The 288,358-nt window shown below is 38.2% G+C and overlaps 3 protein-coding genes and 2 pseudogenes across 10 annotated transcripts; 2 read left to right on the top strand and 3 right to left on the bottom strand.

The window, feature by feature from the left end:
- Positions 1–74,179: 74,179 nt before the first annotated feature.
- ANAPC10 (anaphase promoting complex subunit 10) lies at positions 74,180–194,707 on the bottom strand. 4 transcript variants are annotated; one of them, XM_050791788.1, is made up of 6 exons: positions 194,575–194,707; positions 192,445–192,571; positions 177,809–177,899; positions 161,140–161,260; positions 119,869–120,009; positions 74,481–74,625 (listed from the first exon to the last, which is right to left on the bottom strand). In XM_050791788.1, the coding sequence occupies exons 2-5, from the start codon at positions 192,557–192,559 to the stop codon at positions 119,872–119,874; spliced, it is 465 nt and encodes a 154-aa protein (XP_050647745.1). In that variant the 5' UTR covers positions 192,560–192,571; positions 194,575–194,707; the 3' UTR covers positions 74,481–74,625; positions 119,869–119,871. The 4 variants fall into 4 exon arrangements, with proteins under 4 accessions (XP_050647744.1, XP_050647745.1, XP_050647743.1 ...); XM_050791787.1 differs by lacking the exon at positions 119,869–120,009 and having other exon boundaries at positions 74,180–74,625; XM_050791786.1 differs by lacking the exons at positions 74,481–74,625; positions 119,869–120,009 and adding an exon at positions 151,161–158,621.
- On the top strand, positions 79,961–80,373 carry LOC126955330 (60S ribosomal protein L35-like; annotated as a pseudogene). Its single transcript, XR_007725888.1, has one exon. The product of XR_007725888.1 is annotated as a 60S ribosomal protein L35-like (transcript).
- ABCE1 (ATP binding cassette subfamily E member 1) lies at positions 194,666–225,760 on the top strand. Of its 2 annotated transcripts, none has more exons than XM_050791768.1 (18): positions 194,666–194,907; positions 200,872–201,001; positions 202,079–202,164; positions 204,519–204,616; positions 205,601–205,718; positions 206,570–206,707; positions 206,843–206,912; positions 207,531–207,627; positions 208,819–208,908; positions 213,864–213,985; positions 216,518–216,739; positions 217,757–217,816; positions 217,916–217,974; positions 219,618–219,728; positions 219,813–219,955; positions 220,076–220,198; positions 221,555–221,666; positions 224,155–225,760. In XM_050791768.1, exons 2-18 carry the CDS (start codon positions 200,899–200,901, stop codon positions 224,200–224,202), a joined length of 1,800 nt encoding a protein of 599 aa, XP_050647725.1. In that variant the 5' UTR covers positions 194,666–194,907; positions 200,872–200,898; the 3' UTR covers positions 224,203–225,760. The 2 variants fall into 2 exon arrangements, with proteins under 2 accessions (XP_050647725.1, XP_050647726.1); XM_050791769.1 differs by having other exon boundaries at positions 194,776–194,907; positions 200,875–201,001.
- A 4,390-nt stretch (positions 225,761–230,150) lies between these two features.
- OTUD4 (OTU deubiquitinase 4) lies at positions 230,151–278,267 on the bottom strand. Of its 3 annotated transcripts, none has more exons than XM_050791760.1 (21): positions 277,262–278,267; positions 271,834–271,917; positions 268,488–268,538; positions 260,136–260,182; positions 259,133–259,205; positions 257,932–258,013; positions 255,123–255,255; positions 252,387–252,444; positions 252,021–252,138; positions 251,861–251,925; positions 248,979–249,073; positions 247,237–247,340; positions 246,948–247,134; positions 242,731–242,893; positions 240,774–240,897; positions 240,409–240,464; positions 239,842–239,922; positions 238,695–238,833; positions 237,877–238,137; positions 236,469–236,509; positions 230,151–235,177 (listed from the first exon to the last, which is right to left on the bottom strand). In XM_050791760.1, the coding sequence occupies exons 1-21, from the start codon at positions 277,418–277,420 to the stop codon at positions 233,957–233,959; spliced, it is 3,342 nt and encodes a 1,113-aa protein (XP_050647717.1). In that variant the 5' UTR covers positions 277,421–278,267; the 3' UTR covers positions 230,151–233,956. The 3 variants fall into 3 exon arrangements, with proteins under 3 accessions (XP_050647717.1, XP_050647718.1, XP_050647721.1); XM_050791761.1 differs by having other exon boundaries at positions 252,021–252,135; XM_050791764.1 differs by lacking the exon at positions 277,262–278,267 and adding an exon at positions 277,029–277,125.
- A 6,654-nt stretch (positions 278,268–284,921) lies between these two features.
- Positions 284,922–285,321, bottom strand: LOC126954387 (uncharacterized protein C11orf98-like; annotated as a pseudogene).
- Positions 285,322–288,358: the final 3,037 nt, after the last annotated feature.

Here is a 288,358-nt window from a genome sequence, read left to right as displayed (position 1 = left end):
TTTGGTTTGCAAATATTTTGTTGACCATTTTGGCATCAATATTTATCAAGGATATTCACCCGAATTTTTGTTGTTGTGTCTCTGCCAGGTTTTGGTACCAAGATGATGCTGGTCTCATAGAATGAGTTAGGGAGGAGTCCATCCTCTTCAATTTTGTGGAATAGTTCCAGTAGGTATGGTACCAGCTTTTCTTTGTATATCTGGTAGAACTCAGTTGTGAATCCATCTGGTCCTGGGGTTTTTGGTAAACTATTACTGGCTCAATTTCATAGCTTATTATTGGTCTGTTCAGGGATTTAATTTCTTTCTGGCTCAGTCTTTGGAGGGTGTAGGTGCCCAGGAATTTATCCATTTCTTCTATAGTTTCTAGTTTATGTGCATACAGGTGTTTTTCATATTCGCTGATGGTTATTTCTATCTCTTTGGGGTCAGTGGTAATGACCCCTTGTAGTTTCTGATTGTGTTTATTTGAATTGTCTCTCATTTCTTCATTATTAGTCTAGCTATCAGTCTATTTTATTAATTTTTTCAGAAAAACAGATCCTGAATTTGTTGATCTTTTTAACGGTTTTTCATGTGTCAATCTCCTTCAGTTCAGCTCTGATTTTGGTTATTTCTTGACATCTGCTAGCTTTGGAATTTGTTTGCTCTTGGTTCTCTAGTTCTTTTAGTTATGACGTTAGGTTGTTAAATTGAAATCTTTCTAAATTTTTGATTCAGGCATTTAGTGCTAGAAGTTTCCCAGTCAACACTGACATAGCTGTGTCCCAGAGATTCTGGTATGTTGTATCTTTTTCCTCATTAGTTTCAAAGAATTTCTTGATTTCTGCCTTAACTTCATTATTTACCCTAAAGTCATTCAAGAGCAGATTATTCAATTTCCATATAATTGTATGGTTTTGAGTGAATTTCTTTGTCTTGATTTCTAATTTGATTTTGCTGTGGTCTGAGAGATTGTTTGTTATGATTTCAGTTCTTTTTCATTTGCTGAGGAGTGTCTTACTTCCAATTATGTGATTGATTTTGGAGTATGTGCCATGTGGCAATGAGAAGAATGTTTATTCTGTTGTTTTGGAGTGGAGAGTTCTCTAAATGTCTATATCAGGTCCATTTTACCCAGTACTTAGTTCAGGTCCTGAATATCTTTGTTAACTGTCTGTCTCAATGATATGTCTAATATTGTCAGTGGGGTGTTAAAGTCTCCTGCTATTATTGTGTGGAAGTCTAAATCTCTTTGAAGGTCTCTAAGAACTTGTTTTATGAATCTGGTTGCTCCTCCATTGGGTACCTATATATTTGGGATAGTTAAATCTTCTTTAATTGACCACTTTACCATTATGTAATGCCCTTCTTTGCATTTTTTTTACCTTTGTTGATTTAAAGTCTGTTTTTTCTGAAACTAGTATTGCAATCCCTGCTTTTTTCTGTTTTCCATTTGCTCAGTAGACATTCCTCTATTCCTTTATTTTGAGCCTATGTGTGTCATTGCCTGTGAGATGAGTTTCTTGAAGACAGCATACCAATTGGTCTTGGCTCATTATGCAGCTTGCCACTTAGTGCCTTTTAATTGGGGCATTTAGTCCATTTACTTTCAACAATAGTATTGACATGTGAGGATTTGATTCCATTATGATGATGTTAACTGGTTATTTTGCAAACTTGTTTATACGGTTGCTTTATAATGTCACTGGTTTGCATATTTCAGTGTGTTTTTGTAGTGGCCAGTAATGGTCTTTCCTTTCCATATTTAGCATTTCCTTCAGGAGCTCATGTATAGCAGGTCTGGTCATAATGAATTCCCTTAGCATTTGCTTGTCTGAAAAGGATTTTATTTCTCCTTCACTTATGAAGGTTAGTTTGGCCAAACATGAAATTCTGAGTTGGAATTTATTTTCTTTAAGAATGTTGAATATTGGCCCCCAGTCTCTTCTGGCTTATAGGGTTGTTGCTCAGAGGTTCACTGTTAGTCTAATGGGCTTCCATTTTAAGTGACCTGACCTTTCTCTCTAGCTGCTGTTAACATTTTTTCTTGCATTTTGACTTTGGAGAACCTGATGTCTTGGGGATGATCTTCTTATGAAGTTTCTTACTGGGGTTCTCTACATTTCCTGAATTTGAATGTTGGCCTCTCTGTCTAGGTTGGGGAAGTTCTCATGGATAATATCCTGCAATCTGTTTTCTGAGTTGGTTCCATTCTCCCCATCTCTTTCAGGGACATCAATAATTTGTTGATTTAGCCTCTTTACATAATCCCATATTTCTCAGAGGTTTTGTTCATTTCTTTTCATTCCTTTTACTCTATTTTTTACTGTCTTGTTTCAGAAGGCCAGTCTTCTTCCTCTGCTTGGTTTATTCTGATATTAATCCCTGTGATTGCATTATGAAATTCTGGTAATGTGTTTTTCAGCTCTATCAGATCACTTACATTCTTTTCTATCCTAGTTATTTTGTCTGTCAGCTCCTGCACTGTTTTATCATAATTCTTAGCTTCCTTGGATTGGGTTTCAATGTACTCCTATAGCACAATGATCTTTGTCTCTATCTATATTCTGAATTATATTTCTGTCATTTCAACCATGTCAGCTCCGTTCAGAACCCTTGCTGGAGAAGTAATGCAATCATTTGAAGGAAAGGAGGCACTCTGGGTTTTTGAGTTGTCAGGATTCTTGTGCTGGTTCTTTCTCGTCTTTGTAGGCTTATGTTCCTTCAGTCTTTGAGATTACTGACCTTTGGATGGGTTGTTTTTTCGTATATTCTATTTGATGACCTTCAGGGTTTGATTTTGGTCTAAGATGGATTCAGATAACTGGCTTCATTTCTGGAAGATTTTAGGGGATTGACACTCAGCTCCCAACTCTTTGACTGTGTGCTCTATCTCTGAAGGAATTTTATTGGGCCCCAACTTTGTTCTGTGGTTCCTCAAGGTTAGGAATCCACTGTGCTGGAGAGGTCAAGGTGCTCTCAGATTGCTGGTCACTACAATTCTATGGGTGGTCTCAGCTTAAGCATTTTATAGTGTGGTGACAGTAGTATCTGTCCTCGTTTGCAAGTGCCAGCAGCAGCAGTAGTGGTAGCTGCAGCGGGGTGCTAGTGTATGCCAGGGGGCCTGCTTCCCTGTGGGCATTCACCACAGTGGCAGAGGTAATGCAGCTGGGGTGTGGGCAGAGAGCTCCTGCTAGCAACTGTGTGCACAGTGTTGCTGTTGTTGGTGTTGGTTCAGGTACAGGATGCTGGTGGGCCCAAGTCTGTGTGCCTTCTACGTGTCCTGCAAGCAGAAGTGGTCACTCAGAGTAGGGGAGGATCCACTGTTCTGTCTGTCTAGTTTCACTCCCACAGTAGTGTTAGTGCAAGGGCAGGGTGCTGGTACAGACAAAGCTGGCTGCCTCTGTGCTCACTAAGTCTCCATCTGCAATGGCAGACTGCAAGAAGATGGGGAACAGACTGCAATTCTGCCACTGATGGCAAAATAAGCAAAACCTACTCATGCAGACATGCACCAGCAAAGCAATGTGGGGAATTGTCATGGGCTCTGCAGAAGCTGCAGTTTTGGGAGGGGCCATGGGGGCTGCCCCACTGGCACACTCTGCCAGTTAGGCATGGTCTGCCAGCACAGAAGCTATGATATAAGGCCCCTCAAAGCACCAAAGGCTTCCCTGTAAGCAGATGTGGCCCAGCTGGGGCCCCAAAAGAGACAGCAGAGCAAGTGGTGTTTAAGTCAGACTGGCCCATCTGATGGGCTAGACTGCTCCACAGAGTTCAGGACCAATAGTTCCTCTAAGGCTAAAGTCTCCTACGGGAGCAAGTAGAGGCTAGGGAGATGGCCATCCCTAGCCATGCTCCACTACAGATGCTTCCACAACAAACCCTCTGGGCTCCACATCAACTGGTTTGCTGCCCCTAACACTTCTCTAAGTAGCTCTCCCTGCCACCTTGAGTGTCCATGGTGATTGAGCAGTCTCCTGTCATGATTCCAGATGCCTGTAGCAAGAGAAGGTTGCTGCTTGTCAGTTCCACTCATCCATTTCCCCAGAGCCACTGGGGGCCAGGAACGAGTTCAGGTGTGCAGTATCCCCATGTAGGCTTCCCAGCTTTCTTCCCCTTCAGCCCAGCTTCTGTGTCTTCCCTTCATCCACTCTCAGTGCCTTCCCTCTAAATATCTGTTAGGAGTATTCCAGTCATCTTGGTGCCACCACTGACAGCTGTTTCACCTGGCTGCCTTTAGTCAGCCTTCATTTCCCAGCTTCTGGATGTCCTCACAGCACCCCCTCAAGTATCTCTCAGTACCTGGAGGTCACAGGAGGACAAAGTCATTTGACTTTGACAGTCGCTTGAGCCTCATGGAGCAAAGGACATGGAACAATAAAGACAAGAACCAAGCTAGGTGCATAGGCACCAGAAGACCAAAAAAGTGGTTATTTTAGTTTAAATTTTATTTATTCCTGCTCTGATCTTTATTATTTCCTTCCCTCTATTAATTATAGGTTTTGTTTGCTCTTGCTTTTCTAGGCTCTTTAAGATGCACAGTTAGGTTGTTAATTTGAAGTTTTTCTACTTTTCTGATGTAGGTGCTTTTTGCAATAAACTTTATTCTTAATAATGCTTTTCACTGTATCTGGTAGGTTTTGATATGTTGTTTCCATTTTCATCTGTCTTAAGAAATTTTTTAATTTCCTTCTTAATTTCTTCATTGACCCACTGGTCATTCAGAAACATATTATTTAGTTTCCAAGTCTTTGCATAGTTTCCAAAGTTGTTCTTGTTACTGATTTCTAGTTTTACTCCATTATGATCAGAGAAGACACTCGATATGATTTTATTTTTTGACATTTTTAAAACTTGCTTTGGGCCGGGTGCAGTGGCTCAAGCCTGTAATCCCAGCACTTTGGGAGGCCGAGACGGGCGGATCACGAGGTCAGGAGATCGAGACCATCCTGGCTAACACGGTGAAACCCCGTCTCTACTAAAAAATACAAAAAACTAGCCGGGCGAGGTGGCAGGCGCCTGTAGTCCCAGCTACTCGGGAGGCTGAGGCAGGAGAATGGCGTGAACCCGGGAGGCAGAGCTTGCAGTGAGCTGAGATCCGGCCACTGAACTCCAGCCTGGGCAACAGAGCGAGACTCCATCTCAAAAAAAAAAAAAAAAAAAAAAAAAAAAAAAAAAACTTGCTTTGTGGCCTAACATATGATCTATTCTTGAGAATAATCCATGTGCTAAGGCAAAGAATGTATATTCTGCAGCCATTGGATGAAATGTTCTGTAAATATCTATTAGGTCCATTTCATCTATAGTGCAGATTAAGTCCTGTGTTTCTTTGTTGATTTTCTATCTGAATGATTTGTCCAATGATGAGTGGAGTGTTGAACTCTCCACCTATTATTGTATTGGGGTCTATCTCTGTCTATAGTTCTAATAATATTTCCTTTATATATCTAGTTGCTCCAGTGCTAGGTGCATATATATTTATAACTGTTATATCCTCTTGCAGAATTGACCCCTTTATCATTATATAATGACCTCCTTTGTCTCCTTTTATAGTTTTTGTATTGATATCTATTTTGTCTGATATAAGTGTAGCTACTTCTGCTCTTTTTGGTTTTCATTGGCATGAAATATCTTTCTCTATCCCTTTATTTTCAGTGTTTATGTGTCTTTATAGGCAAAGTGTGTTCTCATATGCAACAGTTTATTGAGTCTTATTTTTTAATTCATTTAGTCTTTTGATTAGAGCATTTAGTCCATTTACATTCAATGTTAGTATCAATAAGTAAGAACTCACTATCGATATTCTGTTTTGCTCTTTTGTTACTGATTTTCTGGTTGTTTTATGGTCCGCCCTTCCTTTCTTTCTTTCCTTCCTTCCTTCCTTCCTCCCTTCCTCCCTTCTCTCCTACCTTCTTCCTTTCCTTCCTTACTTCCTGTCTTCCTTTTTGAGAAGGTGATTTTCTCTAGTGGTATGTTTTTTAATTTCTTGCTTTTTACTTTTTGTATATTTGTTGCAGGTTTTCTTATTTGAGGTTACCATGAGACTTGCAAATAACATCTTATAAACCATTATTTAGATGGATGACCCTTAACATTGATTGAATAAAAAAAACAAGCAAAGAGAAAACTAATAAAAACTCTGCATTTTAACTTCATCCCCCCATTTTTAACTTTTTCATTTCTATTTATATCTTATTATACTGTCTATGTCTTGAAAAGCTGTAATTATTATTCTTGACAGGTTCATCACTATTCATCAATAGTGATCTGTAGATCACAATCAGTAGTATTGACATCTAAACAATATTAAATCTTCCAATCCATTAAGGATCCATGTAAGAAAGGGATATCCTTCCATTTATTTATATCTTCTTTCATTTCTTTCAGCCATGTTTTATATTTTTCTTTGTACAAGTCTTTTACTTTTTTAATTTAATTCCTAAATATATTATTATTTTGATGCTATTTGTGAATGAAATTGTTTTCTTAATTTCCTTTTCAGATTGTTCCTTGTTAGTATATAGAAATTCAACTGAATCTTATGGGTTGACTTTGTATACAACTTGTTTGGGAAATTTATTTATTAGTTCTAACTTTGTCTCTGTGTGTGAAATCTTTAGGGTTTTCTACATATAAGATCACATCATCTGTGAACAGAGATTTTTTTCTAATTACTTTCCAATTTATATCCATATTATTTCTTTCTGTTTTTTCTTTTTTTTTTTTTTAGACAGAGTCTTCTCTGTCACCCAGGCTGGAATGCAATGATGCAGGCTCAGCTCACTGCAATCCCTGTCTCCTGGGCTCAGGTGATTCTCCTGCCTCAGTCTCCCAAGTAGCTGGGATTACAGGCACGCACCACCATGCCCAGAGACAGGGTTTCACCATGTTGCCCAGGCTGGTCTTGAACTCCTGACCTCAGGTGATCCACCTGCCTTGGCTTCCCAAAGTGCTGGGATTACAGGCATGAGCCATTGCGCCTAGCCTATTATTTCATTTTCTTGATGAACTGCTCTGGCAAGAACTTCCATTAATATTTTGAATAGAAGTATGGAAAATTAGCATCCTTGCCTTTTTTCTTATCTTAAAGGGAAAGTTGTCAGCCTTTCATGATTTAGTATGATGTTCACTCTGGGTTTTTCATATATGACTTTTACTATGTTAAAGCTGTTTCCTTCAATTCCTAATTTGAGTGTTTTTATCATAAAAAGGCATTGAGGTTTCCAAATAGTTTTTCTGCATCATTTAAGATTTTTTTCTCAATTCTGTTAAAGTGATATATTGTTGATTGATTTTTATATGTTAAATCATCAGTCTATTTCAGGAATAAATCCCACTTGGTCGTAGCATATAATCCTTTTAATATGTTGTTGAATTTAATATTTTGTTGAAGATTTTTATACTGATGTTCATAAGGAATATTGGTCTGTAATTTTCTTTCCTTGTAGTGTTTTTCTCTGGCTTTGGTATCAGGGTAATAGTGGCCTCAGAGAATGAGGCCTTCCACTTCAATTTTTTGGAAAATTTTAAGGATTAGTGTTAGTCAATTTTAAATACTTAGTAGAATTCACCAATGAAGCCATCATGTCCAAGGCTTTTCTTTGATGAGAGATTTTGAGTATCTTGCTCCCAAAAGGGGAAAAATAAATAAGTAAAAGGGAACTAGTAAAAGGGGTTACCATCCCTTTAAATCCCCTGGAAGTGGCTAGGCATGGTGGTTCACACCTGTAATCTCAGCACTTTGGGAGGCCAAGGTGGGCAGATCACTTGAGGTCAGGAGTTTGAGACCAGCCTGGCCAACATGGTGAAACCCCATATCTACTAAAAAAAAAAAAAAAATACAGAAATTAACCAGGCATAATGGTGCTTACCTGCAATCCCAGCTATTTGGGATGCTGAGGCAGGAGAATGGTTTGAACCTGGGAGGCAGAGGTTGCAGTAAACCAAGATTGTGCCACTGCACTCCAGCCTGGGTGACAAAGTGAGAGGCCATTAAATAAATAAATAAATAAATAAATAAATAAATCCCCTGGAAGTCACTTCAGCTAAAGGGTGTTGCAACAATGGGGAAAGTAGGAGGTGCAAACGATGGCTGCCCACCTCTATGTCTGCACCTCTGTGATCAGAAGCAACAACCAGCAACCAACACAAATCCTCAAAATTTGGAGCACAGGGTCCTTATTGCCTACCCGAGCTCCCCCAGGTGATATGCAAGCTGCTCCAGGAACACAGGTGCCCACTATGGGACCAGGGGTGGGGGATGGGTAGCTAGTACTGTGCTAAAAGCTAAAATTTACTGAATTTAACTCCAAATCAACACCAAATCTTCCAAGTCCAGCTATTTTGGACTCCAGAGTTCAAAAACAGTTATATCAGACACATCTCTACCAGTGAGATTGTGGGGGGTGGATTTCTGGTGCTTTCTACTGTGCCGTATTCTCTCAATCCTCCTCTCTGGTTAAATATTTTTAAGGAGGCAGAGTCTACAAACACCAACATTGCTGTGAACTGAAGTGTTGCTTTTTTTTAAAAAGGGAAAAAAGATTAACATAACCACCTGTTTCTACTTGGAAGAAACTCTAGAGCGCAAATGCATTTAAATGGAATACTGCTTCATGACATCACCAAAAAATTATGGTCTGACCTCACATCATTACTATATCATATAAATATTATTTCTAATGAAGCCAAGATTTTCTGATTTAAGATGTGGAGTAGAAAAGGACAAAAATGAGATCCTTAAGTAAAAGAAAGTTAGACACTTGTTGAAATCTGGACTCTGGGAGTACTGAAGTTCAAGCTACACCATGGAACACATATGGAATATAACTTATTCATTACTTCATTAATTCACTTATTCAAAAAATATTTATTGTGTGACATTATGTCCAAAGCACTATCCTAGGCAGTGAACAAAAAGATAGTCTCTTTCTCATGGAGCTTACATGCAGATAGACAAAAAATAGTAGGCACAACCAATGAACTATACACTGTGTTCAAAGGTAGTAAGTGCTATGGAGAAAATATAAAGCAGGGAAAGGGAATGAGTGACAGGGTGGAGAAAAGTGCTGCTATTTCTTATAGAGCGTTTAGGAAAGACCAAGCTTGCTGTAATAAATAATATAATATATTCAAATCATAGTTAATTCAGTCCATAGTCAAACCTTCCGTTCAATCTGTTAATATGCAATACCTAAATTAGCCTAACTTTCTCCACCTGGATATTCTTTTGATCTTTTTTCCTTATTAAATTAAAATGTACCAAAATGCAATGCCTGTTCTTTAGCAGATCAGGCAGTTCAATGTACAAAACCTGAATAAATACCTCCCACCCCCAACCCCAGAGCTGTATGCAATTTGAGTGATTCTTTAAAGGACTTGTTAAAATGCCAAAATAGTACCACAGAAAACACGTCAAATAAAGATTTAAGTTTTCTTTATGAAAAAAAGTGTTTAACAAGGGTTTATGGGGTTTTATAAAAACACCTTAACACCTTACAGACCTAAGGGGGAAAAAGCTCTATTTAAGTATCATACACCAATAGCAGACCACCCAATGCTGATGACTAGAAGCCTCAAACAGACCCATCCTTGGGAGCCTATGTGGAGACCCTTAATTTTATGGTCATTTTAATTGTATTTGGGTTATTACCTCATGCCCCAGCAAACACCTACAGTATTTAATAAAAATGAGTGTAGAACACTGTTCTAGTTAAAGTACATATTAGCCAAAATCATAAACTAAGTATGCTTCACCATAAATTAACTGGGTGTTTAGTGTTTCTTTGCCTTTAAGTTATATTTATTTTCTTATAACATGGTATGCTTCACTATGTACCAAATCAATGTTAACTGACTTGGCATTTAGACAGGCTCTTCTATCTCTAGGTCATATACCCACAAACACACCTGCCCTCCATATTATAAAGTGATAAGTATAGTTAATCAACTGCTGATATTCAAAAGAATGACTATAAAATATCACTGGGGCTGAAAAGTAAACAAGTCTTGAAAAGAAGAATAACTTTTCATTTTGCAATCATCTAGAGTCTAGCTGAAGTACTACTATTACATCAATATTGATTCAGAAACAAAAATCAGTAGTCTACAGCAGAACAAAAGAAAAATATTGGAAAGAAATGAAAAATACTCCTTCACTTCGTAGAGTCTAGACTATGGATTTTTAATATTCTGCTTCATCACTCGGCAGAAAAAAAGTAATGGGTAAGGACAACATAAAGAATTCAGAGTTCATCTTCTTTACCACCGCCACCACTTTCTGCCTAGATTTTCTAGCATAACTCCCTTAATTACCAAATTTGTAGCTGCTTCTATTTTCTTACCTCATCATTCCATAACCCATTAAATTTAGCATCTGCACAATCCTCTCCCCCACTCACATTACACTGAAAGAGTTCTTGTTTAAATCCCCCCAAATCTCCTAATTGCCAAAATTGCTGGCCTCTTTTCAGTCAATTGATTTGAACTCTCAGTAACTTGTAGCTTGCAGACCATGAAACTCTCTCTTCCTTAGGCTTCCACATCCTCACCATCCTGATTCCTATTCTATCCTCTTGGAGCCCCTTCTCAGTATCTTGCACTATTTCTCTGAACATCTCTTAATTGTTGATGATCCCATATCATCCTGTATAGTCTTGTTTTCCACGCTGCAAATACTTTCTGAGTGATTCTATCAATCTTAATCTACCAACTGTACGGTTACAATTCAAATTGAAGGCATGATGCTTCCCTTCTCCAAGAGAAATCAGTTCTTCCTCCAGGGTTTCCTACCATGGTAAAAAATGCTATCACCTACCCAGATGCTGGTGCCAGAAACCTAGATGTCATCAGTGACTCTCTTTCCTTTATTCTGCACATAGGATTACCAGATTAAAAATACAGGACCCTCAACTAAATTATAAGTTCAGATAAACAGCATATTCTTTTTTAGTTTAGTATTTCCAAAATATTGAAATTTAACTGAGCACACCATATTTTATCTAGCAATCCTACCTCTACTTCTAATCAAACATCAACCTCTTATTACTCAACTATCTTCCTGGCCCTTTATTTCCCATCACCTTTGTCTTAGACCTACTGCCACTGTCCCTTGCTTAGGTCTCTAAATAGCCTCCTCAGTCTCCCAAAGTGCACGGTGGCTCATACCTGTAATCCCAGCACTTTGGGAGGCCAAGGCAGGTAGATCACCTGAGGTCAGGAGTTCAAGACCAGCCTCGCCAACGTGGTGAGACCCCATCTCTACAAAAATACAAAAAAATTAGCCAGGTGTGGTGGCATGCACCTGTTATCCCAGCTACTTAGGAGGCTGAAGCCGGAGAACTGCTTGAACCTGGGAGGTGGAGGTTGCAATGTGTCAAGATGGCGCCACTACACTCCAGCCTGGGCAACAGAGCAGGACTGCATCTCAATTAAAAGAAAAAAGAAGAATAAGAAGCAATGTTCTATGGAGAGAGGGCAACTTCAGCTGATAGCTGTCACCCAAATGTGGGCTCAGCATTGCCCGATTTTGCAAGTTTTCACAAGAAGTCATAAATTCAGACTTTACATGAAACCATTTGATGTTTAAATGTTGACACTGGAAAATAAACTGTTCATTTGCCTCCTCAATACCCATTCTCTTCTTCTTTTTTACTAGAACTCCAGTTTTATTCTAGCTAATTTTAAATTTCTTGTTATTATTACATAATAACATTTCCTAGCCTTGTTTGTTGATGGGGTTCCCATGAGATATAGGCAGTGGTGTTAGGGGACGTCTAGAGAGGGTTGAGTCACTTGGGAGGGATGCTCTTTTTGCCCTTGTCTCCTCTTCTCTTCTTCCAGCCTCATCTGTGGACATAATGGCTAGAGCTTTAACACACATATTGGACCATGACCTGAGGCAACTTTGAAGATGGAAGCTGTGAGTTAGGGATAGTAGAATACAAACATGAAGGGAGCCTCAGTCCTTAGTGACCCTGGTGCTTGCATACCACCCTGACTGCCTACTTCCAAACATTTCTTATAGAATAGAAAATTTTAAAAATTAAAATCAACCTTTACCTCATTTCAAATACTGTTTGGGGAAGGGCATTTGTTTTATGCAACTAAATCAATTCTATTATTTTACATTTTCTTTTTAAGTACAAGATGAACCAGTTAAAAAAAAATCTGTGGTCAGTATCTAGCCTGCAAGCCACCTATTTATGATTCTTGCTGAGGGCATAGAAGGCATACTAAAAGTTAATAAGTTATAGAAGGTTTGTGTATATACACACATATATTTCCTAGCTCTGGCCACTGAAAAGCCTGGAAGCAATGACACTGTAGTAGCAGTGAACACACCTAGAACCCAAATGTTGACTTTCAAATTCCATTTTTCTCATGGTGATACAAGGAATCAGTTCTATGAGGAGAAATGGTTGATTCCAGAGCTAAGGCAGGGAAAATACAGGCTGAGCCTGGAACTTTCCTGTCAGTAAGTAAGGAAATGTTTGTTTTTTAAATGAGGTAGGCATGTTGAAAGGACACAGGAGCCAACTTGCAAGAGTATTCAATGGCCACTTCTGCGACAATTTGAACATGAAAATAAATAATGACAGTAATACTTTATAATCAATAGAATAAACATTCATGAGTCCATAGTGATATAAGTAATTGAATAAATCAATGTGTAAGAAGAAAAAGCTCTTTCATACAGTAGAATTTCAACTAATAAATGTAAAAGAGATGACAAAAATAATAAAATCATCATTTTGCAAATACTTAATAGTTATTGTGAGCCACAATCATCAACGGATTGTTGATTCGACAATTGAGGCACTTAAAATTGTGAGCAAAAATACAGTGAGAAACAGGATGCTTGCATGATCCCAACATAACTTCCCATAAAATACTTGTTAAAGGGGAAAAGGAATTTTAAATGCAGCAACCTGGTGGATACCTTCTGAACCAAGTGATCAAAATTAACATCATCAGTAATGAGACACATTTACATTATGTACCTCCTGATATGATGCACTGAGAAAGATATCACATCATTCCCATGGTATTCTTGCCAAAAATGCATAATTCAACATGTATGTTTCAACATGAGGAAACATCAGATAAACCCAAATGGAAAAATATTCTGCAAAAATAAATGGCCAGAACTCTTCAAAAGTGTCAAGGTCAGAGCAACAAAGAAAGTTTCAAAAACTGTCTCAGATTAGGGGAAACTACAGTGACGTACCAATTAAATGCAGTGTAGAATATTAGTTTGGTCTTGGATCATAAAGAAGACTTTACTGGAACAAATGGCAAAATTTGAATAAAATCTATAGATTAGGCAATAATATTGTATCAATGTTAATTTCTTGGTTTTGATTATTGTACTATGGTTATGACATTAATATCTGGGGAAGCTGAGTAAAGGCATATGGACATTTTCCACTTTTTTAAAATATATATTTTGGACGTCTGAACTTATTTCAAAATAAAAAGCTTAGTGGCATTTTGGGCTGATGATAAATACATTTTTATAGTAATAATTTTAAAAAATTAAAAGTTTGTTTTTCTTCTTTTTTTTCTTTGAGACGGAGTCTCACTCTGTCGCCAGGCTGGAGTAGGGCGGCGAGATCTTGGCTCACTGCAACCTCCGACTCCCTGGTTCAGGCTATTCTCCTGCCTCAGCCTCCCAAGTAGCTGGGATTACAGGCACGTGCCATGATGCCCAGCTAAATTTTTTCTGCATTTTTAGTAGAGACGGGGTTTCACCGTGTCGGCCAGGATGAGCTTTCACCGTGTCGGCCAGGATGAGCTCGATCTTCTGACCTCGTGATCTGCCCACCTCAGCCTCCCAAAGTGCTGGGATTACAGGCGTGAGCCACCGCGCCCAGCAATAAAAAATTTAAAAAGTTGATTGGTTAATTGTTATGTTAACATATTGTTCTTTGTGTTAACACTATGCTATGCATTTCTAATAGAGCTGGGTATCTGTCTCAGAATATTTCTAGAAAAATACTTTTCTCAAATAATTTTAAGTAGATCACTGACAATACGGATCTCTGAATTACCAGTGCTATCTCAGGATTACCACCTCAGATGCATATATAAAATGTCCTGAAATATCATTGAATGTTTTCTGAGGCAGACAGTGGGATGATACAAGTGGAGCCTAAGGAAGATCTACATGGCAATGATATGACAGAAAGGAAGCACATGGCAAAGTAACAAGTGGTGATCTAAATGAGCATGGATGAGGATTGGAACTCTGATCGGCAGTTAGGATGGAAGGAAAATATTAAAGAAATTCACATTTTAAAGTTAAAGTTCAGGATTTGGTAACTGCATTTAAAAAACAAGGAAGTTAGACGCAGATGCTAGCTATCATCAAAGATAGCAGCATCTTGATAGAAATAAGCAAATTGGGAGGGACAGATGATGAACCCAATTTTGGCCACAATGAACTTTAAGTAATGATGGAACATTTGGAGATATGAGGCTGGAACTCAGAAAAGAGATTCAAGCTGGAAGTACATTTGTGTCACCAGCAAAATGTTAATTGCTGCAATTATTAGAATGTATGAACTCTTTGATGGAAAAATTACAACAAAGAAAATCACAGGAACAGGGCTGCAGAGGGGAACAAGGCTAGAAATAGGCTCTTCTCATACTTCTATGACCAATTATTAGCAGAAAATGTGACAAGTTTAGTTTAAAAATTACAGCAGGCAATTTTTGAGATGGTTCCTGCCTCATGATGATCCTCCATTTCTGGGAATAGCTTATGACTATAGGGTCATAGGCTGCAGTGACCATGTCTGACCCTGCACCTTGGCCGTAGCTGAGTGATTGAAAGGATATAAGCTGGACCAAGCAAAGCTAAGAAGTTTCCTTCCCATGAGTAAGTAGAATCTGGAAGTAGTTTATCCAGTATCCTTCCGAGTGAATTGAAACCCCTGAAAATTCAGCTACCATTCAATCTGACTGGCCTTGTGCCCAGCTTCTAGTTTTCACTCTATTTCCCTGCTGGGATAGAAGCCCAGCCCTGAACCCCAGCCAAAAAGTTATAGCCCTTGCTCTACTGACTTCTTGCCAGTTCAGGACACAAAGCCTGTAGTGGTACCATCACTGCTACCATCCTAAATTTCCTCAGCTACTAGGTATCTGTGCATTAATTCAAAAAGACCTCCCAGCAACACACTCAGATAATGGGATAAGCCACAAAACCTGAAACATTAGTCTGCCAAAAGTCTTTTGAAAATGACTTGGCCGGGCGCGGTGGCTCACGCCTGTAATCCCAGCACTTTGGGAGGCCGAGGCGGGCGGATCACAAGGTCAGGAGATCGAGACCACGGTGAAACCCCGTCTCTACTAAAAATACAAAAAATTAGCCGGGCGCGGTTGTGGGCGCCTGTAGTCCCAGCTACTCGGGAGGCTGAGGCAGGAGAATGGCGTGAACCCGGGAGGCGGAGCTTGCAGTGAGCCGACATCGCGCCACTGCACTCCAGCCTGGGCGACAGAGCGAGACTCCGTCTCAAAAAAAAAAAAAAAAAAAAAAAAAAAAATGACTTTTTTTTTTTTTTTTTTGAGACAGGGTTTCACTCCGGTCACACAGGCTGGAGTACAGTGGCAGGATTTCAGCTCACTGCAGCCTTGACTTTCCGAGCTCAGGTGGTCCTCTCACTTCAGCCTCCTCAGTAGCTAGGACTACAGGCACATGCCATCACACCTGGATAATTTTTTTATTCTATTATAGAGATATAGTTTCACCATGTTGCCCATGTTAGTCTTGAACTTCTGGGCTCAAATGATCCTTCAGCCTTGGCTTCCCAAAGTGTTGGGATTATAGGTGTGAGCCACTGAGTTGAGCCTGCAAATGACTTCTTTACATTCATAGGTAGACTACAAACACAGCAACACATTTTGCAGTTTAATTCCCTGCAATGACACAATAGTAGCCATAGTTTAAGTGAAAGGTAGGAAGTATTTGCTATTCAATCATGGTGCAATCACCCACTTGAATGGATATCTATTCTTACAATACAAATGAATGTCAATCATAAAATAGATTCCTCACTTGGAAAGTTATTAGACAACTCTCAAGTCTCTTCAATTAAAATTCTAGGTAATTTTTTTTTTCTTGAGATGGAGTATCGCTCCGTCGCCCAGGCTGGAGTGCAATGGTGCAACCTCAGCTCACTGAAATTTCTGCCTCCCAGGTTCAAGCAATTCTCCTTCCTCAGCCTCCCAAGTAGCTGGGATTACAGGTGCCTGCCACCACATTTGGCTAATTTTTTTTGTACTTTCTTTAGTAGAGATGGGGTTTCACCATGTTGGCCAGGCTGGTTTCAAACTCCTGACCTCAAGTGATCCACTCGTCTCGGCCTCCCAAAGTGCTAGGATTACAGGTGTGAGCCACCACACCCAGCCTAGATATTTTTTTTAACCAAGCAATTATATTCATTTTTTACACCCATCTTGTTTCCCCCGTCCCCCAATAATACTTATGTAACTAAGGACAGCAGTGATTGCACAGTATTGTATGGTTAGTTGTCACATGAGGGTTTCCTCCTTTGAGTTCCTTGAACATGGGGATTTTGTTTCACTTACTCCTTGTATCTGGGTGTCATATATGGTGATTTACTCACAGTAAGCTTCCATAAGCATTGACTGAACTGCAACATAAACAACTTGTTACACACTATATCCCAAACACTCCACACTTAAGCAAAACTTGCAAAGTCTAAGTTTTCTTTATAGTTCTTAATCGTTTCTTACATCCTGAAAAAATTATTTTTAGATAAAAATAGGCATATTTAACTTCATCAGGGGAACCTTGAGCTTTTTTGACTATTCAAGAGTAGGAAATGAGGGGAAAAAAGCAATTATTGTATGAATTAATATGATCCACCTTCAGAAAGAATGTAGGGCAATTTACAACATGCCGGAGGATGCGAGAACTGGCAAATTTCATCTTATTGATGCTCAGATTCCCTGAAGCTACATAAAAATGTGGATGATAAGGATGAGCAGAGGTACAGAGAAAGCACCAGAGCCTTAAGGTAAATAGCAGACATGTGGAGTTTGAGCTACAGTGGAATCATTTTCATCCTGAAAAATTTGCCCCAGAGATTTCTTGGGTCCCATGAAGAACATTTTATGAAATATATACATAATAGTTTTCCTTGTTACCCCTAGTGAAGAAATAATGTTTTGAGAGCATAGTAGAAAAGAGAGTTGTTAAAAAATAATTTTTACAAAAATGTAAAAGCACAACTCTGATATATAAAAATGAACAGGTGTTAAAACTTTCCCATGTCATATGATATGAAGGAACTGGGCAGATGTTATAACCAGTTCAAAGAGAAAGTCAGAACAAATTTATAGGGAGAAGAGATGAATTGCAAAGAGGGACTAAAATGAGTTTTTCCACATCAGGGAGAAGGTATACTAAAATCACTACTAAAACAGCCACAAGGTACGTATCTATTAGTTACCTACAATCAACAAAGCACTGAAAAATAGCTCAAAATCAATGCGCAGGGCTAGAATTGGATCGTCTGGAAGCCTGTGCTGTTGATGATGCAGTTTTCCTTGAAACACACAATATTTTCCAGTTCACTTGACTCTCAGGCCCAACAGATTTCTTCAATCATGCATGTTTCAGCCATGCTTTGATAAGCAAATTGCTGTCATTTCCTACAGGGACTCTCTACTGGTATGTGAGATGCCAGTATTCCACACTGCTCATTAAAAAGGAGTACCTTTTTTATATTAGGGATCCATGTGTGGTGGAGCTGACCTTATGCCTTTAAAATTCCTAGGGACCTGACATTCTCTGTCCCAGTGCAGAAACAGGACACAGAGGTTTTGCTTATAAACAAAGCCAAATTATTTTCGCAATAAGGAATGCTGACTGTTCAAATGCTCAGGTGAGTATTGAGTTGAGACTCTCAGGTTCTGTGCCATGAAGTGAAGATAAATTTAGGTCTGAAAAGTTTTGAAGGCTGGTGTTACCAGGCTTCATACTTGCAACAATTTATTCGGGAGCAGCACCTCCCTGATGAACCAGCGTTTTCCACAGCTTTAGAACCACTCTCCTTGGTTTTTGCTCTTTTATTTCACTTGCCCAATTCATAGATGCAAAGTGCTATTCCTGCAAGTTGAGTTCTAAATACAGAGGCAGAAAGCTGGTTAGGTAGCTGGGCCCTTCTTCCCTGCAAGTCACCCTCCTGACACACACAGTGACCTCACCCCTTGGCCATCCTCCGGCACCACTGTGGTGGTCTGGCCTTATTATCCTATCTCAGCCCAGGCACTGAAGAGTCTTTGTTCATGTATCTGAACTTGCTGTGTGGGTGTATCCATTCTTTATGTTTCATCCCCTCCGCTCCCTCCAGGAGCTCCATTCCACTCCCTCCTGCCCCAGGCCACTCCTTCTTCTCAGGAATGTTTCTCTTATCTATTTTCCTGTTCATGGCAGCTGACAGCTTTATTCAGAGTCTAAAGACTCATGTAATCCTGAGCAAGAAGGCTGGGGGAGGGATTAGCATCCCTTCTAAACAGAAGGGGCGGTTCCTAGATGACCAGGCACTCTAAAAACTACCAATTGGCTGCCTTGACCATAAAAGCAGTTCAGCCTGGCCTCAGTGAATGTCTGGTTTTCTTTTTTTAAGTAGAATTATATCCTGATGGACCCACCCGAGTAAGTTAGAAGCAAAATATACATTCAAATAGCTGAATGAGCTGACCTGTTGTATAGGGTTACTTAGTATTGTTCATTTAAATACTGGAGAATGTCTGTCAAACACAATGGTTTTCGTTGTAGCATGGTTGATGTTAAACTGTTCTGACAGTAAGTAGCCAACAGGTTCAGCAGCTTTGAAAGAAAAATCCTGGTTTGTGTTAATAAAACCATGTCATCAGCATCAAGAAGGGCATACTATTTATTATGCCTTGAAGCATTCTTCCCATGTATTGAAAGCTGTATCAAGTTATATATGTGTGAGCTATGATGCCAAATTTTTTAGACACTACCCTGTTTTATACATTTAGAATTGGAATTTTATCCTATTCATGAGAAACTCAGAATACACACCAGGATTATAGAGCTTAATTCGTGAGTTATTCAAAAGACATTCATTGAGTATCCCATTGTTCTATAAACTGGAGATAGATAAATAAGACATGGTGTCTATCCTGGAGGAATTTAAGATAAAGTGGAGAAGACAGTACAAATGAATATTACATTTTCACAGTGTTAGGACATCACTGTTGGTCACTGGTGTATTCCTGATGTCTAGGATTCCTGGATTTTTATTAAAACTTGAACTTGAACAGAAATGGAATTCAATGGTGTTATTACAACACATGGTTTTATGGGGAACACTAACAAGTAATTTTAAAGAAAATTAAAACAATAAGAAAAGTCATATTTTGTTTTTACTCCTCATATTTTTAATAGAAAAATAAGCAGCACATGTATATCCTAAACAATTATCCACAATCCCATCATTTCATTATTCTTAATAATTTTTTCCTAAAGAGAGTAATAATGCTTATTAGATTACACCTAAAATCTGCTCATTCTTCATCTAAGATATGTAAGACATATTGTTAGAGCTAATTAGGAAAAAGTATTTGCCTAAGAGCAGTGAACTTAATTTTGTTTTGTTTTTAAGCTTAAAGCAATCATGAGTTACTAGATCCCATTTTAGTGAAAGATTTGAATTTACAGACTACAAAGCGATTGTCATATGACCCTACAGCTGAAGTAGACAACTTCTTGCACTACTAGAGATTAGTACCATTATGTTTTCTCTTAAAGAAGCCTTCCCTGGACACACATTTCCTACATTTGTATTTATTACTGGTTCTGTCAATTCAAGCTGAAGTTTTTCAAGGAAATCAGTCATAACCACCCCTTCCTTCCAACCACTCCAAAAAGACAAATGAGTTAGAAAATAATCTGGGCTTCTCTGAAGGACTAGTACACTGAAATTCAGCACCAGGTTTGCCTCACCTTACCTCAGTCTCTGACTTTGGCCAAGTTATCTCTTTCCACCTGTTTTCTCACCCAAAATGCCATATCACTAAAAGATGATGAAAACCAAATTACGACTAAAGATTAAAAAGGAGAAATGTGTTTGTTTTTCAGAAAATAAGCTACAGATACTGAACCCCTTTAAGATAACATCAACAAAAATGGCTGTCTTTCACATTTTTGACCGATAATTTGTTCACCTTTAAAATGAAAGACTGACTTAAATGATCTCTTGGTTCCAATGTGGTATGAAAACTTTGTAACTATGTTATTCTATTACCAACAGAATTATATCCAGAGAGGTAAGATATAAAATAGCAGACAACAAACATAGATACTACATCCAAAGTAAACATCTCTAAGACTTTTCCAATTTACCTTCTCCCAATAAGAAAGTAAAATCTCAAAGAGTCTTATACGGTGGCAAAAAGGAGCTCTGAAACTTATAATCTGACTCAGGCCCACAGTCAAGAAATTGATGTGGTCAAAACCACAGCAAATTAGGCATAGTGGCAGAAGGAATCACTTAGAGTAAACTGGAGAGGAATTTGCTATTTTCTCCATTCTGGTTTTATTCAAACCAATAGAAAAACTACTTCTGAAGCAATTTTTGAATTGTATTCAATGATATATCAAAGTAGAAATATCCTTAGGTATTTCTCTAGGCCATTCGTATCTTCTTGGGTGGCTAAAGACCCTCAGCTTTCAGTGTATTTGAGATGTGTATTAATGGCTTAGTATAATGAAGTATGTTATGGCGTATTTACTGAAGCACTTAATCTGTTCCTTGGGGGTGAAGAGATCAAGTGTATCCCTGTTAAATCACAGAGGCTTGTTAGAGACAGCATGATAGCTGCTGTAGGCTGGAGTCCATAGACTTACTCTGTGGCTCATTGATAACCTCAACATGTCAAATTTATAATTTGTCACCAGGCATTTTGATTAGAACCTCAGACATTTTGTCAATACCTGTCAATCCACATATAGCAAAGAAAGCAATACAGTGTCAAGCCAAGGATTTAATTTAACAAACTGGGTATAAACCTGTAATGGGTCATTGTTGTTTTTAGTTTCTGTTCTTTCATCACTTCCCAAGCCAAATCCAACCAAATACTCAAGGCTCAAAAGAATCACTCTGAGTTGAGAGAAATCACCACAGACTTCCTCACAATTTCTGTGATCTATTAGATACCGCCTGGCCAATAGGGCCTCAGTTTATTTGTCTGTTAAATTAAGAGATTAAGCTAAATGGCTTTTAGAACTAACATTCCATAATTCTATCTCATTTTTGGGGTTGGGGGTAAGTAGCAGTTTGAAGAACGCTGAATTAAGCCAAATGTCCAATTTTTACCTAAAAGCAATGTTCTTTCTTTTTTCTTTTTTCCTCAAAATAATCTCTATGATACAAAAAGTTGAAGGTACCTATTTCAGCTTTATTTTTAAGGATGATATTTAAATAATAAAACCAGGAATGGCTTTAAAGAAGCAGTCATCATGAAAAGAAGATAAAGTTGTAATTTGGAATATAATTGCTTTTCAATGAAATAATGCCAAATATGAATGTATTTTCTTTAATCTACCTATGTAGGTACGAATAACATGCCAGCAACTCTGTATTGTAAACTTTTTTTTTTTACCAGGAAGAGGCCCCTTTAAATAAACTATTTTTATTGTAGTTAATATAAGAATTGGGGGGAAAAAGGGCTAATTCTGAAAGGGACCTGGGAATTGAAAATCCCTTTATACCACCTAGAAGAAAATATATAAGAATAAAACTCTACAGAGTGATGTCAGCAAGACGGCAGAGTAGGAGAAACAAATCTTCTTCCCCCTCCAACAATAAACAACAAACAAACAGATATCCATGAATAATAGCCTTAAGAAGACTCAAGCAGTTCAGGATCTGCGCCTTATCAACCAAATTGTCTTGCCTATCCACCCCGTGGTGCCAAAGCCATATACTCTCCTATCCTCAGTATCTCCCTCCACAACCCCTCCATAACCCCTCCATAACCCATTACTCTGTTCTGCATCTCAAACATGCTTTCTTTACTATTCCTTGCACCCCTCATCCCAGCCTCTCTTTGCTTTCACTTGGACTGACCCTGACACCCATCAGGTTCAGCAAATTACCTGTGCTGTACTGCCGCAAGGCTTCACAGACAGACCCCATTACTTCAGTCAAGCCCAAATTTCTTCCTCTTTCATTACCTATCTTGACATAATTCTTCATGGAAACACATGTGCTCTCCCTGCTGATAGTGTCCGGCTAATCTCCCAAACCCAAACCCCTTCTACAAAACAACAGGATTTAAATCTTAATTACCATACAAGGTCGACCAGACCTAGGAGGAACTCCCTTTAGGACAGGATGATAGATGGTTCCTCCCAGGTGATTGAGAAAAAAGCCCAATGGGTATTCAGTAATTGATAGGGAGACTCTTGTGGAAGCAGAGTTTAAAAATTGCATGATAATTGGCCTCCTCAAATGTGCCAGCTGTTTGCAGTCAGCCAAGCCTTAAAGTACTTACAGAATGAAAAGACTATTTCAATCCTGACTCAAAAGGTTAGCTACACCCTCTCTGAAATGAATTTGCATAAGAACTGTTTATAGGAATGCATCTTGATGGAGCAGCTGGACTGTTATGAAATACTCAGGAGCCCAGTCCAGCTCTAGGACTCACCCCTGAGCACACAGGCAATATTGGGCACGCTGGTAAAGGACCACTAGAATCCAGCAGCCCGGACCATTTGTGGTCAAGAGAGGCAGGAAAACAGGTGCGGGACTGCTACATCGGTGAGCGTGACTAATCCGGTAAGCAGAAGTCCATGGGTGGTTACGCACCCTGGAAAGGAGCTCACCCCTGAGCGCAAAGGCAATGTTGGGCACGCTGGTAAAGGACCACTAGAATCCAGCAGCCCGGATCCCTTTCTTTATGGTCAAGAGAGGCGGGAAAACAGGTGCAGGACTGCTGCATCAGTGAGCGTAACTAATCCGATAAGCAGAGGTCCATAGGTGATTACACACCCTGGAAAAGAATAAGCATTAGGACCATAGAGGATGCTCTGGGACTAATGCTCATCGGAAAATGACTAGGGGTGCTGGCATTCCTATGTTCTTTTTTCAGATGGAAAATGTTCCCCCCAAGGCAAAAATGCCCCTAAGATGTATTCTGGAGAATTAGGACCAATTTGACCCTCAGACACTAAGAAAGAAACGACTTACATTTTCTGCAGTACCGCCTGGCCACGATATCCTCTTCAAGGGGGAGAAACCTGGCCTCCTGAGGGAAGTATAAATTATAACCCCATCTTACAGCTAGACCTCTTTTGTAGAAAAGAAGGCAAATGGAGTGAAGTGCCATAAGTACAAACTTCCTTTTCATTAAGAGACAACTCGCAATTATGTAAAAAGTGCGATTTATGCCCTACAGGAAGCCCTCAGAGTCTACCTCCCTACCCCAGGGCCCCCCTGACTCCTTCCCCAACTAATAAGGATGCCCCTTCAACCCATTCAGTCCAAAAGGAGATAGACAAAGGGGTAAACAATGAACCAACAAGTGCCAATATTCCCCGATTATGCCCCATCCGAGCAGTGGGAGGAGGAGAATTCGGCCCAGCCAGAGTGCATGTACCATTTTTCCTCTCAGACTTAAAACAAATTAAAATAGACCTAGGTAAACTCTCAGATAACCCTGATGGACTCCTTTCCTTCCTAGGCATGGTTAGGTACTTCCGCCTTTGGATACCTAGTTTTACCATCCTGACTAAATCATCATGTAAACTCACAAAGGTAAACCGAGCAGACCCCATAGATCCTAAATCCTTTCCCCAGACCTCTTTCCATTCCTTAAAAACAGTCCTAGAAGCTGCCCCCACAGTAGCTCTCCCTAACTCATCCCAACCCTTTTCATTACACACAGCCAAGGTACAGGGCTGTGCGGTCAGAGTTCTTACACAACAGCCAGGGCCGCGCCCCGTAGCCTTTCTGTCCAAACAACTTGACTTTACTGTTTTAGCCCAGCCCTCATGTCTGCGTGTGTGGCTGCTGCCGCCTTAATACTTCTAGAGGCCCTGAAAATCACAAACTATGCTCAACTCACTCTCTACTGTTCTCATAACTTCCAAAATCTATTTGCTTTCTCACACCTGACATATACTTGCTGCTCCCCAGCTCCTTCAGCTGTACTCACTCTTTGTTGAGTCTCCCACAATTGCCATTGTTCCTGGCCCGGACTTCAATCTGGCCTCCCACATTATTCCTGATACCACACCTGACCCCTATGACTATATCTCTCTGATCCACCTGACATTCACTCCATTTCCCCATATTTCCTTCTTTCCTGTTCCTTACCCTTTTCACACTTGGTTTATTGATGGCAGTTCCACCAGGCCTAATCGCCACACACCAGCAAAGGAAGGCTATGCTATAGTATCTTACACATCTATCATTAAGGCTACTGCTCTGCCCCCTCCACTACCTCTCAGGAAGCTGAACTCATTGCCTTAATTCAGGCCCTCACTCTTATAAAAGGACTACGTGTCAATATTTATACTGACTCTAAATATGCCTTCCATATCCTGTACCACCATGCTGTTTTATGGGCTGAAAGGTTTCCTCACTAAGCAAGGGTCCTCCATCATTAATGTCTCTTTAATAAAAACTCTTCTCCAGGCTGCTTTACTTCCAAAGGAGTCATACACTGCAAGGGCTATCAAAAGGCATCAGATCCTATCGCTCAGGGCAATGCTTATGCTGATAAGGTAGCTAAAAAACCAGCTAGTGTTCCAACTTCTATCCCTCCTGGCAGTTTTTCTCCTTCTCATCTGGCCTCTCCCACCTACTTCCCCACTGAAAATTCCACCTGTCTCTTCCCACACAAGGCAAATGGTTCTTGGACCAAGGAAAATATCTCCTTCCATTCTATTCCATCGTGACGCCTTCCACGTAAGTTACAAGGCGCTAGCCTGCCTCTTGGAACCTCTCATTTCCTTTCCATCATGGAAATCTATCCTCAAGGAAATCACTTATCAGTGTTCCATCTGCTATTCTACTACTCCTCAGGGATTATTCAGGCCCCCTCCCTTCCCTACACATCAAGCTCAGGGATTTGCCCCGCCCAGGTCTGGCAAATTGACTTTACTTACATGCCTCGAGTCAGGAAACATGTCTGGGTAGACACTTTCACTGGATGGGTAGAGGCCTTTCCCACAGGGTCTGAAAAGGCCACAGTGGTCATTTCTTCCCTTTTGTCAGGCATAATTCCTTGGTTTGTCCTTCCCACCTCTATACAGTCCAATAACGGACTGGCCTTTATTAGTCAAATCACCCAAGCAGTTTCTCAGGCTTTTGGTATTTAGAGGCTCCTGGTTTTATCTCAAACTGCCACCCTTAAGTCTCTTTAAGTGGATAGAAGATCTTCAATGACAAAATACACTCTTTCACCCTGATGAAGTCCTATTCTTTACTTTTATACTTACTCTTATTCTCGCTCCCGTTCTTATGCCACCCTCTACCTCTGCCCAGCTGTCTCCACCACACTATCAATCTCACTCACTCTCTCCTAGCCATTTCTAATCCTTCTTTAACAAACAATTGCTGGCTTTGCATTTCTCTTTCCTCCAAATTCGAGGAGGCCCTGACTTACTCACTGCTAAAAAAACAAAGAAGAGAGGACTCTGTATATTTTTAAATTAAGAATGTCCCTGGTATACGACAACATAAAAAAACTCAAGGATAGAGCCCCAAAACTCGCCAAAAAAGCAAATAATTACACTGAACACCATTTGACACTCTGTAATTGGATGTCCTGGGTACTCCCAATTCTTAGTTCTTTAATACCTGTTTTTCTCCTTCTCTTATTTGGACCTTGTGTCTTTCGTTTAGTTTCTCAATTCATACAAAACCACATCCAGGCCATCACCAATAATTCTATATGACAAATGCTCCTTCTAACAACCCCACAATATCACCCCTTACCCCAAAATCTTTCTTCAGTTGAATGTCTCCCACTCTAGGTTCCCACGCCGCCTGTAATTGTTTGGGTGAAGGAAAAAGGACAAGATGGAGGAAGGTGAACAAGAAGGCACAATCCATGTTGCTTCCGGGTTCTTCCTCACCAACACTCCCGCGCGCGGGAAAATGCAGCCCGCCCCGGGAAGATGCAGATCAACCGAGCATGCGCCAGGTGATGTCAATCCGAAGAGATCGAAACTTACCCGGCCACGCCTATGGAGACGCCCCTATCACGCCCTTATCCTGCCCACTGCCCTCCCCCTTCCAGTACCAATGCATAAAAGTCTGCCACTGGCAGGAGCCAGTGTGACTTCTTCGGCCCCCACATTTGTGGACCGGAGAACATCACCTTTGCCACTGCGTGAAGTCGGTTTCCATTTCTGGTGGTTAAACAATGGGAACCTCACAATCCAAACCTCTCCACTGTGGCATGGCTGCAGTATAAATTAGACAACCAATCTCAATGGCCACCAGACAGCACACTTGACTATAACATTCTATTAGATCTCTCTAATTTCTGCCAGAGGCTCAGAAAGTGGTCAGAAATTATCTATGTTCAAGGCTTTTAGGACTTGCACTCTCATCCAAGACCTGTGCGCCTGGTGTTAAATGGCCCAGGTCTTGTTAGCCTAAACCCCTAAACCCGGCCCTTGGCCCCCACCTCAGCAACTGAGGAGGACTCCACCTCCATTTCAGATGGGGCTGACGGCAGGCGACCTCCCTCCCGAATTTCCAACCCCCCTCCCGATGCTCCTCCTTCAGCCACTCCTCTCGCCCCTCCCTATGGAGCTCCCACCGCCCCGTCCGACACTCCTCCCTCAGCCACTCCTCTTACCTCTCCCATTTCCGTCCACACTCGCTCCAAGACCGTGGTAGCGGCCCCCATTTGTCAGCCCTCTACCAGTCAGCCTGCCCTAACCTCCTCTACCAGTCAGCCTGTCTTAACCTACCTTACTGGTCAGTCTGTTCCAACCTCCCCTGCTAGTTTGTTGGGGCCCCCCCCACCCCCGAGAAGTTGCCGGAGCCGAAGGCATGGTTAGAGTCCACGTCCCCTTTTCCTTGGCTGACCTTTCCAAAACTGAAGAACGACTTGGCGACTTCTCAGCCAACCCCACCTAATATTCCAAGGAGTTTCGATACCTATGTCAGGCATATGATCTAACCTGGCATGACTAACAGGTCATTTTGTCCTCCTCCCTTAACCCAGAGGAAAGAGCGTATTCTTGCAGCCGCCAGGCAACATGCAGATCAATGGCATTTAACTAACACCACTGTCCCGTTAGGAGAGATGGCTATCCCGTCCATAGAACCAGATTGGGACTACCAACCACAGCAGCCCGGCCACCATAGGAGAGACATTATGGTTCAATGTCTCTTGGCCGGTATGCAGGCAGCCTCTAACAAAGTGGTCAATTTTGATAAACTAAAGGAAATCATCCAGCACCCAGATGAGAACCCGGCTTCCTTCCTAAATCGCCTTACAGAGGCACTAGCCCAATTTACTCGGCTAGACCCCACCTCCCCAGCTGGAGCAGCTGTCCTAGCCTCCTATTTTATCTCCCAGTCAGCCTCAGATATTCCAAAAAAGCAAAAAAGGTTGAAGATGGGCCTCAAACCCCCATACAGGACTTAGTAAAATTGGCCTTTAAAGTTTTTAACTCCAGAGAAGAAGCAGCTGAGGCCGCAGAGCTAGACAAGGAGAAAAGAAGGGCTGTGCTTCAGGCGCAAGCTCTAGTGGCTGCCCTCCAACCAGCGTTGCCCACTCTGCCGGCAGGGAAGACACAGGGCAAGTCTCTCAAGGGCTCCTGCTATAAATGCGGAGACCCAGGACACTGGGCAAACCAGTGTCCCCAGGCCAAGCCAGCCACTCCGTCCCGTCCATGCTTTAAGTGTGGCACAACTGGGCATTGGGAAAAAAGGTGTCCAAATCCTCGCCTGCCTACCACGCCATGCCCAACCTGCCAACAGGAAGGACACTGGAAGTCTGATTGTCCCGCCAGCAGGGCAGGCATTGCGCCTCAACGTGGTGCCTCTCCTCAAGGGTCGGAAGGCTCCTTCCAGCTCCTACACCTGGACGATGACTGACAGTGCCCACATTCGGAGACCCCTGTCACCCTCGCTGAGCCTAGGGTAACTCTACAGGTAGCAGGTAAGCCAATTTCTTTTCTCGTCAATACGGAGGCTACCTATTCTGTTTTACAATTACATTCTGTTTCGCCAACCTATGGAGGTCCTAGCCAGCCATCCACTATCCCAGTAGTTGGGGTAGACGGTAAACCGTCTAACCCTCACCAGACCCCAATGCTAAGTTACTGCCTGGACTATGCATGGTTTGCCCACTCTTTCCTCATCATGCCCTCTTGTCCCACCCCCCTCTTGGGATGAAACATCTTAACCTAACTCAAAACATCTATTCCCCTTCCCTTTCTCCAGGTGGCCAGGTTCTACTCAAGGATCAACACCCTCCTCAAATTTTCCCACTTCCTCACCATTCTTCATCTTAACTTAACTGACTTTTCCCTCATAAACCCCATAGACACCCTCCTTCCCGACCCATCCCCCAACCAGTAGGTTTCCCAACTTTTTACTCTCATAGAAGACCTAGCTTGGCAGGGTGCCCTTTGTGATTTCGGCAATGTTGAACTTACCCTCTACACCTTTGTCATCGTTATTATGGTTCACTCTAATTCCCCTAGTTACTCCTACTAATCCTAACTTTGTATGGAGATTCTAAACCTGGTCTACAGACAACCAGATACACTCAGTCATGCAGGGCACTGCAGATTGTCCCCCCCCACCCCACCCAGGGTTGTCACTCTGCCCTCTCCCTAAATAAAATGTGGACTCATTAGGCCAGGATGAAGGACAGATACAGGGAAGGAGAGGCTATAACCAGAAGGCAGTAGAAAGCCCAGACCTCCCCAAGGGCCTCTGCGGCACTCAGTCCTTGTTGAGTCAGAGATAGGGAGAAGCCAGGAGGTAGGGGAGTTGGTGAGGGGAGCAGCCTTAATGAGCGGGAGGTGGAGGGACGGAGACGGAGATGGAGACAAAGAGATACTGACAGAGACAGAGAGAGGCACAGACGGACAGAGACAGAGATGAAGAGATAGAGATGGAGAAAGACAGAGATGGGGAAAGACAGAGATGAAGAGAGACAGAGCGAGAGACAGAGGTGGAGAGAGACAAAGACAGAGATGGGAGAGACAGAGATGGAGAGAGACAGAGAGAGAGACAGAGGTGGGGAGAGACAGAGATGAAGAGAGACAGAGTGAGACAGAGATGAAGAGATAGAGATGGAGAAAGACAGAGATGGGGAAAGACAGAGATGAAGAGAGACAGAGAGAGACAGAGGTGGAGAGAGACAAAGACAGAGATGGGGAGAGACAGGGATGGAGAGAGACAGAGAGAGAGACAGAGGTGGAGAGAGACAGAGATGGGGAGAGACAGAGATTAAGAGAGACAGAGTGAGACAGAGATGGAGAGAGACAGAGATGGAGAGAGACAGAGATGGAGAGAGACAGAGATGAGGAGAGACAGAGTGAGACAGAGATTCCTTTTTGCTACTCTACGCCAAACTCTTCATGGTGTAATTGCACATAAGCTCCCAGCAGGACCCAGACGGCCCCTGTTGGAGGCTACTTTTGGTGTAACCAAACTCTATCTAAAACTCTTAACCATACCTCCATCACCCAGTCCCTTTGCATTCCGGTATCTTTAGTGCCTAGCTTAACCCTATATAGCGAAGGAGAATTGTCTGAACTAGCTTCCCAGCTCAGCTCCAGCAATAACATCCAAAAGCGGGCTGTTTTTCTTCCCTTAATTATCGGGGTTTCCCTAGCTTCAACAATTTAATGCCCCCTTAACCCCCGGACCACCGGTATGGCTACTGCCTGTAGTACAGCAGATGCTTCCATTCCTAATTCCCATACTAATCCTCTGCCTTATGTTATGTCTTGCTCCCATTCTAATAAAATTTCTCCAAGCCAAGGTCCAAGAGATCACCCGAGTCACCTTCAACCAAATGCTCCTGCATCCCTACACCCAACTGCCAACCTCAGACCCTAACTATGCCCCTTAACAGCAGGAAGCAGCCAGACAGACCACGGCGCCCTAAATTCTTATAATCAATAAGAGGTTGGACTGTTTGGGTGAAGGAAAAAGGACAAGATGGAGGAAGGTGAACAAGAAGGCACAATCCATGTTGCTTCTGGGTTCTTCCTCACCAACATTCCCGCGCGCGGGAAAATGCAGCCCGCCCCGGGAAGATGCAGATCAACCGAGCATGCGCCAGGTGATGTCAATCTGAAGAGATCGAAACTTACCTGGCCACGCCTACGGAGACGCACCTGTCACGCCCTTATCCTGCCCACTGCCCTCCCCGTTCCAGTACCAATGCATAAAAGTCTGCCACTGGCAGGAGCCAGTGTGACTTCTTTGGCCCCCACATTTGTGGACCGGAGAACATCACCCGAGAGCGCCGGCGCGACTTCCCTGGCCCCCCACACCTGAGGACCAGAGAACCTCGTCCGAGAGTGTGTGCATATTTGCAATAAAAGACTGCCACTTTCTTATGTACTTTGGCCTCATGTTTAATTACTTAGCTCTCCTAAATTAAGTTACATTAAATTAAAACAGTAATCCCGCTCAAAACAGCCCTGAGAAACATCGCCCATTATCTCTCCATACCACTCCCCAAAATTTTCACCACCCCAACACTTTACCACTATTTTGTTTTATTTTTCTTATTAATATAAGAAGACAGGAATGTCAGGCCTCTGAGCCCAAGCTAAGCCATCATATCCCCAGTGACCTGCACGTATACATCCAGATGGTCTGAAGCAACTGAAGATCCACAGAAGTGAAAATAGCTTAACTGATGACATTCCACCATTGTGATTTTTTTCTACCCCACCCTAACTGATCAATGTACTTTGTAATCTCCTCCACCCTTAAGAAGGTTCTTTGTAATTCTCCCCACCCTTGAGAATGTATTTTGTGAGATCCACCCTCTGCCCACAAAACTTTGCTCATACCTCCACTGCCTATCCCAAAACCTGTAAGAACTAATGATAACCCACCACCCTTTGCTGACTCCCTTTTCAGACTCAGCCCGCCTGCACCCAGGTGAAATAAACAGCCATGTTGCTCACACAAAGCCTGTTTGGTGATCTCTTCACACTGAAACACTTCTGAAGGTAGAGGAAATTACCCCTCCCTCCTCACCGTTGCTCGCAGGGGTCGTGAATGTTGGCCTTTTTCTTCTTTTTTCAGGATGGACAGGTGAACAGCAGCTCCCTTGCTTCCCTCCTGGCCAGGGCTGGTGCACATGGCTCAAGGCTGTCCAAGAGCAGGCTGGCCTGCATCCACCACCACGTGTCCATGGAGTCTTCCCCTCCCAGGGCCAAGGGATCTGGCTCTGTCAGAGAGCAATTAAGTCTCTCCCCCAGTTGGAGGAACCATTTGCATAAGAATGAGACGTTCTTCCTCAGGCATCTTTTTCTATTCTCCACCCTGTCAGCAGCTAACACAGCTGTGCATTTAAGCTGTCTTTTCCTTTTCTTTACTGGGTTAACAGTGAGGCTTTTTAAATATATATATAAAGACGTTTTACTAGGCCAGATATAAGTTTCACTGTTTATATTCTCCCAAGCTGTAGCCAATCTGGTGTGCTTTGCATGTCTTTCTCTATGGTCAGCAGCAAACATTGCTGCAGGCCTCCATCTTGTTTTATGTTCTTGGAAGTGTGGCCTGTAACCATATGGCAATGCTTTGTTTAGCCTCCGCCATTTTAAAATGGTGGTGCAGGCTCAATTCTGACTTAGGGAATGAGTCCTTTCTGGTTTGATATCTGTGTGACCTTTGCTATTTGTTGATTCTCTTCTCCTCCATGGACTGCCTTTGTTTTTCCTTTCTCTAAGCATTTAGTAAAGCTTGAAAGTCAGAAATATTGGCTGCTTGACCTGGCTAAAGTAAGATAATAAGAGATTTAAAAGGATTTTCTTAAAGAGCACTCAGCTTAATTAAAAGTGGATATCCAAGTTATAGGTATATTTAAAAGACCTTTATGTTTTTCTCTTCCTGGATCTCGTTTTGCTGGGAAATGGTTTTTTTTCTGAGTCAGTTGAATTATTTTTCTTCATTTTGCCTTGCCACCCTTAATGCATGCATGAGAGGGGGCAAACCTCTATTTTCCTCATGGAATCCCAAGAATTAAAAGCAGATGGACCCCTCTCAAAATGTGGTTTTGCCTCCTAATTATGCCTGTTTATTAGGCCTTAGAATCTGCATGTTTTCCTAGCCCTGTCTCTTAAAGGGCTCCACCCAGAGGCCAATCATCCAGTTAGGAGATTGGCAAACAAAAACATCTTATGGATACCGAGTCTTCTTCTGCCTGTCTATGAAGTTATGTATGTGTTGTGTGTGTGATGTCTGTAAAAAAGAGCTCTAATAAATTGACTTAAAGAAAGATAAGTGTTTGGATCAAATATTTTTTAAAAGTGAGATAAAAGCTGTTGTACCTTTCAGTTCACATGACTTTAATCTTTGAGAAATAAACACAGCCTTAAAGATTATTGGTAAAATTCAGATGTTGTCAAAATGTAAATATTTGCTTAGGGTTAAAGGATTGTTTTGAATTATGTAAGATAAAGCCGAAAGTTCAAACAAGCTGTGGAAGGAATGTAAAAATTAATCTTGCAAAAGAAATTCTGTATATGAACATATTAACTAAATTCAAAAGAGTATTCCATTGTTTTCCTATAAATTAAGCATTGAAATAAAGGCACAACAAGGTATTCTTAAGGCACTAATCTGCTCCTCTGCAAAATTTGTAAAGGGTTATAAAAGGGCTTTTTTTTTTTTTTTTTTTTTTAATTTCTGAGTCATCTTTTTGGCAAAATAAGTATGGTAATCTGGAATTTTATTTCATGACATCAAGTGTTTTAAATCTCTAACATTTAATAGGCTTCCCAAAATCACTTTTTGGATGCTACAGAGGGCCCCTGGAGCATCCAGAAGAGAGGTAAACATGAATGTTTGACATGTTTAGGTACATGGGATTGCCAAAGAGATGTTAAATCTTATTCAGGTTATATTTTAGTGAATAATATTAGTATATGTTCCAAAATTGTGTGGGATTTCTAAAATTCCAATGTCTGAGTATATGCTATTAATCACAATTAAAGTTGTTATGTTAAGTTATTGTAAACTACGAAGATAATCAAATTTCTTTGTCCATTGTGTTTCAGACTGTAACTATCCTGGATATTTTGCTACTCACAGACAATTGTTGTCTTGTTTTGATCCTCTTCCCATGATGGTTTATCATCAGCTATAGAACATTCACAGGTGCTCTCAAATGCAGGTTTCTGATAACTGAATCAATTTTTTTGACTTTTGCTTGGAACTTGCTCATCCTCACTTTGTTTTTTAGAGTCAAGGAAACATATTTTGAGCTACTTATGGTCTTTAAAAATTAAGATATCCTCCTGTGAACAAAATTTGGAGCATACTTGTCTCTCTCCCTCTCTCTTCTGCCTGGCTTCTCCAGAATTTGGAAACTAGTTGTGAATATTCTTAACTTATTGGCAATATAGTTGCTTGCAGCAGTGCAATAAGAATCCATTTTCTTTATTATTTTTATTATACTTTAAGCTCTGGGGTACATGTGCAGCACGTGCGGGTTTGTTACATAGGTATGCATATGCTATGGTGGTTTGCTGCACCCATCAACCCGTCATCTACATTAAGTATTTCTCCTAATGCTATCCCTACCCTAGCCCTCCATCCCCCAACAAGTTCTGGTGTGTAATATTCCCCTCCCTGTGTCCATGTGTTCTCATTGTTCAACTCCCACTTATGAGTGAGAACAGGCAGTGTTTGGTTTTCTCTTCTTGCATAACTTTGCTGAGAATGATAGTTTCCAGTTTCATCCATGACCCTGCAAAGAACATGGACTCATCCTTTTTATGACTGCATAGTGTTCCATGGTGTATATGTGCCACATTTTCTTTATCCAGGCTAACATTGATGGGCATTTGGGTTGGTTCTGAGTCTTTGCTATTGTGAACTGTGCTGCAATAAACATACGTGTGCATGTGTCTTTCAAGTAGAATGATTTGTAATCCTGTGGGTATGTACCCAGTAATGGGATTGCTGGGTCAAATGGTATTTCTGGTTCGAGATCCTTGAGGAATCACCACACTGTCTTCCACAATGGTTGAACTAATTTACACTTCCGCCAACAGTGTAAAAGCATTCCTATTTCTCCACACCCTTGCCAGCGTCTGTTGTTTCCTGACTTTTGTAATGATCGCCATTCTAACTGGCATGAGATGGTATCTCATTGTGGTTTTGATTGGCATTTCTCTAATGACCAGTGGTCACGAGCTTTTTTTCGTATGTTTCTTGGCCACATAAATGTCTTCTTTTGAGAAGTGTCTGTTCATATCCTTTGCCCACTTTTTGATGGGGTTGTTTGTTATTTTTCTTGTAAATTTGTTTAGGTCTTTATAGATTCTGGATATTGGCCCTTTGTCAAACACATAGATTGCAAACACTTTCTCCCAATCTTAAGGTTGCCTGTCCACTCTGATGATAGTTTCTTTTGCTGTGCAAAAGCTCTTTAGTTTAATTAGACCCTGTTTGTCAGTTTTGGCTTTTGTTGCCATTGCTTTTGGTGTTTTAGTCATGAAGTCTTTGTGCATGCCAATGTCCTGAATGGTACTGCCTAGGTTTTCTTCTAGGGTTTTTATGGCTTTCGCTCTTATGTTTACATCTTTAATCCATCTTGAGTTAATTTTTGTATAAGGTGTAAGAAAGGGATCCAGTTTCAGCTTTCTGCATATGGTTAGCCAGTTTTCCCAACATCATTTATTAAATAGGGAATCCTTTCCCCATTGCTTGTTTTTGTCAGGTTTCTCAAAGATCAGATGGTTGTAGATGTGTGGTGTTATTTCTGAGGCCTCTGTTCTGTTCCATTGGTCTATATATCTGTTTTGGTATTAGTATTACGCTGTTTTTGTTACAGTAGCCTTGTAGTATAGTTTGAAGTCAGGTAGTGTGATGCCTCCAGCTTTGTTCTTGCTTAGGATTGTCTTGACTATCTGGGCTCTCTTTTTGGTTTTGTATGAAATTTAAAGTAGTTTTTTCCAATCCTTTGAAGAAAGTCAATGGTAGCTTGATGGGGATAGCACTGAATCTGTAAATTACTTTGGGCAGTATGGCCATTTTCGTGATATTGATTCTTCCTATCCATGAGTATGGAATGTTTTTCCATTTGTTTGTGTCCTTTCTTATTTCCTTGAGCAGTGGTTTGTAGTTCTCTTTGAAGAGGTCCTTCATATCTCTTGTAAGTTGTATTCCTAGGTATTTTACTCTCTTTGTAGCAATTGTTCACTCATGATTTGGCTCTCTGTTTGTCTGTTATCGGTGTATAGGAATGCTTGTGATTTTTGCACATTGATTTTTGTATCCTGAGCTTTGCTGAAATTGTTTATCAGCTTAAGGAGATTTTGGGCTGAGACAATGGGGTTTTCTAAATACACAGTCATGTCATCTGCAAACAGAGAAAATTTGATTCCCTCTCTTTCTAATTGAATAAATTTCTTTTTTTCTCTTGCCTCATTGCCCTGGCCAGAAGTTCCAGGGCAACTATGTTGCATAGGAGTGGTGAGAGAGGGCATCCTTGACTTGTACTGGTTTTCAAAGGGAATGCTTCCAGTTTTTGCCTATTCAGTATGATACTAGCTGTGGGTTTGTCATAAATAGCTCTTATTATTTTGAGATATGTTCCATCAATACCTAGTTCATTGATAGTTTTTAGCATGAAGGGCTGTTGAATTTTGTCAAAGGCCTTTTCTACATCTATTGAGATAATCATGTGGTTTTGTCATTGGTTCTGTTTATGTGATGGATTACGTTTATTGATTTGTGTATGTTGAACCAGCCTTGCATCCCAGGGAGGAAGCTGACTTGATTGTGGTGAATAAGCTTTTTGATGTGCTGCTGGATTCAGTTTGCTGGTATTTTATTGAGGATTTTCACACTGATGTTCAACAGGGATATTGGCCTGAAATTTTCTTTTTTTGTTGTGTCTCTGACAGGTTTTGGTATCAGGATGATGCTAGCCTCATAAAATGAGTTAGGGAGGATTCTCTTTTTTTTCTATTGTTTAGAATAGTTTCAGAAGGAATGGTATCAGCTCCTCTTTGTACCTCTGGTAGAATTCGGCTGTGAATCCATCTGGTCCTGGACTTTTTTTGGATGTTAGGCTATTAATTAGTGCCTTAATTTCACAAGTTGTTATTGGTCTATTCAGGGATTCAACTTATTCTTGCTGTAGTTTTGGGAGGGTTTCCATTTATCCATTTCTTCTAGATTTTCTAGTTTATTTGCGTAGAGGTGTTTATAGTATTCTCTGATGGTAGTTTGTATTTCTGTGGGATCGGTGGTGATATCCCCTTTGTCATTTTTTATTGCCTCTATTTGATTCTTCTCTCTTTTCTTCTTTATTAGTCTGGCTAGTGGTCTATTTTGCTGATGTTTAAAAAAAAACAGAAAAAAATAAAATAAAAAAAATAAAAAAATAAAAAAGAACAGTTCTTGGATTCATTCATTTTTTGGAAGGGGTTTTCGTGTCTGTATCTCCTTCAGTTCTGCTCTGATCTTAGTTATTTCATGTCTTCTGCTAGCTTTTCAATTTGTTTGCTTTTGCTTCTCTAGATCTTTTAATTGTAATTTTATGGCGTCAATTTTATATTTTTCCTGCTTTCTCTTATGGGCATTTAGTGCTATAAATTTCTCTCTACACACTGCTTTAAATGTGCCCCAGAGATTCTGGTACATTGTGTCTTTGTTCGCATTGGTTTCAAAGAACATCTTCATTTCTGCCTTCATTTTGTTATTTACCCAGTAGTCATTCAGGAGCAGGTTGTTCAGTTTCCAGGTAGCTGTGCAGTTTTGAGTGAGTTTCTTAATCCTGAGTTCTAATTTGATTGCACTGTGGTTTGAAAGACTGTTAGGATTTCTGGGTTTTTTAGTTTTTTGTTTTGCATTTGCTGAGGAGTGTTTTACTTCCAATTATGTGGTCAATTTTAGAATAAGCGAGATGTGGTGTTGAGAAGAATGTATATTCTGTTGATTTGGGATGGAGAGTTCTGTAGATGTCTATTAAGTCTTCTTGATCCAGAGCTGAGTTCGAGTCCTGGATATCCTTGTTAATTTTCTGTCTCATTGATATAATATTGACAGTGGGGTGTTAAAGCCTCCCACTATTATTGTGTGGGTGACTAAGTCTCTTTGTAGGTCCCTAAGAACTTGCTTTATGAATCTGGGTGCTCCTGTATTGGGTACATATATATTTAGGATAGTTAACTCTTCTTGTTGAATTTATCCCTTTACCATTATATAATGGTCTTCTTTGTCTGTTTTGATCTTTGTTGGTTTAAAGTCTGTTTTATCAGAGACTAGGATTGGAACCATTGTTTTTTTGTTTTTTGCTTTCCATTTGCTTGGTAAAGATTCCTCCATCCCTTTATTTTGAGCCTATGTGTGTCTTTGCACATGAGATGGGTCTCCTGAATACAGCACACAGATGAGTCTTGACTTTTTATTCAATTTGGCAGTCTGCGTCTTTTAACTGGGGCATTTAACCCATTTGCATTTAAGGTTAATATTGTTATGTGTGAATTTGATCCTGTCATTACGATGCTAGCTGGTTATTTCGCCCATTAGTTGCAGTTTCTTCATAGCGTTAATGGTCTTTACAATTTGGCATATTTTTGCAGTGGTTGGTACCATTCGTTCCATTCCATGTTTATTGCTTCCTTCGGGAGCTCTTGTAAGGAAGGCCTAGTGGTAACAAAATCTCTCAGCATTTGCTTGTCTGTAAAGGATTTTATTTCTCCTTCACTTATGAAGCTTAGTTTGTCTGGATATGAAATTCTGGGTTGAAAATTCTTTTCTTTAAGAATGTCAAATATTGGCTCCCACTCTCTTCTGGCTTGTAGAGTTTCAGCTGAGAGATCTGCTGTTAGTCTGATGGGTTTCCCTTTGTAGGTAATCTGATATTTCTATCTGGCTGCCTTTAACATTTTTTCCTTCATTTCAACCTTGGTGAATGTGACAATTATGTGTCTTGGGGTTGCTCTTCTCGAGGAGTATCTTTGTGGTGTTCTCTGTATTTCCTGAATTTAAATGTTGGCCTGTCTTGCTAGGTTGGGGAAGGTCTCCTGGATAATATCCTGAAGAGTGTTTTCCAACCTGGTTCCATTCCCCTCATCACTTTCAGGTACACCAATCAAATGCAGATTTGGTCTTTTCACATAGTCCCATATTTCTTGCAGGCTTTGTTCATTTCTTTTCACTCTTTTCTCTCTAATATTGTCTTCTTGATTTATTTCATTGAATTGATCACTCTCTGATCTCCTTTCTTCCGCTTGATTGATTTGGCTATTGATACTTGTGTATGCTTCACGAAGTTCTCATGCTGTGTTTTTAGGCTCCATCAGGTCATTTACGTTCTTCTCTAAACTGGTTATTCTAGTTAGCAATTTGTCTAACCTTTTTTCAAGGTTCTTAGCTTCCTTTCATTGGGTTAGAACATGCTCCTTTAGCTCGGAGGAGTTTGTTATTACCCACCTTCTGCAGCCTACTTCTGTCAATTCGTCAAACTGATTCTCTGTCCAGTTTTGTTCCCTTGCTGCTGAGGAGTTGTGATCCTTTGGAGGAGAAGAGGCATTCTGGTTTTTAGAATTTTCAGCCTTTTTGCACTGATTTCTCCCCATCTTTGTGGATTTATCTACCCTTGCTTTTTGATGTTGCCGACTTTCCAATGGGGTCTCAGAGTGGACATCCTTTTTGTTCATGTTGATACTATTCCTTTCTGTTTGTTAGTTTTCCTTCTAACAGTCAGGCACCTGTGCTGCAGGTCTGCTGGAGTTTGCTGGAGGTCCACTCCAGACCCTGTTTTCCTGGGTATCACCAGTGGGGACTGCAGAACAGCAAAGATTACTGCCTGTCCCTTCCTCTGGAAGTTTCATCCCTGAGGGACACCCACCAGATGCCAGCCAGAGCTCTCTTGCATGAGGTGTCTGTCGGCCCCTACTGGGATGTGTCTCCCAGTCAAGATACACGGGGGTCAGGGTCCACTTGAGGAGGCAGTCTGATCCTCAGCAGAGCTTGAACGCTGTGCTGGGAGATTCACTGCTCTCTTCAGAACTCTCAGGCAGGGACATTTAAGTCAGCTGAAGCTGTGCCCACAGTCGCCCCTTCCCCCAGATGCTCTGTCCCAGGCAGATATGGATTTTATCTCTAAGTCCCTGACTGGGGCTGCTGTCTTTTTTTCAGAGATTCCCTGCCCAGAGAGGAGGAATCTAGAGAGGCAGTCTGGCCACAGCGGCCTTGCTGAGCAGCTCCACCCAGTTCAAACTTCCCGGTTGCTTTGTTTACACTGTGATTGTAAAACCAACTACTCAAGCCTCAGCAATGGTGGATGCCCCTTCCTCTGCCAAGCTCAAGCATCCCAGGTCGACCTCAGATTGCTGTGCTGGCACGAGAATTTCAGGCCAGTGGATCTTAGCTTGCTGGGCTATGTAGGTGGGAATTGCCAAGCCAGGCCACTGGGCTTCCTGGCTTCAGTCTCCTTCCCAGGGGAGTGAACGGTTCTGTCTCTCTGGTGTTCCAGGTACCACAGGGGTATGAAAAATAAACTGCTGCAGATAGCTCAGTGTCTGCCCAAATGGCCACCCAGTTTTGTGCTTGAAACCCAGGGCTCTGGTGGCATAGGCACTGGAGGGAATCTCTTGGTCTGCCAGTTGCAAAGACCATGGGAAAAGCACAGTATCTAGGCCAGAATGCGCTGTTCCTCCCGGTACAGTCTCTCCTGGCTTCCCTTGGCTGGGGGCAAGAAATTCCCCAGTCCCTTGTGCTTTCCAGGTGAGGCAATGCCCCACACTGCTTTGGCTCACCCTCTGTGGGCTGCACCCACTGTCCAACCAGTCCTAATGAGATGAACCGGGTACCTCAGTTGGAAATGCAGAAATCACTTGCCTTCTGCATAGATCTCGCTGGGAGCTGCAGAGCAGAGCTATTCCTGCTCAGCCATCTTGCCAGTCAAGAATCCATTTCCTTTTGCAACAGGGCACAATTGGAGTAACTGGTTATTTTACTAAGGCTTTGACTGAATGGGTATGCTTCCCTTCAAGGAGTCAAGCTCAACTTCCAGAGCCAATAAAGCCCTTTGGGAAAAATGGCCACATACATTGCATACACAGTCCCTGTACAGGGTTCCTGACCGGTGGTAAGTAAAGAGTGTCACTTTCTGACTGGCCCAGGAACCACATGCTCTTGGGACCTCAAGAAGAGAGGAGTTAACCCAACACACAGGTATTTGAGGGTACAAAACTATGGCTGGGATGAGCTTTAAAAAGTCCTATCTGAGATTCCGTGTGGAACAGAGTTCCATCAAAACCAGTCTAAAAGGCTTATGTAGAAATAATTATTCTTGCTTCACTTTATGTAAATAATCAGGTCGAGTCTAAGACTAAAGTCTATTTTGCAAAGAACTTGGTCCTATCATGATTTGTTTTTTAACAGAAATGTGGACTGGAGAGAGAGAAATTATGTTTCAAAATGTATCATACATTTGCATTAAATTCTAGACTAGTTAGTTGTTTTTAAGTTTTTGCCTACATTTTAGACTAACTAACTCTGCATATTGCTGTGAACCAACCAGCAGTCTCTGACTGCAGCTCAGAAAGTAAAAAGGGAATGGATAATGTAAAAATCTGGATCAATATTCTTGTTCTAAGCAATGGTCCTGCAAATCCTGTCAGGCGATGGGAATAAATAGGATGCCCATTACCTAGAGCATTCCTTTTTGGGAAAGTAAGACCAAGAGAGCTATCCAAAGCCAAGTACCATGCACCCAAATCTTAGCAAGCATAACTATAGCCACCAGTCATCTGGGTGTGTCACAAGACATCCTTTTCTCTCCCTTGCTAGAGGAAGACTCAATTGCACAGCTTCACCTTACCATTCAGCTTATGATAAGTAGTCCATGCAACCTGCCTTGAGACATATTTTTGTCCCAAGCTCCATTCCAAGCCTCGGGTCAAAGCCCTAGAAAAGAAAATGATCTGAGGGATCCAGAAGCAGATAATAACAGAAATTAAAAGGCACAGTGCAGGTGAGCATGGCTAATTCCTGCTGATTAAGCCAAGCTTCCCATTTCATGGATAAAGGTCATGCTAGTATCCATGGCATCAATGAGGAATTCATTTTTTATTATTTATTTATTTATTTACTTATTTTGGGACAGAGTCTTGCTCTGTTGCCTGGGCTGGAGTGCAGTGGTGCAATCTCAGCTCACTGCAACCTTTGCTGTGCGGGTTCAAGCAATTCTCTTACCTCAGCCTCCCAAGTAGCTGGGATTACAGGCTTGTGCCACTATGCCCGCTAATTTTTGTATTTTTGGTAGAGACACGGTTTCAGCATCTTGGCCAGGCTGGTCTTGAACTCCTGACCTTGTGATCCACCTCCCAAAATGCTGGGATTACAGGCATGAGCTACTGGGCCCGGCCTTTAGATCTAAGGAATTCAAAGGCTACTGACAGCAGGGAAAATAGCACATACATGAGTAAGAGTGAATATTCCCATCCCCTGTCCACTCCCCCAACCCTGCACCCATTAACATGGGTGAAAGTCACCCATGGGTTGCACTCTTTCGCAGTCTCTGGGACTGGGGGTTATAAATATGGAAGAAAGAAGGATGCTTCACTTTCTCTCCCTCATGTACCCCAGGTATTTTCTTTTCTTTTTTTTTTTTGAGACTGAGTCTGGCTCTGTCGCCCAGGCTGGAGTGCAGTGGCCGGATCTCAGCTCACTGCAAGCTCCGCCTCCCGGGTTTACGCCATTCTCCTGCCTCAGCCTCCGGAGTAGCTGGGACCACAGGCACCCGCCACCTCGCCCGGCTAGTTTTTTGTATTTTTTAGTAGAGACGGGGTTTCACCGTGTTAGCCAGGATGGTCTCGATCTCCTGACCTTGTGATCCGCCCGTCTCAGCCTCCCAAAGTGCTGGGATTACAGGCTTGAGCCACCGTGCCCGGCTACCCCAGGTATTTTCTAGGAAGAGAAGGGAACCTGGGATGCCTCGCTCTCCTCTTTCTAGATAAGTAGCCATTCATCTTCAGTCTGTGCCCCTTTTGAATGCATCCTGAACTCCCGGCATGCCTTTGAAAAATGCTTTCTTTTTTCCTTTTTCCTCCTCTGTCCTCCCTTCACTGATAGGTAACTGTGTCTCTGTACTATGGGATACTCCCCTCGGATACATCCTCCAAACTGGGAAAAGTTAATTTCCCAAACCTTAAACTGGTTGCCTTAGGATTGGGCTCAGGGGAAGGGAACCCAGAAGCCCAATATGCCAGCAAAAGAGTAACAGTTTTTTTTTTATCAGTTAGGCTTTTGGCCTCCCTTTCCCTGTGCAAACTGGTAAAAGGTCTTGGGATTTTTGAGCTGTCACCTCCACCTTGTTTCATTTTGATACACGTTTTCTTATAACCCAGTTTGTCTCTTTTCACCTTCAGGCCATCAAACTCCAAACGTCATGCAACCAGAGCCTCGGACAATGGCCCCTTTTGCCAGGGACCCTCAGATAGGCCTCTGAGGGAGATCTGACTGCAGTTTTCCCCAAAACAGTGCCCCCTGTCAGCAGGAAGCAGTTAAAATCAGTCTTCATCCTTATCCTTGTCCTTATTTTAATGGCAGTTAAATGTACTTCTTTTTTTTTTTTTTTTTTTTTTTTTGAGACGGAGTCTCGCTCTGCCGCCCAGGCTGGAGTGCAGTGGCCGGATCTCAGCTCACTGCAGGCTCCGCCTCCCGGGTTTACGCCATTCTCCTGCCTCAGCCTCCCCAGTAGCTGGGACTACAGGCGCCCGCCACCTCGCCCGGCTAGTTTTTTGTATTTTTTAGTAGAGACGGGGTTTCACCGTGTCAGCCAGGATGGTCTCGATCTCCTGACCTCGTGATCCGCCCGCCTCGGCCTCCCAAAGTGCTGGGATTACAGGCTTGAGCCACCGCGCCCGGCCTAAATGTACTTCTTTAGAGGGAGGCAGATGTGGGAGACAGATAAGGGTGAGGGTTCCTGGAGAATCTCCAACCCACCTGTGCACTGTGAGAATGAAGTGTGCAGGAGGGTTGCCATGAGAAGTTCACACTGTGTCCAGGAGGGAGGAGCCTGGCCTCTTCAGTTCCTGTGTGTGTGGCCTGGAATCAATCTGTGAGGTGGAGAGCCTGTCAGAAGGATTCCCTCTTGCTTTGTTGAGAGTTTTTTTCTTTTTTCATTTTCCTTTTTACCCAATAAATTTCATTCCCCTCACCCTCCAAGGTCTCCCCGTTCCTAATCCTTCCTGTTCGTATGACAAGAACCTGGTTTTAGCTGAACTAAGGAACAGAGTTCTACATTAATACTGTAATGGTGTGTAAATCAAATATTTCTAGTGTAAAGACTAAGAGACAAAACTACTAAAAAATAACCATAGTTATATTAATTTCTTAAAGGACACACAACATAAAAAATATAAGTTATAAGCCTGGGCAATATAGTGAGACCTCGTCTCTACAAAACAAACAAACAAACAAAACAAACAAACAAAAAAAAAAAAAACAAAAAAAAGCCAGGCATGGTGGTTCATGCCTATAGTCCCAGCTTCTTGGGAGGCTGAGGAGGAAGAAGGCTTTGAGCCTGGGAAGTTGGTCAAGGCTGCAGTAAGCCAAGATTGCACCACTGTTCTCCAGCCTGGGTGACAGAGCAAAACACTGTCTTAAAAAGAAACTAGTAAATTATAACATCAAACACATAAAATGAAGGAGGAGTAAAAGTGTAGAGAATGAATAGCAAGAAAACAAATAACCCAATTTTATAAATGGGCAAGGGACCTGAGTAGACACTCCTCAAAAGCAGACATACAAATAGTCAACAGGTACATGGGAAAAGAAAATGCTCAACATCACTAATCATTAAGGAAATGCAAATTAAAGCCACAATGAGATATCATTTCACACCTGTTAGGATGACTTTCATCAAAAAGACAAAAGATAAGTATTGGTGAGGATGAGAAAATAGAAACCCTTGCACACTGTTGGTGGAAATGTAAACTAGTATAGCCATTATGAAAAATGGTGTAGACATTCCTCAAAAACTTAAAAATAGAAGTACTATATGATTCAGCGATCTTATATCTGGGTATATATCCAAAGGACAAAAAAATCAGTACATTAAAGAGAGATCTGCACTTCCATATTCACTGAAGCGTCATTCATAATAGTCACACTATAGAATCAACCTAAGTGTCCACTGATGGATGAATGAATTTTTAAAATGTGTGCATACACACGCACACAAGCACACATATATTTACACATACACAATGGAATACTGCTCAGCTGTTAAAAAGCAAGAAATCTTGTCATTTGTAATAACATAGATGAACTTGGAAGACATTATGTAAGTGAAATAAGCCAGGCACAGAAAGACAAATACTACTGAACTCACATATACATAAAATTTTTATAAGTTGAACTCAGAAGCAGAGCAGACTGGTGGTTATCAGAAGCTGCGGGTGGGTTGGGGAATGAGAAGATGCTGGTCAAAAGATACAAAGTTTTAGTAAGACAGGAGGAATGTGTTCTGGACATTTGTTATACAGCATGGTGAGTACAGTTAATAATAATATTGTATACTCGAGAACTGAAAGGAGACTAGATCTTTAATGTTATCACCACACAAAAAATGTATGTTTGCTGATGAATATGCTAATTAATTTGATTTAATTCTTTTACAATGTATACACATCAAAACATCACATTATACATCATAAATATATATAATATTGTTAAACCTTAATAAAGCTACTAAAAGAATAAAATTGTATTCAGCCTCGTTGTTGGACACACCATTTAAGTACTGAACATGTAATTACCAGCATTTCTAGTGCAACAAACAGAAAGATTAAATTCATTAAACATTGGCATATTAGGGTAAAATGAAAGACAATGTAAAGGTCAGATTTTCTTTCTGGCTTTTCCTATAATCAGTGGTATAAAGAACAACACATTCAACCAGTAATTTCTGGGTCAGGCAAAGGAGAAGTAGTATAAAATAAAATAGTTTTATAACAATGGTGCAATGAGGATAAAAAGACAGAAGAGCTTAGCTAAGTCATACAGAAGCAATTAAAAACCTTCTTCATAAAGTAGACAGCTCTACTCATAAATCCAAGAATCTCCTAAGCAAAAAGAACAAAGCTGGAGACTTCACACTACTTGAATTCAAACTATACTACAAGACTACAGAAACAAAAACAGCATAATACTAATACCAAAACAGATATATAGACCAATGGAACAGAACAGAGACCTCAGAAATAATACCACATATCTACAACCATCTGATCTTCAACAACCCTGACAAAAACAAGCAATGGGGAAACGATTTCCTATTTAATAAATGGTGCTGGGAAAACTGGCTAGCCATATGCAGAAAGCTGAAACTGGATCCCTTTCTTACACCTTATACAAAAATTAACTCAAGATGGACTAAAGACTTATGTAAAACCTAAAACCATAAAATCCCTAGAAGAAAATCTAGGCAATATTATTAAGGACATAGGCATGGGTAAAGACTTCACGACTAAAAAACCAAGAGCAATTGCAACAAAAGCCAAAACTGACAAATGGGATCTCATTAAACTAAAGAGCTTCTGCACAGCAAAAAAAAAAAAACAAAAAAAACAAAAAAACTATCATCTGAGTGAACAGGCAATCTACAGAATGGGAGAAAAGTTTTGCAATCCATCCATCTGACAAAGGTCTAATATCCAGAATCTACAAGGAACTTAAACAAATTTATAAGAAAAAAAAAATCAAGAAGTGGGAGAAGGATATGAATAGACACCTCTCAAAAGAAGACATTTATGCATCCAACAAACATATTAAAGAAAGCTCATCAGCACTGGTCATTAGAGAAATGCAAATCAAAACCACAATGAGATATCATCTCATACCAGTTAGAACGGTGATCATTAAAAAGTCAGGAAACAACAGATGCTGGCAAGGGTGTGGAGAAATAGGAACGCTTTTATACTGTTGGTGGGAGAGTAAATTAGTTCAACCATTGTGGAAGACAGTGTGGCGATTCCTCAAGAATCTAGAACCAGAAATACCATTTGACCCAGCAATCCCATTACTGGGTATATACCCAAAGGATTATAAATCATTCTACCATAAAGACACGTGCACACGTATGTTTATTGCAGCACTATTTATAATAGCAAAGACTTGGAACCAACCCAAATGCCCATCAATGATAGACTGGATAAAGAAAATATGGCACATATACACCATGGAATACTATGCAGCCATATAAAAGGATGAGTTCATGTCCTTTATGAAGCTGGAAATTATCATTCTCAGCAAACTAACACAAGAACAGAAAACCAAACACCACATGTTCTCACTCATAAGTGGGAGTTGAACAATGAGAATACATGGACACAGGGAGGGGAATATCACACACTGGAGCCTGTTAGGGGGTGGAGGGCAAGTGGAGGGAGAGCATTAGCACAAATATCGAATGCATGCAGGGCTTAAAACATAGATGACAGGTTGATAGGTGCAGCAAACCACCATGGCACATGTATACCTATGTAACCAACCTGCATGTTCTGCACATGTATTCCTGAACTTAAAGTGAAAAAAAAAAAAAATTTTAAAAGGCAGACAGCTCTAATGCAGTAGCAAAGAATTAATCCAGTAATTTTCTAATTTTCTTTAAGTTACTTTTTCTGTGATTCCTGGAATTTTCAAGCACTTATCCAAATGCAACATATGCCCAGTTTCAAGGCAAATCCACCACTAAAAAAGTCCCCTTTTACATCCTGTTCTCTCTAGCCTCAGTCAGTTTATTCAAGATTCTGACCCTTCAGGCTTCTGAGCCCAAATTCTCATTTCAAATACTCACCCTTTAGAAATACCTAATGGACTATTAAAGAATTGGCAAAGAGTAAAAGAAATATTTCATAACTGGTATTTTTATATTGGTTAGAAACATTCACAGGTTATTTTAATTCACTACTATAGTTCTTATCCCATTTTAGAAGAGCAGTTTGAGCTGGAAATTTTTATTTAGCTTTTACTCTAGACTACCTGCAAACCATTAAAAATGTATCCCCAGTTGGGCTCATGGTTAATTAACTGTTCTTTGCCAAATCCATCTGTAAAGATTCAGTATAAAACACCTTTTATTTCCCATTTTGCTCGTGATCCTAAGTTATTTGGTGTCTCTGCTTAGGCTAATTTTGACCTAATTCTCATATAAATAAATACAGTGGTGTTAGAGTTTTCAACATTTAGGCATCACAGTTGCCTACTTGGAGCTAACACTGCTCTTGAGGAATGAATGACACAGCATGTATAGTGCACTAAAGTCCTAGGAAGAAGTGACTTGTGTGTGCAGCCCCACAAAGCTCCCATTAATGAAGAGGGTGTTTAATTAAATCTTATAACCCTGAAATAAGAATCTACTCCCATACCATGTTGAAATAGTCCTTGAAGCTGCCATTTATTCCATGCTTACCATCTGCAGCAGTAAGTTAAACATTTTTTTAGTGATAAGAGCTTCACCTCCTCCATTCTCACTTGATTCTTCACTTCTGAGATACAGAACGCAGGGCGAGAAGAAACAAAGTTAGTTAACAAAGATAGAATTTATCAACCATTAACTGCCCTCCCAATTAGCAGTTATGGTCCTAATGATTCCATAAAGTTTCAAAAAGGCAATATCAGATACAAAAACCCAAGAATCCATCTAAAAATTGGACCCTTTCATTGCCATTTGGTCAAGGAATAAGATGAAACATAAAAATAACTCTAGTTCAGAAGTCAGAAGACCTGAGTCATTAACTACTTGTGGTTTCAGTTTCATCTGTCCTGTGGGGGTGACACCTGTTTTACTTACCTGACAGGGTTGCTTTAAGAATTTGCGAAGAAATGGGCATGGACATTCTTCGTAAACAATAAAATACTTTACAAAATATTTGAATAATTTAATTTCCTGTTATGTGTATAAACATGAAATATATTTTTAAAAGAAATGTTTATTAAAAACTTTCAAAAGGACTTCTAAAAGATTCCTCATAAAATTTTCTAGTTCTTATCATAAACATAAGGGGTAGGGGTAGCAAGACAGCAGCTACCCAAGGAATAAGACAACAGAAAGCTCAAAATCTGGCATCAGGGAGAAGACTAGAAATACTTAAATCTTTCTAAGAAAGTCTGTATAAGAGGGATTCACAATTTTCCACAAGAACCAATTTAAATTTAATTACTGATTTTTACACTACAAATCAGCAAAATACTCATACAAGCAGAGTTATTTATTGGCCACCCCAGGGCGTTTGTCCTTAGATTGGCCCCTTTGTGTATCTTTACAGTGTTTTTGGACACCTGTGAAATTCTGAAGGCAAAATAAAACATCTGCTCACACTCATGCCTCTGAGTCTTATGAGCCAATTTTATTATTAAGGGTGTTATCAGAGTAAGACTTAGATTAGACCACATGTAAACAGCAATGGTAAATTGGGTCGGTGAAATATTATTTTAATTGAGATTATACTAATTCATTTGTAATTTTTGCTAACCTAATGAAGGACCCCTAATTGTCTAAGTGCCTCAGGGCCAAAATCACTTACACAAGGCCAAAATAATTAAACACAAGCCTCAGTATGAAGTAAATGCAACTTCAAGATGAAGTTTGGAGATGCATGAATTTCTCTAAGAATTAGGACTGGGAAAAAGAGACACATCGTGCTTTACACGGCTCAGTTTAGATTAAATCACATTAATCTTTTCTAAACAAAGTTGTAAAGTCACAAAATAGTCTTAATATTCACTAAGAAGTCACAGATAGAAATACAATTTAATACTTTTCTCTGTATTAAATCAATGTCCTCCTTCCCACCTCTCCATCCTTTTATCTCTCCCTCCATCCTTCCTTCCTCTTTTTTTCTGAAAAGCAATGAGCTTATCTGTAAATAAATAGGAAATAATATAGCCTGGCCATCTTTTCATTTTTTTATTTTTTGTCTCCTTTCTGCATCACCCCTCTTCCCTAATAGTAGTGAAGTGAGGAGAGAAGGTTTTATTTGATTAGGTCAAAGGTGAGGATCCCAGGACAACATTGTCCTTTTGTCTTTGGTATGGCAGAAAACATAAAACCAGAGGCTACATACCTACCTTATCCACACATACCATCAACATCAAGGTGGTATTCTACCACCTAGCCTCAGGCAGCTGATTCTTATAGCACTCTGCCCTCCAACCACTTCTCTGTCCTAATCACCCAGCTTTCTTTCGACTGCTCATCCATTCCTTGTATTTTTGTCTACCTACTGTTTGTAAATAAGAAGCAGCTACATCCTACATATCATAACAGTGACATGAATCTTTCTGATGCCCAAGTGATGTCAAATTACTGCTATGAGGTATTCGATAATGGACCATATGTTGTAGAAGAGATGATAGAAAGATAGTCTAACACACACGTACATACATGCATAGGTATATAGGCGGAGTTATTTCAGAGTTACTCAAAGGTTTATATTCTATTTAGTAGTTCTAGGACTTAGTCAAATTCATCTAACCTGTTTTCTCCAATCTGAAAGAGAGATAATAAGACCTATTTTGTAGGAATGTTGTAGGAATTAAATATTACATAAAGAATACTTTATCATGTGACTGGCACACAGAAAGTGCTCAATAAATGTTAACTATTTTTAATGTGAGGATGAGAAACAGTCTATGCAAGAAATCAAGCAGGCAGCCAGGCCTAAGTAGACATTCAAAGGGAACTGGGTCCCTCTAAATGGCAATCTTTTCTTCCTTTGTCATATTTTATTACTAAAAAATGTAAGTGAACAAGATCACCAAATAACAACACTTGTAATTCACATGAACAAAATAATAAAACCAGCAGATAACTTTATTGCAAAAATACTTAAAAGGACCTTTTTAGCAAAGAAGATGATTCAAATTCGACCTATTACTATTCCAGATAATGCTGGAATTACTTCCCAAGTTGCAAATAGCATACTCACTGGATAGACTGGAGCTTGTTGTCAGCCGTGTGAGATTTTCAACAGGCAGGGGAGAAAACAGAGTCTAACATGGGAATAACTAAATCTTAACAGTTGCTAAAAGAGCAGCTTACTCTCTGACCTCTTTAGGATGAAAAATTATCTATTCACTTGACAAGCACACATGACAAATGCCAAATGCCTTGTATATCTTAAGTGACATGAAATTAAAGATGTGGTACTGGTTGCATTGTGGTGATAATTTCTTTAACAATTATTTTTATTATCAAATACTTCAAATTTTTAAAAACAGCAAAGCATATAATGAACCCCTGGGTATATACTACCGGCTTAAGAAATGAAACAATACAAATGTAATTGAAACCCCGCTATGTTCTCATTTCTTAATTCCCCCGTTTCCTAGACCTCAAGGTAATCACCACACTGAATTTGTTGTTATTTATTCACATGGGGTGCATTCTTCAGGGTTACTTCCTCAGGCCAAGTTAAAATGGCCAGTCTTCTATCAGTCTTCAGAGTTAATTATTCCCTTTGTGCCTCTGAGTAGAATTTATGAAGTGGCAAGGTTTAATGATAGTAGAATTAGGTCCTACTTCTTAAACTAAATCCAAAAGTTGGGAAATACCATTTTAAGGCCACAACAACTGTGAAATATAATGTCCTTTAAAAAAAATCAAGTCAAGGATATTTAGAAACATGTGAAAAAAGACTTTATAGATGTGGAAAGAATTCAAGATTCAAGTTTCAGGAATATGGAAAACTATACATAAAAACCCTCCTGCTAGATAAACTGGAAATGCTGGGAAAAATATATGAACTTATAATGCTTAGCTGAGTTCATATAAAATAAAAATATCCAGATGCCAGGAATAATGAAGCAACTGAAAATCGGACTGGCACATGAGTAGTCTATGCTGTGTTTGCCTCGATGGTGGGTGGTGAGTAGGTGTTGTCATCTAGGAGTTTGATTTTTCAGGGAATGGAAAAAAAAAATAAGAGATGAGAACTTAGCTCTTGCAATGTGGCATACTGAAACTAAGACCTCTGCATAAAACTTGAAGAGCTAAACTCTCTGGCCACCAGCAAAAGAAGACAATAGACAATAATGAAACTGGTTCATTTATGCTTGGGCTCTAGGTGGGGAAAACAAATCTCTTGAGAATCCATAACATGAGCCTGAACTCATACAGGATTGAATTTATCTCAAGTGTGGTCTAGAAAGCCACAAGTCAAGAAATTACAAAGAAATAGGTCCCAAGCCAGGAATCTCTATAGAGTACATGCAGAAGTAAACCCAAAACTATTCTGAAAGACAATTCTTAACCCAGGCTGCACAGGAGTTTTACAGACAAAGCCCTGCTGAAGATAAGCTCACAATGCAAAGTTTAAAACAAAAGAGGAAACAATCCACGCTGGGTGGAAAAACTCATAGAAATACCCAAGAAATTCACATAATGAAAGTGTCTGACAGAGATTAAAGAATTATCACATATTTTCACTAATGAGCCTGAAATTTCCTAAAAATTTGATAACTACTACAAATTCTGAATTCCTTAATATACATAAAAATAAAAAATGGTGAGCAGCTGTTAAGAGAAGGATTAATAACTGCATTTTCGGGGATGATCAAGACAAAATCAGAAATAGAAAACATTGAATTATTTGCCACTGGCTTGCATTGGCACCATGTGATAATAAATATAAAGTTGTAAATGCACATTATAACTACTACAGGAAAATGCCTCCTCTCAGAAATGTGTAAACTGATGCTCTTTCATCAGAAGGGCCTACAAGAACACAGACGTGGAGCAAGCTACTACCTTATATAGCAGCTGGAGGATGTTGCCTACACACCAAAGCTCACATGATAGTTTTAAAGTTAGGGGTGGCTGTGGTAAAGAAATAGGATATATTCATCTTTACATGTTTTCCTATATATAACTATTTGTAATACCTTGTAGATTAATGATCAATATATTCACCACTGTTTCATTACTTATTCTTCTGAGGCTCCATGTAATAGACACCAATATAAACATCTTAGCATGATATTCATATCTGTTTGTTGATTAACTTTAACATAAACTTGAAATTTCTGCTCACTTACCCGTAAGCAGTTGATGAGTTCTGTCTATTGTACTATATATATCCAGTCATTTCTTGCCACTTCCACTGCCACACCCCTGTTTGTCTTGGCTGGTCATCATATCACACCTGGGTTTTTCCTTTCGTTATCAAATATTTTATTGCAAGCTTACTATGTGTCAGGTACTATTGTCCTAAGTGCTACCTTATTAAAAGAATTTCAGTCCTTATCTTTATTGTCTCTAGTGCTTCCTGCTCCAGTTGAATCTTGCTGACTTAACCTTCTTAAAAGACATATCACTCACCTGTTTAAAAACTCTTTAATGAAAATACTACTACTACTACTAATAAAACAAAAATCCTTCAATGGTTCCCTGGAACTTAGAATATACAAACAGAAATTTTTACTTTGATACTAAAAGACTCTCCAAAATCTGGCCTCAAACTATCTAAAGTTTTCTCTCATATAGATGTTTACTTGTACTGGTTTGGGAGGCAGTGTCTTCCAAATAAGCCATATTAATTTTTGCCTCACCAGAGTCAGACTGAGTAAAAAACAAAACCTAATTATATTTTGTTTATAGAAAACATATAATAAATATAGGAATGCAAAAGGGTAGCAAATAAAAGAATGGAAAAAAATAGCATTCAAACATTAATTAAAAGAAACTAGTATAGCTTTATTAAATCAGACAAAGTAGATTTTATGGCAGAATACACAACTAGAGATAAAAAAAGTACACTTGAAAATAAGTACACTTCATAAGTATAATTCATAAATACCTCATAATTCCTGGTTTGATCTGCCAGAAAGATACAATAATTCTAAATATGTATGTACTTACAAATATGGCCTCAAAGCATATAAAGAGACAATTGACAGAATTATAAGGAAAAGCAGACAAACCCACAATCATATGGAAGATTTTCATACAAATTTCTTATTAACCGATAGACCAAGCAGACACAAAAATCAGTAGTATTAAAATATTGGATGATACACTAAAAATCCTGAATTACTTGACATACATAGAACACTGCACCCCAAAACCGAAGGATAATACTATTTTTATGAAACATTAATAAAAATTGAGCATATGCTAGGATATTAAAGCAAGTTTCAACAAATCTCAAAAAACGGTTCCCTGACCACACAGCAATTATTCTGTAAATCAATGATAAAATGATACCTTGAAAATCCCTATATATTTAAGAAGAAAATCCATGCTTCTAAATAACCTGTGGGTCAAGAAAAGCCATTCTAATAGAAATTAGAAAATATTGTAACTGAATAATTATGAATAATTGTCAAAACATATAAGATCAACTAGAGCTGCACGAAGAGGAAACATTACAGCCTTTAAGTATATATTTGAGAAAAGAAGAATGCTAAAAATCATTAATCTAAGTATCCATTTCAAAATGTTAGAAAAACAAGGCAAGTTAAGCCCAAAGAAAATAGAAGAAAATAATGAAGAGCATGCAGCCATAAAAAATAACCAAATCATGTACTTTTCAGCAACATGGATGCAGCTGGAAGCCATTATCCTAAGCAAATTAAGGCAGAGATAGAAAACCAAATACTGCATGTTCTCACTTAGAAGTGAGAGCTAAACATTGGATTCACATGGACACGAAGATAGGAACAATAAACACTGGATTCCAAAAGCGGGGAAGGAGGGAGGAATGCAAGAGTTGAAGAACCACCTATTGAGTATTATGTTTATGTCCTGGGTGACAGAATCACTAGGAGCCCCAATCTCAGCATCATGCAATATACCTATTTAACAAACCTGCACATGTACCTCCTGAATATAAACTAATAATTATAATAAGCAGAAATTAATAAAATAAATATATGCAACAGAAGGGATAAATAAACCCACAAGTTTGTTCTTAGAAAAGACCAAAAGAACGGATAAGTTTTTGATGAGATTGATAAAGAGGAAAAAAGAGAAGTCACAAATAACCAATATCAGGAACGATAAGAAGTCTAACACTACATATCGCACAGATGTTATAAAGACCATAAAATGATAATATAAATAACTTTATGCCAATAAATTTGAAAATGTATAGGAAATAGATAAACTCTCAGAAAAATATAAATTCCAAAACTTACACAAGAAGATGTACAAAAATCTAAATAGTTTTCTACATAGATTTATCAATTCAATCTATGTCTTCATCAGGGAATTTTACAAATAATTTAAGAAATCATTCTAATCTCACACAAATTTTTCCAGAAAACAGAAAAATATTTTAAATTTTTTTTATTTTTTGAGGCCAAACTGATCTCAATACAAAAATGTGATAAGAAAAATACAAAAAAAAGGAATATCACAGGTCAATCTCACTCATAATGCAAAAATCCTATGATACACATAGATAAAAAATTCCTTAGCAAATTATTAGCAAACAAAATTAAGTGATTCCTATAAAAGGATACTGCCCATAACAAAGCTGGATTTATTCCAGGATTGATAGTTGATTTAACATTCAAAAATCAACCAATCTAATTCAACATAATAATAAAGAGAAACATGGTAATTTCAATAGATGCAAGGAAAGTTTTGTATACTCGATATTCGTTCATGATTAACAGACACTTGGTAAACTAGGAAATGCATTAATTTGATTAAGGATATCTCCAAAATACCTAAGCAAACATCATACAAAATCATGGAATCTTGAAAATTTTCCCATTGTGATCAGAAAGAAGAATGGCTGCATAATATGACATCTCAGATTTCTATTTAATACCTTACTGCAGGACCTAGCTAGTACGATAAGAAAATAAAATAAATAAAAGACACGAGAAAAGAAAAAGAAGGAACAACATAGCCTTTATTTACAAATGTAAAAAATTAAATTATTCTAATTAAACAATAAGTTAAAGATTGCCAATACAAAGTCAAGACACAGCCGAGGCGGGTGGATCACGAGGTCAGGAGATCGAGACCATCTTGGCTAACACGGTGAAACCCGGTCTCTACTAAAAATACAAAAATTAGCCGGGCGTGGTGGTGAGCACCTATAGTCCCAGCTACTTGGGAGGCTGAGGCAGGAGAATGGCGTAAACCCAGGAGGCGGAACTTGCAGTGAGCCGAGATCGCGCCACCACACTCCAGCCTGGGGGACAGACCGAAACTCCATCTCAAAAACAAAAAAAAAAGTCAAGACACAAAGTAAATTTTATTTCCACTTACCAAAACAAATTTGTAAAAGCATTATTTATAACAGCATCAAAATATCAAATTCCTAGGAATAAATCCACAAAAGATATATGAAATATCTCCCCCGAAAACAATAATTGAATAATAATTGAATTATTGAAAGATTAAAGATTCAAATACATATTCTATGAATTAAAAGACTCAATATTGTAAAAGTATCAGTTTTCCTCAGATTGATCTATAGTATAGAGTCAAACAATCGCCCCAAAAATTCTGTCAGGTTGTGTGTGTACATGTGTGTGCAACATGATATGCTGATTTAAAGGCCAAGAATAGCTGAGACACTATTAAGAAAGAACAAGCTGAGAGAACTTGATCTACCAGTCGTTAGAATGTATTACGATTCAACACTAATTAAGATAGTGTAGTCTTGATGATTGGAGCTTCCTACTCAGTTCAAACAAATTGACAAAGAGGTTCAAACAAATCGAACTGAGTAGGAAGCTCGAATACATATCACACATACATGGATACCTGATTTCAAATAAATAAGGCATTACAGAACAACGGGAGATAGGTCTTCAGCAAATGGTACTGGGTCAATTGACTATCCATAGATGGGGAAAAACATGAAATGTAACCCATATCATCTAAGGTGAATTGCAAATATAACCTGTTCAACAAACCTTCCAGAATATAATATAGGAGAATATCTTCATGATGTTCAGGTTGAAAACAATTTTTAGCACACACACACACAAAAAAAAACACAAAACATTACAAAAAGACCAATAAATTGGTTTACATTAAAAGTAAGAATTTCTGTTCAGCTAAAGATCTTTCTTTTTCACTTTATTGAGATATAATGACAAAATAAAAATTGTATATATTCAAGGTAAACAATGTGATATTTTGATATATATATATATGTTGTGAAATGATTACCACAATCAAGATACTTAATACATCCATCACCTCAAATACTGTGTGTGTGTGGTGAGAATACTAAAAGATCTCATCTTTAAAACAATGAAAATTCAACCCATAAGAGTGGAAAAGGATACTGACAACACTTAAAACTGACAAGAGTTTATATTCAATATATATGAAACACTTTTATAAATCAATAAAATAAAGACTTGTAAAATATGAGTGAAAGACAATGATATTTCACGAAAGAGTCTATCTAAATTGCCAACAAACATGTGAAAAGTGGCTTGACTTCATTAGTTATCAGGGAAAAGAAAATTAAAACTACAAAAAGTTAATATTATACTCACAAAAATGGATAAAATTTAAAAGAACAACAATACTAAAGATGGACAAGAATATGGAGAAACAGCAACTTTTATATCCGGCTGTTGAAATGTGAAAGGGTACATCCACTTTGGAAAATGAGTTAGCAATATCCAGAAAACATGAGCATATCTATCTATCTGTCTATCGATCGATCTATCTGTGTGTATCTTACAGAAATGCACATGCAATATGAGTCAAAAGATAGGTAATAGAATTTTATATCAGCATTATTTGTAATAACAGCTCCAATTACAAACCACAGTAGAAGGGTAAACATATGCAATAGTAAATGAACAAACTATATTTACAGGAAGTAACTTGAATATATATTATAAAAATCATTCTGAGTAAAAGAAAGCCAACACAAAAAAACATATTTTGTACATAATGTATATTATGTTAAACACTGGTGAAACTAAACAACAGCATTTAATTCAGGATATGGGTTAATCTTGGAGAGGATAAAGGAAATAGTGGTTGAGAGGGGACACAAAGAGGGCTTCCAGGGTACTGATGTGCTCTAGTCTTTGGGAGGTGCAATGACTAAATTCACTGAGCTGGTGTTTGGTGCTCTGTATATATATTATGCTACACACATACACACACACACACACACACACACACACACACACACACACTTAAAAGGAAAACAGATTGACAAAATCGTCCAAGGATTACAGTAGACGGGACTCACATAATTCCTCTACTACCAAGTTACTTCATTTTAGTTTGCAAGTAATAAAGAGAAAATTATTCATATACAGAATCTTTCCATTAAAATAATATTTCCTCTTATTATAATTGCTAACTATACAAAGAGCATATGGAAAATGATTAGTATTATTTAAAACAGGAAACTGTGCTTACACTATATTCTTGATTCTTCCATATCACTAGTGTATTTCATGCTTCAGTAGACACACCATGAAAAAGGATTATAGTATAAATAATATTGTTTCAAAGACTTCTTCAGTTTTAAAAGAAAACTTTCTTATTTTGAATCCAAAAAAAAAAAGTAATTTGACTTGAGAGAGCATGAATTGGACCCAAAGGAACCAAATTGTGTTCCTACTAATGATTTTGTTTCAACACACAACATGCCATATTTCAAAAACTCAAATATTTTTGTGATAACCACTTGAGAGACTTATTTGGAGCTGTGTACAATTTCTGATGGTCTTGCTTACAAGTGGATTTTTCTAAGAATATCATTTATTATCTAAATCTCTGGAATGGGGAAAGGAAACCTGGAACAATGGATCAAAACTGGGTGGACACTTCTATGATTTCACAAGTATCATCCTCTAGAGAACGTCCTTTAGAAGAGCATCAATTTCCACTCACCTTTTTATCCCAGGCAAACTTCTGATCGCCTGGGATATCTGCATGGAGCATGGAGATATGCTTCAACCACAGGTATGTCTGTGCAGACATATGCAGATATGCTCCTGCATGGAGCATGGAGACATGCTCTAACCACAGATAATTTATATACGACAAATATTAACTAACTAGTTTGATTTACACAAATTATTGCCTCAAAAAATGTATTTGTTATTTCAGAGTCTCTTTCACAACATATAATAATGGATGGCGGGTGATAGGCCACCCTTACTGCCCCTTTTCTCCTCCAATGCTTTAGTATAGCATATATAATATATACAAATTTTGTAAGGGTCTGGTTATAAAATGACAGCTCCTCTGTATATAACAGGGTAAGATAAATTTCACCTCATTCTACCCTTCTCTTCTACCCATATCATTAATTCTATTACTCGTGTTAACACCGTGCTGTAGTGCAGTCTGAATATAACCTTCATACTCCACACTTGTTTTCCATGCCTAAAATACCCTCTCGTGTTATTTATCTATACTTAAATCTGCACATTGTTCTGGAAGCAGAGTGTAAATTTAAGAACACTTCTTCCCCACTCCTGATGATTCCCAACTGGAAGGAATCTCAATTTCTTTGCCCTGAGCCTCTCTCACCCCTTCACCCCATCCCTGGGGAGTAAAATTATCTGATATGAAAGTATGGAAAGAATAACAGAGAATACATGGCTCAGCACTACCCTCCTTCTAAAAAGTTTCCTGCCTAGTCAGTGCAACCAGCATTAGGAAGGAAGGTAATATTTTGCCTCCATCTTCACTATTTGTTTCATTTCTCAACTTGTACAGAACCTAGGAAGGGGATCTATTCGTATACTTCTACATATATGAATTTCTATCTTTCCCATAAAAAGCTTACTGACTACATTGAGCACTGGTAATATCTGTCCTTATTAAAATAAAATAATACTTATTATCTGTTTCACTCACTAACATCTTACATTGAGTATGTGTAAATGTCTCTGTGTGTTCCTAGTCATCTCATTAGCTAGACTCTAAGTTCTTTCTGAATAGGGAATATGTCTTCTACTTATGTATGTTCTACACAGGATTTAAGAAATTCAATAATATGCATTGATTGTTTGAAAAAAGCTGCAATGTTTTCCTCCTGGAACTATATGTAATGCAATTGATCACAGGGTTATAAACATTTTGTTTATTTGATAGGGATGAGTAATAATTTTAAATTATTTTCAATAATTAAAAATGGACAATTTTGATCATTCCCCTTTTAAGTAAGTATTTATAAACTGTATTGCAGCTGGGCATGGTAGCTCATGCCTGTAATCTCAACTACTTAGGAGGCCGAGGTGGGAGAATCGCTTGAGCCCAGGAGTTTAAGACCAGCCTGGGCAACATACTGAGACTCCATCTCTTAAAAAAATTTAAAAATTATGTGGTGATGGTGGTTTGCACCTGTAGTCCCAGCCACTTGGGAGGATCCCTTTAGCCAGTAGTTTGAGTCTGTGGTGAGCTAGGATCATCCCACTGCACTCCAGCCTAGGTGACAAAGTGAGACTCTCTCTCTTAAAAAAAAAAATAGAAAAAAAGAATAAAAAATGGCTCTAGCAGAGTGGCTTAGAACTAAAGTTAGATACAGTAAGAATTGCTAGAGTGTCCTTTTAGCATGTTGCTCAGTGCCTATTTCTGGGAATGAGCATGTGTCTTAAATAATTTACAGGGTTGCTCATGATCTATTCCAGACTGCAACATTAGAAAGTTTTATCAGGTATTCCTTGATCTTACTAAAAAGTAGGATTGAAAGCTCAAGAAATAAAGAGTTTGGGGTTTTTCTTTGAAGATTAAAATATAAACTTTTTTTTCCTTCAACTATTATTTTCAGTTCCAGGGTACCTGTGCAGGATGTGGAGGTTTGTTACATAGGTAAATGTGTGCCATAGTGGTTTATGGCACAGATAATCCCATTACACAGGTAGTAAGCCAAGCGTACATTAGCTATTCTTCCTGATGTTCTCCCCCTGCCCCCCTACAGGTGCCCAGTGTGTGTTGTTCCCCCAACCATGTGTCTGTGTTCTCATTGATCAACTCCCACTTGTAAGTGAGAATATGTGGTGTTTGGTTTACTGTTCCTGCATTAGTTTGCTGAGGATAATGCCTTCCAACTCCATCAATGTCCCTGCAAAGGACATGATCTCGTTCCTTTTTATAAGTGCATGATATTCCATGGTGTATATGTACCTTATTTTCTTTATCCAGTCTATTATTGATGGGCATCTAGATTGATTCAATGTCTTTGCTATTGTAAATAGTGCTGCAATTAACATATGCGTGCATGTATCTTTATAATAGAATTATTTATATTCCTTTGGATATATAACCAGTAATGAGATTGCTGAGTCAAATGGTATTTATGCCTCTAGGTCTTTGAGAAATAGCCACATTGTTGTGGGATATGATAAGGATTCTCTTCTAATAATCTGATCAATCTTTTATTCTTTAATTCATAGTATCCCCTTCCCTTTTTCCTTTTTCTCCTTTTTTCCTTTTTGCCTTTGTTAGATGCCCAGGCATGCCACAGTACCAGGCGTTATAAGTACCAGCTCACATTCCATTCCTTTTCTTATTTGGAAAGAGGACTGACTTTCTAGCTCATTACAGACACCCCTTCCCCTTCCTCTCCACTTTCTTTTACATGCCCACCTTATCTAAAAAAATTCAAATGTTTAGCCAACCGGGATTAGTTTAGATTGTATGACCCAACCCTGGCCAATGGGGAAAGGGTACAGGGGCATGACTTGCATCAAGAATTAAGGCTATCATGCCCTTTGTTCAGATGTGCTCTCATGGTGACTGGCCAAGGTAGCACCCCTCTGCACAGAAGTAAAATTGCTTTGCTAAGAATCCTTTGAGTGTTCAATTTTTTAGGATTTTGAGTGTTATTCCTAACATTGTCTTCCACATGGTTGAACTAATTCATACTCCCACCAACAGTGTAAAAGTGTTCCTTTTTTCTCCACAACCTCGGCAGCATCTGTTGCTTTTTGACTTTTTAATAGTAGCCATTCTGATTGGCATGAGATGGTATCTCATTGTGGTTTTGATTTGCATTTCTCTAAGGATCAGTGATGTTGAGATTTTTTTCACGTTTGTTGGCTGCATGTATGTCTTCTTTTGAAAAGTGTCCGTTCATGTTTTTTGCCCACTTTTTAATGGGGTTGTTTGTTTTTTCTTGTAAATTTAAGTTCCTTGTTGATTCTGGATATTAAACCTTTCATAGATAGATAGATAGATAGATAGATAGATAGATAGATAGATAGATAGATAGATAGATAGCAAAATTTTTCTCCCATTCTATAGGTTGTCTGTTCACTCTGATGATTGTTTCTTTTGCTGTGCAGAAGCTCTTTAGTTTAATCAGATCCCATTTGTCAATTTTTGCTTTTGTCATGGTTGCTTTGGGATTTTTGTCATGAAATCTTTGCCCATACCTATATCCTGAATGGTATTACCTAGATTTTCTTCTAGGGTTTTTATAGTTTTGGGTTTTACATTTAAGGCTTTAATCCATCTTGAATTAATTTGTGTATAAGGTGAAAGGAAAAAGTCCAGTTTCAAGTTTTGGCATATGCAAGCCAGTTTTCCTAGCATCATTTATTAAATAGGAACTCTTTCCCCATTGCTGGTTTTGGCCAGGTTTATCAAAGATCAGATGGCTGTAGGTGTGCAGTGTGATTTCTGGGTTCTATATTCGGTTCCATTGGTCTATGTGTCTGTTTTTGTAGCAGTATCATGCTGTTTTGGTTACAGTAGCATTGTAGTATAGTTTGAAGTCCAATAGTATGATGTCTCCAGCTTTGTTCTTTTTGCTTAGAATAGTCTTGGCTATATAAGCTCTTTTTTGATTCTATATGAATTGTTAAATAGTTTCTTCTAATTCTTTGAAGAATGTCAATGGTAATTTAATGAGAATAGCATTGAATCTATAAATTACTTTGGGCAGTATGATCGTTTTCACAATATTGGTTCTTCTTATCCATGAGTATAGAATGTTTTTCTGTTTGTGTCCTCTCTGATTTCCTTGAGCAGTGATTTGTAGTTCTCCTTGAAGGGGGTCCTTCAATTCCCTTGTTAGCTGTACTCCTAGGTATTTTATTCTCTTTGTAGCAATTGTGAATGGGAAGTTAATGATTTGGCTCTCTGCTTGCCTGTTGTTGGTGTATTGGAATGCTTGTGACTTTTGCACATTTATTTTGTATCCTGAGACTTTGCTGAAGTTGCTTATCAGCTTAAGAATCTTTTGGGCTGAGACAATGAGGTTTTCTAGACACAGAATCATGTTATCTGCAAACAAAGACAATTTGACCTCCTCCCTTCCTATTTGAATATCCTTTATTTCTTTCTGTCACCTGATTGCCCTGGCCAAAACTTCCAATACTATGGTGAATAGAACTGGTGAGAGAGGGCATCCTTGTTTATGCCTGTTTTCAAGGGGAATGTTTTCAGCTTTTACTTATCCAGTATGATATTGGCTGTGGGTTTGTCATAAATGGAATAGCAGTTATTTTATTTCATTTTTGTTTTTTGTTTTGAGATGGAGTCTTGCTCTGTCACCCATGCTGGAGTACAGTGGCGTGATCTCGGCTCACTGCAACCTCTGTCTTCCAGGTTCAAGCAATTCTCCTGCCTCAGCCTTCCAAGTAGCTGGGATTACAGGCGTGTGCCACCACATGCAGCTAATTTGTGTGTGTGTGTTTGCGTGTGTGTGTGTGTGTGTGTGTGTGTGTGTATTTTTAGTAGAGATGGGGTTTCACCATGTTGCCAGGCTGGTCTCGAACCTCTGACCTCGTGATCTGCCTGCCTCGGCCTCCCAAAGTGCTGGGATTATAGGCATGAGCCACTGCGCCTGACCAGCAGCTACTTTTTACTGAATACTTACTATTTGCCAGGCACTGTGCTAAGTGCTTACAGTTGTTATCTCAGTCCTCTGAGGTATATTGCTACTATTTCCAGTTTGCAAATGAGGATGCCAAGGCTTAGAGAGGCTATGCATGGCAGACATTGTTCACTGTCTGCCAAATACCCAGGCTGCCTTCTTCCTTGCGTAAAAAATACTGTTTGTTTGTTTTCAGGTAGGCTATGTGTTTAGTCCTAGAAAACAGTGATTTGCCTAAGTCAACAATAACAATCCTGTTCCCTGATTTTCAAGACACATTTGCTTCCTTCTAGATGGAGATGGTTGTGTGAGCCAGTTCTTACCAATGAGACATAAGAAGTATGCTGAATATTTCCAGGTTCCGGAAACGTTTTCCTTCCTATCAAGAGGACGATGTGGCCAGTCTCACTCTTCTCCTTTCTTACTCTATCAAGTGCCAACGTGATAGTTATATCAACAATCTTTGGACCATGAGATAATGATCTAAAAATTATCAGAAAGCCTCTAGTAGACTGCTGGACCAATGAAGTAACCACAGACCTCCAGACTTTTTAATATATGAGAAATATAGAAACTTACTTAAGTCCATGCAGTAGGGGTTTCTGTTATTCATAGCTAAATGCAATCCCAACAGTGATTTTGTGAAAATGAGATATGAGAAAGTATTTGTTAGTGAAAGGTTTTATTTAAATATAAGTATTGGGTCAGACATGGTGGCTCATGCCTGTAATCCCAGCACTTTGGGAGGCCAAGGCAGGCAGACCACGAGGTCAGGAGTTCGAGACCATCCTAGCTAACATGGTGAAACCCCATCTCTACTAAAAATATGAAAACTTAGCCGGGTGTGGTGGCACACACCTGTAGTCCCCGCTACTTGGGAGGCTGAGGCAAGAGAATTGCTTGAACCTGGGAGGTGGAGGCTGCAGTGAGCTGAGATCGTGCCACTGCACTCCAGCCTGGGCTGGAGTGAGAATCTGTCTCAAAACAAATAAATAAAATATAAACAAATAAAAATAATTATTTACTGCATGCCTACTAGATGCTGTGAATTGTAATAAAACAAATATAGAAGGTAAATAAGACTAATACCTTGCCTTCAAGAGTTAGCAATATACACAGTAAAATATTCATAAATTAATGCAGGTCGAACATCCCAAAGTGGAAAATCTGAAATCCAAAATGCTTCAAAATCTGAAACTTTTTGAGCGCCAACATGATGCTCAAACTTAATGTTCATTGGAGCATTTCAGATTTTAGATTTTTGGATAAGGGATACTCAACCTGCATAGTACTGGCAGATTACACAAATGCTGAAGGGATTTAGAATAAAAATAAATAAAAATATACAGGATTAAAGTCAGGTAAGTAAAGGTTCCCAGGGAGTGAGTTTTGAGTGACAGAAACTGGTAGAAAAGTGACAAGATTACAGGCCATCAGATGTTACACATTAAAAAGTAAAAGAATGAGGGAGTTACGTGGTTAAAATAGACAACTGTATTTGCTTGGCTGCAGCCAAAAGGCTGAGAATAATGAAAAACAGTTTTTGAAAAGTCAGGAAATGTGTATGGGCTTGAAGGGATGCCAGAGGACTTTGTATTTACTTACATAGGTTAATTTATATAGGTAATATGAAATTAGTACAGATACCAATAATTACAGAATGCCATGGGATGGAGTATCATTTGGATAACTTTATTTTAGCATAAAATAAAGGCCAGTGGTCCAGCTAGGAGCTTCCTTCAATTGACCTAGAATGATGTGAAAGGGGTAAAACTAAAAGTGGTAATATGGAGAAAATAGCTGCAGGACTCAGGGTTACTGAGTATAAACAGAAGGAGGGGAGTCAAAATTACACCCAGTTACCAATCTAACAATTAAAAATTTCAAGACAGAAATAAATTTTGTTCTAAACTGCCCAGATGACTTCAAAAAAAAAAGAGAAAATTCCTGAATAGGTTATTTGCGTATTCTATTAGTTGCTGAATACTACTCTAAAAAGATAGGCATTATTTTTTAATAAACAGTAAAATCCCTTTCCCCTGTCTTTGGTAAACACCTGAATGTGTTATAACTTAGTAGCTGATGGCTTGTTATCCTCCTTTTGCCAAGGCTACTTTCTATTTTATTTTGTCTCCATATCCATTTAACATGTGATTCTTATAAATTTCAGCAGTTGAAAAACAAATAGCTGGCTGAACTCTCTGCTTCAGTCTTCTGGATACTTTGCTTCTTGGTAAGTGATCGGTATTTTGATATTGTTGTAGTAATAACAGGAAATGATCTGTTAAAATCTGGATCTCTAGCCACAGATGAATGCCAGCATAAAGAGGAGAACTAGTCTAAGAAGAAAGTCTATGAAAAACAGTTTGGGTCATTATTTCTAGGACCACAGGGAGAGAAGCGTAATTTGCCCTCAACATTGAAAAAGTGAATACATAGTGGAAGAACATCTTATAGTGATCACTGAACTGCATCAGTGGAAAGCTCATGGCTACAAGCTCAGTAATTAAAATAACTGAGATGGTAAATGCTAGTGCTTCTAACATAATAATGTGAAATACCATTTCCTGAAATAAAAATTCACTCAAAATGTTTCACAAGAACATAGAACAATTTTAAATTGGTCTGATTATAATTTTGCTTCTGTTTACAAAATAGCAAGCTAGTTCTACTTAGCAGAAAAGAGGGACACTTAATGGTGGTGGAGATAGTAATGGAATACATAATATTAAAAAATAGATTGGTTAATAGTAGTAAAAAATAACCTTAACTTTTCACATAAAATTGCCATGGATTATAGACATTCTCTTAGATTTTATAGTGGGGAGTTTTCTAATTATTAGACTTAAGATTTTTCCTGTTGGTAGGATAAACCATGATCATGAACAATTAATAAGCTGACCCATGAGGTTTTCTCTCTCATCATCTCCCTCTCTCCAAGGCTTTCTGGATAAAACTGCACAAAAACAAGCCCAACTAAATGGCAGGCCATGAAACACAGGCAGCTTCCTTGTAGAAGACTGGTAAACAGCCTTGTATTGCAAAAACTTCCAAATACCGTACTCCAGGGAGTCATAGTAGAAGACTGGAAGGCCAAAATAATAAGGGCAAAAGAAGATAATCGTGTTTTTAAGAGATCTGCAAAGCAAAAATATTCACATATAACCATAACTACATTAATTATATTCCCTAATGTTTTATGTAACATATTTTGCAAATTTTATCACTTTAAAAAGCTAATTGATGAATTAAAATAACCTAGAATTCACTTAAAAATAAAATGTAATAATTTTACTAAGTAAGAATTTTATAGTAGTAACAATTTTCTAAAACACTAGATAAGTTACCAAGTATTTCATATATTTCATTGATAAAAATTTATAGTGTAATATATTAATCTGTCCTAAATTACTAGTCATAATGGCTAAAGGAGCAGATAGCATGGTTGCTAAAATTACTTTCAAGATTTGTCACTGTTTTAGTCATTGAACACTTTCAAATGAGAATAAATGTACAAAACATCACTTGGTTTCTGAATACAAAAATCATCTGTTTCAAATAAATTATTGTTACTCATATAAAAACAATGATAGTCTGGATTCAAGACTAGGCTTGAGAAGCAAATAACTAGCTGATATTACAAATAGTCTTTCCAACATTCTGGCTCCTCGACAATGTCTTCGTTAGCTTCACCTCTATCTTCTTCAGTAGGAAGTAAACTCTCGTCTCCCCTACACTCCCATTCACTGATTAGAGAGCTCACGACTTTCTAATTTCTGGCTTGGTTGGTTAGAGACCTATTGTTTCCTCAGTAGACTGTAAGCAACTGGAAGGCAAGGTTTACCTTTTTATCTTGGTTTCCTTACTACATTTATCTTAACTAAACCCCATAGATATGCACACACCAAAACACAGTTGAATGAACAAGTCCTTTTAAAGTTGTGTATTTATTAGTGTTCTGTGACTGTGTATTTTTAAATTCAACAATTTTTGTTTGTTTTTGTGGTGGTTGTTTTTGAGACGGGGTCTCTGTCACCCAGACTAGAGTGCAGTGGTGCAATCATAGCTCACTGCAGCCTCAACCTCCTGAGCTCAAACGATCTTCCTGCTGTCAGCCTGCTGAGTAGCTGGGACTACAGGTGCACGCCACCATGCCTGGCTAATTGTTTTTCTAAATTTTTGAAGAGACAAGGTCTTGCTATGTTGCCCGGGCTGGTCTCAAACTCCTGGGCTCAAGCTCAATCCTCCCACCTTGGCCTCCCAACCAAAGTGCTAGGATTACAGATGTGAGCCATTGCACCCGGCCCTCACAATTTTTACATAAATTTTCTAGTAATCAGCTCATAAACTGATTTTGAAAGTGTCTTATACCCAGATTATATGTGAAATGAAAATTTTTCAAAACTGTACAGTTTGTCCAATACTCAAAAGCACTGACTGACTGCAAATGAATCAGTGAAGTTGCTGTCACTGTTTTCTGAACTGTTAAAATGGCTTTTCCAATCTTGGTTTTTTTATTCACAGGTTCTATACAGTAAGAAATATTGTTACTTCAAATCTAGCATATTTTAGGTGATTCTTATGTAAAACAAGTATAAGAAGTTATTTTAAAAATCATTTCTGCTGAGGCATAATTCATATACAATAAATTGTGCCTATTTAAAGTGTATAATTTGATGAGATTTGGCATATGTACAGACCCATAAAACCATGGCTATGATCAGGACAATGAATATTTCTGCCATCCCCTCAAATAGTTCATACCGTCTTACTTCTCCCCACTCCTCATCCTATGTAATTGATCTTTCTGTCACTTAGTTTATACTTTCTAGAATTTTATAAAAAATTAAACCACATATATGTACTCTTTTTTGTACAGCTTCTCTTAAAATAATTATTTTGGACATTTAACTGTACTGTTGCACATATCAATAGTTCATTTCTATTGCTGAGTAGCATTTTATTATATGCATATACCAAAATTTGTTTAGTCTTTCTCCTGTTGATCAACATTTAGATTGTACAGTTTTGATGTATTACAAATAGAGATGCTATGAAGATTCACATAGAAGTCTTTGTATGGATATATGTTTTATATTTTGGGGAGTAAATACATAGAAGTGGAATGACTGGTACACATAGTAGGTGGATATTTAACTTTTTAAAAAATTACCAGTTTTCCAAAGTAGTTATATATTAATTGCAGGCATACCTAATTTTATTGCACTTCACAGATAACTTCATTCCTTACAAATTGAAGGCTGTGGCAACCCTGCATTAAGCAAGTCTATCAACGCTATTTTTCCAACAGCATGTGCTCACTTTGTGTCTGTGTCATTTTGGTGATTCTCTATTTCAAACTTTATTATTATTCTTATATCTCTTATGGTGATCTGTGATCAGTGATTTCTGATGTTCCATACTATTATAATTGTTTTGGGGCTCCACAAACTGCACCCACATATGTACAGTGGCAAACTTACTACATAAATGTCATATGTCTTTGTCTGCTCCATCGACCAGCTGTTCCTGTCTGTCTCCCTGTTCTCAGGCCTCCCTATTCTCTAAGACTCAACAATATTGAAATTAGGCCAATTAGTAACCTTACAATGGCCTCTAAGTGTTCAAGTGAAAGGAAGAGTCACCAGTTTCTCACTTTAACACAAAAGCTAGAAAGGATTAAGTTCAATGAGGAAGACATGTTGAAAACAGATAGGCTGAAAGCTAGGCCTGTTTCTCCAAACAGTTAGCAAAGTTGTGAATACAAGGGAAAAGTTCTTGAAGGAAATTAAAAGTACTACACTAGTGAACCCATGAATGATAAGAAAGCAAAACAGCTTTATTACTGATAGGGAGAAAGTTTGAGTGGTCTGAATAGAAGATCAAAGCAGCCATAACATTCCTTTAAGCCAAGCCTAATTCAAAATAAGGCCCTAACTCTCTTTAATGTTAGGAAGGCTGAGAGAGGTAAGGAAGCTACAGAAGAAAAGTCTGAAGCTAGCAGAGATTGCTTCAGAAGGGTTAAGGACAGAAGTCATCTCTATAAAAGTGTGAGGTGAAGGGATTTTAAAATGGCAGTATATCTCTGTCATGCCTGCCTTTGAAGAAAAAAATTGAAAAAAAAATCAATAAACTAGTAGCATAGGAGCAAGTTGGCCTCACTCCCTCAACAGAAAACCAAAAACAAATACACAGTGCCAAGATTTTTACCAGTAACAATCCAGAACTCACATACGAGGACGAGACAGATCCCAGGACCACAGAAAAGTGAAAAAACTTCAAGCAGATGATAGGAGAATCAGACTTCCACATCCACAACACCCTTCCTGACAATTCTGCCCTGCAACAAGCTTGCAAAAAGCCTCCCCCCAGCTCACAATTTCTACACTGGAAAAAAATGAGATGAAGATGGAAGGGTTAGTCTGTTTTTGCCTCTCTATAAATAAATACTTGAGACTGGGTAATTTATAAATAAAAGAGATTTAATTGGCTCATGGTTCTGCAGACTGTACAGGAAGCCGGTGCCAGCATCTGCTTCTGGTGAGGGCTTCAGAAAGCTTATAATCATGGTGGAAGGTCAAGGAGAACCAGCATCACATGGTGAGAACAGGAGCAAGAAAGGGAGTTGGTGCCACACTCTTTTAAAACAATCAGATCTCCTGTGAACTCAGAGTGAGAACTCACTTATCACCAAGGGGATGACACCAAGCCATTCCTGAGGAATCCAGCCCCATGATCCAAACACCTCCCACCAGGCTCCACCTCCAACACTGGGGATTATGTTTCCACATGAAATTTGGAGGGGAAAAAACATCCAAACCATATCAGTAGTCAGTCAGCTTTCCCATCATCTTGGATTCCCTCGCAAGAGACCTGTACCTGCCTTAACACACAGGAAGCATCATGACTGCCTGAAGGTATAACTATCCCTGAGGACAAGCAGAGACAAACTAGGGAGGTAGGACTACCATCCCCAGCAATGGAAACTCTGCTCTGTAACTCAGCCAAAGGAGACGCCACATCAGAGTGGCTGTTCAGCAGCAGCAGCATGCTGTAGGAGGTATGTTCCATAGGTCCTTTGGGCACAAACCACTACCAGCCTTCCCATACTGCCAGAATAATCCTTTTGGGAAGTCCCCCATTCAAAACAGGCAGCACTCTAATAATTTACTAGAGCAGAGGAGAACCTGGGCTTAAGGAACCACATAGAGACAAAAAGGAGTAATCGACCTAATGGTAAAGATTTGCTAAGAACAAGGTGAAGTAGGAAGTGCTGGTGGAGAAGCTGCTGCAAGTTATCCATAAGATCTAGAACAAGCTTGTCCAACTCGTGGGCCACAGGCTGCATGTGGCCCAGGATGGCTTTGAATGAGATGCAATAAAAATTTGTAAACTGTCTGAAAACATGAAGAGAGTTTTTTGCAATTTTTTTTTTTTTTTAAAGATGAGTCTCGCTCTGTCGCCCAGACTGGAGTGCAGTAGCGCAATCTCGGCTCACTGCAAGCTCCGCCTCCTGGGTTCACACCATTCTCCTGCCTCAGCCTCCCGAGTAGCTGGGACTACAGGTGCCGGCCACCATGTATGGCCAATTTTTTATATTTTTAGTAGAGACGAGGTTTCACCATGTTAGTCAGGATGGTCTTGATCTCCTGACCTCGTGATCTGCCCGCCTCGGCCTCCCAAAGTGTTGGGATTACAGGCCTGAGCCACCGTGCCCGGCCCGCATTTTTTTTTTTTTTAAGCTCATCAGCTATTGTTAGTGTAGTATATTCTATGTGAGGTCCAAGACAATTATTGTTCTTCCAATGTGACCCAGGAAAGCCAAAAGACTGAATACTGAATACCTCCATCTAGAACATAAGGGATGAAGGTGGCTACACTAAACAATAGATTTTTCCATGTAGATTAACAGCCTTCTATTGGAAGATGATGCCACCTTGGACTTTCATAGCTAGAGAAAACTCAATGCTGGGCTTCAAAGTTTCAAGGAACAGAATAACTCTATTAGCAGCTAATGCAGCTGGTGACTTTAAGTTGAAGCCAATGCTTATTTACCATTCTGAAAATCCTAGGGCCCTAAAGAATTATGCTAAACCTACTCTGCCTGTGCTCTGCCTGTGGAACAACAAAGCCTGGATGACAGTACCTCTGTTTAGAGCATAATTTACTGCATGATTTAAGCCCTCTGTTGAGATCCACTGCTCAGAAAAAAAGATTCTTTCAAAATATTACTTCCCATTGCCAATATACCTGGTCACCCAAGAGCTCTGACGGGGAGTTATGTTGTTTTTCATGCCTGCTAACACAACATCCATTCTGCAGCCCATGAACCAAGCAGTCATTCTGACTTTCAACCCTTATTGCTTCAGAAATACATTTCATAAGGCATTAGCAGCTAAGTGATTCTTCTGATGGATCTCAGCAAAACAAACTGAGAACTTTCTGGAAAGGATTTACCATTCTAGATGCTATAAGAACATTCATGATTTAAGGGAGAAGGTCAAAATAGCAACTTTAACAGGAGTTTGGAAGGAATTGATTTCAACCTTCATGGATGACATTGAGGGGTTTATGACTTCAGTGGAAGAAGTAATGGCACATGTGGTAGAAATAGCAAGAGAACAACAGTTAGAAGTGGAGCCTAAAGATGTGTCTGAATGGCTGCAATCTCATGATAAAACTTGGATGGTTGAAAAGCTGCTTCTTGTGGATGAGGAATAAAATTGGTTTTTTGAAATGGAATCTATTCCTGGTGAAGATACTGTGCATATTGCTGAAATGACAACAAAGGACTTAGAAGAGTATATCAACTTAGTTGATTAAGCAATAGCAGGACTTGAGAGGATTGACTCCAATTTTGAAAGAAGTTCTACTGTGAGTAAAATGCTACCAAACTGCATCACATGCTACAGAGAAATCTTTTGTGAAAAGTCTATCAATGAGGCAAAGTTCATTGTTGTCCTATTTTAAGAAACTGCCACAGCCCTGTCAGCATTCAGCAACCACCATCCTGATAAGTCAGCAGCCATCAACACCTAGATGAGACTCTCCACCTGCATGGAGGTTATAACTTGGCTAAAGCCTCCGATTATTGTTAGCACTTAGCAATAGTATTTTAAAGTAAAGGTATGCATATATTGTTTTTTTAGACTACAATATAGTGTAAACAATTTTACAAGCACTGGGAAGCCAAAACGTTTCTGTGACCCACTTTATTGTGATAGTCACTTTACTGTGGTATTCACTTTATTGTGTGGTGGTCTGGAATTGAAACTGCAGCATCTCTGGGGATATGCCTGTACCAGCAGTGTGAAGTGTATTTTCTCCACATTGTTGTCAACACTTGGAATAATCATTTTCATTGTAGTCATTCTAGTGGCTGTATAGTAGTATCTCATTGTGGTTTTAATTTGCTCTTCACTAGTGTCTAATGAAGTTGAGCATCTTTTTGTACAATTACTTGCCAATCATATAACTTCCTTGGTAAAGTGAATGTTCAAATATTTTGCTCATTTTTAAATTGGATTTTTCTTCTTACTGCTGAGTTTTAAGGAATTTTTATATATTCTAGATATAAATCTTGGTCAAATACATAATTTGCATTTTAGGAAGTAAAACTATTTTAGATAACTATGCTTTGTTAATATAATACATAATCTATCTGTATTTTAAATTTTCCTTATTAATAAGGGGAAGCATTATCTCCATAATCCTCAGCTACCAAGTTTTCCCATGCCTAATAAGATAGCCAGCTGGCATATGAAAAATAGGTAAGGAGAATAAAAGTAGAAAACGTGTTGATTTTCTCAACATCTTTCTAATACCTCCTGATTTTAGGAGTCTCCTAGCAAACTACTAATAGTAGGAGATAAGAGACTAGATAGTATATGTGATAATTAGTCTTCCTCCTTTTTCCTGTTAAGCAAACTTAATAAATAAGCAGTAAGAAGTAACATTATTAATAAAACTTCCTGTACTTTTAAAAAAATTAGATTTCTTTTATCTCTTAGACTAAGACCCTGTTGTTTACATGACTGTTTTCCTTATCAGACTAAAGGAAAACATCAGTGCCTAGTATATAATTCTATTCTTATTTCCTTCATTCTCTCCATTTCCTTTAGTCCCTATTCATCGTCGTCTTCAATCCTTTCTTCTACCCTCCCCAGCATCTGACGTGTATAATGTGCTTAATTTGGTGAATCCAAATAAGTTTTGGCTACAGAATTTTTGGTGATCCTATAGATCGCCTATCATGTTTTTTACTTCAAAGACAACAAAATGAAAGTCATAATACAATTCTTCCCAGAACTTACAGGAAGAAGAGCAGAGTCTTTAATGAGTGAAAAAGTGAAACCTTTTTCTATAGTATCCAACTAAATTAGTATTCTCTGCCAGAATAAAGCAAACACATTATTTTTTAAATAATATTTACTATTTAATACTTTAGTGTACCCAGCAATGAATGAACCACAGAGAGCAATCTCTTCCAAACAAGAGTGAATCTAGGTAAATTCTGTGGCTAAATAACCACCCCCCCGAAAAAGTAATACATTTGCAGAAAACAGCATACAAAATCAAATCTACTCATTTTAAACCATGGGAAAAAACACATTTCCATATATCTCTTTAAAACCTTTTAATATATCTAAAAAATTTCACATACTTTTATGATTTTATGGGATATATGACTGCCCAGGGAATGCTACAGTGTCAGACACAAATTTAAAAATAACTCTTCCATAAGTACTGCCAGAACTGAGATGTACAGGAGATTATACAGGCAATCTTTACATAATATCATTAGGATATAGACAACCCTAGGGCTGTAAGTATCCCATGAAGGTAAATATGAGATGATTAATTATATTCCCCATATTAGATTGGTTCTCATCAGACACCTAATACCAAGCTTATTTTGACACTGTTTTTAAAAAGATCCAGTATTAAAAGAATAAACTTCCTCTGGGTAGAAAAAATAGTAATTCTGACCTATTAAAGATGATATATATTGATAAAACGCAGTCTTGTTCCCAAATATGCAATAAACCATTACTCTAATGTATGAACACTAATGAAATAATCACCTATTATAATTGTGTATATATTGAAATTTTCAGTTCAACTCTTTTGGTATAAGGGAAAATAAAATGATTGGCTTCAAATCCATTTTTAGTAATGTAAAATATGTGAGCTTTATTACATGTTAAAGAAAATAAAGATAATATGACCCCAAATTTATTTTTCAAAGTTACAATAAAATATTTTTAAACATATACAAAATTACAAATAACCGGTGCTTTTTTCAATAAAGGTACCCGATATACTATTTAAATACAGGATAAAACAATGATATGTTTAATGATTTTCATCTCATTTTAAAGTCATCTTATTGAACGATACATCATGAAATCTATAGTTGTACATCTAGGAAATTTACCAATGGAGCTCTCTTCCACCGGTGTGTATATTTTAATTTGTCTCATATGGGTGTCTCTTCCATTTTGGTGATTGGCTAGAACAGCAATCTGTATCATGAATGTACGAGTTGGCTTCTTATGATTGTCAGTTAAGGGAACATGAATCCAGCCACTTGGTTCTACCAATTCAAGTTGCTGCCAAGGGAAAAAAATATCAGATTATGCTTTTATTCAATGAATATAATTTATAATAATGAATGCATTCTGTAATAAAATTAACTTATAATTAACATTTTGCTCAATGAAAGAATGATAATATGACAATAATCACTACCAGTTATTGGTCACTTTTACCATGGTCTACTTGTAATTGCTAAGCACTTTACATGTACCATCTTAGTAGACAAAATAAAAATAGATGTGCTTTGTGTTTACAGAACTTGTACAACTTATACAACTTGTACTCTCTGCCAGAAAAAAGCAAACACACTAGAAAGCACAAGTCTCACAACTTTTAAAAATACGTGAAACACAGATAGCTTATTACACACAGGTAGTATATGCCTCCTCCATGAAGAGAAACCAGAATAGTAAGTAGATACTCATATTTTGAACTGATAATCTAGGAAAGAAGGCTAGGATTCATCAGAGAAGAGATGGGAAGTACCAGAAGTAAGTAAGGAGAGGGTTCGAGGTAGCTTGCCCAGCCAGGGAACTCACTGAGAGCCAGGAGGGGCTCCTGGATGTGGGGAAACAATATGAGAGATATGGAGATACCCCCAGGGCTCTACACTTTGAAACAGGCTTATAGGGTCTTAGTGATGAGAGAAACCCTCTACCAACTAGGGCCTTGGGCCTGACATAATTAGCTGTCTACAGACTGTAAAGAGACGTTACTCCAGAAAGGAACCTCAGAATCCTAAAGGCATCCCACAGATCCTGGAGCAACCTCAGCTGGGTGCCACTTGGAGAATCTAGATACTGGAGATCTAGAGACATGGCTGCTGCTGCTGTGCTGCTCTAAGGAGGGAGAAGGAAGACTGGGAACTCCCATGTACCCCTGGGAAGGTCCCAACTGACCTGCTGCAGGCTGTTGTTGAGACAGACATGAGAAGACCACACTCCCCACAGCTTCTTGCCCATGCTGCTTGCCTGGGAGGAACCCATCCTCTCTGGTTCCCAGCCCAAGGTGCCATCTTAAGAGGTTAACACTGGGCTGTACCCTGACCTCGGGTTAAGATCGGGCTGAACCAGCTGCAGCTGCTAACCAGTCAAGGAGAAACAGGGAAACCAGGCCCTCCTACGCATATCTAGAACAATACTCACACCCTGCAATGGGCTGCTGTGAAACTGAGCTGAGTGGACTATACTCCATATTGCTTCGTGCCCATGCTGCCTGCCTGGGAGGGGCCCCACCCTCCCTGGCTGCAGTCCTAAGGTGCAGAGCTGTGCCCCAGTCTCAGGCTGAGTAATAGGCATGGTGGCTACAGCTGCCACTCAGTCAGGGGACAGACAGAAGAGACCAAGCTCTCCTAAGAAAACTTAGCACAAGACCCTCTGCCCTGCCATAGGTGGCTGTGGGACTGAGGACCAGCCTGGCCAACCCATTGCAGCTTCCAGCAACACCAACATGGGCAGCAGGTTTGTTCTACCATTCTTACTGCCATCACCTACACCATACCAGCTGAACATGAGCCTGAGGACCCAAACACCTGGCCAACCCTCCCCACTAGTAGCTTCTAAGCAAGCCACCTGGAGGCCCTAGAATCAGCCCTCCGGGACTCACTAACAGTAGAACAAAGGTAAGTTGCTTTGGGGCCTAAACATAGGCACACATACCATAATGTGGCCACCACTAGGGCCCAAAGACTGGCTCAGGTGGCATCCAAGTCTTCAGCTAAACTTCACTACAATATCAACTAATAACTGAATCCTAAGCCACCAAGGAAATCACAGATATCACTGACCTTGTGTACTGACGCAGAATTCATACAAAGATCACACTACCCCAGGCACCCAAAATACAAGTCAAAGTATTTTAATCAGTAACACCCATACATCTTCAGAAAAATATTTTCCCCTACAAAAGCAACTTCAAATAGTTGAAATAAGTGACTGCTAAATCAGATGTGGCAACATCAATGGAAGGACACAGGAAACATGCAAAAGCAGGGAAAATAATCACATCTCCAAAGGACCACAATTGTTCAGCGACATACTACAGTCAAAAAGAATTTCTCAATTCAAAACTTAGGACTAGGTTAAAAAAAAAAGAAAGAAAGAAAGAAAGAATTTTAAATTAAAAAGAAAAATCCACAAAATACCAGATAAATAATTTAAAATATTGATTAAAACTCAGTAAGATGAAGGAGAAATCTGAAAACCAATACAAATAAATCAGTAAATCAATTCAGGATATGAATGAGAAATTTATCAAGGAGACCGATATCTCTTTTAAAAAAAAAACAGCAGAAATTCTGGAAACAAAAAATTCATTGAAGAAAATAAAAAATACATTTGAAAGCTTTAATAATAGAGTAGAGCAAACAGAAGAAAGAATCTCAGAACTTGATGACATATCTTTTGAAAGAATCCAGTCAGACAAAAATAAGGGAAAAAAAATTAAAAGAATGAACAAAGCCTTCAAAATGTCTGGGACTACATAAAGCTACTGAACTTACAAATTATTGGTATTCCCAAGGCAGAAGAGAGATCAAAAAGTTTAGAAAGCCTGCTTAAGGAAATAATCAAGCAAACTTCCCAACTCTATTAAGATAAAGGAGGCCCAGTGACTCCTAGGAAAATATATTGCAAAAAGGACTTCACCATGGCATATTATATTCAGAATATCTAAAATCAAAGCAAAATAAAGAATTTTAAAATTAACAAGAGAAAAATATCTAGTCACCAGTAAAGAAAACCCCATCACACTAACAGCAAAGTTTTCAACACAAACGTTACAGACTAGAAGAGAGCAGGATGGCAATTTCAAAGTGCCGAAAGTTAAAAAAAAAAACAAAAAAACGGAAAACCTGTCAGCCAAGATTTTTATATCCCGTCAGAATAGTTTTATAAATGAAGGAAAAATAAAGTCTTTCCCAGAGAAGCAAATGCTGAGGGGATCTGTCACCAATTAGATGGGTCATACAGGAAATGCTCAAAAGGGTCTTAAACATGGAAACAAAAGGTTGGAATTCACCATCACAAAAACATACAGAAATGTAAAACTCACTGTTCTTATAAAACAATCATACTAAGGAGGAAAAGAAAGGAATCAAATGGAAACACAACAGAATTTCATCAAGTCACAGAAACAAAAAGAGAAAAAGCAATAAAGATATTTGTAAAACAAATTGAAAACAATTAACAATATGACAGAAACAAAGCCTCACATGTCAATATTAACCTCGAATGTAAATGGATCAAACGTTCCACTTAAAAGATTGGTGAAATGGATTAAAAAAACACACACATAATCCAACTACATGCTGCCTACAAGAAACTCGCCATACTCATAAAGACACATAGTCTGAAAATAATGGGGTGAAAAAGATATTCCATGCAAATGAAAACCAAAAGTGAGCAGGAGTAGTTATACTTACATACATCAGATAAAACATACTTCAAATAAAAAAAAGTTTTAAAAAGACAAAGGAGATCATTATATAATGACAAAGGGAGTCAATTTGGCCAATGAATACAACAATTCTAAATATATACATATATATACACACACACACACACACACACACACACTAAATATCAGAGCACTCAAATTCACCAAACAAATATTACTATACCTAAAGAAAGAGAGAGATAGCAATATCATAATAGTGGGTGACTTTAACATCCCAGTCACAGCCCTAGACAGGTCATCGAGATAGAAAATTAACAAAGAAACATTGGACTTACATTGGACTTTAGATCAAATGGACTTAACAGATACAGACTACAACTTAGACCACAAAACAAGCCTTAACAAATTTTTAAATATCAAAATCATATATAGTATCTTCTCAAATCACAGTGGAATAAAGCTAGAAATCAACACCAAGAACTTCAGAAACTATACAAATACATGAAAATTAAACAGCATGCTTCTGAACAATCGTTGGGTCAATGAAGAAATTAAGATGGAAGGTAAAAGTTTTTTTGAAATAAAAAATGAAAGGACAACACATACAGCAAAAGCAGTGCCAATGGGGAGTTTATAGCATTAAATGCCTATATCAAAAAAGTAAAAAGATCCCAAATTAACAATCTAACATCACATCTTAAGGGAAAAAGATACAAAGAAAAAAATTAAAAGACCAGAAAAAAATACGAAGAATCAATAAAATGAAAAGTTGGTTTTTTGAAAAGATAAACAAAATTGATAAACCACTAGCTATACTAACCAAGAAGACAGAAAATCCAAATACGTACAATCATAAATGAAAAAGGAGGAAGAATGGATTAAGAAAAACCTGATATCAGAGAAATACAAAAGATCAAAGATTATTATAAAAAACTATATGCTCACAAACTAGAAGACCTAGAGTAAACTGATAAATTCTTGGAAACATACTACCTCCCAATATTGAACCAGCAAGTAAACAGACTGAACAGACCAATAATAAGTAGTAAGATAGAAACAGTAACAAAAAATCTCCCAACAAAAAATAACTCAAGACCAGATGAATTCACAGTTGAATTCTACCAAACATACAAAGAAAAACTAACACCAGTCCTCCTGAAACTATTCCAAAACATCAAGGAGGAGAGAATTCTCTCTAACTCATTCTATGAAGCCAGTATCTCCCTGATACCAAAACCAGACAAGAACACAACAACAAATACTACAGACCGATATCTATGATGAAAAGAGATGCAAAACTCCTCAACAAAATACTAGCAAATCAAATCTCATAGCACATCAAAAGGATAACAGAACAGGATCAGATGGGACTTATCCCAAGGATGCAAGGATGGTTCTACATAAGCAAATCAATAAACATGATACATCACATAAATAAAAATAAAGACAAAAACCATATGATCATTTCAATAGACACATAACAAGCATTTGATAAAATTCAGTATCACTTCAGTACAAAAATCTGAAACAAACTAGGTGTAGAAGGAACGTACCTCAACATAATAAAGGTCATACATGACAAACCCACAGCCAAGGCTGGGTGCAGTGGCTCATGCCTGTAATCCTAGCACTTTGGGAGGCTGAGGAAGGCAGATCACCTGAGGACAGGAGTTCAAGACCAGTCTGGCAACATGGTGAAACTCCACTATACTAAAAAAATATATATATATATACACACACACACATATACACACCCATATATATGTGTGTAGTAGTACATATATCTGGGTGTGGTGGTACATACCTGTAGTCTCAACTACGTGGAAGGCTGAGGCAGGAGAACCACTTGAACCTGGGAGGCAGAGGTTGCAGTGAGCCAAGATAGCATCACTGCATTCCAGCCTGGGTGACAGAGTGAGACTGTGTCTCAAAAGAAAAAAACAGACAGCTCTTTCCCTCCCAGCAGGCGGCTGTGGCGGCGGCGGCCTGTGCAGCAATGGCCAAGATCAAGTCTGGAGATCTTCGCGGGAAGAAGGAGGAGCTGCTGAAACAGCTGGACGACCTGAAGGTGGAGCTGTCCCAGCTGCGCGTCGCCAAAGTGACAGGCAGTGCGGCCTCCAAGCTCTCTAAGGTCCGAGTCGTCCGCAAATCCATTGCACGTGTTCTCACAGTTATTAACCAGACTCAGAAGGAAAACCTCAGGAAATTCTACAACCGGCAAGAAGTACAAGCCCCTGGACCTGCGGCCTAAGAAGACAGGCGCCATGCGCCACCGGCTCAACAAGCACGAGGAGAACCTGAAGACCAAGAAGCAGCAGCAGAAGGAGCGGCTGTACCCGCTGTGGTAGCACGCAGTCAAGGCCTGAGTCAATAAAGCACAGCTGACTGAGAAAAAAAGAAAAGAAAAGAAAAAACAAACCAAAATGAACAACTACAACAACAACAAAAAATAACAAAACCCACAGCCATCAGATTTAATACAGAAGAGTTGAAAGCATTCCCTCTAAGTACTGCAACATGAAAATGATGCTAACTTTCACCACTCATATTCAAAGTAGTACCAGGTGTCCCTGTCAGAGCAATCAGCAGGCAAGAGAAAAAACAAAAACCAGCGTCCAAGTTGGAAAAGAGAAAGTCAAATTATCCTTTTTTGCTAATGATGTGATCTATCTAGAAAACCCTAAAGACTCCACCAAAAGACTCTCGGATTTGACAAATGAATTCGAAACGTTTTAAGATAAGAAATTAATACAGAGAAATGAGCAGCATTTTCATATAACAATAATGATCTAGCCAAGGACCAAATCAAGAAGGCAATCTCATTTCCAATAGCTACCGGGAAAAAAAAAAAAAAAAAAAAGAAATATACTGAACCAAGGAGGTACACAATCTCTATAAGGAAAATTACAAAACACTGATGGAAGAAATTGCAGATGACACAAACAAATGGAAAAACATCCCAAGCTCCTAAATTGGAAGAATCAACATTGCTAAAATGATGATATTGCCCAAGGCAATCTACAGTTTCAATGCAATCCCTATGAAATTATCAACATTCTTTTCCCCAGAATTAAAAAGAAAATTCTAAAATTCATATAGAACCAAAAAAGGCCCCAAATAGCCAAAGTAATCTTAAGAATACAGAATAAAGTTGGAGGTATCAAATTACTTGATTTCAAATTACACTATAAAGCTATAGTAACCAAAACAGCATGGTACTAGTATAAAAATAGACACATAGGCCAGGAGTGGTGGCTTATGCCTGTAATTCCAGCACTGTGGGAGGCTGAGGTGGATGGATCACGAGGTCAGGAGTTTGAGACCACCCTGGCCAACATGGTGAAACCCCGTCTTTACTAAAGATACAAAAAAAATTAGATAGGTGTGGTGGCGCGCACCTATAGTCCCAGCTACTTGGGAGGCTGAGGCAGGAGAATCACTTTAACCGAGGAGGTGGAGGTTGCAGTGAGCTGAGATGGCGCCATTGCACTCCAGCCTGGGCGACAGGGTGAGACTCCATCTCAAAAAAAAAAAAAAAAAAAGACACATAGATCAATGGAACAGAGTAGAGAACCCAGCGATAAAGCCACATACCTACATCCAATTGATCTTTGACAAAGCATACAAAAACATAAATTGGGAAATGGGCACCCTATTGAATAAATAGTGCTGGGAAAATTGGAGGCTTTATTTATTATTCTGCTATATGCAGAATAATAAAACTAAACCCATGTCTCTCACCATATACAAAAATTAACTGAAGATAGATTAGAGACGTCAATGTAAGACCTTACATTGCAGACTGACACCTCACACCTCACACCGCAGGGTACACCCCTGAGATGAAGCTTCCAGAGAAAGAATCAGCAATACTCGCTGTTCAGCAATATTCTGTCTTCTGCAGCCTCCACTGCTGATACCCAGGCAAAAAGGGTCTGGAGTGGACCTCAAGCAATCACCAACAGACCTACAGCTGAGGGTCCTGACTGTTAGAAGGAAAACTAACAAAAAGAAAGGACACCCACACCAAAACCCCATCAGTTCGCCACCGTCATCAAAGACCAAATGCAGATAAAACCAGAAAGATGGGGAAAAAGCAGTGCAGAAAAGCTGGAAATTCAAAAAATCAGAGCGCATCTCCCCCTCCAAAGGAACGCAGCTCATCGCCAGCAACAGAACAAAGCTGGACGGAGAATGACTTTGACGAGTTGAGAGAAGAAAGCTTCAGTGAATCAAACTTCTCAGAGCTAAAGGAGGAACTACATAACCAGCACAAAGAAAATAAAAACCTTGAAAAAAGAATGGATGAATGGATAACCAGAATAATCAATGCAGAGAAGACCTTGAAAGAACTGATAGGGATGAAAACCATAACACGAGAAATACGTGAGAAATGCACAAGCTTCAGTAACTGACTCAATCAGCTGGAAGAAAGAGTATCAGTGATTGAAGATCAAATGAATGAAATGAAGTGAGAACAGAAGTGTGCAGAAAAAAGAGTAAAACAAAATGAACAAAGCCTCCAAGAAATATGGGATTATGTGAAAAGACCAAACCTACATCTGATTGGTGTGCCTGAAAGTGATGGGGAAAATGGAATCAAGTTGGAAAACACTCTACAGGATATCATTCAGGAGAAATTCCCCAACCTAGCAAGGCAGGCCAACATCCAAATTCAGGAAATACAGAAAACGCCACAAAGACACACCTCGAGAAGAACAACTCCAAGATACATAATTGTCAGATTCACCAAAGTTGAAATGAAGGAAAAAATGTTAAGGGCAGCCAGAGAGAAAGGTTGGGTTACACACAAAGGGAAGCCCATCAGACTAACAGCAGATCTCTCGGCATAAACGCCCCAAGCCAGAAGAGAGTGGGGGCCAATATTCAACATTCTTAAAGAAAAGAATTTTCAACTCAGAATTTCATATCCAGCTAAATTAAGTTTCATAGGTGAAGGAGAAATAAAATCCTTTACAGACAAGCAAATGCTTAGAGATTTTGTCACCATCAGGCCTGCCCTACAAGAGATCCTGAAGGAAGCACTAAACATGGAAAGCAACAATAGGTACCAGCCATCGCAAAGACATGTCAAAATGTAAAGTCCATTGATGCTAGGAAGAAACTGAATCAACAAGCGAGCAAAATGTCCAGCTAATATCATAATGACAGGATCAAGTCCATACATAACAATATTAACCTTAAATGTAAAAGGACTAAATGCTCCAATTAAAAGACACAGACTGGCAAACTGGATAAAGAGTCAAGATCCATCAGTTTGCTGTATTCAGGAGACCCATCTCCTGAATCTCCACATGCAGAAACACACATAGGCTCAAAATAAAGGGATGGAGGAAGATATACCAAGCAAATGGAAAACAAAAAAAAAAGCAAGGGTTTCAATCCTAGTCTCTGATAAACCATCAAAGATCAAAAGAGACAAAGAAGGCCACTACATAATGGTAAAGAGATCAATTCTTCAGGAAGAGCTAACTATCCTAAATGTATAAGCACCCAATACACGAACACCCAGATTCATAAAGCAAGTCCTTAGAGACTTACAAAGAGACTCAGACTCCCATACAATAATAATGGGAGACTTTAACACCCCACTGTCAACATTAGACAGATCAATGAGACAGAAAGTTAACAAGGATATCCAGGTATTGAACTCAGCTCTGCACCAAGCAGACCTAATAGACATCTACAGAACTCTCCACCCCAAATCAACAGAATATACATTCTTCTCAGCACCACATCGCACTTGTTCCAAAATTGACCACTTAGTTGGAAGTAAAGCACTCCTCAGCAAATGTACAAGAACAGAAATTATAACAAACTGTCTCTCAGACCACAGTGCCATTAAACTAGACTCAGGACTAAAAAATTCAATCAAAACTGCTCAACTACATGGAAACTAAACAACCTGTTCCTGAATGACTACTGGGTACATAACGAAATGAAGGTAGAAATAAAGATGTTCTTTGAAACCAATGAGAACAAAGACACAACATACCAGAATCTCTGGGACATATTTGAAGCAGTGTGTAGAGGGAAATTTATAGCACTAAATGCCCACAAGAGAAAGCAGGAAAGAGCTAAAACTGACACCCAGACATCACAATTAAAAGAACTAGAGAAGCAAGAACAAACACACTCAAAAGCTAGCAGAAGGCAAGAAATAACTAAGATCAGAGCAGAACTGAAGGAGATAGAGACACAAAAAACCCTCCAAAACATCAATGAATCCAGGAGCTGGTTTTTTCGAAAGATCAACAAAATTGATAGACCGCTAGTAAAACTAATAAAGAAGAAAGGAGAGAAGAATCAAATAGATGCAATAAAAAATGATAAAGGGGATATCACCACTGACCCCACAGAAATACAAATTACCATCAGAGAATACTATAAACACCTCTATGAAATAAACTAGAAAACCTAGAAGAAATGGATAATTTCCTGGACACCTACACTCTCCAAGACTAAACCAGGAAGAAGTTGAATCTCTGAATAGACCAATAGTAGGCTCTGAAATTGAGGCAATAATAGCCTACCAACCAAAAAAAGTCCAGGACCAGACGGATTCACAGCCGAATTCTACCAGAAGTACAAGGAAGAGTTGGTACCATTCCTTCTGAAACTATTCCAATCAATAGAAAAAGAGGGAATCCTCCCTAACTCATTTTACGAGGCCAACATCATCCTGATACCAAAGCCTGACAGAGATACAACAAAAAAAGAGAATTTCAGACCAATATCCCTGATGAACATCGATGCAAAAATCCTCAATAAAATACAGGCAAACCAAATCCAGCAGCACATCAAAAAGTTTATCCACCATGATCAAGTGGGCTGCATCCCTGGGATGCAAGGCTGGTTCAACATTCGCAAATCAATAAATGTAATCCAGGATATAAACAGAACCAAAGACAAAAACCACATGATTATCTCAATAGATGCAGAAAAGGCCTTCAACAAAATTCAACAGCCCTTCATGCTAAAAAACTCTCAACAAACTAGGTATTGATGGAACATATCTCAAAATCGTAAGAGCTATTTATGACAAACCCATAGTCGATATCATACTGAATGGGAAAAAAACCGGAAGCATTCCCTTTGAAAACTGGCACAAGACATGGATGCCCTCTCTCACCACTCCTGTTCAACACAGTGTTGGAAGTTCTGGCCAGGGCAATCAAGCAAGAGAAACAAATAAAGGTATTCAGTAAGGAAAAGATGAAGTCAAATTGTCCCTGTTTGCAGATGACATGATTGTATATTTAGAAAACTCCATTGTCTCAGCCCCAAAATCTCCTTAAGCTGATAAGCAACTTCAGCAAAGTCTCAGGATACAAAATCAATGTGCAAAAATCACAAGCATTCTTATACAACGGTAACAGACAAATAGAGAGCCAAATCAGGAATGAACTCCCATTCGCAATTGCTTCAAAGAGAATAAAATACCTAGGAATCCAACTTACAAGGGATATAAAGGACCTCTTCAAGGAGAACTACAAACCACTGCTCAGTGAAATAAAAGAGGACACAAATGGAAGAACATTCCATGCTCATGGATAGGAAGAATCAATATTGAGAAAATAGCCATACTGCCTAAAGTAATTTATAGATTCAATGCCATCCCCATTAAGCTACCAATGACTTTCTTCACAGAACTGGAAAAAACTGCTTTAAAGTTCATATGGAACCAAAAAAGACCCTGCATTGCCAAGACAATCCTAAGTCAAAAGAACAAAGCTGGAGGCATCATGCTACCTGACTTCAAACTATACTACAAGTCTACAGTAACCAAAACAGCATGGTACTGGTACCAAAACAGAGATATAGACCAATGGAACAGAATAGAGCCCTCAGAAATAATACCACACATCTACAGCCATCTGATCTTTGACAAACCTGACAAAAACAAGAAATGGGGAAAGGATTCCCTATTTAATAAATGGTGCTGGGAAAATTGGCTAGCCATAAGTAGTAAGCTGAAACTGGATCCTTTCCTTACTCCTTATACGAAAATTGATTCAAGATGGATTAGAGGCTTAAATGTTAGACCTAAATCCATAAAAACCCTAGAAGAAAACCTAGATAATACCATTCAGGACATAGGCATGGGCAAGGACTTCATGTCTAAAACACCAAAAGCAATGGCAACAAAAGCCAAAATTGACAAATGGGATCTCATTAAACTAAAGAGCTTCTGCACAGTAAAAGAAACTACCATCAGAGTGAACAGGCAACCTAGAGAATGGGAGAAAATTTTTGCAATCTACTCATCTGACAAAGGGTTAATATCCAGAACCTATAAAGAACTCAATCAAATTTACAAGAAAAAAACAAACAATCCCATCAAAAAGTGGGCAAAGGATACGAACAGACACTTCTCAAAAGAAGACATTCATACAGACAACAGACACATGAAAAAATGCTCATCATCACTCGCCATCAGAGAAATGCAAATCAAAACCACAATGAGATACCATCTCACACCAGTTAGAATGGCAATCATTAAAAAATCAGGAAACAACAGGTGCTGGAGAGGATGTGGAGAAACAGGAACACTTTTACACTGTTGGTGGGACTGTAAACTAGTTCAACCATTGTGGAAAACAGTGTGGCGATTCCTCAAGGATCTAGAACTAGAAATACCATTTGACACAGCCATCCCATTACTGGGTATATACCCAAAGGATTGTATGTCATGCTGCTATAAAGACACATGTACACATATGTTTATTGCAGCACTATTCACAATAGCAAAGACTTGGAATCAACCCCAATGTCCATCAGTGACAGACTGATTAAGAAAATGTGGCACATATACACCATGGAATACCATGCAGCCATAAAAAAGGATGAGTCTGTGTCCTTTGTAGGGACATGGATGCAGCTGGAAACCATCATTCTCAGCAAACTATCGCAAGAACAGAAAACCAAATACCGCACATTCTCATTCATAGGTGGGAACTGAACAATGAGATCACTTGGACACAGGAAGGGGAGCATCACACACCGGGTCCTATTGTGGGGAGGGGGTAGGGAGGAGGAATAGCATTAGGAGATATACCTAATGTAAATGACGAGTTAATGGGTGCAGCACACCAACATGGCACATGTATACATATGTAATAAACCTGCATGTTGTGCACATGTACCCTAGAACTTAAAGTATAAAAAAATAAATAAAAACTACAAAAATTCTATAAGAAAATATAGGAAAAACTCTTCTGGATATTGGCCTAGGCCAAGACGGTATGACTAAGTCCTCAAAAGGAAACACAATAAAAACAAAAATAGACAAACGGAACTTACACTAAAAGAAATATAACCATACTGACTGGTCTCACTTTAGATCCAAGACAACTAATTTCAAGTGCATATTTAGCCCTGTACAAAATTCCTACTATATTCCCTTAGAAAATTTGCTTTCCCACTGTCTCTGGGATAGCTATTTTTGAGTTTCTCCTCAAATCCTAATTCTAATCTCTCTCTAAGCTGACGGCATTTTATTTCACCAAGAAAACATGATCAACTAGAAAAAGAATATCGTCATCTCATATGCTGTTATAAAGTAGTTAAGCTGTCCCTCTACCTTTTTGACGTCAGTCCTACCATTAACTCAATAAGTCCCATCCTTTCCTTCCCAGCCAAAGACTCTATTCCCACAATAGGCATTCTCTAAGTAATTTTCTCTTCTCCACTGGATCACTGTCATCAACATATAAACATGCTGCAATATTTGTCATCTTAAAAATGAAAACTAAAGCCTTTTCTCAGTCCTACATCCTGTTCCACTATTGCCCTAATTCTCTGTTCCACTTCACAGCAAAACTCCTTGAAAAGTTGTAGTCAATTTTATTTTTTATTTTTAGAGACAGGGTCTCACTCTGTCATTCAGGCTGGAGTGCAGTGGCATGATCACAGCTCACTGCAGCATAAAACTCTTGGGCTCAAGCAATTTTCCCATCTTGCCCTCCCAGAGTGCTAGGGTTACAAATGTGAGCCACTACACCCAGTTGAAAAACTGTAGTCAGTATCTTCATTTTTCACCTGCTCTTCCAATCTGAATTTTGTCACCACCACTGAAATCAATCTTGTCAAAGTCACCAGTAACCCAAAACTTGCCTAATAAATTCCCTCTAAGAACTATTTGATATAAAGAAGGTAATTATTGTAATACGTATTTTATTTAAGATGTGCTTGAATAAGCCTATTCATATTTTAAATTTTAAGGCTTTAAAATTCTTACATAATATTTTAATATATAGTTTTGTACACAAATATGTGACATGGTTTACTAAAGAGAGTAGAAGATTGCAAATGATAGAGAATATAACTGGTAACTCAGTAAAGATAAATAAATTTAAAGGCTAATCAAGTTAAGCCTTGTTAATGCTAAGCTAGATAAGATACCTGAAATTCTACGCTTAAAAATACATCCACCTTGTATCCCAAACAATCGATAGATTCAATGCAATCTCTATCAAAATTTCAATGACTTTTTTTGCAGAAATAGAAAAACCTATTCTAAAATTCATAGATTAAGGGACCCCAAATAGCAAAAACAATCTTGATAAAGATGAACAAAGCTGGAAGACTCATAGTTTATTATTTTGAAACTCTCTATAATGCTAAAGTAATCAAAACAGTGTGGTACTAGCATAAAGACAGACATAAACCCAGAGAACAGAATAGAAAGACCAGAAATAACTCTCACATATATAGCCAAATGATTTCTGACAAGGGTTCCAAAGCCATTCAATGGAAAAGGACAGTTTATCCAACAAATTGTGCTGGAAAAACAAGATATCCATGTGCAAAAGAATTAAGTTGGACCCTTATCTGACACCATATACAAAAATTAACCCAAAATGGATCAAAGACCTAAAACTATAAAACTCTTAAAAGAAAACACAAGCAGAAGCTTCATGGTATTCAATTTAACAATGATTTTTTGGATACGATACCAAAAGCACAAGCAATGAAATTAAACATAGACCAAGCGGACTTTTAAAAACTAAAAATTTGTGCATCGAAAGACACTCTCAACAGAGTAAAAAGGCAACCCACAAAATGAAAAAAAAATTTGCAAATCATATCTCTAATAAGGAATTGATATCCAAAATGTAAGAGAACTCCTACAACTCAACAACAAAACAAAAAATCTGAATCAAAAATGGGCAAAGGACTTGAACAGAAATTTTTCCATAGAAGTTAGACAAATGGCCAATAAGCACATGAAATGATGCTCAATATCACTAATCGTTAGGGAAATGCAAAAGAAAACTACAATGAGATACCATCTCACACAAATTAGGATGGCTATCAAAAAAAGAAAAGGAAAGAAAAAATACAAGATTTGGGAAGGATGTGGAGATACTGAAACCCTCATGCGCTGTTGGTAGGAATATAAAATAGTACAGCCATTTGGAAAACAGTATGATGGTTCCTCATGCCGATGAACCTTGAGGGCATTACACTAAGTGTAATACGTTGGACAAACGTGGAATCTCAAAAAGTGAAACTCATAGAAAGAGAGTAGAATTGTAGCTGCCAGGAGCTGGAGAGGGAGGTGAATAAGGAGATACTGGTAAAAGTGTACAAATTTTCAGTTATAAGATGAATAAATTCTGGAGATTTAATATATAGCATAGTGACTATAGTCAATACTATATCAGATACTTGAAACTTGCTAAGAGAGTAGACCTTAAATGTTCCTATGGGAGGCGATAGAAATAGATATGATAACTAACTTGCCTGTGGTAATCATTTCACAATATCTGTGTATATCAAAGCGTCATATTGTATACCTTAAATGAATACGATCTTAAATGTCAATTATATCTCAATAAGGCTGAGGAAGAAAAAGTTCTAAGGAGACATAAACAATATTTTAAACACACATGTGCAATAAAGACATTAAAATTGTGAGGAAACTTTCAATTTACAAATAATAAAATAGAAATAGAATTGTCATATATCGGCCAGACACAGTGGCTCATGCCTGTAATCCCAGAACTTTGGGGGGCCGAGGTGGGTGGATTGTCGGAGGTTGGGAGCTCGAAGCCAGCCTGCGCAACATGGTGGAACCCCATCTCAACTAAAAATATAAAAATTATCCAGGCATGGTGGTGGGCACCTATAATCCCAGCTACTTGGGAGGCTGAGGTAGGAGAATTGCTTGAACTCAAAAGGTGGAGGTTGCAGTGAGCCAAGATCCGGTCACTGCACTCCAGGGCAGGCAACAGAGTGAAACTCTGTCTCAAAAAAAAAAAAAAAAAAAAAAAAAAAAGGAATTCTCATATTTCTAGAAATGTGACTTCTGGCCATATAAAGAACTGAAAACAGGGTCTCAAAGAGATATCTGCAGACCACATTCATAGCAGCATTGTTCATAATAGCTAGAACATGGAAGCAAACCAAGCATCCACTGACGGTTGAATGGATAAGCGAATTGTGGTATAAACATATAACCAAGTATTAGCCTTAAAAAGAAAGAAATTCTAAGGTAATTGGGTCCATTCCAAGATGGCCGAATAGGAACAGCTCTGGCCTGCACCTCTCAGCGTGATCAATGCAGAAGACGGGTGATTTCCGTATTTCCAACTGACGTACCTGGATCATCTCATTGGCACTGGTTGGACAGTGGGTGCAGTCCACGGAAGGCGAGCGGGGCATCACCTCACCCGGGAAGAACAAGGGGTTGGGGGATTTCCCTTTCCTAGCCAAGGGAAGCCATGACAGATGGTACCTGGAAAAACAGGACACTCCTGCCCAAATACTGCGCTTTTCCAACGGTCTTAGCAAACGATACACCAACAGATTGTACCCTGCACCCAGATCAGCAGGTCCAACACCCACGGAGCCTTGCCAACTGCTAACGCAGCAGTCTGAGATCGACCTGTGAGACAGCAGCCTGGCACGGGGAGGTACGTCCGCCATTGCTGAGGCTTGAGCAGGTAAATAAAGCGGCTGTGGAAGCACGAATGGGGTGGAACCAATGGCAGTTCAGCAAGGCCTGCTGCATCTGTAGGCTCCACCTCTGGGGGCAGGCCATAGCTGAACAAAAAGCAGCAGAAACTTCTGCAGACTTAAATGTCCTGTCTGATAGCTCTGAAGAGAGCAGTGGTTCTCCCAGCACAGTATTTGAGCTTAGAGAACAGACAGACTGCCTCCTCAAGTGGGTCCCTGATCCCCAAGTAGCCTACCTGAGAGACACTTCCTAGTAGGGGCAGACTGACACCTCACAGAGCTGGGTGTGCCTCTGGGAGGAAGCTTCCAGAGGAAGGATCAGGCAGCAATATTTGCTGTTGTGTAATATTTGCTGTTCTGCAGCCTCCGCTGGTGATACCCAGGCAAATGGTCTGGAGTGGACCTCCAGGAAACTCCAACAGACCTGCAGCTGAGGGACCTGACTCTTAGGAGGAAAACTAACAAACAGAAAGGAATAGCATCAACATCAATAAAAAGGACATCCACACCAAAACCCCATCTGTACGTCACCAACCAAGACCAAAGGCAGATAAAACCACAAAGATGGGAAGAAACCAGAGCAGAAAAGATGAAAATTCTAAAAACCGGAGCGCCTCTTCTCCTTCAAAGGAACGCAGCTCCTCACCAGCAACGGAACAAAGCTGGACAGAGAATGACTTTGATGAGCTGACAGAAGTAGGCTTCAGAAGGTCGGTAACAACAAACTTCTCAGAGCTAAACAAGGATGTTCGAACCCATCACAAGGAAGCTAAAAACCTTGAAAAAAGAAGAGGAATGGCTAACTAGAATAAACAGTGTAGAGAAGACCTTAAATGACCTGATGGAGCCGAAAACCATGGCAGGAGAACTACGTGACGCATGCACAAGCTTCAATAGCTGATTCAATCAAGTGGAAGAAAGAGTATCAGTGATTGAAGATCAAATGAATGAAACAAAGCAGGAAGACAACTTTAGAGAAAAAAGAGTAAAAAGAAATGAACAAAGCCTCCAAGAAATATGGGACTAAGTGAAAAGACCAAATCTATGTTTGATTGGTGTACCTGAAAGTGACGGTGAGAATGGAACCAAGATGGAAAATACTCTTCAGGATATTATCCAGGGGAACTTCTCCAACCTAGGAAGGCAGGCCCACGTTCAATTTCAGGAAATATAGAGACCACAACATAGATACTCCTCGAGAAGAGCAACCCCAAGACACATAATTATCACATTCACCAAGGTTGAAATGAAGGAAAAAATGTTAAGGGCACTCAGAGAGAAAGGTCAGGTTACCCACAAAGGGAAGCCCATCAGACTAACAGCAGATATCTCAGCAGAAACTCCACAAGTCCGAAGAGAGTGGGGGCCCAAATTCAACATTCTTAAAGAAAAGAATTTTCAACCCAGGATTTCATATCCAGCCAAACTAAGTTTCATAAGTGAAGGAGAAATAAAATTCTTTACTGACAAGCAAATGCTGAGAGATTTTCTCACCACCAGGCCTCCTTACGAGAGCTCCTGAAGGAAGCATTGAACATGGAAAGAAACAACCGGTACCAGCCACTGCATGGCAAATTGTAAACACCAAAACATGCCAAATTGTAAACACCATAGATGCTAGGAATAAACTGCATCAACTAATGGGCAAAATAACCAACTAACATCATAATGACATGATCAAATTCACATATAACAATATTAACCTTAAATGTAAATGGGCTAAATGTCCCAATTAAAAAACACAGACTGCCAAATTGGATAGAGTCAAGACTCATCTGTGTGCTGTATTCAGTAGATCCATTTCTTGTGCAAAGACACACATAGGCTCAAAATAAAGGGATAGAGGAATATTTACCAAGCAAATGGAAAGCAAAAAACAAAAAACAATGGTTCCAATCTTAGTCTCTGATAAAACAGACTTTAAACCAACAAAGATCAAAACAGACAAAGAAGGGCATTACATAATGGTAAAGGGATCAATGAGGCAAGAAGAGCTAACTATTCTAAATATATATGCGCCCAATACAGAAGCACATATTTTCATAAAGCAAATCCTTAGAGACCTACAAAGAGACTTAGGCTCCCATACAATAATAATGGGAGATTTTAACACCCCACTGTCAATATTTGACAGATCAACGAGACAGAAGGTTAACAAGAATATCCAGGACTTGAACTCAGCACTGCCCCAAGCAGATGTAATAGACATCTACAGAACTCTCCACCCCAAATCAACAGAATATACATTCTTCTCAGCACCACATTGCACTTATTCCAAAATAGACCCAATTGTTGGAAGTAAAGCACTCCTCAGCAAATGTAAAAGAACAGAAATCACAATAAACTGTCTCTCAAACAACAGTGCAATCAAATTAGAACTCAGGATTAAGAAACTTACTCAAAACCGCACTACATGGAAACTGAACAACCTGCTCCTGAATGACTACTGAGTATATAAGAAATGAAGGCAGAAATAAAGATGTTCTTTGAAACCAGTGAGAACAAAGGCACAACATACCAGAATCTCCGGGACACATTTAAAGCAGCGTGTAGAGGGAAATTTATAGCACTAAATGCCCACAAGAGAAAGCAGGAAAGACCTAAATTTGACGCTCTAACAACACAATTAAAAGAACTAGAGGAGCAAGAGCAAACACATTCAAAAGCTAGCAGAAGGCAAGAAATAACTAAGATCAGAATAGAACTGAAGGACACAGAGACAAAAAATAACCCTTCAAAAAAATCAATGAATCCAGAAGCTGATTTTTAGAAATGATCAACAAAACTGACAGGCTGCTAGCAAAACTAATAAAGAAGAAATGAGAGAAAAATGAAATAGATGCAATAAAAACTGATAAAGGAGATATCACCACTGATCCCACAGAAATACAAACTACAAAAAGACAATACTGTAAACACCTCTATGCAAATAAAGTAGAAAATCTAGAAGAAATGGATAAATTCATGGACACACACACCCTTCCAAGACTAAACCAGGAAGAAGTTGAATCTCTGAATAAACCAGTAAGAGGCTCTGAAATTGAGGCAATAATTAATGGCCTACCAACCAAAAGAAGTCTAGGACCAGATGGATTCACAGCCGAATTCTACCAGAGGCACAAAGAGGAGCTGGTACCATTCCTTCTGAAACTATTCCAATCAATAGAAAAGAGGGAATCCTCCCTAACTCATTTGATGAGGCCAGCATCATCCTGATACCAAAGCCTGACAGAGATACAACAACAACAAAAAAGAGAATTTTAGACCAATATAGCTGATGAACATTGATGTGAAAATCCTCAATAAAATACTGGCAAACTGAATCCAGCAGCACATCAAAAAGCTTATCCACCATGATCAAGTCAGCTTCATCCCTGGGATGCAAGGCTGGTTCAACATACACAAATCAATAAACATAATCCATCACATACACAGAACCAAAGACAAAAACCGCATGATTATCTCAATAGATGCAGAAAAGGCTTTTGACAAAATTCAACAGCCCTGCATGCTAAAAACTCTCAATAAACTAGGTATTGATGGAACGTATCTCAAAATAATAAGAGCTATTTATGACAAACCCACAGCGAATATCATACTGAATGGGCAAAAACTGGAAACATTCCCTTTGAAAACTGGCACAAGACAGTGATCCCCTCTCTCACCACTCCTATGCAACATAGTATTGGAACTTCTGGACAGGACAATCAGACAAGAGAAAGAAATAAAGGGTATTCAATTAGGAAAAGAGGAAGTCAAATTGTACCTGTTTGCAGATGACATGATTGTATATTTAGAAAATGCTATCATCTCAGCCCAAAATCTCTTTAAGCTGATATGCAACTTCAGCAAAGTTTCAGGATACAAAATCAATGTGCAAAAATCACAAGTATTCCTATACACCAATAACAGAAAAACAGCCAAATCACGTGTGAACTCCCATTCACAATTGATACAAAGAGAATAAAACACCTAAGAATCCAATTTACAAGAGATGTGAAGGACCTCTTCAAAGAGAACTACAAACCACTGCTAAACGAAATAAAAGAGGACACAAACAAATGGAAGAACATTCCATCCTCATGGATAGGAAGAATCAATACCATGAAAATGGCCATACTGCCCAAGGTAATTTATAGATTCAATGCCATCCCCATCGAGCTACCAATGACTTTCTTCACAGAATTGGAAAAAACTACTTTAAAGTTCATATGGAACCAAAAAAGAGCCTGCATTGCCAAGAGAATCCTAAGCAAAAAGAACAAAGCTGGAGGGAGGCATCATGCTACCTGACTTCAAATTATCCTACAAGTCTACAGTAACCAAAACAGCATGGTACTGGTACCAAAACAGATTATATCGACCAATGGAACAGAACAGAGGCCTCAGAAAAAACACCACACATCTACAACTATCTGATCTTTGAGAAACCTGACGAAAACAAGAAATGGGGAAAGGATTCCCTATTTAATAAATGGTGCTGGGAAAACTGGCTAGCCATATGTAGAAAGCTGAAACTGGATCCCTCCCTTACACCTTATACAAAAATTAATTCAAGACGGATTAAAGACTTAAATGTTAGACCTAAAACCATAAAAATCCTAGAAGAAAACCTAGGCAATACCATTCAGGACCGAGGCATGGGCAGGGACTTTATGTCTAAAACACCAAAAGCAATGGCAACGAAAGCCAAAATTGACAAATGGGATCTAAGTAAACTAAAGAGCCTCTGCACAGCTAAAGAAACTACCATTGGAGTGAAAAGGCAACCTACAGAATGGGAGGAAAATTTTTGCAATCTACCCATCTGACAAAGGGCTAATATCCAGAATCTACAAAGAACTTAAACAAAATTTACAAGAAAAAAACAACCCCATCAAAAAGTGGGCAAAGGATATCAACAGACACTTCTCAAAAGAAGACATTTATGCAGCCAACAGACACATTAAAACATGCTCATCATCACTGGTCATCAGAGAAATGCAAATCAAAACTACAGTGAGATATCATCTCACATCGGTTAAAATGGACATCATTAAAAAGTCAGGAAACAACAGATGCTGGAGAGGATGTACAGAAAGAGGAATGCTTTTATTTTGTTGGTGGGAGTGTAAACTAGTTCAACTATTGTGGAAGACAGTGTGGCAATTCCTCAGGGATCTAGAACTAGAAATACCATTTGACCCAGCATTCCCATTACTGGGTATATACGCAAAGGATTATAAATCATGCTGCTATAAAGACACATGCACATGTTTACTGCAGCACTATTCACAATAGCAAAGACTTGGAACCAACCCAAATGTCCATCAATGATAGAGTGGATAAAGAAAATGTAGCACATATACACCATGGAGTACTATGCAGCCATAAAAAGGATGAGTTCATGTCCTTTGCAGGGACATGGATGCAGCCAGAAACCATCATTCTGAGCAAACTATCCCAAGGACAGAAAACCAAACACCACATGTTCTCACTCATAAATGGGAAATGAACAATGAGAACACTTGGACACAGGGCGGGGAACATCACACACCAGGGCCTGTTGTGGGATGGGAGGCAGGGAGAGGGATAGCATTAGGAGAAAAACCTAATGCAAATGATGAGTTAATGGGTGCAGCCAACCAACATGGCACATGTATACCTATGTAACAAACCTGCACATTGTGCACATGTACCCTAGAACTTAAAGTACAATGAATGAATTAGTGAAGAAAGAAGAAAGAAAGAAGAAAGAAAGAAAGAAAGGAAGGAAGGAAGGAAGGAAGGAAGGAAGGAAGGAAGGAAGGAAGGAAGGAAGGAAGGAAGGAAGGAAGGAAGGAAGGAAGGAAGGAAAAGAAAGAAAGCAAAAGAAATTCTGACATGTGCTTCAATGTAGATGAACCTTGAGGACATTATTCTAAGTGAAATACAACAGACACAAAACGACAAATACTGCATGATTTTGCTTAGATGACGTACTTAAGAGTAGTCAAAAATCAGAAAGTAGAATAGTGGTTGCTAAGGGGAAAGAGAAATTGAGAATTATTGTTAAAAACGTAGAGAGTTAAAGTTTTACAAAATGAAGAACTTTCAAGATGTATAGTTCTTAAACGCTGTAAGATTAAATACTATTGTACTAACACTAGAAGAAGTTACGTAATGGGTCACAAAATCAGCACTACTGCCAACCCAAAGACTACCAGGTCACTTCTGAATAGGGACCACCCACCACCTTTCCCATCACTCAATACTCTTTCCCTGATATCAGCTGCTATGGTGATATCATAACAATGGTGTAAACCTACAATGGTGTAAATAGGATCCATTAGAGTTTCTCTATGAAGACATCGACATCTCTCGGTCTGGCTTCTGGATCTTCTGCTTCCTATTAGCAACCTTGAAGTCACTATCTACTCTGGTTGTGACTTACTTAAGAGCAGATGTAACCCGCTAGGCATGCACTGATTTACAGTATTAACTGCAGCATAAACAAAGCTTACATTATAAAAAGGAAGTAATTCATCAATAAAAATCATGTCAAATATTAAGTATAAAATTGTTTACATGTCTTTTCCTACTGCAAATCACATATCCATGGAAAATAAACGAAGGAAGGAAAAACTACTTGATAGTTGCTTCAGGAGTTGCTCTTTTCTCCCTACTCTCAGTACTTCTCCTTTACTAACCATAGCTGTGACTTAATGAAATTCTACAGAATCTTACTACGAGAATTGTCAACATATGAAGCAGCAGATTCTAGAATTTTAACCATCCTTTCACTTAGAAAGAAACTGAACAAGTTAACATTAATGATGACCTAGTTCTGGAGGAAAAAGGTCTAATATGATCCAAAAGAAACTTCAGAAGTTCCAAATGTGTTAAAAGGAAGCAGCTACCACAAAAGCAGCTTAAGAAGAAAGACAGATGCCAACTCAAAAGGCTCACTATGGAAAGCAAGCTCTTCACCCCAGTGAAGAAGGCGACCACCTAAGAAGATGCCTTTGAAAGTCAAAATCAGTCACCCTACTACACATGTTCCAATCATTCATTTTGGACCAGAAAATCAGAAAAGTTTCTATACAGAGAAACTACTCCAGAAGTTGTTCCTAGAGAGTTAAGATTATATAGCTTAACTAGTCTTAAAGTGTTTTTTTTAAAAAAGGCATAACAAAAGAACAACTAGATAGTGTTCTACTAATCTGCATGAACAATTCTGAATAAATTTGAAGTCAATGTCCATTAAAAAGAATACTTTTATCAAAAGCCCAAGATAGTAAACACATTTTAAGAAGAAATTACAGAAAATCTTTGGACTGAAAAAGGAAAACTATTTCCAGATTAATCATATTTAACTATCATTAAAAAGTTACATACATATGTACATAATCAAAATTTATAAAAATTTTTAAAACTTACAAAATTATATACATAATAAAATATTCTTTACTTTTGTTGTAAAAAGCTAAATATCTTTTTCTAACTTTTATTTGAGGTTCAGAGGCACATGTGCAGGTTTATTATACAGGGAAATTGCATATCATGGGGATTTGGTGTAAAGATTAGTCAGTCACCCAGGTGGTAAGCATAATACCCGATAGGTAGATTTCCATCCCCACCCTCCTCCCATCTTCCACCCTCAAGTAAGTCCCAGCGACTATTGTTCCCTTCTTTGTGTCCATGTGTATTCAATGTTTAGCTCCCACTTAAAAGTGAGATCATGCAGTATGTGGTTTTCTGTTCTTGTGTTAGTTTGCTTAGGACACTGGCATCCAGCTCCATCCATGTTGCGGTACAGGGCATGATCTCATTCTCTTTTATGACTGCACAGTATTCCATTATGTGAAATTTGGAATTCCAAAATGTGATATATGTACATTTTAAAAATCCACTCTACCACTGAATGGCTTTTAGGTTGATTCCATGTCTTTGCTATTAGCTACAATGAACATACATGTCCATATGTCTTTATGGTAGAACGATTTATATTACCTTGGGTATATACTGAATAATGGAACTATATACTGAATAATACAGTGAAATGGTAATTCTATTTTTAATCTCTTTGAGAAATTGCCAAACTGCTTTCCACAATGGCTGAACTAATTTACATTCCCAACAGCAGTGTTACTGATTTTTGTATATGGTGTAAGGAAGGGATCCAGTTTCAATCTTCTGCCTTTGGTTAGCCAGTTATCCCAGCACCATTTATTGAATAAGGAGTCCTTTCCCCATTGCTTGTTTTTGTCGACTTTGTTGAAGATCAGATGGTTGTAGGAGTACAGCATCATTTCTGAGCTCTCTATTCTGTTCCATTGGTGTGCCTGTTATTGTATTACTATCATGATGTTTTGTTAATGTAGCCTTATACTAGTTTCAAGTCAGGTGTGATGCTTCTAGCTTTGTTCTTTTTGCTTACGATCACCTTGGCTATTTAAGCTCTTTTTTGGTTCCATATGAATTTCAAAACAGTTTTTTTCTAATTCTGTGAACAATGTCATTGGTAATTTGATAGGAATAGCACTGAATCTGTAACTAGCTTTGGGCAGTATGGCCTTTTAACAATATTGAGTCTTCCTATCCATGAGCTTGGAAGGTTTTTCTTATGTGTTTGTATCATCCCTGAATTTTTTTTTTTGAGTAGTGTCTTGTAATTCCCATTTCTTCTCCTTGGTTACCTGTATTCTTAGGTAGTTTTTTCTTTCTGTGGCTACTGTAAATAGAACTGCATTCTTGATGTGGCTCTCAGCTTGGATGTTGTTAGATTATAGGTATGCTACTGATTTTTGTACACTGATTTTGTATCCTGAAATTTTGCTGAAGTCATTTATCAGATCAAGGAACTATGGGGCAGAGTAACTATGCCATTTTGTAGGTCTAGCATCATATCATTTGCAAACGGTGATAGTTTGAGTTCTGATCTTCCTATTTGGATGCCTTTATTTATTTCTCTTGCCTGACTGCTCTGGCTAGAACTTCCAGGACTATGCTGAATAGGAGTGGTGAGTGAGGGCATCCTTGTTTTGTTCCAGTTTTTAAGAGGAATGCTTCCAGCTTTTGCCCATTCAGTGTGATGTTGGCTGTGGGTCTGTCAAAGATGCCTCCTATTATTTTGAAGTATGTTCCTTCAATGCTTGATTTGTTGAGGGTTTTTATCACGAGAGGATGTTGAATTTTATTAAAAGCCTTTTCTGCATCTGTTGAAATGATCACATCATTTTTGTTTTCAGATTACACTCATTGATTTGCATGTGTTGAACCAACTTTGTATTCCAGGGATGAAGCCTACTTGATGATGGTGAATTAGCTTTTTGATGTGTTGCTAGATTCAGTTTGCTAGTATTTTGTTGAAGATGTTTGCATCTATGTTCACGAAGGATTTTGGCCGGAAGTTTTCTTTTTTGTTGTTGTGTCTCTGCCAGGGTTTCGTGTCAGGATGCTGCTGGCCACACAGAATGAATTAGGGAAGAGTCCCTCCTCCTCAAAGTTTCAGTAGGATTAGTACCAGTTCTTCCTTACACAACTGGTAGAATTTGACTATGGATATGTGTGGTTATGGGCTTTTCCTGGTTGGTAGGCTTTTTATTACTGATTCAGTTTCAGAAATCATTATTGATCTGTTTAGGGATTCAATCTCTTCTTTGTTCAATCTTCAGAGATTATATTTCCAAGAATGTATCCATTTCTTTCTCCTCTTCTTTTTTTGAAACAAGGTCTGGCTCTACTGCCCAGGCTTGAGTGTGGTGGCACCATTTTTGGCTCACTGCAACCTCTGCCTCCCAGGCTGTAGCCATCCTCCTACCTCAGCCTCCCGTGTAGCTGGGATTACAGGCGTGAACTACCACACCTGGCTAAAAAGAACTGCTTCTTGGTTTTCTAGCTTATGTGCAAAGAGGTGTTCATAATAGTCTTTCACGGACTTTGGATTTCTGTGGGGTCAGTGGTTACATCCCTTTTGTCATTTCTGACTGTACTTTGGATCTTTTCTCCTTTTTTTATTAGTCTAGCTAGCAGTCTATATTATTCTTTCAAATAACCAGTTCCTAAATTCACTGACCCTTTGTATGGTTTTTCACTTCTCAGTTTCCTTCAGTTCAGCTCTGATTTTGGTTATTTCTTGTCTTCTGCTAGCCTTGGGGTTGGTTTGCTCTCGGTTCCCTAGTTCTTTTAGTTATGATGTTAGGTTGTTAAATTGAGGTCTTTCTTAACTTTTTGATGTGGGCATTTAGTGCTATAAACTTCCTTCCCTCTTAATACTGCTTTGGCTGTGTCCCAGAGATTCTGGTATATTTTATCTTTGTTTTCATTAGTTTCAAAGAATTTCATGATTTCTGCCTTAAGTTCATATGTACCCAGAAGTCATTCAGGAGCAGGTTGTTTCATTTCCATGTAATTGCATGGCTTTGAGTGATTTTCTTAGTATTGATTTCTATTTTTATTGTGTTGTAGTCTTAGAGCATGGTTGGCATAATTTCAGGTTTGAATTTCTTAGGATTGTTTTATGCCTGATTGCGTGGTTAATTTTATAGTATGTGCCATGTGCAGATGAGAAGCATGTATACTCTGTTGTTTTGGGGTGGAGAGTTCTGTAGGTATCTATGAGGTCCATTTAGTTAAGTGTTGAGTTCAGGTCCTGAATATCTTTGTTAGTTTTCTGCCTCAATGATCTAATACTAACAGTGTGGTGTGAAAGTCTCCCCACTATTATTGTGTGGTTTTCTAAGTCTCTTCATAGGTCTCTAAGAACTTGCTTTATGAATTTGGGTGCTCCTGTGTAGAATGCGTAATTAGGGCAGTTAGGTCCTCTTGTTGAATTGAGCTCTTTACCATTATGTAATGCCCTTTTTTGTCTTTTGTGATCTTTATTGTTTTAAAGGCTGCTTTGTCTGAAATTATAGCAACCCTCCCTTTTTATCTGAAAAATCTGCCAATCAAGTGGAAAATATAAAAGGAATTTGTTTGGCAAACATAAAGGGATTTGCTTGGCAGATCCCTTTACTTTGAGCCTATGGGTGTCACTGCATGAGATATGGGTCTCCTGAATTCATGTCTTCAAATGATGAATAATCAAGGAATGATAGCAATGAATAAGAACATAGTGCAGTACAAAGAACATCAGACCAGATGATAGAAAAAGACCTAGATTTGAATTTCACTTCTCATCAGGAAATAAAGCAAATTACCTCTGCTAGCCAACCTTTATTTCTCTATCTGTTAGGATGAATCATATCAAACTGTCATTTTTGTAGGTCAAAAATAAAATGAGGATAATTTTATTTCTGAATAATTGTTGTATTTTCCTCAGAAATGTAAGACAGTAAGATAACATAAATTTCATTATTGCTAAGTCCATGGGATCCTTTTCAGTTTGAACCTTCTTAGACTTTTTTCTGTCAGTATTTGGTGCAACCTCTCTACTGAAATGTCCTTGTCTCGTTACCTCTGTGATTTCACCTTCTTCAGGTACTCCTCCCATCTCTCTCATTTCTCCCTTGTCTCTCCAGAGACTCCTCTCTATGTTCCTTAAACGTTGCATTCCTCATAGTTCTGTCCTAAAACTAGTCCCACGATACAGGGATTAATCATATAACTGTCCAGGTTCATCACTTCTGGTACCTCAAGTGGCTATATGCTGATGATTCAAAAATATACATCTCCTGGGTGGTGCCAGTTCCAAGATGGCCAAATAGGAACAGCTCCAGCCTACAGCTCCAGAGTGAGAGACGAAGAAGATGGGTGATTTCTGCATTTCCAACTGAGGTACTGGTTTCATCTCACTGGGGCTTGCTGGACAGTGGGTGCAGCCCACGGAGTGTGAGCCAAAGCAGGGTGGGGCATGGCTTAACCACGGAAGTGCAAGGGGTCAGGGAATTCCCTTTCCTAGCACAGGGAAGCCGTGACAGACAGTACCTGGAAAATCAGGACACTCCCACCATAATACTGTGCTTTTCCAATGGTCTTAGCAAACAGCACACCAGGAGATTATATCCCGCGCCTGGCTGGGAGGGTCCCACGTCCATGGAGCCTCGCTCTCTGCTAGTACAACACTCTGAGATTGAACTGCAAGGCAGCAGCGAGGCTGAGGGAGGGGCGTCCGCCACCGCTGAGGCTTGAGTAGGTAAACAAAGTGGCTGGGAAGCTGGAACTGGGTGGAACACACTGCAGCTCAAGGAGGCCTGCCTGCCTCTGTAGACTCCAACTCTGGGGGCAGGGCATAGCTGAACAAAAGGCAGCAGAAACTTCTGTAGACTTAAATGTCCCTGTCTGACAGCTCTGAAGAGAGTAGTGGTTCTCCAAGCACAGAGCTTGAGATGTGAAAACGAACAGACTGCCTCCTCAAGTGCGTCCCTGACCCCTGAGTAGCTTAACTGGGAGACGTCTCCCAGTAGGAGCCGAATGACACCTCATACAGCCAGGTGCCGCTCTGAGAAGAAGCTTCCAGAGGAAGGATCAGGCAACAACATTTGCCATTCTGCAATATTTGCCATTCTGCAGACTCCACTGGTGATACCCAAGCAAACAGGGTCTGGAGTGGACCTCCAGGAAACTCCAACAGACCTGCAGCTGAGGGTGCTGACTGTTAGAAGCAAAACTAACAGAAAGGACATCCACACCAAAACTCCATCTGTATGTCACCATCCTCAAAGACCAAACACACATAAAACCATAAAGATGGGAAGAAATCAGAGCAGAAAAGATGAAAATTCTAAAAATCAGAATGCCTCTTCTGCTCCAAAGGAACGCAGCTACTCGCTGGCAATGGAACAAAGCTGTACAGAGAATGACTTTGATGAGTTGACAGAAGTAGGCTTCAGATGATCGGTAATAAACTTCTCAGAGCTAAATGAGGATGTTCAAACCCATTGCAAAGAAGCTAAAAACCTTGAAAAAAGGTTAGACAAATGGTTCATTAAAATAAACAGCGTAGAGAAGACCTTAAATGACCTCAGGGAGCTGAAAACCATGGCAAGAAAACTATGCAATGTATGCACAAGCCTCAGTAGCCAATTTGATCAAATGGAAGAAAGGGTATCAGTGATTGAAGATCAAATGAATGAAATAAAGCTGGAAGACAACTTTAGAGAAAAAAAGACTAAAAAGAAATGAACAAAGCCTCCAAGAAATATGGGATTCTGAAAAGACCAAATCAGCGTCTGATTAGTGTACCTGAAAGTGACAGGGATAATGCAACCAAGATGGAAAAAACTCGTCAGGATATTATCCAGGACAACTTCCCCAACCTAGTAAGGCAGGCCAACATTCAAATTCAGGAAACACAGAAAATACCACAAAGACACTCCTTGAGAAGAGCAACTCCAAGACACATAATTGTCAGATTCACCAAGGTTGAAATGCAGGAAAAAATGTTAAGGGCAGCCAGAGAGAAAGGTCGGGTTACCCACAAAGGGAAGCCCATTATACTAACAGTGGATCTATTGGCAGAAACTCTACAAACCAGAAAAGAGTGGGGGCCAATATTCAACATTCTTAAAGGAAAGAATTTTCAACCCAGAATTTCATATCCAGCCAAACTAACCTGCATAAGTGAAGGAGAAATAAAATCCTTTATTGACAAGCAAATGCTGAGAGATTTTCTCACCACCAGGCCTGTCTTACGAGAGCTCCTGAGGAAGCGCTAAACATGGCAAGGAACAACCCGTACCAGTCACTGCAAAAACATGCCAAATTGTAAACACCATCAATGCTAGGAAGAAACTGCATCAACTAATAGGAAAAATAACCAGCTAACATCATAATAACAGGATCAAATTCACACATAACAATATTAACCTTAAATGCAAATGGGCTAAATGATCCAATTAAAAGACACAGACTGCCAAATTGAATAAAGAGTCAAGACTCATCTGTGTACTGTATTCAGGAGACCCATCTCATGTGCAAAGACACACATAGGCTCAAAATATAGGGATGGAGGAAGATCTGCCAAGCAAATGGAAAACAAAAAAAAGCAGGGGTTGCAATCCTAGTCTATGATAAAACAGACTTTAAACCAACAAAGATCAAAACAGACAAAGAAGGGCATTACATAATGGTAAAGGGATCAATTCAACAAGAAGAGCTAACTATCCTAAACATATACGCACCCAATACAGGAGCACCAAGATTCATAAAGCAAGTCCTTAGAGATCTACAAAGAGACTTAGACTCCCACACAATAATAATGGGAGATTTCAATACCCACTGTCAATATTAGAGCGATCAACGAGACAGAAGATTAACAAGGATATACAGGACTTGAACTCAGATCTGCACCAAGCAGATGTAATAGACATCCACAGAACTCTCCACCCCAAATCAACAGAATATACATTCTTCTCAGCACCACACAAACTTATTCCAAAATTGACAACACAGTTGGAAGTAAAGCACCCCTCAGCAAACGTAAAAGAACAGAAATCACAACAAACTGTCTCTCAGACCACAGTGCAATCAAATTAGAACGCATGATTAAGAAACTCACTCAAAACCACTCAACTACAGAGCAGGAAACTGAAGAACCTGCTCTTGAATGATTACTGGGTATATAATGAAATGAAGGCAGAAATAAAGATGTTCTTTGAAACCAATGAGAACAAAGACACAACATACCAGAATCTCTGGGACACATTTAAAGCAGCACAAGACAAAGCAGAAAAGATCTAAAATCGACACCCTAACAACACAATTAAAGGAACTAGAGAAGCAAGAGCAAACACATGCAAAAGCCAGCAGAAGGCAAGAAATAACTAAGATCAGAGTAGAACTGAAGGACACAGAGACAAAAACAAAAACAAAAACAAAACAAAACAAAACAAAACAAAAAGTCAAAAGTCAATGAATCCAGAAGCTAGTTTTTTGAAAAGAACCACAAAATTGATAGACCGCTAGAAAGACTAATAAAGGAGACAAGAGACAAGAATAAAATAGATGTAATAAAAAATGATAAAGGGGATATCACCACCAATCCCACAGAAATACAAACTATCATCAGGGAATACTATGAACACCTCTATGCAAATAAACTAGAAAATCTAGAAGAAATGGATAACTTCCTGGACACATACACCCTCCCAAGGCTAAACCAGGAAGAAGTTGAATCCCTGAATAGACCAATAACAGGCTCTGAAATTGAGGCAATAATTAATGGCCTATCAACCAAAAAAAGTTCAGGACCAGACGGATTCACAGTCGAATTCTACCAGAGGTACAAAGAGGAGCTGGGACCATTCCTCCTGAAACTATTCCAGTCAATAGAAAAAGAGGGAATCCTCTCTAACTCATTTGATGAGGCCAACATCATCCTGATACCAAAGCCTGGCAGAGACACAACAAGAAAAGAGAATTTTAGACCAATATCCCTGATGAACACTGGTGTGAGAATCCTCAATAAAATACTGGCAAACCAATTCCACCAGCACATTAAAAAGCTTATCCACCACGATCAAGTGGTGTCATGCCTGGGATGCAAGGCTGGTTCAACATATGCAGATCAATAAATGTAATCCATCATATAAACAGAACCAAAGATAAAAACCACATGATTATCTCAATAGATGCAGAAAAGGCCTTCGACAAAATTCAACAGCCCCTCATGGTAAAAACTCTCAAAAAACTAGGTATCGATGGAACGTATCTCAAAATACTAATAGTTATTTATGACAAACCCACAGCCAATATCATACTGATTGAGCGAAAACTGGAAGGCTTCCCTTTCAAAACTGGCACAAGAAAAAAAATTAGCCGGGCGTGGTGGCGGGCCCCTGCAGTCCCAGCTACTCGGGAGGCTGTGGCAGGAGAATGGCATGAACCCGGGAGGCGGAGCTTGCAGTGAGCTGAGATTGTGCCACTGCACTCCAGTCTGGGGGACAGAGCAAGACTCCGACTCAAAAAAAAAAAGAAAAAGAAAAAAAGAAAAAAAACTAGCACAAGACAGGTATGCCCTCTCTCCCCACTCCTATTCAATATAGTGTTGGAAGTTCTGGCCAGGGCAATCAGGCAGGAGAAAGAAATAAAGGGCATTCAGTTAGGAAAAGAAGTCAAATTGTACCTGTTCGCAGATGACATGATTGTATACTTAGAAAACCCCATCATCTCAGCCCAAAATCTCCTTAAGCTGATAAGCAACTTCAGCAAAGTCTCAGGATACAAAATCAATGTGCAAAACTCACAAGCATTCCTATACAACAATAACAGACAAGCAGAGAGCCAAATCATGAGTGAACTCACATTCACAATTGCTTCAAAGAGCATAATATACCTAGGAATCCAACTTACAAGGGATGTGAAGGACCTCTTCAAGGAGAACTACAAACCACTGTTCAACGAAACAAAAGAGGACACATACAAATGGAAGATATTCCATCCTCATGGATAGGAAGAATCAATATCGTGAAAATGGCCATAGTGCCCAACGTAATTTATAGATTCAATGCCATCCCCATCGAGCTACCAATGACTTTCTTCACAGAATTGGAAAAAACTACTTTAAAGTTCATATGGAACCAAAAAAGAGCCCACATTGCCAAGCAAATCCTAAGCAAAAAGAACAAAGCTGGAGGCATCACCCTACCTGACTTCAAGCTATACTACAAGACTACAGTAATCAAAACAGCATGTTGCTGGTACCAAAACAGAGATATAGACCATTGGAACAGAACAGAGGCCTCAGAAATAATACCATACATCTACAACCATCTGATCTTTGACAATCCTGACAAAAACAAGAAATGGGGAAAGGATTCCCTATTTAATAAATGGTGCTGGGAAAACTGGCTAGCCATATAAAGAAAGCTGAAACTGGATCCCTCCCTTACACCTTATACAAAAATTAATTCAAGATGGATTAAAGACTTAAATGTTAGACCTAACACCACAAAAACCCTAGAAGAAAACCTAGGCAATACCATTCAGGACATAGGCATGGGCAAGGACTTCATGACTAAAACACCAAAAGCAATGGCAACAAAAGTCAAAAGAGACAAATGGGATCTAATTAGACTAAAGAGCTTTTGCATGGCAAAAGAAACTATCATCAGAGTGAACAGGAAACCTACAGAATGGGAGAAAATTTTTGCAATCTACCCATCTGACAAAGGGCTAATATCCAGAATCTACAAAGAACTCAAACAAATTTACAAGAAAAAGTCAAACAACCTCATCAAAAAGTAGGCAAAGGATATGAACAGACATTTCTCAAAAGAAGACATTTATGCAGTCAACAGACACATGAAAAAATGCTCATCATCACTGGCCATCAGAGAAATGCAAATCAAAACCACAATGAGATACCATCTCACACCAGTTAGAATGGCAATCATTAAAAAGTCAGGAAACAACAGATGCTGGAGAGGATATGGAGAAACAGGAACACTTTTACACTGTTGGTGGGACTGTAAACTAGTTCAACCATTGTGGAAGACAGTGTGGTGATTCCTCAAGGATCTAGAACTAGAAATACCATTTGACACAGCCATCCCATTACTGGATGTATACCCAAAGGATTATAAATTATGCTGCTATAAAGACACATGCACACGTATGTTTATTGCAGCACTATTCACAATAGCAAAGACTTGGAATCAACCCAAATGTCCATCAGTGACAGACTGGATTAAGAAAATGTGGCAGATATATACCATGGAATACTATGCAGCCATAAAAAAGGATGAGTTTGTGTCCTTTGTAGGGACATGGATGCAGCTGGAAACCATCATTCTCAGCAAACTATCGCGGGAACAGAAAACCAAACACCGCATGTTCTCACTCATAGGTGGGAATTGAACAATGAGATCACTTGGACACAGGAAGGAGAACATCACACACCGGGGCCTATTATGGGGAGGGCGAGGGTGAGAGATAGCATTAAGAGATATACCTAATATAAATGATGAGTTAATGGGTGCAGCACACCAACATGGCACATGTATACATATGTAACAAACCTGCACGTTGTGCACATGTACCCTAGAACTTAAAGTATAATAATAATAATAAAAAGGAAACTGACTCATAATTTAAAATCTACAACAAAACTCCAAACTTGGATGGCTTTATCAGTTGGACTGGGTTCTTCTAAATATTTTTAAAATGACCTAAATTTTGCACAAATACAGAGAATCGAAAAGGGAGAAATACTTTTTAACTATTTTTATAAGGCCTTGATATAGTTTGGGTCTGTGTCCCTGCCCAAATCTCATGTCAAATTGTAATCCCCAGTGATGGAAGGGGCCTGGTGGGAAGTGACTGGATCATGGTAGTGGATTGCCCCTTTGGTGCTGTTCTCATGATAGTAAGTGAGTTATCACAAGATATGGCTGTTTAAAATTGTGTGACACCTCCTCCTTCCCTCTCTTCCTCCAATTCCAGCCACGTAAAACGTGTCTGCTTCCCTTTTGTCTTCTGCCATGATTCAGCGTTTCCTGAGGCTTCCCCAGACATGCTTCCTGTACATCCTGTGGAACTGTAAGCCAGTTAAGCATCTTTTCTTTACAAATTATCCAGCCTCAAGAATTTCTTTATAGCAATCTGAGAACAAAACAGCAGCTTGCATAATTTTTGTTCCAAAATATGATAAATATAGTATAAGAAAGAACATTTACAAACTGATCTTTCTCATGAGCACAAATGAAAAAAATCTAAAACAAACATTAGCAAATCTAATCCAGCAATAAAATAAAATAAAAAGGATAATACATCACTCTAGGTATGCACGTTTGGATTATCATTTTAAAATCAACCAATGTTATGACTTTGTTAATAGTAGAAAAGAGAAAACTTATACTATCATCTCATTATATGAAAAAAAAAAGTGGCAAAATTCAATACTCATTTATGATTTTAAAACTCTTAGCAAATTGGAAACAGAATGCAATTTCCTCAATAAAAAATAGCATCTTTTGATATATAATCAAAGACATCATCATGGTGGATGGGAGGCAGGACTAGAGATTGCAGCTCTGACTCGGATGAACAGAGCAGCATGTGGAAACTTGCATGGTGAATTTTAGCTCCAGAGCGACTGCAGGAATATATCAGGAATTCCAAGAGGACCCACAGACCCTCTGAAAAAAGCAGACTGCTCCTGCAGGACCCAGGAGACACCCCAAATACTATGAGTACCCAAACTGTGGAAGTGGGAAAGGGAGATCCTCCGCTCCCAAGCACACACCCCTACTGGGGAAACTGAAGGTCTCCTTTGAGGGAGAAGATTCTGACCTTACCTGGGCCTGAATCAATTTACAGAGCAGAGTGAAATACAGGGGTAGAGGAAGCAGTGGAAAAGGCCCTGGGAGCTTGCTGGGTCCCCAAGCAGACCATTCTTGCCTGGCATCACAGGGATCCTTCAGGAGGGTGGCCAGCGGTGCGGAGAAAATGCCACAGGGAGAAGGAAGTCTCCGGCTGAATTTTGTAACAATTTGAACCAGTCAAGAAGCCTCCTGGCCAGAACTCAGGGGAGGGCTTGAATCTAGCATCCAGCATGCAGACTCCCCAGGCAGAGGAAGAACTAAAACCCTTTTCTTTCACAGCTGGGAGGTGGGTACCATGGGGCAAGTTCTCAGCTGTGCTCGCCCACTGCCTGGAAACAAACTCAGTGCTGTTAGTGGGGGGCACAGTGGGAGTAAGACTGGCCCTTCGGATTATGTGGGAGCTGGATAAGGCCTGTGACTGCTGGCTTTCCCCCACTTCCCTGACAACCTGCATGACTCAGCAGAGGCAGCCATAATTCTCCTAGGTACACAACTCCATTGACCTGGGAACGTCACCCCGATCCCCTACAGCAGCTGCATCAAGGCCCATCCAAGGGAAGTCTGAGCTCAGACACACCAAACCCTGCCGCTACCTGATGGTCCTTCCCTGTCCACCCTGGTAGTTGAAGACAAAGAGCATATTCTCTTGGGAGTTCTAGGCCCCCGCCCACCACCTGATCCTCCCTATACTACCACAGTTGATGCTCTCTGGAAAGCACCACCTCCTGGCAGGAGGCCAACCAGCACAAAAATAGAGCATTAAACCATCAAAACTAAGAACCCTCACAGAGTCCATCTCACCCATTGCCACCTCCACTGGAATAGGTGCTGGTATCCATGACTGAGAGACCCACAGATGGTTCACATCACAGGACTCTGTGCAGACAATGCCCAGTACAAGCCCGGAGGCTGGCAGACTTGCTGTGTGGCCAGACCCAGAAGAGAGACAACAATCTCTATAGTTCGGCTCTCAGGAAGCCACATCCATAGGAAAAGGGCGAGAGTGCTACATCAAGGGAACAGCCCATGGGACAAAAGAATCTGAACAACAGCCTTCAGCTCTAGACCTTCCCTCTGACAGAAGCTACACAAATGAGAAGGAACCAAAAAACCAACCCTGGTAATATGACAACACAAGGCTCCTTAACACCCCCCAGAAAATCATACTGGCTCACCAGCAGTGGATCCAACCCAAAAAGAAATCCCTGATTTACCCAAAAAAGAATTTGGGAGGTTAGTTATTAAGCTAATCTGGGAGGCACCAGAGAAAAGTGAAGTCCAATGCAAGGAAATTAAAAAAAAAAAATGATACAAGAAGTGAAAGGAGAAATATTCAAGGAAATAGATAGCATGAAGAAAAAACAATCAAACTTCAGGAAACATTGGATACACTTATAGAAATGCAAAATGCTCTGGAAAGTCTCAGCAATAGAAATGAACAAGTAGAAGAAAGAAATTCAGAGCTTGAAGACAAGGTCTTCGAATTAACCCATCCCAACAAAGACAAAGAAAAAAAAAAAGAAAATATGAACAAAGCCTCCAAGAAGAAGTCCGGGATTATGTGAAACAACCAATCCTAAGAATAATCGGTGTTCCTGAGGAAGAAGAGAAATCTAAAAGCTGAAAAAACCCATTTGGGGGAATAATCAAGGAAAACTTCCTGGCCTTGCTAGAGAACTAGACATCCAAATACAAGAAGCACAAAGAACACCTGGGAAATTCATCACAAAAAGATAATCACCTAGGCACACTGTCATCAGGTTATGTGAAGTTAAGATGAAGGAAAGAATATTAAGAGCTGTGAGACAAAAGTACCAGGTAACCTATAAAGGAAAACCTATTAGATTAGCAGCAGATTTCTCAGCAGAAACTCTATAAGCTAGAAGATATTGGGGCCCTATCTTCAGCTTCCTCAAACAAAATTATCACCCAAGAATTTTGCATCCAGTGAAACTAAGCATTCAGCTTCCTCAAACAGAATTATCAGCCAAGAATTTTGTATCCAGTGAAACTAAGCATCATATATGAAGGAAAGATACAGTGTTTTCCAGACAAACAACCACTGAGCGAATTCACCACTGCCAAGCCACCATTATAAGAACAGCTGAAAGGAGTTTGAAACCTTGAAACAAATCCTGGAAACACATCAAAACAGAACCTCTTTAAAGCACAAATCTCACAGGACCTATAATACAAAATACAATTTGAAAAGCAAAAACAAAAACCAAAAAATCAAGGTATACAGGCAACAAATAGCATGATGAATGGAATGGTACCTCACATCTCAATACTGACACTGAATGTAAATGGCCTAAATGCTCCACTTAAAAGATGTACTACATCCCCAAACGGCTGGGTGTTGGCGGCTCACGCCTGTAATCCCAATGCTTTGGGAGGCTCAGGTGGCAGATCACTTGAAGTCAGGGGTTTGAAATCAGCCTAATCAATATGGTGAAACCCCATCTCTACTAAAAATACAAAAAAATAAGCCAGGCATGGTGGCAGGCACCTGTAATCCCAGCTACTTGGGAGGCTGAGGCAGAATTGCTTTAACCTGAGAGGCAGAGTTTGCAGTGAGCCGAGATCGCACCATTGCACTCTAGCCTGGGTGACAGTGAGAGACTCCATCTCAAAATCTCAAAATCTTTAAAAAAAAAAAAATTCACCAACCAACTGTCTGCTGCCTTCAAGAGACTCATATAACACATAAGGAATCATATAAACTTAAAGAGGTGGAAAAAGGCATTTCATGCAAATGGACACCAAAAGTGAGCAGGGATAGCTACTCTTATGTCAGACAAAACAAACTTTAAAGCAATGGCAGTTAAAAAAGACAAAGAGAGACATTAAACAATGGTAAAAAGCCTTGTCCAACAGGAAAATACCACAATCCTAAACATATATGGACATAACACTGGAGTTCCCAAATTTATAAAACAATTACTAATAGACCTAAGAAATGAGATAGCAATACAATAACAGTGGGGGACTTGAATACTCCACTGAAATCACTAGACAGGTCATCAAGACAGAAAGTCAACAAATAAACAATGGATTTAAACTAGACCTTGGAACAAATGAACTTAAGAGCTATATACAGAACATTCCATCCAAGAACCACAGAATACACAATCTATTCAATAGCGCATGGGACTTTCTCCAAGATGGACCACATGATAGGCCACAAAACGAGCCTCAATAAATTTAAGAAAACTGAAATTATATAAAGGACTCTCTCAGACCACAGTGGAATAAAACTGGAAATCAATTCCGAAAGGAACCTTCAAAACCATGCAAATGCATGGAAATTAAATAACCTGCTCTGAATGATCACTGGACCAAAAACAAAATCCAGATGGAAATTATAAAACGTTCAGACTGAATGACAATAGTGACAACCTATAAAAACGTCTCGGATACAGCAAAGGTGGTGCCAAGAGGAAAGTTCATGGCCCTAAATGCCTACATCAAAAAGACTAAAAAAGCACAAACTGACACTCTAAGGTCACACCTCAAGGAACTAGAGAAAAAAGAACAAATCAAACCCAAACCCAGCAGAAGAAAGGAAATGACCAACATCAGAGCAGAACTAAATGACACTAAAACAAACAAACAAAATTACAAAGATAAATGAAACAAAAAGCTGGTTGTTTGAAAAAATAAACTGATAGACCATTAGCAAGATTAACCTAGAAAAGAAGAGAGGAAATCCAAATAAAACCTCAATAAGAAATGAAATAGGAGACATTACAACTGACACCACAGAAATATAAAAGATCATTCAAGGCTACTATGAATACCTTTATGGACATAAACTTGAAAACCTAGAAGAGACAGATAAATTCCTGGAAACATACAACCTTCCCAGTTTAAATCAGGAAGAATTAGATACCTTAAACAGACCAATAACCACCACCAAGATTGAAATGGTAATTTAAAAATTACCAACAAAAAAAAGGCCAGGACCAGACAGATTCACAGCACAATTCTACCAGACATTCAAAGAAGAATTGGTACCGATCCCACTGACACTATTCCACAAGATACAGAAAGAGGGAACACTCCCTAATTCATTCTATGAAGTCAGCGTCACCCTAATACCAAAACCAGGAAAGGACATAACCAAAAAGAAAACCACAGACCCATATCCCTGATGAACATAAATGCTAAAATCCTTAACAAAATACTAGCTAACTGAATCCAACAACATATCAAAAAGATAATCTATCATGATCAAGTGGGTTTCATACCAGGGATGCAAGGATGGTTTAACATCCACACGTCAATAAATGTGATACACCACATAAACAGAATTAAAACAAAAATCACATGATCATCTCAACAGATGCAGAAAAAGCATCTGACAAAATCCAGCATCCTTTATGATTAAAACTTGGCAAAATTGGCATACAAGGAACATACCTCAATGTAATAAAAGCCATCTATGACACACCCACAGCAAACATGATACTGAATGTTGAAAGCATCCCCTCTGAGAACTGGAACCAAACAAGGATGCCCACTCTCACCACTCATCTTCAACATAGTACTGGAAGTTCTAGCCAGAGTAATCAGACAAGAGAAAGAAATAAAGGACATCTAAATCAGTCAAGAGGAAGTCAAACTGTCACTGTTTACTGACGATATAATCGTTTACTTCAAAAATCCTAAAGACTCCTCCAGAAAGCTCCTAGAACTGACAAAAGAATTCAGTGAAGTTTCCAGATACAAGAATAATGTACACAAATCAGTAGCTCTCCCATACACCAATAGCAACCAAGCAGAAAATTGAATCAAGAACTCAATCCCTTTTACAATAGCTGCAAAAAGAAAAAAGAAAAGAAAAAGAAAAAAACTTAGGAATATACCTAACCAAGGAGGCAAAAGACCTCTACAAAGAAAACTACAAAACACCACTGAAAGAAATCATAGACAACACAAACAAATGGAAACACATTCCATGTTCATAGAATGGTAGAATCAAAATTGTGAAAATGACTATACAGCCAAAAGCAACCTACAAATTCAATGAAATTCCCATCAAAATTCCACCATCATTCTTCACAGCATTAGAAAAAACAGTTCTAACATTCACATAGAACCAAAAAAAGAGCCTACATAGCCAATACAAGACTAAGCAAAAAGAACAAATCTGGAGGCATCACGCTACCTGATTTCGAACTATATTATAAGTACACAGTCACCAAAACAGCATGGTACTGGCATAAAAATAGGCACACAGACCAATGGAACAGAATAGAGAACCCAGAAATAAACCCAAATACCTACAGCCAAGTGATCTTCAACAACTACACAAAATCATAAAGTAGAGGAAAGGACACCCTATTCAACAAATGGTGCTGGGATAACTGGCTAGACACATATAGGACAATGAAACTGGATCCTCATCTCTCATCTTTTACAAAAATCAACTCAAGATGGCTTAAGAACTTACATCTAAGATCTGAAACTATAAAAATTCTAGAATATTAACATTGGAAAAACCCTTCTAGACACTGGTTTAGGCAAGGATTTCAGGACCAAGAACCCAAAAGCAAATGTAATAAAAACAAAGATAAATTGCTGGGACTTAATTAAACCAACGAGCTTTTGCATGGCAAAAGGAACAGTCAGCAGAGTAAACAGACAGCCCAGAGTGGGAGAAAATCTTCACAATCTATACATCTGACAATGGACTAATATCCAGAATCTACAATGAACTCAAACAAATCAGCCAAAAAAAAAAAAATTAATCCCACCAAAAAGTGGGCTAAGGACATGAATAGACAATTATCAAAAGAAGATATTCAAATGGCCAACAAACACACGAAAAAATGCTCAGCATCACTAATGATCAGGGAAATGCGAATCAAAATCACAATGTGACACCACCTTACTCCTGCAGGAATGGCCATAATCAAAAAATCAGTAGACGTTGCTGGGGATGCAGTGATCAGGGAACACTTCTACACTGCTGGTGGTAATGTAAACTAGTACAGCCACTATGGAAAACAGTATGGAGATTTCTTAAAGAGCTAAAAGGAGAACTACCATTTGATCCAGCAATCCCAATACTGTGTATCTATCCAGAGTAAATGAAGTCATTATATGAAAAAGATACTTGCACATGCATGTTTATAGCAGCACAATTCACAATTGCAAAATCATGGAACCAACTCAAATGCCCATCAGTCAACAAGCAGATAAAGAAACTGTGGTATGTATACTTGTAAACTGTGTATGTATGTATGTAAACTGTGGGATACTACTCAGCCATAAAAAGGAATGAATTAACAGTATTCACAGTGACCTGGATGAGATCGGAGACTATTATTCTAAGTGAAGTAACTCAGGAATAGAAAACCAAACATCATATATTCTCACTGATATGTGGGAGCTAAGTTATGAGGATGCAAAGGCATAAGAATGATACAATGGACTTTGGGGACTTGGAGGAAAATGGGGGGTGAGGAATAAAAGACTACAAACAGGGTGCAGTGTATACTGCTCGGGTGATGGGTGCACCAAAATCTCACAAATCACCACTAAAGAACTTACACACGTAACTAAACACCACCTGTACTCCAATAATCTATGGAAATTTTTTGTTTAAATTAAAAAAAATTTTAAAAGCATATATAGGCATTCATGTATAGAACTTTCTGTGAGCATGTATATTCATTTCTCTTGGATAAATACCTAATACTGGAATTGTTCTGTCACAGGCAAGTTTAACTTTATAAAAAACTGTCAAACCAAAAAAAAAAAAATTAAAAACAGCATCTTTTGAACAACCTACAGCTACATTATATATGGTAGTGAAACACTGAAAACTTTCCCAATGAGATCATAAACAAGACAAGATTATCCGCTATCACCACTTCTATTTAACATTGTACTGAAGTCTTAAGCAATGCAACAAGGCAAGGAAAAAGGAGAGCAACAATGGGAAAAGAACTAAGTGGGAGAGGAGGGGATGGACAAGGATTGAAAGGGAAGAAAAAAAATTACCATTTGAAAATTGTATGATTGCACATCTAGAACATCCAAAAAAAATCTCCCAACTATTAAAATTAATAAAATAATGTCACAACGTCACTGGATACAAAGTCAACATAAAGCTATAAAGCTAAAACAGTGTGGAATTAGTGCAAAAATAGAGTAATAGACTAATGAAACTAATTAGCGTTCAAAAACAGATCCGCACATTTAGAGTCATTTGATTGTTGTCAAAGATGACATTTCATCACAATAGGAAATGGTCTCTTCAAGTAATGATGCTAGATGATTTTAATTTCCATTTGGTGGGGGGAAAGATTTTTGACCCCTACACTTCTCACCATAAACAAAAATCAGCTCCAGATGAATTTAGATCTAAATACGAAAGATAAAACTACAAAGTTTTGAGAAGAAAATAAAACATCTTTGTGACCTTGGAGCCAGTAACATTTTCTTAAATAGATCACAAAAGCACCAATCAACTAACATTAATTAGCTATCTTACAGTTAAGAATTTTTGTTCATCAAAAAAGATACCATTAAGGAAGTGAAAAAAAGGAACATCAGACTGGGAAGTATTATGCATATATCCACCATAGGACACCTATTTTGAATACAGAAAGAACTACTACAAATCAAAAAAGTTATAAATCCAACAGAAATGCAGTATGTACTAAAGTGTTCATAGGAGCACTAGTTGTAACAGCCAGATTATCAAAATATACACCAATAGTCAAGTGGATAAATTGGAGTACATTTACAACATGCAATACTATATAGCAGTGAGGATGAACAATTTGTTAACTACCCAATTATACCAACGACTGTCACAAACATAAGGTTGAATAAAAGTCAGACACGAAAGAGTATGCACAATATGATTCCATCTATGTAAAGTAAAACAACAACAACAACAACAAATAAAAACAGACAAAACCTTGGTGAAAGTAATCTATCCTATAGAGTCAGAATAATGGTTAGCCTTCAGGAAGTATAAGGAGACATAAACAGCATTTCTAGGTTTATTATCTGGCTGCTGGTTACATAAGTGTGCTCAATTTGTGAAAATTCAGTAAGGTGTTAACTTATGTGAACTTTTCTGTATCTATGTAAAGTTTTTTTTAAGAAAAGATCTACTCTAAATGTGATGCCTGCAGCAGCTATAAGCACACTCTCATATAACAATGTCCAAAAAGGCATTTTCCTTTTTTAGCAACAAAGGAAAATATTTTCCAGAAGCTATCAGATTTCCCATTGGTCATGCCTGGATCACATCCTGTGCAGTAACTGAAAGGAAATTTGCTAATGGAATGTCTGACATTTTCTTTTTATGATGAAAAGTAGTCTCTGTTGGCAAAGAAGAAACACAGAGGAACACTGCATAGGTAACCACAAATTTTTGTCACCTCAGATTACTATTTTTTTTGAGACAGGGTCTCGCTCTATTGCCCAAGCTGGAGTGCAGTGGCGTGCTCACAGCTCACTGCAGCCTCGACCTCCTGGACACAAGCAATCCTCCCACCTCAGCCTCCCAAGTAGCTGGAACTATAGGTGACCACCACCATGCCAGGCTAATTTTTGTATTTTTTATAGAAATGCGGTCTCACCATGTTGCCCAGGCTGGTCTCAAACTCCTGGGCTCAAGTAATCCTCCTGCCTTGGACTCCCAAACTGCTGGGATTACAGGCATGAGCCACCACGCCTGGCCTTCAAATTATTATTAACAGTCTCTTAACTAGTTTTGCCATAGCCGCTTTTGTCTTCCTCCAAATGTAAACTCTGCTTAGTAGCCACAGTCATTTGATAAAAATGTAAATTCGAAAAATCTTTCATAAGCTTCTCATTACCATAAGAATAAATCCACATCCTTAAAATAGCTGACAAGGTCCTGCACGATTTTGGTCTCTGCTTACCTCCTCAGCTTTATCTTGAACTGTCCTTTGCCTAACTATATTTTACCTATATAGTCTGTAATAATGCAAAAATAATTTTATACCATGAAGAAGGCAGATTTTGAAAGTATTCCAAAGATCAACAAATGGCCAAAAAGTATTAATTGTACATCAGTTAAAATGGATTACATCTTGGATACTCTCTAGAAAATTATTTTTATGCATGTAAATATAAGAATAATTATAGGGACTTTTGATCTGTCATATGAGACCCCAGTCCCCAACTTTTCCTTTAAAGTCTCAAGTTCAGCCAGGTACAGGGCCTCACGCCTATAATCCCAACACTTTGGGAGGCTGAGGCCAGAGGATTGCTTGAGGCCAAGAGTTTGAGATAAATCTAGGCAACATAGTAAGACCCCATCTCTACAAAAAATTAAAAAATTAACCAGGCATCGTGATGTGTGCCTGCAGTCCCAGCTACTCAGGAAGTTGAGGCAGAAGGATCACTTAAGCCCAGACCTTTGAGCGTGCAACGAGCTATAACTGAAATACCATTGATTAATTTGCAAGCGTTTTGGAAAAGTACTTTAGGAAACTGAACTGAGTAAGTATCCTTTCCTTCTTGCTTTCAAAACTCAACTAATATGACAGCTGAGGCATTTGAAAAATATACAAATCCACAAAAGCAATGGGAATAGAAGATAAAAACTGATGAGGTGGGAAAAAAAAAAAGAGATTAGTGATAAAAAATAAAACTTACATATTATCTTTCTCCACTTTGTTTAGTCCCTGAGATGTGTAGAAATAGGGATGGTGGGGAAGGGGGCAGCGAGGAGGAGGTCAACAAGAAGCAAGGTACACAGTACCCTAATATCTCCGAAATTTGAAGTACCAGGTAGTTCTGAAAGCAGGGGTGCCAAGTTAGGATAAAAATACAAAAAAACAAGCGAACAAGAAAACTGGTTGAAAGTCTATAGGGGCATACCCGAGAGATTTTGAGGGTTCAGTTTGAAACTATCACAACAAATGAAATATTGCAATAAAGCAAGTCACACAAATTTTTTGGTTTCTCAGTGCAAATAAAAGCTGTGTTACACTATACTAGAATCTATTAAGTATGCAATAGCATTATATCCAAGAAAATAATGCACATACCTTAATTTAAGAATATTTTACTGCTAAAAAGTGCTAACAATCATCTGGGCCTTTAATGAATCATAACCTTTTTGCTGGTGTAAGGTCTTGCCTCAATGTTGATGGCTACTGACTGATCAGGGTGGTGTCACTGAAGGTTTGGGCAGCTGTGGAAGTTTCTTAAAATAAGACAACAATGATGGTTGCCACGATGATTGACTCTTCCTTTCATGGAAAATTCATCTGTAGCATGCAATGCTGTTTAATAGTATTTTACTTAAGGTAAAATTTCTTTCAAAATTTGAGTTGGTCCTCTCAGACCCTGCCATTACTTTTTCAAATAAGTTGATATAATATTCTAAATCCTTTGTTGTCATTTTGACAATGTGTTCACAGCATCTTCACCAGGAGCAGATTCAACCTCAAGAAACTACTTTCTTTGCTCATCCATAAGATACAACTCCTCGGGCCGGGCGCGGTGGCTCAAGCCTGTAATCCCAGCACTTTGGGAGGCCGAGACGGGCGGATCACCAGGTCAGGAGATCGAGACCATCCTGGCTAACCCGGTGAAACCCCGTCTCTACTAAAAAAAATACAAAAAACTAGCCGGGTGAGGTGGCGGGCGCCTGTAGTCCCAGCTACTCGGGAGGCTGAGGCAGGAGAATGGCGTGAACCCGGGAGGCAGAGCTTGCAATGAGCTGAGATCCGGCCACTGCACTCCAGCCTGGGTGACAGAGCGAGACTCCGTCTCAAAAAAAAAAAAAAAAAAAAAAAAGATACAACTCCTCTTCAGTTCAAGTTTTATCATGAGATTGCAGTAATTCAGTCACATCTTTTAGGCTCCAATTCTAATTCTAGTTCTCTTGTTATTTCCAATGCACCTGCAGTTACTTTCTCAACTGAAGTCTTAACCTCTCAAAGTCGTCAGTGCAGACTGGAATCAACTTCTTCCAAACTCTTGTTAATTTTTATATTTTGACCTTCTCACATGAATCATAAATTTCTTAATGACATCTGGGATGAATCTTTTCCAGAAGACTTTCAATTTACTTTGCCCAGATCCATCAGAGGAATCACTATGACAGCTAATGCCTTATGAAATGTACATCTTAAATAGTAAGACTTGAAAGTTAAAATAACTGCTTTATCTATGAGCTGCAGAACAGAAGTTGTATTAGCAAACGTGAAAACAACATTAATTTCCTTGTACATCTCCATCAAAGCTCTTCAGTGACTAGGTACATTGTCAATGAGCAGTAATATTTTGAAATAAATCTTTTTCTCTGAGTAGTAGGTCTCAACAGTGGAATTAAATTCCACTGTTGAATTCCTGAATAGGAAACCATGCTTTCAACAGATGTGCTATCATACAGGCTTTGTTCTTCCATTTATAGCACATGCGCAGAATAGATTTAGCATAATTCTTAAGGGCCCTAGGATTTTTAGAATAGTGAGTGCTGCTTTCAACTTAAAGTTACCAGCTGCGTCAGCCCGTAACAAAAGAGTCAGCCTGTCTTGTGAAGTTTTCAAGCCAGGTATTGACTTCTCTCTAGCTATGAAAGTCTTAGTTGGCATCTTCTTCTAGCAGAAGGCTGTTTTGCCTACATTGAAAATGTATTGCTTGGTGTATCTACCCTCATCAACTATTTTAGCCAGATCTGGGTAACTTGCTACAGCTCCTCCATCAGCACTTACGCTTCACTGGGCTCTTTTATGTTATGAAGATGGATTCTTTCCTTAAATCTCATGAACCAACCTCTGCTAGCTTCAAACTTCTTCTGCAGCTTCCTCACCTCTCAGCCTTTATAGAATTCAAGAGTTAAGAGTCTTACTGTGGATTAGGCATTGACTTAAAGGAATGTTGTGGCTGGTTTGATTTTCTATCTTTTTCCATATTAGCAATAAGGCTGTTTTGCTTTCTTATTATTCATGTGTTCACTAGAGTAGCACTTTTAATTTCCTTCAGGAACTTTCCCAATAGAACAAGAGGTTAGTTTTTGGCCTATTTTGGCTTTCAACATGCCCTCCTTATTAAGTTTAATCCTTTCTAGTTTTTGAGTTAAAGTGAGAGACGTGAGACGCTTCCTTTGACTTGGACATTTAGAGACCATTGTCAGGTTACTAATTGGCCTAATTTTAATATTGTTGTGTCTCAACCAATAAGGAGGCCCAAGGAGAGGGAGGGAGATGGGAAACAGCTGGTTAGATGCTGGAGTAGTCAGAACACACACAGTTATCGATTGGGTTTGCCATCTTACATGGGCTTAGTTTGTGGAGACCCATAACAATGATAAAAGTAGCATCAAAGACTGCTGATCACAGATGATCGTAACAGGTATAATAATGATGAAAAAGTCTGAAATATTACGAGAATTACCAAAACATGACAGTGACACAAAATGAGCACACGCTGTTGGAAAAATGGCACCAACAGACTTCCTCAATGCAGGGTTGCCACAAATGTTCAATTTGTAAAAACACAGTATTTATCAAAGTGAAGTGCAATAAAATGAGATATGTCTGTAGTATAAGGAATAAAGCCCTAGATTCTTACCTGCCACCAGCGTGAGCAAGGAGTTGATGGTTTCCTTTCCCACTCTTACAGAAAAATAAGGTCTTACCAGTTAGATTAAAGAGGGTCTAGATTCAGGTAAAACAAGACTAGATGGCAGCACCTGAATATAAAAAGAACTGTACATCTGCACATTTCACAGTAAAATCTCACCTCCCTTCCTCTTGCTCAGTTACAAGAACACTGACTCCTAGGCAGAACACTTTGTAGTTTCCTACATATCTCACCTCCCATCCCTTGCCATGTGCCCCAGGCCAGAGAATGTATTATTATTTTCTGGGCAAAATGAAAATACATAAGAAAAGACCTATACATAATGATGTGTGAGTGTCCTCAATTTAACAAACATTTGTTGATTGGCTGAATGTCTATTTTGTGCAGGCACTATTCTTGTTGGTTGGAATATATCAATGAAACCAAGAACAACAAAATCCCTGTTCTCTTGTAAGCGATGTTCTAGTAATAAATGTAATCAATAAGTGATTACATAGCATATCAGGTAAGAAAAAGTGCATGGGAGAAAAACAGAGCAGGAAAAGGCAGCTGAAGTATTAGGGGCAGGTGTGTACAGCTTTAAATAAGGTGATTAGAATAGGCCTCAATGAGAAGGTGATGTGTGCAAAGACGTGAAGGAGGTGAGGCTTCCAGCCTGACTACACTATAGAAGGCCCACTAAGAACAAATTCTATGAACACAAACTGTTCCAAACTTACTATTTGTGCCTCACTCTTAAATAAGAGAAAATAGTCAAGGATCTCCTGGTATGTAAGAAACAAAACAAAACAGGACAGAAATTGAAAGCAGCAAGCAAACAAAGACAAAAAAAAGGAACTCCAAAGAAAGGCAGTAAAGGAAGCACTAGAATTTAAAAAAACAAAACAAAGTATCATTAACATCCTCAGTGATATAACATATTGCCTCCATGGAACAAGAACAGAATGTTAATTTTTTAAAATAGTCAAAGAACAAAAAGAGGTCTTAGAAATTTATATATATATACACACATATATATATGACGTTTTTGCCTACATACGCGCGCGCACACACACACACACACACACACAGAGGCAAAAACTTCTTTTTTTTGTTTGTTTTGCAGGCTGGAGTGCAGTGGCACGTTCTCGGCTCACTGCAACCTCTGCCACCTGGGTTCAAGCAATTCTCATGCCTCAGCCTCCTGAGTAGCTGAGACTACAGGCAAGTGCCACCACACTCTGCTAATTTTTGTATTTTTAGTAGAGATGGGGTTTTGCCATGTTGGCCAGGCTAGTCTTGAACTCTTCACCTCAGGTGATCTGCCCACGTCGGCCTCTCAGAGTGCTGAGATTACAGGCATGAGCCACCACACCTGGCCAAAAACTTCTTAATTTAATAAAAGTTAAATGAATTGGAAGACAAGAAAACAAAAGAAATAGAAAATGAGAAAATTAGGGTCCAATGCAAGAAGTTATCATAGCTAATAAATGTGAATTCACATAGACAACACAGAGAAAACAATTAAAAACTATCAAAGAACACATGAGTGTCTCCAGGACTCAAGGACAGGTATCTCCAAACTGATAGAAACCACTGAGCACCCTGCACAATAAAGGAAACACACACACAATAAGGCACAGTATCATGAAATTTCACAACATCAAGAAAAAGGAGATTATAAAAGCTACTTGAGAGAAAAATAGGTCACATGCAAAGCATCAGAAATTAAAAGTGGCATTGTATTTCTCAACATTTACGCTGAAACTATGAGGCAAAGGAGGATGTGTTTAAAATTCTGAGAGAAAATTATTTCCAAACTAGAATTCCATATGTAGCCAAATCATCCCTCGAGGGTGAGATTAAAATAAAGTTTTCAGTCATGCAAGGTTTCAACAATTTACCTCCCATGTGGAGGATGTATTCCACCAATAAAGGAAGTAAACCAAGAATGAGGAAGACCTGGGATCCAGAAATAAGAGGTCTCCCAAAAGAAAAAGTGAAGGAAATTCCCAGGATGATCTTAAAGGGATGTCTTAAGAATACAGCTGTGTCTGAGAAGCAGACACCAAGACAGGGCTAGAAATACAAGAAATTTAGTAGGGGAAATGTCTGTAAGAGAAAATGGGGAGGGCGCCAGGGGAGGCTGAAAAAGCTGTTAGATGGTGTGATGGTTAATACTGAGTGTCAACTTGATTGGATTGGGGGATACAAAGTATTAATCCTGGGTGTTCCTGTGCGAATGTTGCCAAAAGAGATTAACATTTGAGTCAGTGGTCTGGGGAAGGCAGATCCAGCCTTACTCCGGTGGGCACAATCTAATCAGCTTCCAGTGAATATAAAGCAGGCAGAAGATTGTGAAAGGAGAGATGAGCTTAGCCTCCCAGCCTACATCTTTCTCCCGTGCTGGATGCTTCCTGCTCTCGAACATAGGACTCCAAGTTCTTCAGTTTTGAGACTTGGACTGGCTCTCCTTGCTCCTCAGCTCGCAGACAGCCTATTGTGGGACCTTGTGTGTAACTTAATGCTTAAGAAACTCATATACATACATACATACATATATATATCTCCTATTAGTTCTTTCCCTCTAAGAGAACCATGACTAATACAGCTTTTGGTACCAGGAGTGGTTCTAGAGGAATGGGTTGTTTTGTTGGTTTTGAGGTTTCTGGAGTTGGCTGCGTAATATGATTAGACCCAAAAATGCTAAGGACTCTACTTCTAACAGTATGGAAAACACTGATAGTCCTTGGTGTAAACTGTTTAGAGAGTTATGCAAAATAAATGCATTCAACACTTTGACTCGCCACTCGTGAGCAGCAAGTTTAGTGACTCTACACATAATACCTTTGACCATATGTGGACAACCAAGGAACATAATGAAGCTGATTGGTTGCTCCTAAGTTCAGTGGACAAAGTGATTAATAATGAACTCAGGGATTCTAACTCCTGGCTTCAGAAGCAGGTAGTGAGCCTCAAATCTGCTAAGATTGCCCTGAGTGGGAGTTTTAATCCCTGTTAAAGAAAAAGCTGAAATTGTGGAAAAACAGACACAAGCTCTTATCATGTGAGTAGTTGACCTGCAACGAAAGATGCATGTACAGCCTTGCCAGGTGTCTACTGTTAAGTGAGGGCATTGATTGGAAAAGAATGGGACCCTGAAACTTGGAATAAGGAAGAGTGGGAGGACCCTGATGAAGCTGGGGACACTGAGTTTGTAAACTCTGATGAGGCTCTTTTGCCAAAAGAAACAGCTTCCCCATCCCCAGTAGTGGCAACATCCCCTCCCCGACCCACACTGCCATCAGCCTTTCCACCTTTGTCTGAGGAGATAAACCCTGTGCTGCCTGAGGCAACAGTGATGACCTCCCCTGAGGTAGTTGCTAGGCAAGAAAATGTTGATTCTCCTCAGAAGCCACCCCCAACACCCCTGTTTGCTTCTAGACCTATAGCTAGACTAAAGTCCTGGCAGGCTCCTGGAGGTGAAGTGGAGAGTGTGACCCATGAGGAGGTGTGCTACAATTGAAAAGAACTGTTTAAGTTCTCTAAAATGTATATAAACAGAAATCTGGAGAACAAGCATGGGAATGGATATTAAGGGTATGGATAATGGTGGAAGGAACACAGAGTTGTATCAGGCTGAATTTATTGATTTGGGTCCAGTAAGTAGGGACTCTGCTTTTAATGTTGCAGCTCAAGGAGTTAAAAAAGGTTCTAATAGTTTATTTGCTTAGTTAGCTGAAATATGGATTCAAAAATGGCCCACTGTGAAAGAGCTAGAAATACCTGATTTCCCTTGGTTTAATGTAGAGGAAGGGTTCCAAAGGCTTAGGGAGATTGGGATGGGGTAGTGGATTAGTCACTTTAGACCTACTCATTCCAGCTGGGAGAGTCCAGAAGATATACCCTTGACCAAAGACTTGCAAAACAGATTTGTGAGGGCAGCAACTGCATTTTTGAAGAGTCCTGTAACTGCTCTTCTCTGTATGTCAGATCTAATGATGGGAACCACAGTCACTCAACTACAAAATTTAAATAAAATGGGAATAATTGAATCCCAAGGTGGCAGGGGCCAAGTGGCAGCACTCAGTCATCAAGGCAAGGTGGGCATAGCTACCATAATGGACAGCAGAGACAAAGCAGCAATCAGAATAGTCTGCTTGTGTAGAGCTCTGGCATTGGCTAATTAATCATGGTGTTCCTAGAAGTGAAATTGATAGGAAGCCAACTGCATTCCTACTTAACTTTTACAAACAGAAAACTTCTAAGTCGAATGGACAAAGTACTAATCTGAATTATAAAAACAGAGAATCACGGCCTCTCAATTTCCAGACTTGAGCCAGTTTACAGACCGGAACTCCTTGAATGAAGGGGAGGCCAGGTCCCCCTGAGGAAGGACCCCACTACATTACCGACAATTTATGCAGTGAATCTTTCTCCCATCCTTCCCCAAGAAGACCTCTGGCCTTTTATCAAGGTAACTCTGCATTGGGGAAAGGCTAATGATCAGACATTTTGGGGACTACTGGACACTGGCTCTGAGCCTACATTGATTCCAGGGGACGCAAAGCGTCATCTTGGTCCTCCAGTTAAAGTAGGGGCTTACAGCCGTCAGGTAATTAATGGAGTTTTAGCTCAGGTCTGACTTACACTGGATCCCGTGGGTCCCCAGACTCATCCTGTGGTCATTTCCCCAGTACCGGAATGCATAATTAGCATAGACATAATTAGTAGCTGGCAGAACACCCCCATTGGCTCCCTGACTGGTAGGGTAAGAACTATCATGCTGGGAAAGGCCAAATGGAAGCCAACAGAGCTACCTCTACCTAGAAAAATAGTAAATCAAAAACAGTATCACACCCCTGGAGGGATTGCGGAGATTAGTGCCACCATCAAGGACTTGAAGGATGCAGGGGTGGTAATTCCCACCACATCCCCATTCAACTCTCCCATCTGGCCTGTGCAGAAGACAGACAGATCTTGGAGAAAGAGAGTGGATTATCGTAAGCTTGACCAAGTGATGACTCCAATTGCAGCTGCTGTACCAGATGTGGTTTCATTGCTTGAGCATATTAATATATCTCCCGGTATCTGGTATGCAGTCATTGACTTGGCAAATGGCTTTTTCTCCATTCCTGTGGCCCATCAGAAGCAATTTGCCTTCAGCTAGCAAGGCCAGCAATATACTTTTACTGTCCTACCTCAGGGGTGTATCAACTCTCTGGCTTTGTGTCATAATCTTATTCGGAGAGACCTTGATCACTTTTCCCTTCCGGAAGATATCACACTGGTCCATTACATTGATGACATTGTGCTGACTGGATCCAATGAGCAAGAAGTAGCAAATACACTGGACTTACTGGTGAGACATTTGCATGCCAGGGGATGGGAAATAAATCTGACTAAAATTCCGGGACCTCTACCTCAGTAAAATTTCTAGGGGTCCAGTCGTGTGGGTGTTATTGAGATATTCCTTCTAAGGTGAAGGATAAGTTACTGCATTTGGCCCCTCCTACAACCAAGAAAGAGGCACAACACCTAGTGAGTCTATTTGGATTCTGGAGGCAACACATTCCTCATTTGAGTATGTTACTCCAGCCCATTTATCGAGTGACTGAAAGGCTGCCAGTTTTGAGTGGGGTCCAGAACAAGTGAAGGCTCTGCAACAGGTCCAGGCTGCTGTGCAAGCTGTTCTGCCACTTGGGCCACATGACCCAGCAGATGCAATGGTGCTTGAGGTGCCAGTGGCAGATAGGGATGCTGTTTGGAGCCTTTGGCAGGCCTCCACAGTGAATCACAGTGGAGGCCTCTAGGATTTTGGAGCAAGGCCCTGCCATCTTCTTCAGATAACTACTCTCCTTTTGAGAGATAGCTCTTGACTGGGCTTTGGTGGAAACTGAACGTTTGACTATGGGTCATCAAGTCACCATGCAACCTGAACTGACTACCATGAACTGGGTGCTTTCTGACCCATCTAACTATAAAGTGGGTTGTGCACAGCAGCATTCCATTAACAAATGGAAGTGGTATATACATGATCAGGCTTGAGCAGGTCCAGAAGGCACAAGTTACATGAGGAAGTGGCTCAAATGCCCATGGTCTCCACTCCTGCCACCCCAACTTCTCTCCCGCAGCCTGCACCAATGGCCTCATGGGAGTTCCCTATGATCAACTGGCAGAGGAAGAGACAACTAGGGCCTGGTTCACAGATGGTTCTGCATGATATGCAGGCACCACCCGAAAGTGGACAGCTGCAGCACTACAGCCCCTTTCTAGGACATCCCTGAAGGACAGCAGTGAAAGGAAATCTTCCCAGTGGGCAGAACTTTGAGCAGTGCACCTGGTCGTGCACTTTGCATGGAAGGAGAAATGGCCAGATGTGTGATTTTACACTGATTCATGGGCTGTAGCCAATGGACTGGCTGGATGGTCAGGGACTTGAAAGAACCATGATTGGAAAGTTGGTGACCAAGAAATTTAGGGAAGAGGTATGTGGATGGGCCTCTCTTGAGTGGTCAAAAGCTAAATATATTTGTATCCCATATGAGTGCTCACCAATGAGTGACCTCGGCAAAGCAGCAGTTTAATAATCAAGTAGATAGGATGACCCGTTCTATGGACACCACACAGCCTCTTTCCCCAAGCACCACTGTCATCACCCAATGGGCCCATGAACAAAGCAGCCATGGTAGCAGGAATGGAGGTTCCACATGGGCTCAGCGACATGGACTTCCACTCACCAAGGCTGACCTGGCTAAGGGCACTGCCGAGTGCCCAATTTGCCAGCAGCAGAGACCAACACTGAACCCTTGATGTGGCACCATCAGTCAGCTACCTGGTGGCAGGTTGATTATATTGGACCTCTTCCATCATAGAAAAGGCAGAGGTTTGTCATCACTGGAATAGGCACTTCCTGGATATGCCTATCCTGCATGCAATGCTTCTGCCAAGACTACCATCTGTGGACTCACAGAATGCCTTATCCACTGTCATGGTATTCCACACAGCATTATCTCTGACTTTATGGCTAAAGAAGGGTGGCAGTGGGCACATGCTCATGGAATTCACTGTTCTTACCATGTTCCCCATCATCCTGAAGCAGCTGGATAGACAGAACAGTGGAATCGCCTTTTGAAGTCACAATCACAATGCCAACTAGATGACAACACTTTGCAGGACTGGGGCAAAGTTCTCCAGAAGGCTGTGTATGTTATGAATCAGGGTCCAATATATGGTACTGTTTCTCCCATAGCCAGGATTCACAGGTCCAGGAATCAAGGGGTGGAAGTGAAAATGGTACCACCATCACCCCTAGTGATCCACTGGCAACAGTTTTGCTTCCTGTTCCCACAACATTACGTTCTGCTGGCCTAGAGGTCTTAGTTTCAGAGAGAGGAATGCTGCGACCTGGAGACACAACAACGATTCCATTAAACTGGAAGTTAAGATTGCCACCTGGACACTTTGGGCTCCTCCTATCTTTAAGTCAATAAGCTAAGAAGGGAGTTACAGTGTTGGCTGGGATGACTGACCTGGACTATCAAGATGAAATCAGTCTACTACTCCACAATGGAGGTAAGGAAGAGTATGCATGGAATACAGGAGATCCATTAGGACATCTATTAGTATTACCATGCCCTGTGATTAAGGTCAATGGGAAACTACAACAGCCCAACCCAGGCAGGACTACAAATGACCCAGACTCTTCAGGAACAAACTTTGGGTCACTCCACCAGGAAAAAAATCCATGACCTACTGAGGCACTTGCTGAAGGCAAAGGGAATACCGAATAGGTAGCAGAAGAAGGTAGTCATCAATACCAGCTACGATCATGTGACCAGCTGCAGAAATGAGGACTGTAACTGCCATGAGTATTTCCTTCTGCTTTTGTTAAAAACATGTTTGTGCATGTATAGACTTGTACTAAGAAAATATCTTCATTTTATTTCCTTTTCCTTTATCATGTGACATAAGATTTACAGACTTCACATCAGCATTTAAGTATTGTTAACTTTATGTACTAGTATTTGGGTTGGGAATTGATGCATTTCTGGCTGTATGAAGGATAGTTGTATCATGTTAGGTGTAACTATGACCCATTATTGTCATTATATGAAGATGATGTAGGATCTCAGGAGATGTGTATAGGTTCAAGTTGACAAGGGGTAGACTGGCGATAGTTAATAATGAAAGTCAACTTGATTGGATTGAGGGATACAAAGTATTAATCCTGGATATGCCTTTGTGGGTGATGCCAAAAGAGATTAACATTTGAGTCACTGGGCTCAGGAAGGCAGATCCACCCTTAATCTGGTGGGCACAATCTAATCAGCTTCCAGTGAATATAAAGCAGGCAGAAAAAATGTAAAAAGAAGAAATGGGCCTAGGGTCCCAGCCTACATCTTTCTCCTAAGCTGGATGCCTCCTGCCCTTGAAAATCAGACTCCAAGTTCTTTAGTTTTGGGACTCGTTCTGGCTCTCCTTGCTCCTCAGCTTGCAGACAGCCTATTGTGGGACCTTGTGATTATGTAAGTTAACACTTAACAAACTCCCCTATATATATATATCCCACATACATGTCCTATATAGATGTATAAAATAACATAGGATATATATTTTATATATAATATCCTACATATAGGATATACGTTCATCCTATATATAGGATAAAAATTATATATACATATAAAAAAAAATCCTATTAGTTCTGTCCCTCTAAGAGAACCCTGACTAATACAGATGGTGATGCAGGTTCGACCCAGGGGAAGGAGACAGGGAAGGAAGGCAGGCTGGGTGGATATGTGTTAGGCTGCAGTGCCAGTCTAAGGAAAATCTGATGAAACTGTCCGTCAGATGACTCAACGTCTCCCAGGAATGAGCCTGCTTTAGTGTCCCTGTTGTGCTCAGTCACTGACTGGGTCAGAATCTGAGAAGCATAGCCTTGGAACAAACATGGTGATGGATTTCAGAGAGCAGCAGCTGGAGCCATCAGTCAGTTACTGTTTGTGGGTAGAGATCTGAGAGGAGCATTCTCATGGTCACCTGTGGCGACTTCGTAATGTGTCAACTCAAGCTAGTCTAAAGTACGTTTCTCAAGATTCCCTCACCCACAATTCTAGTGAGATGAGACACAAGAGTTCTTTTCATGCAAGATTTGGAGAGCAGGATGTGAAGGCTATCTGTCACCCCACTAATCACCAGGGTTGATTCAGCAGATCTAGTTGGCTAGATTGGTGTCACCTTCCTCCCTCACTGCTCTGTGTGCATCCCTCCCAAAGCTGTGTGCTTGGTCAAAGAGGACAACCCTCCCTGATAAAGGAGGACCACTCTTTGGTCAAGAATATACGAGTAGCTATGCTTCCCTCACAGAATCCCCAAACAAGCTCTCAAGATTTTGGAGAGCAGAAGAGAGGCAGCAGCCATTTTATTTTTACACTGAAGACAAGCAGGCGCTTTTATAGATCACATACAATGTCACTATCTACTGCTTCACACCACTGTCATGGGGCAAGAACCAGGACTACAACTGACTCTCATTCCCTTAGATCTTCCTGCAGGCTCTCTAACTCCTAGGTAAGGTGAATGTTTAGCTCTAAGAAAAAAGGTATCAACTTCTTCTGCAGGATACTCGTCACAAGATTGGAGGCAGTGAGCATGGATGATTCCAGTTCATCTTCATGGGTTCCAGCCTGTGCTCATAGGTTCCAGATCGTTCTTGCTCTCCACCACTTTACATAAATCTTCACTTTCAACTTCCTGCCCTATGGACTTCAAGCTCATCTGTTTACATCAGATGTGAAAACTACAGTCTTACAGAATTTATTTAACCAACTTCTACTTGGGAAAGGTAGAATCCCTGTAGTAAATCCCTTACTATACAACCCTGGTCTCCCTCAATGCTCTCTGCTTTTCTGAGGAACCTTCCACTGACAGCAGATGAGCTGGAAGTCCAGGAGGGATGTTACCAGGAAAAAATGTGGAACTGGAAGTTATGGGTTGCTGTTTCAAGAAAGAGTTTATAGATCTGTCAGAAAATTTACAGACATGTTGGTAACCAACATTTTAAAAGTTAAGAAACAAAGGAGGTAAGTATTAATTCCAGGAAAACAAAATAACGCCTAAAAAAATGTAAGCATTAGGACATGGTATGATTCAGGCATAAAAACACTTATGTGATCATAATAATGAAAACATGCATAATGATTTCAACAAATACCACAAAAACCTACACTAGTAAGATGAAGATAAGCAAAGTAGATGAGAGAAGGAATGGGATTAGAGAGCTAAATCCTGATGTGTTATAGCAAATATGATTAGATCACAGCTTTAAATATAGATATGTACACTTTATTTAGAATTGTACACATCTAATACAGGTATCTATGTACATGCATTTAGAAATATGAAAGTAAATATTTCTATAATTTTTTAACAAAAAATGGCTAACAGAGCTAACAGGATTGCTCCCAAGGAGTGAGGCAAGAGTGTGGGGCAGGGTGAGAAGTATGATTGTTGCAAGTGCTACCGCAAGTATTTCATGCTATTTTTTTTTAAGAGATGGGGTCTTGCTAGGTTGTCCCATCTAGCCTTGAACTCCAAGGCTCAAACAATCCTTCTGCCTCACCTCCCAAGTAGCTGATACTATAAGCACATGCCATCATACCCAGCTCTTTCACACTTTTAACCAACATACATGTTTTACTGTAGTAAAAAGAAACATTAAATTATGAAAATTCAAAGTTAGTATAATTGAAAATAAAAAAACTATGAGTTAGTGAGTTAGCAAAACAAAAAAGAAAGGCAGAAGCTTAACAATATCAAGTCTAAACTACTTAGAGTTCAAAAACAAGCACTCAATGCTGAGGTACATATTCACAGGTGGTAAAACTATAAGGACAATTAAGAAAGTTATCATAAAAAGGTAGGATCATAGTTTTCCCTAAAGGGTAGGGGAAGGTTTGTGACAGGAACTGAGATACTCATAATGTTCTATTTCTTATACCAAACAGATATATGTGTGTGTGTGTGTGTGTGTGTACATGTGTGCATGCATGCACGTGTGTTTTATGGACTTTGGAGAACAGGGAAACACTAAGGACACAACAGAAACTCCAGAACACAGTTGCCGAGTTCCTCATGCTATCCATGAGATTTAGTTTTTACCAAGTCCTTCATACTCCAGGTAACACCACGATTTGCTGCTATGCGAGCTCTAAAATAAATAAACATATTGAAATGTATCTTTTATCTTAGAACAAAAATGAAACAGAATTGTATGTATGGCAGGTATGAGAAAATCTCATCAAATATATAGAAATTTAGACTGTTCACATGTATGAGTAATTTTTAAGGTACAGCAAATTAAAAAGTACACTATCATTCTACTACCATAATTTTTAAAATGTTTTATTATGCTGAGATTACGGGCATGAGTCACTGCACCCAGCCCTATCACCATAAATTTTAACAGTAAATAAATATTGAAAACAAAGAAAGGTTAAACTAGCCTTTAAGTAAACATGTCAGAAATATATCTAAGAAAACAGGCTATTTCATATCATGCCACTGGATTATAACCCACTGAGAAACAGGTGGGGGAATCATAAATTTAAAATGCCAAACAGTCACTATAAAACACTTTTTATATAAGTCATTTAACTATTAAGTAAACAATTGCTTATTTAAAAATCCAGATAAAGGCGAGACACAATGGCTCACACCTATAATCCCATGTCTTTGGGAGACCAAGGCAGGCGGATCCTAGAGTCCAGGAGTTTCAGAACAGCCTGGCCAATACGGCAAAACCCTGTCTCTACAAAAACCACAAAAATTAGCAGGGCATGGTAGCATGCCAGTAGTCTCAGCTACTCAGGAGGCTGCGGCGGGAGGATCGATTGAACCTAGAAGGTCTAGGTCCTAGTGAACCATGATTGCGCTACTGTACTCAAGCATGGGCAATAGAGCAAGACCCTGTCTCAAAAAAAAAAATTCCAGTTGAAGCAGAAAGATACATGGAGACCAAGTTACCTTTAAACAACTGATAACAATGAAGCCTTAAAAAGGCCATTTTACAACTGGGCCTGGTGGTTCACGCCAGTAATCTCAACATTTTGGAAGGTGGAAGGGGGAGGATAGCTTGAGGCCAGGAGTTCCAGACTAGCCTGAGCAACATAGTGAGACCCTATCTCTACAAAACAAAAATAAAAGTAAATAAATAAAAGGTCATTTCAGAATCAAGCTGCTTTCAAAAGGACTACTAAAAAGCTAACTAAGCTAGGGCACGGTGGTTCACGCCTATAATTCTTGCACTTTGGGAGGCCAAGGTGAGTGGATCGCCTGAGGTCAGGAGTTCGACACCAGCCTGGGCAACATGGCAAAACCCTGTCTCTACCAAAGATACAAAAATTAGCCAGGCATGGTGGTGCACACCTGTAATCCCAGCTACTCGGGAGACTGAGGCAGTAGAATCGCTTGAACCCAGGAGACGGAGGTTGCAGAGGGCTGAGATCGTGCCACTGCACTCCAGCCTGGATGACAGAGTGAGACTCCATCTCAAAGAAAAGAAAAGAAAAAAAAGTTAAGGCAGCCAGGCGCGATGGCTCATGCCTGTAATCCAGCACTTTGGGAGGCTGAAGCAGGACGATCATTTGAGGTCAGGAGTTCGAGACCAGCCTAACACGATGAAACCCTGTCTCTACTAAACATAGTAAAAATTAGCTGGGTGTGGTGGTGAATACCTGTAATCTCAGCTACTCAAGAGGCTGAGGCAGGAGAATTGCTTTAACCTGGGAGGCCGAGGTTGCAGTGAGTAGAGATCGCACCACTGCACTCCATCCTGGGTGACAGAGTAAGACTCTGTCTCAAAAACAAAAAACAAAAAACAACAACAAAAAAAACCTAACTAAGGCAAAACCTATAAGAAGCAGGCAACAAATTCAACAGATACTTTTGATCAAGAGACATCACTTTCTAGAGAGAAAACATGCAAAGCATCAGAAATCAAAAGTGGCATTGTATTTCTCAACATTTATGATGAAAATAACGAGGCAATGGAAAATGTGTTTAAAATTCTAAGGAAAATTATTTTCAAACTAGAATTCCACAGCTAAGTGATTCTTACTGCAAGGTTGTCACAATCCTATGTAGGTAATGAATCAGATGCAGAATTCTGACTTCAATATAATCTAAATATGCTTTGTGGAAATGTGGAATTCTGAAAGAGATTGGGAAGAAAAAATAATAGAAAAATTATATAGGAGTGGATTAAAGGGACATCATTAAGGTTGACTTCATTCAAGTTTTCTTGCTTTATGATTCTGCCTTTTCTATGAGATAATAATAAATAACAATTAACATTTTGGAAGTACTTATTCTTTGGCAGGCACAGTTGTAAGAACTACAGATGTATTGATTTTTTTTCCAGCCTTGCAATAGCCCTATGAGGTACACTTTTTTTGTTTGTTTGTTTGAAACAGAGTCTCGCTCTGTCGCCAAGCTGGAGTTCTGTGGCTTGATCTTGGCTCACTGCAACCTCCGCCTCCCAGATTCAAGCAATTCTCCTGCCTTAGCCTCCCGAATAGCCGAGTAGCTGGGACTACAGGCACACACCACCACATCCAACTAATTTTTGTATTTTTTAGTAGAGACGGGGTTTCACCATGTTGGCCAGGATGGTCTCAACCTCTTGACCTCAGGATCCACCTGCCACAACCTCCCAAAGTACAGGCATGAGCCACTGCACCCGGCCAAGGTACATTCTTTTTATCTTCATTTTAGATACTAGATATCTGAGGCTAACATTCCAAGGTTCATGGTTACATGGCAGAGCAAGAATTCAAACCCCAGCAGATGACTCCAAAGCCCATGCTCTTGGAGCTTTAACAACCCAAAGAAATAAATAGTTAGAGGTAGTGAAAACTCTTAATTTCATGAGATTATATAGGAAAGCAAACTTTTGTATGCTTTTGTTTTGGTGGGGTGGGGGGAGTTTTTTTTTTGAGACACAGTTTTGCTCTTCATGCCCAGGCTGGAGTGCAATGGTACAATCTTGGCTTACCACAACCTCTGCCTTCCGGGTTCAAGTGATTCTTCTGCCTCAGTCTCCCGAGTAGCTAGTATTACAGGCCTGTGCCACCACACCTGGCTAATTTTGTATTGTTAATAGAGATGGGGTTTCTCCATGTTGGTCAGGCTGGTCTTGAACTCCTGACCTCAGGTGATCCACCCACCTTGGCCTCCCAAAGTTCTAGGATTACAGGCATGGGCCACCGTGCCTAGTCTATTATATGCTTTTAAGACCTATAAAAACATAACAAATTTTAATGGCTTTGCTCCTTTCAGCTACCATTCACTGAGCTGCTACTATGTTTCAGGCACTTAAAACATTTGTTGCAATCATCCCAACATCATATCTCTAATTTATAGCTAATTTATAAGTAACTTAAGTTCATAGAGAGGTTATACAATCTGCCCATGGGTCACCTAGCTAGGGACCTAGCCAGCCAGGATTTGAAAGTAATTATCCTGCAAAATCCTGAACATCACCAAAGCAATAACCTTAAAGTATGTATGCCTAGAATAAAAATAAAAGAATATATTCTAAGATGAGTACAAGTCAATAAGTATCGACAACTCAAAAAGCCATAATTCTATATATGCTATAAAGAGATGTGGAACTTTGAAGGGGATTGAGAAGGAAGAAACTAATTCAACTGGGTGAAAGTCTCATAATACTTACTGTTTTATTATTAGTTAATATGCGTAGAAATAATGCATGACAATGGGAACAAATACAGTTCTTACTACAGATCTAGGTAGAGGTAAAAATTCAATATACACCTCCAGTTAGATTAAACAAACAGCTGAAGTAGCTCCCCAACCCAATGACCCACAAACACTTTGCTTGTAAGATCTATAACTTCCATTGGTCCTGTAACTCACATATAACAGATTTTACTTATAGAAGTATAAAAATTAGCCAAAAACTCACCTCATAATTTACTTTCAGAAGTGTTTAGCTAAATCTAGAACAACTATCTAACAAGGGTTAAGGTGAAATTTTACAAAATGAATATTTTGGAGTCAGAAGTAACAATTATTTTACATGAATTTTTTAAATACTGAACTAACTCTATTACTTACGGCTTAGATATCATGAAGTTTGACTTCATCTTGATGTGAATTATCATCATTTTGAGAAAAATGTTAACTTGTTTCCAAAAACTATAATCATTGATAACTGAGGAGAAAAAGCAAAGACGTTTTTTGTTCTATTCACAAGTACCAACAAACAGCCCAGTGTGGAAATGGCAGTATGCCAGGTTGCCCTGTGAAGAATTAGGCTTCGTGGCAATCAAGAAATTCAGACATCTTAGGCCCCTAGAAAACTAACATGTTAAGGACTTGGTGCTTTCACTTCCGCTTCTAGAAGGCATATGCAAGATATGTCTTGCTTAGATGACAATCTTTTCCATATTCTGAATTCAATGAGAGAATAAGACAACTAATAAGAAGCAAATTGAGGAGCAAGCATCATTGTCTACTGGATCTAGTGACTAAAATTTAATAAATGGTCCCAGATATATAGCAATATAATCCTAAATAACCAGAAGAAACAATAATTAAAAGATTTGTACAACAATTATGAAATGTAAACGTGCATTTGAATTTTGATCAAGAAACTCAGAGTGAAATTCAGAGAACAAACCTGAAATTATATCTTTAGAAAAGATAGTCAAAATGGTAAAAACCCAGTTTCAGATATGTATATTTATTCCTTTATTAACTTCTACATAGAAAGTTAAAAACAAACAAACAAAAAAAAGAGTCGAATAATTCCAATAAACCTTAGGGGACACTGTGGACCACAACATCCATTTTACCAAATTTAAACTTGAAGTTCCCTATTACCTGGTAAATAATTTTTTGTTTTGATGTTGTATGAATCTCAATGAAGGCTGAGACTGCCAACACACTAGACTACATTTCACAAGTTTGCTGCCTGTATCTAACGTGATACTCAGCAGCATAAAAGTAAATGAAGTGAAACAGGATCCAAAATTATTCTAAGCATCCATAAATACACTTCCTGAACATTCCTTGATTACGTAGGGTCAGTTGAAAAACTTGACTAACTCAAAACAATATTATCAAGAAGCCAACGTACTTAAGATTCTGAATTCCAAGTGAAATACAGGACATTTATGATATTTTCAGATGTATAATCTAGCCAAGATATACTTTACTTTATAAATAAAATAGATTTTAAAGGGCAAATATCAATATTTAAATCAATCCTTCTTCACATATATCTTTGACAAAATTTCTCACCTTCAATACTTTCTAATTTCATTTTTTCATTTTTTTATTGTATATAAATACACAAGACTTTTCTCTACTTTTTAATGTGCCAATAACATTAGTGCAACATACAGCCATGACAACTTATCCTATAAACAGAATCCCTCACAAATTGAAAAATGTAAGAACCAACAAATGTTTCACTACACTCAGAAAACACAGAGTCTTTATTCCAAGAGGAACTTTCAGTAAAAAAATGATGTGTGAACAGCAGACACTGATGTTCACACAAGCATACTGCAGACAACCCAGCAGGCGGTTTTCTGTTTTTTTTGGATTATGCTCTGGAGGTGCTGGCACAATGGAATTTCAATACTATAACTGCTTATTTCTCTGTATATCTTTAAAATAACAGGTAAAGAAAAAATTAACTTAAAAAAAAAGTGTTTTTAATTCTTCTTTTCAAACGATGTAATTTATAACCATTACACAAATAGAGAAGCAGCACAAAAGAGGGGAAAAAAAGAAATAAAGTAACGTTCCAAAGGTTCAGTTTACAAGGACCTCACACAAAGTTTTTTTTTCTCTGCAACTCTTACTAGAAACAGTATTATTTGCTAAAAATGCACTAGCTGCCAAGAGCTATGGTCCATCTAAAGCAAAATGCTTAAGATGGAAACAGTGTTAATACAAAAAAAAGAGGCAGGATTCAGTATACAAATTTCTGTAAAATCTATTAAAAAATAAGATGAAGTTTTGATTTTGATACATTATTTTGACTAAAAAACCATTCTAATTATAGACAAAATATTAAAATACATAGTACTGTATTAAAACAATAAGTAATCAAATTTCAAACTTTCTAATTAATCCTTTTTTTGTAAGTTATTGGGAATTCAACACTAGTCTTGGTTCACATGATAGAACAATGGGAAAATTTTCCGAATGGTTGAACACTAACCCTGACAAGTGTGGAGAGCCAACTACAATACATTATATGGTAGCATAACCTGCCACCCACGTTGCTGAGAGAACAGCTTTCAAACACATGCACTGAGCTGTAAAACCGCAAAATCCCTTATTACACATTGTCTTTCTTACTTTAGGTGAAATATACCATCAATTCTTTCCATTATAAATCTTTTTTTATTACTATTTTTGAAGCCCTTTTACAATTTGATTGTTGTTTTCTGACAAAGTAAAAGATGCTTTTTACAAAAAGAAAATGCAACAGGAAAGTTATCACCCTCCTACAGTATTACAAATGAAGGCTGATATCTGCTGCACAATTTCCCATGGATTAACTGGAGAATCCATATTACCTAAAATGAGTTTCCAGATAAAATTCTTTTTTTTTCCTTTGAAAACCAAACCCTTATACTAGAGTTCACCAAGTTTCTTAAAGCATTTGAAAATATTTGCCTTCTTTAATAAAAGTTGACATATTGCTTTGGGAAGTTCTTTAATACATAATTTTGATCATTACCAAAAAAAAAAAGAGAAAAACAAATTGTCAAAATTTGTTAGAAAATAAATATTCTTTCTCTCTATGTTTCTTCCCAACATTTTCCCCTTTCCTCCTGCATCAGCACAAATACAAACCTATGTTAAAAAAAAAAAAAAAATAGATTCAAGGATATAAAGTTGCCCTTGACAGTATTTGCCTTATATTGATAATACACGTAAATGAAGAAAGACTGCAGAATGGCAGGTACACATCGTACTCATTATAGCAATGTGTTTGACAAAAAATACATTCTTACCGTTCAGAAAAGAGCTCACTGCAACAATGACTATCAAATCTAACAAAAGGGCTTGCGATACAGAACAAAAAGTGTAAAAAAATGAAAAATTTAAAGACAGTACTTTTTAGAGATTCAAGGAGGTTAAAAACATTTCAAAACATGTGTGTTTCTCTCTAACATTCTGCCTGATTAATTTCCCTCCAAAATTCTCCTTCCTATCTTTTGCATTTTCTTCACCCCAACTCCCACCCACCATGACCCACCTCCACCCACAGTCTGCTAACTGAATCATAGCATTCCAGGACAGTTACAGGACATAACAGTTTCTTCTGGGGTTTTCATTCGCAATGTTGTTTGCAAAGAGAATTTTATTTGTAAGTGTTCTATTATACTGACAGGGTCAATTAGTCTTGTGAACTATCAGTCTTTCTGCCTGATAGTTTGGTGGATCATTCAAGTGGGTACTGTTCATAACCTATAACTGAACGCAGTCAATTAACCTCAGAAACATGACAATACTGGCTATCTAATGGGCTTTTTACTTTATCTTAATAACACACTATAATTATATTACACTATAGTAATATAATTTCCCCAAAATTGGTGGTATATTATTTAATATAAATTACATTTTCCCCAAATTGAACTGATTTGTAAATTATGCTACATAAGTTACACAGAGTAATTTTCATTTTATAGAAGTTCACCATAAACATTTTGGAGTTTTTATAAAAACAATAATCAGTTATTATGCTGATTATTTATATGCTTATATGTTTATATAACTAAATAAAAGTAAAAGATTTCTCCCAAGATGCAGAAAGCACTAATACTCTCCAAACGCCAATGTAAAAATAAATTTGCATTTTACTTCAAATATTCAAAAAAGGCTTAAAGTTGTAAAATATTATTTATCTTTTAAAAAACACACCCAAAAAGAGAATTTGCATTAACTCAGTGTTTACTATGTAACCAGGTAATGTGAATAAGTACTTTGCAAATTTTATCCTACTTAATTCTTTCAGGAATCCAATAAGACAGACATTGTTCACCTATTCTATGTATGTTTACCTATTCTATGAAACTGAGGCTTCAAAAGAGCCAAATATGTCTCCAAGATTCACACAGCTAGTAAGTGGCAAAACTAAGATCTGAAACCAGATCTGTCTACTTAGCCAAACTGTGGTCCTTCAACATTACTTGGCCTAAAAAAAATATGAGAAAATTCCTTGGTCATCTCCCCATGTCATCTTATAAAACTGGATCACAGAATACTGCCAAGTTCCAAAGCCATTCTACAAAAGAATATCCAAGTGTTAATTCTTTTGTAGTTGTTAATTCAACAACTTGAAGGAGATTAATGAAGGAGTAAAAGATTACTAAGAGAGTAAAAGATTACAAAGATACAATACTCCAGTTTTTTTCATATCACTTCTAACCCAAATGCACTCTCACATATATGAATGCATATATGATCTTCTACACACATGCTTGCACCCACAAGTACCTGCTCACATACACACATACTCATCTAAACTGTCATGCATCAATACTCCTGATTTCCAAGGCTAAAGTACTGTCTGTCCATTATGCCAGCCCACAAAGAAGTAAAAAGCTATCTTAATGCCATGGCTATCAAGGTATCAATTTATTTGCAAAGAAGAATTTTAACATAAGTTGAATAACTTTTTCACATTGTAATTAAAAAAAAAAAACTATCTGACCTAATGAGCCAACTTAACATATGTTCTAGCAAAAATAGTATTATGATTATCTATGCTTTTGCTTTATAAATTTTCAAACATAACTAGTTTGTTCAATTGTTGGGCCAAATTGCCCTAAAAGCAAATGCCTGTTACAGGAGCACACCCTGAGCACTCCTAAATATCCATTAATACTCTCAAATCCTCTGCCTTCACATTAGCTACAGTGACTTTCAGGGCTTCATTCACTGCTTAATGGAAAAGTTTGCAAAAATATTTGTGTAATTAAGATAGACAGCGCTTTCTTGAAAATATTGGCTTGGCTAAAAGTCATGGCAGTTAAGACGTACATAAATAACTTTTTAAATGCCCATTTATACCCCCTACTCTATAAATTTGTTCCTGTAAATATTGTATTTCTTTTTAAAAATACATCCTGCAGAGAAAGTATAAGGGCTAAGAAGTAAAATTCAAAGTCATCCATATTATAAAGTCAGCTTTGTTTACTTTTTAAAATATATCAAAATAAATTCCATAAGCACAAAAAATTTCAAGAACGGAGAACAAAATCAAAGGAAGTATCCATGTTAGTAAAATTATTACCTTAGAAAATATCTAATATTTAGACAAAATGGATAAAGATGTGCTCCAGTATGTGAAGTTATTAGCTAAATACTAGGAAGCTTAAAATTGCTAAACTCTTGCTTTACATATGCCACAAAAAATAATGCCACTGATGCTGTAGTTTCAAAGGATTAAATCTGTATATCTACTCCAATGCCAAGGGAAATTTCATCAAAATAATTTTTTAAAAAAACCTAAATAACCTACATAGGTTGTTCTCTCTGTCCAGTTGCAACAGGGAAAACGCTAACACTGAAATGCCAAATATCAACATTAAAAAAACACTTCATGCTTAGATCTGATAGTAAGGAATTGAATCCAAGACTACCTATCCATCCTCTATAACTTGAGCATGTCTTATATACATAAGACACATTTATCTAGCACTTTCCAACCGTGTACAGTCATGTACGAGTAAGGATAAAGCAAGCAGCCATTACAAAGCTAACGGAGAAAAGTACTACGGAAGGGCATAGACTTATATTGACTACAAATCTATATATATTAGGTTCATGGTAGATGTTTTTACACAGCTTATCTAATTTTCACAACCACCCAAACAAGACAGGCATTGTAATTTTCATTTTTTAAAGTAAATAAACAGAGGCTCAGAAAAAACAGAGAAACTGTACTCTCTCTGAAAGAAATGATAATACCAAGATTCCAACTCTGATCTGACAGGCTCCAAACCCCATGATTAAAGCAGCATGTGGCAAAGACAATCTAGAAACATGTTCCTTCATTTGGCTTATGTCTCACCCTTCTGTCCTACTCTAAAAACAATATTTAAAACCCAGATTGCAGGTTATGAAACAGACTGGGTTTTTCCGTCTGTAAGCCAAGGTTAGAGAACTCTGCGTTCAATGGCAAGTACAAGATGACTCTGGGGGACTATCAGCAAGTTTCAAATGACTATAACTTCAGGTTAAATGGAGTTCAGTGAGTCATGATAATTCCATGCTACTGATAATCCTGAACCTGATTAACAGAAAAGTTTCAAATTTGAATTCCATATCTGCTTTAGACAATTCCCTCTCAACACAAAGCAACTCTTCATTCAAAATAAATTTCTTAAAGTCAGGAACACTTCTCAATGCCTTTCATTAAATTTCCTCAGAGAAATGATAAAATTTTTAAATTGATAAAGCTATTGTTCAACTAGATTTTACAAACTGGCTGACAACTCTGACTCAACTTTTACCCTTATATTACCTTAAATGTGTAGTGGCTACCTAAATACTAAGGTAGAACAGTGAAGGCAGAAAGAGATTTCTTCTCATTCCTCAGTCTCTCTTTATTCCCTAAAGTACCTTCCTTATCATACTTAGCCAGAGCTCATACCTTTGGGCTATGGTAACAGGCAAATTAGGATTGCCCTACATTCCCCAAAGCTATATTACATTCCCTTTGGTCATTATTATCTTCTCTAAGATCACATGCTGATATCAGAAAGTAGGCTGCTAGAGCAGAATCAATTTTAGAAGTAATCTGCCTTGGACTCTTTTCCTCAGTAAAGCTAACAGAGATGCCCCTCCACTATCTTTAAAATAAATATCAAAGGCCACTGCAGAAATAAATTGCACAAATATTAACTGAGCACCTATGTGGTAGGTACTCAGCCACACAGGTGATCAAGACAGATAATGTCCTTGTGCTAATGAAAGCCATCAAACATTTGTGGGCCCTGAAAAGAAATATGCCATAAAATGACAAAATAAATGACTAAGGCCAAGATTAGTGTATAGAAATATACACAATTGTTACCACATGGGTCACAAATTTGGTTCTAAGCTTCCTGACAGTCAACACGAAGTGGGTATCATTACTGGTTCTGACACAGTATAGAGATTCTTCTACTTACAGATTCATTTCCAAAGGGTCATCATTAAGTCTACTTAATCTCATGTGTCAATTTCTAACTATAGAAGCAACTACTAATACCATCTATTGGTAGTTGACAGAGCTGACATATTTCTCCCCAACCTCCCTCAATATAGGTCATGGATACTAAGAAGAAATGCTATGAAAACAATTTTATAAAACAATGCTGCCAAAGAATAATATTCAAAATTGCTAAAGAACATGTTTTTCAAGCAGCTCCAATTTAAAAAAAAAAAAAAAAAAAAAAAAAGGAAATTCAACCACTGGAGGAATAGTCCAAAGATATAGGAATAATTGAAACTATCAGCCTCTCAGTTATTTCTTATGCAAGTTTTGTGTGTAATACCTCTTTGCTCTAATTTATTAATAGGAAAATAAAACTTTGAGATAAAGTTTTGAAGTTTTAGCAATTATGTCTAAAATAAGTACAGGCATATCCCAGATACATTGTGGGTTTGGTTCCAGACCACAGCAATAAAGTGAGTATCACAATAAAGTGAGTCAGTCATACAATGTTTTGGTTTCTCAGGGTATATATTATGCTTATACTCTACTGTAGTCTATTAAGTGTGCATTAACATTATGTCTAAAGAATAATGTACGTATCCTCACAAAAAAAAATTTTACTGCTAAAAATTGCTAACAATCCCTTGATTCTTCAGCAAGTTATAATTTTTTTGGAGGTAGAGGATCTCACTTAATGGTGATGGCTACTGACAGATTAAAGTGGTAGTTACTAAAGTCTGAGGTGGCTGAAGCAATTTCTTAAAATAAGACAACACTGAAGTTTACCTCATTTATTCAATATTCCTTTTATGAAAAATATTCTCTATAGCATGCAATGCCATTTAACAGCATTTCGCTGACAGTAGAATTTCTTTAAAAATTGGAGTCAGTCTTCTCAAACTGTGCTACTACTGCTTTATCAACTAAGATGATGTAATATTCTAAATTCTTTGTTGTCATTTCAAGAATGCTCACAGCACCTTCACACACTAAAAACTTCTTTCTTAGCTCATTCATCAGAAGCAGCTCTTCACCTGTTCAAGCTTTATAATGAGATTGCTGCAATTTGGTCACATCTTCAGGCTCCATTTTTGTTTTTTTGAGATAGGGTCTCTCTCTGTAGCCCATGCTGAAGTGCAATGGCATGATTATGGCTCACTGGAACCGCCGTCACCCGGGCTTAAGCAATCCTCCCACCTCAGCCTCCCAGGTAGCTGGGACTACAGATGTGCACCACCACACTCAATTAATTTTTTTGAATTTCTTTTGTAGAGATGGGGGTCTTGTTATATTGCCCAGGCTGGTCTTGAGCTCCTGGGATCAAGAGATTCTCCCACCCCAGCCTCCCAAAATGCTAGGAGTACAGGCGTGAGCCACCACACCTGACCTTCAGGCTCCCTTTCTAATTGTAGTTCTCTTGCTGTTTCCACTACATCTGCAGTTACTCCCTCCAATGAAGCCTTTAGACCCTCGAAGTTATCCATAAGGACTGGAATCAACTTCTTCCAAACTCCTGTTAATGTTCATATTTTGACCTTTTCACGTAAATCACAAATATTCTCAGTAACATCTAGAATGGTAAGTTGTTTCCAGAAGATTTTCAATTTGCTTTGCCTAGATCCATCAGATCATTTGCCACTATTTATGGCAGCTAATGCCTTAAGAAATGTATTTCTTACATAATAAGACTTGGAAGTCAAAATTATTCCTTGCTCCATGGGCTGCAGAATACATGTTGTATTACCTCCTTGTACATCTCCATCAAAGCTCTTGGGTGACTATATGCATTGTCAGCGAGTGTAGTATTTTGAAATAAATCTTTTTCTCTGAGCAGTAGGTCTTTACAATGGGATTAAAATATTCAGGAAACCATGCTCTAAACAGATGCGCTGTCATTCAGGCTTTGTTCTTCCATTTAGAGCACACGGGCAGAATAAATTTAGCGTAATTCTTAAGGGCCCTAGGATTTTTAGAATAGTGAGGGCTGCCTTCAACTTAAACTCACTAGCTGCATCAGCCCCTAACAAAAGAGCCAGCCTGTACTGTGAAGCTTTCAATCCAGGCATTGACTTCTCCTCTCCAGCTATGAAAGTCTTAGTTGGTACCTTGCAGTAGAAGGCTTTTTGTCTACACTGAAAATGTGTTGCTCTGTGTATCTACCCTCATCAACTATTTTAAACAGGTCTGCCGGGTAACTTGCTACAGCTCCTCCATCAGCACTTGCTGCTTCACCTGGCTCTTTTATGTTATGGAGACAGCTTCTTTCCTGAAACCTCATGAACCAACCTCGGCTAGTTTCAAACTTTTCTTCTGTAGCTTCTTCACCTCTCTCAGCCTTCCTAACATTGAAGAGAATTTGGGTCTTACTGTGAATTAGGCTTTGGCTTAAGGGAATGTTGTGGCTGGTTTAATCTTCTATCTAGGCTACTCAAACTTTCTCCATATCAGTAATAAGGCTGTAATGCTTTCTTATGATTCATGTGTTCACTAGAGTAGCATGTTTAATTTCCTTCAGAACTTTTCTCTTGTATTCACAACTTCACTGTTTGGAGTAAGAGGCCTAGTTTTTAGCATATTATCTTGACTTTCAAAATGTCTTCTTCATTAAGCTTAATTCTTTCTGGCTGTTGAGTTACAGTGAGAGATGTGAAACTCACTTAAATAGTTAGAGACCATCATCATTAGTTAGAGGCCTAATTGAATTATGCCAATTAATTAGGTTATTAATTGGCCTAATTTCGATATTGCTGTGTCTCAGGGAATAGGAAAGCACAATTAGACAGAAAGAGATAAGGAAGCAGCCAGTTGGTGGAGTAGTCAGAACACAATATTTATCAATTAAGTTTGCTATATTATATGAGCATGGTTCATGGGGTCCCAAAACAATTACAATAGTATCATTAAGAATCACTGATCACAGATCACCACAAAAGTTATAATAATAATGAAAAGGTTTGAAATATTGTGAGAATTACCAAAATGTGATAGAAACAGGAATTGAGCACACACTACTGAAAAAATGGTGCCAACAGACTTCCTTGACATAGGATTGCCACAAAGCTTCAATCTGTAATAAAATGCAGTATCTGTAAAGTACAATAAGGTGAAAAGCAATAAAATGAGGTAGGCCTGTGTAGTTCTTAGCAGACAATGAAAATGGATGCAGTAATTTTTAAAGAACTATTCATTTTTTTCATGAATCTCAAAGAATTCATGAAAAATTCATGCAGTTAGAGGAACAGGCCAACAGCCACATAGTTATTATTGCATATGGTTATTGTAAAGAGACATTCTATGTAAATTATATATATGGATTGGCCAGATTCAGCATAATTAAGTGAAATGAGAGAAGGAGCCAACAGGACTTTGAAGGATATTATAATTTTCCTGAAAAATTTAATTTAGTCTAAGGACACTATTAAATAATCACAGAGTACCTTTTAGTCAACCTCAGAGGATTTCACATAGTCTGATTACTTAGTTAACTCCTACAAAATTGAAAAACTGTATGTTATAGAAAACAAGATTTTAAGTAATGTTTTTAAAAAAAATTGGAGTGAAAAAGAACTGCATGTTCTCACTTATACACGGAATCTAAAGGTGAACTCACAGAAGTAGAGAGCAGGATGATGGTTACCCGGGGCTATGAGTAATGGGGACAGTTGGAAGATGTTGGTCAAAGGACATAAAATTTCAGTGAGGCATAAGAAATAAGTTCAAGTCATCTACTGTGCATCACTGAGTACAATTAATAACAATATATTATATACTTGAAAATTGCTAAGACAGATTTAAGCGTTCACACCACAAAAAAATGACATATATGTGAGGTATTACCTATGTTAATTAGCTTCATTTAGTCAGTCCACAACATATACAAATATCAAGACATCATTATAAGCACCATAAATATACATAATTTTCTGTCAATTTTTAAAAGCTAAATTTAAAAATTAGTAAAATAACACTAGCCTAACCAGTTTACAGAGGTAGAATCCACATATTTTCTAATTTCAGTTGTTCTCACAGATAAAATAGATATACTAATACAATAAAATAGTATTTTAGTTGTTACTGGCTCTAAGTTTCATTTATAAACAACTATATTGATTTCTATTATAAAATTAGAGAGGTTTTCCTATTAAGAAAAAATACTGGGGGCTAGGCGCAGTGGCTCATGCGTGTAATCCCAGCACTTTGGGAGGCCGAGATGGGCGGATCACAAGGTCAGGAGATCAAGATCATCCTGGCTAACACGGTGAAAACCCATCTCTACTAAAAATACAAAATATTAGCTGGGCGTGGTGGTGCATGCCTGTAATCCCAGCTACTCGGGAGGCTGAGACAGGAGAATCGCTTGAACCTGGGAGGCAAAGGTACAAGTGAGCCAAGAACGCACCACTGCACTCCAGCCCGGGCGACAGAGAGAGACTCCGTTTCGAAAAAAAAAAAAAAATTGGGACACTCATTTATTATAAAAATCTCATTTCTTTAGCAGCATATATACAGTCTCAGGGAAGAAGTAGGAAAAACAGCAGTTGCCAGTGTACTATAAATACTATTATTATTTTAGCTAAGTGTGCCAGGCAAACCCTAAGAAACCTTATCCTGACTGATGAGGAAGAAGATGTAGAGAAGATTATATATTTTCAATATGAGGGACCTGCCATTATGTTTTGTTTATCTGGTGGCAAAGAATGGGAACTTAGGAGATACATAAGAACCAGAACAAAAATTTAATCTTTTCATTATCAAAATTAAGTAACAGAAAATTCACATAGCTACTCAGGAAACATGTTAACTTGGAACAAGATTAAATCTAAACACTTTATGCTCAATAAAGATTAAAATAGATAGCTAACGTATCATCTGAACAATTCCCTACTATTGCCTCATACTTATGGTATCACTTAGTCTAAATCTAGATCTTTTCTCATTGTAAGTTCTTTGAAAGCTTCCTCTACATACTGCCTCTGTCCTACTTAATTATCAGAAATCAAGACTAGTTGTAGGCCATCCAATTAGCTAATTATCATTCTTAATTAATTATCTAATTACAAAGTAGGCAACTGATTCTAAAAAAGTGGTGAGATTGCTAAGCTACGGTTTCTGTTTGGTACCATCAACTGTAATTTCAAATACAAAAGGAAAGATTCCCAAATATCTACAAATCCTTGTATGAAGAATTCTCTTCATTCCTTTATGAAGGAGAAATGGACACAAAAAAGTATCCATTCTCTTTTATTTGCAGTTTCTGCTTCAATATTCTCATTCCTTTATCCTGAGTCTTGAGATTCACTGATTCTTCATTTACCACATGTAAAACATGAGGCTGGAAAAAAAAATGAGGTTCCTGAGTAGCTCACCTCTATTAAGATATACTTTTAAATTATGATAAAATACTTTAGCAGGTAGTTTCAGCAAGATTTACTGCAGCTCTTTCAACTGATTACTACCGTGTGTTTTCTTTTTTTTTTTTTCCTTTTTTTTGGAGGTGAAGTCTCACTCTGTCACCAGGCTGGACTGCAGTGGCACAATCTCGGCTCACTGCAACCTCTGCCTCCCAGGTTCAAGCAATTCTCCTACCTCAGTCTCCTGAGTAGCTGGGATTACAGGCACTTGCCAACACTTCCAGCTAATTTTTCTAATTTTAGTAGAGACGGGATTTCACCATGTTGGCCAGGATGGTCTCAATCTCTTGACTTTGTGATCCGCCTGCCTCGGCCTCCCAAAGTGCTGGTATTACAGGCCTGAGTCACCATGCCCAGCCCGATTACTACTGTTTTAATCAGCAACATGTTAGTTGCCAGAAATATTTACTCAAAACTTACCACACCCGGCGTGGTGGCTCACACCTGTAATCCCAGCATTTGGGAGGCCGAGGCAGGCAGATCACAAGGTCAGGAGATCGAGACCATCCTGGCCAACACGGTGAAACCCCATCTCTACTAAAAAATATACACAAAAAATTAGCCAGGCATGGGGGCGGGTGCCTATAGTCCCAGCTACTCCGGAGGCTAAGGCAGGAGAATGGTGTGAACCTGGAAGGCGGAGCTTGCAGTGAGCGAGACTGCGCCACTGCACTCCAGCCTGAGCAACGGAGCGAGACTCCGTCTCAAAAAAAAAAAAAACTTACCACAGGATGAGGGGACATACTGAATTGTGTGTGTGTGTGTGTGTGTGTGTGTGTGCACACGCGCATGTCTGTGTGTGCATATGTTTGTACATGGAACTCAAGGAAAAGTGGTCAAGTATGAAAGAGGTCAGTAAATGAAGACTATCAGAGACACCAGACACTTGCTCAAGTTTATTGTTCTTTCTCCTTATTATGTCTCTACTCTTGCATCTATTTTATTCATTCTACACCATTCTGTGTCTTCCCATATCTTATAGGTGTACTCTTTTACTTTATAACTTCAGTTTGCTCATGGCCCTTCACCTTACCCACCCTTTTCCATATCACTGTCTCTCAGTATCAGATCTTGCCAATGCTAACTTTGCCTCTGTTTCTTCTGAGTTAAATTTCTAAGGCAAAAAAATTAAAAATAGAACTACCTTGTGATCCAGAAATCCAACATCTGCATATATACCCAAAAGAGATGAATAAAGGATCTTAAGATACGTGAACACCCACTGTTCACAGCACTACTATTCACACTAGGCAAGAGGTGGGAACAACCCAAGTGACCGCTGAGAGATGAATAGATAAGCAAAATGAAGTACACACATTTTGTACCTGCTGAATATTTTTTGGTCTTTAAAAAAAAAGGAGGCTGCTGAGGTGGCTCACGCCTGTAATCCCAGCACTCTGAGAGGCCAAGGTGGGTGGATCACCTGAGGTCAGGAGTTCGAGACGAGCCTGCCCCAAATGGTGAAACCCTGTCTACACTAAAAATACAAAAGTTAGCCAGGCATGGTGGTATGTACCTGTAGTCCCAGCTACTCAGGAGGCTGAGGCATGAGAATCACTTGAACTTAGGAGGCAGAGGCTGTAGTGAGTCGAGATCATGTCACTGCACTCCAGCATGGGTGACAGAGCTAGACTCTGTCTCAAAAAATAAAAAATAAATTAAATTTAAAAATAAATAAAGGAAATCCTGTCACATGATACAACATGAAGCTTGAGTACATTATGCTAAGTGAAGTAAGCTAGTCAAAAAAGGACAAATATTGTATGATTTCACTTATATGAGGTATCTAAAGCAGTCAAATTCATAGAAACAAAAACTAGAATAGTGCTCACTAGGGCCTGGAGAAGGGGGAAACTGGGAGTTGTTACTTAATGACAATGATTTTTGGTTTTGAAAGACAAAAAAGTTCTGGAAATGTGTATTCACAACCACGTGAATACCATATATGTAACACTACCGAACTAACTGTGCATAAAAAATGGTTTAGGTGGTAAATTTTATGGTATGGTTTTGCAATTAAAAAAGTTTTTAAAATGTCTGAGACAGGGAATCTGATTTGCCCAGATAATCTTTTTGAAGCAAACTACACAAGCATGGGTCAACAGCAAGCCTATGAACTGCTGGTAATGTCAGAGGCGTGTGAAACCAGAGCAACTCCATCTTGAAGAGGAGCTGGGTATAATGAAGCTGAGACTTACTGGGCTGCATTCCCAGACGGTTAAGGCATGCTAAGTCACCAGATGAGATACAAGGTCAGCATAAGATACAGGTCATAAAGACCCTGCTAATAAAACAGGCTGCAGTAAAGAAGCTGGCCTAAACCCACCAAAACCAAGATGGTCACAAGAGTGACCTCTGGTCGTCCTCACTGCTACACTCCCATCATCACCATGACAGTTTACAAATGCCAGGGCAAAGTCAGGAAGTTACCCTATATGGTCTAAAAAGGGGAGGCATGAATAATCCACCCCTTGTTCAGCATACCATCAAGAAATACCATAAAGATGGGCAACCAGCAGCCCTCGGGGCTGCTCTATGTAGTAGCCATTCTTTCATTCCTCTACTTTTTTAATAAACTTGCTTTCACTTTATGGATGTGCCCTGAATTCCTTCTTGCACAAGATACAAGAACTCCTTCTTGGGGTCTGGATTGGGACCCCTTTTCTTGTAACATCTTTCTGGCGACCACTGGAGAGACTATAGTGCGGAAACCCCCGACCCAAAAGTTAACAAGTTTGGGTAAGTGGCGGGGCCCTGCAACAGTATGGTTATTTAACAACACTTTAATGAAATACCTACTGTTTCAGACACTATGCTAGGTTCTCAGCCAGGTGCCCACCCTGCTCTGATCAGCAGGCTATATTCCCAGTATGTTTTCCTTATAAGAGGGGTTGATAATCTACATTTCTAAAACCATGTCATTTTCATTTTCATAAGTAAAATGCATATTTCTATTGAATTATATTCTGTCATATGGTTAAATAAAGGGAATTTAGATTTTGTAGGTTTTTTGTCTTCTTTGCCCTAAGCTATTACCATTGCCATTTTGCCTAAAAGAAACAGTGTAGGTCTTCTATAACTGCTGTAAAAGATCACTTGAAAAAACTGACCTTTACAGGACAATGTTCTTGAAAGAAAATTCATCAACTTCTAAGTTTACTTTAAGTATGCATTAGCAGCACAAAACCTTCCAAATCAACACATTATGAAATAAAACAAGAATCCTCCTCAGAATCATCTTATTTGGCACAAATATTATAATTAGAAAAGATGGAATTCCTGCTATTAAATCATTTCATTGGTTCCCAATCGATAAATTTAGAAACAATTACTCCAAAGAGTGCTTAAACAAGTTTCAAGAACTACCTTAGTTCAGAATTGCATTAAGTAAATTACATTAAGCAAACTGCCTATTAAAACATGAAATACAGGAAATGTTTCAGTCCCTATCTGCCTAGATACTCCTGACTTCTTTCCGCTTCTGTGACAACATATTCTCTTAATTTTCTTCTCATCTTTCTGGGAGTTCCTCTCAGCTTTCGTCACTGGATAATCTTTTCCTATTCAATTATTGAATATTGGCATCTTCATGGTCCCAGCCCTAGAACTTTTATTTTATATCTAAACTTCGATTTACACACTGATGATTCCCAAATCTATACCTCTAACCCAGACTTCTTTCCTTAGGTTCAGATCCATATACCATACCCTACTATCCATGGACTACCTACTGAAAATCCCTCCATTTGAAGAGATACCAGAAATCAGTGACCAAAATTAATCTTATTATCGAAGCCCCTTTCTCTCTGCCCCTCCCCCTCAGAATGTTCCCTCTCTGTATGCCATTTCTAGTAAATGCCAACTTTCAACCAGTTGCCTAAGCTAAGAATTCTAGATGCCCCTTTCTACTTACTCGAATTCTACCCAATATTCTGAATACATCCCAGGTAGCAATCAGTCACAAGTCCTTTTAATTTATTTCAAATATATCCCTTCCTCTGGAACCCAACTGCTGTAGCCTTAATTAAATCCTCATAATTTTTACCTGGCTAATATTATACCTACCTGGTCTTTAGGTGCTCCAGCTCCAGCATTCCCATGATTAAGCTGTGTCAAAGTTTCCTCATTTAATGTCTGACATTATGTACAATACGACTATACATTTTCACTGAAACAATTATATACTATATTTATTTCCCTACAAGAATGTAAACTTATGTATGGGAGCCATGTTACATCACAATAAATGTGTTGAATGAATAAATACTTCTTCAGTCTTTCTTATCACTCCCTCAGACCTATCCAGCTTCCAGGCAGACTGAATTACTTGCACTTCTGTCACTATACCATGCTACTGTGCTTCCATACCTTTATGTACATCATGACCCTGCTAGAATGCCTCCACTTGATTTTGCACCTGAATAGGCTTTGTATTTATCCGAAACAGTCAGTTGAACCATCAACCTCTTCAGCTTTTTAAAACATTGGGCTCTTAAAACCACAAAACAATATTGTGTTTCTAAACACAATATTCCATTGTGTTCCCATAGCCACCTCCAGGTACTTACTATACTATATGGCAACTGAGAATTTTTTGTGTATCTCTTCCATGAGACTATGAAGTGCTCAAAGGCAGAAACTGTGACTTTATTGTATCCCCAGTATCTAACATATTACCTGGCACTTGGCAGGCCCCACAGCATTATTCACAGAATAAAGCATGAATCTGTTTTGTATGAAATGCCAGACTACATCTCTTAAATAATCTATAGTATAAGTTTGTGGTCAAACAAAAACAAGATACAATAAAGTTTCTTAAAAATATAGATGATACTTCTTCTTAAAAATACAGATGATACTTTTCTGTATAACATATTTTAGTTCCAAAAGGAAATATACCCCAAATGCATAGTTACCTCAGCTCCACTTTAGAAATAAGTCATGCAAACAACAAATAAACATTTTCAAAAATTCTATACATTGTTTCCAGAGAAAGTTAGAAGATAACATTTTTTGGCCTAAAAATTATGTGTATCACACCAAAACATTCTACAATGACTTCAAAGATGAACTAAAGTTAGTTATGAAACTAATTTTTTTAAAAAAAATCTTTTAAACTATCTAAATTCAACAAAAACTATTTTTCCAAAGACTTGATAAATTACACTTTCTGTCTTATCAAACCAATTGATATTTATAGATACTGCCTAAGTCATTCCGCTTTATATTAAATTGTTTAAAATAGGCCCCTCATAAGAAAGTAAATATAAGTAGATTTTGGGATCAACGAATAGAGCCAGAGCTTTTGTTGCATCTTCTTACTCTATCACATACATTAGTGGAACTCAAATTATAATAGGAAATATTATTTTATCAGAAGAACTGACATATGAACCACTTCTGTCAAAGTACCATATATGGACTCACATGGTTGTGCTACTGAAATAAGGACACAAGTAGAGAGCGAAAGGCCACATGAAACCATGGGAAAACATTACAGCTCTCTTTAACACTGAAGACTTATTTCAAGCCTCTTTTAAAAAAAAATCACTTGGTAACAGCTTTATTATCTGAAGATAAAAACAGGGCTTAAAATTCACTTAAGTATTCGATCTTGTGCTCTATCAATATTTTATCCTTTCATGGCCACAAATTTTAGAAGCAATAAACCAAAGGACAACTTTCACATATGCTGAAAGTATCTACTTAACCTTAACAAGTTGTTTCTCATATAACAATATAGAAATAATTTGAGAACTGTCACAGTAAGTCTAAAAAAACACTTTAGTTTCATATTTAAGTACAAAATATTCTACAATAATTTTTAAAAACAACAATAACTAGTTAGCAAATTGAAAAGGACTTTAAATATCCTTGAATTTCAGCTAGAGATATTTTCTAAAATGCTATAATGGTCACATTTAAAATATAATGTTCTTTGGTCTGTTGCTCTAAATGATTAAAAAAAAAAATTATCTCACACGTTATTTTCCCTTCTGAGAGCAAAAGAAAAGAACAACATTATATCAAAACATAATGCTAAAATGCAAAAGATTTAAGAATTTAAAAACTACCATCTTGATCTGAAAATTTCTCTTGAATAACATGAATTCATACACAAAAGTAACCCAACTGAGATGAGGCATTCTGCAAAGAAAGACAATGTAGACTCAGAAATGCTAAATTATCACTTCTATACAGAAACAGTCTCTTGTGTAGAAGCAATAAATTGCAAACATCTTATAAAATGTTCTTAAATTGTTGGTTTTCAATTTATGTGGAATGGGATATTTTGAATACAAGAAAGCACAATGAGAAGCATAAATAATTTCAATTTTGTCATTAAACATATTCTGTTTGGCCAAATTCAGTTTTAGTATCTTGTGACTACTTAGCAGAAAGTTCAATTTAAGTCCTCTGGTATAGTGGTTAAAATACACATTCTAGGGTATTAAAGGAAGGGTCTGATGCCTTTGTAGAGAGTTATCAATAGAAGTAACAAAGATCTAGATACAATACATGCTTCATAACTAAAATGAAGGAAAATAGGATAGAAAAGAATTTATTGCTAAATAAGGTAGCTATCAGCTTTTCTCATCTTAGACTATTTTTTCAGTTACTACTTCAAATCAACAATTACAAAGAAATAAGCATTTCAAGTAAACAAATTCATAATTTCTAGTAAAAAAAAAAAAGGAAAATCTATTAAAACATTTCAATACACACTACACTACACCCTCCAGTGGGCAAGCATCCATGGAAAAATATAAAAAGATTTAGGTGGATTTTCCACTCAGTTAAATCAGTACTATAACTAATTAAATGATGACTCTAAAAACCTCATAAAAAATTCACACTATTTTAATTACTTGTTTTAGTATCTGAGTTAGAAGCAGCAAAGATTTTTTATATATATTTAGATATTGTGGTAGAATAACAGAAAAAATAAAACCATGATCTGCTTCATCTTTCCTTAAAAAGCAAAGTGCCATCAGGCTCTTATTTAACTTAGAAAGAAAAAAAGGTAAACAGTATAAATCTCATACAAAGATGTATAATTAAAAGATAAAAGTATTCATATCATGAGCTGCAAAAGCTAGGCACTAATAATTTAAAGAAACATCCAAAAATTATGGTTCCTTAGTGAGAACTATTGCAGAAAAGTAGTATGTTCAATAAGTTTTCCAGGAAAACAACTCACATTATCACCTGGTAATATTTTGTATTACTGGTCTCATGAGGCTATGTGGTCACTAAACAGAAATATAAACACTTAGAAAAAATTAAGAGACTACCTATAAGAGCTCTTTTTCTATATGGCTAATGTTTCAGCACTTAGATGACATAACAGAAGCAAAGACTAGATTAAAAGTATTTTACAAGGTCCAAATATCACTTAAAGTTTCTCCTGTTAACTTCTCAAAATCCTTATTTAATGTTAGTAAAATTTACAATAGAATACAAAACATCTTTAATACAAATACCTAGAAATTTCACATGAATATGTACACTTCCCAAAAATGCATCAAAGAGTTCTTGCATATATATTCTCTAGGAAAAACTAGTACAACTAAGATTACTTGAGGTCTTGAACTTACTACAAATAGGCTATGAAACTAGAGAATAAAGGACAACAGTGACATCTAGTGGATGTTTCAAATATATACCATGTATATCAAATCAAAACATTTTATTGCTAGTGTTTCACTTATCACAACTGCCTGAGGAGCTATATGATAAATCTTTAGTTATAAATCAAAAGAAGCCAACTCTACTTACAAAAGGTTTATCAATATGAGTGATCCAATCATTTGATAATGTGAAATTTTTAATAAAGTACAATTTAAGATGTCAAGTCATCAGAGAACCAAACACTAATTAAATGTATCAGATATGTGACTAAAAGAAGGGCTGTCAGTTGGTCCAAAAATAAGAGGCCAGGTGCGGTGGCTCAAACCTGTAGTCTCAGCACTTTGGAAGGCTGAGGTGAGTGGATCACTTGAAGTCAGGAGTTCGAGACCAGCCCAGCCAAGATGGCAAAACCCCGTCTCTACTAAAAATACAAAGGAGGCTGAGGTAGGAGAATCACTTGAACCCGGGAGGCAGAGGCTGCAGTGAGCTGAGATCAGGCCATTGCACTCCAGCCTGGGTGACAGAGTAAGACTCTGTCAAAAAAAGGAAAAAAAAAATTGATTATGATTTTTAAAAAATTTTAAATATTCTGAATTTAAAAAGCACTGGGTGAACAGAAGAACTTAAGAAAACTACAAGCTGATTTATTTGTTAATCTATTCAAGCACAGGAAGTACAGATCAACCAGCATGGCCTGTCAGACAAAAGAAGACAAAAGAAGAAATGCTTTTAAATTAAAAGAAAACTATCTAATTTACAACAATTTTTCAAATTTTCAAAAGCTGAAATTAGTTTTCAAGAAAGGTTTCTTAAAAGTAAGGGCTGGGCATGTGGCTCATGCCTGTAATCCTAGCACTTTGGGAGGCCGAGAGAGGCAAATCACTTGAGGCCAGAGTTCTAGACCAGCCTGGCCAACACAGCGAAACTCCGTCTCTACTAAAAATAGAAAAAATTAGCTGGGCATGGTGGCACATTCCTGTAATCCCAGCTACTCAAGAGGCTGAGGCATGGGGATTGTTTGAACCTGGGAGGCAGAGGTTGCAGTGAGCCGAGATCACACCACTGCACTCCAGCCTGGACAACAGAGTGAGACTCTGTCTCAAAAAAAAAAAAAAAAAAAAAAAAAAAAAAAGTAAGTTAAGATAATTGTCCATAACAAGACCAAAAAGTTAGCTCAAAGTAACAAACAACTTGGGTTCAGATGTCAGCAAGATGGCACTCCCATGTTCACTGGAGCTTTATTCACAATAGCTAGGAAACAGAATCAACCTAAGCATTCATCAATGAATGAATGAATGGGTAAATAAACTGTGGGGTATATATACCCAATGGAATATTGTACAGCCCTAAAGAGAAGGAAATCCTGTCATTTGCAGCAGCATGGATGGAACTGGAGAACACTACTGTTAAATGAAACAAGCCAGGAACAGAAAGATAGATACCACATGACCTTATTTATATATGGAATATTAAAAAGTTGAACTCAGAAGCAGGAGAATGATAGTTTCTAGGGGCTATAATGGAAAGAGGGATTGGGAAGATGTTGGTCAAAGGGTACAAAATTTCAGTTAGATAGGAAGAATAAAATCAAGAGATCCAGTATATAACATAGTGACTACACTAATAAACAAAGTGTTATATTCTTGAAGATTGCTGAGAGTAGATTTTGAGAGTTCTCACCACAAAAAAGTGGTATGTGAAAGTAATGCATGTTAACTAGCTTTATTTAGCCATTCTACAAAGTATACATATTTCAAACCATCATACTGTACATGATACATACAATTTTTATTTAATAATTTTTTTAAAAAAACAATGAATATCTCAAAGGACAAAACAACAACAAAAATATCTTGGACAATATCCTCACCTGTTCTTATCTGTCAATACATATGCAGTACATGTCATTTGTATTAAGTATTTTATTACTAACTCCGATAAGAAATATAAATTTAGAGACACAGTCTTAATATAAACATTAAGTCAAATAAGAACCAAGACCACAAATTAACTTAACTGGAGACCTTTCAAAGATCACAAGTGCTTCCCAAATCTCTCAGAACCACCAGATTTTAATGATTATTTAGGCTTAATGATTTTCTGACCCAAAAATGTCAACAGCCAGAGCTTGACAATTACGTAGTTCAAAGTTATTGAAAATACTTCTGAAATACTTCAGGACTAAAGCACTGTCCTAATAACTTCACGTAGGATAAATATATTGTGGTATACTCAAACAGTGAAATACAACTCAGAAGTAAAAAAGAATGAAGCAGTGACACTTGCAACTACATGGACGAATCTCAAAAACCCTAGGCTGAGTGAAAGAAGCCTTACATAAAAGTTATATCCTGTATGACTCTGTTCATATGACATTGTAAAACAGGCAACATGGATCTATGATAAAAAAATCAATCAATCTATAAAATCAGTATAATAGTTCTTTCTGAGGGTAAGATAGAGATGAAGACTGACTGGGAACAGATATGAGGGAATTATCTGGAATGGTGGAAATGTTCTATATTTTAACAGGAGTTGGGATTACATAAATGTATGTGTTTGTCAAAACTCACCAAACAATATACTTAAGATTATGCAAAATTGTGCATAAATTTTATCTTAAAAAAAGAAAATTAAGCAAATGTTGATAAATCTACCAATATATCACACTGGTAATTGGGGTGAAATGGGCAAATACACACAAATTATTTTTAAACGCACAAAAAAATTAGATGGACATATTGTAATAAAGCAAATATAGCAAAATATTAACAACTGAAGAAATTAGGAGATGAGTATATTGGGGTTCACTGCACAATTCTTTGAGATTTTCCGTAGGTCTGATAATTTCAATAATAAAATATCGTGGAAAAAATAAAGAGAACAATCAGAATTCAGAAGAAAATAAATTTTACACTCAAACATGTTTTCTCCAATATTTTCCTTTTATATATTAACATTTTAACATATCTAATGTAATGTCAACTGTGACTATCTTCTAATAAGTAAAAGTTAAAGGATGACATATTTTTAAAAATTTGAAAGACATACCCGAATTTCTTGAAGGTTGTGAAAATTATTTCCTACTCTGACTGAGATCTTGCTTGGAGTATAGCTTTCATCAGATTTGTAGTCTGCATAAATACATAATGTCTTCACTGTTGTTTTTCTTCTAAAAGCAATAAAGTAAAAATAACATGCACTTCATCATATGAAAAGATTTCCAATGCATCTTATCTTCTGACTTCAAAAATCATAGTTTGCTAAAAGGAGTATTTGAATCAACATTTTCATATCCTTTAATTTCAACAATAAAAATGAAAAATGTAAAAATATAGGTCCAGATAATATGTTAAATATAGGTCCAGATAATATGTTTATTATACAGACATCTCCTATGTAGAACATGGTCAAGAGCCAGATGCAAGCAAAGAAGGATCAGTTAAGCCAAATTAGGTACTTTATCATGCAAACAAGCATTAAGGATTTCCATCCACTTCATTTGTATTTTAGACAAAGAAATTATTCTCATAAGTTTGGTTTCCTTTGCTAGGTATGTACTTCATTTCCTATATTAATACTTGAAAATAACTAGCTAAGTGAGGAACTGAGTCCAGCAAAGAGAAAACTACTTTTTAAAAAAATAGAACAACCTAGTTTTAATGCAAGAAACATAATTTTGCTGTTGATTTTTTTCTTTCTTTCTTTTGCTATTGATTTTAAAACATACATATCCTAGGGAAAGAAAAAATATATAATAGAAAATGAACCTCAGAAAAAATGCAAGTGGCCAAAAAAAACATGAAAATGTGTTCAACATCTAATAATCAAAGAAAGAGAAATTAAAACACACAGAGATGTAAGTTTTATCATCATATTGGAAAACATTTAAATGACTGATAACACTCAAATTTGATTAGAAAAGGGTGCTTTCATCGCCAGTTAGTAGAAACACAACCTTTGACCCACTAATTCAAACTTCTGAGAATGCATTAAAATACAGTAACACAAACACTCAAAAACTGATGTCTAATGAAGGCTGGCCTTGGAGAAAAAATGGATGCAGAAAAATCTTGTCCTGTGATTAAATCACTAACAAATTAAAAACAGCCTAAATATCCATGGCAATAAGGTTTTGGTTAAATAAATTACATTATATCCACTCAATGAACTGCTATACAACTATTTAAAAAAATCATGTACATATATAGTTACACTAGAAAAAAGATTATAAAACAACATATGCAAAAGAATCACATTTGGGGGAAAACAACAATTTTTTAAAGGCATGTAAATCTATATTTGTGTATAGAAAAAGACCTCGGTGGAATTACCCAAAAATAGTAAAATTGACTGCTTTCGTGGGATGGGACCATAGGAGATCTTTATTTTCTTCTTTATGATTTTTATATTTTCTGAACAATTTTTCAAAATGAGCATGTGCTATTTGGCCACCAGGAAAAATATATATATATATATCTAGGTGATCTTAAAAACCTACCCAAAAACCCATTAAGAAATCTATTTACATGTGCTTTAAAAGTTAAGTTCTAGTATAAACTGGCACTAACTTAGTAACAATGAGCTCCTTGAACAGAAGTAGTCTGTGTCAAAAGTCAGCCTATAAAAACAGCAGGGGCTCTGTAGCTCTTAGTGAGGAGACCAAACTTCTGCAGCCTAAGCTATTCTTTAGAAAGCAATACGGAAAGTTAAAGACTTTTCCTCAGATCAAGAGGTAAAACACTAAATACCCAGGAACTGCTGACAGGATAAATACCATTACTAGGTTTTTAAAAGAGGCCAAAGGTATCAAACTGACATCTTTCTCTCTGCTGAGCCCGGAAGGAGACAGGAGAGGAAGCAAAGAAAGAAAGGAAATTTTTGAAGACCTTTTTCCTTGATGAGCCATAAGCAGGAAGTAAATGATCTCTCTTCTTATGAAGAGATCAAAGATCACGAAGATGGCTCTTAAGAACTTTTTTTTTAAGGAAGAAAAGAAAGGCAGATCTAAAGGATCAAGTTTTTTGCTCAGAATAATTACATTTCTAAATTGTGAAATTCAGGTACACTTATTCACTGCCTTCAAGATGATCAGGGCAAGGTTAGAAAAGCAAAGAATACTAAAAATACTAGTGATAAGAAAAACAGTAACAGCAAAGAGCAAGTGAATATTTTGTGTCTGACCCAGAAGTAATGCTCTATACATATTGTCTCATTTATTTCTCAATGTTGTCAAATAGGAACTATTATTATCTCTGTTTTTCTGATAAAAAAAAAAAAAAAAAAAAAAAAAAACCATAACACTCAGGTTAGTAACTGGCTTAAGGTCAAAAAGCTAGCAGGAGGGCACAGTTGAAATTAAAAAATGTATCTGTCTACCTCACATGATTTTAACCAAAACTTCCTTTTAATTAATTGTGCTTGGTTCATTCAATAGTCATTGATACAAGTTTACAGTAATAGGTAGGTGTCTGTAGTTCTTTAAATTTTATCTAAGCCATGAGTTATTATCGTAAAGTTCACATACCCACAGAAATCGTATGTATGATTTGCTATATAAATAGTTTCACTAAATTTGCATAGGAAACTGTGACCTCACCAAAAGTTTAAAACAATTAAAAGGTAGAGTAAAAAATTTTAAAACCATTGATCAATTTTATCTCATGATGAATTTTAAAAATAGTATTTCATGGAAAAGCATGCTATTTTTCAAATAGCAATGTATGTGATACCGTTAAACGTACAGACTATTACACATAGTGGCAGTAGCTCAAACTGCTCAAAACCATCAGTATAATAATAATCACTCCATAGTGAATGTTCACTATATGCCAGGCATCATGCTATATTTGTAGCATAAGATATTACAAGAGCGGGGAAGGAAGAGGGCAATACTTCCCTATTTCTGATGACATAAGTAACACTCCTGGACGCTCTCTATCCCCTCATTCACTACACCCTTTCTCCTGAGAAAGAGCTTCTAGCAGGAACCAAACATTTGCTTTGTTATTTCAGGCCACCAATTTAATAAAGGCACATGCTACCTAGTCCAGTGGTATAACTGGATAGGTAAGACTGTTTAATTCTAGGGTTCAATAATAGGAAACACACTAGACTGAAGATATAATGCAGTTATATTTCTCAAACATCAGTTCTGTCCATTTTATAAAGTTGGTATTTTGGCCTCCTCCTGCTACCGCAGATACAAGCACCTACTGAATAATTTCTCATCGGGTTTGGAACCCATGAAATTCCGATGGAAGACATTAGTGACAGATATTCCTAGATGCCTAACCTAAAATCCCTTTATCCCCTCTTTCTTCATAGTATCTGGCTAAAAGATCCAACTTCCCTTAAAGTTAGGTATAGCCATATGACTAAGTTATGGCCAATAAGATTTAAACAAAATGATGGTGTGTACTAAAGAAGGTTTCTTTAAAAGAAAAACATGCCCCTTTTACCTTTCGCATCTACTCCTTCCTGCTGCCTGGGATATGGACATGATAGGTGGAATTCCAGTAGGCATCTTGAACCATAAGACAACCCTGAGGATAAAATCTACAAGCTAAGAATGAAGGAATGTAAAAAGAGAAGGGAACTGGGTCCACAAACACACTGTGAGGCTGCCATACCACTTCTGAACTGCCAGGCTCCTCTTACACAAAGAGGTAGAAGAAATAAATTTCCACCTTGTAGAAAACACCATTATCAAAAGCTCTGTTACTAGAAGTTCTGATTTCTAATTAATACAGCATTACTGTGTCTGTAATGAAGAAACTGAGGTTCACATCAGGTTAAGCAAGCAGTCCTTGTTTACACATCTAGTAAAACACAGAGCCAGAACTTAATCCAGGTCTATGTGACAACATTATATAAGAGTAACTAATAAACCCTAAGGTACAAAACTTAAAGCTAAATGTATTTGATAGATGATAGCTTTACATTTAAAGTTAAATGTAAAAAAACAAAATAGTTACAAAACATGTTTTTAAAATCATTCTTCTTAACATGCTAGATACATTACCAGGAGGTTGAGACAAAATAAACAGAGTCCACATAGTTGTTTAAATCAGAAGCAAATATTTATAAATAACTATATTCTTCCATATATGTTCCTGGTATAAAAGTTACAAATGCAGGCCAGGCGCAGTGGCGCACGCCTGTAATCCCACCACTTTGGGAGGCAGAGGCAGGTAGATCATGAGGCCAAGAGATTGAGACCATCCTGGCCAACATGGTGAAATCCTGTCTCCACTAAAAATACAAAACTTAGCTGGGCACGGTGGTGTGTGCCTGTAGTACCAGCTACTGGGGAGGCTGAGGCAGGAGAATCGCTTGAACCCAGCAGGTGGAGGTTGCAGTGAGTCAAGATTGCGCTACTGCACTCCAGCCTGGTGACAAAGCAAGACTCCACCTCAAAAAAAGAAGTGAAAAATGTCCTCTGTATCAATGTTAACAGGATGCTAAAATGAAAGTTTTCACTGAAGACTACAAAACAAAGACCATGTTTTGAAAGGATATATGAGACCAAATGCACAATTTTCAGCAGATACGGTCTTAAGAAAAAGTAAAATAAAATAAAACAAGAAAGTCTGAGATGTCTGCTCATGAAGGTTAACTGCTACATGATTTGCCTTCCCACCACAGACAATTAGAATACTGGAGAACATATCTGAAGCATCCACAGATGCTGAGCAACAGGCAACACAGGCCTCTAGGTCCTGAGAGAAAGGAAACACAAGAGGTGAGACCTACAAACAAGTAGGTTTTTGGCTGCAGGCAATTTCGGGACTGCAATGTGAAGAGGGAGAAGCCAAAGAGAATCTGGCAGTCTACTGAATTGATGACGAAGGAGCTACACAAAGGAAAACTCCAGAAATATACATGGGGTCCCCTTCATTTTATGCCTGAACACAATATGAACATGCATACAGCAAAACTTCACAAGGATAGGCAAAGAACAAGCACTGGGGAAAGAACAATTACTGGAAAGCAGTAAGCTAAACAATTTCCAGCGGGCACAGAGGACTGTGAATCATTAAAGCTCCCAATAACCAAAGTGGAAAGTCCTCTTTAAATACCTAAGACATTCGTTTGCAATCCCATACGAGTCAAGTCTTAGTAATGAGGCTAATCTTGCCCAAGAGAAATGATCTTAAAGAGTAGTCTAGGGACCTGCGGAGGACCTCAAGACTCTTTCAGAGGATCAGCAAGGTCAGAACTATTTTCTTAATATTATTAAGATGCAATTTGCCTTTTTCAGAATCATTCTCTTATCAATATGTAGTAGAGTTTTCCAGAGGCTATCTGACATGGGATGTTGTAACAGATTTAATGAACAAGCAGAAATGAGACTCCAGCTGTTTTTTTGTGAACCAAAAACGTTCACGAAAAAATGTAAACAATGACACTCTTCTATTTTTTGTTGCTGTTGTTTATTTGGGAAGAGACAGTTATTTTTCATAAAATTGTTATTTATGTTGTTAACACATAATAGGTTAATTATTGTTTATTTTTAGTGAATAACTAAACAATTTAAAGTTTCTAATCTATAATTTCTAAAATAGTAAATAATGAGATATATATATAAAGATTTCTGGAGCACTCAGTAAGAGTTTAAAGCAGTACTGAGACTAAAAAGTTTGAGAACTGCTGCTCTAAAGCAGGGCTTGGTAAGCTACAGCTTGCAGGCCAAATGTGGACCACCACCTATTTTTATAAACAAAATTTTATTGAAACCAAGTGATACTCCGTCATATACACATTGTCTATGGGAGCTAACACTACAATGGCAAAGCTGAGCAACTGCAGCAGGACATATAAAGAAGTCTTACAGCTTAACAACAAAAAGACAACCCAATGTAAAAAGAGGGAAGCGACTTAAGTAGTCATTTCTCTAAAGAAGATACACAAATAACCAGGAAGCACATGAAAAAATGCTTGATATCACAAATCATGAGGGAAATGAAAATCAAAACTATAATGAGATAGACTCATTAGGATGACTATCATCAAATGTTGGCATGGATGTGGAGAAACTGGAACTTTTGTGCATTACCAGCAGGAAGGTAAAATGGTTCAGCTGCTGTGAAAAACAGTATAGAGGTGCCTCAAAAACTTAAACACAGAATTACCATATGATCCAGCAATTCCACTTCCGGATATATATCTAAAAGAAGTGAAATCTGGTACTTGAACAGATATTTGCACACCAATGTTCATAACAGTATTATTTACAACAGCCAAAAGGTAGAAACAACCCAATGTCTTCTGACAAATGAATGGATAAACAAAATGTGGCACAGTCATACAATGGAATATTATTCATTCTTAAAAAGGAATAAAATTCTGACACATGCTGCAACATGAATGAACCTTGAAAACATTAGGCTAAGTGAGATAAGTTAGACACCAAAGGACAAATATTGTATAATTCCATTTATATCAGGTCCCTAGAACAGTGAAATACATAGAGGCAAAAAATAAAACACTGATTATCATGGGCTGGAGAGAAGAGGAAATTGGATGGTTATGATTTAATGGGTTCCACACAGGATGATGAAAAGTTCTGAAGATGGAGGTGGTATTGGTTGCACAACACTGAAATGTACTTAAGGACACTGAACTGTACATTTAAAAATGGCTGGCCAGGCACAGTGGCTCACACCTATAATCCCAACACTTTGGGAGGCTGAAGAGGGTAGAGCACCTGAGGTCAGGATTTCGAGACCAGCTGACCAACATGGAGAAACCCCGTCTGTACTAAAAATACAAAATTAGCCGGACGTGGTGGCGCATGCCTATAATCCCAGCTACTTGGGAGGCTAAGGCAGGAGAATCGCTTGAACCCAGGAGGCGGAGGTTGCAGTGAGCCAAGATCATGCCATTGCACTCCAGACTGGGCAACAAGAGCAAAACTCTGTCTCAAAAAATAAAATAAAAAGGCTATAACGGTAAATTTATATTAAATATTTTACTACAAATAAAAAAATCTTTATTATTACTTACCATCTCAACAGAATAAATATTAAATAAATAATTAAATATTGAATTTGATTATTTACCATCTCAACAGAATAAAGAAAAACCATATGATCCGTATGAATAGATACAGAAAAGGCATTTGAGAAAATCCAAAAATTTCTCAGGAAACTGGGAAAAGGGAACTTCATAACCTGATAACCTGAAAGGTTACCTTAGTTTCTTTCTAGAAAGGATGAATAATCCTCATCAGGAAGCTGGAGGTACTACTATGTGAAAAAGAAGATGATTAATATACCCTCAATAAGAGAACTGCAGATGAATCATCCATAGCATTAAGTGAATGTGGTGGCTGATTCTCTGAACCCGCAAAAGCATCCATAAGATAATAGCTTTAAATATATAGCCAGGTACAGAGAACACCAATGCTATATCACCAAGACAGAACTGGCAATTACAGACTTTCCTTCTTTTCTGACCTCTTCTTCGTTCCCATACTAGCAGATCTAACAAATTCAGAAATGTGAAAGGACCAAAAAAAACCAAAAAAAAAACTAGGCAGGGTAAGTGAAGCAAACTACACCCAACTTGCAACAGGCCCAAGTTTAGGGAGAGGAATAAACCTTAAAAGAAACTTTAAAGCAAGATTGAGGCTTTCAGTATTCACTAGAACTGAACACGTCTATTTCTAAAATATATTTTGCCATTTGAAATAAACAGAAAACTGGGTATGTTACCAAAAAATGTGCTATATGCTCCCCACCAAGTCCTCATCCAGAGCAGAGAAAGAGCTTGTTCTAATTTAAAAAGACAATGAGATATAAAATAATGTTACTTTATATATGTTACAATATATGTTCACCTTAACAGATCAGTAATACATATAAATTATTTCTAAAACCTACATGCTCAACTACCTGAGAAACTGCTACATAAATCAAGAGTTGCTTAGTTTCTATGTGAAGAAAAAAACATCTAAGGAACCAAATAGTTTGTTTAACAAAATATAAACTCCAAATTGAACCTCTTTCAAACTTGTTTGTAATACAATTTTTTTCAATAAAGTTCATGAAAACATGGATGAAGATCAAATGGAAGAAAGCTGAATACTGAATTTATATAATAAAGGTAAAAAAGTTAGTTCTCAAGCGCTAAAAAAATCTACCCAATCCTAAATCACAATCCTAAATTATACCAGATGGTTCAGTCACAATCTTTGACAATAAATATTTAACATTTCCTTTTGGTGTTCATAATTCAATATGCAGGTGACTAGGAAAGTCCAATGAATATCTAGTTGAGTCTAATGATTTATAATGTATTCACAAGTATTAATATATTGTGATTAAGCCTAGCATCTATTATGTATTTTTTTTTTTTTTTTTTTTTTAGGAGACAGGGTCTCGCTCTGTCACCCAGGCTGGAGTACAGTGGTATGACAAAAGCTCACTGCAGCTTCAAACTCCTGGCTCAAGCGATCCATGACAGCTTCCTGAGTAGCTGAAACTACAGGTATGTACCACCACACCCAGGTAATTTTTTAAATTTTTTGTAGAAACAGAATCTTGCTTTATCTCCTAGGCTAGTTTTGAACTTCTGGCTTTAAACAATCCTCCTACCTCAGCCTCCCAAAGTGTTGGGATTACAGGCGTGAGCCACTGCACCCAACCTATTATTTTTTAAATGACATGAGCACTTTAATTTTTTCATTTGTTCTACTTTTAAAAATAAGGGGAAAATGCAATAAAGTATTCTATAATTGCACAAATGCTTTTTTACAAAGATACCTAAGCTGCTGAAACTCTAGTGCTACCAGGCAATAGGTCCTGTTGTTCACCTGTTACCTGATACTTTTTAAAAACCTAATATTAATCCAAAGAGATGATCAAGCAAAAGTATAAATTTCACAAAATTATAAAGTTTAAAATTTATCAACAGTGTAATTTGGGGAGGGGGGTAAATAAACTAATTTGTATGATTTGGCTTAAGCAATTTACACCCATACATACATTGGTATTTAAGTATATATAGGATTTTATTAAATTTATAAAGTACTTTCTGTTCAAAGTGCTTTAAATGATAATGGAGTTTATTGCTATCAATGTTTTCATTAAACCCAGGTTTTAGGAAATACAGGTTTTTAAAAAATTTATAATTTATCTTTCATTAGTAAACTATCAAAATTTCTCTTGAAAATGAAGCAAACCAGCATAACTTTTCAATATTTTTCTCAGCATTCTTCTATCCTTTTCTATTTCAATAAATTTCTTTGTGACACAGAAATCATTTTAATGTAATTTAAAAATGTATAATTGTTATTACCATGACAAAAATATCAAGATTACATTTAATAAAATTTGTAGGAATTTTGATGAAGGCAGATCAAACAAAAGCACAAATTTTGCTTTGTTCTTACTCAGCTTAATATTTCAGTATTTATCAGCAAACAGTATTTTAAATCAGCAAACAAGTACATTAATCCATATAATCCATATTAAACTAAATTACTCCCCAATTTTCCTTAAAAAATTATTAACAAATTTTGAAATTCTTCCCAAGAGAATTAGCTCTTTACAAATAGAAAATAATTCACTTTATCTTTCATAAGAGCAAAAAGCTTCTCTATTTTCCATTTAAGCACAAAATTACACACTCAAAGAACATTTCATTTTCTTATTATATTTTTTCCTTCCCCCTTAAGACTTTTTTCTCCTAACTGCCAAGAAAAATTACCTCTCTTTTTGAGGAGGGCAGAGGCCTTTTTCTCTTCATTTATTTATGTAATAGGTAACAGTTTTTAATATATTCTATTCACATTTTTATGAAGATTATTTCTTTGCAATTTCTGCACGGCTGACAGAACAGGAGATTCCTCCAAAGAAAAATCAAGAACTATGAAAATGTTCCAAATTAGATTTTCCATGTATAGGCCCTGTGATACTTAATTGCTAGTGTGTCTATTCTTGAATTTGGAAATACTTCAAACTTTAAATTATGTTCATATTCTAACATTTAAAGCTATTTCACAAAAAAAGTATGCTAAACACATTCAGTAAGTGAAGCATAATGTATTTTAATTAGACCTAATCAGAACCATTAGGACTAAACATGAGCTTAGAGGATCACGTATCTAACCATCACTTATTCCAATAAATACCCAGGTTCAAAACTTTTCTGACAGGTAACAACTATTACTATCAAGCAAATTATCTTTGATCAGTTCCAATTTTTAAAAGTTTTCTTTATACTAAGCCATAACTGGTCTTCGTGCAGCTCTTACCGTTTGGATGAAGTTTTTTCTTATGAGGTGACACATACAAAAAAATCTAATTCCTCCACAAAATATAAATCCTTCAAACTATGGAAAGAAAGCTACCATGTCCCCTAAAGTTTTCGGCAGACCATATGTTCCAAATTTTTTTTTTATTATGGTTTGGCTTCAATCCCCTATTCTGTCTACTATCTTCTGAGCACATCCTAGACCTTCTTTATCAGTGTTAGCAGGGGAAGCTGACACGGAATACAATACACCAGGAGGTCTTCATACATTCTATGGTTACTTTATTGCATCCCAAAATCATACTAGCTTTTTTAGCAATCACATCACGCTGTTAACTGAAACTAAATTCATTGTCAACTAAAACTACTTAAATATCTTTCACACTTCTGGCTTTGTCCTCCTTTCCCATCTTGAGTTTACACTCTTCAAAAGGAAGGAGGAGAAGTGGATTAAATATAGAACTATAACTTTATAATACATTTATTATTTACTATAAAGAGACTAGTACTTAACTGTCATTTTAATTTTAGCAACCATCTTAAGAAATAAAACTTTTATTTAAAAAGAACCTCAGGGTTGATCAGAGCCAAGGTGGCCAACTAGACGCGGCCAGGAAGAGTTTCATTCACCAAGAGACCAGACCATCAAGAAGACAGGCATACTCTGAGCAGACTGTCAGAAGGAAGGCACTGAGAGTGGACACAGGGAGGACCAAGCAGACCCTGGGCTGAAAGGGCAGTAAGCTAGGAACCCTGAATGGGGTTGCTGAGCACCAGGACTCATTTCTGGCCCTGAGCAGCTCCTGGGGAAGGAATTAATTAAATAGGCATGGAGTAGTCCACTCTCACCACGTATCCCCAGAATTCTAGCTGCAGGAGGCCGCATAACCCTCACGGGCATCTGAACTAGCAGGGAGTGCTGCTTGGGAGAGTTAGCAGGCACAGGACCCCAGCCTGTGTGGAGCCCAGAGGGTTGGGCATGGGAATGGCTGCAGTGGAGCACAGCCAGGGATGCCTGTCCCCTAAGGATTGCCATGTACCTCTAGGTGGCTTTGGCCTTTGTTGACTGTTGGACCTGGACAAGATAGGGCTATCTTACCCATGGAATGGGGCCAGTCTGATCTGAGCAACACCTTGTCTGCCAGTCTCTCCCAGGGTCCCTGCTTGGCCATGTCTGATTGCAGCACAGCCTCAGAAGACCTACTGGGGTGCTTCCCGGCGGCCACTGACACAGTTTTTTCACCAACAGACCCCACCTAACCATCAGAAAGCTTTTGCAGATGGGCTGCTGCCAGCATACATCTGCCCATAGACTTCACCTGACTGCTTTGACTGCACCCCTCATTGGAGTGTTGTTGCCAGCAGACTGGGAACACCGTGGCCCCTCCAGTGCAGCAGTTGCTTAAATTGAAGGGCCAGAGAACAAGGTTTTGGGTCTGGTCAAAGGCCCTCTGGATTACAGCATTCAACCCACAAGTGCTGAGCTGAGCCTTGGTATCCTGAAATCATCCAGAAATGAAGCCAGTCAACTAAACCCAACTTGCACCACAGTCAAATCCTCCATGGCATCAAAGAAGATAAAAGCAAAGAAGCTCATCTAACAGACCGCAACTTCAAAGATTAAAGGAACATTTTCCCATACAGATGAGAAAAAAACAGAGCAAGAATTGTGGCAAGTCTAAAAGACAGAGTGTCTTCTCACCTCTAAATGAGCACACTAGTAGCCCAGCAATGGTTCCCAGATTGAAATGACAGAAATGACAGACATTCCTTGGAATTCAGAATTCAGAATCTAGATGGCAATGAAGAACATCAAGATGCAGATGGAAGTTGAAACCCAATCCAAGGAATCTAAGGAATCCAGTAAAATGAATCAAGAGCTGAAACACGAAATAGCTATTTTAAGAAAGAATCAAACTAATCTGATAGAGCTGAAAAACTCACTACAAAGATTTCATAATACATTCATAAGTGTTAACAGCAGAATGGACCAAGCTGAGGAAAGAACCTTAGAGCACAAAGATGGGTTCTTCAAATCAATTCAGTTAGACAAAAATTAAAAAGAATTTTTTTAAAAATGAGCAAAACCTCGGAGAAATAGGAGATTATGTAAAGAGACCAAACCTACAACTCAATAGGGTCCCCGAAAGAGAGGGAGAAACAACAAGCAAATTGGAAAATATATTTGAGGTTATTGTCCATGAAAATTTCCCCAACCTCACTAAAGAGGTTAACATTCAAATTCAGGAAATTCAGAGAACCCCAGAGTACAGAAAAAGTTGGTATTAATCCTACTGAAATGATTGCAAAAAACTGAGAAGGAAGGACTCCTCCCTAACTCATTCTAAGGCCAGCATCACTCTGATACCAAAACCTGGCAAAGACCCAGTAAAAGAAGAAACCTCAGGCCAATATTCTCGATGAACATCGACACAAAAATCCTCAATAACATACTAACAAACTCAATCCAGCAGTGCATCAAAAAAATGCTAATCCACCACAATCAAGGAGGCTTTATTCCTGGGATGTAAGACAGGCTCCACATATGCAAATCAACAAATGTCGTTCATCACATAAACAGAACGAAAAACAAAAACCACATCATCATCTCAAGAGATGCAGAAAAGGCTTTCAATAAAATTCAACATCGCTTCATGTTAAAAATCCTCAATAAACTAGGCATTGAAGGATCATAATTCAAAATAATAAGCGCCATCTATGACAAACCCACAGCCAACATCATACTGAGCAAAAACCGGAAGAAGCATTCCCCTTAAGAACCAGAACAAGACAAGGATGCCCACTCTCACCACTTCTATTTAACATAGTTTTAGAGGTCCTAGCCACAGCAATCAGGCAAGAGAAAAATTAAAAGGCATTCAAATAGGAAGAGAGGAAGTCAAACCATCTCTGTTTGCAGACAATGTAATTCTCTACCTAGAAAACCCCATAGTCTCTGCCCAAAGACTCCTAGATCTGATGAACAACTTCAGCAAAGTTTCAGGATACAAAATCAATATACAAAAATCAATAGCATTTCTATACACCAGTAACATCCAAGCTAAGTGCCAAATCAAGAACACAATTCCACTCAAAACAGCCACAAACAAGAATAAAATACCTGAGAATACAGCTAACTAAGGAAGCAAAAGATCTCTACAAGAATTACAAAACACTGCTGAAGGAAATCAGATATGACACAAACTAATGGAAAAATATCCCATGCTCATGGATAGGAAGAATCAATATTGTTTAAAAAACAAATGGTCATAACTGCCCAAAGCAATTTACAGATTCAATGCTATTCCAATCAAACTACTGACAGTTTTCACAGAATTAGAGAACTATTCTAATATTCATATAGAACCAAAAAAGAGCCTCAATAGCCAAAGCAATACCAAGCAAAAAGAACAAAGCTGGAGACATCACATTACCCAACTTCAAACTATACTTCAAAATAACAGTAGCCAAAAGAGCATCATGGTACTGGTACAAAAACAGACACAGAGACCAATGGAACAGATTAGAGAACCCAGAAATAAAGCTGCATATCTACATCTGATCTTCAACAAAGTTGGCAATAACAAGCAATGGGGAAGGAAGTCCCTATTCAATAAACTGCACAGGGATAACTGGCTAGCCATATGCAGAAGATTGAAATTAGACCCCTCCCTTTCACCATATACAATAATCAAGATTTATAAAAGACCTAAATGTAAAACCAAAAACTATAAAGTCCCAGGTAGAAAACCTAGGAAATACCTAGAAATACCTAGAACATAGGACCTAATAAAGATTTCATGACAAAAACTCCAAAAGCAATTAAAACAAAAATGGAAATTGACAAGTGGGACCTAATTAAACTAAAGAGCTTCAGCACAGCAAAAGAAACTATTAACAGAGTAAACAGATAACCTATAGGATGGGAAAAAATATTTGCAAATTATGCATCTGACAAAAGTCTAATATCCAGAATCTATAAGGAACTTAAATTTACAAGAAAAAAGCAACTCTATTAAAAAATGGGCAAAGGACATGAACAGACATTCCTCAAAAGTAGACATACAGCCAACAAGCATATGAAAAGATGGTCACCCTCACTAATCACTAGAGAAATACAAATCAAAACCACAATGAGATACCATTTCACACACCAGTCGGAATGTTTATTATTAAAAAGTCAAAAAAATAACAGATGCTGGTGAAGTTGTGAAAAAAAGGCAATGCTTATACACTGCTAGTGGGAATGTAAATTAGTTCAGCCATTGTGGAAAGCAGCTTGAAGATTTCTCAAAGAATTTAAAACATTAACTACTATTCAACCAAGCAATCCTATTACTGGTTATATACCCAAAGGGATTTAAATCATTTCACCATAAGACAAATACACACACATGTTCACTGCAGCACTATTCACAATAGCAAAGACATGGAATTCAATCTAGATGCCCATCAACAGTGGACTAGATAAAGAAAATATGGTACATATACACCATGGAACATCACACAATCATAAAGAAGAATGAAATCATGTCCTTTGCAGCAGCATGGATGCAGCTGGAGGCTGGCATCCTAAGACAACACAGAAACAGAAAACCAAATAGTGCATGTCCTCACTTATAAGTGGGAACTAAACATTGAATACATGGCTGGGTGCGGTGGCTCACACCTATAATCCCAGCACTTTGGGAGGCCGAGGCAGGTGGATCACCTGAGGTCAGGAGTTTGAGACCAGCCTGGCCAACATGGTGAAACCTTGTCTCTACTAAAAATACAAAAATTAGCCGGGCGTGATGGCGGGCACCTGTAATCCCAGCTACTTGGGAGGCTGAGGCAGGAGAATCGCTTGAACCTGGGAGGTGGAGGTTGCAGTGAGCAGAGATCGTGCCACTGCACTCCACCTGGGAACCAGAGTGAGACTCCGTCTCAAGAAAAAAAAAAAAAAAAAAAAACACATTGAATACATATAGAGACAAAATAGGGAACAATAGACATGGGTGCCTACTTGAGGTAAAGGAAAGGAAGAAGAGGACCGAAAAACGATCAGGTACTATGCTTACTACCTGCATGACGAGATAATTTGTACACCAAACCCCAGCAAAAGGCAATTTACCCATGTAACAAACCTGCACATGTACTCCCTTAACCTAAAACAGAAGTCAGAAGGAAAATGAATAAATCCTGCCTAACGTCTGCTTTTGTAAGATAAAATTTAATGAGAACAGCTAAATTATGTCATTTATGCACTGTGTAGGGCTGCCTTTGTGCTATAATACTGGAACTGAGCACTGTAGCTGCAAAACAGATGAGATGGCCCACAAAGCCTAAAATATTCACTATCTGGCTTGCTGGAAATTCGCTGATTTGTACTCTAGGACAATAAAAACAAACAACTAAAAATACAATGCTATAGAACGTTAAAATAGATGGTATAAGGCGGGTGCAGTGGCTCATGCCTGTAACCCCAGAACTTTGGGAAGCCAAGGCGGGTGGATCACAAGGTCAGGTGTTCGAGACCAGCCTGACCCACATGGAGAAACCCCATCTCTACTAAAAATACAAAATTAGCTGGGCATGGTGGCACATGCCTGTAATCCCAGCTACTTGGAAGGCTGAGGCAGGAGAATCACTTGAACCTGGGAGGCGGAGGTTGCGTTGAGCTGAGATCACTGCATTGCACTCCAGCCCGGGCAACAAAAGCAAAACTCTAAACTCCATCTCAAAAAAAAAAACAAAACAAAAAAGATGGTATAAATGGAACAAGATAGCCGAGTTAACTGGTTTCCAACTATGTCAATAAATTCAGCCAGGCCCAGTGGTTCAGGCCTGGAACACCAGCATTTTGGGAGGCTGAGGTGGGAGAAATGCTTGAGGCCAGGAGTTTGAGACCAGCCTGGCCAACATAGTGGTCAACTGTCTCTATTTAAAATTTTAAACATTTGATAATAAATACATTCAAAGCATTGACAAACATGTGGCTGTTTTCCTTTCCCCTCAAAAAGCATTTTCAAAAAGGAAAATGTCCTGAAAGGTTCTAAGTTAAATTTTTTTTTTCCAAATAAAAGTAAAAATTTGAGAAGTTGTATGAATATTCCACAGTTAAAAAACTTACAATCACCACTCAGGGTTTACTTAATATGATACATCAAGGCACTGTATTGGGCCACAAGCAAAACGTATTTTACTGGAAGTACCTTCAAAAAATAAATTATATTGAAAAGTATATTTGAGAAACATCTACATAAAAGGAACTATGCAACATACCATAAGAAAATTCATAAAAAATAAGACAGAGTAAATTTGAAATGCTAATGATCTAACCGAACAGAAAAATAATCTCTAAGACTTCAGAGTTTAAAAAGTGTATTTCATTGTAATCTCTATCTTTAGTTTTTATGTAAATAAAATAGATTTCTTTGTCTATAACCTACACTAGATGAAAAATTTGAAAATGTATTACCTGAACTGGATGTTCACTAAATGAGGCTGGGAACCATCTGATTGCCAGTAAGTTTCTAGATTGTCGTCTCGTAACTGATCCACTCCAAATCCTAAAAACATCAAAAGTGTCAATAAATGCCCGTGAAAAAGCAAGAACTATACATGAAAAATATAAAATTAACATATGTATTTGTCCAGAAATTTTGATAAACAGAACGGTCAGAAATATTAAATTTATTTTTTATTTTATTTATTTTGTAGACAGGGTCTTGCTGTGTTGCCCAGGCTGGCCTTGAGCCCCCAGCCTCAAGTGATCCTCCTGCCTTGGCCTCCCAAAGTGCAGGGATTACAGGCATAAGCCATAGCACCCAGCTGTGAAATTTAAATTAACCACAATTCTTCTACCCTTTTATTCAGAGCTCAACTCTGAGAGAAATATCACTTGCACATACAAAGCCTATATTAGGATCGAGTTATTTTGTTGTCACCTTTTTAAAAAACATTTTCTAGGAGATATTATTTTTTTTTTCTGAGATGGAGTTTCACTCTTGTTGCCCAGGCTGGAATGCAATGGCACAATCTCGGCTCATCACAACCTCCACCTCCCAGGTTCAAGTGATTCTCCTGCCTCAGGCTGCCAAGTAGCTGGGATTACAGGCATGTGCCACCATGGCCAACTAATTTCATATTTTTAGTAGAGAAGGTGCTTCTCCATGTTGGTCAGGTTGGTCTCGAACCCCCAACTTCAGGTGATCCGCCCGCCTTAGCTTCCCAAAGTGCTGGGATTACAGGCGTCAGTCACCACGTACAGTTGGATATATTTTAAAGAATATATGTATTCAAACTCAGTTTCTTATGCTTTTGCAAGCTGATAGTAAGAATGACTAAGCACAAAATCCTCAAAAAATCAACACATTCTGTTAAGTTCAATATGCCATACTTACTGAGACAAGAAAAAGGATGACTTAGAAATATTTTCAAAAGGCATATATATTTTGAAACCAAATGCTTCTGATTAAAATTCTGATTACTCAAAATTAAATTTACCCAGAATCCCATATTCTCCAGCCATTCTAGATAAATGAAGTTGTACAATCCTGTGATTTTTCCTGATTAAAACCACAATAATTCATACTAATTCTAGAAATGAACCTGATTTAATGGTAAAATGCATACTCTTCAATAAGAGAAATAAGTTTAATTTACAATTCAATTTTACACTAAGTAATATATTCATTATGGAACAAATACAAAAGGAACAGGACACAGTGAAAAGTCACTATCTACCACCTCATTCTCCTCTCCAAATATAATTAATGTTCTCAGTTTATTGCATGCCCTTCCACAGATACTATATGCATATACAAGCAATCATATATGTATTCTTTTTATTCCCCTTTATTTACACAAATGATAGCATATAATAAATAGCTCTGTATGTTGGTGTTTTATCTGGAGATTTTTTTCCATATGAATATTTATTTCATATCAATAAATTCATAATAATAACAAACACTGACATCACATTAACTATGTGCCATGCACATTCTAAACATTTTATATATGTTAAATAATCTAATATTTATTAGCTCACATAACTCGACATAAACAGCTTCCATATTTTTTAAGGTTGTATAGTCCACCACTGTCTGGAAATATCATAATTATCTCACCACACCTCTGCAGAACATTTAAGCTGTTTCCAATGTTTTGCTATTACAAATAATACTGTAAAAAATACCTATCTGTCTATATTCTTTAAATATATGTTATTTCTAGAGAACAGATTTCTAGGAATAGAATCCTGGGTCATTTGAATATTTAATTTGATAAATATTGCCAAATTGTCCTCCAAAATATTTCCTCACCAAAAATGTAAAAGAATTCCCTCTGAATGGCTAGTAAAAGTTGGTATGTTCTGAAATTAATACACTAGATTTTGATGACTTTGTATGATAAAAACTTTAAATATATATTTAATGTTTTTACATTGATTATATGTTGAAGTGATATTTTGAACATATTGAGAAAAATAGAATAACTGCACTTTTATAAAATTTTTTTAATGTGGTTGCTAGATAATTTTAAATTACATACGTGGTTTGTGTTACATTTCTGTTGGAAAGCACTGCTCTGCAACCATGCAAAAATGCAGTTAATCTTTTAAATATTTACTCACCTGATAGATAAAAAAACTGTATTTCACATTTATTAATATTTGTATTTTCATGCTTATTCATATCTTCAATAAACTTTGGTCTTTTAATTATTCACAACACTTTTTACTATTACAGATCTTTTCTTTTTTCTTTTTGAGACAGGGTCTTGCTCTGACACACAGGCTGGAATGCAGTAGCACCACCAAAACTCACTGCAGCCATGACCTGCTGGGTTTACGCAATCCTCCCACCTCAGTCATCTGGGTAGCTGGGACCACAGGCATGTGCCACCACACTCAGTCACTATTATGGATATTAACACTATGTCTGTTCCACATAATCCAAACATGAATGGATGTGTATCTTAACTTTGCATCTGCTGCCTTTATTGCGCATACTAGTGGATAAAAGAAGTTTATCCAGAGAAAATGAGTTTTGCATTGAATTTCAAAGTACTAGTTAGCTAGATAAAGAGGTAGAATGGTAAGATTCAAGGGCATTCAGCAAAGAGATAAGCATGTAATGTCACGAATCAAGAAAAATAGCATATATGGAAAACAGCGGGTCCTTTGAGAGCTAAGGCTATATACTGGTGTGAAGCAGGAAATGAGCCAGACATATGAAAGGAGCCAGATCACACAGACCAGGGGTGTTTAATCTTTTGGCTTCCCTGGGCCACACTGGAAGAAGAACTCTCTTGGGCCACACATAAAATACACTAACACTAACAATAGCAGATGAGCTAAAAAAAAAAAAAAAAAAGAATTCATAATATTTTAAGAGAGTTTACTAATTTGGTCCACATTCAAAGCCGTCCTGGGCCATGTACATCGATAAAATGTAAAAATTGGGCTATTACTTGTTCCATAACTCTTAAATATGCACTGTCCAATATGGTAGCCACTAGCCACATGTGGCTATTTGAAATATAACAAATCCAAATTGAGATGTGCTATAAGCGTAAAATAACACGCTGATTTGAAGATTAGGACAAAATGTAAAATATGTCATTAGTAATAATATTTCAGTTATACTAGATTAAAAAATATTATTACAATTAATTTCACCTATTTTTTAGCCCTTTTAAACGTAGCTACTATAAAATTCCACATGAAACTTGTATATATATTTCACATTACATGTTCTATTGGACAGTGATGCTTCAAATCATGCTTTGTTCTTTATACAATATTGCTAAAGCTAATCCAGAATACTGAGTTATGCAAGTTACAAGATAAAAAGCTGTTTTGCCAGCCTGTGCAACATAGTGAGACACTGTCTATACAAAAAATAAAAAACTTAGTCAGGTGTGATGACACTCATGTGACTGAGGCAGGGGGATCACTTGAGTCCTGGAGTTCAAGGCTGTAGTGAGCCATGACTGTACGACTGCACTCTAGCCTGGGCAACAGTGCAAGAACCCGACCAAAAAAAAAAAAAAAAAAAAAAAAACTTTTACCTCCAATATAAAGAGTTACAGATCTTAACTCTCTTTTTCTTTTTAGTACTGGTTTATTAGTTCCCTAATAAAGGACAACTAAATCACAATTCTTCCTTAAAAGCTCCACAGTTTAATGTTCTATTGATTAAAATGGTTTTTTTTTTCCACTGATTTTATTTTAGCTACCTCAGCCAGGTTTTTTTTCTCCTTCATTTCACAACTTTATTATGCATGTGCTCAAAGAGGTTCATAAAACAATATTTGTTCTTTAAATGCTAAAAACATTAAACAAAAATCTGAATAATTTATTCAGGATAAGTGATGTCCTATAATTCAAAACTGATCATTTAAAATTTGTCTCTAAGTTACTGCTTAGAAAGTATCATAGTACAACTAAGCAGGTCTAATATCTTCAAGTACTGATTAGTCTAAATCTTTATGCCTAAAATACTAAGTGTGATCACCAACTTTTGCTTCCTCGATATGCCTTACAAACAGAACCTCTTACAAACATCTGCTTATGTGCCAATGCCATGTCTCAACCTCTTTTCCAAAGCTTCCCACTCAGTATTGCATCTGAATTCTTTTTTTTTTTTCCTTTTTTTTTTTAAGATGGAGTCTAGCTCTGTCACCCAGACTGCAGTGCAGTGGCATGATCTCGGCTCACTGCAACCTCCACCTCCTGGGTTCAAGCAATTCCCAGAAGTGACTGTTGCAGGTAGCTGAAGCTCACCTTTGCAAGGGGGCAGAGCTTCAAAAAATAAAAGTCTAAAATATGAAGGTCGCAAGAGTGAAGACTTGCTCAGCCTCCCCCAGAGTAGCTGGGATTACAGGCACCGGCCAACACACCCTGCTAATTTTTGTATTTTTAGTGCAGATGGGGTTTCACCATGTTGGCCAGGCTGGTCTCAAACTCCTGACCTCAAGTGATCCACCCGCCTCAGTCTCCCAAAGTGTTGGGATTACAGGCATGAGTCATTGTGTCTGGCCCTGAATTGTTTTAATTTAAACAAAAGAACTAAAACAAAGACATATCAATGATAACTACTTTAACAGGTATCAGGAAAATCCACACAAATAACAATATTACACAGAAAAAAAAACTGTTATATGATGTACTGGTTCTCTAACGCAGTGGTTCGTACAGTGTCGTTCCTAAACCAACAGCATCATTATCACCTGGGAACTTGTAAGGAATTCTAGATATACATCAGAAACTTTGAGAGCTCAGCCCTTTTGAGAGTTTATGTCTTAATAAATCCTCTAGGTGATTCTGATGCATGCTAAAATGTTAGAATTACTCTTCAAAGGCAAGGTTTCTCAATCATGGCACTACTGATATTTTGGACTAAATAATTCTTTGTTTGGTACAGGGGGTGTCCTGTGCATTGAAAGGTATTTAGCTGTATCCCTGGGCTCTACCCACTAGATGTCAATAGAAACACTCCCCCAACTCCCCAACTCCCCCCACCCTTATGTCCCCAGTTATCACAACAATCAAAAATATCTCCAGACTTTGTACCCTGGAGGGTAAAAGCATCCCCTGGTGAGAACAATTGCCCTAAAGAAAAGAAAATCAGTATTCATCTATGGTTACCGTTATTGTTTGGTAAATATTAATGCTTCTCTCCCCACTCTTCATGGGAGGGATATGATTCTGCACTCCAGTCAATATTGGGGCTAAATTATGACTTACTTCAGTCAATACACTGTGACACAAGCAGAGGTTGTAAATGTGCTTGCAAAGTCTGGCCTGGTCTTCTGAATGCTCTGCACTCCACTAAGAGAATATGCCTGGACAAATGGAGCAGATCTGAACCTGACTGACAGCCTAAAGCCAAGCCATCACCAAAGCACAAAGTAAATTCGGTTGATCATGCCACTGAGAGACTAGGGTTGTTTGTTAAGCAGCATTAGTGCAGTGAGAGCACTAATACAACACCACTAGAGATATATTTGAGCAGCCCAGCTTAGACTGCCTTTATGAATCAAACAGTCACTTTCCTTTCAAGCATATCTATTGACACAACTACTTTCACATTCGCTAAGGAGCTTTTTTTTCTTTTTCTTTTTTTTTTTTTTTTGAGACAGGGTCTCGCTCTGTTGCCCTGGCTGGAGTACAGTAGTACGATCACAGCTCACTGCAGCCTCAACCTCCTCTGCTAGGGGGCTATTTTAACTGAGACAAATGTCTTAACTTTGAAGACCTAAAGATAGATAACAAATGGTCTCTGTAGAGAAGTTCATCTATATCCTGCACTAGACCTACACTGTGGCTATATACATTTAAACTAAGTAAAATTAAAAATTTGGTTCCTCAGTAACAGTAGTAACATTTGACATGTTCAAAAGTTTCATGTAGCTAATGGTTACCTCATTGCATGGTGCACTAAGTTCTAATGGACAGCACTGATAGATTTAAGCAGATAAATTATAATATGAAGTATTAGAGCCACAATAAAGAGATGAGGCCAGGTGCAATGGTTCATGCCTATAATCCCAGCATTTTGGGAGGCTGAGGCGGGCAGATCACTTGAGGTCAAGAGTTTGAGACCAGCCTGGCCAACATGGTGAAACCCTGTCTCCACCAAAAATATAAAAAATTAGCTGGGTGTGGTGGTACACACCTGTAATTTTAGCTACCTGGGAGGCTAAGGCAGGAAAATCACTTGAACCTTGGAGGTGGAGGTTGCAGTGAGCAGAGATCGCACCACTGCACTCCAGCATGGGCGACAGAGGGAGACTCCATCTCAAAGAACAAAAATAAAAGAGAGATGAAGAATTAACTAACTTTCTGAAACACTTGTTTCCTCTTGACTTCTATCCATGATTTCCCACTCTCCTGGTTTTCCTCCTAGTTCGCTAGCCACTTCTTAGTATCCCTTGTTGACACCTCTTCCACTATTCTGCCAGATCTCTTTATCTTGAAGTGTCCCAAAGCTTTATTCTTTCCTCTAAATTCTCTCCCTCGGTGAGTTAGTCCAGTTCCCTCAGAATATCATCGCCACACTGATGACCTTCAAATTTATATCTCCAACCCAGAACTTCAAGCAGAGTTCCCAGCTTCTACAGTCAATTGCTTACTAAACACTTCAACTAGAAAAATAATTAGGCATCTCAAAATTAACATATATAAATCAAATTATTTATTTTTTGACCCAATATCTATTTACTCTCTCCTCTCCCTCCTTCTTTTTCAACTCAGGAAACAGTATGAGTTGTTCTGCCAGAAAGGTCACTCTGAAGGTTTCCTCCAATGAATCATAACTATTCCACCTCTAAAAATATATCCCAAAGCCATCATTTCTTTCCATTTAAGTCTAGTCCAAATAAACATAATCTCTAACATAAATTACTGTAATATCATTTCCTCCATTGGTCTCCACCATTATGCCACTACCAACATTATCCATAGTGGACACACTGACTTTTTTAAAATTCTGTATCAGATCATCTTCCTCTTCTGCTTAACACCTCCAGTGGTTTCCCTTTGTACTTAATATCAATACTCTTTTTCAGGGCCTACAAGAGTTCATATAATCTGGCCCATATCTAATTACATTTCCAATCTAATCTACCATTTCTCCTCCTTACTCACTACTCTCCAACCCTTATAGCCTTCTTTCTGAACCTCTAAAATGCCAAATCAACTAACTTAGAGCCTTTGAACTAACTTCCTGGTGTCAAGAAAGTTCTTCTCTGAAATCTTTGCACAATAAATTCTTCTTAACATTCATGTTTCTGTGCAAATTTCACTTATAAAAGAGGCCTCCCATAATCCCACAATCTAATGTAGCCTCCCACTTAAGTTATTTTCTATTATACTGTTGTCTTATTTTCCGCAAACCAAATATCACTATTCAACTCAGAAATCCTTTAACTTGAAGGCCCATAATTGTCAGTTATAGCATGAACTTCAGTAAAAATTTAGTGAGTTTTTAAGAAAAACGGAACTTACAATATCCCATTATCCTTCTCAAAATTAACTCACTCTCTTCATAAAAACCAGGGAACAAATAGCATATAAGTCCTGTAAGATGTTCACAAAATACAGCCATACTGAATCCCTTATTTGTATCAAATATAGTTAAGCATAGCAGATGTACCTATTTTTCCCCTAAATTTGTTTTTCAACATTGGATGAATTTGGTGCTTATGAAATGATTAAATTATTTTAAAAGACCCTATTATGTGGTAGCAGTCATAACACAAATTTGTTCTTTTGGTTTTCCAGTCTCTTAGGCAGAGACTTAACAACTGTGCTGAATTGTAAGATTGTTTTGTGGTGTGTGTTCAACTAAGCTGAATCTACTAAACACATTCCAACTTTAATCAGAATGAAATATTGAACCATTATTTCCAAAGATACAAAAAGATTTCTGCAAAGCCATGTGCCACCTACCATCCTGTAGCAGGCAAGTAAATTTGTACCTCCCAAAGGCTGATATTAACATTTTGAAAATTTCTTAAAATTCTCCTTTATATCACTTCCTATCTGCTTTTACTGCATGTCTCCTGATTTCCTTTATACCTCTAATCTTGCCTCACTTCAATCTATCCTCCACACTTCTCAAATATGAACGAACACTGATTGTTTTACTCCATTACTTACCTTTTCAACTGCTCATATTATCTATACAGTAAAGTATGAACTGTTTAATAAAGCCCTCTATAATCAGGCATCTACCTAACTATATAGCTTCACATATGCCATTCCCCTATGTTCTAGTCTCATTTAATAAAAGAAATTCATTGAATAAGCCATGTTTTGTTTAAGCTGTATACCTCTGCACATATTATCATTTCTTGGCATCCAACAAGGATTGGTACCAGGACTTCTGTGGTTAACAAAATCCATTGATGCACAAGTCCCTCATTTAAAATGGCTCCTCTTGTATACTTTAAATCATCTCTAGATTACTTATAATACCTAATATAATGTAAATATGTAAAAAGTTGTACTGTGTTGTTTTTCTATTTGTGTTATTTTTGTTGTTGTATTGTTATTTTTTGTGGGTTTTTTCCAACTATTTTCAATCTTCAGTTAGTTGAATCCATGAAATTAGAACCTACAGATATGGAAGGCTAACTGTCCCATTTCCCTTGCTTTTATCTCCTTAGTAAAATCCTATTCTTGCTTCATCATACAGAATAAGCATCATCTCCATGAAGACTTCCATGATCCTTTCAAGCAAAGTAAATCACTTTCTTATTTGGGCTACTTCCACACTGAGCCCATACTTAGTGAAAAGCAGTATTGTGTAGTGGAGTCTGTCTTGAATTCCAGAATTTCCTGCTTATCATGTGATCTTTGTCAAACTACTTAATCTTTCTGTACTCGAGTTTCCTCATTTGGAAAATGGTAAATAAATAGTACAACTTCACTGGGTGCGGTGGCTCATGCCTATAATCCCAGCACTTTGGGAGGCCGAGGTGGGTGGATCACAAGGTCAGGAGATCATCCTGGCTAACACAGTGAAACCCCGTCTCTACTAAAAATACAAAAAATTAGCGACAGCGGGGTGGCGGGCACCTGTAGTCCCAGTTACTTGGGATGCTGAGGCAGGAGAATGGCATGAACCCGGGAGGCGGAGCTTGCAGTGAACCGACATCATGCCACTGTACTCCAGCCTGGGTGACAGAGCGAGACTCCATCTCAAAAAAAAAAAAAAAAAAGAAATAGTACAACTTCATATAACTTTTGAAAACTTTACTGAGATAATTGGTTATTTTATGCATGTAAAGTTCTTAGAACAGAACCTATCACTTAGTAAGCACTAAATCAAAGTTATTAATTATTACATTGTATAGTAATAGTTTAAAGCTATACTTCCTCCACTAAATTGTGAAGTCCTTGACAGTAAGGGATTGTGTCTTTTTTGTCTTTCAATCTCTAACAAATTTGAGTTACAAATCTCAGCACCATCTGCTGACTTAAACTGAAAAATATCTGACCCTAGAGAAGCAAAGATCGAGTAACCACTTTCTCATGCAGCTTCCTGTTTATAAAGAGTAGTCATTCTTAATATGTGAAGTGCTAATCATATAATGATATTTCACTGATGGACTCAAAGCTCAAAGTCACGTGAAGTAAGACATATGACATTGTACTAATAAACTTCATGAATTTCATACTCAACACATTTTTAAGTGATCCTGCCACTCCTGTAGTAGCAGTAACTATCTCTTCTGCACCTCCAAGATGTCAAAGCAGTGGGGCATCTTCAGGGAACTGGTGACATGTATTGCTCTCTTCAAACCAGTGACTGGTGCCATATTGTGTTAGTAATGAGGTATGAATCAGTGCTAGTTTACCAAAGAAGGTAAACTTTACCAAAGGAGTTCAACTAGCACTGATTCGTATCTCATTACTGACACAATATGGCCCCAGTCTAGTTATACTATTAGATAAAACAGTGAAAGATGTTCAATTTAAGCATATTTATAGGAATATTTGATATGATAATGGATATTAAGGAATTCCAAAGCAACCTAAAAGGAAGCTGGAAAAGCTTTTAAAAAATGCGGGGAGGGGAAAATCACCCTACAGTATTCCATAGTGTATATGTACCACATTTTCTTTATTCAGTCTTTTGGGCATTTGGGTTGATTCCACATCTTTGCTATTGTGAATAGTACTGCAATGAACATACATGTGCATGTACCTTTGTAATAGAATAATTTATATTCTTTTAGGTATATACCCAGTAATGGGATTGCTGAGTCAAATGGTATTTCTGGTTCTACATCTTTGAGGACTCGCCACACTGTCTTCCACAATGGCTGAACCAATTTACATTCCCACCAACAGTGTAAACACGTGGAGTACTATCCAGCCACAAAAAGGAATGAGATAATGTCCTTTGCAGGGACATGGATGGAGCTGGAAGCCATTATCCTGAGCAAACTAACACAGGAATAGAAAACCAAACATCACATGTTCTCCCTTATAAGTGGGAGCTAAACAATGAGAACACATGGACACAGGGAGGGGAACATCACACACTACAGCCTGTCGGGATGGAGTTGGGGGAGGGAGAACATTAGGAAAAATAGCTAATGCATGCTGGGCTTAATACGTAGGTGATAAGTTGATAGATGCAGCAAATCACCATGGGACACATTTACTTATGTCACAAATCCGTACATCCTATACGTGTACCCCAGAACTTAAGCTTAAAATTTAAATTAAAAAAAATCAGTTCCCTCCAAACAACAAGAAAAAGCTGGATAAACTACAAACTCCTATAAGACAGCCTGAAATCCAAGAATGGGGCAGCCCCCATTCCCAGGAGAAAAAAGATTACAGATTGTCCCAACTGTGGTAGAGCATAGGAGGAAGGAACAGAGACCAAATAAACACATAAGAAGAAATCAGGTATAACTTTCATCATTTGACAAAGACCAAATGCAGGCCAGCATAACAATACAGCAACACTGATAGCCCCAAACACAAGGCAAATTCACACTGACTCTCAGACTCTTTTGCAAGGGTGCTCACTTTACACATAAAGATTGGGAGAGGGCAAGAGACTAAAGAGCCTAAGTCAGTGGTACAGGTACAGAGGAGGCGACTGACCACCACTGAAGGAAAGCAAAAAGTTCTACCCTCCTTCCAAACCCTTCTCTCCCACAGAACAAAGGACTTAAGCTGCTGTAGGAGGAGAATCAACCCTGTTGGCTCCAGGACACAAATAAACATCCATCCTTGCTGAAAGATAAGTAAAAGAAAAAACCCTCTACACCTGAGAGAGGGGCAAACAACAGTTCTTTCTCAAAGTGAGGCAGAAAACTCTCTTCCACAAAAGACCAACCACAGATACAAGGCTGTCATGAATAGGAGGGGCCAAATTGCTGAGGCCAGGCACATACGGCCTACCTAAGACTGCTGCTGCACTAGGAAAACAGAGAACTACCCTGCCTCTCATACCCTGAACTGAGTAACAAAACACAGTATTCTACAGCTGTACGTAGGGCAAGAGCATGGCGAGAGGCACCCTCTGTAGCACAAGTGTGCGCCAGAGCACAGGAAAACTGGAGTGGAACTATTACACAGAAAAATAAGAAAATGTCTCTGGCACAATGGTCCCACAATAAGCACAGGGCATCTTTTTTTTTTTTTTTTTTTGAGACGGAGTCTCGCTCTGTCACCCAGGCTGGAGTGCAGTGGCCGGATCTCAGCTCACTGCAAGCTCCGCCTCCCGGGTTTACGCCATTCTCCGGCCTCAGCCTCCTGAGTAGCTGGGACTACAGGCGCCCGCCACCTCGCCCGGCTAGTTTTTTGTATTTTTTAGTAAAGACGGGGTTTCACCGGGTTAGCCAAGATGGTCTCGATCTCCTGACCTCGTGATCCGCCCGTCTCGGCCTCCCAAAGTGCTGGGATTACAGGCTTGAGCCACCGCACCCGGCATCTTTAGAGGAATTTGAAGCCTGTGAGACACTGAAGGTAACCATAGCAAAACAAAACTCAAACTCAGCTCAATTCCTAACTAATGCAAATACCACAATAAAGGACAAATGATAGAAAAAAGGCATCCATTTCAAGGTGTAAATACTATTTATCTCAGTATCTACTAATCTGCACATAAAAAAAAGACAAACAAAAAGAAAAACAGAATTATCATAAATAGAAACAGACCCAGAGATGACCCAGTTGTTGGAACTATCAGACAAGAATCTTAAATAATGATAACTATAACTAAGATGTTCAAAAAAAAAAACCTAGAAAGGTAGATGAACTGTGTTAACAGACAGGAATTTCAACAGAGATGAAAACTCTAAGAGTCAAACGGAAGAGCTACAAATAAAAAATATAATATCACAGATGAAAAATTTCTTAGGCAGAATTATCAGTATATTCAATAAAGCCAAAGACAAATGCAGCAGATTTGAAAACAGGCCAATGGAGTACCCAAAAGCTGTGGGATAATACCAAATGGTCTAGCATACGTATAATTAGATTCCCAGATTCTAATAGAGAAGGAATAGGACAAAAGAAATAATTGAAGAAATAATAGACACAATGTCTTCTACAACCTAGTCTCAAAAGTCATATACCATCAGTTTTGCCTTATTCTACTGGTCCCAGAGACCAATCCTGATACAATCTGGAAGAGGCCCACAGAAGGGCATGAATAACGGAAGGCAAGAATAACTGGGGACCATTCTGAAAGCTAGCTACTACAAATCTGGTGAATGGATGAACAAACGGGTACACCCATATGGTGGAACAGTAATCAACAATAAAAAGGAACAAACTACAGATATGTGCAACAGCAAAACTCACAAATGAATTATATTAAATGAAAGATGCTAGAACCAATAAGCTACATACAATATGATTACATTTATACTGGCATTCTGGGAAAGGTGAAACCAAAGGGACCCAAAACAGATTAGAGGTGTCAGGGGCTTGGAAAGGCCCAGAAGACTGACCATAAAAAGACATGAGGGAATTTTGTGGGATGATGGCAATGTTATATATTTGATTATAATGCTGCTTATATGACTGTACATGTCTGTAAAATTCATAGAACTGTACACCTAAAAAGGACAAGTTTTAGAGTATGTAAATTATACCTCAATAAAGTACTCATAAAAAGCGAGAAAAGGGAATCTTGAGGGGAAACAGAAGAGGCTTGGTTGAGAGGATGGATACAGCAGTCATAATGTGTAAAAAGTTTCTGAAAGAAAGACGACTACTAAACTAATAACATTATAAAGTTCCTCAAGCTAAAGAAATTTCTCCAAGCTTGAGTCTGCAGATGAAAACTGCCTATCAAATTACGGTTTACAACGGTGAGAAAAGATATTCTGGCAAATGCCATGAACTCAACAATAAAGAGAAAAACCTTAGATGCTTCCAGAAAAAAACAAGTTACTTAGGAAAAAAAAAACAGAGGTAGGCATAGGCCTTTCTACCCACAACATGCCAAAAGAAGATAGTGAAATAGCATTCATAAGTTTTTGAGAGAAAAGGACAGCCACCCAAGAATTCTATCCCAATGAAGACTAAAAGGAAAGTATTCTGACATATGTTATCACTCACTTATCCAATTGAGAGAAATGCCAAAAAAAAAAAAAACACTAAATAACAACTGAATCATAGCAGAGAGAGAGGAGGAAAAGAGGAGACCTTATGACATATGTAGTTAAATCTAACAAGCGATTAGTAAAGAAAAAAAAACAAAATCCAGTGCATCAGAATTAAAATAAAGCATCTAAACAAAAGGAATATTAAAATCAGACTAGTGTACTGTAGTATCTTTATCTGCAGTTTCACTTTCCGCAGTTTCAGTTACCCTTGGTCAATCATGGTTCAAAACATTAAAAGGAAAATTCCAGAAATAAATAATTGGTAAGTTTTAAACTGTGCACTAAGTAGTGTGAAGCAATTTCTCACCATCCTGCTCCATCCCACCTAAGACATAAATCATGACTTTGTCCAGCATATCCACCCCTTTGTCCAGCATATCTACCACTTTGTCCAGCATATCCACACTGTATATACTACTTGACCATTAGTCATCAACATCATCTGCTCCTGACATCCAATCATCAATATCATCATGGCTTGATGATCCAGAATCATCAGAAGCAAATGCTCCTCCTTCTGAAGTATTGTCAGAAGGTTAATAGTAGCCTAACGCTACACCACAACACCTATATTATTCACCTTGCTCGCTCCCATCACATAGACATTTTACTTCTCACCTCATCACAGGAGGAAGGGTACAATACAATACAATATTTTGAGAGCAAGAGACCACTTTCACAAAACTTTTATTACTTTATTACTTCTATTGTTATAACTGTTCTATTTTGTTATTAGTTATTACTGTTAATCTCTTACTGTGCCTAATTTAAAAATTACTCTTTATCACAGATATTTATGTATAGGAAAAAACACAGTATTAATATAGAAAGGGTTCAGTACTATCCATGGTTTTAGGCATCCACTAGGAGTCCTGGAATGTATCCCCTGGGATAAGGGGAGATGATTGTACAAGGAAACTGCAAGTGACTATTTCTAACAGCTTTTTTGTTTGTTTTTACCTGGTTTGCAAGATGAGAGTGACCAAACAGCTTGTGACCCAATTTCCCGTACTGTTCCAGTCCTTTCCAACTGCTTAGGGTCAGCACCAGGAGGTGTCTTGTTTGGTGTGGTCATTTTTAAAATATTCTATGCAGAAAAAAAGAATGCACATATTATATCAGGAATTGAGCATCTTTCTACATAAAGGTTTTTATCAATAAAAACTTAATGGAACTCATATACCCTGATATTAATCATTTATTCTGAAGAATGCAGTTAATATAATTAAATTACTGTAATTTAAATCTCAGGGGCTGGGCATGGTGGCTCACACCTGTAATTCCAACACTTTGGGAGGCTGAGACAGGAGGATCATGTGAGCCCAGGAGTTAAAGACCAGCCTGGGCAACATGGCAAGATCCCACCTCTATTTTTAAATAAATAAAAATCTTAGGAATTCAGGTTTTGTTTCATATGACCAGATATGCAAAGCAGTGAGTTATAGTAGTCAAAAGAGCACAGAATCAAAGTTTTGGCTTCAGTATCTCCTTTAATTAGCCTAGACTTTGAGTAGGTCTGGGTTTTATTTCCTCTCCTATCAAAGAGGTTCACTTGATGATTTTTAACTCTACAATGCTATGCAGTTCTATACTTCTATGACTGAAAATTCAAATGACTTTTAGCCCTAGAAAAGTCAGACTGAAATACTCTTATTCTAGGAATATATAAATATTGATCCTCATTTTATTTACTTAATTTCTTTTTTTTAGAGACAGGATCTAGCTATGCTACCCAGGCTGGTCTTGAACACCTTGCTTCAAGCGATCCTCCCATCTCAGCCTCCCAAGTAGCTGGGACTACAGATGTGATCCCACCGCCCCCCTAAGATCCTCATTTTAAATATTCATTGAGTGATGCAGAGAACAGTCATACCTGCCCTCTAACTGTCAAAGTTTTATTTAACGCCCAGCCCGGTGGCTAACACCTGTAATCCCAGCAGGTTGGAGGCCAAGGCAGGTGGATTGCTTGAGCCCAGGAGTTCGAGACCAGCCTGGGCAACATGGTGAAACCTTGTCTCTAAAAAAATTCCAAAATATCAGCCTGGTGTGGCGGCACACACCTGTAGTCCCAGAGGGGCTGAGGCAGGAAGATCACCTGAGCCGGGAGGCGGAGGTTGCAGTGAGCCGAGATCGTGCCACTGCACTCCAGCCTGGGTAACAGAGCAAGACTCTGTCCCCCCCACCCCCCAAAAAAAAAGAAAAAGAAAAAATGTTAAAAGTTCACTTACATATGCTCTTACCACAGAAGATAAGGTCAAGAAAATGGCTTCAAGATTTTGAAGTGAATAAGTGGCCCATTCTAAAAAGGATGACCTCATCTTTCACATCTTTTGTTAATTTTAGTAAGTCTACTCATACGTGAAAAAACACTTCAATATTGGATCGTGAACAATATGTAAAACTGCTTTGGTAGCGCAGTCACTGCTACTGAACATTGTTATATACGCTATTCAAAATAGGTGCAATAGTTCTGACACCTCCCATCGTATCCGAAGTTGTTCTCTAATCGGCAAACAAGCATTTGATACTAAATAACGGCAGAGACAACGGACTGTAAACGTTGGCAAGGCCTGAGGCTTAAATGCTCAATAAGTAATTTACTGAATGAATAAATAGATGAATAGGTTCAGTCATGAACTAGTTATTTGTCACTTGCCTGCAAGTTAGGTGAGATCTAGGGCGAGACTATCTAACCTGCAATGATCATTACTAACTGAATATCCTCTCATCTAAAAAAAGAAAGAAAGAAAGCCCATCTTTAGGGCAGATTTCAACTGCCGGACTTGGGACTGGACGCCACCAAGTGGATAAAATACGGAGCTCGGAAAAGATTGGATTCCTGGCCTTGAACTGACCACACAGATGAGAGGGAGTTGAGGCCTAGGAGAGCGCGCAACAGCAAGCCGTGTCGGGACCATACTCTGTTGGTCCTATTGACACCTCTAGCGTGCTAGAATAACTAAGGCTCCACTCCTGACCCACGGGCCTTGAGGAAAGCGTGAACATAAAAAAAGATTGAAACCGGGGAGGCGAATGCATCTGTGTACGCTAGGACCACGCTTGACGTCGGAGAAAAGCTCACACACTCACAGTTTCCAGACCCGGGTCCTTGCCGAAACTAGGTTCTCAGGACCCCCAGCCGCTCCGTGACACTCCCACTCGGCCTTCTCGGACAGCCTGGCTTTGCCAGCGGCGTTGAACAAGGTCGCAGCACAATGACGTCATCTCTCCCTACCTATCTCCAGGGTTCCGCCTCTCGTTCTATGTCGCGCGCGCGCACTACGTCCTATGGCTTGCGCGAGCGGCGGCTGGGCACCGCCATTTTGGCCGGTGGCCGTGAGAACACGCTGTGTGGCTGAGAAGTGAAGGCAAGAGCAGATTTGGCCTCTGTGCTCCCCTCCGGAAGGGGATCGTTGTCTCCAGGTAAGTGAATAGCCCAGAGAGGTTTGACTGTTAGCTACCATCTGTCAGGTTACAAAGACTGTAGGGACGTTCTCCGAGAGCCTTTGGTTAGGCCTTAGGTGGCGGAGACAGCAGCAGCGCGTGGCAGCGGTTCCTGCGGGACAGCTGGAAGTGCCGGAGCGCGGGCGACGCCGAGACCTTGGGGTGCCTCAGTCTTCCCGTCCAGCCGACCCGGCTGTCGCCGCTGTTGCCTGCCACGCCCGCCAGGGACTTAGAGAATGGACCTAGATGCCGTAGTCTCCACTCCCCCTTTACCCCACTCCCGCCGTGGAGCTAACCCTGCTGGAGAGGAAGTCACCTTTAGAACTTAGAGCACCCTCTGTACCCACAGCACCCTCTATTACCCCCACACTCCTCCAGCACCCTAAAATGGATATATTGTCACATGTGCATATTTGGTTGTGGGAAGTCGTGGCTTCCACGTTTTGGTGAGTGGAATGAGTCATGGCATCTTGCCGCCATGAAGTCGAATACTCCCTGTCCACTCCCAGGCTTTATAGAAATGATGCCCACATGTCGCTCTGCTTTTCTCAGAACAGCGTGTACGCAGCTATGACTGGGGTTGTCCCAAGTAGTTTCCCAGTAGAAATCCTATAGTTTTTTTGGTACGCTTTTATACTACTCGGCACTTTCTCCCCTTATCCATTTTTCCCTTTATTGTATCTAATACTCATTGAGATCAAGGTTGATGTCTTTACTCAGAATACCTTTATTATCTCTTCAGGGGTTCGTACATTGTAGACGTTTAATACGTAATGTGAATGAATGACAGCCAAAGCCGAATTCCCACCTCCCATTAACTACATCAGCTTATTTTCCCTTTTTTGATGGTAAAATTCTCTAAGAGGAAGAACTGTCCAAATAACATGTTTTATCTTTTTTTACTCTTTCCCAACAGGACTGCTAACTAGTCATTTATGATAGTGGCATTTATGTTGCAGTAGTTTGTCCCATATTCTGAGAATATTCATTGTATACCAGCCACCTGACAATAATGCTTTGTTAGTGTAACCAAAGGCTCAGAACCTGTATTTGAACCAAAAGCTGTATTTGAACCAAAAGCTGTTTGGAGTTTGTAAGCTTTGTAAAACCTTAGTTCTCCCCTATTTTAAAAAAGGGAGTTTTTGTGTTTGTTTGTTTGTTTGGAAAAGCATGTAACAATTGGGAGGGAGGGGGAGAAAACAATATTAAGTTAGAGTTCCTTCTAAATGTCTTAAACTTAAAACTCTTTGAAATCAGAGCCGTGTACCTCTCCTAACTTACACGTGTTTTATAAGACTAATAAACTACCATAAGCATGGGTTAGACTATTTCATGTGATACTAAACATCATTAGTTAACAGCAATCTTTGAAATGCTTTTACACAGTATTAAAATTACTTTGGCTTTAGACTGTAAATGTTTCCAAGTATGCCTCACTTCCTTTTTTCCTCTCAGCTGGAAGAATGACACTGAGGGTCATTGTTCTAGTGTCAATTTTGAACACTTTTATCTTCGAATCTGAAATATCCTCAAATACTTCTTTGTTTACAGGAGCCTGTTAACTGTAATCTTCTTCTCCAAGCTTTACTGTGCCTTACTTTTCTATTGAAAAAGAAGTAGAGAATCCCCTTGCCCCAGTTATTGAAACTGGTACAGAAATTGAATTAAAAGTGTTTACACAGTTAATTAACAGTTCTACAAAGAATCCATGTTCATTTTTCTTAAATGCATTACAATTTATCACTATTTTTTTATAAATCAGTTTATTAACCACTTCTGGTATGTTTTTATTCTTCTGTAAAAATCAAGCCAGGGTGGTGGCATGCATCTGTAGTCCCAGCTATTCAGCAGGCTAAAGCAGGACGATCCCTTGAGCCAAGGAGTCCCAGTCTGTAGTGTCCTGTGATCAGTCCATTCAGCCTGGACACCATAGCAAGATCCCCATGTTTTTTTTTTAAATTGTCGTTTACAGTCTTTCAGTTTTTAAAATAGTTTGAAAAATATTTTAGTAGTTTAACGAAATAAAGTTTAAGCAATTTCGTGATGAAAGATTTATCCCCTGGAGGCAAATTCATTATGCTCTTTCACTGAGTAATTTGTAGAAAGGCATTCAGTATTTAAATTAGAATGCATGGTGTCCAGTTTTAATAGCTTACTAAAGAATCTTCATTTCCTAGGAAGTTGTCATTTCCCCAATAAGAGCTTTTTTGTGACAATTCAAGTCATCTAATTTCTTCCTCTTCTAATCTTTACAAGACCTGGACCAGTTTTTGGAGGAATAGAGTCAACCTGTTTATTGGAATAACCCTGTGTTTATTACATGAACGTTTAGTCTCCTTTTGAATGGTTTGGTTTTTTTTTTTTCAGTATGTAGTTTAGTGGACAACTGTCACTATAAAATATTGGTAACTTGCAAGATTTCTAAAGTTATAACCTATAGGAAAATTATTTACTATATTTAAATTCATATTCTCATTCATTTAGCAGAAATGTTTGATCTCCTGTGTGCTAGGCACAGGTTCAGCCACAGGAATGAACAAAAAGTCCTACCCTTATGATGGATGGAGTACATTCTACTTGGGGAGGGGAAAAGTGTGTGTGTTTGTAGAGGGACAGAATATACATGCACACATGCACAATAGATGTGTGCATATACACCAGATATATATGGAATATATAGTGTGTCATATAGTTGAGCTGGGGAGAAAAAGCAAGAAAGAAGGATGAAGAAGCAGTTGAGTGTATTTTTTGGTAGTGTTAGAGAAGACTTACTGAGAAATAGTAAAGATTGGAAGGAGTAAGCCATGTAACTCTCTAGGGGTAATAGCATTACAGGCAGAAAGTGCCAAGATCCTGAAGTAAGAACATGCCTGTCATGTGCTAGGAGCAACAAAGAGCCAAGGTAGCTGGAGCCATACTACAAGAGCTAGAGTAGTTGGAGATGAGATCAGAAAGTTAACAGAGGCTGATCAGTGCTTCATTGATTATTTTCAGGACTTTGGCATTTACTCAGATTGAGAATGAAGCCATTGCAGGATTTTAATTAGAGGAGTGACATAATCTAGCTTACTCTTTAAAAGGCTTACTCTGGTTCCTGTGTTGAGAATGAACTGTTGAGGATTAGAGTAGAAAGAGATGAGGGTAAAAGCAAAGAGATCTGTTAGGAAGCTATTTGAGTAATGCTGGTAAGAGATGATAATGATAGCTTACACCAAACTCGGGAGAAGAGATCAGATTCTGAATGTTTTATAGCTTCAACGGGATTTGCTATTATTAGGTGGAAAAGAAATATGACTTCAAGGATTTGGGCCTGAGCAAATGGAAGACAGGAGTTGCCATCTAACAAAATGGGCAAGACTGCTGAAATTTTGGTGAGGATTTCAGGAGCTTATTTGGGAGATTCCTCTTAAGCCTTTCCAGAGATGTTAAGCGGGCAGGAAGGGTTCAAGAGAGGTATCCTGACTAAAGATAGAAATTTGGAAATTTGCAATATATAAATGGAATTTAAACCTGTGAGACCAGAATAGAACACCTTGGGGAATGAGTGTATGTGGAAAAAAATGACCAAGTCTTAGAGCTCTCTCAGCATTTAGAAGCCTGGGAGATGAAGATGAGTGACCAGGAAAGTAGTAGGAAAACCGGATTAGTGTTGTATCCTAAAACCAAGTTAAAGGGTTTTTATCTAGTAGGAAAAGTGTTTATTTGTGTCAAATGCAATTGATTGGTCAGGTGAATTAAGGTCTGGTAAACATTTGTTTTAGCCATGTGAAGAACAATGATGGCTCAACAAGTTGTTTTGATGAAATAATGGGCTCTAGAGCCTAGAATGGATTCCAGAGAGCATGTAGCAAGAAATTTGAGACATTGAGTAAAAGCAACTCTTTGAAATAGTCTTGAAGAAGGAGAGATAAAACAATGGGAGACCATGGGGTCAGATAATAGAATGCTTGAATGCTGATAAGAATTAGCCAGTGGAGAGAATAATTGCTGAAGTTAAAGACAGAAGGGAGAATTGTTGGGACATTCTTATGGACTGTCTTCTAGTGTACAAATGGTCTTAGCTAGGGAAATACATATGGTGTGATTGCTGGAATTTAAAGGGAGACTAGTCAGCAGGCTTCGTGTTTTTTTTCCCTACCCATTTTCAGCTCTGTGTGTGCAGGTGAAGAGTCTAATTTAACCAAGATTGTGATTAAGGGTATTTTAGCTGGGTAAGAAGGAAAATAAAAACACCAAGAGCTGAGGGACAGTGGAAATATGATAGAATCAAGAGATAATGAAAGGTTTGGAGAATGGAGGAATCAGGGTTGATGGATTGTTGTGTAGTAGAGGGTGAACTGAAAAATAAAGAGTGGCGGTTGGAGAATGGAGTTTTTGAAGTTGAGGTTATAGAAGGATTGCAATTACCGGTAATAATAAGGTCTACGATGTAACCAGAAAAAAATGAATGGCCGTGGCAGGGTAGAAGACAAGCTGTTTGAGGAGAGGGGTTAATAAATGAGAGGACAGGAGGGTCATCTGTGAGCATATTGAAATCACCAAGAACTATGTCAAGTGTTGTAAAAGAGTGTGTGAAAGTTGACAGAGGGGCTGAAATCTTCAAAGAATGAAAGGGAGTGATCTGGTGGTCACTACTAACTAAAGCAGTTAGATAATTGAGACATAAAACTTTTTAGGGAGGAGGGAGAGATAATAGTCTAGGACAGCATTGAGGAGCAAGATCTCTTATCCCCGTCCAAGCCTAATGATATTGATGGGTGTGAAAAGACTTGAGATGTCTACAAAGGGAAGCAGTCTATCAAAAAAAGAAAAAAAATCAAGATTGATTATCACAGTAAGAAAAAGACATGATGTCTTTCTAAATGGATAGTCTTGGTTTCAGATTCGTTCATTACATATTGGAATAAACTTCAGTATTAAGGCACTTTTTGTAATTTTTTACTTTAATCACCATTCTAAGGAAATTAATTTCTGCACCACTAAGCCCAACATTGTAAAAGATTTTTAAGTTCACTTTGATGTTAATGCTATGTAATTGATTAAATTGGAAAATCAAGACTTCTAAAAGCTTTAAAAGTGAGCATAGTATATACATATAGTTACTTGGTCTCCTTTTAATTTCATTGCTATTATAATTATTTGCCATTTCTGTCAGTGTCATTATAGTCAGATATATACAACGTGAAGTAATGCTTAGTTTGGGAGAAGAGCTTGTGGGATTTCCCCCATCCTGCTTCCCCTTTTTCAGTTTTCCTGGCTATTAATACTTCTTTTTCCATTCGAGCTTTAGATTTGCTTTGTCTGGGTTGGGTTTTTTTTTTTTTTTTTGGTTTTTTTTTTTTTGGTTTTTTTGAGACAGGATCTCACTGTCTCATCCAGGCTGGAGTACAGTGGCATGATCTCAGCTCACTGTAACCTCCACCTCCTAGGCTCAGGTAATCCTCCCACCTCAACCTCCAGAATAGCTGGGACCACAGGCACACACCACCACATGTATGGGGTTCTTTTGTTTGTTTTTTCACATGAGATTGAATTAAATATATAAATTCAGGAAGGGTGTAAATCTGTGATATTAACTATTCTTTATTATAAAAACTGAGATAGCATGTCATTTGTTCAGGTCATGTATGTCATTCAGTGTTGTTTTAAAGTTTTCTTGTGTATATATCTTGTTGAGTATATTCTTAGAGATTTTCTTTTTGTCGCTATTGTAAATGGCATTTTTTCTTATGTAAATCTGATTAAAGTATATAGGTAAAATTTGATTTTCCCAACCTTACTAGATTATAGATTATTTTATAATTTTTACTGTCAAAATTTATATTTTTTTGCAGATAATCATTTCATCTCCATATAATGATCATTTATGTTTTCCTGTCTTTCATGTATGCAAATTAGTTCCCTTAACTAATTGCATCGAATTTGTTATTTTTTCTTTCATAGAAGAGCTGGATATTCTTTTGCACAGTTATGGCAGACAAATTAACGAGAATTGCTATTGTCAACCATGACAAATGTAAACCTAAGAAATGCCGACAGGAATGCAAAAAGAGTTGTCCTGTAGTTCGAATGGGTAAGCTGTTCTGTGGATCATTTAAGTATAAAAGAAAACCGTGAAAGAAATCAACTGGTTTGATAGTTCTTTACGGGCATTAGCATATACTTTGTGTTCACCATTAGTTTCATAAACTGTGAAGACAAGAAAACTAGTTTGTTCTAAATTTCTTTTATTGCTTTGTGACTAAAGGATCCTATTTTTAAAAGAAAGACCAAATTGTAGAATAATACATCAGTATTTAAAAGTGTATTGGATGTGAACTCAAAGCAGAGTTCAGCTTACCGATCTTGAAATCTACAAAATCTTGTAATTACTTTAATATTATATATAGTAATTGTAATTTAATGGAAGATGGGTTACAATAAACTTTGACAGTATTTTCATATTTAAAAAATGAACAAAGAGCTTAATAAGAATGACTATTCATAAGGTTTAGCTATACTTTGAAGGTTAGATAAATTTCCAGCAATTCAGTTGAAAAATTATTGGTCATCCTTAAGGGCTATGTTAAGTAATTGTAAATGTACGAATGAGGCCTAGAATTACTGAATCTTAAAATTACTAAAACTTAGAAACTTTAGTTGTCATCTGTTATTGTCTCCTTTGCTATTCAGAAATTCCATTATCCCTAATATCATGTTTAATTTTAGCTGTATATTGGATGACTGCATACCTTTTTGGAGTTTTACTGATCTGGCTACAGTAGTTCATTCTTTTCATGGTCTGCCTTACCATTTTCAAGGCATATTTTGTTTTTTGAATTTAAAATTTAGGTTAATCAGCTTAAAAATATTTCAGGATATTCATATTTTTACTAGCATATTTTCTTCCCCAGTAGTAAATTAAGTAAAATAAATATATTTTAAAGTCATCTCCCTGTTATCAAACAAGGATATTCATATAAGTGATTACAAATCTGTCCCCACAAAGCACTGATTTAAGGCATTATCTCAAATGTATTTCTTTGCGTGGCCTTTGTTTTTGAAAATCTGCTTCTGTATGGAAATTTAGAACCAGCATTGCCTAAATAACAGTATTTGGAAAATTAGAAGATAAAGGGAAATGGCTTAATTATATCTTTTCCTTTACCAGGAAAATTATGCATAGAGGTTACACCCCAGAGCAAAATAGCATGGATTTCCGAAACTCTTTGTATTGGTTGTGGTATCTGTATTAAGGTAAGTAATATTTTATTTACTGGATCAAATGTGTAACCTAAAACTGAAATCTGAAAATTCTGGGTACTATGCTATAACTCCTTTAAGTGAGGCAAAGTATAAAGCAAATGAATAGAGAATATAAGTTTAGGAAAGTGTTATTCTAATATCAGTGACATTGTTGCTTTTTTAAATTAATTAAAGCACCCCTTTTAAAAGTTAGTCTTGCTGTACTCTATAAAGCCATTTCCAGCCAAAATTTCTCTTTTTTTCACCTCTTTATAAGGACATTACCATCACATTACATGTTTCTTCTAAGTCAGTATTGAATTTTAAATTCACACCTTTTAAACAGAAATGCATACAGCCAAAAACTTTAAAATTTAGCCTAATTCTTAAGTGTTTCTTCTATTGTATTACACATGCTTCTATTGAATTTTCCCAATAGTGTAATACTTAAAATAGCTCAATTATTAATAGTTTTTGTTGCCTTGAATAGTTTGATTGGGCTTTTGACTCTTGAATGGTAAATTTCCAACTTTAGTTCATAAAAGAAATTTGGGAGCTAATGTGTAACATGCTTAATTTAGATCTTTCTGTTTGTAGATATTATGAAAAGGAGCTTCACCAGAGTTCAGATACCATGCTGTTGTTCAAGTAAATCGTGTATATTTCACATTGGTTTCTGAATCCTTGTTTAAGTATCCAGAAAGATTTTGTGGATACCTGTAACATTTTCACTTGCTTTGAAAATATAAACAGGAAGCATTCCTTCCAGCAAATATTTACTAATCTCTTCTTGGATACCTGCCTGTACCCTGGGTGCTGGGAATGTGGTTTTGAGCACTAGAGTATCTATTCTCTTTCTTCGCTGCTGTAAGAAAATTAGATTAATTTAAAATTTAAAATTTGGATGTACTCTTGAGTGGCTCAAAACATACTAATGAGATGATTCTCTGAGAGTGGGGAAGTAATGTATAATTCCTGAACACTAAGATATTATAATGCACCTCATATATAAACAGTGGATATTTTTTTCCTTGTAGAATTAAATAAGTTTAAATCACTTGCAGCATATAAGCATTCTATGTATATTTACGAGAAGAGGATAATGGAGGTAACTCCACTGGTAGAAAAATATAATTTGTAAAAACTTAATAGTTTTGGTTAGAGGGCCTCTTTATTTCTTTATTATTTTTTCTTTATTTATTTCTTTATTACAAAACAAGAGTAATTCTCTGTTTTTGTAACATATAAAATGGAAATTCCCTGGAATCTCTAAACACAGAAACGTTGAATTGGTCCCCTGAGCTCATTGAACATGTCTGCTGAGCAGATCTTTAATAATATGAGGTTATAATCTTTGCATGTACCCCTGTAGTTGCCTGTACTTATGAGAAATTTTTCTACCCACGTTACCATTCTTAAATGACTTTCCTGTTTTTGTCATTCTTGTTCCTTGGACAGTCACCTTACGGTCAAATGTTATTTGAATAAGCCTATGTGTTTTGTTTTGTCGTGTTGTGTTTTGTTTTTTAATGTGAATTGACTTCAAGAATTCAAGTATGTTTTTCATATAGGATAGATAAAAGTCATAATGGAAAGACATTAATCCCTGGTCTGTACAAATGTGCTAGCTATTGGTGGGATGGAAATAGCCCAAAAAAGGATAAGATCCGTGACCTCAAACGACTTTACAAGGTATAATAGGAAGCATACAAGGGCAGTAATAATTGAAGGAAACAGAGGGAGAACATCTGTTTTGGAAAGAATATGAAGTCATATATTCAGTGACTTTTTTGTTGACTTGCCTCTTAGCCTCCCCTTATCTAATATGTTTTAACAAAACCAAACGAAAAGCCTCAAGTTCTACAAGGTTTTTCAATAAGTATTAAGCACTCTTTAAATGTATAGGATTATGCCCATCACTAAAGGGAATATCAAGTTACAATTGACCCGTGAAATCACAGGTTCAAACTGTACAGATCTACATACATATGGATTTTTTCCCCCCAACCAAATGCCAATTGGAAATAGAGTATTTGCAGGATGCAAAACCATTTTAGAAAGGGCTGACTTTTTCTTTTACTCAGGTTCTGCAGGGCTGACTGCAGGACTTGAGTATGTGCCAATTTTGGTGTACTCGGCAGTCCTGGAACAATTTTCCCCACATATACTGAGAGACAATTGATACGATTCTAATGTTCAAGGAACCTTTTATTTTTAAGTAAATAGTAAAAGGAAATGTAACAATATTTCACATATTTATGAAAGTCCTCATGTTTAGAAGATTGCTTATAAAAATATTTTTAATCCATTTTAGTTATGTGTATATGTCTACAAATTAATACAAAAATTAATTCTTTAAATAACAGAAATGCCCCTTTGGCGCCTTATCAATTGTCAATCTACCAAGCAACCTGGAAAAAGAAACCACACATCGATATTGTGCCAATGCCTTCAAACTTCACAGGTATATTTTCACATCAAGATTCCTCTTCTGTCGAGTTAAGCATAAAATACATTTGGGATTTTAAGAGAAATGCAGAAGTTGGGAGAAATGCTATTAACTAGTCACTAAAGGAAAATACAATATTATAACATCATGCAGAATCATACTGTATATGTCTGTGGTTCATTCTGGCTAACATTGCAATTATCCATGGGACTTTCTAAAGCTACTAATGTCCAGCTTTCAGCCCAGTTTAATTACATTGTCAGGTCTGGACCTTAGTTTATTGAAAAAGTCCCAGGTGACTCTAATATACAACTGGGACTGAGAGTCACTGTTGTTCCTAGTACCCTTATACCCAGAATAACTTTTAAAGGAACTTGCCTTTGATTTTGTTTATCCATTAATTTGATGAGCTACAGAGAATATCACTTTGAATTTGGACAAAATAATAATACAAGTCACTAATCCTTAGTTTGGGATTTTTATCTGCTGAACACTAATACTTTGAATCTAGGAGTCTAGATTTTACTAATAAAAAAGTGTTTCTCAACCTGCCAGCTTTAAGGAGCGTACTGCAGCAGGGAGAATGAAGTGGAATATTTCTGGTTGATGTGGCACTTCTCTCCTTAGTAAGTAAATGGCAGGCCAGAAAAGAAAGACATTGTGAGGGTGCACCTGCTATGTAATTTTTACCAAAGCATTTTGTTAAACATTAAAACTGAGCCTTACATGTAAAGAAGAAATTTACTTTAGGATGAACTTTGAAAACTGAATAAATAAAACTTGAAATAATGTTGTTTATGGATGCATTTCTAACAATTAACAGCGTAAGTTAATCTTGGCTGTTTTTTTTCTAATAGCCAATAATATCTGGTATATGTTTCTTAACTTATTAATGGATGTATGTGAAGTGCAAGTGCATTAAAATATATCATTCTGTTGTTATGTGGCTTTTTCTATGTAAGTCTGAGTTGTTTTATTATTTTTGTATACTTGTAACAGGTTGCCTATCCCTCGTCCAGGTGAAGTTTTGGGATTAGTTGGTACTAATGGTATTGGAAAGTCAACTGCTTTAAAAATTTTAGCAGGAAAACAAAAGCCAAACCTTGGAAAGTATGATGTACGTATTATCACCTTGTAAAAATTAATATCATGAGTCAGTTTTATGAGATTTTGTGGGGGAAGTGATATGTGTATTTTTTAAATATTCTTATTTTCAGGATTATTTGTGGAATTAATGCTGCGAAATTTATAAATAAAGCTCTTTTGTACTTTTTAACTAAAAATCTGTTAATGTTACTTAACTGAAAATTCTGAGTTGTTAAGCCTTGATCTGAAGCAGAATTCTGCTTGATTCTGCTATATTACACATGTTTCTATTTAATTTGTCCCAATAATGTAAAAATAGCTCAATTAGTTTTTGTTGCAGTGAATAGTTTGATTAGGCTTTTGACTTATGAATGGTAAATTTCCAACTTTAGTACATAAAGAAATTTAGGAGCCACTGTGTAATGTTCTTAAGTTAGATATTTTTATTTGTAGATATTATAAAATGGAGCTTCACCAGAGTGTGGATGCCACCCTATTAATTGTTCGAATAAATCATAAGTGTATTTTACATTTCGTTTCTGAATCCTTGGTTAAGTATCCAGAAAGATTTCTTGGATACTTGAAAACATTTTCACTTGTTTTGAAAATATGAGCAGGAAACATTCCTTCCAGCTTAACCTCTTATTAGATGCCTTTCTATGTCCTGGGTGTTGGGAATCTGGTTTTGAATGACATAGTATCTGTTCTGTTTTCTTTCTTTGCTCTTATAGGGAAAGGAGACTTGTATTAATTATGTTTGCCTCCAATCTTAAGTTAAAAGCCACAAGTATTCTATTTGCAAATATGTTCTATTTCCTATATCTTTCATCCTCTTTGTCTTTGTATTATTAAATTCACGTGATTCTGTATTTTTTTTTTTAGGATCCTCCTGACTGGCAAGAGATTTTGACTTATTTCCGTGGATCTGAGTTACAGAATTACTTTACCAAGATTCTAGAAGATGACCTAAAAGCCATCATCAAACCTCAATATGTAGACCAGATTCCTAAGGCTGCAAAGGTCGGTTTTTGATAGAGGGAATTTAATGGATATTGACAGAAGTATAAAAGACATATCAAAATAAATGTGTTTTACTTTGTGATTCTTTTTTAATATTGAAAGAAAATAGTAACTATTTTTGGTATATTGTGGCAGGGGACAGTGGGATCTATTTTGGACCGAAAAGATGAAACAAAGACACAGGCAGTTGTATGTCAGCAGCTTGGTAAGTGTTTATTTTGTGTGTGAGTGTGTGTGTGTATATATATATATACACACACACACATACACGTATATATATATATGTTTTTTGTTTGTTTGTTTGTTTGTTTGTTTTTGAGATGGGGTTTCACTCTCGTTACCCAGGCTGGCGTGCAGTGGTACAATCTTGGCTCACCACAACCTCCACCTCCCAAGTTCAAGCGATTCTCCTGCCTCAGCCTCCCAAGTAGCTGGGATTACAGGCACACGCCACCACGCCCAGCTAATTTTTTATATTTTTAGTAGAGACAGGGTTTCTCCATGTTGGTCAGGCTGGTCTTGAACTCCCAACCTCAGGTGATCCACCCGCCTCAGCCTCCCAAAGTGCTAGGATTACAGGCGTGAGCCACTGCGCCCAGCCATTTTGTGTATATATTTCAGTAGGCCCCAAACTTAAGTGATGAAAGTAGACATCTTTATGTGGATTCCTGAAATAAGTGGGAAAATCTCCAGTAATTGTTATATTTACTTTAAACAATTTTCAACTGAAATAGCATTCAAACTTCAAACGATGACATGCAGTATACGTTTTACCTGGAAGAGGTGAAATACATTGAGCACAATGCCTCTATGTTCTTTGTAGATTTAACCCACCTAAAAGAACGAAATGTTGAAGATCTTTCAGGAGGAGAGTTGCAGAGATTTGCTTGTGCTGTCGTTTGCATACAGAAAGCTGATATGTAGGTTACTTTACAATTTTTGTTTATCTTCATCCATATTGTAGAGTTTTCAGTTGTAATGCTGCTGATAGAGGAATGGTTTTGAGAGAAATTAATAGAAATAGTATCTAAGGCCCTAATTTCAAGGTAGGATGTTGAAGCAGTTGTGTATCCACTACCCATTTTCCCTGTTATATTCACAGGGGAAAATCTTTATTTATTTAGATAGTTTATAACTGATAGGTGCCAGAAATTTTTATATAAAGTCAGTTATTCATCATCTAAGCCCTCTTTTTTTGAGACGGAGTCTCACTCTGTTGCCCAGGCTGGAATGCGGTGGTGCGATGTTGGCTCACTGCAAGCTCCACCTCCCGGGTTCACGCCATTCTCCTGCCTCAGCCTTCTGAGTAGCTGTGACCACAGGCGCCCGCCACCATGCCTGGCTAATTTTTTTTTTTTTTTTTTTGTATTTTTAGTAGAGATGGGGTTTCACCATGTTAGCCAGGATGGTCTCAATCTCCTGACCTCATGATCCGCCTGCCTCGGCCTCCCAAAGTACTTATATTACAGGTGTGAGCCACTGCGCCCGGCCTAAGTCCTCTTTTTATGTGAAAAGATTTTAAGACTTAAGCCCTCCAGCCAGGCTAGCAAGCTTTTTAATATCGGAAGCAAAACACGAGGTTTTTTAAATCACCGTAGATCACTGTGGCATGCCATGTGCGAGAGAAGAGAGGAACATTTCCTTCCTACGTTTAATGTCTTTCCTCCCAGATATTTATTGCTCCTTTTTCCACATTTCTGCCCTGTTGTCTGGTGAAGGCTAACTTCTCCACGAAGTATTCTATAAATTCTTGCAATACCCTCCAAAAAACTGTGCTTACATGCAGCTGACTTAAGAGAAAAGCTCTCCAAACTACTTGAGACTATATCAGAATACTTTTTATGAGAAGTTACCAATTTGTAAATTAGCCTAAACTGGTAGACCCTCTCCAAACTTGGTGTATAATCATGCTTTCTGTAATTTTTTCTTTCTACTTCTGAACAGAATACAGGAATTTTTACCATTACAAGTAGACTCTTAATTACTATTGGAGATTTTTGTTGTGGTTAAATCAGAAGCTCTTGATACTACAGTGCTTTAAAATAATATGCAAGGTAGAATGTCTTGTCTTTCAGACTTATTATATTTGCTTTTATTTTTATTTTTCATAGCTTCATGTTTGATGAGCCTTCTAGTTACCTAGATGTCAAGCAGCGTTTAAAGGCTGCTATTACTATACGATCTCTAATAAATCCAGATAGGTAAGTAGAGATCTGGCATATTACTGTGTTGTTTTGTTTGGAGATTTTTACAGATTTGTGAAGATTAAACACTGGGTCTGTCAATGTCATGTACATATTTTTTAATCTTCTTTGTTTATAGCTACCACCTAAATTTACCTTTATCTAGAACAGAGGTTCTCAGTGCAAGATTCATTTATTAACACCCCTGCTTCCAGGGAGCCTAGGAATATTCTGAAATTATTTGCAAATTCCGTAGCTTTATGGGAAGCAGACCCTTAGCTTTTCCCAGCTATCTTTCTCTCTCTCTGTCTCTCTCTCTCTCTCTCTCTCTCTCTCTCTCATTTTCACACATACACACACACACACAGGCTTAGAATTTGTAAGAATCACTAGAGTAATTCTGGTTGTTCGGAATCTTACTGGGCAAAAGAAAAGAAAATTTGTCATAATTTCTGTTAGTATTCAAAATACCCTGTGTTTATAGGGTGCTTTTGTGGTTTGTAGAGTTTTCAAATTCATTACATCATTTGATCCTCATGGTTATCTCATAGGAATCTTCAGATGGTATTCCTATTTTGCAAATGAAGAATAACGTCAAAAATCTAGTTGTTTGTTCTAGGTTACAAATTCACTGTATGACAAAGCTGTGACCAGACCCCAGGGGTTTTTTCTGTATAGCATTTTCTATGTTATACTGCCTCTTCTGACTTAACAATTTAATAAACATCCTTTTAAATACATGGCTCATCTTGCAAGAAAGTGAGAGAAATCCCAAATGGTCAAAAACTGAAGCATTAGAACTATAGAGGAGTGATAGGACCAGATGTTGATGGTTTCTGTAATAGGTCTTGGGTTTTAACATCCACTCATGGGCAAGAAGCAAGGTCTAGTATTGGATTTTCACACATAAAGTGCCAGGACTCTCAAAGGACTGCTTTCTCCCTAAAAGGGCAAATTGGAAACAACTTTTTTATCATTGCACGGAAGCGTCAAGAAAGCAAATATCTGTCATTCACTGAACTCCCTGGAAGTGAAGGGATCGCTGTCTTTCAAATCTCTCTTCATGGGCCAGCAGCTCGCCTGGCTGTGGAATTGGAATTTATATAACCAGTGGAATCTGTGAACCCTTCAAAGTGAGAAAGTAGTATTTTTAAGGGGTCTGGAACTTTTTTATGGTACATAGCAGAAGCAACAAACCAATATGCTTTCAACCCTGGTTGCACAGGATTCCTATAGGTAATGCCTCACGAGGACGAACTCAAATTGCAAATTATAAAATTTATAAATTAGAGGAGGAAACAGTCTGCAAATTAGCCAGCAGATATTATATGGCAGCAGGATTCAAGAACTCTAGGTGAAATTTTAAGGGAGGCTATTAAATAATGTTCAAAATAAAATCTTTAAATAAAAGGATTCAAAACCCTAAGGATATAATGCTACCAAAAAAGCAATAAGTAGATGTTCAGAAACCCAAACAAATTTAAAAATTAAAAGCATGGTGACATTACAGATTCACTGAACATATTAGACAGGTTAGGGACAGCAGAAAAGTGCATTAGAAACCTGATCTGAGGAAGTTACCAGAATATAGCAGAGAGAGAATAAAATTAAAACATGGAAGGAAGGTTCAGAAACCTGGAGAATGTAATGAGGAAACTATTTACATATATCTTAAAAGTCTGAAAAATAAAGTCATGAAAGGATTATGGCTGACAACTGTTCAGAATTGATGAAAAATTCAGCTCCTTAGATTCAAGGAGCACAAGTTCTACAGATACTAAATAATCCATGTAGATACTTTGAAGTGAAACTTAGAATATCAGTGATAAAGAGACAATCTTATGTGAGCCAAGTAGAAGCCATGATCTTTACTTCATACACAGGCATTAAGAGCCTGGGCATTATGATGGGCTCTTTGGGGAATGCAAGTGTAAAAATACAGTCCCAGTATTCAAGGACTTCACAAAGAAAAATACACACTGTGGTAAAGAGAAGCACATAGTCTTGAAAGGAATACACAAAGTCAGGTCACTAGTTCTCAAGTCACTTTTTATAAAAAGTATTTTTATAGCCCCTTTTTATACTAAAATGAAAGTCATAGATAATATCTACCTTCACATAAAACTTTAAAGATATCAAATAACGTCCTAACAATAAGAGGAAAATTGAAAGAAAATACTGGTTTACAGCCAGTGTTTCAAGGAGTAACTGGTTAGACACATCACTAGAAAACAAGGCGTCAGGTACTTATATCCACTTATAATGAATAAATTTAAAATTAAAATATCAGTAACTGTTTTGTATAGTTGCAATAGGAAAGTGAAATAAATAGTGTAGATGGACCTCAGGGGAAAAAAAAAAAAAGTAGTAAGGAAAAGTAGTACTACCCAAGACTTTCCTATATTATGAGAGGACAGTAACCTTAATTGTAATAGGGATAACATGTTAAGACAGATTGGCATGACAACGTAGAGAAAATTTTAAGACATTTCACAAATGGGCTGGTTTTATTTACAGGTATAAGGTTAAGATCTCTATGTAGTGATAGATTGATGATAAAGAGTCATGGGAAGTATATCTCCATTCTGAAATTCACTGTGTCAAGGCATACATTGAGTCTTTAATACTAAAAAGATTTTGGAGAACATATCCTTGGATAAACAATGAAAAATAGAGGATGCATTGGACAAAAGGATAGAGATTAAGAAGTTTTATAGAGTTTGACCTCAGAACATTATCAGTAACATTGAAGACTAAGGTGGCCCCAAATTAACTGTAGGGTATACATCTTTTACAGCCTAGATTCCTTACTATGCTACAAATTTGTGTTTCTTCCCAACTTCTCAGAAAACAGAATGGCTGACCTAAATCATTTTTGTATTTTGGACTTCTGTCTCCATAACCTCCATTTGAAGGTTGGGGCTGGGGACAGGAAGTTTGACCTATTTTTTTCTTCTTTTCAAAGCAAAGTAAAAGCCACTACATAATACAGTGCTCCCTCACACTGGCTCTTTAAGGAAACAGGATTTTAAGAGTAGAGAAGTATTCCATGTAATGGATTAGTGCCAACAAAGACACTGATGCAAGATGAGTATCACCAGCTCGCCTGATTTGCCATTTTTATTGATAAGTACCACCATTGTGGTAGAAAACATTTCCTCTTAATTTTCCCTTTTCATCTTAGACCTGCTCTTATTTTCCATTCTTACTTTTTTTCCTTGCCAGATTATTCCTGAAATGTTTTCTCATTTCGTTCCCTTAGTCTAGAATTGTGCTGTAGCCTCTAGACAAACATCCTTATTTAAATTTTAATTGAAATTAAAATTTTATTTCATCAAACTAGCAACATTAAACTTATGGCTAGTAGCCACTATATGGGACAACATAGAGATAGAACATTTTCATAATTGTAGAAAGTTCTGCACAGTCCTATTTCAGAACCTACTACCATCTTCCTCATTTCCAATTAATTTAGCTCATATTCTTCATTTTGTCAATCAACAACTTTTTTAGGTGTCTGTTAGTACATTGTGTAAGACTAAAGATCACAGAGGTGCTAAAAGTATTAAGAGTCTCCTTTAAGATGTTTATGAGCAAGTTATAGCGGTAATTAAAAAATAATAGAAGTCCAAGTATCAGTCCAAATACTTGTTACCAGCAAGAGTGAGGGGGAAAGCTCGTTTGCATATTAAGAAAAGTATTTCCATAGCAAGTTGGATTTGAGATGGACCTTAAAGGGTTAAGCGGGATTTCAGCAGGTAAAGATCTAGGCAGGAGACTGCTTAGAAAAGGAGTACTTTCTTAGACACCAGAGAAGTGGTTTATTTGAGAAAAAAGATGCATTCCTCAGTGTTTCCTGTGTATAAGCTAAGTAATAGTAGCTAAAGTTTTAGAAAATGTTGAAAACGTCTAATTAATGAAAGTGATTAATTTCATTTGGAATCGAGACCCACATCAGGGGACCTAAAGAAAATGAGATATGAAAGAAATATGAGGACCTGAACTAGAATTTAGGCAAAGAAGAAAAAGGATGAAATTGAAACACAAGACATTGTTGAGAAGGAATTCACAGACTTTAACAGTTTAAACAAAATATCAGTGGGAATAAAATGTCATTTTTTAGGGGATGATAATTACATTAATACAAATATGGAGAATTTTTGTGTAGGAAGCTGATACATTAATTTGACGTTTAAGATGTCTGCAGGACATTTTTTTTTTGACATGTTGAACTATATTCAACATGGAAATGGGAATAAAGTGCTACATAAAACCTTCATGACTATTACTTGCCTAATAGCTTCTTTTCCAGCCAATACTGTATCACTTCATTCAAATATAGCCACTTAAACTTCACATATCCTATTCTCATTCATAAAGTGCTCCAGTACCCACTAACCTATTTTCTTTCTGATGCTCACTGATTTTATTATCTGTGGAGCATATTTTGCCATGTAATCTTTTTTGTTACCATTTCATACCTATTCCTTGTCTTCCCCAGCTTAATCGAAACGTCTTAGGTTAAGGATTCTGTCCTGCCTTTGTGTATGCATCCATCACCTTCTACAGCTAGCATGGGACAGGACAGGTACAGGGCTTTACATAAATTGAGTAGCATAATACTCAAACAGTTTAGGCTACACCTGAATTAAATCTATTATAATTGTTTCTACTTTGTAACACTTATTTCTAAATGTGTTTCTTATTAGCAGAATGCGTTTAATTCATATATCAATAAACTTTTAAATTGGCTGGTTTTTTCCTTTTAGTTCAGGAAAACATTTTTAAATATGAGCATTGATTATGATACTAAAGAAAATATTTTATGGCTTTTGCCTCATATGTCTTTATGCTTAAATTTTATTAGATGCATCTATTTTTCTGAAATTTACAACTATTAAAAATAGTTACATAAGAGTTTAATTATATATGTTATGTTAAATGTAAAAATAAAAATCTGGTTTGATTTTCAGATATATCATTGTGGTGGAACATGATCTAAGTGTATTGGACTATCTGTCCGACTTCATCTGCTGTTTATATGGTGTACCAAGCGCCTATGGAGTTGTCACTATGCCTTTTAGTGTAAGAGAAGGTAACTTGAAAAACTTTTTTCACATATGCTGTATTCTCTTCTACTCTAATGCTTATAAACTACATTATTGATATTAAGTAGTTTTACATTCCTCTGATAATCATCCAAAACTCTAGTTCCTTGGAATTTAATCACTGAGCAGAGTGTTTAAGGTTATATATATCAATTGTTATACAAAATATATTCTTTTCATTTTGGAGAATTTTCTCCTGGGAATGGGTAGAAATGCAATGTTACATTTGTGGGGGGTTGGGAGGCTACAGTAAAAGTCTTCTGCATTTTGGCTTCTGCGGTATTACTGTAGTATTTGTCATTTTCAAATTAACTTTGACAGGCCAATACCAGTAATGAAACTCTTAAAATGCTTTCAGTATTCATCTTGTTTTCATGTTTTAAATTTATCTGTAATATGTATACTATGTTTTTGGAACTAAGGCTATCCAAAAGCCTAATAAGATAGTTTAGTAAGTATATTTAAATTTTTATTTAGTCTTTGTACTTCCAAGAAAATCAGATTCCCTGGCCTCTCCCTTCCATGTCTCCTCCTTACCTCTGCAATTTAATTAAAAATAGAAACTAGCCTACCACTAAGTGGCTCCTGAAACAAGTACCAATGTACTCTCTGCCTTCCATACCTTTTCCTTTTTTTCTTCCCCATTTTCCTTTTGCTGCTTCCTTGTGTTTTTTTGTTTTTGTCTGTTTTTTGTTTTCCTCTCCACCTGTCTTAAACTGACAATTCAGAACACAAAAGGGCTGTTTATGCAGGAAAAAAATACCATCTCCTAGAAGTAGAAAAATCCATGTAGCCTGTAGTTCCCTAAGTGGTGGCAGGTTTTTTGGTGGTTTTTTTTTTTTTTTTTTTCAATCTTGGAATAATCTTTTTTACACCTAAAAGCTCTTTTGGAAAAGTAAATTTATATTGCATTATAATCCTTTTCATAAAAAGATGATGGGAGTTTTTATAATTTATAAAAAGTACATAGATATTAAGATGTGGGGAAGAAATTGTTGTAACTTACCTACTTATACATTTGAGATAGATGCATGCTTTAAAGAAAAATTTGCAAAGTTACCTAGTTTTTTTGCCAGTAGTCCTAAGGGATGACATCAGAACCAATTTATTAATGTTTTATTCTTGTCAATTGACAAATACGTATTGAGTACCTTACTCTATACCATATGGTAGTCTTTGAATCAAGTTGATAATGATATGGGTACTTGGCAGTCATTCTTCACAACTCCAGTTATAAATGTCATGTCTACAGGCTATGCCATTCAGTAAATGATACCCAGTAAGGTTTTTAATGTGCTTGATCTGTTAAAACAACTTAAGAAACTTTGGTTTTTCTGTGTTCCTTTAATAGATTGAAATCAGTGCATCGTTACTTAAAAGCTTTCTATAAACTGTAAAGGTGATTATAGTTTGAACTCATTTTTAAATTGACAAGACAAACATTGAAGTAGGACTATAAAGACTGGCTTGCTGTGTGTTTTTTAAACGAAGTCACTTAGTTCTTTGAGCCTTTATTTTCCAAAATAAGTTAAGTATGTGGACTAAGTGGCTGCTAAGGTTCCATTGAGTTTATGTTTTTATGTAATTTTTTAATTTAATTTTTTAACTTCACATTTATATGTTTTAGATAGTTTAAGATCAAAAAACGTGCAGATTTTGGCAAAATAAATGTAATCTGTTCATTTGTTCTGTCAGCAAAGATGTGTTGAACACCTGTGTTCTAGGATGAGGATACAGGCTGCATGATGTGTCTCTCAGTTCCAAATAAAATGAATAACATCAAGACCTTCCAAAAAGCTTCAGCTTTCTCTTCACTTAAATATGGGAAACACTGAAATATGGATTATTCATTGTTTCTCAAATATACTTTTCATTTCAGTTTGTCTGCCATTGTAGATCTTAAAATTTTATTACAGAGGGTTCTTGTATACAATGTTGGATTAAGTTATTAAAATCTGTTTAGAGAATGGTGGTTATCTTTGTACAGTGAAACCATTAAAAAAATGTTAACTGAAGTTAGCTCATATTCAATTTCATATGAACCTGCAGGATTATATTTTTTTAATGCAATAAATTATAACCTCAAAATATGTGCTTATCTCTCATGTGAAATTGAATACTGATAACAAATTGTATATTCAAAAATTTATCCCCCAAACTTTTATATCAATATTATATCAATCTGAAAATACTTTTACATATTTGTTATTTTCACTTTAAAGATAATGCAAAAAGGACATCATGTGCTCTCTTTTGCATAAAACCTGGTGGAAAAAATAATTACAGGATAATGAGAAGATGTATTTCATGTGGTTGGGGGGGACATGCCTATATATTCATGAATTATTTCAACTTACATTAAATATGGTTTTTTAAAAAAGTTAATTCTTTATATGCAGACCAACATGTTAGCAAAAATCCACAGAAATTTAGAGTATATAATCTATAGATTGCTCCCAAGAGAGCTTAAGATTTTGACTCTAATGATTTCTCCCTGTTGACAATTTTCTTCCCAACAGGCATAAACATTTTTTTGGATGGCTATGTTCCAACAGAAAACTTGAGATTCAGAGATGCATCGCTTGTTTTTAAAGTGGCTGAGACAGCAAATGAAGAAGAAGTTAAAAAGATGTGTATGTATAAATATCCAGGAATGAAGAAAAAAATGGGAGAGTTTGAGCTAGCAATTGTAGCTGGAGAGTTTACAGATTCTGAAATTATGGTGATGCTGGGGGAAAATGGTAAGTTTTCGTTTTGTGATAAGTAAAAATCTTCCTGTTTAGTAAATTAGTTTTAACTATTTTGTGGAAAAATTTGAATCGTATGTTATAGGGCTAGATTATAGAGTTTTATTTAAACCCATAATTTTCTTAGTGTACTTTCACATTTTTTTGGCATTGTGTAATTCAATTGCACTGTAATTCAATCAGGTTAATATTTCTTATTTTGTTTTATAACCTCCAGTGAAAATAAGGTGTTCTTTGTCAGCTGGTTTTTTACATGTAAATTAATAAGGCAGTTATTATTCTTATAAATTGACTAAGAAGGAAAGGATAAATGGTAATTCAGAAACAACCCAGCTTTAAAAATTTTTTCCTCATACACTTCGGTGTGGAACTTTTTTTATTTTAAATTCAGAGCAATCTACCTTTGTAAATAATTGTATTACCAGCAAATATTTCATAATAAATTGTCATAAGTATAGGTATAAGATGAATTTGACTACTAAATATGTGATACTGTCTTCATGATTTAAGAACTATTTGAATTGTAATCTTACAGTTTAGAAAACTATAGAAGATAAATTTTATATAAGATTGTTACAATGTATCAGTCTTTAGATAATGGGAATTTTGAATTGGGTTGCAATTAATTTAAATATTTTATATAAGTAAACTTTAAGATTACAGTTATCTTTCATAAAATAGTCTATACTATCTTAATAAATTGTGTGCCCTGATAATTTAGCTAAGTAAATCTTTTCAAACTATTACAGGATTTAAACTTTATAGATATACCATTTATTAAAATTGTCATTATAAGCTTTGACTAGTCTTTATTCCTCTTAATTAGCTTAGAATGACACTTCAGAGGTGAACCATGAAAGACTAAGTATTTTTCTATATAAACTTCAGAATTCAATAATGTCAGTGTATATCTTTAAAACAAATTTCTCAGTTAAAACTAAATAGGACATAGTGTTTTACTTTAAATGTCAAGCATCTTTCATATCAAATTGTCATATGTTGTGTTGCCAGGAACGGGTAAAACGACATTTATCAGAATGCTTGCTGGAAGACTTAAACCTGATGAAGGAGGTACAGTTGTAATTGTTGAGTCTTTTTACACTGTTCTACACAGTAAACTTTAAAGATCTGGGCAGTTTTTAGTGTCTTATGTATTTCATTATTTTACAGGAGAAGTACCAGTTCTAAATGTCAGTTATAAGCCACAGAAAATTAGTCCCAAATCAACTGTGAGTTATTATTTTTTATATGGTTACTAAAGAAAATTTGTATATAATGCCTATAGCTTTCATCTTTTACTGTATTAAAATTTTTCTCCAAATTAGATTCTATACAGTTTTATTGGTAGTTTCTAACAAAGGTACTAAGAGTCCAATCCTTGATTCATATCCACTGCTAAGAAAGTGTTTTAAAGATGTTTGTCACATTTGGCCAGGCGCAGTGACTCACGCCTGTAATCTCAACACTTTGGGAGGCCTAGGCCAGCGGATCACAAGGTCAGGAAATGGAGACCATCCTGGCTAACATGGTGAAACCCCGTCTCTACTAAAAATACAAAAAATTAGCCGAGCGTGGTGGCAGGCGCCTGTAGTCCCAGCTACTCAGAAGGCTGAGGCAGGAGAATGGCGTGAACCCGGGAGGTGGAGCTTGCAGTGAGCAGAGATTGCGCCACTGCGCTCCAGCCTGGGCGACAGAGCGAGACTCTGTCTCAAAAAAATAAAAACATAAAAAGATGTCATCATTTTGCTAAATAAATCATTAAAAACCTAATGTATTTTGTGCTTCAAAGTGACACCAGCAAGAACATGAAAAGGCTACCCACAAGATGGGAGAAACATTTGCACATCATATATCCAATAAAGGACTTGTATACAGCATACATAAAGAAATCTTACAATTAAAAATGAGCAAATGTCTTTAAGTTATTCAGCCATAAAAAGAAATGAAATATTAACAAATGCCACAGTATGGATAAACTTTGAAACCATTATGTTAAAGTTAACCTCCTTTGATTTCTGCAGGTGTTGTAATGAACTCCTCAGTACCTCACCATTCAATTTATGTTTTGTCTACTTGGCTTAGCTTATCATAAAAGTTTTATCATTGATACTCTATAAACTTAGCTTTAAATTCTAAAATTCAGCCTTATCCTGAAACAGCAAGGAAAAGCCATCTTAGGATTCATCCCTTCATTCCTAACACATTATCATATATTTTGTGTTCTCTCTTGCTGACTGCCTAAGGTTGCTTGATACCCATTTTGACCTTTGGAATTTCTACTCTCGAGTGTTTTTTCCCCTGAAACATTCATTATTTGCTTATTACTTTCTAATTTTAAGATTATTATTGCAGGGGCTGTGGAGTGGGGAAAAAAAAAAAAAAGATTGTTGCAGGCTGGGCATGGTAGCTCACGCATGTAATCCCAGCACTTGGGGAGGCTGAGGCAGGAGAGTCACTTGAGCCCAAGAGTTTAAGACCAGCCTGGCCAACATAGATCCCGCCTCCACAAAAACTTAAAAAATTGCTTCAGCATGGTGGCACATGCCTGTAGTTCCAACTCCTCTAGAGGCTGAAGTGGGAGGATCACTTGAGCCTGGGAGGTTGAGGCTGCAATGAGCCCTGATCATGCCATTGCACACCTGGGCAATGGAGCAAGACCCTGTCTCAAAAGAAAAACAAACTCCCTTTTTACTTGTTGTACATGATGGGTTTTGAATAGAAAATCTCAAAACATGTCATAGATGGTGGATACACATTGATATCTGTTAGTAAAATATTGATACACTTTTATTCTGAAGCTTAACTTTGTCAAGATTCATAGAGTTCTATAGTGAAATTTTATCATTTAAATACTTTTTTCTATTAAAAACAGGGAAGTGTTCGCCAGTTACTACATGAAAAGATAAGAGATGCTTATACTCATCCACAATTTGTGACAGATGTGATGAAGCCTCTGCAAATTGAAAACATCATCGATCAAGAGGTACTTTAACATAATTTTTAAAATTTTATTATTATTTTGAATTTTGGATGCCTTTACGTGGTTTGCTTAAACTCCTCCAACTAGGTGCAGACATTATCTGGTGGTGAACTACAGCGAGTAGCTTTAGCCCTTTGTTTGGGCAAACCTGCTGATGTCTATTTAATTGATGAACCATCTGCATATTTGGACTCTGAGCAAAGACTGATGGCAGCTCGAGTTGTCAAACGGTAAATATCTTGCTCATAGAAGTATTTTGATTATGTGTACTGTCCTACAAGTGTGCTTAATATAACAGTGGAATGTTTTATGATATAAAGCTGTAAGATTTCAAAATCATTGTGTTTTAGTTTCATACTCCATGCAAAAAAAACAGCCTTTGTTGTGGAACATGACTTCATCATGGCCACCTATCTAGCGGACCGTGTCATCGTTTTTGATGGTGTTCCATCTAAGAACACAGTTGCAAACAGGTAAAATTACTTTTTAATATGTTCAAAGTAATTCATTTTAAATTTTCCAGTAAATAGTAAAGTCACTCACTTTAATTTTTAAAAAATGAAAGCTAGAAATTTTAGACTTGATTCTGTGACTCCTGAGATCATTGGTATTGGGGACTGGATGGGACCATGTGAAAGACTAGTTTTTAGGCTGCAGTGTGGAATCCTTCACCAGGAAGATAAAAAGCTGTGGGTCCCTCACCTTTTCTTTCAGCTTAACTTTTGTTTGCTTTATTATTTGAATTTCCCAAAAAAGATTGAAAACTATTGCTTTCATACATGATAGAAAAAGAAAACAAGATTCAAAGAGGATACATGATTTGTCCAACTTATACTGATAGTGATTGAGCTCACAGTGGATCCCAAATATCTAGTGTTGATCTATAGCAGAGTTAAAATAAATGGTTTTACCTTTTTCCTTTTCTCATTTTTCCTTGTTAACCTGATTAGGAGCACTTGCAATATAGAGAAGCCTAACATTCAGATCAGGTTATGAGGAATTCATTTTACCTTTGGTGCTAAAGCCTATATTATTAGATTGAACTAAATGAAATTACTGGTGTTCAGTTTTCACCTACAAAACCAGCAGTTTCATGTGGTTTCAGCATGTTTTCTGGTATTGGAGAACAAGGAATGAAGTTGCCATTTTAATAATTCATCTAAGAAATAAAAGTATTTTGCTGGGCTTCTTCTCTGAATTCCTTTTTTTATATATAGATAAATTGAGAATTACATATTTCTTGAAAAGCTAAGGAAATTTCTTAGTATATATGATGTTTATTTGTTCATCTAATGATATCTCACCTATTTACAAAATTTTAAAATGTTTCACATGTAGTGATTTGGCATGATTTAAGAACTAGCTTGGGTAAAAACAATGAAGCATAGAAATTTAGAAAGGAGTTATCACTGAAAACTACTATTAGGAGGATGTATTCCCTCCAGTAACAAATTTTTCATATAAATATAACTTTTTAAGATTCTCATCTCCCCTAAAAATGTGCAATTTGAGATTCTGTAATCTACTTATTAATGATCTTCTGTTTTTCTAAAGTAGTACTTTTGTCTTAAATGTTTCTTTCACCAGATTAGAAATCCAGGTTAATTTTTTTGTTGTTTTGCACAAAAATATTATAGCCAAGAAAACTATATAGTCCAAGCAAAGCTATTTCTGAACATAGGATTTGTAGTATGGTGTTACACTGTTATCCAGATGATTTATGATTGGGGAATTTGAGGGAATAGTAATTATTAATACCCTTCATCCCAAAAGGTGGTTATATTTCTAAAGTAAAATTTAATCAAAATTGATTTTTTTTTTCCTTCTAGTCCTCAAACCCTTTTGGCTGGCATGAATAAATTTTTGTCTCAGCTTGAAATTACTTTCAGAAGAGATCCAAACAACTATAGGCCACGAATAAACAAACTTAATTCAATTAAGGTATGTAGAAAAATTGTCTTAAATCATGGATCACTTTGATCTCAGTATAAACGACTGAAAGGCTATTTAAAAATCAGTAACATATGGCTGGGCACTGTGACTCATGCCTGTATTCGAGCACTTTGGGAGGCCAAGGCAGGCAGCTCATTTGAGGTCAGGAGTTTGAGACCAACCTGGCCAACATGGTGCAACCACATCTCTACTAAAAATGCAAAAATTAGCCGAGTCTGGTGGCAGGCGTCTGTAATCCCAGCTACTCGGGAGGCTGAGGCAGGAGAATTGCTTGAACCTGGGAGGTGGAGGTTATAGTGAGCTGAGATCGTCCCACTGTACTCCAGCCTGGGCAAAAGAGTGAGACTCTATCTAAAAAAATAAAAATTAAAAACAAAAACAGAAAAACACCATATTTTATTTTAAAATTCCTATGTTTTTTACATTTTAAGACCCGATGGCATACTTTAGTCTGCAGTAGGCAGCAGTTGTAATGTAGCTGTCATTGCTGCGTGAAGCCAGAGCTGTTCCCGTTGTCTCTAAGTTGTATCACAGTTGTACTACCTATATTGTTACCATTTAAGATGTCTTGGGGAAGATTACACTAATTCACCATTGTAACAAAGAATTTTGTAAGAATACCTTAACCAATTTCTGTTATATTTTTCAGTGCATGATTAAAAGGTATATTTTAGGCCGAGTGCAGTGGCTCATGCCTGTAATCCCAGAACTTTGGGAGGCCAAGGTGGGCGGATCACGAGGTCAGGAGATCAAGACCATCCTGGCTAACTTAACGGTGAAAACCCGTCTCTACTAAAAATACAAAAAATTAGCTAGGCATGGTGGCACGTGCCTGTAATCCCGGCTACTCAAGAGGCTGAGGCAGGAGAATCACTTGAACCCAGGAGGTAGAGGTTGCAGTGAGCCAAGATAGTGCCACTGTACTCCAGCCTGGACAACAGAGTGAGTCTCTGTCCCTGTCCCCCCAATACCCCCCAAAAAAAAGAAAGTATATTTTAAAAGTCTAAACAAGCTCCTGTGATGAGGAAAACATTGTGTCGACTTAATTGACAATGTTTTTTGTCTTTGTAGTACACAGTTGTGCACCCTACAGTTGATTTCCTCTGTGAAATACAGTATTTGTTTATTAAAAGGCAAAAATCTTCATCACTCAGAAACAGAAAGTAAATGAATTCTGAAAGCATTTCTGGGTTGTTTTTTTGGTTTTGGTTTTCGTTTGGGTTTTTTGTTTATTTTTTGTTTGTTTTTTTGAGACACAGTCTCACTCTGTCACCCAGGCTGGAGTGCAGTGATCTCGGCTCACTACAACCTCTGCCTCCTGAGTTCAAGCAATTCTCTGCCTCAGCCTCCTGAGTAGCTAGGATTACAGGTGCCCGCCACCACACCTGACTAATTTTTTGTATTTTTTTAATAGAGACAGAGTTTCACCATCTTGGCCATGCTGGTCTTGAACTTCTGACCTCGTGATCCACCTGCCTTGGCCTCCCAAAGGGCTGGGATTACAGGCGTGAGCCACCATGCTGGCCATCATTTCTGTGTTTAATATCTGCAGTGCCTCAAAGTGTTTACATTTTATCACTCTATATCCATCCTTAATGCTTAAAAGCTTTAGAAGTATGTTATATATAGTTCTGCTGTGGCATTTATTTTCATATTTGTAAGTCCTAGCTTTGCTGCTAAACCGTGAGCTCTTGGAATGCCAGAGGCAAAGTTATCTTGCACATCATTGTATTCTTAAGCACCTAACAGTATGTCTGGATGCCCTTACCCTTTATTATATATTTTGTTTTTAAATGATTGATATTACTTCTTGGCCAGGATAGAGAAATGGTAAGTTCTCACATAAAATTGACGAGTTGTCTCAGTTTTGAAAAGCATATTGGGTAGAAAAGAAGAATTTCTTCTGAAGCATTAAGGACACTTTGTATTGTCATTTTCTTAGATAGACTTGTGGTTCAGTCACCATGAGTTAATCATTTCTGTATGCCTACTCACTTTAAGATAGTCATACCTTAATCCTAATAAGAGAACAGCTCAACAAGTAGGTAGGTGAGATTGTTACTGGCCAGTATTGGAAAAAATTATATATATATATATTTTATGTAATACGCAGATCTCAGACTGACAGTATGCTACATTTTGGATCTGGACATTAGAGTTGCATTGATGAAAACGGAATTAGTTTTCCCAGAAATAATACATAGCAAAATTTTATATATGTAAGGCATCTTACATAAAGGGACTTCGCTTGAGTTGGTGCAAGTGAGTCATTCTAGCATTAGGGATGGGGCAGAAGTAGTTATCTTTCCATTGAGCAGTGGACCCAGGAATATCCAGAAACAGATGGTGTGTGCAGAACAGGTTGTACAGGCCCTTATGTTGTAAACACTGCTAAGTAATACCATCAGTGAAAGTGTACCTTTACCTATAGTAGAATGGTGTTGCTGATTTTTGTTGCTTCTGTTTTCTTTTTTAGGATGTAGAACAAAAGAAGAGTGGAAACTACTTTTTCCTGGATGATTAGACTGACTCTGAGGATATTGATAAGCCACTTATTAAAAGGAATATTTGCTAGAAATTTTGTCATGTAAAACTTGAATCAGGATTTTATGCCCCAAATACTCTGGAACTTGAAGTATAATTTACTTAATATAACATAAAAAGCCAGTTGGGTTCTAACCTTTCTCTTCCTGATGAGGCCCTTTTGTGCATAATATTCTAAAATGAAGACATTTCAGACTATACAAATTACCTCCAAGTTTTCATGATGTATGGGAAGATTTTCAGTAGGTGTATTATATTCATGTACCAAATGCTGACCAGTGTTGCTCCATTTTTTAAATCTTGAAAAGGGTTTCTGTACTTACCTGGTTTGCCAAGTATGCCAGTGTGAAGAAACTGCCCTTGTTTTAAAAGCTGGTCAAAGATTCCACTGATTGACATTTGATAAATAAACATCAGGATTATGTTTATTATTTGTTTTCAGTCTTTGCACTATCAGTATGTGGTTTCCAAGGAAGATTACTACAAAACACCACTGTTGGAAAAATAGGTATTTTTTAATTGTTTTTAATCTTTTTTGGTGCTTTTAAACACGTTTAGCAAAAACCAGTTCAGTTCCCTTCCCCCCCCAAAAACCCCTAACTTTACTCTGAATTTTTGTTTTTGCATTCCATAAGGTTCTGTATTCAGTCATTCTCTAGGTAATGTCATTTTTGTACACACATATTTATATAACCACTGATCGAGATTTAGGAAAAAGCATTTCTAAAGAATATTTGCTTCCCTTACAACTACAGACTCAAAATCTTTAAAGATGGTGCCTAAGCATCTGTGTATTTTTTTTAAGTTCCACAGATTTTTCTGGTGGGTAGCCAAGGATTATGAACCATGTCCCAAAAGGCAACATTAATGCAAAAGTCCCCAGATAGCAATACAAAGTATCCCTTGGTACCACATATATTCATTTCTGAGTTTGGATATCGAGCACATTATCTAAACTATTTTTTAGTTCCAAAAGCCCATCTAAATTTCTTAAGTTTCTGAATTTTGAACAAGATAGCCTGGAGCCTGGAGCCACTTTAAGTTGTACTTCTGACTAAACTGGAATTACGAGTGAGGAAGAGTGTTTACTAAATAAATGACTGGGGCAAGCAAAATTGAGGGGAAATTAGAAAGTATTTGACAGACCTTAAGAGCTACTTGAAATAATGGAAGTCTTGATTAAAATGCAAATAATGGCTAGAAAGTATGGTTTAACTGGACCCCATTATGCCTTTTAAAAAATAATTTCAGTAACCCATAAATACATGTTGTAAAAAATTCAGATATACAGAATGCAATAAAAAAATGATCTCCCTTTATTACCCTCACAAAGGTTAACCAGCGTTTGAATTTAATAATGTATATTCTTTCATGCTTTTTTCTGTGCACTTACCTAAGTGTGTATATGTAAAGGGTTTGTTTTGTACACAAATGGGATTATACTAAAATAAGTAATGCCTATTTTTAAGGATAGGTTAAATTTGTGAATTATTATTTCAAATATATTGAATAAAATAAGCAAAAGCTATTGTTATTTACTGATCCTGGATTGTCTTAAAGAAAGTACTTGTGATATAAGAAGAGCACAATTCTACTTACTGCTAATGACAGAATATATATTAAAAGTATTTTCATGTAAATGAAATTTAAAATATGGATCTTAAAATTTTACATAGCAATAGAAAGGCCTACAATTGCTAACACAAGAAAAATATTTATAAAATCAGTATTACATAGAGCATCAATGCAGACGTTAGCAAAAAGAATGAGACGACTTGATATGTCCTAATTGGAAAAAGTCTCAAATACTTAAAAAACAAAAAATTGGAACAGTTTATATAGTACCATTTTTGTGAAAATATACAGAATATTGAAATATACAAAGGAATACTCAGATTGCTTTTGACAAGGACAATTTGATCAAATAGAAAAAGGAGACATTTATATATACACATATATAATACCCTTTGAATTTTACATTTTGCATGGATTAAAAATCATTGAAATTTTTTTTTGTCTTTTGGGCTTTTTTTTTTTGAGGTGGAGTCTCGCTCTGTCACCCAGGCTGGAGTGCAATGATGCGATCTGCACTCATTGCAACCTCCGCCTCCCAGGTTCAAGCAGTTCTCCTGCCTCAGCCTCCCCAGTAGCTGGGATTACAGGCACCCGCCACCACGCCCAGCTATTTTTGTATTTTTAGTAGAGACGGAGTTTCACCATGTTGGCCATGCTGGTCTCGAACTGAACCTCAGGTAATCCACCCACCTTGGCCTCCCAACGTGCTGGGGTTACAGGCATGAGCCGCTGCGCCCGGCCATTGAAGTTTTTAAATCGTCACTGGATAATCCATATTTTCTGTGTTCACTTCGTGTAGTCTTAAAGGCAGTGTATTGATGCTACAACTAATTTTTGTAATTTAGGTTAACCTAATAATTTTAGACTACAAGCATTTTTAAGTCCAGTCTTGTATCTGTCTTAACACTCAGTATATATAGCATGGTGTCTGGCATGTAGTGGTCTACTGTATTGAAGGAATGAACCTGCATGTCTCAGAGAAAGTAGAAAGACTACAAAACTGCTGTGTTCTATAATTTCCTTCATGTTCATCAATATATTTGGATACAGGTATGTCAAGTCCTTAACCCCAGTGCCTAGTCTGTTGTGAGCACTCAGTGAGTGGTTCAGAGAGAAAGTAATCATTCTGGGTTGGAATGTCAGAAAGGACTACAGAAAGTTATTAGGTCCCAGGAAACAGTAATAGCACCCATCTTACTGAGTTAAAAGGAGAAGTGAGATAATCCACGAAAAGCAAAATACATGTCTGGTGAGAGGCAGAAAGGAACATGGGCATTTAAGAGATTAATGGAAGGAAATGATGGATACAGGCTGATTGTGATGAGCTTTCTGTGCCTTCCAGATTGAAGTTAGTTTTTTACATGCTGAAAGTAGGAATTGAAGAGAGAAAGCAAGGCCAGTTAGAGAAGCAGAAATATCAAGACAGTAGTTGTTCCAGAGCTTCTACTTTAATTGTTCACCCCTTTATCTTAATTTTTTAAAACCTTTCTACTCTGTCCAATTAATACATGCAGGTCTAAAGTTGGGTGCATACTGTGCTGACTGTTGCTCTCGGAAGATGGTTTCCTTTGTAGTGTTTCAGTTTGTGAGATGTTCAGTGAGGCTGTATCTGAAAATTCTGAGATTTTGTGTAGCAAATACCGTTTCTCCTCAGCCCTGTACTCACCACCACCACTACCACTTCTGCCAATTTGTTAGGGAGACAGTATGCCCAGTCCCACGTGGTTGGTCATAATTGGTCTAAGACATAGAAAATCTTCTTCCATACTTTCCTAGTCTCTTGCAGTTAAGCCATATGACCTAACTGCAAGAGTTCTAACCAGTAAATTGAAACCTCTTGAGGGTTTTCTAGACAGTATCTCAAGAAAACCTCTTGTTTTCCTAATAAAGGGAAATGATATTCTGGTACTGCTTCTTGAGGGTGTAGTATATGGAGCAAGCATTTTATGCCCATAAGGTGATACATATAAGGGAAATGCAAAACAAGCTACAAAAATGTTACTCCTGACATCAAAACACTGCACAACTGCCAGCAGCCACCTCTCCACATTTCTTGAGAAATCCCTATTTGTTTAAACCTGGTTAAGTCACTGGTTTCCTGTTTGCCATCAAGAAACCTCCCTGGCTGAGGTCTTTCCCTTCAGAGGCTCTCCATTCGCCTTCTGCCAGCGGAGCCAAGTGTGTTACCACCCTGGAACCATTTTTCAGTTTTCCTAGTTTGTGACTTTCAGGACCTCAAACCTAAATGAATGTGGTAACATTTTCTTTCAGTGGTGGTTTTGTTTTTTGCCTTTAAGAAACTGGATCCCAGGCCAAGATAGTTTTGTCTGGGAATTTGTAATTTCACTCCTTTTCGCTGGGATGACTGGCTTTAATGAAAATGTTTGTTCCAGCTCCCAACCTTGCATGTGTATAGGTCTCCCACGTCAATGGTCACTTTACGTCTGTGCTTCTGGTTTCTTGTCTCCATTTATAAAAGTATCTTATAAAACTATAAAATACTTAAATGCTTTTACTACTAGTTTGGAGGGATGCAACAAGTAACAAGTATATCCCTAGATAGGTAAATTGCAGTTTATTTCATCTGAAGGTTGTTAGTCCAAAGCCAAGGTTCTCATTTTTTAAAAAAGAAATTGGCTTACTACATAGAATTTTGTTATCAATCAGTTAACCTGCCAGTTAAGAATATTCATAGGGGTAGGAGGCCTTAAGAACCACACTCATCTATATTTACATCTTTTTTTTTTTTTTGAGATGGCGCCTGTCGCCTAGGCTGGAGTGCAGTGGCATGATTTCGGCTCACTGCAACTTCTGCCTCCCAGGTTCAAGTGATTCTCCTGCCTCAGCTGGGATTACAGGCACGTGCCACCACGCCCAGCTAATTTTTGTATTTTTAGTAGAGACGGAGTTTCACCATGTTGGTCAGGCTGGTCTTGAGCTCCTGACCTCGTGATCCACCCGCCTCGGCCTCCCAAAGTGCTGGGATTACAGATGTGGGCCACAGCACCTGGCCTACCATTAACATCTTTATAATGTTTTTTACTAAATGTGAAAAATATAATTACAGGAATGTTATGTATTCTAAAGCCCCAGTTTCTCTAATGAATTCATCACAGAAAAATCAGTTTCAAAAACTAATGTTTATACCAATGTCTGTATGTAGCTTTTCTTAGAAAACTCAACCCTATTAAAGTATTCTGGGGGTCTACGTTTCATGAAGAACTCACAGATTAAGTTAGGGTGCAAAAGTTTATGAAGGGAAGCTGTGTTTAAACTTCCTCTTTCATAGTTATTTACATTCTCATACTATGCCCTAGTCCCAGACATAAGTCTTTGAAAGATAAGTGAAAGTTTAATTATTCAAAGTGAAAAGCAGGCCCTTTGTATCAGACACTTTGGAGACCACTGACTTAATTTGGGTCACTCCCATTCACTTCTGGTGTGACCAGTTCTGCAAGAGCCCCCCAATCCAGCCACAAACACACCTCTTACCAGCTCTCACACTGGCTTCTCTATTGACTCCATGGATAAACCCACGGCATACTGCCAAGAAAATGTTTCCCCTTTTTCTCCTTCCTCCCTTTCCCACAAGGTTCTCTATTTTACTCAGCTCCTAAAGCAGTCTCAAATAAAAGTTCCACATGCCGACTCTCATCATCTTTAAAATGGCTCATCCTCCTTCCCAGCTTGCTGACCCTGTTCCTAGATCACTCACTTTTCTGTCAAATACTTAAACTGAAAGAGGCTCTTGTTTCAGGTTCGGCCTCCTGAGGAAGCCAGATTAACAGAAAGTTCATATTGTATGTAAACAAGTATTGACTTGATAATATTCTTTGGTAACTTTTATAAAGAAAAAAAGGCTTTAAGAAATTGAGTTTTCAGAGTATAAAGTATACTTTATACAAAGTAAGTACACTGTTTTCAAAACATTCAATTTGCTTCACCTTTAGCCAACATAAATATCACTGAATGCTAAATGTAAAAACCATTAAAAAACAATTTAATCCATATTCTTAGATATTCTGCACATTCCCATTTAGTCACTGCAGAAAAAAATGGTAGCACTAGCTATAAAATCACTTAAAACTAGACTCAAATACAAGTCCTACCACTTACTAGTTGCATAACCCTAAGCAAATAACTTGGCCTCAGTTTCATTATATAAAGTAGGGAAAATTACAGTACCCATAGATTATAAATTCTACATGGCTTTTAGTTGCATGTAGGAGAATTGTCTTCTAGCTGGAAAAATGTCACGGAAATCATTTATTTTAAGGAGTTTACAAAAATTCTTAAGATTTACATGCTATATTACACCTGGTTAACCCTGGAACCAAAGAATAACAAGCAGAATCAAGAGACAAAATTTAATATATGCACACAGTTTTATATATAATGCAGCATCACACCATGTAGGGCATTTACTCTTATTTTATACATTCAGATATGTTTGAAACACTTCTTAAGGCTACAAAACAGAACATAGAAAAATAAACAGGAATATATTCAACACTTACAAAAAGTGATATGATAAAGAATATAAAGTACTAGTTTCCTTTTAACACTTCAAAAGATATGTATATATACTTTTTTTTACAAGTAACATCACAAATGATCACATCTTCACATGCTCTTAAAGTATTATTTGTACTCAGTGTAAGGCTATTATCGTTTTTCATACATAAAATTTTCTAGCTCTGTAACACAATGCAATTTTTAATCCATTCAAGTAAGTTCAACCCCAAAGTTGCCGCTTCCCAGCATTAAGACATGCACCCACCCCTCTTCTAAGATTTTCTAAAACTTCTATTTCAGGGAGAAAGATCTCTTTTAAAAAATAATCCCAATTAGTGGGAGAGTAAATGGCTGACACTAGTAGCAAAACCTTAGTTATTTGAAAATAACATATTGGAAAATGAGACATTATTAGGATTTTAAACAAAAACAATAGCATTTAGACATAAAGTAGGGAGCAAAATACAGTAAACAGAAACAGTGTAGCCAAATATGCATTCTCTTCAGCTACACTAGAGTGGACCTTGCTGAGTACCCTTAAGTAAAAGACAAAACATTACCTCATCTAAAAAGGAAGGTAAAACAAAAGAGGCAAAAATAAATATTGCTAGTTTCTAGGATGGCTGAATGTTTTCTAAACCAGAAATGGTTAGAAAGGAACTTTATTGCACCAAGTCAATCATAAGCAAGTTTGCAGTTCACAGGCATTTTAATTCAACCTTGAGTCACAAAAAAAAACAACACACTGCAAGAATACAGTCTGCATTAAATAAGATATCGGCATTGTGGTCTGGGAAAACCTCCTCTTGCCAGGTCAAGGCAGGGTCTGAGCTTAGCCCTGCCATGAAAATGAATTTGTGGGTTATCAGTAAACAGTATGAGGACTACACAGATGCCAGCATCCTGCTGCCAAGGAGGACATGGGGCAAGAGTTGAAGATTTATTTGAGAGCAAATGAACTTGAAGAGACATACACAACACCAAAAGGAAAAGGGGGCTGGAATCAAGTTCAGCCAAAGCACCTAACACAAAAAACAGGTGAGCTTTGGTCAGTCTGTTCTTCAAAATATGTATGACCATAATATGGTGAAGTTTCATAATTTTCCAACTCAAAAATACAAATGATCCTCAGTTCTATACTTTTGCCTCTATTCTCTTATAAAGAAATATGTCAACATACAGTATGACATAAACAGTTAAAATGAAGGACAAAAGCTTGCTTAGCCTTAGTTTGACCTCAGCATAAGGCAAAATCCCCTGGACTAATTAACACATTTAAAAACAAACTTAAAGGAAAAAAAGAAAACCAACCTTCATGCAAAGATTAATTTTAAAACTATCAAAAGTCAGTTCTTTTATTCCAGAGGTCACTGAGAAAAGTACCATCTGCTAAAATTCTCTTTCAAGCACTTTTTCCATCATATCCAAGAGGTGAGATATGAGAAACAGAAAGCAAATCAGTGTTTCCTTCAGGAACTATCTTCTGTTACTCAATTGAGGTAAGACAAAGTGACAATGAAGACATGAATAGTATTTCCAATTTTTAAACATTTTCAGAAGCTGAGATCAAACCCCAGTCAATAAAATGCAGGACACCAGAAGCAACAACTTATTTTGGACTCCTGAGATCAAACACATTGAACTTTCAAATCTGGTGTTTATATCAATATGTGATTTTCATTAAAATCAGGTAAGCTAGTCCTACATAAAAAAGCATGAGCTGAAAGTAGAGGACCCTCTATCTTCTCATTCCTTAACTGAGCCACTGATGTTAAGAAAAAAAATGGCTTAAGCGGTACCTTCAACTACTATTCTAGTTTAGAAGGTGACAACAAATTCCTTTCAATAGGTTCTCTCAAAAAATTTTTTCCACACAACCATCCCAGTCTTTACAATTTTTTACCTAGCACCATCATAATAAAATGTTATCTTTCAAAGTGCTCTCTAAAATCCTGTTACATTATCTAAATGCTAATCACTACTCAAATCAGCAGTTACACAGACGTTAGGTAATTAAAACAGCACAGAGGTAAATAACCATTATTACAGTACAGTGGCGATTCACTGAGCCCAGCTGGCATCCAAACATTCCCATAGGTTATCAGAGAACCCAGAAAACTCATCTGTTTCAGTTCGTCAAATTCAAGTGAATTGTATTTTCTTAAGTAATTTGCTTTACAAAAAAAGAAAGTCACCGCATCTGGTTTTGGCTAGGTATATTACACATGGCATGCAAAGAGAAATTACGACTGTGTTATTTGCATAGCACTCAAACTTCCTGATCAGAAGATAATCTCAACATAATAAAAGTGGATTTTCACATTGGTATGTACAAATAAGAAATACAAGCTACAGTTATTTTTACAAATAACACAGATGAATGAATACTGTGTTAATTCAGAGAGTCCAATCTCCAAATGAGAAGAGTGCAACATGCAAAGGGAACCTCTAGTGAATACTGCAAAGACTGGAAGAAAGCAGGATGGAATTTGTTACCTACCTAAGGGTAACAAGCTATAAAATGCAAAGCAAAACCATTTTCTAGCAGCATCCTCTAGAAAAGAACTAGAAAGTCACAATCATATTATCTTCTATACAATAGTTCCAGCCCTGACAAGTAGAACATGCAAGTGTAAAGTGAAAGTGATACACAACCAATGGTTCAAGGGGGAAAAAACAAAAACAAAAAACAAAAATACACAGTAACTCTAGAAACCTGTCAAGCTAAAAATTTTTAACATTTCTTCTCACAAAATATTTAGAATCTGTCAGTGCATTAGTGTTAAAGTGGCATTAAAAAAACTTCTGCAGTTCTAACTGATGCAGATTATTTTCAAAATGCATAGCATCTACATTTCTTTCGAGTAGGCACCATGATATTTACACCAGTGCTAAGAATTCTTGGTGGAAACAGCCATTTCATTGGATTTCCTACTATTCTTCTATGCCATCTCAACAAATACCAAAATTCAAAAATATACCTTATGAATATTAAAAGAACTATATACAACATTGCTAAGACACAGTTAATAGGCTGCCTTATGTGAATATTAAAGAGAAGACATTATTCAAGTTTGACAGATATTGAGATGAAAGGCCTTTGGGTTGGAAGCATTTTAAAAGACAACAGTGTTTTAGGCTGAGAATTGTTTGAGCCCAGTTTATGACTAAGGCATTGCATAATAAAATATACATTTCTATTTGGTGCAACGTTATGTTTGGAATCTATAGTGTGTCAAATGGTATATTTTCTTGTCACTTTAGTAAACACTATAAAGCACACATTTCCAACATTTGAAATCAAACTTATAAACTTATAAGGAAAAAGCCAAACACTAAATCTATAATGTTTTATATTAAGCTGTTTATAAAAAATACTTTAACAAACTTATCTTCTACTTTTTACGGGGACAGTCGCTTGATAAATAAAACAGATTCTGAATGAAGATAACTGGCAATGCCAGGAATTAACCTGTCCCCTTGAAGTCATGTCCAAAATGTCTTGTCCAGTATGGGAGTGAAGGTAAGGGGGCTGGGGAGGGGAAAGAGTTCCAATTGGGGTTTTTACTTTATTGTATTTTTTTAAAGCCTTCAGAAACATTCCACCTAAGAGTTTCTGTTAGAAAATATTTCAGCAACAACCATCAAGTGTGCTGTCCCCTATGGCCATCTCCCATCCCTGATCTCCTCCTATCTCCCCTAAATGGTCGTCCTCTGACATTTCGATGGTACTGATAACCTTCATCCCGACTTCTGCTTGGCTGTCCTTTCCAGGACTCCTCACCTCTCACATGTTGATATCCGCCCCTACCAGAATAGCCCCAATCACTTTTGTACTTCCTGCTTCCATAAGTTTGATTATAGAACTGCTTAGATCTACCACTTCTCAAAATATTAGACACTTCGTTTTCATCTTCTGAACTCTCTTCTTTTGGTCTTTGCACTCTGCTATCCACAGAGTTGGCCCCAGGGCTGACCACATCAGCAGCAGTCTTAGGATCTTTTACTTTTTCTGTTTTTTCTTTCAGACTTTGAATGGTCCTTTTAGGTTCAAGTTCAACAGGCACAGTTTCTCTCTCTCTGTTTAGAATCTGAGTGGGAGGATGAGCCTTTCCCTCTGCTACAGGAGGGACGGAAGCCAATGCCATATCTGCCTTTCGTGTCTGGGATGATTGCTCTGTCCGGCCTTCTTCCGGCTTACTGCTCACACTTGCTTCAGGGAGAGAATGTACATGTTCACCCCTGGCTTCTGGAAACTCATCTACTGTTGAAACTGAACCACAATCTTTAGACAGATCCAGATTTTCCAGAGACAGATCCAATTCTCCTTTCTCATCAGAGGGCAGGACAATATTCTGCCTCATTACTGGATTTTCTATGAATCCCTGAAAAGGGTACCCATACCAAACATGAGGAAAGAAAGGAGGTGCAATAGGAACTGGGCCTAAGAATGGATTGGGTCCAAAAGATGGTTGGGGGAACATATTCTTGCCACTTAGTGACTCTTCATAATCAGCATGCAGAAGCTGCCCAGGGGTCTCAGATTCAAGATCAGCCTGGTAAGACAATTGTCCATGACTTTCGGACACCTGAGATGGAGGGATAACCAGAGGTGAAGAAAATGTCGGCGGTCCAATCTCTGGCTGTGGCATTTGACCATTAACACTGGCCTCAGTCTGCATAGGAAAGTGGGCATCAGTACAGGTACAGTCACTTTCATTTTGAGCAGCAGGAGCCTCTTGGAACCAGGGATTATGAGGATAAACAGGGACAGGGACCTTTGGGTACATCCTGCAGGCTGCCAGGTAGGCCTGGTGCAGCGGGTACAGGTAAGAATGTGGGGCCCACATAGGACAACTGTATGCCTAAAAAGACACAAAACAGTTAAACAAAAGAGGCGAAAAAAGAGAGGTTTGGGTGCATATCAATCTACAAGTACTAGGCTCAAGGTAAGTTTCTCATGCCTACAAAGACCATATAATCTATAGTCCAAATACTAAATCACTGTAATAACCAACATGAAAATGAATTACAAAATTCACTGCTTTAAGACTCCATTGCTTGCTCCTGTCCTAAAACCAATCTGAAGTCCTCCTAAGTTGATAGGAGATAGTATTTCTATCACTGACTGTTTAGCTAGACCTGCATTCACATTCTGGCTCTACCACTAACTCATTGTGCCACCCCATGCAGGCCAGTTAACATCTGAATTTGTTTTACTGGGAAAATGCCAGTATGAGAGTAGATGATCTCCAATGTTAGGACTCCACAATTCTAGGAGCCCCCAAGAGTACTCCAAATGTAAGGATTAAGTTAGACCTCTAATCAGGGAGGGATAATGTTGAAAATTAAATATTCCAAATCCTTCCTCTGCAAGATTTCAGCTAAAAACCAAAATATGAAGAAAGTATAACTGGTTAGCTAATTGGCTAACCAATTAAAATCAACATTAAATATAAAATTAACCAATTAATGCAGCAGATGGTAAAATAATCAAGTTTCTTTTTATGAAAGTGGTCAGCAGGCTAAGGTAGGGCACTTCATTTCATAGTTTGACTGTCTAAAACCCACAGAAACTAATGTAGGACAGGAGAAAACCTAACGTTAACAGGGACAGAGTTCTCCAACCTAAGAAAAGCTATTTCTAGACTGACCATTTCCCAAAGGATACCTCTGCTCTTCTAGTCAACAACCACACTATCTTATATAGGATGTACACGTTACTTCCTTTGATCTTTTCAATAATGGAGGCAGGTGAAGAATATTACCCCCATTCTATAAATGAAAAAGTTAGGCCCAGATACGCTACATGGCTTGCCCAGGGAAATTCAGCTAAAGAGTGATGGAGCAGAACTTCAAGCCCAGATTTGCATCTAATTAATTCCCAAGCGAGGGCATTTCCATTAGGCTGCCCAAAGATGCAGCTATGTCTTGAATATACTCACAGGTTAAGCCATCCCAGTCAAGACAAAAAGTAAAACTGGAGCCTCTACTAGCACTAAAAACAAACAATATAGTACAGAAAATGCTGGTTTTTAAAATAATGAGATTTAGCAAATTTTAGGTTACTGACTGACAGGATAAGAGTTAACACTAGTAATAATTTAAAACAGTATTAATGAATAAACTGACTTTAAGATGATAAAATGTAAATACCTTCACACCAAGATTGAAGAAAAATCGAAGAATATTCTTATCTAAAAATAAAGTAATCATTTGTTAAAAGTATATATCTGCAGAGCTTTTATTTATCATCCTCATTAAACATATAGTTCTAAAGACAATTTTACCTACTCTAGTTGTTTTCTCTAGCCTGTGAAACAAAACATAGATAAAAACCGTAATATAACATAACATAAAAACAGGCTGTTACCAAAGGTTAATTCCAGATTCAATATGCTTTGTCTGTTAGCATGTAAATCCCAAAATGGCTTTGACTGAAATTTTTATCTTATTAAAACTGAATCTGGGTAAAGGACATTCAGGTGCTTTTTTTCTCAACTTTTCTGGGGGTTTAAAAATTAGGAAATGAAAATGTCGAGAATGGTAAAATCAACATAAAACCTAACTTATTAGTAGCATCATTAGTAGGATAATAGTATTCCAAGTATTCATTTACCATGAGCCAGTTACCCATAGACACAAACATCAAACTACTAACTAATAAAACAAAAACATTCACATAAATCCAGGTAAACAGCATATAGTAGTCATTGCATTACTCAGATTTACAGATATAAAATTTTGCAAACCAAAAATGAGGGAGGGGCAAATTCCTTAAAAATAAAGGGGGAAAGTAAATTTTAAAAGAATTTTTAAACAAAAATAAGACACATTAAATATAGTACTTTAACAGCCACTACATACTATATTTGCTTTTCTCTGTAACTTTTTCATGGATGCAAGTGTTAGTTCTGAAATGCAGACCCATGTTTAGGTATCTAATTAGTGAAATTATTATGATCTTAATTCAGAATGGTTTCAAGTCCGTTTATGTAAAAAACACAGAAGGAGGTATCATTACTAAGCACACTAGCATTAACAAGTATGCCAGAAACATTAAAAAAAATTTTTTCTGGGCCAGGTGCGGTGGCTCACGCCTGTAATCCCAGCACTTTGAGAGGCCGAGGTGGGTGGATCACAAGGTCAGGAGATCGAGACCATCCTGGCTAACATAGTGAAACCCTGTCTCTACTAAAAAATACAAAAAAATTAGCCAGGCATGGTGGCGGGTGCCTGTAGTCCCAGCTACTCAGGAGGCTGAAATGGGAGCATCGCTTGAATCCAGGGGGCAGAGGTTGCAATGAGCTGAGATCGCATCACTGCACTCTAGCTTGGGCGACAGAGAGAGACTCCGTCTCAAAACAGAAAAAAAATTCTAATACATTTTTCTAATAAATCAAGCTGAAACAAGAATGAATGACTAATAGCTAAACCTCTGCTGCCTTCCCATCCTTGAGCTTACTAAGAAACCAGACCTCTGACCTCTACTTACCTCTCTTCATTTCTTACTAAGCTTGTTTGGACTTGATAAAGTCAATTTGAACTTGGAGAAGGAGCTCACCTTTAGGCAGGTCCTCCCCAGTCTGACACAGTGAATAAGGTGGTACAATGGCTCGATCTCCCTTTTCATTACAAGGAAACCCAGGATAGAGTGGGTCTTGATAAAGGCTCAATGTCTGAGGCAAAGGCATCAAGGGCTGGTTAACTGCCTGTATTGACACAGGAACTGGAGAGGGTGTTAAATGAGCTTGGGATACAGCAGAATCAGGTCCAGTGGTCAAAGTCTGTGTCACTGACAAAACGGGAATTGGAGCAGGGACACCTACAAACAAGAAGAAAAGGAATCAAAAATGACAAAAGATGAAAATCTTTACAAATATGCTTACATTAACCTATAAAGAATGCTATATAACTGATATAGCCAATCTAAAGTAGTACCTTTTAATATCAACCAAGGGCCCTCCTGGACACAAAGAAGGAAATATGCCCAGGACACAAGCTTTGAGTCAATGTCTTCTAACAGTAGCTCTTGCAGGCACGTGTAAGACATGGGGCTGGTCAAGGGGTTCATTACGGGGCCATAAAGAGCTGGCCCACGAAGGAAGCATCAAACCGTGGTGCTAATTAGTGCTGAGCAACCAAAGCAACCAGCTCAAACATCATGCTCCTGAGATTATGAGGGCATATGTCAGATGAATACAACACCAAATGAACATGGTCTTTCCACATTGGAAGCAGAGCAAAGCAGAGTATCACAGAAAGCTCTGTGAGGCTCCACATACCTAACCCTGCTCGGAGGTCAAACTTTCACTCAAGAGTTTGAAGTCTCTGACTAGAAAGGTGTTTTGGGTGGCTAGATTTTCTAAACCCTTCTCTAACCTGTTGGTCCAAAAGTTGTAGGTTCACTTGGCCAGGCTGGCACAGTGGCTGGTAAAGAAGGCACCGCAGGAGTTAGATGTACCTCTGGAGAAACTAGAAGGGGAGCTGGATTTGACAAAGACACATGCTCTGCTGGCTTCTTCAAGAAGGGAGTGAGTAGGGGAAGACAGAAAAAGACAAGAGGTCATTTTACTTTAACATTAATTTTAACCACCAGATACATATTGAGTTGCCTGCCTTTTATACAAATGAAGTACAAACAGCCCTTTATAGTCTTAGAAATGTAAGAGAAACACACAGCAGCTAAAGATAATATGCAAACAAATTTGATCCTAACCAAGGGTTGCCTACCAACAAGGACTGCATTTTTTAATACAGACAGGGTTTCACCATGTTGCCCAGGCTAGTCTCAAAACTCTTGGGCTCAAGAGTTGGGCTCTACCCGCCTCGGCATTCCAAAGTGATGGAATTTCAGGCGTGAGCCACTGCACCTATCCACTAGCAGAGTTAAATACAACACAATACTTTTAAGGCAAGTGAGCAAAATCATTGAAATCTTGAAATTCATGATTATTTAGAAAAACTCCTCATACAACTATATGCTTCCTGGCATTTAACATTTAACTTTCTCTACTCTTGTATTAGGATCAAGAACTAAAATGTCTGCTAGAACACAGGTTCATCATGAAATTTGTAAATTGGTATTTTTTTAATGCATATTTTTCAAATCTTTTCAATCAGTACATTCCCTCCCATCTGTGAAATAACTGATGCAGACAAATCTTTTAAATTTTGAAATAAAGCAGAAATTCATAGTTTCCCTTCAAAAATCTAATTTTCAAGCAAATCTACCAAAGTAAATACAAAGTATCAAATATAACGGTAACAAATATAAATATACTCAAAATCAATTCAAAAGAATGGTCTCAATGTCCAGAAAATGGTGGTTATTTCTATAACATTCCATAGAGAACATTCTAGACTAACATCAGAATACATTTAAAAATCATAACCACGGCCAAACCGTGATGCTAAAAAAATTCTCCATTTCCCATATTGATGTTTTCTGTTGTTAAATGATCCTATATACAGAGTAAAGAAACCCAGAGAGTAGAGCATTCAATATTAAATGCAACAATATACTTACTTGTTCTGCAGGAGAAGGGCACTCTAACTTCTTTGACTTTGATGGTGACGAAACTGTTGCATATTTATCATCGGTAATATTCTTTGGAAGAAAAAAAAAAGTTTTGTATTTCAGAGACCCACATTCTGGAATAATTGATGGTTTCCTTTTATAATTCACCCTACCTGTATCTGATAGAACCCTCTCACCACTGAGTATTTTTTCCAATTATATCTTATCTTCAACAAGTAGGCTAACTTTGCCTGAACATCTTTATTATATCAAACTACTGGGCAGTTTTCATTGGGGGCAAGGCTTCAAACAGTATACTCTTCTCCTTTAAAAATATCACTCTAGAGGGACAGAGAATAAAAGCTACTTTCTAACAATTCAGGCAGGGCACCCTAATGTACCTTGAAGACATAATTTGTGAGTGACTTCTCAATCCCCATTATCTTTTTCCTGCTTTTCTACTTTCCTAATACACAGCTATAAAATTTTGATTTTCACCTTCTTCCACTTCTTCCTGCTGTACTATCATAGTACTAAGGAAAAAGAAAAGATGCAAGTAGTGTTTAAAACTTTTACCTCCAATGTGCTTGGTTCAGGCTTTTTATCCAACTGACTATGTCCATGAATAGAGTCTGCAGCAGATCAAGATTAAAAAAGACAGCATAAGCCACCAGTCATGTCTGAACACAGAACAACAAAATACGAAGATAGAAGAAGCCAAAAGTATTATTTGAACCATGTTTAGCCAGTGAAAACGTGGTTTTTAGAATAGCATTTAACATGCTTTAGCTTGAGTCAATGCTTCTCTACAACATTCAAAATATGTGACATTAGATAAACTACTTAACAACTTAAAAAGTGTTCCTTCCCAAATATATGGCACTAAGCCAGTCATCTAAAGAGATCTCTAGCATCTGCTTTCGAATGATGAGATAACTTACCTTTGTCTTTTCGTTCTTCTGTATCCATTCTCCGCCTGCTTCCTTTTCTATCACTTACATGTGATGATTTTCTCTGGACACATGGGTTGCTACTCTGAGAAGCTGACTGACTGACTGATGAGCTCTTTAAAATGAACAAAACCCAGCATTCTGTGTTAAAGATTTACCCACAAATATATGAACAAATCCTGTATTTAATCTTATTCTTCATACTTCTAAAAATCTCAAAATTCACAGCCTTGTATTTTTGAACTGAAACTAAAGAAGATAGAATCTAGGGTCCATAATTAATTATACACCCTAGATTAATAGTCTTATCACAAAGTCGAAAGGATTAAGCAATCAGATTTCAGCCTAGATTAGTAGACTTAATCTTCATATCCCTATTTCAGGAAGCCACCCTGACCAAACCTTTACCCTACAACTTTTCTTTACAAAAACAACATCTTCTGTGCCAACCTTCCAAAAAAGTCATTGTAGTGCCATATTTTTCGGTGGGGAGTTGGGGAGAACCTAAGTGCAAATTAGCAAATACAGTGCACAAGGATTCTTATCAATGAAGTGTTTACTGACGGTCAGCAAAACACTTAAACTCTGCATGAGATCAGGGGCTGAAATAAGTCAGGTTTTTAAGCTAAATTATCATTGAAGGTTCTAGGTTCCTGTTTTAGCATTCTAAATAAATGTTCCACACAGCTAAGAGGAGGATCTCAGTCTTCTCTAACAGTTTTCTAGAAAACAAATTTGAGCCACTATCAAAAGCAATCAGTATTAAACTCCTTAGTCTAAAAATGATGAGTACGAAAGACCTCATTCTTAACAAGAAAGAAATTTCACAATCTGTACCCACATTACAGTAGTTGTACTTTTACAATTCACTAACTGAAAAATGCAAAAAGGTATGAATGCAAGCTTAAACAATTTGTAGTTGTTATTTATATAATAACACATATGACATGAGAGATAAATGTACACAGCACATAAACGATGCTTATTTATGTACGGATTTGGGCACTTCAATTATTCCTAAATGGATTCGGGCACTTCTTCCAATAATTCCTAAACTCCAATGCCTGTGCCAGATTAAACTGCTATTCCAGATCACCTGTTTTCAATTGAGTTCCTCCTCAAGTCTCCTAAGGAAGTCCACAGAGACCAGAAGACAGACCTCAGTGTGTGACGCTTTAATGTTTTATACTGGTATACTGGGTAACCTCCCGTAACAGTCCACTATTTATTTAATCTACTCTAAAAAGAAAATGTGTCCAACCACCATTCTGGATCATAGGTCATTTGGGTACTACTTACCAAGATGTAAAAGACCACAGGCACAGGCTCCCAGACATGAGAATGAATTAGGTACCCCTCCTCTTTGCTGCCAACAAACCCACCTCAGAGAGCACATACTTCATTCTACATGAGAACAGTTTTCCCTTCTGACTTCCCAAAAAGAATTAAGAAACCTGAAGGTAGAGAACACTTCTTTTATCAGAGAAGCATCCATCACAGCCTGACACATGGAGAAAGGACAAAGCCTCAGGATGACATGTGTTACCACCTCCAACAGCAAACACCCTGAAAGACAGCTCTCAAAAAGGCTTCCTGATTTTACACATATATCTTGTAATGGATTAACTAAATCATGAACCTCTACTACATAGTACTTTTGCTAACAAATTAAACACGTTTTAGTTCAAAAGAAAACGCTAAACACTACAAGTGAACAAACCAGTTTACTTGCCTCAACTCTATCAACCTTATAGTAATATCTCTAGGTCTAGAGATATTACTAAACATGTGAAAAGGAAAAATAGGAAAAATGTGAAAAAAATGTGATCTTTAAAGTATTTAAAGTTTAAAAATTATTAGTTTACCCTTGGGAACTATGGCTTAATCTAAAAACTGTATTAAGAGAAACTTCTATACAATAACTTTTAAACTGTCTTTTCATACATACCGAAAGGGCTGGGAAAGCCTGTTCATCTCTGTTCTGAATCTCATAGAGTAAACGGGATTCTTCTATAGCTTGCTTCTCTCTGCGCTCTTCTGGGGAAAGGCCGAAATAGTTAGATTCTCGACTTGTGTGATCAAAATCCTCAACTCTTTCACGATCAGGTTTTCTGTCAAATAAAACATTCTTGTCAGAAAAAAAAAAAAAAAGACAAACTATACTGAGTACCTAAAATAAAATGATCTATTTTGCAATATAAACATTTTACTAATTTAGCTACACTGACATTTTAGAACATTTGGCAGCCTAGTTAATAAATGTTTAGCAAATGGAAGCTTCTGTAGCATGCCCTTACAGAGAGTCAAGAAGACAAACTTAACAATGGGAGGTAGAGGGGAAAAGAAAAAAAAACTTATTTCCAAATGATACAAAAATGAGTGAGGTTTTTTTCTTTTCATCAAGGAAGAAATGTGAGAACTGTATATACTTGTTATACCATATTCCAATATTTTCATTAAGAATTAATTCTCAAAGGGAAAATTATTAGTTTAGGTCTCAAAAGCATTCTCACTTTCTGTTCTAAATAAAGGGGAATGGTCCAAAGGTCCAATAAGACAGCAGGACCATCTTCCCACTTGTTTATGACACCACCAAGGGAGACAGAGAGCTGAAAAAGAAAAACTAAAACATGTCAGGCTGGATACCAATTGCACAGGTAAGACTGCTGTCATTTCAACATAATTTTGGTCAAAAAAGGATGACAAGAAATTCATGAATAGAGTTTAGTATCCTATAATCCAACCCTAATGTATTATATGGCTTATAACTATTAAAGACAGTATGAATACTATTTCTAACATGTCTAACAGTTCTTCAAAAATGGAACATGAAAATCTAAAACCTGTAAGAAAAATACTTTGTCACAGTACAAAGAAATATTATCCTCCTCAACAGAGTAGAGCACTATGATGTCATCTGATTTTTTTTTTTACCGCTGAAATAGATAGCCATTTCACGTCCTTACACAGTCCCACTTACAATCACACTCCAATTACAACAGGACAGATGTCAACCCCAATGGTACTGATGAAAAAAGGGAGGGATAGAAAATCTGGACTCTATTTTAGACTAATCCTTCCCAAATCCCAGTGGTAAAAAATTTTGAAGAGGACTCAGCAACTGTCAGGAGTCTCTGCCAAATTAGCACTACCTTGTCACCATCTCCTATCACCCCAAAAAAATGACCACTACTGTATGATCTTCATCTCATCCTCAGAGAGAAGCTACCACAGTCTATTTTCATCTAGCTTGAAGACAGATATTCAGCCACAGTATTTCCTGGATAGCCACATTAATGAAAGCATATATGGCAATCTTGCTTGGTTTTTGGTTATATTTTGTGTTTTCTCCACAGGAAGAGACAATTATCAATGAGGAAAAACTGGAAAAAGTAAGAGGCCATGAAGGTCTCATATCCAGCACTACAGTTCTCTTTTGCTCTATAACTAGAAGAAATTCAAAAGTGATGTGTTACAAATTAGAAATACAGTGAAGATGAACTGTACTGGGCTTAAATCTATTGGACTGTTAGCTATAAAATTCTAAAATCTGACTAAGTTTTTTAATGTTCTTACTTTAAATATTCAATAAAGTTTTTAAACTTGTTTTAATACGTTAGTAAAATTCGTTCTCACACACAATGGAGAAGGCATACTAACCTAACAACAAACTGCAAATACCACTAGGTTCTAATGTAATTAGTCACAATGTCAAAAAATCTCTAAAGTTTCATGTGTATGGTATTAATTATCACTGCCTTGTCACATACCATCAAGTATTTTTATATACCAAGTAACACATATAGCTAACACATATAAAAGGATCCTAATAAGATATGCTTCTCTATTTCATAGTATTAAAAATACTGTTGATTAGAGGCTGGGTGCCATGGCTCATGCCTGTAATCCCAGGACTTTGCGAGGCAGAGGCGGGCTGATCACCTAAGGTCAGGAGTTCAAGACCAGCCTGACCAACATGGTGAAACCCCGTCTCTAATAAAAATACAAAAGCAGCCAGGCGTGGTGGTGCACTCGGAGGCTACTCGGGAGGCTAAGGCATGGGAATCGCTTGAACCCGGGAGATGGAGGATGCAGTGAGCCAAGATCGCGCCATTGCACTCAAGCCTGGGCAGTAAGAGCAAAACTCTGTCTCAAAAAAAAAAAAAAAAAAAACTTGATTAAAAGTATTATTGGTACAAGACATCTGTCTGAGCACTGTACCAATTCACAGGCGATCAGAGTCAACACCAGAAACACACCAGATTATAAATTCAGTTCATAATAAACAAGTTTATTTAAATTAGCCATTTTGTAGTCTATGTGTATTTCCTTTTTTAATCTTTAAATCACTAAAGAGTACCCTTGTGTTCAAGGAAAAAGAACACTGCTTTTTCTATCAAAAAATGAGAATGTTATTAAACAATTAATTTCTGCCTATAATCTTTCTATAGTTACTTTCTATTTCTAGGTTTCCAAAGTTAACATTCAAAGTAAGTTAATATCTTAGATACTCTTTGTGCATTGAGTAAGCTACCACCAGGGGCTACTGGAGTTTGGTCAATGTCCAAACAACAAAATTCAGCCATAAACTAGTTGATTAGTGGCATAAATTCTGTCTGTTTGGGAGAGGTAATGTAACAGATTAGAATCATTAGTATTTGTTATGGATTGAACTGTGCTTCTCAGAAAGGTATGTTCATGTTCCTAATCTCTAGTACCTATGCACATGACCTTTTTAGAAATAGGGTCTTCTCAGATGTAATCAAGTAAAGATGAGATCATACTGAATAGGGTAGGACCTAAACCCAGTATGACTAATGTCCTTATGAGAAAAGATAGACAGAGACACATGGGGAGAACACCATGCGATGATGGAAGCAGAGAATGGAGTGATGCACTTACAAGCCAAGGAACCTCAAGGACTGCAGTCAACTCCAGAAGTAGGAGGCAAGCATGGAACAGATTCTCCCCTAGAGCCTTCGGAGAGACCATGGCCCTGGCAACAACTTGATTTCAGACTTTTAGCAACCAGAAGTGTGAAAAAATAAATTTCTGTTGTTTCAAGATGACCAGTTTATGGTATTTTGCTACAACAGCACCAAGAAACTAAAATAGTATTGATAAATGTCAGCTTATAGTATTGATAAATGTCAGCTTAAGAACCTACAATTCTGTCTTGAAGATGCTACATAAAACATATTTATTTCCTTTCTTTTTAAGACAAGTCAACTACAGTAGCGACAAAGGGTAAAAGAGTAGAACAAGGAGTTTGACCTGTAACTGACTGTGAACAATCAACTGAGATAACTCATGACCTTCACACCAGCCTATATATATCTTCAGTGACAAAATGTTAAGTGCATTCACAAAGAACGTAACATCCAAATGCCAGATATAAAGGAACTAAAGACCAGAGGGTTAGCAAACACATAAGCTGATGCTACAGCTCTTCGGGTAATTGAGAAGGTGCTTTGATGGGAAAAGTACTTGTCACAGTCACCTATGAAGACTCCACAGGAAACACAGTCATATTTGCATGATAAAGACAGCTTCAACATAAGACACAGCCTCTCAAATAAAGCTCTTGCAAAGGGTTATAAAGTTACTCAACAGAAAGGGTAGACTAGGGAAAAATTAAAATCCACATAGCATAGGAAAATTGTGATCCTCAAAGTTCATCTGTCTCTGGATACTTAGAATGTTGATATTTACAATTTCACAGACCTAAAATTGTAGCCCCATTCAGTATTAAGAGACATTACCACAATCAAAACTTATCAAAGTAAACCAACAATTTTGGGCTGCTTTAAGTTCCTCACCTCCCAAGGAAATAGAAATGCAATCTGGAATCCAGTCTTTACCATATTACAAGCCACCAGAAAATTAAGTGCCAGAATAGGATTGGGCTAGAATAAGATCTCCCAAACCATTTGAAAAAATACTAAAAAATAAAGGTCTCTCTATATATACTTCCTTGTCTTGTTTGAAGAAAATTATAAAGAATTGAGACCCTCACATGATGTTTTATCCAAAATGCTCTTAATACTAATCTAGGGACAATTATATGAACACAAAATTATAATTATTTAAACGCACATAATGCGGCAAATGCAACAAATGCCTCTTACTTGATTTCTATACTTCTCTTGCATCCAAGAAGGTTACCTTATGATCTGTGAAGGTGTCCGGCTAAGATTTTTGTGCTCACTGGAGAATTTCTGAGACTGTGACCCTGAAGAATGACTAGAGAACGCATGTTGTCTTACTCCTGAAGGATGCTGCAGTCGAGGAGGTAGTGCTGATGGGGCTTTTATTGGCTTGCTTGGATTCTTTGGCCCTCTGTAATCCATATCTGTGATAAGAACCCAAAAGTACATCATAATATTCATATTATAAACAATCCCAAGTACCATCATCCCAAACCCAAAGGAATGACAGCCTGATGTGCTCCTACCAGAATGGAAATTTTGTCCAGAAGTGGAAGGTTTTTTCATCTTCTTCCCTGACACTGTGTTCCAGCTTTCTGGGGGAGGTGCCTTGAGGTTCTTTGATGTGTGCCTTCAAAGGGGAAAAGACTTGTGATAGCTTAAAATACCCTAGTAAGAATACTTAAATATTCTGCGTATTTATTTTCAGCTTATATAAGAATTTCTAGTTTTATTTCTTACATTAAAATAAATTAGAATTAAGGTACAAACAGCATTTACCAATCCAGATGTAATTCTAATCAAATAAAATGATATTAATCAAAAGCATATTTTCTAATTTAAAAAAAAGAGGGCTAAATCACAATCTCAGCAAAAGTTAAATACAGAATGACTTATTCTTTTAGATAGGATAATGGTACTGAAGTTAAGGCAGGGAAGGAAGTCTTTATTCTGTTAGAGAAACATATAAACATCACTGGAGAAATGGTGTGATGCTTGGATTGCCTTCAAAATATGCCAATTTCATTTTCATTTTTTAAAAACATATTAGGGAAAATAGATTAGAAAATATTGCCTAGGCCGGGTGAGGCAGCTCATGCCTGTAATCCCAGCACTTTGGGAGGCTGAGGTGGGCGGATCACAAGGTCAGGGGTTCAAGACCAGCCTGGCCAACATGGTCAAACCCTGTCTCTACTAAAGATACAAAAGATTAGCCGGACATAGTGGCACATGCCTGTAATCTCAGCTACTTGGGAGGCTGAGGCACGAGAATCACTTGAACCCGGGAAGCGGAGGTTGCAGTGAGCCTAAATTGCGCCACTGCACTCCAGCCTGGGTGACAGGCAAGACTATGTCTCAAAAAAAATTTAAAAATTGGTCAAAATGCTGTGAGTTGCTAAAAATGGGTGTTGAGTTATACTGGGATTCAAAAACTGTGCTGTTGGTTATATTGGGGATCTATTCTTAATTTGTATATGTTCAAATTTTTCCACAGTAAAGTTTAAGGTGTGACTTACTACCTTTTTCTCTAATAAAGCCCAGCAGCAACTGAAACAAAGGTGCTCTAAAATAACACTGTATAAGGTAAGCCAATAATATTTTGCTACTCCATCTGACAAACTGACTGGACACTAACTACACACAATGCAGTACTGAATGAATTTAAAATGAATCCCTCCAAAGCTCCCATATTACGATCTAGTCAATTTCTTGAACTGCCTTTGTGCACACAATGGTACATTTTAAATAGTAAGCAACAAAACAATCTTCATTCAAAGTTTGACAATGTGCAAAATACTAAATTTGCACATTTAGTGCTTTTCTAGAGGTCAGAACAAATGTACTTTCTTTTTTTTTTTTTAGATGAAGTCTAGCTCTGTTACCAGGCTGAGGAGCAGTGGCACGATCTCAGCTCACTGCAACCTCCGCCTCCCTGGTTCAAGCGATTCTCCTCCCTCAGCCTCTCAAGTAGCTGGGATTTACAGGCATACGCTGCCACACCCAGCTAATTTTTATATTTTTAGTAGACACGGGGTCTCACCATGTTGGCCAGGATAGTCTCGATCTCCTGATCTTGTGATCCGCCCATCTTGGCCTCCCAAAGTGCTGGGATTACAGGCATGAGCCACCGCCCCTGGCCCAAATACACTTTCTATACATGGGCAATATCTTTCATTGAATTTGCAAATACAGAAAGCCATTTTAAAATGCTCATGATTAGGCTAAATGGAAGAGGCAGTAAACGCCTTAGCTGAAGAATAGTACATACTTCTTTCCCAGTTCTTCAACCAAAACTGGTCCATTCTCAGAATGAACTCCTTGAACATCTGCATTCAAAAATTTTCCATTGTGATCCAACCTCACCTGTTAAACATTCCAAAAATGAAAAGGAAAAAAAAATCAGTCACCTGCTTCCTTTGCATTAATCAGTTTTTTGTGACTTCTTGTGTTTTTTCGTTTGTTTTGTTTGTTTGAGACAAGGTCTCGCTCTGTCACCCAGGCTGAAGTGCAGAGGCGCAACCTTGGCTCACTGCAACCTCCACCTCCCCGGTTCAAGCCTGGGACTCTCCTATCTCAGCCTCCCGAGTAGCTGGGATCACAGGTGCGTGCCACCACACTCGGCTACATTTATTTTGTTTTGTTTTGTTTGTATTTTTAGTAGAGACAGTGTTTCACCGTGTTGGCCCACCTGGTCTCGAACTCCTGACCTCAAGTGATCCACCTGCCTCGGCCTCCCAAAGTGCTGAGATTACAAGCGTGAGCCACCACACCCAGATTTTAAAATTTTGTCTTTAATTAAACAGAAAATAAAGTTTATCAGTAAAAACAAAGTAAGTCCAAAGAGGTCTACAATAAAATCCATCTCCTTAACCTCCCAGACCTCCATATCTCCTACCTAAAAGAAAGAAAACCTTTTCTTCTTTGTCCCTCTAAATTCTTTTCTAAACTGATTTTCTAAATTGTTCAAAAAGTAGGAGCACAATATGTTAAGGCTCTAAACAAAAGAGGCAACATGCCCTGGTTCTGAAGGCAGGGCTATGGTCCCACATACCCCAGGCTTCCAGGTATGGCTTTTCCACTTGCCAGCAACATGACCATGGGCAAGTTATTTTTCTCTCCTTTCAGTTTCCTCATAATGCAAAATGGAGCTAATAATAGTACCTACGTCACAGAACTCATGGAGATGGAATGAGGGTGCACAGGATACACGTAAGAGGATACACATAACTTGCACACAGCAACCACTCTACAAGTGAGAGCAACTATTATTACAATTATTATCTTCCCATTTTTCCTATATTAAAAATGTGCAACTGTGATTTTTATCCCTAAAAATAGATCCATTAACTGTTCTCTTGCAATTAATATTACGCAACTGTAAATCCTTGATAAAAGAGGAAAAAAGCCTAAGTTTTCTTCCTATTGTTATATTGCCCACACTGAATTGTGTACCTGCCAAGTACAACATACAGGACAATGCTTTAAGCAAACTCCCACTTTTAGTAGTAAACCAAAGTCCTCAAGCTGATATTTCATTCTTCATCAATGACAAGGCATTTTTCCTTCAAAAGTTTCACAATAAAAAAATTTTCTGAACTTAGTTCTAATCAAAAGTTTAAACTACATCTTACACACTCGAGTAAACAAAAGTCACCTTAGAGTCATCTCAGTTTCTTAAAATTTTATCCAAATTATCCAATGACCACGTTATCCAAATAAAATGGTCAAGTAGTACAGATGGAAATAAAATACTTTAAAAAGGAATAAAAAAAAGCATGTGCTTTACCATTTACTTTATCAAAAGCACCTACTTTACCAAAAGCAATTTCAACCTCAAAGGAAATATGCTTGACTTAAAATAACATGACTTTAATGATACAGCATAAGCCATCTTCTCTTCTCTGTTGAGAAGGGTGAGGAGAGAGACCTTTAAACCCTAGATTTAATCTCGTTTGTTCTCTTTCAAGTTTTCCCAATCAATGTAGTAAAAGCTTCCACAATTTCCTTCTACAATTAGAGCAGATTTATGACAATCCCATAAGGCAGTACCTGAATGAATCATGTTCTCTTTTTCCTCACCTTTAAATACCCCAGAACGAGAACTATTAAAGGTTCTTAAGATAAAATCCTGGCTAATCAGATGACTTCACAAAAGCCAATTTATCATAAAGTAAATGTTTCCTCTGTAAGTCAAAAATAAATGTTTGCCAATGGCTGTTTTAAAGTAGTTTTTTAAAAGGCAACACTTTTTGATGGAAATAATTTCTGAAGAGAATTAACTTCCACATAACATTTTTTGTGTATGTGGTTTTTTGTTTTTGAAATAGCAATATTTTTCCATAAACAATGAACAAAAAACAAGAAGAGACCTTGTAAATTATTTTACCTAGGGTTTCTTCTGCCTAAGCATTACTGACACTTTGGACTAGGTATTCTTTGTTAGAGGGAGATGAGGGAGGCTGTTCTGTGCACTGTAGACTATTTGGCTACAGCTTTGGCCTCTACCCACTAGATGTCAGTAGCACCCTCCCAGTTGTGACAGTAAAAAATTTCTCGACACTGCTGAATGTTCAGTGGGGGTAGGGGGGGCAGGGGAGGAAGTGAGGGGGTTAACTACTAGATTAAGAAACACTGATTTTAATCCAACTTTCTCCTTTTAACCATCAGCTACTCAAACCCAGGGCAGCTGCATATTCAAATTAATTGGCAAAAACTTCTCTGTGGTTCACTTTCCTTCCTCAGTCCAACAGTAAACATTATGTATGTACCAACATCATCCAAGATGATTTTCATAAACAAAACTAAATGACCTATAGTCAATTTTGAATCAATTTCAGTCCATTTTAACAAAAAAACCTCAATATCTGATATGTTATTATCATTACTTCTTTGAACCAAGTTAATACCAAAGGCTGAATTGTTTTTAAAGATCATGTGATGGAATGCCAGTTTCAGATACATACAATTTTAACAATGTATTCAAATGAGTCAAAAAGCTAAATACTTGTAAACTACTAAAATGTATATACATAATAAATATATTCTGAAATCCCAAATTAACAACATATTCACACCTCAGTTGTTTTCTCGGTTCATATTAGAAAAAGCAAGGTTTCAAGTAAAATCTCTTATTTTACATGAGTCACTTACTTGACATTTGTCTCCAACTTCATATTGTAAGCCAGCAGCAATGGAATAATCACGTTTTTGCTGAGCTGTTAAAAAAAAAAAAAGGTCAGTATAATATAAAGTTGACTTATTTTCAAGTGCTACAAAGCAAATTTATGGAAAATGCAGATTTTTAACTCACCTTGTTTAGACTTCAGCCAAATTTCATATTCCACATTTCTATAGACTGCAGGATTGAGTGACTTAAGAACCTTTCTAGACAAAGGCAGGCTAGTAGAGTTCCCATTGTTCTTCAGCTGCTAAACAAACAAAGTCAAGAAGTCCAATCAACACGAGTGCTTTTAAAACATTTTTGTTTGAGACACATGTAAAACTAAAGTCAAATGAAGAAAAGAAACTTCAAAAAACTAGGAAGCCACCAAATCAATTTCTTAGATGATCCTGACTTGACTGAAATGTACCAGAAAAAAGAAAAAAAATTAAGATTTTAATGTATATGCTTTCTTATATTAAAGAGCTAGTTTTAAAACCACTTAAAAAAAAATACCTCATTGTCTGACAAAGGTTTAAATCCATTCACATCAGCAGCAGCAGCAGTTTTACTCCTACAAAGAAAGATAACCATAATTAGGGGCAGAAAAAAGTTATTTGCATGCAATTACCTTCTAACTTCATCTAAAAGTCTTCAAAGTCAGAACTATGCTCCAAAAAGTCAGAGCTATATTCCAGTGAGCTCATACAAGTTTTGGTATAAATATATCTATATATAAAAGAGTATATGTATGTAAATGTATATATATAAGATAGAAGTCAAAGACAACAGTAATTCTAACTGGCTCAGTAATCAGTAAGAGAACAGAAATAAACTGTGAAATCTGGGTGGGCAGAATAATTGAATTTACTCACGTGTATATTGAAAGCAACTTTTTACATTGTTCTGTAAATTCAATATACCAGTTTCTTTCTTTCAATATACCCGTTTTTAAAAAAAAAAAAAAAAAAATTGATTTACAACAAAAGTATCTATAGGCAGATTCGACAACCCTTTTATTAAAAACACTCTCCATCAGCCGGGCGCGGTGGCTCACGCCTGCAATCCCAGCACTTTGGGAGGCAGAAGCGGGCAGATCACCTGAGTTGGAGAGTTCAAGACCAACCTGACCAACATGGAGAAACCCTGTCTCTACTAAAAATACAAAATTAGCTGGGCATGGTGGCGCATGCCTATAATCCTAGCTACTCGGGAGACTGAGGCAGGAGAATCGCTTGAACCTGGGGGGCGGAGGTTGCAGTGAGCCAAGTTCACACCACTGCACTCCAGCCTGGGCAACAAGAGCGAAACTCCATCTCAAAAAAAAAAAAAAAAAAAAAAAACTCTACATCAAATAATGTTCAGCACAATGAAAGCACCATCATCAGCCCTTTAAATTCACTGTCGCATACATACCTACACATATACTCAATAACTAACTTGAGTGTCTACTATGTGCCATGCACTGTACACTGCTGGCTCTTGAACAATACAGGTTTGAACTGTGCAGGTCCACTTACACACAGCTTTTTTTCCAATCAAAAGCAGATCGAAAATACAGTATTCTTGGGATGTGACACCCAAGTATACAGAGGGCCAGCTTTTCATATAAACAGATTCACAGGGCCCGTAGCAGGACTTGAATATGTGCAGACTGTGGTATACTCAAGAGTCCCGAATCCCCTGGTATACACCAAGGGATGACTGTATTATTAGGTGCTGGGGTCTAGCATTTAAGAGAATAAAAACTCTGCCTACATGAAATGTACAATCTGGTGACAACAGATAAAAACTAGTAAGTAATGAGTATGTTACATGCTGATAACTGCTATAAGGAAAAAAAAAATAAGTAGGCAAAAATGAGTGTTGAGATGTAGGCTGATACAGTTTAGCTTTGTGCCCCCAGCCAAAATCTCATTCTGAATTGTAATACTCCCCACGTATCAAGGGCAAGACCAGGTGGAGATAACTGAATCATGTGGGTGGTTTCCCCTACGCTGCTCTCATGATCGTGAGTTCTCACAAGATCTGATGGTTTTATAAAAAAGAGGCCACATTGCCTCAGGCCTGTACTTTTGGAGGCCAGCACTTTTGGAGGCCGAGGCGGTCAGATCATCTGAGTTTGTGAGTTCGAGACCAGCCTGACTAACACAGAGGAAACCCCATTTCTACTAAAAATACAAAATTAGCCGGGTTGGTGGCGCATGCCTGTAATCCCAGCTACTCAGGAGGCTGAGGCAGGAGAATCGCTTGAACCCAGGAGGTGGAGGTTGCAGTCAGCTGAGATCACACTATTGCACTCCAGCCTGGGCTACCAGAGCAAAACTCCATCTCAAAAAAAAAAAAATTTTTTAATAATGCAATGTAAAGGTAATCCACATTCCAAGGACAAGAGTGCGGTATAAAAAGAAAAACTAAACACAATAGTGAACACATCTTATACACCTACTCTACCATGTCTGGTAAACTTCTCCAGCTTACTAGCCCCTATTCTGTACTTCACCTGCCAACTGCCATACAAGACCCAGTTGTTTCTAATACCATTACCACCAGCAGCAACCAAAGGACACGTGTTGGATGTGCTAGAAGTCCCCCAACCCCAATCACAGGTAACAAGTTGTAACAAGCTAGTCATTCTCTCTTCCAATGTCCCCCATGGTCAATGACATGGTGCTCAGAGAGAACCATAGAGCAAAATTTCTATCTATGTAAAGTCAGTCCATTCTAGAATTAAATTTACAATGGCAGACACTGATTCAAGTTAGAAAGAAATGGTGGCCAAATTTTCAATCAGGATCAGAAAATTTTAATTCAATAAATACTTGGAATTACAAATCAAGAGATATACATATATTTTAAGTTATTTTTATAATAAAGAATTAGACAGCCTAAGGCTTAAGTTCCATTTATATCTCTAGTGTCACAGAGTGTAACATACCAAGTACAATCCTTTCATACTCTCATACAACAATATATACTTTTAGTTTCAATAAGAATATAATAGGGTTGGTTCTTATAAAAGAGTAAACATCCTAATATAAGATCCTAATATAAACATCCAAACAGTCCCATAATAGAAATTAGGTAAAAATAGTGGCAGGGATAAAGAAACTTCAGCAGACTGCTATACTTTATGAATACCATTAACACCTCAATATATCTTATGCAAAGACATTTACTGAAATGTAAAGACATTTACTTAAATGTTTCCTTGTATGGCACTAGAAAAATATTTTAGGATTTCATTCTTACTTGCAACTGTCATCCTCTGAATCTGATATTTCACTGTTGTCTTCATCAGCTACTTCCAACGTGTCTAGTCCCATCACAATTTTACTAACATCAGTTTTAAATACCTTCTCATACAGCAATTCATAAAGGAGAGCTGCAATTAATGACAGACAGATTTTCCAACATTAACTACAGGCAGTTTTTTAAAAACAGGACCAGACTGTAACATTGTAACTTTCTACTGCTCAGGCTTTTAAAATCCTGACTAGATACCTGCTAAACCTTATGGTCAATAACATAATTTAATCAGAAAGTTACCTAGGATACAACTAAAATTTCTGTTAAGTGCAGTTAAGTAGTTTAAAATAATCGCAAAAGACAGTGCCATTTTAAAAACTAACACCATCCATCACAAAAAGGTACAACTGTGAAACAAGTAGGACAATAGGAAAAGCCAAAACACACATACTAAGCAATTATTACTACTACATTCCACACACTGTGTGCCTCTATATATCCTTACGTTTAATCCCAGCACAGTGAAGCATTATTCTGATTGTACAGATAAGGAAACTGAGACTTAAGGATGTCATACAACATGCCCAATCTTAAGAGACTTGGATGAAAAACATTAAGAAGCATTAAGATTGCTAAAAAGAGGAATATAGTATAGTACATACTAGCTGACAACTCAGAAGACTTGGATGCTAGTCTAAGCTTTCCCACTAATTGTACCCTTAGACAAGCACTTCTCAGGTTTCCATAGAAAAAGAGGATGTTTGACTACATAACCTAGCTCCAGATTTTAATTTTACATAAGCAACTAAAAAAAAAAGCTGTTACAAAATATATTCTCAGCAGCCACTGAAAGAAAGAAGCATATTTAGACAACTTCATTGCTTTAAATAAAAATTTTAAAACTCCAGTCTCAAATATAGGGAAATATATTTTAACAAAAATTCAAAAATACATGGATTTTAGGACTCTCATTTGGTTTTATTACGATGAGCTTTAAGAAAACAAATGTACTAAGAATTCACCAACAATGGGGCCAGGTGTGGAGGCTCACACCTGTAATCCCAACACTTTGGGAGGCCAAGGCGGGCAGATCACTGGAGGTCAGGAGTTCGAGACCAGCCTGGCCAACACGGTGAAACCCTGTCTCAACTAAAAATACACAAATTAGTCAGGTGTCGTGGTGCACATCTGTAATTCCAGCTACTCAAGAGGCTGAGGCAGGAGAATCGCTTGAATCCAGAAGCCAATGGTTGCAGTGAACTGAGATTATGCCACTACACTCCAGTCTGGGTGACAGAGCGAGACCCTGTCTTAAAAAAACAGCAAAAGGCCGGGTGTGGTAGGGCTCACGCCTGTAATCCCAGCACTCTGGGAGGCTAAGGCGGGCGCATCAGTTGAGGTCAGGAGTTCAAAACCAGCCTGGTCAAGATGGTGAAACCCCATCTCTACTAAAAATACAAAAATTAGCCAGATGTGGTGGCGTGCACCTGTAATCCAAGCTACTCGGGAAGCTGAGGCAGGAGAACAGCTTAAACCCAGGAGGCGGAAGTTGCAGTGAGCAGAGACTGCGCCACTGCACTAGGCGACAGAGCAAGACTCCATCTCAAAAAAAAAAAAAAAATAGCAACAACAACTAAAAAAACACTGAGTTGTCCACCTCTAAATGAGTTCCCACAGAGCCTTCCTCTTATAGACCATCTTTCTTCCAGATTCTAGTAACAGGAGTTACAGCCCTCATATCACCCAAACCACAGGCACTTAGAAGCACAGGAAAGACAAGCTCTAGGAGCTATCTTTCCCAGAGCTGTTTAATGTCCAGATTGTGACTAGCTAGGAGAGAGAAAAGACACAGTCCAGGGTACAGAGGCTACACTTTCATATCTTACAATGGATTAATTTTTTTAAAGTGTATTGCACATATCTTTACTGGTTACCACTAGCTTAACAGCAGAGGAAAAATCTGTCACAAGCCCAGTACCACTGCTTTGTATGACTGATCTGTGCTTTGCCAGTATAGATGATATAAAATAAACTGATAGGAAGGGTCACTGCTCTTCTATAGCAGGAATTCTCAAAGAGAAGAAGGACAAGGGGAATTCATATGCCCAAGAAACATTGGCAAAATCTGGAGATATTATTAGTTGTCACAAAGGGAGAGAGAGTGTGTTACTGCCATCCACTAGGTAAAAGCCAAGAATGCTACTTAACATCCTAAAGTTCACAAGACAGCCCTACAACAGAGGATTATCCGGCCCAAAATATCAATAGTGCCAAGGTTCAAAATGCTGCCCTGGAGTCAAATACAATCAAATGTTTGATTTGCTCAGTCATTTGGATTTTCAAGCTATACACTAACAGTTTTTAAAATGTATATAAATCTTTATTACTGAAATTATCGCAGGAAAAAAAAGTCGGTATTTACAAGTCAAACTCTAGCCACAAGCTCCCTTTCCTCCAATTTCTCTCTGTTTTGTTTTGTTTTGTTTGAGTTTGAAACAAGGTCTCACTCTGTTGCCCAAGCTGGAGTGTAGTGGCACAATCATAGCTCACTGCAGCCTTGCCTTCCTGAGCTCAAGTGATCCTTCCACCTCAGCCTCCCAAGTAGTTGGGAAAACAGGCATGTGCCACCATGCCCAGCTACCTTTCCTCCTATTGCAACACGTTTTTATTACAATATTAATACTCTTGGTAATTTAAGGTTCTAGGACATAACTTTCATATCACAATAGAATTATTTGTTCTGATTTGTTTATATTAAGACTTTATACATTTAGGAATATAATTTCCCATATAAACACAAGGTGATACTTACACTGACACATAGCAGAGCTTTCTTTATACTTTATGGGATACACAATATCATAATGATTTCCATTTGAAAAACACAGTAATACCTGAAAGGGAAAAATAAAAGAAATATTTCAGCCCCTCATATATATGACATTTACATAGCAATGTACGTCTCCAATGCCTCTGAATTACTAGATCATTTCCAAACAGATAGTGAGTATTTTAGGAGTAACCTAAAGCTTCAATATTGTCAAGCTACAGTACATCCATATGTTGAAATGTTATATAAGCATTAAATCAAAAAACTCAAAATGATTTCTGGAAATGTTTACAGGATCACAAAAAACTAAAAATAATATATGAAAACATGCTTTCAACTACTTAAAGAAGAAAATTAAGATACTGTAAGGAAATATTTGAAAACCTTATTAATGCTAACCTCTAACAAGCAAAATTTTCTAACAAGTAAAATCAAAGATAAATTTCTTTGTATAAGTGATTTTCTAAATCATCAGAATATACAAAGAAAAATGTGCATTGATTTTGTTTAGAATATAACAATGTATTTCAAAATTTGTTTTGAAAAAGCCAGATCCCTTAAAACGTCCCAGAAACCCCAAAACCCTTCTAACAGTAGTATTTTACTCAATTCCCCTCTAACTTACCACCACTAGAATGGTGGAACACAAGTCACTTCAATTTGGCCTTCATGACTCCAAAATAGCTACTTAAGACAAAAATTCTCTTATAATAAGTCAGTTGATCTTTCTTTCTAGGCTTCACAAAATTTTTCAGTTGCTTCTGCTTTATGACAGATAATGCAACGACACCCTTGTGAGTAAAATTTACAATAGGGAAATATATATGATTACTAAAGTTCCTGGATGTAATGGCAGAACCTATTTTCACAAGTTATTTTAGTACTTAATGTTTACATTGACAAAAAACTAATAACACTCTAATTCATCATATATATTAATGTCTTATATTTCTTTTCAGTGTTTCTATTGAAATGTTATAAAATTAAATACAGTAATTTGTGGGAGCAAAAAAATACAAAATAACATGACTAAGTGACAATAGGAACTTTTAAGAAATCAGAATACCATAACCTTAATATGGAAATATTTCAAAAAATCATTTAAAATTATAGCTTATGAGGTCATGGTAGCAACTAAGTGAGTTTTACTTAAATACTTTATAACACTTTGAAAAATTCTTACCTTTTCAGGAAAATTATTTTCAGTTACTTGTGAAGGAGAAACATTTGGTTCCCGATAAATTATAAAATCTTTCCTGAAAACAACAATTAGAAATTATTTATAATGGACTATACTTGATTAATTTGAATTTAATCATTCATTTATTCATTCCTCAAGGGCCTAATATGTGCCAGGCACTGTCCCAATCACTGGAGATACAAAAGACAATAATGAGATAACTAAGTTGTAAAATATCTATGCAAAAGTAACTTTTTTAACATGTAAAATTTCGAATATAATTTGTATATATTTTAAATTTCAGATATAATTCTTAAGGGAGACTTCAAAAATCAAAGAAATTTTGAAGACAAAATTTAAACTACATTCTGAAAAGAAAAAACAAAGTATTTACCTGCTCCTCTACTGGGTAAAAGTAGCAAAATTGAATACAGGCTGAGCATCCCAAATCTAAAAAGCGAAAATCCCAAATGTTCCAAAACCTAAAAGTTTTTGAGCACCAACATGACACTCAAAGGAAATGCTCAATGGAGCATTCTGGATTTCAGATTTTCAAATTAGGGATGCTCAACTGGGTAAGTGTAATGTAAGTATTCCAAAACAAAACAAAAAAAAAATCGAAATCCAAAAACTTCTGGACTCGACCAATTCAGATAAGGAATACTCAATTTGTAACATGGTGTTTTAGTACAGCTCTAGTGGCCATTCAATGCCACTGACCCTGAGAAAGGAGAAAATCATTTCTCTATAAGGTTGATAAGTGATATTTTACAGAACATAGACGGGAAAAATTTCTGTACCCTTTTCCAAAGTATTTTGAGATTTAAAATTTCTAAACACTGACATATCTAAATGTCAAAATCTAATTGATGTGATTAAAAAAAACTTAGAAAAGATGCTTCATAACCTAAGTATAAAACAGCTTTGCTATTTTAACATTTTTAATATAATGGAATATAATTTCCCAATGGTTACATTTTCTTTTACTTATGTTATTAGTGTTTACCTGTACATAAGAGAAAGGGCACTTATTTCCACTTGTCCTACCCATTCCTGTATTGAAGAAAAAAAGGTGGCATGTAAGTGTCTCACACTTTTTAGATTACACTTTATACTTCTATACACACCTTTATACAGCATATGTAATGAGTTCTTAAAGCTCATTATTAGTAGTAGTATTGTGAATATTATAAAAACATTTGTATAAAGCAGATGACAATATATGGTAAAATGCAGTCCAAGTCTCTCACATACACACACACAAAAAAACTTACTAACAGGGTGAAATGACAGTTCCTATTGGTGTGGTAAGACCACAGCATAGCATCTGTAAGTTGAGAACTTTTTTTTTTTTTTTGAGATGGAGTTTCACTCGTTGCCCATGCTGGAGTGCAGTGGCGTGATCTCAACTCATCACAACCTCCACCTCCAGGGTTCAAGTGATTCTCCTGCCTCAGCCTCCAAAGTAGCTGGGATTACAGGCATGTGCCACCACGCCTGGTTCATTTTGTATTTTTAGTAGAGATGGGGTTTCTCCATGTTGGTCAGGCTGGTCTCGACTCCCGACCTCAGGTGATCTGCCCACCTCTGCCTCCCAAAGTGCTGGAATTACAGGCATGAGCCACCACACCTGGCTCAAGTTGATAACTTATTGAAGGCAAGAGTTATCCTCCAGCCTAGCCCCCAGGACAGAGCCTGGCACATGGTATAAGCTTGGGAAATGAAATACTGAATAGAGGCGGCCAGGTGCAGCGACTCACACCTGTGATCTCAGCACTTTGGGAGGCCAAGGAGGGAGGATCACTTGAGGTTGGGAGTTCAAGACCAGCCTGACCGGAGATCGAGACCATCCTGGCTAATAATACGGTGAAACCCCGTCTCTACTAAAAAAATACAAAAAACTAGCTGGGCGAGGTGGTGGGCGCCTGTAGTCCCAGCTACTCGGCAGGCTGAGGCAGAAGAATGGCGTGAACCCGGGAGGCGGAGCTTGCAGTGAGCTGAGATCCGGCCACTGCACTCCAGCCTGGGCGACAGAGCGAGACTTCGTCTCAAAAAAAAAAAAAAAAAAAGACCAGCCTGACCAACATGGAGAAATCTCATCTCTACTAAAAATACAAAATTAGCCAGGTGTAGTGGCCCATGCCTATAGTCCCAGCTACTCAAGAGGCTGAGGCAGGAGAATCACTTGAACCCAGGAAGCGGAGGTTGCAGTGAGCCAAGATTGCACCATTGCACTCCAGCCTAGGCAACAAGAGCAAAACTCCATCTCAAAAAATAAAAAAAGAAATATTGAATAGAAGCAGAAAATCGGGAAGTATAAAAAAGGGCAGAAGGTCTCTTATCTTCAGGGTAAATGAAGGTACAAAAGACAGCAGTGTGCTAGCAATCGTTTTGAAAACAAGGGAAATTCTACACTCCTTAGAAAAGTCCCTTAAAGCCTTTCTGAAAGACAAATGGCCAGTATATTTCGAAATTTTAAATGTCCCATATACCCTTTGACCCAGCAGTTCAACTTCTATAAATCTATCATAAAGAAATATTTCATGTCTACAAAAGTGTATGTAAAATAATGATGTCACTGGGAGTTATTTGTAACAGTGTTAAAAAAAAAAAAAGAAACAGGAAAAAAAAAGTCCCTAAGATTCCTACAGAATAGTAAAATAATTCATGTTTCAGGCAGGGCACGGTGGCTCATGCCTGTAATCTCAACACTTTGGGAGGCCAAGGCAGGCGGATCACGACGTCAGGAGTTCAACACCAGCCTGACCAACATGGTGAAACCCCGTCTCTACTAAAAATACAAAAAATTAGCCGGGCTTGGTGGCACGTGCCTGTAATCCCAGCTACTCGGGGGCTGAGGGAGGAGAACCACTTGAACCTGGGAGGCAGGGGTTGCAGTGAGCCGAGATTGCGCCTCTGCACTCCAGCCTGGGCAACAAGAGTGAAACTATGTCTCAAAAAAATAAAAATAAATAATTCATGTTTCATCCACACTATAGAATATCATGTATTCATTGAAAAGAATGAGGTATAACCACATGAAATGACCTAGAAAAATCACTCAAGATTAAATTTTAAAAGTAAATCATGGTAAAATAATCCTATTTGTAAAAAACAAACAAAATGACACGTATATTGGTACATGTGCACGCATAGAAAGCGGATGGGGAGGATACATCCTAAACCAACAATAGAGACAGGGAAGTTAACATGAGGAAAAATGAAGAATTTTCATTTTTCATGTATATAGATTTCATTCTATATACATCTATATTTTAAAACTTTTATCATAACAATATTTTCCTAGTAGAAGTCAGTAAAGACTTAATACATTAAGTCACCAAAAACAATGAGCTTTGGTAAATGAATGTTGCCACTTAATCCTTGGAAGAAAAGAAAAACTCAAATAAGGAAAATATTTTAAAGAATGTTTTGATCTTAGACCAGCACAATCTTTTCCCCCAGAGACTTTTCAATAGTTCTTAAAAGTTAGCTCTGATTTTCAAAATGGAATAGGTGCCATATATTAAAATAGATCTCTTAAAATAGGCCTCAGCCTAACAATCATGGCTTCTCACAAACTGCTAGAAGTGATACCCTTTGGTGTAGAGGAAACCGTTCACTGCTATGAGTCTGTTTAGATCAAACACCCAAGCTATGTTTCTAATTTTTATACAAGAAGCATTACATCACTTAAAAACATGAAAAATTCTTCCAGGCACAGTGGCTCATGCCTGTAATCCCAGCACTTTGGGAGGCCGAGGAGGGTGGATTACCTGAGGACAGGAGTTCAGGACCACCCTGGCCAACATGGTGAAACCCCATCTCTATTAAAAAAAAAAACATTAGCCGGGTGTGGTGGCAGATGCCTGTAATCCCAGCTACTCAGGAGGCTGAGACAGGAGAATTGCTTGAACCCAGGAGGCGGAGGTTGCAGTGAGCCAAGATCATACCACTGCACTCCAGCCTGGGTGTTACGAGCGAAACTCCATCTCTAAAAAAAATAAAAATAAAAAATGAAAAATTCTATCAGTCTCAACAAAATGCTACATGAGAATAATGTACTTTTTAGTAAGTAATCTTCAGAATAAGTTATTTTGTAGTCTGGTTAGGTAAACAATGGATATCCTAAAATCTTCCCCAAGCAGTGTATTATTTAAAAAAAAAAAAAAAATCGATACTCTACTACCACTGTCTTCCACCTTAAAACTGTAATTTTGCTTAATCAGCATTTTTGATGTGTGACATACATCTTTCTTGTAAAAGGAATTCCTTCAAAATATGCTTTAACTAATTAACCATACTATATCAAAATTACATAACTTATATGTTCTTAAATAGTCATCAGTATTAAGCTCTTGCTCCTCAAAAGACATTGTTAAGTAAATGAAAAGCCAAGCTTGTAATCCCAACTATTCAGGAGGCTGAGGCAGGGGACTTGCTTGAACTCAGGGAGGCAGAGGTTTCAGTGAGCTGAGATCGTGCCACTTCACCCCAGCTTGGGCAACAGAGCAAAACTCTGCCTCAAAAATAAATAAATAAATAAATAAATAATTTAAAAAAAAAAAGAAAAAGAAAAATGGAAAGCCAAAATACAAACTAGAAGAATGTATTTGTAAAATATACATCCAATACAGGACTTATATCCAGTATAAAGAACTAGTAAAATTCAGTAAGAACAGCAGCAATTAAAACGGGGCAAAAACCTATGAACAGACATTTCACCAACAAAATTAGATGGATGACAAGCACATGAAAAGATGCTCAACATCATTAGAGAAATTCAAAATCACAAGGAGTGCTGGCAAATATGTGGAGAAACTGAAATTCTCATAATATTGCTGAAGAGAAAGCAAAATGGTACAGTCACTTCAAAAAGTTTGGCAGTTTCTCTTAAAAATATATTTACCAGATGACCCAGTAATTTTGCTCTAAGGTATTAATCCAAGAAAAAAGAAAACACATGTCTACACAAAGATTTATAAGCAATTGTTCACAGCAGCTTCAATTTTTCTTTTCTGAGACAGAGTCTTGTTCTGTCACGTAGGCTGGAGTGTAGTGGCGCGATCTCGGCTCACTGCAAGCTCCGCCTCCTGGGTTCATGCCATTCTCCTGCCTCAGCCTCCTGAGTAGCTGGGACCACAGGCGTCTGCCACCACGCCCGGCTAATTTTGTGTGTGTATGTGTGTGCGTGTATTTTTTTAGTAGACGGGGTTTCACCGTGTTAGCCAGGATGGTCTCCATCTTCTGACCTCGTAATCCACCCACCTCGGCCTCCCAAAGTGCTGGGATTACAGGCGTGAGCCACCGCGTCTGGCCTAGCAGCTTCAATTTTAACAACCCAAAACTGTAAAGAACTTAAATATCAATCAACTGGTAAATGTATACATAGCTTGTGACGGATACATACACAGACTATTATTCTTCAATGAAAAGGAACTACTGCTAAATGCATGAATGAATTTCAGTGTTTCCAACAGGCTAAGTTAAAGAAGCCAAATACATAAGACTACAAACTCTATCATTCCATTTATATGCATCTAGAAATGGCAAAACTTAGAAAGCAAATCAGTGCTTGCCAGGACCCAGGGGATAGGGGGAAGGGAATTAACTGCAAAAAGGCAAAAGGAAGCTTTTTGGAGTGATGGAAATGTCCTTTATGATGTTTGTGGTGGTGGTTACATAAGTAGTTACATAAGACTTGTCAAATCTCATCAAATCGTACATTTAAAAGTGATGAATTTCATTGTATGTCAATTTGACCTCAAAGCGGACAAAAACATATTCTCGCACAAGTCTGAGGTACTTTTCAAAATGCTCTACTGTTCCTTATCATTTTAAGAGGATAAAGATGCTTTCTCTGAGAACTGGATGAAGCAACTGAGTTTATCCATCAACTATTTGCCAAATGGTTTCTGTTTTCATTTTATACAGCCATGTATCAGGAAAGTAAAAAAATTTATTTATTTTTTGAGATGGAGTCTCACCCTGGTGCCCAGGCTGGAATGCAGTGGCACAATCTCAGCTCACTGCAACCTCTGCGTCCCAGGTTCGAGCCAATTCTCCTGCCTTGGCCTCCCAAGTAGCTGGGACCACAGGTGCACGCCACCACACCCAGCTAATTTTTTTGTATCTTTGGTAGAGATGGGGTTTCTCTATCATGAACTTCTGACCTCAAGTGATCCGCCCACCTCTGCCTCCTATAGTGTTGGGATTAGAGGCACAAACCACTGTGCCCAGCCCAGGAGAGCAAAAAAATAAGAATGAAGATTTACAAATATTTGTTGCTAGTAACAAAAAAGAAACAACTGTTCAGAAGATACCTAAGACATCTCAAGAAGAGGTTTGATCAGACTGGGGAGATCATAAGAAGTCTTGTGTTTATCAGAAAGAAACCTGGCCAGTCTCCACCGTGAGGAAGAGGTACAACCTGTCCCACGTGTTCTAAACCAGACCAACATTAACACCTTCCTTTCCCATGACCCCAAATCAAATCCGTCTCTGTTCAGTTCACTGCCTCATTTCCTCCCTCTGTCCCCTTCTCTTCATTCCCATTATGCCTCGCCTAGCTCAAATCCTCATAGTCCCAACAGCCTGACCTGCTGCACAGAAATTATTGTGAAACAACACTGTGTGGTTTTCCTGATACAAAGTAATAAATGGCCTTTGTCATTTTATATTTTTTCTAAAGGAAGAAAAAAATTAAAAAATCACGTATAATACTCGCCACCTGGAGATAACAACTGTTAATATTCTGGTGTTTATTCTCCCTATCTGTTACATATAATGTGACGTGGACTTAACACTCATTCTGCACACACAAACTGATCATGAATTAGGTACCCTAAACTGAAAGGTAACTATGGGAATTCCAAAGCAATAAAAACATACACACAATGCCTGCCTTCAAAGAGGCTTATAAACTAAGAAAAACGCAAACCTCAGGAAAATGAATATGTGATCACAGTATATGGGCAAAATTCAGTTTCAGAATTACATAAAAATATATTCAGGACTGGATTTAGAGAAAAAGCCTTCAAAGGTATTTGTCTCCAAAACCAGAGTAATACTTGTTCCTTTTTACACTTAATACAATGTGCGCATTTTTCCATATTAAATACTTTTTAAACTATTTTAAAATGGGTCTTTCTGCCTGTGATCCCATCCACCTCAAACTATTTTTACACAATATTCTTTCATCTATCCATTCAGTCATCAAAATGCCATCCAACCCTTCAGTCAACAAAATCCCTCAGTTCAGGAACATAGCAGTGAACAAAACATATCTGTGTTCATGGAGCTTAATTCAAGTAGGAAGACGACAAACGAAATATACAGTACATTAAATGGTATAAGCACCACAGAGAAAAATAAAGGAGAGGGATACAGGGAATGTGTTGGAAGCTGAGAATTAGAATTTTAGATAGGGCAACCACTACTCTGACTTCCCGCAAAACCTTATATGGCTTCCCAATGCCTGATGCCTAGGCCCCAGGCCCAGAGGCCCTGATTCAGGTCTGGAATAGGGGCCAGGGAATCTGCATTTTCACATGCACATCAAGTGATTTTGATACAGATAAACTACAGATCACACTTTGAGAAACACGGTTCTAAAGCATAAGCTCCAAACCACTGACCCTAACACTGAAGGCTCTCCCACAGTTTGGCCCCAACCTGCCTTCCAACTCCTTTCTCACTGCTTCTTACCTACACATGCTCAATGCTCCACACAATCTGAACTGTTTTCTGAATCTGCCTTGCTCACAGTTTTCACTGCCTGGAATGCCCTTCGGCCCAGGCATTTCCTATTTAGAATCTATTCAGACTTCAAATACAAACTCACTCTCAAAGTGTTGCTTTGTCTACCCAGCTAGAAATAACACTTTGAATGCCTACAGCATCACAGCTATATAACTCTTGTGACAAATCTACTTTTCTAGCTTGTATTGACCTTCTTTCCTATGACAGGGAAACTTTTTTGTCATCTACATTACCTCTGCATCCCTAGGGTGACTAGGAATTATTGGCCCATAACAAGCACTCAAATTAGTGTTTGGCAACCAAATGGATACACCAGTCATCGATCAAACATCCTTGGTTCCTATATTACATTCCCTTTACTCCTTAACTCTTCTTAGCTTTTTTCTTTGCCAATGTTATTTTTACCTTAACATTCTAAATGGCATTCCAAGATATCTGGATTTTTATAGTAAGAATGTTAGTTTTGTAAACAGAAAATTCTTTTAACATCGTGACTGAAAAAGTATAGCAGCAGGAGTTGGTAGGTAAACGCTATCCTTTTCTGTCTCAACAGTCTCTTCCCTCTTCACGAGATGATCATGGAAATAGGAACCTGCATGAAAGAATTCTACCTTCTCACTATTCACAATAGCAAAGACCTGGAACCAACCCAAATATCCATCAATGATAGACTGGATTAAGAAAATGTAGCACATATACACCATGGAATACTATGCAGCCAGCCATAAAAAAGGATGAGTTCACGTCCTTTGTAAGGACATGGATGAAGCTAGAAACCATCATTCTCAGGAAACTATTGCAAGGACAAAAAACCAAACACTGCATGTTCTCACTCATAGGTGGGAATTGAACAATGAGAACACTTGGACACAGGAAGGGGAACATCACACACTGGGGCCTGTCATGGGGTGGGGGAAGGGGGGAAGGACAGCATTAGGAGATATACCTAATGTAAATAACGAGTTAATGGGTGCAGCACACCAACATGGCACATGCATACATATGTAACAAATCTGCATGTTGTGCACATGTACCCTAGAACTTAAAGTATAATTAAAAAAAAAAAAAAAAAAAAGAAAGAAAGAACTCTACCTTCACAGTTGCCTAGAAAGAAAAACTCTGCAGGCCGGGTGTGGTGGCTCACACCTGTAATCCCAGCACTTTGAGAGGCCGAGGCAGGCAGATCACGACGTCAAGAGATCGAGACCATCCTGGCCAATAGTATAGATGGGTGAAACCCCATCCATACTAAAACTAAAACAATTAGCTGGGCATGGTGGTGCGCACCTGCAGCCCCAGATACTTGGGAGGAGAATCGCTTGAACCCACGCTGCAGTGGGCCAAGATCGTGCCATGCACTCCAGCCTGGCAACAGAGCGAGAATCCATCTCAAAAAAAAAAAAAAAGAGAAATCAAACTTCACCCTGTCCAAGGTTACATACACACCAACGTAGCATTCTGAAAATCATCACCCCAGTATTATTTCAGCCTTTTATACTCCTCTATACACTGTAATAGTAATCTTCCATTTTAATGAATTTTAAATACATTATTTGGATATATAAAAATAGAAACATACTAGAAGATCGTAACATACCTGTGGATTTTCCAAACGCTTTAAATATTCTTCAAATGATCCTTCTATAAACTGCAAAAAATAAATCTATTAGAAATGTCATCTAAGATATATGTCAAAAGTTAACCGCTTCACTGTGTAAACAACATTCACTGTGAATTACTGTTTGTACATAAACCTAAAATACCTCAGTATTATTTAAAAATATGTACATAATCTAATTATGAAAACATACAGCAATCACTAAAGACCATAAACATACAAAAGAATGTAAAAAAGGAAATTATGTCAGGAAAGGTTTCCTGAAAGAAAAGTGACTCAAGATGAATACTGGACAGGATCTGGATGGCAACAGGCAGCTGATACTCTACAGAGAGGGCCAATGTGGCATGAGGAGGAAGAGGAACACTGTGTTGGGAAGACAAGCAATCTGGCCAGCTGGAGCAGGACAACCTGTTGTGGAACTGAGGGGGAGAAGAACCCAAATGGGGGCATATTTACAGAGGGCCTTGAGCCCAGGAAGGACTTACAGGCTAGATGGGAAAGGCCATTCAAGGCCACTGCAGGTGACATTCTGAACTGAGGAATTATATAATGAAAGCAGTACTTTAACTTGGTAGTAGCCAGTGTGTGGAAGGGAATAAAACAAAGACTGACTTACTAGCTAAGAAATAGTATAGCTTAACAATACAGATAAAAGTACTCATTGTCTCTCAGTTCAGTGACACCAGAAAGAGCGATGAGAACTAATAAGGCTAAAAATATTTTGAAGCATCAACAGGATTTTTCTAATACAGCTTGCTTCATTGCTTCATTGTTACTTTGACATAAAAATAGGGTTTATTCAAGCTGTGTAATAACCCAACCTTTTTTATGTTTCTTTTTTTTTTTTTTTTGAGACGGAGTCTCGCTCTGTCGCCCAGGCTGGAGTGCAGTGACCGGATCTCGGCTCACTGCAAGCTCCGCCTCCCGGGTTTACGCCATTCTCCTGCCTCAGCCTCCCAAGTAGCTGGGACTACAGGTGCCCGCCACCTCACCCGGCTAGTTTTTTTTGTACTTTTTAGTAGAGACGGGGTTTCATCGTGTTCGCCAGGATGGTCTCGATCTCCTGACCTCGTGATCCGCCCGTCTCGGCCTCCCAAAGTGCTGGGATTACAGGCTTGAGCCACCGCGCCCGGCCCTTTTTTATGTTTCTTTCATAGCAATCACACTCATTTGAGAAATCTCTAAAAGTCATTCGTTGAACCACCAAATTCAATTGCATTTAAATTACAGTCCCAGTTGATTTAGCAAAGTGATATACTTAAAGACATTAAAGTATACTCCCTCGTCTATAAAAATCTTTTAAGCACCCTTGGATTTTAAGATTGAGATTCTTTTACAGATTATATAATGTCAAATTGCCAAAAATATCTTAAATTTCAAAACATATTTATAATAAAAGAGCCATATATATTAAAGAGCCCACCAATCAAGGGCTACTGTTCTATATTAGATGATTATAGGTCTAAGAAAAAAAAAAACACACACACAGAACCATTTAAAGTTACAAGAGACTGCAGAATTCTGACACAAGCCTGCATCCTATCTGAGAGTCTTCTTTCTGAACAGAAAGTGTCCATCTATGATATGGCTGAACAATGTCATAACAAGGCATAATTCTTTCTACAATATCTCTTTCCAATTCTGGACAAATGAAACTGCTTGAAGGTTCATATAAGGAAAGTGAAACTTTTCCCCATGGAACTTTCAACCTATGATCATACCTCATAAGATTATATGGACTAAGGCCAGGCGCGGTGGCTCATGCCCGTAATCCCAGCACTTTGGGAGGCCAGGGCGGGTGGATCACGAGGTCAGAAGATTGAGACCATCCTGGCTAACATGGTGAAAGCCCGTCTCTACTAAAAACACAAAAAATTAGTCTGGCGTGGTGGTAGCGGGCACCTGTAGTCCCAGCTACTCTAGAAGCTGAGGCAGGAGAATGGCATGAACCTGGGAGGCGGAGCTTGCAGTGAGCCGAGATCGCGCCACTGCACTCCAGCTTGGGCAACAGAGTGAGACTCCATTCAAAAAAAAAAAGATTATATGGACTAAAAAAATATATGCAAAGCACTTAATGTTAATGCCTGGCACATAGTAAGCACCTCAACCAATGTTAGCAATGTCCATTATTATCAACAGTTTTACCCTCTGGGGCCAATGATTAGTAAGAATTTAAAGACCACTCCACCTCCCCACTTCCCTTCTCTACCACACCTTTGTAATCTTTGTACTCTCTTATCTAGCCTCTGTATTACCAGTTTTTTTTAATAAAACAAGGTTTCAAGCCTATTATTTGCAAAGTATTATATCAATGTTCTCTACCAGTCAACTGGGGGAAACAACATCCAAAGTTGTCAGGTTACATAATTCTAGGTCTTCAAACCAGTAAGTAATAAATCCTATAAGACTTTGAATGTAAAATGAAAACAGGTCACTGTGGCATCTTATTTCACATACTACCGAGAAAATTGTATTAAGCTGTTACACAACATTTTATTAACTATTAATCACTACTTACATAATTATAGAGTTCTGATATGTGAGTTCACACTGAACCCTGAAAATTAAAAACCTGTAAATGCCTTCTGATAAAATTAAGCGCTCAGCATTACTTATACGCAGGGTATTTTTTACACTGCAAGTCTGAATTTTTTTTTTTTTTTTTTTTTTGAGAGAGTCTCACTCTGTCACCCAGGCTGTGGTGGAGCAGCACAACTCGGCTCACTGCAACCTCTGCCTCCTGGGTTCAAGCAATCCTTGTGCCTCAGCCTCAAGAGTAGCTGGGACTACCGGCACGTGCCACCACACCCAGCTAATTTCTTTTGTATTTTTAGTAGACACAGGGTTTTGCCATGTTGGCCAAGCGGGTCTTGAACTCCTCACCTCCCAAAGTACTGGGATTACAGGCGTGAGCCACCATGCCTGGCCTGAATTTTTTTTTTTTTTTTTTTTAATTTATAGGGAGTTGCCAATCACAGACACCACTATTAATCACAACACCCCCAATTCCCTGACCATGTCAGACAAAGCCCACTCTTAGTATGCAAAGGCCTTGTCCAGGTCATCTTTTCATCCCCCAGAGCTCAGCGTCTTATCCATCATTGTAGCTTTCTAAATGTCCAAATAAATGCAAAACATATAATAGCCTGGAAAATAACGTAACTGAATAACTAGATAAAGTTCAATAGAGAAGTTTTTTTATAAGTGTTATTTTCATAAAATGCATTAAGATCCAGCCTGTGAAATTTCTACTAGAAACTTCTAAAAGCCAAAATGTAAATCCAAGTCAAGACACCATTACATGTTTGAAATTACAAGTTACCGCTTCAAATTTCTCTCTGTTCTCTCGAAGATAATGAATACAGGCCATTCTGACTTCAACATGGCGAGACTGAGAGTGCAATACCTAAAAACAAAAGGCAACAAACACACTATTAAGCATTCAGTTAAAAGTTACAACCTAATGTCTTCTTTTACACCCAAAATAATCTGACAACCAATAGATTATCAGTCTTCCTCCACTTCCCTTTCTAAAATTTCGGTATCTATTCATTCCTACCTCTTCCTCTAACCAAGCACAGCAAAAACATGACATATACAAACAATACTACTTCTTAAGCCAAATTTTGAAAAGAATTTATTAGCCTTTCTCCTTTAGGACATTTTTGCAAATTTAGGACACTCTCTTCCCTTGGCCATCCCTCCACAATAACTTTACTCTTCACAAAGAAGAGCTAACAAAATCCATGCTATGCCACGCTCAACGTCATCCTATACGTATTGAAAAAGACAAACTGGCAACTTCAGTAGGAATGTATTTTGAAGCTTTCAGCCTGTAAAAGGCCGATTTATTTTTCCCATTAATTCTGAATCCACTTAGAGGCTCTATGTAAAAATTTAAGTCCACTATAGTTTCAGAAAAATTAAGGCACTCATTCTTTCCCTGGTGATCAAGCTTACAAGACAAGAAAGAACATCCAAGTAGGCAGCACAAGGGGTGCAAAAATGTTGTGTGATGTCATCCCAAGAGGTTTGGGATTTGTTTTTATGCCCAAATTGTAAAGTACCAACCTACAAAGTATGATCCAGATCCTCTCACTCTGTAGTTTTCATTTTCTTCTATTAAACAACCAGTTCAACAAAAAGATAACTTACTGGCATGTGGTCTTTTACCAATATTCTAAAGCTGTGAACTGAAATAATTATTTTTTTTTTTTGAGACGGAGTCCTGCTCTGTTGCCCAGGCTAGAGTGCAGTGGAACAATCTCGGCTCACTGCAACCTCCGCCTCCTGGGTTCAAGCAATTCTCCTACCTCAGCCTCCTGAGTAGCTGGGATTACAGGCACCCACCATGGAACTTGGCTAATTTTTGTATTTTTAGTAGAGACAGCGTTTCACCATCTTGGCCAGGCTGGTCTCAAACTCCTGATCTCGCGATCCACCCACCTCAACCTCTCAATGTGCTGGGATTACAGGCATGAGCCACCGCACCCAGCCTGAAACAACTATTTCTTATCCAATGCTTCCTTCTAGCCAGCTCCGAATTTTTTTCTTCCCCCCAGAGAAAGTCTTTCTCTGTCCGCCCAGGCTGGAGTCGGGAGTACAGTGGTGCAATCTCGGCTCACCTCAACCTCTGCCTCACAGGTTCAGGCGATTGTTCTGCCTCAGCCTCCCGAGTAGCTGGATTATAGGTGCTGCCATGTCCGGCTAATTTTTGTATTTTTAGTAGAAACAGGGTTTCACCATGTTGGCCAGGGTGGTCTCAAACTCCTGACCTCAGGTGATCTACCCGCCTCAGCCTCTCAAAGTGCTGGGATTAAAGGCATGAGTCACCGCGCCCAGGCCTAGCTCCCAATTCTTTAACATGCTTAAAGGAGATTAAAATTCTTTTCTATTACTAGGTATCTCAAAGATACTCCTGTACCCTAAAGGGTTATAGTTTAAAAAAAAAAAAAACACACACACACACTTAAAATAACACATTTCAAACTACCATCAAGATCTCTTAATTTATATTAATAGAAAGTAGCTTTAAGAGTTACAGATCCTGGCCGGGCACGGTGGCTCACGCCTGTAATCCTAGCACTTTGGGAGGCGAAGGAGGGTGGATCACCTGAGGTCAGGAGTTCGAGACTAGCCTGGCCAACATAGTGAAACCTCACCTCTACTAAAAAAATAAAAAATAAAAAAATTAGCCAGGCGCGGTGGTGCATGCCTGTAGTCCCAGCTACTTGGGAGGCTGAGGCAGGAGAATCGCTTGAAACCAGGAGGCAGAGGTTGCAGTGAGCCGAGATCACGCCACAGCACTCCAGCCTGAGTGACAGAGTGAGGCTCTGTCTCAAGAAAAAAAAGACAAAAAAGTTACAGATCCAATTAAGTGGTTCTCCCTTTACGTTTAGCGTGAGTAGAGAATTTGGGAAAAGGGAGGCTCCAGCTGTGCATTCTACAGCTCTCCTGGTAACAACCAGGCTCATTTATACTCACAGAACCGGCACAACTGCCTGGACGCCTAGTATGTCCTATTACACTGAGATACCTATTGAGGTTAGCAATTAGTTTGTTTTCATTGTAATAACTGGTTTTCAGTTTAACCGATTCTACCTTCACTGCTGTTGTCGGACACGATTAAACTGTATTCGTATACATTCTAAGAGTCCGTGACCAAAAGAACTATCTATATATAAAAATAACCACCATAAGAATTTTTTTGCCAGCCGGGCATGGTGGCTCACGCCTGTAATTCCAGCACTCTGGGAGGCCGAGGCGGGTGGATCACAAGGTCAGGAGATCGAGACCATCCTGGCTAACACGGTGAAACCCCATCTCTACTAAAAAAACACAAAAAATTAGCCGGGCACAGTGGCAGGCGCCTGTAGTCCCAGCTACTCAGGAGGCTGAGGCAGGAGAATGGCGTGAACCCGGGAGGCAGAGCTTGCAGTGAGCCGAGATCGTGCCACTGCACTCCAGCCTGGGCGACAGAGCAAGACTCTGTCTCAAAAAAAAAAAAAAAGAATTTTTTTTGCCAATTCAACAAATGACATTTAGCAACACTTCTTTCACAGAAGCCATGTTAGACACTATTATGAATCAAGGTATTATTAGTATAAATAAACCACAGTGTCATCTGATAGGGCTTTCCTCTGCCATTAGCAAAGTGGAGCTAGTCTTAAAGCCATTTACCTAGCAACAGGTGGCAAATGTAAGTTAGTAAAGCTTATTTTCAATCAAAAACAATGGTAGGCATATCTATTGGTTTTTCTCCTCTTTTAATAAAGATTAGGGCACATACAATCTATCGGAACCCCTTGCTCAGAAGCAAACTCTCAGCAACTTCTATAAAGTGTGAGAGTGCTGGTAATTTACAAAGTCAAGCACTGCAAGAAAAGCAAGGTTAAATGACAACTTTTTAAAATGTAAATTACTGTGCAAGGTTGAGAACACTCCGGAAGAATTAAAGTAGTATGACAAATACCTCTGCAAATTAATATATACATGAAAGCAAACGAGAAGGCTTTCCCATTTTTACTTGGGACAAGACAGTGATAAATACTGGGAAAGGCTGAGACACTGTTTTAGCAAGTCCTCTAAGAGTGTCCTATTTTTAGCTCCATGGCTGTGGAGCTGATTCAGGTCAGGCCTCCGGCAGGCCCAAATCCACAAGTGTAAAAAGGAAATGGCCTATCTAAATCAGATAATTCGGAGAGAAAGACCAAAATCCTAACTCAAGTCTCCTCCCCTCTTTAAAAACTGCCACTTAGATTATTTACTCTGATTCCTTCTTAGAAATGATGAATATTTGTGATTTTATAGGAGAAATTGTTGGCAAAAATATAAATCCTTGGTACTTATTTTAAAAGGGAAGCCTGACGTTGGTATTACTTCCTCTTTCCCACACACACACTTTGCCTTTGGCGATGATGGCTATACCTGTAGTCTACTGAACTTCTCCCAAAGTTCAAGGTCTTGAGCTAAGCTCATCAGACTAAAAAGGAGTCACATAACTGGGAAGGGTAGTCCCTTATGCCTAACCTAAGCCCCATCACAAAATACAATAAAATGTGTTACCTGATGTAACAAAGAGTTCTTAGTGTAAACTAGCTCTTGCCCCCTTTCCAGTTAAAAACAGAGATCCCACTACAATAACAGAGAGGTTTCTGTATAATCAAGGCCACCAAGTATCTATGGTATGCACTGCGGAAATCAGGCACACCTTTCTGCTTCAATATAAACTAGGACTCAGATAACTCAAATTCAAGTAAATTCCAAGCTTCCCTTACCGCCATTTACTTCTACCTCCTCGCTTACCAAACTCTTGCTAGGTCTAACAGTACGTAATAAATATGGGCTGAATTCACTTCCACCTCTTCCCTAGCTTCTGGAGGTGCTGAGGAGTTCAAGGAAGCAAGACAGATACAGACTCAGAAAATTCACAAATGGGGCAGACTATTTACCTACTACTAATAAGGACTGGAGGGAGTGGGTGGGTGTTAACATACCTCACAGCAACATTGAAATAGAGAAAAGTCTAACGGACAGAGCCTGGTTTGGGGAGCTTCTGGAAGAATGTTTCAATGACAATGTCCACAACATAAAGCAACAGTTTGTGTCCGTTAAATCAATTTGTTTTAAAGAAAGATTTTACTCCCTATGGCAAATAAATGGCTTGCCTTTTAATGTTTAAAAACAAGAAAACAGACTGGCCTCCAGATGTTAAGTAAAAGATTTACTCACAAATAGAAATTTTTAAAGTTATTTAGCATTCAAAAGAGGTGAGGGAAAACAGAAACATCATAAAAACCCCACAGGGGGGTAGGGAGCGGTGTGCGATGGGGTGTGGGGAGCAGGTCCTAGGTCAAACGAAAGCACATGTGAAAGGTCTGAAAGACACACCAGAGCAGAAACTTTTATCCAGCTACTTCGGCAGCTATTTTTCAATACAGGATAGGTTTTGGTGACAGTACACCTACAACACAGTGTTACATAACATGGAATAAGCTCGCTCAAAAAAAAAAAATCAGAAAAATCTTCCTGAGCAACTGTGTTAGAAAGTGGTTTTGAAAAGCTCCAGTTACACGTACCCTTTCTACTACCAACATCAAAACAGGCTTTTTTTAAAAAAAAGTCAGTTCTGTTTAGTATACCTACACAGCCCAGCAGACCATAATAAAGGGTGGAACCTACTCAAAGACAAATCCTTCAAAATATTCTATATTTGTAAAAGGTTGGTTTTCTCAAACGGCAGTTTGCCCATTTCATTCAAGTGACATGGGCGAGCTTGCCTACCCCACATTCCAAAGTCCAGCAGCAAACCAAAATATGTTCCACAAGTAAAGTTGGATCCACCACTTCTAGTAAACACTTGTTTTACTGGAGTGGGGTGAGCGTGGTGCTTCTTAAACTAAGGGATGGAAGGTGAATGCGGAACAGAAGTGAAAAATATCATGTCGCCAGGTCCCCAGCAATAAATCAACTGTACAAGCTCCGAGCAGGCCTCACAAGTTGTCCTCAATCCATTACCTCTTCATCAGGAGAGAGACACCCCGTTAATTTGCGAGCTTTGAAGTTTCAATTTGCACCTTTCAGACGCAAAGCAGCGTCCCACTCCGGCGTTACAATGGGGCGCTGTGACGACAGCGAGGGCACGCGCAGCCCCGGCCGTGGGCGGCCCGGACAGCCCGCAGCTGCCTCCCCACCCAGACCCGCCGGGCCGTCCCCGCCTCCCCTCGCACCACCCCCCCCCCTGCAATTACCTGCTCCGCCACTGCCCGGAACAGGCACGACCCGTCCTTGGCGACCAGTTTCCGATACAAGCCCAGTTTCCGCAGATAGGCGTCCATGGGCGTCGCGTCCTCGCGGGGCCCCGCGCCACCCTGGTCCCCGCCGTCGGGGACGCCGACGGCCGCCTCCATGTTGCTGGTCCTGCTACAGGCCAGGCGCGGCAAGGGCTAGCCCCACATGGCCAGGCCGCCGGCAGCTCGACGCCCCGGCCTGGGGCAGGCGGCGGCTCGGGCTGGGGCTCGGGCTCCGCGAGCGGCGGCAGGCGGCGGCGGCCCGAGGCAGCGTTCCGCGCTCTCCGGGCGCATAGGGGAGCCCTGCCTAATGCATGGCTGTCCGCACGCGGCCGCCTCCTCAGAGCGAACACGCGCCCACAACAAACGGGAGGAGCGGGATTAAGGAAAACCCCGAGAGTGAGCAGTCACTTCCCGACGGCCTCGCTGGCTGACTCAGGACCCAGGCCGGGGGTCGCCGCCCCCACAAGTTTCCTCGTCCGTACCGGTGTGAAGCGAGAAAACCCCCGCCCCTGACGCGCACGCTGGGCCGGCTCAGGTGAAGCGAGGCCTGCGTCCCCCGCGCACTCCCCACGCCGGGAGCCGAGGAAACCAAAAAAGAAAGACGCGGCCTTTCGTTTCCCCACCTCGCTGGAGGACGCCGGAGGGGCGGGGAGCGGGTGGGGGCGCCCGGGAGAGAACAGCACCTCGCAGCCCAGAATTTGTTTTCGCTTTCGGCCCGACAGCGGAGAGGACGGCGGGAGGTGTAGTCTTGGCAGCCGCAGGAAGTCGGCTTGCGGCAGGCGGGGACGCGCGGGCCGGCCTACCCGGGGGAGGCACCCGGGAGGCGCGCGGACTACAAGTCCCTACAGCGCGGGCGCCGCCGCCACCGCCCCAAGCGGACTTCGCGCTGCTCTGGCGCCGCGTCCGCGAGCAGGCCGAGGGGCTCTGCCAGCCGACGTGGGGCGAGCAGCGCGCGCCGCCCGCCAACCCTGCCGCTGCGCGGCGGGAAACGCGCGCGCTGGGCTAGCGTGGAGTTGCCAGGGACACGGCGGCGCAGTGTCGGCCCTTTGTGTATTTCTTTCCAGAGGGCGCACCTATCTGCTCCCTTCCCCCCGGCCTGCCCTCCTGGCGTTTCCATGGAGGTGGTTTTAACGGCTTAAGCAGAAAATAGAGCTAATTGGCGGAGGCTCCGGGAACTGGCACGGTGCGGGACGACACACTCTGCCCATAAATCAACCGTGGACTGCTGATTCCTATTAGAAATTAGAAGTACAGCTCACGTACTACGGCAAGATGAAGGCTTTGCCAAAGACATTTTTGTTTACCCTGTCGCTGTAGCTGAGCACCCCATCTCAGAGGCATGTCACTGTCGGAAGACGTTAGGGTTTTTTTTTTTCCTTCTTAAAAAATTCGTCTTGTAATTGCTTGATAACATGCTAACTGGACTGGCCATGGCTTCCACCAGTGCTCGAGGCTTCAGCTCAACCTGCCACCCTCCGATGATGAATGACAGAGAATTGACAAAGTCAAATTATGCTTTAGAACCCAGAATTTATCCAGCATGCTTCTGTTGCACCAGAATTTTTTTTTGCTAAAATACAACATGCGGTGTCCTTATTTAAATACATGGTTAATCATAACACTAATTCAGTCTTTAGGCTATGGTGGAGGAGAGGGAGAAGAAAAGGGAGCGTTACTGTAGGTTTAGACAGTCAAATACGTTGGAATGGGGGCAAGGCAGGCCAGGTGGTGAGGGTCCAACGACATAAATTTTTTTAAAAACTAGACACTTTTCAGTATTTTCAGTGCAAGCAATCAGTCATATATTCACTCTCCTAGGAGCGTAATTGATTTCTTAATGTTTATTCTATCTCAAATGATGCTGCTTTTAGAGAATACAAACGTCATGGTTACCCAAATGAAAAAAATGTCCCTGCCTCAAATTTACTTGTTGTAGCAAAGAAACACTTTGAAATCACGTTTAGAAAAATATAGTTTCAGCCGGGCGTGGTGGCTCACGCCTGTAATCCCAGCACTTCAGAGGCGGAGGCGGGCCGATCACTTGAGGTCAAGAGTTCGAGACCAGCCTGACCAACATGGAGAAACCCCGTCGCTACTAAAAATACAAAATTAGCCGGGCGTGGTGGCGCATGCCTGTAATCCCAGCTACTCGGTAGGCTGAGGCAGGAGAATCGCTTGAACCTGGGAGGCAGAGGTTGCAGTGAGCTGAGATGGCAACATTGCACTCCAGCCTGGGCAACAAGAGCAAAACTCCCTCTCAAAAAAAAAAAAAAAAAAAAAAAAAAAAAAAAAAAGAAAAAGAAAAATATAGTTTCAAGTCCAAACCTGTTGCTTTTGTTTTTAAAATACATTTACATTGCATATACTTCTCATTCTGCTTAAAAAAAAAAACAAAAACAAATCCTGAGTATTGCCCCTACTTAAAACATGGATCACCCTTGTTTTTGAGTTTAAAAGCTTGCCTTTGAAACTCAAAGAGAAACTCAAAGTAGTATCTAAAATCCTGCTGAATGAATGTAGAACAGCCTCACTCTAAGCTGGCTGCGTCTGGTTCCAAAATTAGAAGTGATGCACCTGTTATCTCTGACCCTGGGCCTGTTTAAGGAAATCCTTTAGGTATTTTGAGACCTAATCCAAGATAGACCCTCTGTATGCCAACTTCCCAAATATAGCTCAGTGTTAAAGCAACATTAGAGGATCCCACATCTTTAAACTGGACCAAAACTTAGAGAAACTCACTTACTTTCAAAGAAGGATCTTTACTTGTTGACATTAACTTCTGAACCTTTTCAATAAACCAAACCAGAGCTGACAGAATGTTTATTCTAAGGAAGCCATTTCTGCCTGTGTGAAGAACTCTAAGCAGACATCATTTTAATCAAACAATACCTGAAAGATTCAATGCTTTTGAGACCTAATGAAATTATAAAATTAAACTTACACAAAGGAGTCAACCAACTTTTTTTCCTTGTGCAAAGTCAATGCCTTAAGTTTGTTTACTCTGACAAACTTTAGGGCTAATAATTGTACTAGACAGAATTTTTAAAATTGTTTTTAAACTTCATAGATCGATAGATTTTATGGAGTTTTGTTTTTTACAACCTAAGGTTAGGTATTGTAGTAGGCAGCCTCTAAGATGCCCCACCCCCGACCCCCACCCTGTGATTCCCACTTCCTGGTATTCACACTCATAATCACCTCCACCTTGTAACAGGATTGGTCTGAGTGACCAATAGAACAGAGCAAAAGTAATGGTATGTCACTTCTGAGATTAGGTTATAAGAGACACTTTTGGCATTTTGACTGCCCTCTCATACTCCCTGTCTCATGGGTCACTCATGCTGGTGGAACCTGGCTGCTTATGTGTCAGACTGACAGAGAGGTTCCCTTGGTAAGAAACTGAAACCTTCCTTCCTCCAGCAGTCATGTGAGTCAGCTTTGAAGCGAATCCTCCAGCCCGGTCAGGCTTTCAGACAACTCCAGCCTTGGCCAAAATCTTGACTACAACCTCAGGAGAAACCCTGGCCAGAACTACCCAGATAAGCTCTGAAATTCTTGACCTCAGAAACTGGGTGAGAGAGTTTGTTTTAAGCTCCTAAATTTTGTCGTAATTTGTTACATGGCAATAGATAAATAATACAGATATAATTCTTCATTATTTGTCTTTACTACATAGAGAATGAATGCATTTTGACAATTCATGAAAATAATCACTGGTTTAGTATCAGTGGTTTTACCAGTTCTCTGAATTCTAAAGATGAAAAGGTGGGTTATTTTACCAAAGAGTCAAAATAGTAAGTAATAGGATTTTTTTAAATCTATGAAATCTCTTACAAAAATAGAGTAACCAAAGAATGTTTTTATTGCCACATAGCATTGTTTCATTTTCTACAAAAATTCAAGTAATGGAATCCTACTCAAAAAATGTATTTTATGAAAAAAGACTTGTTTCTTCTGGATCTTATCTGCCAGAGGCTACTAATTGCCATTCTCCACTTCCCATTTGGTTTCCCCTGAGTTTTTGCTGGGCCCATGGGCACCCAACTTTGGGCTGTATCTCCCAACTACCTTGGAACTAAATGTGACCCTGTGATTGTGTTTAGGTCAATGGGATGTAGGCAGAATTATTTAACTTCCAGCTCATCTCCTTAAAGATGGATTCTCCTGCCTTCTACTCTCTGTCCTACTTCCCATGAGGTGCTCTGAAAACATGGTTGAAGGCAGAGTGGCTCACGTCTGTAATCCCAGCACTTTGGGAGGCCGAGGCGGGCGGATCAGCTGAGGTCAGGAGTTCAAGATCAGCCTGGCTAACATGGTGAAACCCCATCTCTACTAAAAATACAAAATTAGCCAGGCTTGATGGCGGGTGCCTATAATCCCAGCTACTCCGGAGGCTGAGGCAGGAGAATCGTGGACCTAGGAGGTGGAGGTTGCAATGAGTCGAGATCGCGCAACTGCACTCCAGCCTGGGCAACAGAGTGAGACTCCATCTCAGAAAAAAAAAAAAAAAAAAAAACATGGTTGAAACTAGTTAGCCAGCTTTGATCATGCAAAGACAACACCCTAAGATAACAGAGCAATGAGATGGAGGACTGGAGCTCCTGAATACTTCATAGCCTGTGATCCTTGAACCACTCCTCTCCAGACTGTTCATGAGAAATAAACTTATTTTACTGACCATTGCCACTGTTGTTATTATAACTACTTAGTCTATGTATTCTAGCATATTTCCCCCTCCAATATTAAATAAGTGATAATATTTGGGACAAATTAAATTTACTTATAAGAGTTTCTGAGTTGAGCAGAATATAATTCTTTTTTTTTTTTTTCTTTTGAGACAGAGTTAGTTGTCCAGGCGGGAGTGCAATGGCGCCATCACAGCTCACCGTAGCCTCAACCTCCCCAGGCTCAGGTGATCTTCCTATCTTAGCCTCCCGAGTAGCTGGGACTACAGGCGTGCACCACCACTCCCAGCTAATTTTTTGTGTGTTTTTAGTAGAGATGGGTTTTTGCCATGTTGCCCCAGCTGGTCTCAAACTCCTGAGCCAAGCAATCCTCCTGCCCCAGCCTCCAAAAGTGCTGAGATTACAGGCGTGAGCCACCACACCCGGCCCATAATTCTTTTTTCTGAGAAATTAGGGAATTGCCAAAGACTTAATTGCAAGATTCCAAATGTTAAAGGGCTTCAAAATATGAAATTTTTAACATCAAAATAATGGTGTTATTTCAACTAATGACTTTCTGCCTCACCAACCCACATTCCCCTTCAGCTGCTACATTTGATGGTGTTGACCACCTTTTCATTTTGTTACTCTCCTTCACTTTTTGTGAAGGTGATATATCTTGTGTAGTCAAGATATTTAAATATCTTGTCTTGATTATATCTCCTTTGCTGATTCCTTTTCTCCCCCACTCCCCATCTCCTAAATGTGGGGGTGCCCCAGATCTCAAGCTTTAACTTTTTTAGCCCTGTTCTCTTTTCCAAGCTTTAATATCTTATCTCTAGTCCATGCAGGGTATTTCCACCTAAAACACATTTCTAAAAGTAAACTCATTTTTCTCTTAAAACCATCCCCCTCAAGCAACTCTAACATGAAGCATTAGGTTTAAATAGTAGATACTCAAAAAACACAATATTTGCTGAATGATTTAATGATATATCATTTATTTTGGTAGCTAACTCTTGTTGTTGCTTAATCGTTTTCCAGTCTCTGTGGAATAGATGAGAAACAATAAGGAGTTATAGTTAAGGTAATAAAAACCAACTTTTTGCAAATGAAATAATTTAGTTAAATGCTCAGGCAAATCAGGAAAAAAACTGGTGTAATGGGACTACATTTCCAATTTATATTTTGGAGGAATGATCATTCAGAAAAATAATCTTATCTGTAATTTAATAATCGAATGAAATGATAGAAGAAAACATATGCTATAGCTTTTCCGTTTCATTTGCAAGCTATTCACAAGGAGGAACTGGCTGGTGGTAATAAAAGACTTTACCTAAAAAGCCTATGATTCTATACCCATTTCCCACCTTCTCTGGTAACTTAGAATATCAACATTAGCAAAGTCCTTTACAAGCCTTCTAAGTCTTCAATACTATACATTCCTGCATAGCAGAAAATACTTTAACGTTGCATGAGTTAGTTTACCTTTTCCTTGCTACAGCAAAAGGATCAAAAGAACGGCAGAGGAGAGACATCGTTTCCCAAAACGGGAAGCAGATACTTCTTACTGCAGGAGAATGTTTGAAGATCAAGGCTTGAAAGAAAAGAAGACCACTTTTCTTAGTTTTTAAAGTAATTTTTAAAATTCCACTATGGCTTAATTGTCATCAAGATCAATTCAAAAAATTACAAAAGAAAAAAAAAAGGAAAGAAGGAAGGAAGTACAAGGAAGGGTAAAGGGGCCAGGACCCTGGTGCCATCTATTAGCCAAGTGAGCTAACCGAGAGAAGGACCTTGCAAGGGGCTTGGCTGAAAATGCTCAGATATCTGAGTCCTTTCTAGCCACCATTCAGCCTCCGCATGAAGGAGCATCTCGTGTTGGCCATGTTACTTAACTGTACCAGCGCTTTGCAGCTTGACTGCTCTGTAGTACCGAAGTTGGTGTATGCCATGAGATCCTTACTCAATCCTAATAAAGAAAAAAGAGCCCCCATCTGTACTTTCAAACCCCAGAGCTAGGACTGAATAAGTTTCAAACCCCAGAGCTAGGACTGCAGTCCTGAGACCCTATAACTTGTATGACTAAAGAAGTGAAACTATGATTTAGTTTCTTATTAGAGCTATGACTTCCATATATTGCTATGCCCAAGCTGGATGAGTTAATAAACCTCACAGTAGACTGAGCCTCTTACACAAGTAGCTAGTAGCTAAGTCATAGTCCATCATCTCTGCAAATAAAACCTCCACATACTTCCAACCATTTACTTCTCCTTCTACCACTACCTCTTGATTCCACCCTGACAGAAGCAAACTCACGAAGTCCCATTACAAGGTATTTACTTTAGCTCCCCAATAGGATTGTAAACTCTCTGTAGGCTTGTAGAATTTAAGATTCTTTTTTTCTTTTTCAAGTGTCTAATAGTATATTTGCTTTTGCATATTCAGATTAAACATTCAATAAACATTCATTAAATGATTTCAAGTATTCCCAATGAAATGCTCAAAGAATAAAGTATTTCAAATGAAAATACATAAATAACCACAGGTTATGGAACCTCACCCTGTAGGTTGAGGCCTAAATATTTGATATAGAACAGTGGACCAAGATTATATGTTAAGTAATACTTAATACTGTCTTCCTAACCAAACAAATTGAAGATAATCTAAATAGAGAATTGGTCAAACACATGATTATGATTATTATTATTAATTTTTTTTTTAGAGTGCTAGGGCTTTATTACAAATGGAGTTGACTGCTAGAGAGGCCCTTCTCCAATCTTTCTTCTGTACCTTCTTCCCCCCCAAAGACATCCCTCTAGGGGAGGTCAGTAGGCCATTAGGTAGGAGGAAATCTAGAGAGTGAAAAGGGGCATTGCTTTTGTCAAAGTCATCTGAAACAACCACTGAGTCTGAAGGTTGGCTCCAGTTGAGAGTCTTCTAGTGGAAGAGGCTTAGCTCTCATCTTCAAGGTCCTTCATTTCTACATCCTGGGGAGCTTTTGTCTTCTTTTGCCTTTTAAGCTGTGGTTCACTAGTCCTGGCTGGCTTTGAAGGGGCTTCCACTTCCATGGCCGCCTTCTCTTTCTGGGCAAGCCGGATCTGCTGGAGGAGTTTTCTGGCTTCTTCCCTGACAGAGTAATGTTGGCATGTGCACTGGACGCCCGCTTCTTGAGATGGTGCTGCGTGATCAGCCCTGGTCTATCACAGCCCCGACCACGCAGTGCCTCAGACGCCGCTCCCGATTCAGCAACCTCCGGCCTTTGAACAACTTCTTCTTCAGCTCGGTGCGGGGCTGGTTGATCTTTGCCCCGGGAGCTCCCACAGTTGCGATGCCACCCCTGGTCAAACACATTCTAATGTGTCAATACAATTAGAATACAGTACTATTCAGCCTTTAAATACAATGTGTCTGTTTCTGTGTGTGTGTGTCATATCACAATCATCCAGAAAACTGTATAAAACCACAGATTACTGAAATTGAAGGTAGAAGATGGTGATTAATTAATCAAAGATCTGTCATGAATTAATAATTGTACAACTTAGGTAATGAGCACATGTGAGTTCATTATACTATTCCTTTTACTTTGTACATGTTTGGAATTTTCTATAATAAAAAAGTTTAAAAACAGAGTTTTTAATATCCTACTTCAGGCTGGATGTGGTAGTTCACACCTGTAATCCCAGCAGTTTGGGAGGCCAAGGTGGGTAGATCACCTTGGATGAGGTCTCAGACCCTGAGGTCAGGTGGATCACTTGAGGTCAGGAGTTTGAGAGCAGCCTGGCCAATGTGGCGAAACCCTGTCTCTACTAAAAGTACAAAAATTAAGGCTGGGCACAGTGGCTCACACCTGTAATCCCAGCACTTTGGGAGGCCAAGGCGGGCAGACCACTGGAGGTCAGGAGTTCGAGACCACCCTGGCCAACATGGTGAAACCTTGTCTCCACTAAAAATACAAAAATGAGCCCAGCGTGGAGGTGGGCGCCTGTAATCCCAGCTACTCGGGAGGCTGAAGTAGGATAATCACTTGAATCTGGAAGGCAGGGGTTGCAGTGAGCTGAGATCGCACCACTGTACTCTAGCCTGGGCAACACAGCAAGAGTCTGTCTCAAAACAAAAAAACAAAAAACCCGGGCACAGTGGCTCATTCCTGTAATCCGAGCACTTTGGGAGGCTGAGGCAGGTGGATTACAAGGTCAGGAGCTCAAGACCAGCCTGGCCAACACAGTGAAACCTCGTCTCTACTAAAAATACAAAAACTAGCCAGGCATGGTGGCACGTGCCTATAGTTCCAGCTACTCAGGAGGCTGGGGCAGGAGAATCGCTTGAACCCAGGAGGCAGAGGATGTGGTGAGCCAAGATTGTGCCACTGCACTCCAGCCTGGGCAACAGAGCAAGACTCCGTTTCAAAAAAAAAATTAGCTGGGCATGGTGGCACAAAAAATTAGCTGGGCATTGGTGGCCTCTGCCTCCCAAATTGGTGGGATTACAGGTGTGAGTCACTGCTCCTGGCCCTGAACGTATTACTCTTAAAAGCACTGTAAAACCTGAGTAAAATAATTTTTAACAACTTTGAGATACAATTGACACAATAAACTGTATATATTTAAAGTGTACAATTTTCATATCTTGATATAATGATATGCCCATGAAACTATCACCACAATCAAACTAATGAACATATCCATCACCCCTCAAAGTTTCCTTATCCTTTTTTGTAATCCCTGTATATCACACACACACATGCACACACACATACAAACACACACACACAGACACACACACACTCACACTCCTCAAGTTTCCAGATAACTATTGATCTGTTCTTTGTTACTGTAGATTAGTTTATATTTTCTAGAGTTTTTATATAAATTGAATTATACTATATGGGCTCTTTTTTGTCTGACTTATTTCACTCAGCACAATTATTCTGAACTGATCTGTTCATTTCATGTATCAGTAGTTTTTTTCTTTTTCTTTTTTTTTTTTTGGCTGAGTAGCATTCCACTGTATGAACATACCACACATTGTTTATCCATTCAGCTGTTGTATATTTGTCTTGTTTCCAGGTTTGGGCTATAAAAATAAAGCTACAATGCACTCTTCACTTTTCTCAGGCAAATTACCTAGAAGTGTAATGACTAGGTCATATGTCACATGGTAAGTGAACATTTAACTTTCTAACAACAACAAAAAAAAAACTACCAACTATTCCAAGTGAGTTGTACCATTTTATATTCATTGGTTACAGCAACAGTACATGAGAGTTCTAATTCCTTCACATCTTCTCCAACACTTGGTATGGTCAGCCTATTTATTTATTTATTTATTTATTTATTTATTTATTTATTTTGAGATGGAATCTTACTCTGTGGCCCAGGCTGGAGTGCAGTGGCGTGATCTCGGCTCACCTCAAGCTCCGCCTCCCAGGTTTATGCCATTCACCTGCCTCAGCCTCCAGAGTAGCTGGGACTACAGGCACCCGCCGTCATGCCCGGCTAATTTTTTTTTTCTTTTTTCTTTATATTTTTAGTAGAGATGGAGTTTCACCATGTTAGCCAGGATGGTCTCGATCTCCTGACCTCATGATCCACCCACCTCAGCCTCCCAAAGTGCTGGTATTACAGGCGTGACAGACTTTTTAAATATTAACCACTCTAATGAGTATGCAGTGGCATTTCATTGCAGTTTTACTTTGTATTTCCTTAATGACTAATGATGTGGAGCCTCCTTTTATGTACTTGTATGTCATTTGTATTTCTTCTTTGGTTGAGTATTCAGTTTGGTGGGGCTCTTGCTTTTAGGATTTGTTAGGTGGGACCAGAGCAGCATTTAGCTTAGGGTTAATTTATATCCACTACTGAGGCTAGACCTTTCTGAGTATTCTAACCAATGTCTCATGAATTATGAGATTTTCCAGTGTGGCTAGGAGGAACCATCACTCTCCTTACACTGTCTCTATACTGGGCATTGTTTTCTCTAATAGTCTCAGGAGGTTGTTTCCCTGGCCTTGGGTGGTTTCCTCCCATGCATGCATTGGTTACAAGAATTCTCCACAAATCATCACAGTTATTTCTCTATGCAGCCCTCTTCTCTATTGTACTGTGTCCAGTGGATTGGAGTTGCCTTGCTCTCTGGGACTGTTAGTGCCATCTACTCAACTCAGGGAGTCCCTGTATTTCACTTGAATTTCCCCTCCCTGTGCCATGGTCTGAAAACTCTCTCAAGGCAATAAGCTGAGGTGATTATAGGCTTACTTCATCTGTTTCCCACCTCTGTGATTGCTGTCCTTTGTTGTCTAATGTCCAGTGTCCTGAAAATTATTCTTTCATATGTTTTCTTGACTTTTTTCTTTGTCATTTCAGGAGGAAAGGTAAATAAGATCTCTATT

Source organism: Macaca thibetana, chromosome 5, assembly GCF_024542745.1.
Source record: "Macaca thibetana thibetana isolate TM-01 chromosome 5, ASM2454274v1, whole genome shotgun sequence".
NCBI classification, from domain to species: Eukaryota; Metazoa; Chordata; class Mammalia; order Primates; family Cercopithecidae; genus Macaca; species Macaca thibetana.
This window is presented reverse-complemented; position numbering and strand designations above follow the sequence as displayed.

What these genes read in the sequence shown, in the direction of transcription:
- OTUD4 (XM_050791760.1), bottom strand. Translation starts at nt 277,420, where the DNA reads ATGGAGGCGGCCGTCGGCGTCCCCGACGGCGGGGACCAGGGTGGCGCG. An exon ending in AAGCTCTGCTATGTGTCAGT is followed by an intron (nt 255,256 to 257,931) that starts GTAAGTATCACC and finishes CATTAATTGCAG; the next exon opens with CTCTCCTTTATGAATTGCTG. An exon ending in AAGTTGGAGACAAATGTCAA is followed by an intron (nt 249,074 to 251,860) that starts GTAAGTGACTCA and finishes AATGTTTAACAG; the next exon opens with GTGAGGTTGGATCACAATGG.
- ANAPC10 (XM_050791786.1), bottom strand. Translation starts at nt 192,559, where the DNA reads ATGACCACACCAAACAAGACACCTCCTGGTGCTGACCCTAAGCAGTTG. An exon ending in ACTCTCATCTTGCAAACCAG is followed by an intron (nt 177,900 to 192,444) that starts GTAAAAACAAAC and finishes TGATGTTTTTAG; the next exon opens with GATTTGGAGTGGATCAGTTA. An exon ending in TTAGTGAACATCCAGTTCAG is followed by an intron (nt 161,261 to 177,808) that starts GTAATACATTTT and finishes TATTGCTTTTAG; the next exon opens with AAGAAAAACAACAGTGAAGA.
- ABCE1 (XM_050791768.1), top strand. Translation starts at nt 200,899, where the DNA reads ATGGCAGACAAATTAACGAGAATTGCTATTGTCAACCATGACAAATGT. An exon ending in TTGTCCTGTAGTTCGAATGG is followed by an intron (nt 201,002 to 202,078) that starts GTAAGCTGTTCT and finishes TTCCTTTACCAG; the next exon opens with GAAAATTATGCATAGAGGTT. An exon ending in ACAAACTTAATTCAATTAAG is followed by an intron (nt 221,667 to 224,154) that starts GTATGTAGAAAA and finishes TTTCTTTTTTAG; the next exon opens with GATGTAGAACAAAAGAAGAG.